Raw genomic sequence first — 282,047 nt, 5'->3', positions numbered from 1 at the left:
ACTCCAGTGTTCTTGCCTGGAGAATCCCAGAGACGGGGGAGCCTGGTGGGCTGCTGTCTATGGGGTCACACAGAGCCGGACACGACTGAAGCGACTTAGCAGTAGCAGCAGCAGAGCCTTCTAGTCAGGGAATAAGATGGTTGGATGGCATCACCAACTCAATGGACATTAGTTTGAGCAAGCTCTGGGAGTTGGTGATGTACAGGGAATCTTGGCAAGCTGCAGTCCATGGAGTCACAAAGACTTGGACATGACCGAGCAACTGAACTGAACTGAGAGCCTTCTTGTGTGTTCTGGGGGTGGGATGGGGGAGGAGTGTCTCTAAAACTAGAAACTAACCCCTTCCTGTGACTGGCTGGAGTATGAGAGCCTGTGTGAACCCCAGGGACTGAGACTGCTGCTGCTGCTGCTGCTGCTGCTGCTAAGTCGTGACACTCATGTCCGACTCTGTGCAACTCCATAGATGGCAGCCCAACAAGGCTCCTCTGTCCCTGGGATTCTCCAGGCAAGAATACTGGAATGGGTTGCCATTTCCTTCTCCAATGCATGAAAGTGAAAAGTGAAAGTGAAGTTGCTCAGTCGTGTCCGACTCTTAGAGACCCATGGACTATAGCCTACCAGGCTCCTCCGTCCATGGGATTCTCCACGCAAGAGTACTGGAGTGGGTTGCCATGGCCTTCTAGAACTAAGGCCACCTCTGGACGTGACTGAGCCCCACTGCGTGTATGTGGGTGCTCATTAACTTACTGCTGTCTGATTCTTTTCGACCCCTTGGACTGTAGCCCATCAGGCTCCTCTGTCCATGGGATTTTCCAGGCAAGAGTACTGGAATGGGATGCCATTGCCTTTTCCGTGGGAATGAGACTAGTAATTTTCTAACTTGATTGCATATTAGAATCACCTGGGAACTCAGACCCTGACCAATCAAATTAGGATCTCAGCAGCTGGGGCTGAGGTAGTGTTGTGGTAGTCCAGTTGGAGAGTTGGTTGAAAGAAAAATTTCCAGGGGCAGAGTATTACAGAAAGTGAATTTACTAAGAAAAAAGAGCAAAAATAATGTAGGGACTGGGAGCACAGTGGGCCAACCTCCTGACAGGTCAGAGAGAGTCGACTGTTAGAACAGCCGGTGAGCTCAAGGGAGAACCAGTGCTTTACGTGGGCTAGTAGCCAATTTTTATAGCCTCTAAACAAAGGAAATTCCTGCTGGAAGGATGGCATCGTCATTGGTGATTGGTCAGGGTGCTATAGGGTGAGTACTAGAGTGGGTATTTTTGCCTAATAGGGGTAAGGGAGCTGGCCAGTAAGAAGCAGGGGGGTTTTGTCAATGGTTACAATAGGACTTGTGGGATTTATCCCTGGGTTGGGAAGATACCCTGGAGTAGGAAATGGCAACCCATTCCAGTATTCTTGCCTATAAAATTCCATGGACAGAGGAGCCTGACGGGCTACAGTCCAAGGGGTCGCAAAGAGTCAGACAGCAGTAAGTTAATGAGCACCCACATACACGCAGTGGGGCTCAGTCACGTCCAGAGGTGGCCTTAGTTCTGGGCTCTGCATCTGTGGCCTTAGTACAAGACCTCACACCTGTAACCTTCATATGGGACTCCACAGGTAGTGTTAAACTTTTCAGTCTCCCCAAGTGATTTCAATGTGTAGTCAAGCTTGAAAACCACTGACCTAGAGACTTGGAAAAGGAAGATGACAGCATATTTTCTTGCTGTGTGTGACAAATGCTCTAGAAAAGCGTGAAAGATACACACTAAAACAGGAACACATCAACACTGGTCCAGTCTGGGGCAGGTGAGCCACCAAGTGGGGAAAGGGCAGAACGCCTGGCGACAGCAGATCTGTCCTCCATCTGGCTTCCTTGGCAACCACATGATGCTGGTGCAGCCCTGGGAACGAGAAGTCTGGATGCTGCCATGCTTTTGTAAGGCTTCTCAGGAAGCTGGCTCACAGCTGTCTCCTTTAACCATCCCTGGGCCTCCAAAGAACTGAATGTTTTCTTCCACCAGTTGTAAAAACAAGCAAAGAAGAAAGTCCCCTTTGGCCTGTGAGGAAGTGTTCTAACGTGACCTGTGTTTTGTGCTGTCGCCTGCTGAGATGGGGTGCTCTGTCTGGCAGTTTCTGCACCTGCTGGAGCCAAAAGATACTTGGGTAATAAATGATTCACATATTTCTCAATAGGCTTTATTTTTTAGAGCAATTTCAAGGTCACAGCAAAACTGAGGGGGAAGTACATGGAGTTCCCATATGCCTGTCTCCCTCTCCCCAAAAATGCAGCCTCTCCACCATCCACATGTATCCCAAGCCTTGTGCATCAATGTTGGCATATTGATGAACCAATATTGATACATCATTATTAACTGAAGTCCATAGTTTATTGGAGTTCAAACTTTGTGAGATGCATTCTAAAGGTTTTGACAAGTGTATCATTATATGTATCCACCATTACCAAATCATGCTAAACAGTTTTATTGCTCTATTTATTGCTCTAAAAATCCCCTCTGGTCCACCTATCCTTTCCTTCCTCCCCTCAAATCTGCAACAACCACTGACCTTTTAATTGTCTCCATAAAAAGATCATACCTTTTGTAAGATTTCATGTAGTTGGAATTACAGAGTATGAATCTTTTCAGATTGTCTTCTTTCACTTGGCAGTATGAAGTTAATGTTCCTGTTTCTTTTTGTGGCTTCATAGATCATTTCTTGTTATTGTGGAATAATAATTTTTAGTTTAAGTTCATTGACCTATAGAATGGTGTAATAGTGGCTTTCACATTTTGGCAACTATGAATAAAACTTTAAAAAATTCATGTGCAGGTAAAGCAGCATGATCAATGGATTGTATGGAAAGAGTTTGTTAAGTTTTGTAAGAAATTACTAAACTGTCTTCAAAAATAGCTAAATAGCAAAATAACATTTTTAAATTCTCATCAGCAATAAATGAGAGTTCCTTTTGTTCCATATCCTTGTCAGCAATTGGTATTGGATTCAGTTCAGTTCAGTTCAGTCGCTCAGTCGTGTCTGACTCTTTGTGATCCCAGCATGAATCGCAGCACGCCAGGCCTCCCTGTCCATCACCAACTCCCAGAGTTCACCCAGACTCACGTCCATCAAGTCAGTGATGCCATCCAGCCATCTCATCCTCTGTCATCCCCTTCTCCTCCTGCCCCCAATCCCTCCCAGCATCAGAGTCTTTTCCAATGAGTCAACTCTTCGCATCAGGTGGCCAAAGTACTTTAGCATCATTCCTTCCAAAGAAATCCCAGGGCTGATCTCCTTCAGAATGGACTGGTTGGATCTCCTTGCAGTCCAAGGGACTCTCAAGAGTCTTCTCCAACACCACAGTTCAAAAGCATCAATTCTTCGGCCCTCAGCCTTCTTCACAGTCCAACTCTCACATCCATACATGACCACAGGAAAAACCATAGCCTTGACTAGATGGACCTTTGTTCGCAAAGTGATGTCTATGCTTTTGAATATGCTATCTAGGTTGGACATAACTTTCCTTCCAAGGAGTAAACGTCTTTTAATTTCATGGCTGCAGTCACCATCTGCAGTGATTTTGGAGCCCAGAAATATAAAGTCTGACACTGTTTCCACTGTTTCCCCATCTATTTTCCATGAAGTGATGGGACTGGATGCCATGATCTTCATTTTCTGAATGTTGAGCTTTAAGCCAACTTTTTCACTCTCCTCTTTCACTTTCATCAAGAGGCTTTTGAGTTCCTCTTCACTTTCTGCCATAAGGGTGGTGTCATCTGCATATCTGAAGTTCTTGATATTTCTCCTGGCAATCTTGATTCCAGCTTGTGTTTCTTCCAGTCCAGCGTTTCTCATGATGTACTCTGCATAGAAGTTAAATAAGCAGGGTTACAATATATAGCCTTGACATAGTCCTTTTCCTATTTAGAACCAGTCTGTTGTTCCATGTCCAGTTCTAACTGTTGCTTCCTGACCTGCATACAGATTTCTCAAGAGGGAGGTCAGGTGGTCTGGTATTCCCATCTCTTTCAGAATTTTCCACAGTTTATTGTGATCCACACAGTCAAAGGCTTTGGCATAGTCAATAAAGCAGAAATAGATGTTTTTCTGGAACTCTCTTGCTTTTTCTATGATCCAGCGGATGTTAGCAATTTGATCTCTGGTTCCTCTGCCTTTTCTAAAACCAGCTTGAACATCAGGGAGTTCACAGTTCACATATTGCTGAAGCCTGGCTTGGAGAATTTTGAGCATTACTTTACTAGCATGTGAGATGAGTGCAATTGTGCGGTAGTTTGAGCATTCTTTGGCATTGCCTTTCTTTGGGATTGGAATGAAAACTGACCTTTTCCAGTCCTGTGGCCACTGCTGAGTTTTCCAAATTTGCTGGCATATCGAGTGCAGCACTTTCACAGCATCATCTTTCAGGATTTGAAATAGCTCACCTGGAATTCCATCACCTCCACTAGCTTTGTTCGTAGTGATGCTTCCTAAGGCCCACTTGACTTCACATTTCAGGATGTCTGGCTCTAGGTCAGTGATCACACCATCATGATTATCTGGGTAGTGAAGATCTTTTTTGTACAACCATTCTAACTGTCCTTTTCTTAAATTTTTTTTTTTTTTAATTGAAGGGTAATTGCTTTACAGAATTTTGCTGTTTTGTGTCAAACTTCAACATGAATCAGCCATAGGTATACATATATCCCCTCCCTTTTGAAACTCCCTCCCATCTCCCTCTCCATCCCACCCCTCTAGGATGATATAGAACCCCTGTTTGAGTTTCCTGAGCCATACAGTAAATTCCTGTTGGCTATTTATTTTACATATTGTAATATAAGTTTCCATGTTACTCTTTCTATACATCTCACCCTCTGCTCCACTCTCCCCATGTCTACAAGTCTATTCTCTATGTTTGTTTCTCCATTGTTGCCCTGTAAATAAATTCTTCAGTACCATTTTTCTAGATTCTGTATATATGTGTTAGAATACGGTATTTATCTTTCTCTTTCTGACTCACTTCACTCTGTATAATAGGTTCTAGGTTCATCCACCTCATTAGAAACTGACTCAACTGTGTTCCTTTTTATGGCTAATATTCCCCTGTGTATATATACCACAAAATCTTTATTCATTCATCTGTCAATGGATATCTAGGTCGCTTTTATATTCTAGCTATTGTAAATAGTGCTGCAATGAACAATGGGATACATGTGTCTCTTTCAATTTTGGTTTCCTCAGGGTATAGGCCTCGGAGTGGGATTTCTGGGTCATATGGTGGCTTTATTCCTAGTTTTTAAAGGAATCTCCATATTGTCTTTCATAGTAACTGTATCCATTTACATTCCCACCAACAATGCAAGAGTGTTCCCTTTTCTCCACACCCTTTCCAGCCTTTATTCTTTGTAGACTTTTTGATGAGGGCCATTCTGACTGGTGTGAGGTGATATCTCATTGTAGTTTTGACTTGCATTTCTCTAAAAATGAGTGATGTTGAGCATCTTTTCATGTGTTTGTTGGCCATCTGGAGATGGCTAACATGGTTTGTTAGCCTTGGAGAAATGTCTGGTTAGGTCTTTTCCCCACATTTTGATTGGGTTGTTTGTTTTTCTGGTATTGACTTGTATGAGCTGCTTGTATATTTTGGAAACTAATCCTTTGTCAGTTGTTTCATTTGCTATTATTTTTTCCCATTCTGAGGGTTGTCTTTTCACCTTGCTTATAGTGTCCTTTGCTGTGCAAAAGCTTTTAAGTTTAATCAGGTCCTACTTGTTTATTTTTGTTTTTATTTCCATTACCCTAGAAGGTAATGGCACCCCACTCCAGTACTCTTGCCTGGAAAATCCCATGGATGGAGGAGCCTGGTGGGCTGCAGTCCATGGGGTCACTAAGAGTCAGACACAACTGAGCAACTTCACTTTCACGCATTGGAGAAGCAAATGGCAACCCACTCCAGTGTTCTTGCCTGGAGAATCCCAGGGACAGGGGAGCCTGGTGGGCTGCCGTCTATGGGGTCGTACAGAGTCGGACACAACTGAAGCGACTTAGCAGCAGCAGCAGCAGCAGCAGGAGGAGGTGGGTCATAGAGGATCTTCCTTTGATTTGTCATCAAGTGTTCTGCCTCTGTTTTCCTCTAAGAGTTTTATAGTTTCTGGTCTTCCATTTAGGTACTTAATCCATTTTGAGTTTATCTTTGTGTATGGTGTTAGGAAGTTTTCTAATTTCATTCTTTTGCATGTAGCTGTCCAGTTTTCCAAGCACCATTTATTGAAGAGGCTGTCTTTGTCCCATTGTATATTCTTTCCTCCTTTGTAAAAAATAAGGTACCCATAGGTGCATGGGTTTATTTCTGGGGTTTCTATCTTGTTCCCTTGGTCTATATTTCTGTTTTGTCCCAGTACCATACTGTCTTGATGCCTGTTGCTTTGTAGTATAACCTGAAGTCAGGAAGCTTGATTCCTCCAGTTCCATTCTTCTTTCTCAAGACTGCTTTGGCTATTTGGGGTCTTTTATGTTTCCCTATAAATTGTGAAATTTTTGTTCTAGTTCTGTGAAAAATGCCATTAGTAATTTGACAGGGATCACATTAAATCTGTAGATTGCATTTGGTAGTATAGTCATTTTCACAATATTGAGTCTTCCTACCAAGGAACATGGGATATCTTTCCATCTGTTTATGCCATCTTTCATTTCTTTCATTAGTGTCTTATAATTTTCTGTGTACAGTTCTTTTATCTTCTTAGGAAAGTTAATTCCTAGATATTTAATTCTTTTTGTTGCAATGGTGAATGGAATTGATTCCTTAATTTCTCTTTCTGATTTTTAATTGTTAGTATATAGAAATGCAAGTGATTTCTGCATATTGATTTTGTATCCTGCAACTTTGCTAAATTCACTGATTAGCTCTAGTAATTTTCTGATACTATATTTAGGGTTTTCTAGGTACAGTATCATGTCATCTGCAAACAGTGAGAGCTTTACTTCTTTTCTGATCTGGATTCCTTTTGTTTCTTTTTCTTCTCTGATTGCTGTAGCTAGGACTTCCAGAACTATGTTGAATAATAGTGGTGAAAGTGGAGAGCCTTGTCTTATTCCTGATCTCAGGGGGAATGCTTCAGTTTTTCACCATTGAAAATAATGTTTGCCATAGGCTTATTATATATGGCCTTTACTATGTTGAGGTAGGTTCCTTCTATGCCCATTTTTTGAAGCATTTTAATCATAAATAGGTGATGAATTTTGTCAAAGGCTTTTTCTGCATCTATTGAGAAGATTATATGGTTTTTATCTTTCAATTTGTTAATATGGTGTATCACATTGATTGCTTTCTGTATATTGATGAATCCCTGGAATAAACCCAACTTGACCATGGTGTATGAGCTTTTTGATGTGTTGCTGATTTCTGTTTGCTAAAATTTGTTGAGGATTTTTGCATCTATGTTCATCAGTGATATTGGCCTATAGTTTTCTTTTCTTGTGTTGTCATTGTTTGGTTTTGATATCAGGATGATGGTGGCCTCATAGAATGAGTTTGAAAGTGTTCCTTCCTCTGCAATTTTTTGAAAGAGTTTTAGAAGGATAGGCATTAACTCTTCTCTAAATGTTTGATGCCATCTGGTCCTGGGCTTTTGTTTTTTGGGAGATTTTTTTGATCACCGTTTCAATTTCAGTGCTTGTAATTGGATTTCTTATAACTTCTATTTCTTCCTGGTTCAGTCTTGGAAGATTGAACCTTTCTAAGAATCTGTCCATTTCTTCCAGGTTATCTATTTTATTACCATATAGTTTTCCATAATAGTCTCTTATAATCCTTTGTATTTATGCATTGCCTGCTGTAACCTCTCCTTTTTCATTTCTAATTTTGTTGATTTGATTCTTCTTTTTTTCTTTATGAGTCTGGCTCGAACTAGCTTTTAGTTTTATTAACCTTTACTATTGTTTCTTTAATTTCTTTTTCATTTATTTCCGCTCGGATCTTTATGATTTCTTTCCTTTTACTAATTTTTTTCTTCCTTTTTTTTCAAGTTGCTTTAGGTGTAGTTAGGTTTGTCTATTTGATGTTTTCTTATTTCTTGAGGTAGGATTGTATAGCTATAAATTTCCCTCTTAGAACTGCTTTGCTGCATCCCGTAGATTTTGAGTTGTCATGTTTTCATTGTCATTTGTTCCTAGAAATTTTTTTGATTTTCTTTTTGATTTCTTCAGTAACCTGTTGGTTATTTAGAAATGTGTTGTTTAATCTCCATGTGTTTGTGTTTCTTACAGTTTTTTTCCTTATAATTGATATCTAGTCTCATAGCATTGCAGTCAGAGAAGATGCCTGATAAAATTTCAGTTTTCTTAAACTTACTGAGGTTTGATTTGTGACCCAAGATGTAGTCTATCCTGGAGAATGTTCCATGTGCATTTGAAAAGTTCTATTCTTCTGCATTTGGGTGGAATGTGCTGAAGATATCAATGAGATCCAGCTCATCTAATGTATCATTTAAAACTTGTGTTTCCTTATTAATTTTCTGTTTTGATGATCTGTCCATTGGTGTGAGTGGGTGTTAAAGTCTCCTACTATTATTGTGTTACTGTCAATTTCTCCTTTTATGTCTGTTAGTGTTTGTCTTATGTACTGAGGTGCTCCTATATTGAGTGGAGAGATATTTACAATTGCTGTGTCTTCCTCTTGGAATGATCCTTTGATCATTATTAGTGTCCTTCCTTATCTCTTGTAATCTTCTTTATTTTAAGGTCTATTTTGTCTGATATGAGGACTGCTACTCCAGCTTTCTTTTGCTTCCCATTTGCATCGAATATAATTTTCCATCCCCTCACTTTCAGTCTATATGTGTCTTGAGGTCTGAAGTGGGCTTCTTGTAGACAGAATATATATGGGTCTTGTTTTCTTATCCATTCAGCCAAACTGTGTCTTTTGGTTGAAGCATTTAATCCATTTACATTTAAATTAATTATTGATACATATGTTCCTATTGCCATTTTCTAATTGTTTGGGGTTCATTTTGTAGATCTTTTTTCTTTTGTTGTATTTCTTGACTATATAAGTCTGTCTAACATTTGTTGTAAAGCTGGTTTGGTGGCACTGGATTCTCTTAACTTTTGCTTTTCTGAAAAGCTTTTTATTTATCCATCAGTTTTGAATGAGATCCTTGCTGGGTACAGTAATCTTGATTGTAGATTTTTCTCTTTCAGTACTTTAATATATCCTGCCACTGCCTTCTGGAATGCAGAGTTTCTGGTGAAAGATCAGCTGTTAAGCGTATGGGGTTTCCCTTATGTTACTTGTTGCTTCTACTTTGCTGCTTTTAATATTCTTTCTTTGTGTTTAGTCTTTGTTAGTTTGATTAGTAGGTGTCTTGGTGTGTTTCTCCTTGGGTTTATCCTGTATGGGACTCTTGGTGCCTCTTGGACTTGATTGACTCTTTCGTTCTCCATGTTGGGAAAAATTTCAACAATAATCTCTTCAAAATTTTTCTCATACCCTTTCTTTTTCTCTTCTCCTTCTGGGATCCCTATAATTTGAATGTTGGTGTGTTTGATATGGTCCCAGAGGTCTCTGAGGCTGTCCTCAGCTCTTTTCATTCTTTTTAGTTTATTCTGCTCCTTAGAAGTTATTTCCACCATTTTATCTTCCAGCTCACTGATTCGTTCTTCTGCTTCAGATATTCTGCTATTGATTCCTTCTAGAGTAGTTTTAATTTCAGTAATTGTGTTGTTTGTCTCTGCATGCTTATTCTTTAATTCTTCTAGGTCTTTGTTAATTGATTCTTGCATTTTTTTCCATTTTGTTTTCAAGGTTTTTTGATCATTTTTACTATCATTATTCTGAATTCTTTTTCAGGTAATTTTCTTATTTCCTCTTCATTTATTTGGACTTTTGTGTCTCTAGTTTATTCCTTCATTTGTGCAGTATTTCTCTATCTTTTTTTTTTTTTTTAAGCTATTGTGTTTGAGGGCTCCTTTTCCCAGGCTTTAAGGACAGTTAAATTTTTTCCTTGAAGAAGATTGAATTCTTTATTCCTTTTGGTTTCTGACCTCCTAAGGTTTGTCCAATGGTTTGTGTGAGCTTCATATAGGGTGAGATTTGTGCTGAGTTTTTGTTTGCTTGTTTGTTTTTCTTCTGATAGGCAAGGCTGAGTGAGGTGGTACTCCTGTCTGCTGATGATTCAGTTTGTATTTTTGTTTTGTTTGTTGTTTAGATGAGGCATCCTGCACAGGATGATACTGGTGGTTGGGTTATGCCGGGTTTTGTATTCAAGTGGTTTCCTTTGTGTGAGTTCTCACTATTTTATACTCCCTAGGGAGAGTGAAAACGTTGGCTTAAAGCTCAACATTCAGAAAACGAAGATCATGGCATCTGGTCCCATAATTTCATGGGAAAGACATGGGGAAACAGTGGAAACAGTGTCAGACTTTATTTTTGGGGGCTCCAAAATCACTGCAGATAGTGACTGCAGCCATGAAATTAAAAGACGCTTACTCCTTGGAAGGAAAGTTATGACCAACCTAGATAGCATATTCAAAAGCAGAGACATTACTTTGTGAACAAAGGTTCATCTAGTCAAGGCTATGGTTTTTCCTGTGGTCATGTATGGATGTGAGAGTTGGACTGTGAAGAAGGCTGAACACCGAAGAATTGATGCTTTTGAATTGTGGTGTTGGAGAAGACTCTTGAGAGTCCCTTGGACTGCAAGGAGATCCAACCAGTCCATTCTGAAGGAGATCAGCCCTGGGTATTCTTTGGAAGGAATGATGCTAAAGATGAAACTCCAGTACTTTGGCCACCTCATGTGAAGAGTTGACTCATTGGAAAAGACTCTGATGCTGGGAGGGATTGGGGGCAGGAGGAGAAGGGGACGACAGAGGATGAGATGGCTGGATGGCATCACCAACTCCATGTATGTGAGTCTGGGTGAACTCCGGGAGTTGGTGATGGACAGGGAGGCCTGGCGTGCTGCGATTCATGGGGTTGCAAAGAGTCGGACATGACTGAGTGACTGAACTGAACTGAACTGATAGCTGGTTAACAAACAATGTTGTGATAGTTTCAGGTGAACAGCAAAGGGACTCAGCCATACATATACACATGCATCCATTTTCTCACAATCTCCCCTCCCATCCAAGCTGTCACATAATGTTGAGCAGAGTTCCATGTGCTATATATTTGGTCTTTATTGGTTATCCATTTTGAGTGTAACATTGCATAATCTTGATTACTGTACCTATGTATTTAAGCTTGATATTGAGTAGACTTATTCCTCCTACTTTATTCTACTTTTCTAAAATTATTTCATCTATTCTAGTTCCTTTGTCTTTTCATATAGATTTTAGGATAATCTTCATTTTTACAAAAATATTGCTGAGATTTTGATAAGAATTGCATTAAACCTATATATCAGTCTGGGGAAAGTGAAATGACATCTTTACTCTGTGGTCAAACTCATTAACACAATATGTTTCTCAATATATTTACATCTTCTTTGATGAGTTTCCTCAGCATTTTTGTAGTTTTTAGCATACAAGCCTCATATATATGTATATGTGTCTCTGTGTTCCTTGGTGGTATACAGAAATAAAATGGTGTATAGGAATAAAACCATTTTTATATATTTATCTTGCATTTTGTATCATTGCTGATCTCACTAATGAGTTCTAGTTTGTTTTTTTTTTTTTTAAGATTCTTTGGGATTTTCTATATAGACAGCAAATCATGTTATCTAAAATTGGGATGGTTTTAATTCTTCCTTTCTAATCTGTATATCATTTGTTTCCTTGTCTTGTCTTATTGACCTGGACAGATTGTTAGCTCTATGTAGCTTTAGAATGGACTTCCCTGGTGACTCAGACTAAGGAATCTGCCTGCAATGTGGGAGACTCGAGTTTGACCCCTGGGTTGGGAAGAACACCTGGAAAAGGAAATGGCTACCAACGTCAGTATTTTTGCCTGGAGAATTCCATGGACAGAAGAGTCTGGAAGGCCACAGTCCTTGGGGTCACAAAAACCCAGACAGGACTAGGTGATTAACACACAGTCTAAGTATAGGAAGAACAGGCATCCTTCCCTCTTCCCAGTCTTCATGGGGAAGATTCACACTTTCCCCTTGTATAATGCTATTTTGGGGAATTTTTTTTGTATATGCTTTTTATTATGTTGAGAAGGTTCTCCTCTCTTCCTATCTGAGAGCTTTATTCACCCATGGGTGTTTGAATTTTATCAGATGCGTTTTATGGATCAATTGAGGTGATTTTATGATTTTTCTTCATTAGTCTGTTAATATGGTGAATTACACTGATTTTTAGCGTTGAATAAGCCTTGCACACTTCAAATAAACTCCATTTGGTCATAATGTCATAGTGTATAGTTTGGTCATAATGTATAATTCTTTTTATATGTTTCTGAATTCTAGTTTCTAATATTTTATTAAGGATTGGTATATCTATATTTTTGAATGTAGTTTTCTTTTAAATTTTGACATCTCTGTGTTCCTTGATAGTATATAGAAATAAAATAATACATAGAAATAAACCAACTTTTGTATTTTTTGTCTTATGTTTTGCATTTTTGCCGAACTCACTTCTGAGTTCAAAGAGTTGTTTCTTTTTTTGTTGTTGTTTTTTTAAGATTCCTTGGGATTTTCTATATAGACAATCAATCATGTAATTTACAAATAGGGACAGTTTTAATTTTCCTTTCAGATCTGTATATTGTTTGTTTCCTTGTCTTGCTTTATTGCCTGGATAGAACTTTAGCTCTCTGTAGTATAGGAATGGGAAGAGCAGGCATCTTTCCCTCCTTCCCACTCTTTGTGGGGAACATTTACTCTTCCCCCATTATTATGATGTTATTTGTAGGGACTTTTTTTCTTTTGTGTATGTTTTTTACTAGGTTGAGTAAGTTCTCCTCTATTCCTACCTGTCTGAGAACTTTATTTATACATGGGTGTTGACTTTTATCAAATTTTTTTTCTGAATCAATTGATGTGATTTTATGATTTTTCTTCTCTATACTTTTAATATGATGGATTACACAAATTGAATTTTTAATGTTCAATCAGCCTTGCACCTTTGAAATAAACTCCATTTGGTCATAGTGCATAATTCCTTTTATATGTTGCTGAATTCTATTTTCTAATATTTTATGAAGAATTTGTGTATCTATAATCTTGAGTGTATTCTTTTTTGTACTCTTTATCTGGCTTTGGTATCAGGGTAATACCGACTGCATAAAATGGAGATATTCTACTTTCATTTTTTGGAAAAGATCATGTAGGATTAATGTTAGCTTTTCCAAGTGTTTGATAGAATTCTCTATTGAAGAGACAGAAAGTAAAGTTAAAAAAAAGAGAGAGAGAGAGAAAAGAATTTACCAGTGAAATCATATATGCCTATAGATCTTCTGGAGGCATTTTTAAATTATGATTTCAATTTCCATAATAGTTGTAGGCTTATTCATATTATCTATTCCAATTAGGGTGAGTTGTGATAGTGTTTTTGAGGAATTGGTCCATTTCATCTAATGACTAGTTTATCTGTGTAGTTATTCTTAGTATTTTCTTATTATCATTTGGGGGGTCACAGGGCCTGTAGTGATATTCTTGGTTTCATTTGTGTTGTTAGCAATTTGTGCCTTTTCCGTTATTTTTTAAAGTTAGTCTTGCTAGAAGTTTGTCAATTTATTGACCTTTTTAAAAAGCCAGCTCTTTGTTTCCTTGACTTCCTGCATTGGTTTTTCACTTTAAATTTCATTAATTTCAGCTCCTATCTTTATTATTGTCTTCTATCTTTTAGCTTGGGTTTGTTTTGTTTCTTCTGCTCATCTTTTTCTAGGTTTTTGAGATTATTTTAGATTACTAATTTGAGTTTATTTCCTCTTTTCTAAAGTATGCATAAAATTGTTATAAATTTCCCTCTCCACGTTGCTTTAGCTTTGTCCCACAAATTCTGACCTAATTTTTATTCAGCTCAATGTATTTTTTAAATTCCCTTGAGACTTTTTCTTTCATCCTTGGATTATTTGGAAGTGTGTTATTTAGTTTTTAAGTGCTTGAAGAACTTCCTGTAATCTTCTTATTATTGATTTCTGGTTTGATTCCATTGTAAACAGAGAATATTACTGTGTATGATTTTAATTCTTTTAAATGTGTTAAAGTTTGTTTTATGGCTTGTGATGTTCTCTGTCTTGATATATGTTTTGCGGTAACTCGATGAGAATGTATTCTGCTATTTATGGATTTTATAAATGTTGATTATATCCTGTTGTCTGATAGTGTCATAGAATTCTATATTCTTGATGATCTTATGGCTACTTATTCTTTTAGTCATTGAGAGGGAGTGCTGAAGTCTCCAACTATAATCATCAAATTTTCTACTTCTTTTTGTTCAGTCAGTTTTTCCTTCACATATTTTACAGCACTGTTGTTTGATGTGGATGGATTTAGGATTGCTATGTCTTGCTCGGCTAGCCCTCTTATCTTTATATAATGTCCTTTTTTGTGTCTGGTAATTTTCTTTTGTCTGAATTCTACTTTACATTATGGTAATATAGCCACTCATACTTACTTTGATTAGTTTAGATTAGTGTTTGCTTGATATCCATGTTCGTTTGCTAGGGTTGCCATAGCAAAATACCGTACCCTATCTTTGGAAAGCATCCTGAAATATAGAATGTTGTAAACAGGGTCTGGAGAAGGCAAAGGCAACCCACTCCAGTACTCTTGCCTGGAAAATCCCATGGAAGGAGCCTGGTAGGCTGCAGTACCTGGGGTTGCTAAGAGTCAGACTCGACTGAGCGACTTCACTTTCACTTTTCACTTTCATGCATTGGAGAAGGAAATGGCAACCCACTCCAGTGTTCTTGCCTGGAGAATCCCAGGGATGGGGGAGCCTGGTGGGCTACCATCTATGGGGTCGCACAGAGTCGGACACGACTGAAGTGACTTAGCAGCAGCAGCAGCAAACAGGGTGTGATGGTGTCTTAGTCGCTAAGTCATTTCCGACTCTTGGGACCCCATGGACTGTAGCCCGCCAGGCTTCTCTGTCCATGGGATTTTCCAGGGTATAAACTTTGACTTTCTGCAGGTTCTTCAGCTCCTTCAAACCACTTTCTTCAAAGATAGAATGCTTGGCTGGCTTCATGGTGTTCTTACATTAGAAACCTGGGAAAGGAGGCAAAAGATAAATTAGAAACAACATGTAATCATTATAGTTGAACAAGTAGGGTTGTTAGACACTCCTTTTCAATCCAGAGATTCAGGAAGCCATCAGCACAATAATGTCCACCCACTGACTGAGACACACTGGGCAGTCACCCTAGGCACAGTTCAGACTGTGTCATGTGGGCACCCTCCCCCGTGCCCATGGCAAGGGGCACCCGAGGCTGGGCCAGGACACAGCTGTGAAAGGAGGACCTGAATTCTGGCACCTCGCCTTTTGCCCTTTGGGCTCCTTCTCCTTGTGTGGCCACCCTACTCTTTCTACTTCTTATTTCCAAAGGACTTCCCCCTCTAGACACCTTACCATCTTCTCGCTGGTTCTTACTGTATATTTATTTGGAGTTTTTGTTTGAGGTGGGGTGGGGTTGTGACCAAGTGTCCAAGATCTAACCTAAAAGTAGACTCTGACTCTGCAACTTATTTTATGTGTCTTCGGGCAAGAAATTAACAATTCTCAGATTGTTTCTCCAAAGTCCTATTAGAAACAGAAAATGTGGACTTGAAGGTTTTCCAAATATTTAATACAACTGTTTTGCTGGGTTTCCAATGGTAGGATTTGGGGCTGAAACTGAGGAAATTTTTTCTTCTCTCCTTTCTCCTACTTTCCAAGTATTTAGCAGAGAACAGTATTAGAGTAATTTAGAGGGTATATGTTTTCCCTGAACTATTATGTAAAGTTTAACAACACAGCTAAAAGAAATCAAAGAAACAGAGAGCAACTTATTTTTGTCTTTACTTAAACCCACTCCCTCATTTATGCAAGGGAAATTATCATTAGCTGAATGCATTTCAAAGTTTTCATGGGAAGATGTTTTGATATCAAAAAACCTCTGTGCCCAAGGAAGGCAGCACTTCCAACTTTATAGAAAAGGGAACTGAGGCACAAAAAAATTTTGGTGATTTACTCAGACTTTTCTACTCTTTAACTTGTGACATGCTAAGCCTGGGCCATGTATTTCTAATATTCATTTGTCTTTGGTTAGTTTTCTGTGTTCTTCTTTTTAAATATTTTGCTTTATACAAGAATGTAATTTTTATACAAAAATTTTAAATGTGGATTTTTGAAGAAAAAAGGAACCCAAAGTCGCCTGTTGCCTCTGCTCAGAAGAGGTTATTGTTAACATCTCTCATATTACTTCAAGCTTGAGTTTATGTAGGTTTCTTCTTACAAAATGGGTTAAGATTGTGCATGATCATTTGTATCTGGATTGTCACACTCAACCACGAGTCATCTTCCTCACTTCTATTGTGGAGAACAGTAAGGATACACTTGTAAAAATCCTTTTAAATGGTTGATGAATCTTTATACAGATGATTCAGTCTGACCCTTCATATTTATGGCACATGCCACTCAGGTTATTTTAAGTTTTATGTTATTATTTGTAATAGTCTTATATTTACTTTTAATAATTTATCTGTGTCTCCACTTATTTCTAAGCCATATTTTTACATTTTGAGATGGTCACATGATTTAAGTTTTCCTGTTCTTCAGAAGTGTAACTTTGGTTTCTTTCCAAGTTATCTTGGAGATTTGGAAAGGGAACTGGACCTGATATAGAAAGGAGGAAAGGAGAAATGGAGCTCATCCAGGTGAAAAAAACATCTGTTCTTCAAGACACTTCAGTGATGGGCTTTTTACTTTGTCACACTACTTTTTTGTTTGAATATGGGAGGCGGCGGGAGTCTTACCTCACCAAAGAGGAACTTTGAGTAAGAATTTGATAGCAAAGTGTCTGAAAGAATGAGCACTTTCTTTAGCAATGCAACTCCAGAAGTTTCACTTCCTCTTCCTCTTCTCTTCCCAAGCTAGAAAACTCTTAAAATACATGGACCCTGTTGAAAAGATCTTCAGTAATAGAGTAGGGGTACAGCTAATGACAGAAAAGAAGCCAGTTCAGTAACCAGCCACAATGACAGCAATAAAAATTATCCAATTCCTCTCCAAAGAGTCCTTCTCAAATTGTCTCTGTGCAGTCATATGCACTAAACTTACTCCTCTTGAATTCACAGAAAGAATAACTCTTCTCAAAGTCTCTTTGCTAGAAAAACCAATAGAAATGGAAAGTCAATGGAGGACTCTTTGCAACCCCATGGACTGCAGCATGCCAGGCCTCCCTGTCCATCACCAACTCTCAGAGTTTACCCAAACTCATGTCCATTGAGTCGGTGATGCCATTCAGCCATCTCATCCTCTGTCATCCCCTTCTCCTCCTGCCTTCAATCTTTCCCAGCATCAGGGTCTTTTCTAATGAGTCAGCTCTTTGCATCAGGTGGCCAAAGCATTGGAGTTTCAGCTTCAGCATCAGTCCTTTCAATGAATAATCAGGGCTGGTTTACTTTAGGATGGACTGGTTGGATCTCCTTGGCCCAAGGGACTCTCAAGAGTCTTCTCCAACACCACAGTTCAAAAGCATCAACTCTTCAGTGCTTAGCTTTCCTTATAGTCCAACTCTCACATCCATAATGACTACTGGAAAAACCATAGCCTTGACTAGATGGACCTTTGTTGGCAAAGTAATGTCTCTGCTTTTTAATATGCTGTCTAGGTTGGTCATAACTTTGCTTCCAAGGAGTAAGTGTCTTTTAATTTCATGGCTGCAATCACCATCTGCGGTGATTTTGGAGCCCAAAAAAATAAAGTCTGACACTGTTTCCACTGTTTCCCCACCTATTTCCCATGAAGTGATAGGACCAGATGCCATGATCTTCATTTTCTGAATGTTGAGCTTTAAGCCAACTTTTTCACTCTCCTCTTTCACTTTCATCAAGAGGCTTTTTAGTTCCTCTTCACTTTCTGCCATAAGGGTGGTGTCATCTGCATATCTGAGGTTATTGATATTTCTCCTGGCAATCTTGATTCCAGCTTGTGCTTCTTCCAGCCCAGCATTTCTCATGGTGTACTCTGCATATAACTTAAATAAGCAGGGTGACAATATACAGCCTTGATGTACTCCTTTTCCTATTTGGAACCAGTCCATTGTTCCATGTCCAGTTCTAACTGTTGCTTCCTGACCTGCATACAGATTTCTTAGGAGGCAGGTTAGGTGGTCTGGTATTCTCATCTCTTTCAGAGGAGATTAATTTACAATTAAAAGTTTTTTTTTTTTCCCCCACTTCCACTCTTTCATTTTCTAAAAGGAATATTTTCAGAGACTTGAGGTAGAAGGAAGTTTAGATATCATTTAGTACAGCCTCCTCATTTTATAGATGAGAAAGTAGGTAGAGAATATATTGTTTAGATTTCATTCTGATCATTGTTTTCTCTTTTGCTCTAGAGTTTAAATTGTTCAGTTTTGTATTATATAACTCATCTTGTAAAAGGTTGTTGCCCTGGTAATTCTTTGATTCACAATGTCTGACATCAGTTTTTTCTAACAGAAAAGCATTTTCTTTCTTCAAGGGATGAGGTTGAAACTCATCAGGCTTATTTCTATTTTGAGAAATGAACTGTTAACTTCCCTCACGTAATCCTCTACATTTTCCTATATCTTTGACCTTCTTTGTGTCACTCTTTCTGTTGTAGAGGAATAAATAGCCTTATGCCTACAAAAGCAAACTTTTCATGTGTATTCTTTTCCCCCATTTTGTTTCATAGTCTTTTAGCAAAGTAATCCATGTTAATTGAATACAAAATAGTAGTGGGGATACCCTAGTGGTCCAGTGGTTAAGATTTGGTACTTCCATCCCTGTGGTTTGGGTTGAATTCCTGGTCAGGTATATAGGACCCCACAAGCCATACAGCACTGCCAGGAAAAAAAAAAAATAGCTAAGGTGTCAACTGCAATTTCTATCTCAGCAATAATTGTCTAGAAAGCATAAGGTATAAATTACATTAGCTTTAGGAAGTATAATGTAGTAATTAACCTAGTCAAGGATGCAGAAAAACTTTATAAAGAAAAATGTCATGGAACATAAGGAAAACTGATGTACTAAGTTCATGGACTGAATGACTTAACATTTATGAAGATGTCATTTTTTCCTTAATAAATCATCACTCAAGCTAATTCAATAAAAATCTAACAGGATCTTTTTTCCCTCCAATTTTATTGAGATATAATTAACACATAGTATTGTACTAGTTTTAAATGTACAACTTGATGATAGTTATTTGTATGTGTTATGAAATGATTACCACAATAAGTTAACAATCATCACCTTCAGTTCAGTTCAGTCTCTCAGTCGTGTCCGACTCTTTGCAACCCCATGAATCGCAGCATGCCAGGCTTACACAGTTACAATTTATATCTTGTGATGAGACCTTTTAAGATTTACTCTCTTAGCAACTTTCAGATATACAATATAGTATTGTGAACTTTTTTTTACCATGATGTACATTATATCCTCAGAACTGATTTATTTTATAACTGGAAGTTTGGACCTTCTGACCACTTTTACCTATTTTTTCCACCTCCCATCCTAACAGAATCTGTTTAAGTACTCAACAATTATATCTAGAATTTTCATGGAAATATAAAGTATAAAATAGTTTAAAAAATTTTTAAGAAGACCAAAGAAAGTGGGAGAGTTTGGAGTCATTTTTCTTAATATTAAAGCTTGATGCAAAGTTGTTATACTAAATACTGTAGAAGAAGAAGAACAACAACAACAAACCCCAGCACATCAGAAACAGAATAGAATACACTCATATTTACACAATTTATATACTTGTCTAATATTCAACATAGCATATGATAGAGATGGCATCACCAATCAGTGAAGAAAGAATGAAATTGTAGCAGAAAGTAGTGAGAAAATTAGCTTACTATACAGAAAAAATAAAGTTCAATCCTATCTCATACAATGTACATGGTGAACTCCAGAGGAATTAAAGAGCAATTTCAAAAGTAAAACTGTAAACTTAATATAAAAAATAAAGGGAAATATTATAGTAATTTTGGAATAGAAATGGGACTTTTAAATAAAATCTTCAAGTCAGAATCCATGAGAACAAAGCTTGGTGGATTTTTAATATATCATTATTAAGGATTTCAGTTCAATGACATTTTCAATGGACAAAGTTGGCAGAGACATTATGGAACAGAATCACTTGTAATGTTCAGGGATAACATTATACACACGCACAGATTGAGAGAAAAATAAAATAAATAGAAAAATGGGCAAAGATAAGAGAAGCCAATTCATTAATGGGGGACCATAATGTAATCAGTAAGTGAAGAGATGATTGACTTCACCAGTAGTCAGAGAAATTCAAAGGGAACACAGTAGCATATAACATTCGTCAGCATGGCAAAAATTCTAGAGAGATCATACAGAGGGATTCTAGAGCTGCTCTGGGAAAGCAGCTCTCAGGCACAACTAGTACCAGTAAAACTGTGCAGTTCTAGAGAGACCTTTGTCAGTACCTGTTGAAATTAAGTAAGTGACTAGCCTATAATTTAATGATCCCTTGTCTGGATACTTATCCCTAAGAAACTGTTTCTCAAGTCCATGTCAGGACATGTGTGAGGTTGTCAATTTAAATGATATTTCTACTAGTGGGGAAGGCTTCCCAGGTGACTAGGAAATAAAGTGGTAAAGAAGCCATTAGTGGTAAAGAATCTGCCTGCCAATGCAGGAGATGCAAGAGAAACAGGTTCGATCCCTGGGTCAGGAAGATGCCCTGGAGAAGTATATGGCACTCCAGTATTCTTGCCTGGAGAATCCCATGGACAGAAGAGCCTGGCAGGTTTACAGTCCATGGGGTTGCAAAGAAACATGACAGAGCAACTGAGAACATGCAGAGGGGTAAACTACATGCTCATCAAGAGAATGGTTGACCATAATAGGGAACATGCCTACAATGATATATTACGCAGCAGTTGGTAACTCTTAAGATAAATATGTTAACACAGAGCTCAAGAATATTGGGTTGAGTAAACATGAAGCAGAATGAGAGGTATGGCAAAATATTTTGTCAGTTTGAAATATAGTATACAAAACAATGAGCTTCCCTGGTGGCTACCTGATAAAGAATCCACGTGCCAATGCAGGAGACTCAGGTTTGATCCCAAGGTCAGGAAGATCCCCTGGAGAAAGAAATGGCAATCCACTCCAGTATTCTTGCCTGGGAAATCCCATGGACAGAGGAGACAGTGGGCTACAGTCCTGGGGTTGCAGATGAGTCAGACAGGACTTAGTGACTAAACAACAACAGCATACAAAGCAATGCTATGCATCTTTCAAGGATGCTTACATATCCAATGACATTTACACAACACATTGAAGAAAAACTGTTAGTTATAAGGGGAAATATGAGAAGGCTTAACATACCTGAGATTATATTGTGCCTTAAGCTATACTATGAACTCAACTCTGCACCTATGAAAAAATATACACATTCACCCACAGCAAGAACATTTATCCATTCAATAAATACTTATTGAGCACCTACTGGAAAACAGTATCATCCAAACCTTACTTCAGAAATAACCATGTGTGACATTTTGTATACCTGTGTTCTTTTCTTCACCTCATTTTTTTATTTCTGAATCCTTGACTAACAAAAATTATACTTTTATGCTGAAACACATTTTTTCCTTTAGAATGACCATTTCTGATGCTACAAAACTGGCTTTTTCCCCATCCTGAAAATGACCCATTCTCTTGATCATCATTATCTGCCTTTCTATTTCTCATGTCAAGACTGTGTCTTCAAATAACTTACTTTTGCTTCCCAATTTAGAACAGTTGTCATTTCTTCCAAGTTTCCATTAAAACCGCTGTTTTCTCAGAGGTCACCAATGGTTCCTTAAGTTTAATCAAGTGGCATTCTCTTTGTTTAAATAAATAAGCATGTATTGTTTATACATGTTAATATTTAGCATGATGCCAGGATTTATTGCTGGTGCTACAGGGAGATTTTGTTACAGTCCCTGTGTTCACACTCAGTTAGAAAGTAGATTTGGAACTCTATGTGATGTTCTGATTACAGAGATCAGCTGTGACCAGGTTGCTACTGGAGCTCAAGGGGGAACTTTGGATTCAGGAGAACATTTTGGAGAAGATTTCAGTCTGAGTGTTGAAGGGTGAACCAGTTAAATAACATTAAAGAATTCTAGACAAGTAGCTCTCAAACCTAGCTGCACATAAGGCTTTAAAAGTGCTAATGCCCAGGCCCCATGCAAGACCAATAAAATTACAGTCTGGATAGAAGCTGGGCATGTATTTGAGGTTCCTCTTATGATTTGAAGGTGCAGCCAGATCTGAGAACCACAGATCTAGGCTGAGAGATGAACACAAGAAAGGACAAAGGGTGCAGAATGGTAGGACTTGCAGGTTGTGAGTGTCAGAGCCTCTAATGCTGGACTGTCTTACTTCAAAGAATGTTTTAACCCCTTTACTGCTTCCATGTGACCGCAGTGGTATTAGGTTACATGACATTATGTTGCAGTGAGACAGTTTAGTGGTTTAGAACAATGCCGCTTTGTTTGTGTTTCTGTTTGCTTCCATGGAGGGTCATAGTGGAGGAGTTCATGCTTGATGTCATTCTCACCCTGGGACCGAGGCTTGTGGAGCTTCCACTGTTTGGAGCCAGTCCCTCTGTCAGGGGAGGGAGGATAGTGAATTGTACACCAGTTCTCACACTTCTACCTGCATGTGACTCATGACGCTTCTGCCCACATGCACAGGCCAGAGCAAGCCAATTTAGGCCATATGTGACATCATGGGGGTGGGGAATATCCCTTCACCATGTGCCTGAATTTAGCTAAAATATTTGTAAAAACAACCGTCACTAAGTTTTATGAAATCAAACTGAGCTCAGTTGGATGACATCACCAACTCAATTGACATGAGTTTGAGCAAGCTCTGGGAGATGGTGAAGAACAGGGAAGTCTGGTGTGCTGCAGTCCATGGGGTTTCAAAGAGTCAGACATGACTGAGTGACTGAACAACAACAGTTGCTCCAGGCAGCCAGCTATACTCATCTGTGGTTCTACAATGTAGTGTAACCTGAAAGTAGTGGTTTCATTATATTGGCCCAAGTAGGATATCCCCAGGGGAGCTGGATACTTTACTTTTTCTATCTTATGTCTTTCAATTTCTTAATCCAAGTTACTGACTTGCCAGAAGAATAAGAGTTGGGTTTCCAAGCTTTCAGCACTTCCTACATTATTCAGATGGAAACTATCTTTCATCTTCAGAAGATAAAACCAACATAACAATGACTCTTTCAGCCAATCAGAATATGTTTCTGCCCAGGCTCCATTTCTGCCTTTCTGTCAGTGGAGCACCCCCCTTCCCTGTAAGGATGATATTTCTAAGGCCTGTTGACTCATGCTGGTTTCCTCCTGTCTTTGTTGTCTTTGTTTCCATTGCTTATAAATTAAAAAATATTTCCTAATTCTTTATGATCTCAAAGAATATAAGTAGTCTTATTTGATCCCTAAATCAAGTTTATTATGAATGGATTGTTCAATCTTATTTTACAGATAAAGAAATTGAGTTTGACAGATGTGAGACTTGATCTCATGAGATTTCTGAAATATTTGTATCTCCTGGGTTTGGGTGGACTCTGGGAGTTGGTGATGGACAGGGAGGCCTGGCGTGCTGCAGTTCATGGGGTCGCAGAGTCAGACACGACTGAGCGACTGAACTGAACTGAACTGACAACCACCTTGGTCTTCTTTCTACTCTGTATTAGTTTTTCCCTTTAATGAGTCAAAGTATTCTTTCATTCACTCAGTTTCTCATCCTACTCAACAAGCAATTATTATATATTGGAAGCATTCAGCCAGCTGTAGGGGGAGTGTATTCAGAGTCTCTTCTTTTGGAGGAGTACTCTGTTAAAGAAAGTGCTGTTTTTTGCTCCACTAACAGCCTTTCCTTCTCTTAATTGAACTATAGTACTTTCTCAGAAAACCAGCATATTCCATCCCTTGATCTCTGAGACCACAAACCCCTATCCCAGGCTCAAGGAATGTCTCTGATTGGCCTAAATCAGTCATAGACATCTCATAGATTGGATTAGAGAATTGACTGGTAGTGAAAGTCATGGAACAATGATGTAAAAGCACTTTCACTCTCCTTTCCCCTTCCCACAGATGAACTTGATGTCCAGAAGTATGTCAGCCCTACTGTGACCACATGTTGTCACAAATCAGTAAGGTGGAACAGAAAGAAAAGAGCCTGGGTCCTTGATATTTTCTAATCTGTAGGTTGCCTACATCCAGATGTCTCTAATGAGAAGAAAAACAAATACTTTGTATGTTTAGGCTTCTATGAATTGGATTCTCTATTACAGTTGAATGGTTTCAACTGACCATTTTGGTGACATACATAAACAAATCTTATTTGTGGTAGAGTTCTCAGTCATAGCTGATTTACCCCAAGGGACTGTACCCCATTCATAGCACTCATTGCTCAAACTACAAATGGGATGATTGTATTCTACTCAGTTGGGTCTTTCTTCTCATGATGATGGCTGATCCTAGGGTGCCAACCACAGACCTGCTGGTGAACTGTAACCTCACGTCTGCCATGGAAAATGAGGACTGGAGGGACTAGAGTCCTCCTTCAGGGCCGTGAACTTATAAATGAGAGAATGAGTCATTGAACTCAGAAAGCTGAGTTACGGGTGGCAGAGAGGACTTGGGGCTGGGGTGTATGATGTGGACCAGGAGCAAGCTAAAGTCATGATGAGCCTGGTCGTGGGGAGAGGTTCAGAGACAAGAAGAGAGAGACATCTGAGAGAAACACAGAACAAGTTATGCCTTGGGAGTATATGATGGGGTAGTGATTCCTGACCATGAGAGACCTCTTTTCTGGGTGACTCGTTGTCCATATAAGTGACTCTCTGACCTTCTCCTCATAGAAGCTCTAGTGAATCTACTAGAAAACAAAAGCTATACTGTGAGTTAAAGTTTTAACAATTCCAACCCTTCTTTCTTGCTTATATAGTATAAAAGGTAATACTTCTTTACATGTTTGTAGTTGGAATTATGTGTGAAAAATACAGTACTTGGCACATAGTGGCAGCTGCATGAGTGTGAATTCCTTTCATTTCCCTAACAACTAGGATTCTGTGGAGCTAGAAAGGACTATTTGGAAAAAAGATGCAAGCAAAGGCTTGACCGTGTGTATCAAGCTTGGAAGGTTGGTAAATTAGTGATCTTTCCTTTGACTTTGTTTCCAAGAGTCATGATTCTCCACATCTATGAACTAGCTTCTCCAAGTAAATCAGTCTATTTTGTTTGCCTTGTACCAATCCCTACAAAGGAATAGGTTAAATGATTGACTCTGTTACTGCTGCTGCTAAGTTGCTTCAGTCGTGTCCGACTCTGTGCGACCCCAGAGACGGCAGCCCACCAGGCTCCCCCATCCCTGGGATTCTCCAGGCAAGAACACTGGAGTGGGTTGCCATTTCCTTCTCCAATGCATGAAAGTGAAAAGTGAAAGTGAAGTCACTCAGTCGTGTCTGACCCTCAGCAACCCCATGGACTGCAGCCTACCAGGCTCCTCCGTCCATGGGATTTTCCAGGCAAGAGTACTGGAGTGGGGTGCCATTGTCTTCTCCGATGATTGACTCTACCCACCCTCAGATGCTGGACTGGATCCACACAGATTGAGGAAGGGATGGTTCCACAAAGGAAGGGCTGTTGAGCAAGCATTGACAAGATACATACTGCAACAGGTCATACTGTCTTCTATGCTCCTCCAACACTACCTGAATCATAGCTACTTGGATAATAAGTAACATTTGTTGGGTGCTTACTATTTGCCTGGTACTCTGCTAAATGCTTTACATGGACCATCTTATTTAGCACTAACAGCAATTAGAGATATAGGTAATATCATGTAATAGATAATATTATATAAACAGGTAATTGTGCACAGAGAAGTTAAGTAAATTGCTCATAACCACACAGCTGGTATGTAGTCAAGATGGAATCCAGGCCGGCTGGATTTCCCACAGGAAATCAGAGAAATTACAGAAGCTGATGCGTGGGTCATAGATGAGAGGGAGCTTGCTGAGGCGTCCTCATGGTTGACAATAAGCAGGAGAGGCTACCCTTATCCTCTCACTAAGTGAGCCCAAAAGAATAGCCCTCTTCCCATTTCCTGATCTCAAGAGTCATGCTGTACAAGGTGGAGGAGATTTAATGATCTTGTAACTAGTTAGTTCTTGAAAATGCTTCCAATTGTGAAATTCTTTTTTTTTTAAACAAGTTTTACTTTGAGGTTCAAGGATCATACACAAATGACAGAAATAAACTACACTTCAATTTAAAAAAAAGGTGAGTACCTCTTCACTTTCATGACAATGCCTATACTCCTTTATTGTGGCTTTTCAGGCTCTTGGTAATCTGACTCAACCTGTATTCCAACTTCCTCACTTGGCACTTCCACTTCTTCCCTCCTGATTTCAAGTTCAGTTACAGTGAAATATAGGCACATATATATCAATCATAATCCTAGGATCACTACATGGTCTCATCATTAGTCTAAACGTGTGCTAAGCCACTTTAGTCATGACCAACTCTTTGTGACTCTACGGACTGTACCTCTCCAGGCTCCTCTGTCCATGGGATTTCCCAGGCAGAAACACTGGAGTGGTTACCATTTCCTTCTCCAAGGGATCTTCCCAACCCAGGGATCAAACCTGCATCTCCTCTGGCTCCTGCACTGCAGGCAGAATCTTTACTGTTGAGCCACTAAGGAATTTTTAAATTTTATTTGAGAGAGCATTTAAGTTCTACTTTTAAAATTACAATATACACCTTTAAATGGCTTAAGTAATGTAATAAATGTCTGAAAACCTGAAATTCTTCTGTTAGTCTGAAGTGCCTTGCAACTATCACCACTGATAAGCTGCTCCCTCTGCCTGAAATTCTTTCTACCCCACCCCAATCCTCTCCAATGTCCTTTAGATCTAGACTTAAGAGAGTGTCTTTGACTCTCTTCTACCTTTCACACTGGGTAGGTTTCTTTTCCTAACACTCCCATAGAGTTTTGTCCTTTTCCTGTCACATCTTTTCACACTGTGCTCTAGTGTTTGTTAACTTGATTATCTCCCTCTAGGAGGCACTAGCCTATGAGTTTATTGAGGACAATAATGACTCCTAACATTGAAGCTTGGCACAAAGCAAGAATTCAATATATGGTTCAGAGATTGACAGTTTTTACTGCTAAGATTGTAAACATTTTTGGATATGTGGACCATACAGTATTTGTTCCATTTACTCAACTCTGTGATTGCCATGTGAAAGCAGCCACAGACAGTAAGTAGACACACAGGCATGGTCGTATTGCAATAAAACTTTATTTACAAAAATGGAGGATGGGCTGGATGTGGTCCATGGGCTGATCGCCCCTCCACTGTAATTGACAAGGAAAAGAACAAATGAAAATGAATGAGTGGAATTACATTTAACCAGAGAGGAATTACTGGCTACCACAAAGAGCCCTTTATCAGAAAACTTGGATTCTATTTTCTTTCTATTACTTAAAAGACTTGTGTACTCTGTGGCCTCCAGGGCCTTGTCTTTAAAATAGCACCTCATAATACTGCTTCTGCTTAAAGATTTGAAACTATCAGGTCCTTATGGTTAAATCTATGTCTTATTTGTCTTCACTCCCTGAGCCCAGAATGTAGAATTCCTACATGCCTAGAGTATAAGAGATGACAAACACTAGTTGGAGTGAAACAGATGTTTGGTGAAGCAGGTAGTTGGACCATATAATGGTAAAAACCCTTAAAACTGGAAAAACTTGTCATCCAGCCAAATTGCCACTATGCAGACGGCCTTTTGGTTTAGATGGGGGTCTTTTGATTCCAAATAATGGAAGACTCAACAGAAATTGCCTAAAGCCCCAAAGGGAATTTACTGGCACATTGATGTGCCTTGTTTCAGGGGCTCAAACCACGTCAGAGATCCAGGGTTTCTCTTTATGTCCACTTGCCTTCTGCCTGACTGGTTCTCTTATCAGTCAGGCTTCACCCATTTGTAGCTTGGTGACTAACATTGGCTTCAGGCTCCTGTCCTCACAGTTCAAAGCAGCTGCAAAGACAGAATTGATTCCATTAGCTATTGCTGCCTAAGTGCGTGGGTGCTCAGTCATGTCCAACTCTTTGCGACCCCATGGACTGTAGCCTGCCAGGCTCCTCTCTTCATGGAATTTTTCAGCAAGAATACTGGAATGTGTTGCCATTTCCTCCTCTCGGGAATATTCCAGACCCAGAGATGGAACCTGCTTCTCTTTTGTCTCCTGCGTTGCAGCAGATTCTTTACCTTGCAATCCGTTGCAATCCGTTGCAGCGGATTCTTTACCACTAGCGCCACCTGGGAAGCCCCTTAGCTATTGCTAGTAATGAGTATTCGACTCACTTGCTGTAAGGAGAGATGCTATGAGCATCAGTGCTGTACAAAAACACATCCAGAGAAGTAAAGACATGGCAGGTCAAGTGGAGTTCTCTAATGCTCTTAGTTTTGGAGTCTCCCATGTTCATATTGGTTTAATAAATTCAGAAAGTATGCTGGTCATAAAGAGAGGTACATTTTCTGAAGTAATCAGCTTCTTCCAGGAGTTACCTATAAATTACATACAATACTGCCAAGCCAGCCTAGAGAGCAGAGAGGCTAGGGAAAAGAAATTGGCTTATATGGAGAAATGGTGTCTTTCTGGATGTGAACAAGCTTTCTCTAAACTCAGATTCACTTATTTTTCAAGCACTTTCTAAGAGAAAATATGAAAATAGTGGCATGTTCACCACGAACTTCTCAGCTTATTTCTGGGATATTATTTGAGAATATTAAAATTGAAGAATTATGTCACAGATTACGTTTTTAATGAACTTTGAAGGAATACTATACAATTGATAAAGTGATTGATATTTTCAGATATTTCTATTATTTCTTTTGCTCTGAATTTTCTCAAAACCATATCTTTGTCAAGTTACAAATTTGGATCGTGTTAAAACATTTGAACATGAACCAACATAGAGTATCTGAAAATAATCATAATTTGTTCTATATAACAAGGATTAATTTGTTTCAAATTATGCTCATCTGTAGTAATATTAAATGCTACATTATATTTTCTAACCTAAAGTAGGAAGCAATAGTTTACCTTACTTAAAGAAATGTTTTGAAGCATATTTGGTAACTTCGAAGTTAAAAGAAAAGCTCAAAAAGTCTGCAGAAATGTAGGAGCTGGATTATCTCTGGGGAGCTCAGTCTAAAACCTTAAACCTTGTTTTCTGGATACTGAATCTGGAAAATTCAGCTCTTCAAATTTAAATTCGTCAAAGAGGGAATTAATTGGGTGATATTAGATGAATGACGTTTTAACCCTTGCTAAGGTAAGAGTGTCGGTATGATAGCCAAACATAGGACCTGCATGGGATGAAGTGAGACTGTTCTTTAGAAGAGAGAGATTTTAAAAGACATAATTAAATACAGAGATATACCATACTTGTGCACTGGAAAATTTAATATTATTGCAATGCTAGTTCTGCATTTCTCCACAAGTTGATCTGTGGTTTTAATGCAATCACAATCAAAATGACAGACAACTTTTTGCTGTTTTTTGTTGTTGTTGTTGTTTATTTATGGAAATTGACACACATCTGAAATTTATATAAATCACAAGTAAGAAAAGCCAAAACAATCTAGAAAAAGAATGTTGAAGAGCTCATACTACCTAATTTAGTATAAGCTACAGAATCAAGACAGTATACTATTCATTTAGTATCCTATTAGCAAAAGAACCGACATGTTGAATGGTAGCACAAAGTAGTAAATCCAAAAAAGGACTCAAGCATATATAGCCAGCACACATATAGACTCAGTTGACTTTTGATGAGGGTGTCAAGGCAGTTTGAATGGAGAAAAGAAATCTTTTTTTTCTACAAACGGTGCTGGGAAAACCTTATTATTATTTTTTTTTAAAGAAATTGTCTCCACCTCATACCACACAGGAAATTAATTTAAAATAGATCAGAGGCTAAAAATTAAAACCTTATGATCCAGCAACCCCACTGCTGGGCATACACACTGGGGAAACCAGAAGGGAAAGAGACACGTGTACCCCAATGTTCATCGCAGCACTGTTTATAATAGCCAAGACATGGAAGCAACCTAGATGTCCATCGGCAGATGAATGGATAAGAAAGCTGTGGTACATATACACAATGGAGTATTACTCAGCCATTAAAAAGAATACTTTTGAATCAGTTCTAATGAGGTGGATGAAACTGGAGCCTATTATACAGAGTGAAGTAAGCCAGAAGGAAAAACATAAATACAGTATTCTAACGCATATATATGGAATTTAGAAAGATGGTAACAATAACCCGGTGTACGAGACAACAAAAGAGACACTGATGTATAGAACAGTCTTATGGACTCTGTGGGAGAGGGAGAGGGTGGGAAGATTTGGGAGAATGGCAATGAAACATGTAAAATATCATGTAGGAAACGAGTTGCCAGTCCAGGTTCGATGCATGATGCTGGATGCTTGGGGCTGGTGCACTGGGACGGCCCAGAGGGATGGTATGGGGAGGGAGGAGGGAGGAGGGTTCGGGATGGGGAACACATGTATACCTGTGGCGGATTAATTTTGATATTTGGCAAAACTAATACAATTATGTAAAGTTTAAAAATAAAATAAAATTGGAAGATTTAAAAAAAAAAAAATTAAAACCTTAAAGTACTAAACTTCTAAAAGAAAATAATTTGGGATAATTATAATCTTTTTAAACTCTAAAAGCTCTTTCCTTTTCTCTGATTTTTCCTATCAGTGTGGTTTCTCCCTTCCTTCTCTTTTTTCTTAGGAGATACTAGTTTTTTTGTTTGTTTGTTTGTTTGTATTCTGTTTTCTTCTGCGCTCTCTGTTGTCTTTATATCTTTTTCACACTGTATACTCTCCTGATCTCAGAGATCCTCAGTCCTCCATTCATATCTCAAAGTGATGGCCTAAACACTAATTAGGAGGGGTGCATAGATGACTGAGACTCTTAATCTGATGACTTTATTGAAAGGGGATTGGGTATATTGTTGTGGGGAGTCGCAAATCTCAGTATCTTTGAGTGTTTTATTTGGGCCATTCAGTTTTCTCAGAGATTACATTCCCCAGGTTTGGAGTGGGGAGTGGGGTGGGAAAAGGATTCCACAGTTTATTGAGCAATTCAGTGGAAAGATTTTCTCTGAATCCCTTTGTTTCCCTCCCTTCCCCACTGTTTCTGGCTTCTCTGAGTCCAGAGCCTCACCCAAGATTTGTATTTTCATGCATACTTCAGTGCGAGAAATTTGAAAATTTAAGGCTCAATTGGCTGGTTACTATCAAATGAAAAATTTTTTAAAAATCTTAAACATTTGTGCATCCTTAAATTCCCACTCTGGTATAGATAGGAGTTAGCCACTGGGGGTGCATTGCCCTAAAGGTCACAGATCAAAGGAGTGTGCAGTGATTAAGATCAAGGGCTTTGGCATCAGAAAATCTTGGTTCAGCTCTGTTTCTACATTTTTGCTGTGAATATCTTTACTTGGTTCCCTTAAGCTTCAGTTTCCTCAAGCTTCAGTTCCCTCAACTGTTAAATGGGAAAAATAATTATATTTATTTCTTAGGGTTGTGAGAATTAAATAATACATCTATATCACATAGCAGAGTGCCTGACATAAGGTTAAGCCTTCAATGATTAATGATGATGAGATAAATCTGTTTAAGAAAATACATCTGGTTGATGAACACTGATTTGATTCCTCTGAGTCTGTGGTCCTGGATATGTTGTTGAATCCATAGAGTCCAGAAGAGCCATAAATATCACCTAGTTCAAGCCCTGAAATCTGGTCCATGAAATGTGTGCTCTTCCCCATCAAGTGGTTTCACTAAAGTGGTGGAATTGGGCCCAGACCTTGGCTTGTTTACTACCTGAGCCTGTCTGGTAACTATCACCATATGCTTCCTCTATTGAACCTCTTCTTTCCTTGCCCAATAAACTCTAATGGTATTTTTGGTTTATGATATGGTTGATAGCAGCCCTGCTTTTATTTCTCCATTATCAGGGCAAGGAGGCCAAGGGGCTGGGTAAGGGAGAATCCAGTATGGGAGCAGAACCAAATTCCTGCCTGATTTCCCTTTGGCTCCATGAGGAGTCTGTGTTTAACTACTGCCAGCAGGGAGAGTTAATTGCATTCGAGTGTGAATTGCACAGTAGCCAGGAGGACCATGGCTGATGCACAGTTTATGAGCAAGCATACACACAGCATAGGTGCTCATGTATGTGTGGGAAACCCCCAACATGCGTGGACAGCAGTGTCCATGCATGCCCACACCATCACTCCACGTGTCTGCATACACACTAATGGCCAGGAGGAAAGTGCTCAGCACATTTGATCATACATCTCAGATTGAGGGAGGCCATTCAGGAGAAAGAAAGGGAAGATTATGAGGCAGAAAGAGAAATGAAACCTAGAGGTTCTGCCCTGTCAGCATTAACTGGAATGTAAGAAATAGAATTTGGACAGACAGACAAACTCCTGACATCTGCCAACAGCTAAAATGTTCAAAGGGCTTCTAATTCTCTAGCTGGTGATTGAACTTGGGTGGGTTTACCTGAGTAAGAGTTCTCAGTCTTTCCATCCAGGAGTCCCAGGAGGCTTGGCACCCTGTGATGAATTTTCATGGCTGATCTGTAAAGCCAAAGTCCATGCATTCCTGCATCCACTCAGCTTCTCTTCTTGGAGGGTCTCTCCCTTTATTTGTGATACACTGTTTATCCCGAGACTGGTTTGGATGTTTTAGGGTGGGGATATTTATGTTCATACCAGAAATGATAATCGAAGACACAGAGATATGGACTCGAATAACATGGGAAAAAGAAATTGCCTTTGCAGGTGTTGCTAGCACTGCCAGAACAAGGGGAATTTGTTCTGCTGAGAGCTCTTATTATAATTCTTATTTTTCTCTTTTTTTAGGAGTTTTTGCTTGCTTCTTGGTTCATTTTATTTTGCTGGGGGTCAGGCATCAAGGTGAAGTTTACCTTTTCCGCACATCATTTCCAGGCTTTGGAAGATGCAAATGTACACACTCAGTGTGGGCCAGAATAGACCGTCACATGCTGATGCTATAGGGTGAGATGCTCTGAACTGAGCTGCAGTCACATCTTGGTTATTATCTTTTGACACTGACATCTATGGCCCTTCCAGATAAGAAAAGAGGAACATGGATAGGGCCAGTTTTAATAATCCATGACTCTAGGATGAGACAGTATCTAATGCCCTTTGCAGTTTTAACAGTTCATAATTCCTGCACATGAATCTTTCAGATGTGCTGCATGAGAAAACACCTGTATTCCAAAAAACAAGCCCTTGTCCTGCTGCTCTCTGTTCCTTTCTGTCCTCTGTGACTCCATGCATCCTCAGGTCTCCATGTAAGCCAGGCTTTTCCGGTCCACCTACAGCTGCCAAACTGGTCTGCATGTGTCTACTGTCTTCCCTGGAGATCCCCCATCAGAGAACTTGTCACCCTGAGGTAATTATTCATTGAACTGCTTCTCTCCCCAGATACCCTGTGGTAGCTAATGGAATAAAAGCAGTTCCTGTCACTTTCTCATCTTTTTCCCTGGTCTATATATTCTCCTATGGGCTGGAGGTGTGGGGAAAGGTTTGGTGATGGCTGGACACTGAGCGGGCTTCTCCAACCCTCCTTGAAGAAGGCTGTGCCTGGTGGCTAATCTGTTTGCTTTGCTTTTGTGCCTTTTCTGAAGGTAGTGACTGCTCGGGCTTATCAAAGATCAGAGCTAAATGTGCTCTTAAAAGTTGCAAAATCAAACTCTTCACTATGTAGATGACGAAATTGAGACCCAGATTGGGGAAAGGCCTTGGTTAAGTTCACCAGCTAAAGAAGGAACCTAGCTGGCCCCAGAACCCAGGTTGTACCCACCATTCTGGGTAATTCCTGAAAAGAGAAATTGATTTAGCACCATTGATTTCTGCACTCCAGGATAATTTTGCAGCTGAAAAGAACAGTTTCTTTTCTATTTCTAAATTCTGATATGCTTGGTGATTTGTACTAATAGCTTATTTGTTTCATGTGGCCTTTAATGCTCTACCTCATGTGAACCTGAGAACTATTTCTGAGGTGAACATGATCTCTCCCCTTTCCTGCATAATGAGGTCAGGATTATTGTGGCTTTCTTCCAGAGAACACAAAAGCAGTGACTGACAGAATGAGGTTTTCATTGTAAGCATAATGGTTTTTTTTCTGCCACACTTGCTTCCTTTTTTAATGTTGATTTTTAATCAAATGAGTAATACAGAAACACCCTTGGTATAACAATTAAAATGTTATAAAGCTAAAGTCCTCTTTGACTACTACCCTCAAGCCCAGTCTCTTTCCTCTGATCAAGGAGATGCTGACACAGTGAGTTGAGTGTATGTCCTGTCAGGCACTTTTCTATACATTTACTTTTATATGTCTGTGCCTGCAAATCCTGAAAACTAGTTTATTTTTCTCTTAATGGTTTTGTATTTTAGGTGATGTTTTGAAGTCTCCCTCTCTATGTGATGTTTTGAAGTCTCCTGTTTTCAGTAAGGCTTGGAGTTTTCACACAAATGGATACAAATCTGTCTAATTCTCTTATCCTTGTACATGCGGTTCCTTGGAAGAACTGTGCCATAGGTAAGCCACTCCCCATATACACATATTCATTCCATCCCCACACATATGACACTGCTGGTAACATTTGCAAATATGTTTCCTTGTGCACGTGTGCTTTTCTAGAACAGATAACAAACCATAAAATTGCTCTGGCTTAGCTAGGTCATGTGCATGTCAATTAACCAAAACTGCCAAATTGCCCCAGAGTGTGGCTGTACTAATTCATACCCCATTTCACTCCAGGAGGCCAAGTCATTTCCTAGGCCTCTGCCAGGCCAATACTTGCTATATCAGTGTTCTAAATTTTTTCCAGTCTAGTAGGTTAAATTTACTGGCTGCTCATTTTTCCTTATCTATGAATGGGGGACTTAAATAGATACTCCTCCAAAGAAGATACACAAATGACCAATAAACAGATGAGAATAGGATCAACATCATTAGCCATTAGTGAAATACAAATCAAAACCAAGAGATATCACTTCACACCGACTAGAATGGCTATTTTTTTTTTTTTTTTAAGGAGAGTAACAAGTGTTGGTGGGGATGTAGAACAACTGGAACCCTTGTACATTGGTGGTGGGAATATAAAATGGTGCATCCACGGAGGAAAATTGCATGGTAGTTCCTCAAAAAACTAAACATAGGATACCCCATGACCCGACAATTTCATCTCTGGTATAAAACTCCAAAATTCTTAAGCAGGGACTTTAACAGATACTGTACACCAGTGTTCATTGAAGCATTATCCACAATACCCAAACAGTGGGAAAAAAAACCAAGTGTTATTCAACAGATGAATGGATAAATAAAACATGCTGTGTACATATAAAGGAATGTTATTCATCCAAAGAAAGGAATGGAGTTCTGATACATGCTACAACATGCATGAAACTTAAAACATTACAGTATGTGAAATAAGTCATATGTAAAAGGACAAATATTATATGATTTCACTTATATAAAATATCTAGAATAGGCAAATTCAGAGAGACAGAAGGTAGAATGGTGGTTGCCAGGGGCTGAGGGAAGAGGGAATGGGGAGTTATTGCCTAACAGTTACCAAGTTTCTGTTTGGGATGATGAAAAGAGTTTGGAAATAGATAATGTACATATTGTTGTACAATACTGTGAATGTAATTATACCATTGAATTATACAGTAACATGGATAAAATAGAAAATTTTATGTTATATATATATTATGGCATTTTTTTAAAAGTTAGAATCCAGGTAGAAACCAGAGCATTTTTCATAGAGGTTTCATCATTTGGTGGAGGTGGAAAGCCCCCACTATAAACTAAGATATACAAGATGGATTTAAAATTAAAATAGAAAATAGCCCAGTTAATATTAACATAAACATTCAATGCATTGTCTACATTGCACATTCCTGATGTTCTAAAATCATGATTCAGGTTCAAAATGGTGCCCTTACCATGGTCCAAGATTCTCCATCATACTGGAAATCCAAAGAGGTGACTGGTACCAAAGACATAAATGAAAGGCAGGAAAGGACAGAAGATGATAACCATCAGCAGATGCACAGAAGCCACAGAGTGCCAGCATCACCTCAGAGTAATTTATGATGAAAAACAGAATGAAGCCAAAAGCCAAATCTCAGAGGTGTTCCAAGAAAATTGCCTGTGAACCAGGAGTGATAGCTGAGAGTAAGAACCACAGACAAAGTGGGCAACGCCCTGGAGTTTACCATGGTAAACCACAGAAGAGCAAAATCAGGGCCAAGCACCGGGCCCAAAGATAAACAAGGGTAAAGCAGGGTCAGAGTTCAGAAGAGGCTGGTGATGCAGAGGGTTCAGGAGCTGGGATGGGTAATAGGAGAACTGTGGAACATGGGCATCGCAGCCACCCTAGAGTGTCTGTTGCCCCCTGCTTCCGAACTCCACCTGGGGAGGTTATAAGAAACACAGGTAACAGGACCCAATTCCATATTCATACACTCAGCATCTCCTGGAGGTTGGAACCAGGTATATGCATTTTTAATATGTTCTCAGATGGTTCTGAAGCTCCTTAGAGTATGAGAAATGTAGATAAGGGGACATTCCCACAGCCTCTTAGATAGACCACCACTCCCTAGGTTCAACATTAGCTCACAGGATCAATCTTCATCGGGGGCATGCAGGTCCTGCCAGCAAGCTTTGATAAACACAGACTCTGAGCTTGTAGGGCTGGAGAGGGAGCTATGACAGCAGTGCGTCCTAGCGCCTACTAGTCATGGAGCACCCACCCCATGCCATGCTTTCCTGGCATTGCTACATTTAATGCTTACTTATGAGGAGAGTCCCATGATCAGTCCCACTTTATAGATGATGAAGCTGAGACTAACAGAAGCAAAGCAGTGTATCCTGGGCCTCCTGGAGCAGCTTCAGGTTCTGGGCCGGTTTGACTCCAAGACTCTTTGCATACACCGAGGTGTTACAAAATGTTTCAGACATCGTTTTAAAAAGTTGGGGAAAGAAAAATGTGGAAGATCAAAGAGGAGGTTGCAGTATTAGTTGATGGTGAGTCTTTGGTTAATGTAAAAAAATGTTTTTCACAGCAAGCCTAAGGCATTAATGGGGAAGCAAGACTCTGCTGTCTTTTCTTGATCCTCCAGCCAGAGGTATTATCAAGTTACATAATCTCTCTTTTTTTTTTTTAATCTCAGTGAAGAAGCATCTGAGATTAAGTTTGGGAAGAGATTGAAAATCAAAGTTCAGAGGAATAGATTAAAATGATGCAAAGGCATCCTGAATCACGAGGGGAAAAAATGACAGGACTTTGTTGATGGAGCTGCTGAAGGAAGATAAGACACTGAAGGCATCTCAGAGGGAAAAGGGGCCTGGGTTGGGAAAGAGAACCAAGCAGAAGGAAGAGATAACCGGGTGGAGAGCAGAGATAAGAGGCAGGGTGAGGCAAGGCCAGGGAGGAAGACCAGACTGGATTTTCTAGTCTGGAGTCTGTCCAGGACTCTGCCTTTCTCTTTCTTGTTTGTCTCTCAGAATATATCTTAAAAGGGAGGAAGGAGGCCATCTTTGTAGTATATTTGTACTATATCTTAAATGTTCAATTCTGATACTCGGTCTCTGTGCCTGAAAACATAGTCACATTTGCTGGTAAATCTAAACTCTCATCTCTTCAAGACCGTGAGACCCAGGACCCAAGACCCTCTGGCATCATGTCCTTTACATGCCCCCCTACTCCCATTTCCAGCAAATTTGGAAAACTTAGCATTGGTCACAGAACTGGAAAAGATCAGTTTTCATACCACTCCTAAAGAAGGGCAATGCCAAAGGATGTTCAAACTACCACACATTTGCACTAATTTCACATGCTAACAAGGTAATATTCAAAATCCTCCAAGCTTGCCTTCAATAGTACATGAACGGAGGACTTCCAGATGTTCAAGCTGGATTTAGAAAAGGCAGAGAAAGCAGAGATCAAATTTCCAACATCCATTGGATCTCAGAAAAGCAAGAGAATTCCGGAAAAACATCTACTTCTTCATTGGTTACACCAAAGCTTTTGACTGTGTAGATCACAACAAACTGGAAAATTCTTAAAGTGATGGGAATACCAGACCACCTTACCTGTCTCCTGAGAAACCTGTATGCAGGTCAAGAAGCAACAGTTAGAACCAGACATGGGACAACAGACTGGTTCAAAACTGGGAAAGGAGTATGTCAAGGCTGTATATTGATACCCTGCTTATTTAACTTATATGCAGAGTACATCCTTTGAAATGCCAGGCTAGATGAAACATAAGGTAGAATCAAGATTGCTGGGAGAAATATCAACAACCTCAGATATGCAGATGACACCACCCTTATGGCAGAAAGTGAAGAAGAACTAAAGAGCCTCTTGATGAAGATGAAAGTGGAGAGTGAAAAAGCTAGTTTAAATCTCAACATTCAAAAAATGAAAATCATGGCATCCCATCCCATCACTTCATGGCAAGTAGATGGGGAAACAATGGAAACAGTGGCAGACTTTACTTTCTTGGGCTCCAAAATTACTGCAGATGGTGACTGCAGCCATGAAATTAAAAGACACTTGCTCCTTGGAAGAAAAGCTATGACCAACCTAGAGAGCATATTAAAAAGCAGAGACATTACTTGAAATTGTGAGTACCAGATTGTTGGATGACATCACTGACTGAATGGACATGAGTTTGAGCAAGCTCTGGGAGATGGTGATGGACAAGGAAGCCTGGTGTGCTGCAGTCCAATGGTGCCTCAAAGAGTTGGACACTACTGAACAACTGAACAGCAACAACTACAACAACAACCCATTTCCAGGTTGGTTTCAGACAGATGTAGGCAGAAAGAACACCTGATTTTACTGAGGTTATTAGGGGGAGACCTACGACTCCCAGCTGACTATCCTTCCCACCTCACACACTAGCATAATCCCTTGGAGGTCACCCCAGCACTTTGCGTGCCTGAAGGGGCCAGAGCACAGCACAGAACCTTCGGCTTTGGAGCTGCTCCACAGCTTGAGTCTCAGCTCGACTGCAGATGAGTTACCCTGTGTATCTGAGCTCCCATTTCCTCATCTCTCAAACAGGGATAAGACTGGAAGCTCCCTCACAGAGAGATTGATATGGTGAAACAAAATAATGCACGTACAGTGCTTAGGGCAGTGCCTGGCACACGGAAGTGCTCAAATCGTGTTCGTCTGACTGCTGGTCCTGTTAGTAGGTCCAAGCGCAAAGCTGGGTGCACATGGCAGGAACCCCATGAAGATGATATTGACCCCCTGGGTTGAGGATGCTTGATTCTAGTTATATTTCATTCAATGTAGAGGGAACCAGGGGTGTCACTGGACCCCTCTGTGCTTTCCTTTCTCTCCTTTATAAAATGGAGCTATGCCCTTCCTCTGACAGACTGCTGTGTGTTTAAAAATGCTTGGGACAGTGTGAGACAGCATAGAAATACAGAAGTGGTCATTTCCATTACTCTGTCACTGCACTTTTACCAAGCTGACCACTGACTACTGAGCTTATCAAACTTCCTGTAGTTAAGAATTATTCAGTTCAGTTCAGTTCAGTAGCTCAGTTGTGTCTGGCTCTTTGCGACCCCAGGAAGCATGCCAGGCCTTCCTGTCCATCACCAACTCCTGGAGTTCACTCAAACTCAAGTCCATCGAGTCGGTGATGCCATCCAGCCATCTCATCCTCTGTCGTCCCCTTCTCTTCCTGCCCCCAATCCTTCCCAGCATCAGAGTCTTTTCCAATGAGTCAACTCTTCGCATGAGGTGGCCAAAGTACTGGAGTTTCAGCTTTAGCATCATTTCTTCCAAAGAAATCCCAGGGCTGATCTCCTTTAGGATGGACTGGTTGGATCTCCTTGCAGTCCAAAGGGACTCTTAAGAGTCTTCTCCAACACCACAGTTCAAAAGCATCAATTCTTTGGTGCTCAACTTTCTTCACAGTCCAACTCTCACATCCATACATGACTACTGGAAAAACTAGTAAAAAGAGTTATTAGTTGCTATAATTTGCCTTCACCTTCTAAGGTGGAATGTTTGCTCCTTCCTGCATTGACCTGGATACTGGCATCAAAGGCAGAGCTGCAAGGATGTGTGCAGGCAGAATTCCAAACTTTCATTCTTTTTTCTCTCATCATTCTTTTTGCTTCTCAGGTACATTAGAAATGATTCAAGTCTCTATATTATGCATTTAGCCTAATAAAGACAGAAATGGCTTTATAGACTATAAGCTGTCTGGAAATGAGGACTAGTTCATTCTTAGACCCCAGTACACAGTAGGGCCCTTGGCACGTAGGAGACATCCAGCATACTTTTGTCAGATGAATGAATGTGGTTGAAATCAAGATTGTTTACCCAACAGCCATTCCCAGTTTCTTCCATACAGACTGATCCTAAGTTTTGGCTGAATGGCAATGTGCACAACCTGTAATGATTCTTGTAAAATAGTTCCAGGCAGCTCAGTCCCCCATGCTAAAGAATGGGTCTGTGACCCAATGAAATGAATGGGCAGTGAAATATATGGGGAAGTCTTCTGGTTGATTCTAGGAAATATTTCTCTTTTGGATAAAAGGTAAGTGTCATATTAGGGGAAAAGTCCCATTTCCCATCTTCTTTTTCCTTCCTGCTTGGGATGCTTTTGTGGATGCGTATACTAGAGCTGTGGCAGCCATCTTGGGACCAAGGAAAGTCAGAGAGACTCTAACACCTCATTGTCAACTAAAGAATGTCACTCCCCATCTGGCTCAATGAGGATTGACTAACTGCTCCTCCAGCTTCTGTCCTTCAGCATAGCCAAAGGAAGTTCAGGGTGGAGATCAGGAATGAGGTGCTCCGTGTCTGGGGAAAAGGGCAGAACAGGCCTTCAGAGGGATATGTTCAGGAGAAAATTTTTGAACCAGGATTCTTGCATTTTCACATACTTAGAAAAGCACTAAAACCATTAACTAAGGTGTCTGTTCCCTGTGACTAGCAGTGACCTTCTACAGAGATGTGTGCTTGGTTGACAAATTCTTTCACCAAATTCACACATACATGGGACTCCCATTATGTTTAGGTACCAGAGGGCACAGGGTTGCCCTTTGACCAAGCTCCTTGTTCTGCACAAAGGTTTCCACTGAACCCTTCCTCCACGTTTGTCTTATCTTAGTGCTATCTCCTCATTGTCCCTCTCATATCTCTGAACAGATTAATGGCACCACCTTGTCCCCGCAGACATTCCTTCTCTGTTGATCTTTGAAGTTTTCTCATTATCACTTTCCACAGACCAAATATTATATCTTGGTTTTTAATTACTTTAATGGGTCTCATCCACAGCAGTTGGGACATTGAAGTCATCACCTTGTCTCCTCAGATCTTCCTGAACAATCTTATTGATCATTTCTTGGAGCAAAATCACGTGGGGGTACTAGACCCATGTAAACTTGTAACTTAGCCAAGAGTTATCCTGATTAATTAGCAACATTGCTTTCTGGTGCAAAGCTGCCCTACCTGTAGACTGTGCTGTTCTGCGTTTAGTCGCTCAGTTGTGTCCAACTCTTTGCAATCCCATGTACTATAGTCTGCCAGGCTCATCTGTCCATGAGGATTCTCCAGGCAAGAATACTGGAGTGGGTTGCCATGCCCTTCTCCAGGGCCCTATAGACTAGTGCTTTGCAAACATGGCTATATTATAGCAGAATTACCTGAGGTGTTTTCAAAACTCCTGAAGCCCAGGTCTCCTCCATGTCAATTAAACCAAGAGAGCAGAGGGAAATCCAGCTTCAGGATTTCTTTAAGTTCCCCACAAGATTCCAGTATACAGTCACATTTGAATATCAGTGCTTTAGACAAGTACTTCTTGATCTTTAATGTGCATGTGAAACAAGTACTCAAATCTGCACTTGTTTAAATGCAGATTCTGAGGGTCTGGGATTCCACTGATATTCTGCATTCCTGGTGAGCTCCAAGGTGATGACAGTAGTTGTCTGAGGCCCACATTTTGCAGAGAAAGGGTCTTGAATCTAGATTTAGTAGTCTATACTAATGCTGGATCTGAAATTAAATTCCCCTTAGGTCCAATTGCAAAGTCACAGGAAAAAAGAAAATATATTGCCTGCAATAAAGCCAAGAGCAGGGGCACTGAATTGAAAAAGTCAGAAGAGTGTTGTTGATCTCCAATTTAGTTATGGACTTGGGTTGACAAATTAGCCCACTTTATGGGGGACTGAGGGAGGTTTTCAAATGCCAGGATTTTGAGTCTTAAAACTGGAACATGTTGGTCACCATAGTTAGAAGCAGCATTCCAAAGAGCAACAGCCAAGTTTTGCACTTCAGCGTCTGGTTCCTCTTTCTGGGAGGAGGAGGGAGTGCAATAGGGTCAAGTGTTGTTAGGAAAGACCGCTTAAGGAAAAGAAATGAGAGTTGCAGGCCCAACAAGAACTTAAAGAATGTGACTTCAAAAGAGTAAAGAATCACGCAGACCCAGATGGAATTAGAAAATTTCAAGGACAATATTATCACATGGCTGTAGAGATAAGTCTAGGGTACAAGGTTTAGGTTTCTGCTCTAGCATTCCTTTCCTGTGTTTTCTGGGGTAACTTATTCCCTGTCTCTGGGCCTCAACTTCAGGAGCTAAGAAATGGGTGTTGAGTCGAAGGATGTGAAGGGTCTTTCCTGCTCCCATACCCCCTAGCTCCTTATGCAACATGGATAATACTACCACTGCAGAAGTACATCTTTAGTGCAATTAGAAAATGAACCTTCTGATTTGGGAGCAACCATCTCCAGGGCTCCCCAGGCACCTCCACAACAGCATTAACATTTATCATATTCAGGAACACTTCCCTTTTCTGGCCTCTGATGTTCAGAGAGCCAAGAACTCATAGTGCTTTTTTTCCTTAAGACTGTAACATGTATACAAATCTAAATGAAACTCTATCTCAGATACAATTTTTTGGTTACAAGTGGCTTCCTCTTTCTGTTCTTGCTTCCACAACAGGGACCCACTTCTCAACACTTTTTCTTTAAATGGACAAAGAGTCTCCCCAGCTACCCATTGCAGGATTCCTGTTAACCTTTCATTAAGCTTGCTAACAGCTGGCTTCAGCTCTTTATAACTTAGTTCAGTACATTCCCATTTCAATGGGTCCCACCTGGCTTCATTAAGGTTGCTGCCGGCTTCTCCACTAGCAGCTTCCTCCACAAATGCAAATAGACTCTGAGTAAATAATATGGGAGCAGGGGAAGACTAAACTATAAAGGGATTGGCATTGGAGAACCAGGGCCTCCCCTGTGGCTCAGTGGTAAAGAATCTGCCTGCCAATGCAGGACCTGGGCTCTATCCCTGGGTCTGGAAGATCTCCTGGAGAAGAATAATGTCATCCCAGTCGAGTATTCTTGCCTGGGAAAACCCATGGACAATGGTGCCTGGCAGGCTACAGTCCATGGGGCCACAAGAGTCAGACAGGCTTTAGCAACTAAACCACCACCACAGGGAAGTGATTCTCTCTTCTGGTCCCCCAACACAGTGGATACTAGGGAGTTGTTTATGCTGCTGCTGCTAAGTCACTTCAGTCGTGTCCAACTCTGTGTGACCCCATAGACAGCAGCCCACTAGGCTCCTCTGTCCCGGGATTCTCCAGGCAAGAATACTGGAGTGGGTTGCCATTTTCTTCTCCAATGCATGAAAGTGAAAAGTGGAAGTGAAGTCTCTCAGTCGTGTCCGACTCTTAGCGACCCCATGGACTGCAGCCTACCAGGCTCCTCCCAGGGAGTTGTTTATAGATGCTACCAATTCATCCTGATGGCACAGAGAGGGAAAGAGGAACCAGTACCCCAACTGCCTGCTCTGATCAAGGAGTCTCAGGGTAAGAATTCTGGATGTATTCATTCTTTATCCTGTGACTCCCACCATCCACCCCCTAGACCTTTGAATCTCACACTGGCTGCCTTGTTTCAGTTTGTGGCCATCCAGTTCGAGGATGTTATTTACTAAGTGTGGTGTGAGTGCCTGTAAGACACACAACATTCCATGTCAGTTTAGGCCACTTCACTCCCATGTCTTCATTCCTCCATATCAGCTGCCTGGCCTCTGAGTTCCCCACTGCAGCCTGGGGCAGAGCCTAAGGGTGTTTCCTCTAAGTCCCCTTGTGTGGAAAATAGGAGACAGGAATCTCATATCTGCATTTGGAAGATTCCTCTGCCACAGCATGGAGGACAAATTGGAGAGGGAAAGGAGCTTAGTTGGTGAGTGTAGTTAGAAGCTACCCTAAGAATCCAGCAGAAAGTAATGTTAGCTTGACTGAGAGCTGATGACTCCACTGGAACCTTGGGCACCAGTTGCTGGAAACTCTGCCCCTACTCCCCACTCCACCTCTGTGGTCACGCCAATCATCCTGGGGCCCTGGTTACAGAAGAGTCTTTTCTTAACATTTCTACCCTCCTCTTAGGGATTATATGCAGCCAGAGTTCTCAAACTCTAAGACTCATCTTAATCACTTGTTAAAATACAGATCACTGGGCTCCAACCTGGGGTTTCTGAGTCAGTAGGTATGGATGGGCTTCTCAGGTGACTCAATGATAAAGAACCTGCCTGCCAATGCAGAAGACATAAGAGACATGGGTTCAATCCCTGGGTCGGGAAGATCCCCTAAAGGAGGGTATGGCAACCCACTCCAGTATTCTTGTCTGGAGAATCCCATGGACAGAGGAGCCTAGCTGGCTACAATCATAGGGTCACAAAGAGTTGGACATGACTGAAGTGACTTGGCAAGCAAGCAAGGTGTGAGGTGGGGACAAGAATGTGTGCCTAACAAGTTCCATGTGATGCTCAGGCTGCTGGTCTGAAGTGCCCTGTTTGAGAACCACAGAGTGACAGCAGTGGTTCTCAGCCCTGGTTGCATGTTAGAACCACCTGGAGCATTAAAAATAAACAAATAAAATAAAATCAGATGTCCCGGCTACACTCAGACCAATCACAAAAGAATCTCCTAAAGGGTGGGACTCAGGAATTGACATTTAAAAAAAATTCTCTGGGTAATTACAGTGTTCAGCTAAGGTTGAGAGCTACTAGGCTGGAGGCTACTAGGAGGTTATTACTAGTTGTAAAACACTATGATTATGCATTTAAGTGTTTATAAATCTGACCAAGGCATTTTAGAAACATACTTAGTAAAGACTGAAGATGGCCTCTTGCAAAGATACTCATTGAGCTGAGATGTTCAGTTTAGGGGGTATGATATTTGCTGTCATCTCTTCTAGTCAGACCCAAGTCGGTGGTGGTATTGGTGGCGGTTTGGGAAGGTGGGTAGGGAGCATGAGCTAAGTTAGGAATGGGGTTGTCTCATTAACCCACAAAATATTAAAACCTGACTGTCTGTACAAGGTCATCTAGTCCCACCCCATTTTCCAGATGGGGACACTGAAGCCCTGTACCTGATTCTAGATCCATAGCCCCCCAACCACCCATCCCCAGGTTCTAAATCTCAATTGAGCCTGCTGGTCATTTCCAGTATTTTGAGTTAACACAGAGCAGAAAGCCAAGCCTAATAAAGAAGCAACCCATGTGCTGCTAGTTATTTCCTTCACTTAGTCCAACCCTGCCTCTCCTCTTGGCACCAGGTGAGCGAGGCAAAAGGCTGGCTGCCCTGGGCAGGTGGTTCTCCAAGTGCTTGGGTGAGAGGGGGTGCTTTTATTAATTGCTCTATTTGTGTGAACTAACAATGGAAAAACTTAGAGGCTGTTGTGGATGGGTCATAAAACTGGTATTTTTTCCCCTGTCTTGAAGTAATGTCAAGAGAGTCAAAATATAAAGCATGGCTACCTGGAAAGACTGTGCACCTATTTCATGAGTGTGTCTACTGCCCAAACATACCAGGAAGTATTTCTGGCAAATTTCTTTCAGCCCTAGCTGACTTTCCACATTTCTTCCTAGCCAGAGGCCTCTCACTGAGGTGCACATTCTTTCCTTCAGTCAATGACTGCTTGTTTTAACCTCTCTCCATGGTTCCTCATGCTACCGGCTCTGAAAGTGTTCAGTTCCCATGGACTGTACTTAGTGAAACTGATCTGGACTGCCTCACAGTCATAACCACGGCCGGCTCTCTATGAACATCCACATCATTCACCTTAGTGTACTCTGATGAACTCTTAGCTATTTCCAAAATTAAATTTCTCAAGCAAGAATTAAGATGTGACAAAATATGAATGGAAAAATAATAGAAAATCGGGACCTTTTAGAGGTCAGTCAAAATGATGGTGTGATTCCTTTTTGTTTCATTCATTGCTGAGGACAGTCAATAACCCAGGGATGCTCACACCATACCCAGAGTGAGGCACTGAATTCTTAATGCTGGACATAAACAGAGATATAAAAGCAATATAAAGCAAAGTTAACAAGGGTAGGGAAGGGACCATAAATCATGTCCCATAAACAAGGCAGTTTGGAGAAACATGAGGTTTTCCTCTAGGTACCGGAAGCACTGCTACCAGGCAGTAGAGAGTTTAGACCTGTTCTTTGTAATCACAGAGTTCAAACAGGGCCAACAGGCAGATGCTATCTGGACACAGACCTTGTTTTAAATATTTCTAAGTCTCAAAAGCGCCCCGAGATTGAATAGACTTCCTTAGGTGTGGTAGTGGGTCCACTGTCACTAAAGGCATTCAAGTATACTGTGGAAGATAACTCAGCAGTGATGCTACATATATTAAACCATGAGACAGACAAAGTGTAGTCTCTAAAGTAACTTTCACTTGGGAAATTAAAGCATGACTGGATTCAGTTCAGTTCAGTTCAGTCGCTCAGTTGTGTCCGACTCTTTGTGACCCCGTGAATCGCAGCACGCCAGGCCTCCCTGTCCATCACCAACTCCCGGAGCTCACTCAGACTCACATCACACCAATGTGATAGGTGGGTGTTTGTTTTTTAAACAAAATCTTCCAAGATATATTTTGATGATTCACGTGTCATACCCTCATCATCAATCCTAAGAAAAAGAGGTACATTACCGTGTGAAAAGACCATCTTCATCTTCTGTTCCACTGAGGACATTTTTTACTTTCTCCAACATTGTCTAGCCTGTAAAGAGAGAAGAGAGCCTGCTGATGAGAACACCAAGACCAGTAACCAATGGATGCTGCTAAATTACAAAATGACTAACCAAGGGCTGTTTGAGTTAAAATGGCCCAGAGTCCATCCAGTCCAAGCCTCTTATTTCACAGATGGCAAAACTGAGGCCACAGGAGATAAAGGGCATTTGCCAATCTAGTATAATAAAGGGATTTAAAGTTTCTGTATTAGCAAAACATAAAACCATGATCTTAATGTGTTTCTTTACCAGGAGAATCTCCAAGTATGACTTTGAAAAGTTACCTTGCTAACCCTCAATTTCCTTACTTATTAATATTTACTTGCTAATAGATACTGTGATATTGGTTAATTATTAAGAAAGCAAGGTCTTTATCACAGTTTATACCAAATCCTTTCATTTCTTTTATAAAAGGCTATGTAGCAGAACAGGTATGCAAAATCCCTTTCCAGAGAGTTTTCAAATTATTTTTTAAAAAAAGACAAAACAAAAAATCTGCTCCCATTGCCTAATTTGGTAGAGGAATTAAAACCCAGGAATGATACTGTACATGTTTTTTCATGTTCGATACCGTTAATGCTCCTTCAATGAACTCCAGTTTAACAATGACCTTTTGAAGTGAGTCACCCAGAGTTGAGCAAATAATGGGTAGAATGACACATCACCTTCCTTCTTTTGTGTGTCATATTCTGTCAATAGAACCTGCCACTATATTTGCATTTTGGGCAAATACCACAGTGTTAACCAAGACAGGTTAATGTGAGCTGAATCCCCACATCTTTTTTTTTTTTACCTCTAAGACCACCTCTCCAACTCTGTATTTAATCAGAATGCAAGCCCAAGGCATTAAACCACTGAGTAGTGCTTAATCATTTGTACCAGCTTGTACAGTCATCACAGCAATCAGTCATGCAAGATGAATTACCTGGGTGTTTATGGAAACAATTGGTTTTCATGAATTTCCCTGAAAAGACAAGGCCATGTTGAAAGCAGAGTAGCTGTGCTTGTGTGAACGAAATGCTGGGGAAGCACAGAGCAACCTTATGAAGAGCAGAAGTGGTCCAAAGATGGGAACTTAAGAACTGGATTTGGCAGAGAAAGCCACTCCTTTCCGAGATCAGATGATTGCTTCTTTTGGCCCCTTAGTTCAGTTCAGTTCAGTTCAGTGGCTCAGTCATGTCCGACTCTTTGTGACCCCATGAATTACAGCACGCCAGGCCTCCCTGTCCCTCACCAACTCCCAGAGTTCACTGAGGCTCACGTCCATCGAGTCAGTGATGCCATCCAGCCATCTCATCCTCTGTCGTCCCCTTCTCCTCCTGCCCCCAACCCCTCCCAGCATCAGAGTCTTTTCCAATGAGTCAACTCTTCACATGAGGTGGCCAAAGTACTGGAGTTTCATCTTTAGCATCATTCCTTCCAAAGAAATCCCTGGGCTGATCTCCTTCAGAATGGACTGGTTGGATCACCTTGCAGTCCAAGGGACTCTAAAAGTCTTCTCCAACACCACAGTACTGCCCATCAATTACAAAGTTGTCTCAATATTATAGACACTGGTGTTAAGCTGCTTTGGGGTAGCATGCAGAATCTTAGTTCCCTGACAGGGATTGAATCCATGTCACCTGCAATGGGAGTGCAAGTCTTAATCACTGTACTATCAGGGAATATTCTTGATTTATTTGAATTCAAGTACTCACATGGGTTTTAGAACACTTCCTTTGCACATGTACCCAGAATTTCCCAAACTGTAACATGTGTTTGTATTGAGGGTTAATGGCAAATTTCCACTATGCTCCAAATTTCCCTCTACAATATTCACTAGGGACAAGTGTGGAGACAAGTTTCACTACTGTTGTTCAAACAGACTGAGATGGTTACTAGTAGTCAGAACTGCTCACTTACTACCAGCTTCTGTTAGTGACTACAGAACAATTTTTGCCCTCGTTTTTAAAGCACCATTTCACATGTTCAGAGATGTGGAGTGATTTGCTTAAGATCACACATCAGTGCAGAGAGAGCTGGGACTCACCCACAGGTTTCAGGAATATTATTAAACCGTGTCCATCCTGGGCTTCCCCAGTGGTGTCAGTTCAGTTCAGTCCCTCAGTCGTGTCCGACTCTCTGCGACCTCATGAATCGCAGCACACCAGGCCTCCCTGTCCATCACCAACTCCCGGAGTTCACCCAGATTCATGTCCGTTGAGTCGGTGATGCCATCCAGCCATCTCATCCTCTGTCGTCCCCTTCTCCTCCTGCCCCCAACCCCTCCCAGCATCACAGTCTTTTCCAATGAGTCAACTCTTCGCATCAGGTGGCCAAAGTACTGGAGTTTCAGTTTTAGCATCATTCCTTCCAAAGAAATCCCAGGGCTGATCTCCTTCAGAATGGACTGGTTGGATCTCCTTGCAGTCCAAGGGACTCTCAAGAGTCTTCTCCAACACCACAGTTCAAAAGCATCAATTCTTCGGCACTCAGCCTTCTTCACAGTCCAACTCTCACATCCATACATGACCACAGGAAAAACCATAGCCTTGACTAGACGAACCTTTGTTGGCAAAGTAATGTCTCTGCTTTTGAATATGCTGTCTAGATTGATCATAGCTTTCCTTCCAAGGAGTAAGCATCTTTTAATGTCATGGCTGCAGTCACCATCTGCAGTGATTTTGGAGCCCCCAAAAATAAAGTCTGACACTGTTTCCACTCTTTCCCCATCTATTTCCCATGAAGTGATGGGACCAGATGCCATGATCTTTGTTTTCTGAATGTTGAGCTTTAAGCCAACTTTTTCACTCTCCACTTTCACTTTCATCAAGAGGCTTTTTAGTTCCTGTTCACTTTCTGACATAAGGGTGGTGTCATCTGCATATCTGAGGTTATTGATATTTCTCCTGGCAATCTTGATTCCAGCTTGTGCTTCTTCCAGCCCAGCGTTTCTCATGATGTACTCTGCATAGAAGTTAAATAAGCAGGGTTACAATATATAGCCTTGACATAGTCCTTTTCCTATTTGGAACCAGTCTGTTGTTCCATGTCCAGTTCTAACTGCTTCCTGACCTGCATATAGATTTCTCAAAAGGCAGATCAGGTGGTCTGGTATCCCATCTCTTTCAAAATTTTCCACAGTTTATTGTGATCCACACATTCAAAGGCTTTGGTATAGTCAATAAAGCAGAAATAGATGTTTTTCTGGAACTCTCTTGCTTTTTCAATGATCCAGCAGATGTTGGCAATTTGATCTCTGGTTCCTCTGCCTTTTCTAAAACCAGCTTGAACATCAGGAAGTTCATGGTTCACATATTGCTGAAGCCTGGCTTGGAGAATTTTGAGCATTACTTTACTAGTGTGTGAGATGACTGCAATTGTGCCGTAGTTTGAGCATTCTTTGGCATTGCCTTTCTTTGGGATTGAAATGAAAACTGACCTTTTCCAGTCCTGTGGCCACTGCTGAGTTTTCCAAATTTGCTGGCATATTGAGTGCAGCACTTTCACAGCATCATCATTCAGGATTTGAAAGAGCTCAATTGGAATTCCATCACCTCCTCGAGCTTTGTTCGTAGTGATGCTTTCTCAGGCCCACTTGACTTCACATTCCAGGATGTCTGGCTCTAGGTCAGTGATCACACCATCGTGATTATCTGGGTCATGAAGATCTTTTTTGTACAGTTCTTCTGTGTATTCTTGCCATCTCTTCTTAATATCTTCTAGTGGTGTAGTAGTAACAAATCAGCCTGTTAATGCCAGAATCAAAAGACCCTGGGATTCAATTCCCAGGTCAAAAAGATTCACTGGACTAGGCAATGGCAACCCACTATAGTATTCTTGTTTGGAAAATCCCATGGACAGTGAAGCTTGGCTGGCTATTCTTCATGGGGCCAAGATGAAGTTTTCAGTGGATAAACTCAGGGGGGAATGCAAGAACCACCTGAAATTATACATGTGTGTGTATTACACACACACACACACACACATATATATATACACATACATATACATATACTATATATGTATATAGTGTGTATGTATCCACACATTTTTCTGTGGAAAAAGTCTAGAACTTCTGTTAGATTCTCTAAGATTTCTGCAAAGCCCCAAATAAGGAACCATAATTCAAACACAAACAACAGGAACAACCACAATTACAATTCTCATAGGTTTCCTACCCCCAGGTAAAGGCAGTCTGTTAGGGGAAAACGAACTCTTGTCCCTCTAAGTAGCTGGGAATTCAGATCATTCTGTCGAGCCTGTGGATTAATTTCATTTCTCACTAGGCTACAGGAATGTGTGGAATGGTCCCATATTGCTCCTTATAGTCCTAGCTTCTCTCTTGGGTCCAGACCCTGAAGACAGCACGAGGAAACCCATCTCACTAAGTCATTTCCTAAATAAAATCCAGTGACATGAGATTAACTCCCTTATGATTATGCCTTATCCTCATTTTTACTGCCTCAATAACATCCCAAATCCTTTTTGTCTAGTCCTTTGCCCGCCCACTCTTCTGGGTAGCAGTAGGTGGAGGTTAAAAGACCTCAGCTGGCAAGTGTAAGACTCATGGTTATGCACCAGCTCCACCATTGTATGCTTTTTTTTTTTTTAATTTTAGAATCTCAGGTTCTTGTTCTAGCCTTTTCTAAGTCTATTTCCTCAAAATCAACAATGGAGATGACAGTACATGTCTCACAGGGCTGTGACTTAGGAAATGCATGAGGACAGTGCTTGGTCTGTACTTCCTGGTGGTGAATCAGAGCCCTCAGGCGGGACTCCCATCCCCTCTCCTCACTGCATCTCTGTTGATCTTCCTACTCACATACCTTAATTCTCAGGCCATGCTGGCTGGGGAGCAAGAGGCCACATCTACCAGCTCCCAGCTGAGTTGGTTCCTTCCAGGTTCAGTTCAGCCGCTCAGTCGTGTCCGACTCTTTGCAACCCCATGGACTGCAGCACACCAGGCCTACCTATTCATCACCAACTCCCTGGGAGCTTACTCAAACTCATGCCCATTGAGTTGGTGATGCCATCCAACCATCTCATCGTCTGTCATTCCCTTCTCCTCCCGCTTTCAATCTTTCCCAGCATCAGGGTCTTTTCCAATGAGTCAGCTCTTCACATCATGTACCAAACTATTGGAGTTTCAGCTTCAGCCTCAGTCCTTCCAATGAATATTCAGCACTGATTTCCTTTAGGATGGACTTGTTGGATCTCCTTGATGTTCAAGGGACTCTCAAGAGTCTCTTCCAACACCATAGTTCAAAAGCATCAATTCTTCGGTGCTCAGCTTTCTTTATAGTCCAACTCTCATATCCATACATGACTACTGGAAAAACCATAGCTTTGACTAGAGCTTCCTTCCAAGTACAGAGACATTTTTTTGGTTTTATGGCTTTTTGTTTGTTTGTTTGTTTGTTTTTACTGCTGATCACATCAGGGGAAAAATCAGTGATGAGTGGCAAACTTACTTTCACTTAGGGAAGTGAAAAAACCTTTTTAAAAAACATCATGGTAGTCATTCTTGACTCACTATTAGAATAAACTTGAGGTTCTGAAAGGTTTTAACTGACTCCTTTTTGCATGGCTCTACAGAACTCTCAGTTACAGGTTTTGTTTCTCTGAGCGGACATCTTTAATCCTCTGATAGCCCTCAGATTTTTTTGTAATATTCACATCACTCAATGTAGAGGGCCTATACTCTATAATTTGGGCTTCCCAGGTAGTTCTAGTGGTAAGAACCTGCCTGCAGGAGACATTAAGAGACGCGGGTTCAATCCCTGGGTCAGGAATATTCCCTGGAGTAGGAAATGCCAACCCCACTCCAGTATTCTTGCATGGAGAATCCCATGGACAGAGAAGTCCATAGGGTCTCAGATTTGGACAGGACCGAAGCAAGTTAGCACACAGGCAGATACCATTCTATAATTTAGGCTCAGAAATCAAGTTTTGCTTGAAAAAGAGCTGTGGTCAAATGTGTCATGCAAGGGCTTCCTGATGTGTATTATTTAGTTTATAAGATATCTCCAAGTATAGATCTCCTGCTCCAGTGTCTTCCTCTGCTTTGAAGGTGTTTGGTCTGCAGACATCATCTGAAGAAACCCTACCTAGGCTGGCAAATCCTCACCTCCACTCTGTGGCTGCCTAAATGGAGCTCAGAGATGTGGAGTGACTTTCCCAAGATCACACAGCAAAGCAGAGGGAGAGCTGAGACTCATACTCATGTTTCAGAGGCTTTAAATTTGAGTCTATGGACTCCTGGGAGTGGTGTTGTCAGTGGGAAACTGATGCTAAATTGAGGCTCAGAAAAGGCCACCGAGTTCAGAGAGGGCTTACAGTTGGGGAGATTGCTGATCAGAGGCCAGTTCTCTTATTCCACATAGTTAACCTTTGTCCCAGGACTAGCAGCCTCTCTCTCTCTCAATAGAGCTCCCTGAGGGCAGATTTTCCTATTTGCTCCTCAAATATCAGCCTTCAGTTTTTCTCAGACCCAAGTTGGCTTATTATGCTCACCAACAGCAAGAAGTCCAGGCGGTAAATCATTTCAAATCCCACACATTCAAATACGCGTGAGGACTTGGCTGTCCACCGAGGAAAACTGGAAAAAAGTGAAACCTGCTCTGGTAATCATCAAATTTTCCTTTCTTGGTAATTGTTACAGTAGTTTTTTCTTGGTCCCAGGGTTGGATGGTGGGGGAGTGGAAATGGGGGACTTTTAGGAGCATTTGTTCTCTTACTATGTCTCTCTATTTTATAAAACCAGCCCAAGCTTCACTCACGGTCCAGAGCAAGCTGGTTTTTCCAGCAAATCGAAGGATTCTCAGAGGGAAAAGTGGTTGGAGATGAGATTTTTATATCTTTATCTTGGCATTTCATTTGGATACATAGAAATAGGTTGCATGATACTTGGTAAAGGCCTTTCAAATCTATGATTAAACATGGCTTAACTGGTTGCTTCTCTGTGCAGGGCCCAGACACACGAAAATGAGGAAGTCTTGACATCTCTCCTTAAAGGGGTTGAAGAGACAGGCTTGTCTACAGCAAACAACCATCCTGTGGGATTTACTTTGGGATAGAGTTATGAAAAAGTGCCCTGGGGACCCAAAAAAGGGAGAGAAGGATTCTAAGTGGGAAAGGAGGGCCAGGATGTTTCTCTCAGAGATCCTTGAACTGATTCTTCATGGATGAGAACATTTCATTGAGCAGAGAGAACAAATAGGGAGAACAGCCTGAACAGAAATAAAGGGACGGATAAGAGTGTAAAATCTTTGGTGATTGATTAAGAGCCTGGTTTTATCTAAGGGTGACTGGGGAGCTAGGAGTGGCCTCGGTTCTTAAAGGACTTCATTGATAGGCAGAAGAATTTAGATTTCATTCCAGGGTCTTAAGGAACCATTCATGTGTGTGGATTAGGAAATGGTATTTTCAGCTCTGTTTTAGGAAAAATTGCTCCTGTAAAGTCTATGGAAGGTATGTTGGAGGGGAGAGGATGGTAAACAATCTGCCTGCAATGCAGAAGACCCGGGTTGGAACCCTGGGTTGGGAAGATCTCCTGGAGAAGGGAATGGCTACCCACTCCAGTATTCTTGCTGGCAGAATTCTATGGACAGAGGAGCCTGCTGGGCTTCAGCCCATGGAGTCCCAAGGAGTTGGATAAGACTAAGTGACTAACACTTTCACTTTCCACAAGCCTCTATGCAGAGAGGCTCCCCAGGAGGTTCCTGCTATAATTCAGACAGGAGAGGAGTGTCTCGGCTAGAGTGACAGCAGCGGTAACAGCAGAGAAGGGACAGAGTCAGAGCCATTTAGGACTTGGAATTGTGAGGACCTGGTGGCTGGAGTAAGAAGGAAGAATGACTGAGTCTCTGTACTTGGGAGATTAGCTGATGTGATGGGTTCACTGGTAAAAGAACCCTGGGAGAAGAAGTGAAAATCATTTGGATGATCTTGAGTTTGAAGTGCTCCTGGATGATGTTTAGCAGGCAGTTGGAAATGTGGGGCTGAGTGGACTTTTGGATGCCTAAGTGGGGATTAGTGTCTGATGATTGGTACTTCCCTCTGATCAAATAATCATTACTATGATGATACAGTGTAAGTGTTGAATAGGGACTTGCCACTATACCAAAGCTTTCATAGTTATTACCTCATCGGGGAGAGTTCTGGGCTATCTATGTAATTGTGGGAGTCACTGATAATAAAAAAACAATCACCGAGTGCTTTTTATAGGAAAGGCCTGGGCTTGATGCTTTTGAGGGCATTATCTTGTTGTGAGGCCTCATCCAAATGTTTGAGGAAGATTCTATTATTACATTCATAATAAAGGAGAAGAAACTGAGGTTTGCAGAAATTAAGACATTTGCCAGAATTAGAAAGGAGGCATTTCAAAGTGAACTCTCTTGATTGTACTGAGACCTGAAATAAGTTTTCCATACTGCCATGCCGGTCCTGGACACACCATATAGGGTAAAATCTCTCTCTCCTTCACGTAGGAGGAGTTTGTGATGGAAGACTCAAAGAATAAAGAAGGTGGTCTTCTTCCCTCCTTTGATTATAAAAATGTCACCCATTAAGTACTTGGTGCAGCACAACACTCATCTGTCAGCTTATGAGTCTCACAAGCGTCCTATTCTTATAAATCACTTCTGATTTATCCCTTTCCCGCCTTTGGCTGAATTCTTTCTGTGCTATTTAGGGAACTGGAGCTCCTCAGAGCTCCCAGATCGCCACCTAGTGGTTTCAACTGGCAACCACATCTGACAGTAGATAAGGAGGTCGATGATGGGTCCTAGTAGGGCCAAGGGACTGCTGCTGCTGCTAAGTCACGTCAGTCGTATCCAACTCTGTGTGACCCCATAGACGGCAGCCCACCAGGCTCCCATCCCTGGGATTCTCCAAGCAAGAACACTGGAGTGGGTTGCCATTTCCTTCTCCGATGCATGAAAGTGAAAAGTGAAAGGGAAGTCGCTCAGTTGTGTCCGACTCTTCGCGACCCCATGGACTGTAGCCTACCAGGCTCCTCCGTCCATGGGATTTTCCAGGCAAGAGTACTGGAGTGGGGTGCCATTCCGGAGTCCAAAAGTTCTGGGAAGGACACTCTACCCTTGCTGCCAGTATTAAGCAGGGCGATCATCCCTGAATGATTTGGGACTCTGGGTACCTAGGTACAGACTATAGAAATGATTACTGGATGTGTAAAGACAGGGAACCAGGGGAACGGTGGCAATCAACGTGGGTTTCCACAGAAAGGTAGTATGGATATTTGGAGATGTAAAAGGGATCTTATGGTTGGCACATGTGACAAGGAGTGTGATATGTTAAAAGGAAGAAATTTTACCTTTTGGGCTGCTTCTGACAGGATTTGGCAATCTATACTCATCTTCCTAATTCTGAGAGTTTTCTTCTACATTTTGTGTGTATCCCTGTTAAAACTCAAGTCTGTAAACTTACATTTTTTAATTAATGCAGACATATTTTTAGCATCATCAACCTTAAGCATAATACTTTATCGTACCTGGGTTTTCTAAAAGTTAGTAAGTTAACTTTATATTTGTTGTAAAATTTGTCAGCAAGAAAATTAACCCCTTATTGTCAGACTTTTGCCAGTCTGATGTCCTTGAAGCATGACTATTGTCTGCTCCTAAATGGGAAAAACTAAGATAGATTTTTAAAAAGCTATAAATTAAACAGTCAGGAATATGGGAAATCCAAGACGACCACTTGGCTTTTCCTGGCTCCCTGGCAAACCCCATTCTTCATTTAATGGGTTAAAGCCTTTTTTTGTCTACAAGACTGGTATCCTCACAGTGAAAAGAGAATGATTAAAAATGTGTTTTTCACTTGAGGTATACTTTTGTATTTTTAGTAACCAAGGTACCTACCTTATTGGAAAAATTATACAGGCCTATGTGATTGGTCTGGCAGTCTTATTTTGTGAACAGATTAATCTTAATTTGGCTATATTTGATAAAAATGAGAGTAATTTTAGAGAAAAAGATTGTTTTAATAGGTATAAAATTTTAGTTTTGCTACTTGAGGTATGTATCTACTGTCTAAAACTTACTTTTCAAATAGTTCTTTGTTACTATGTTATATTATTATAAAGCTTAAATGAGTTACTAAGAAGGTACTCTAAGCTTGTTTCTGAAGCTGGTCACTGATTCTAAGCTTGTTTCTGAAGCTGGTCTTTGGATTGTGACTAGATGCCCATAATCTATTCCCGGGGGATTATACATACTAGAGGACTATGGCCAACCTAGATGAAAGGCCTCTTATCAGTTTTCTTAAGTATATGATATACAAGGAAACTGATGGGAATCATCTTCCAAGACTTACAGTCCTGCCTGCCTGCTAAGTCGCTTCAGTCATGTCCAAATCTGTGCGATCGTGGGGACCATAGCCCAACAGGCTCCTCTGTCCATGGGGATTCTCCAGGCAAGAATACTGGTGTGGATTGCCATGCCTTCCAGAGGATCTTCCCAACCCAGGGATCGAAACCAGGTCTCCCACATTGCAGGCAGATGCTTTACCAGCTGACCCACCAGGGAAGCTCAAGACTTAAGGTACTTCCTCCTAAGTACTTGAAGTGCCCAGCAGAGGATTTCCCAGTCTTCCCCTCCCTCCAACCCTTATAATTGCTGATCCTTTATTTTCAATTTTCAGCAAGACCAGTGTCTACTCACTGTCAACACCACTGGAACACCTTCTCTACTATTCCTTTGCAGCAATTTCTCAGGCAGTAACACCTGCTTGGGAGACCACTTTGGAAGGAACAACATCTAAAGTTGTAAGTACAAATCTTGATTAAATTACACAGGGGATTTTGACATGGGAAGGAAACTTGGATAGTTAACTACTGCTCGAGTGCACCCCGCTGCTGCAACAGGAGCTATCTTACAGGCGGAGCCCTTGCTCTAGCAGAGGCTATTATCCCAGGGGAAAACACACCCAAGGCTGAGGAACGACCTCCACTATCAGGAGGTCCTAGGTACCCCAAGTTACCCAAGGGACCCAATCCCAGCCTAGCTGGCTGAGAGCATACCAGAGTATGTTACCAACCAAGTGCTCCTATGGTTCTTCCTCTGAGAGGACTTTCTCATAAAAATCAAGAAACAAATGTGTTTTCTTTGATGTCTGATCTAAGTCTGGCAGAGGATAAATTGAGAGGTTTTTCTGAGGACTCTGAAATTTTCACAAAGAAGCTTACCTGGGGGGAATCTCACCTGGGGGTATTTACAGATTTTATCCCACCGCTACCCTCCTAAGAAAGAACAGCACTCAGTACTGGCAGCCAGAGCCCATGCTGACCGAGTAGCAGCCCAAGCCCAAGAAGGCCATGCAGTTCATCAGGTGGAAAACAATGCTTTCCCTGAGGCAGATCCGCATTGGAGTCTCCAGATGAATTGTAATGATAGAAATAAGTAGGACCATAGGAGTAATTATTTATTAGCGGGTATGAAAAATCTTATAGTGAAACCCATCAATTATGAAAAAAGTGAAAGAAGTCCAACAGGAACCAGAGGGAAATCCTGCAGTCTTTCAAGAGAGATTAGTGGAAGCTTTTAAATAGCACCCAAATGTGGATCCCTCCTCTCCTGAGGGACAGATCCTTTTGGCTATACATTTCATAACCCAGTCTGCCCCAGACTTCAGACGCAAAATTCAAAAAGCAACTGCTGGAAGGAGGAGGTCCTCAGACCTTTTGAGTGATTTGTTCCAGTTCTTATTTGGTTTTCAATAATAGGGATATGGCTGAAAAGGCTGAATGCATCCAGAGAAATACACAAAAGGCCCAAATGATGGCGGTGGCCCTGTCCACTCACAGACCATGAAAGGGAGGCCAGACTTCCTGGGTCATTTGACTGTGCAAGACCATTGGGTATCCAAAATCAGTGTGCCAGGTGTGAACAGAAGGGACACTCGAAGGAAGATTGTGATCAATGAGCTTTTAGAAAACATCCGGGACATTGAAAGAGAGAATGCCCCAGATGCCAGTGAGTGACAGGGGGCCCTTGGCTATTGACAGTTTCATAATCAGAAGACTGAGGTGGCCTGAAGCCAAAGGTGACTTTGCCTAGAGAGGCCATCTACATAACTAATGCCAAACTTCAGGTGGTCATTGATGTGGAAGGCCACTTAGTAGAATTTCTTAGAGATATTGGTGCCAACCTCTTTCTTAACCCAGAAGGTTAGAAATCTTAACAAACATAAGAAATATGTAATGGAAGTTTTCCTGAAACCCCTTTTGTACAACATCAATGGCCAGTTGTTTTTATATTCCTTTCTGTTTGCGCCTAATTGTCCTCTCTTTAATGGAAGGTGGTATGCTGGTTTAATTGCTAAGTTGTGTTTTACTCTTGCAACCCCATGACCCTTGCCAGATTCCTCTGTCCATGGGGTTTCCCAGGCAAGAATACTGGAGTGGGATGCCATTTCCTTCTCCAGGGGATCTTCCCAACCCAGGGATCAAACTCAGGTCTGCATTACAGGCGGATTCCTTAATGTCTGAGCCACCAGGCAAGTCCTATCTCTGTAGTGGAAGGGACTTAACTAAATTAGGGGCCACTCTGTTTCCTGAGGGACAAGGAAGCAACTCTATCACCAATTGATATTCATAGAAAATAAAGAACAGATTAACAGAGATAGAAGACTTAATAAACCCTGAAGTATAAAATATTAAGATAATGGGCCTAATCAAAAACAAACAGATTAAGGACTTAAATGACCCTTTTCCAGATTTAGAAATTTTTTTGGAAAAATGTTTTGGATCGCCAAATCATGGTTATAATCTCTTTTAATGCTAATTTCTTTTCATTTTTGTCTTTTGTAAATCCATCCTCCAAAGCTTAACATCTAAGAGAGCTAAAAGGATGATACTAATTGGTTTATAATTCTTACCGCAGAAAAGAGACAGCCAGCCAGACATTTCACTCCTTTCTCAGGCAGGCCTACATCCCATCTCAGACAGAAGCAGTTAAAGACTCACTGTTACTTCTTACCCACTTTTAAGCATAAAATGGTAAACACTTGGAGTAGGAAATGATAGGGACAAAGTAAAGGGACATGATAGTGATTTAATAGTTAATCCCATGAGGTAATTATATGTAAAGAAAAAAGTAAGAGAGATCCCTATAAGTTGATGATCATCCAAGAACAAAATGGAAAAATCCTGAAACAATGTGGGCTTGCTTGTCTCATAAAGCAGAGCAAGTCACTTAGCATCAAAGCCAGATCTGCTTGCCAAACAACAAATCCAAGCTAACTTGCTTAGCCATAAAACCATTTAACAGAAGCATGAGACATGCCCTCAAACTGTAAAACAATAGTGGAAAATAGGGTCTAAAACCTGCCCAGTGACATGAACAAGGTAATGACCCCTAGGACATGCTCTCTGCACACACACACACACACACACACAAATAATTTATGGAAGGGTACATTTCAAAGTGAATGACCCTCACTGTTCTGAGACCTGAAATAATTTCTCCATAGTTCCATGACAGTCCCAGATGCACCATATAGGGCCAAAAACTCCCCTACCCAACTTGTAGGAGGAGTTAGTGATGGAAGACTCAAAGAAAGACAAAGAAGGTGGTTTTCTCCCCTCCTCTATCCTCCTTTGATGATAAAAATGTAACTCACTGAGTACTTGGGGTAGCACAACACTCACCTGCTGGATCTGATGTCTCACAAGCATTCTATTCTAATAAATCTCTTCTTTATCACTTTGCCTCTGGCTAATCCTTTCTTGGCAGAGAAGGCAATGGCACCCCACGCCAGTACTCCTGCCTGGAAGATCCCATGGACCGAGGATCGTGGTAGGCTGCAGTCCATGGGGTTGCTGAGGGTCGGATACGACTGAGCGACTTCACTTTCACTTTTCACTTTCATGCATTGGAGAAGGAAATGGCAACCCACTCCAGTGTTCTTGCCTGGAGAATCCCAGGGATGGGGGAGCCTGGTGGGCTGCCGTCTATGTGGTCACACAGAGTCGGACACAGCTGAAGTGACTTAGCAGCAGCAGCAGCAATCCTTTCTTGGAGCCCCCAAAACATCACCTAACTCTTTTGATTCTGATACGATATGGTTGGAAGACACACTAACCACTTTGCTTTCTCTTTCCTTCAGGACAACAGCACCATGCATCCTTGGGTAGCCATCCTGGGCTTCCTACTCCTTCTGGCAGGTAAGTGAACAGGTGGGCTGTGCTTTGGAAGCCTGAGGATGGGGAGTGTAGGGGCTGTGTGAGTGATGAGGCAGAGTAGGTGTGCTAGGGCTTTGTCAGAAGGTAATGGGGTCAACAAATGAGCAAAGAACCAGGCTGAAGGCTAAAGCCAAAGAAAGTGCTTAAATGCTAAGAATTACAAAATCTGTGAGTGGGTTACAAGGCATGATGCTGTACAGTGTGGTTTATGCATTGCTTGTATTTAAACAACAACAACAAAATAAATGGAGGGGTGGGTAGGTAGATGGTTGTATATGCATGAACTGCTCATGTGTAGGTAGGAAACAGTAACAGCTGTTATCAGCGTGTAGAAGGGGATGAGAAGAAGAAATGGGTGTGAGTGGGGAAGGAAAGAGTCCTTTACTGTACCATTCTGTGCTTTTTGATTCCTTCAACTGTGGGCAACTATTTCTGTTAAAAAGAAAATATTTTAATTTCCCTGCTTTTCCAGTTGTTAAGACTTTGTGTTTCCAATTCAGGGTTCCATCCCTGAATGGGTAACTAAGGTCCCACAGACCATGCCGTGTGGCCAAAATTTTTTTTTAATAAATAAAATATTTTAATTAAAAATATTCTATGAGACGGGGAAATTTAGGAATATGCATATCCTAAATTTTAAAACAATCTCTAGAATTGGGAATCTGAAGAAAAGTATGTTTTAAAATTATACTTCTAGAACAAATTTTTATAGTGATACTGTATTACCTTTGTAATCCAAAAATGATACTAAGCAAAATTAAATATTACCAGAATTCCAATGAAAAAACTAGACTCTTATTTTATGTATTAATGAGTGTTTTATTCCCAGAGCATTTCCCAGACTTACAGCCCAGCCGCATGATTAGTCACTGAGTCTCAGATTCTTTTACAGACCACTCGGACTGCATTTGACAATGTAGGGATTTTTAAGTCGCTGACTCAGGAGAGAGGTGTTTTTGTTTGTTTGTTTTTTAAGAGGCAACATTTAGTATTTGACTGAATATTCTCCAATTTTTTGGTTTCACCTAGGTAAGTGAACTGTGCTCCATTGTTCATTGCTCAAGAAGGGATCCTAGCTTGAATTTATCTGGTTGATCCTTAAGCCCATGATAAGCCTCAGTTTCTCCTGAATGTATTATAAACTCATTTTCCTAAGAACTGATTTCTAAACAGCTTACAAGGCTTTGGCCTTCTAACCAATGATGCTTTAAGTAAAACTTTAACTCTGCTTTTTTTTAAAAATTTAATTAAGAGCAGGGTTATGAGGTGATTTAATTTGAAAGAGGTATTTAAAAACTTGAAGTAAAGACTTAAAATCAAAACTAAAAATGCAAAAGAGTTTTTAAAAGAGATTTCAACTGAAACAGTGACAATCAGGGGAGAAGAAAAGCTACATGTATGTATTACCTATTTAATAAGCAGATACATGTCAAGAATAGAAAGAAATACACACATATTCATGTATTACTGTAATACCATTTATTTCAAACCTTTTGGAGAGAAATTTGGTCTTATTACCAAGAGATTGAACATATTTCTGCCCTTTATAATGAAACTTCCTCTCAGAAATCTATCCTATTAGGAAGTAATTCTGAATACGGGAAAACATTTATATGATGTTTCATCTAGAAATATATCTAGTAAATGATAATGCTGCTAAAGAATATGTGAATGTAAAAAAATGCTCATACTAAGTTTTAAAAACTCAAGATGTTAGTCAGATGATTTCAAACCAAATAAGCTATATAAAGAAAAAAATGAAAGTAAAGTTAAAATATTGAGACCTCATGCTCTGGTTTCCCTTTATTTACAGATGGTGTAACATCTTACCGAGAAGTGATTGGAGTGGTGGGCCAGTCAGTCACGCTACCCTGCTTCTATGAAGGAAAAGTCACATCCACGTGCTGGGGCCAAGGAAAATGTTCTTGGATAGACTGCAGAAATACCATTATTAGTACTGATGGATACAAAATCACTAAACAGAAGAATGAACGTTATAAGCTCAAGGGAGATATTGGTAAAAGGGATGTTTCTTTGACCATAGAGAATGCAGTCCCTTCTGACAGTGGCTTGTATTGTTGCCATATTCAGAAATGGCTTTTCAATGATAAACAAAGCATCATAAAGTTGACTATAAAGCCAGGTGAGCTTGTCTTCCTACTTACTTTGATCACTTGCTGTGAGTTTCCCTAGATAAAGAGGTTTCTATTTGATATTAACCTCTTTTTCCTTGATTAGGGAAGAAGAGGCTCCTATAATCTTGTTTTCTAATAACTCTTCATAGGATAACTTGTATTTGTGTAGAATGAAGTGTTAACATTAACCTTGATTTAAGACCATAGGCTAGAGGAACTTCCCAGTCAGCAAAATATGACTTCTAAGGCATGCTTTAGGAGTGCTAATTGATTAATGAAAAAGCATTCACTGTTCCACACTGAGATATAGTGAACATTTTTATGGAGCTGAATTTATTCCAATTAAAAAACTTCCCTTTCCTCTGAGATTATTTCTTAGAAGAATTTTTAAATGTCCTTTCCTAACATTTTAGGAGTTATTGAGAATTTCACACGTATAAAATAGGTAATATAACGTCTGGTCAAGTATTTGTATGATTTGGCTTTCAGTTCAGTTCAGTTCAGTCGCTCAGTCGTGTCCGACTCTTTGCGACCCCAGGAATCGCAGCACGCCAGACCTCCCTGTCCATCACCAACTCCCGGACTTCACCCAAACTCATAAGCATCGAGTCGGTGATGCCATCCAGCCATCTCATCCTCAGTCGTCCCCTTCTCCTCCTGCCCCCAATCCCTCCCAGCATCAGGGTCTTTTCCAATGAGTCAACTCTTCTCATCAGGTGGCCAAAGTATTGGAGTTTCAGCCTCAGCATCAGTCCTTCCAATGAACACCCAGGACTGGTCTCCTTTAGGATGGACTGGCTGGATCTCCTTGCAGTCCAAGGGACTTGCAAGAGTCTTCTCCAGCACCACAGTTCAAAAGCATCAATTCTTCAGCGCTCAGCTTTCTTCACCGTCCAACTCTCACATCCATACATGACCACTGGAAAAACCATAGACTTGATTAGATGGACGTTTCTTGGCAAAGTAATATCTCTGCTTTTTATTTTGGCTTTAACAGGGGTCAATTCAATCTTGTTGCATATACATTATATGAACATTTATACTATATAGTTTTATCCCCGCCTTCTGACATGTCTTGGATTTTTTGAAGCACATTTCACACCATATCACTAAATTAGTCAGTTCAGTAGCTCAGTCGTGTCCAACTCTTTGCGACCCTGTGAACCGCAGCACACCAGGCCTCCCTGTCCATCACCAACTCCCGGAGTTCACCCAAACCCATGTCTATTGAGTTGGTGATGCCATCCAACCATCTCATCCTGTGTTGTCCCCTTCTCCTCCTGCCCTCAATCTTTCCGGGCATCAAGGTCTTTTCCAATGAGTCAGCTCTTCGCATCAGGTGGCCAAAGTATTGGAGTTTCAACTTCAACATCAGTCCTTCCAATGAACATGCAGGACTGATCTCCTTTAGGATGGACTGGTGGGATCTCCTTGCAGTCCAAGGGACTCTCAAGCGTCTTCTCCAACACCGTAGTTCAAAAACATCAATTCTTCAGTGCTCAGCTTTCTTTATAGTCCAACATACACATCCATATATGACTACTGGAAAAATTAAAATGGGCTTATGGCAGTATGAAAACATTTATATCTCCATAAATGTTCACTGGTAGCTTTTAAGAATTTTGTGAAATAAAAAAAATCAGGGAAGTTTACATTTTTCCGTCTTGATGTAGACATCCTACTTATTCTTACCTCTTAATGAAAGGACAAGATTCTTCAGGATTTCCTGGTTTCTGGTCTTCTTTCCTAATGAATGTTTTCCCATGACACAGAACCCAATACCCAGGCCTACATAAGTTATGTCTCTTTTATGCTTTAAATGAACTTGATATTGCTGTCTCCCAACTTTGTACTTTGTATCCTTGATGAAATCAAGTGAAATAAGGTCAATTCGGATGCAGAAAATGCTGGCTATAAGGAAACTGCCTCTAAGAGTCAATTAATGGAAGCCAAGAGAGATTGGCCATAGAGACATGTGGAAAAGAGACAACTTGTAAAGAGATCATTTTGGAGTTGTGATATTACATAATTGGTCTAGCTGAATATACTTTTAAATGACATTGAAGGAAATTAGGGAAATTTTGTAGTGCTCAGAAATCTTTAATACATGAATATTTACAAATTCACTGCCCTGTCCAGAGGGAAACCAGTCCATAACTGAGCCAAAGTGACTCTCTGCCTCCAGTCCAATTCTTTGCTTAAGTTATCTTACACTTTTGACAGGATGAACTTACTTTTCAACCTTCTGTTAAGGCTCATCCTCAGCATCTTCTTCTACCCTTAGCTTCCTAGCTTCCTAGAGTCGGACACGACTGAGCGACTGAACTGAACTGAACTGAAAGCCAAATCATACAAATACTTGACCAGACGTTATATTACCTATTTTATATGTGTGAAATTCTCAATAACTCCTAAAATGTTAGGAAAGTACATTTCAAAATGGTCTTGGCCAAGTGTACCTCCAGGACCATATCAGATTATAAAACAGGCTCAACAGTAGTTTTATAAAGTTTTATTGAAACACAGCCTCAGCTATTCTATATATGTATATATATATGTGTGTGTGTGTGTGTATATATATATGCACACACATATATGTGCCTCAGTTTATGTATTGTCTATGGCTGTTTTCACACTGAGAGTTTTGAGTAATTATCACTGAGATCCAGGACCCCCAAAGGCTAAAATATTTACTAATACCTTGTACATAAATACTTGTTGAAAAAAATTTTTTTTCTTCTTAAAGGCAAAATTGGCTAGTTTCCAAATTAAGCTGACTTGAATTCCACAAATGAGTGTTCACAGCAGTTGTCTCGTATTAAAGAGACTTGATGTTCTAATTTACATTTTGTAGAGTTGAAAACTGAGAATACTGCTTGTGGGCAAAATAGATGTCCCTTGAGGAAAAAACTCCCCATTCTTGAGTCTACCCTCTAACTTTGGCTCTTGTGCCAGGCACTGTGTTTGGGCTCACTTCTAATTTCAGTTCTTCCTCTGGGTATCTCTGAGGACTTCAATAAGTGGTTTGGAATCCCACAGGATTTCTGATTCTGGAAAGCGCCAAAGTTATTACCTGTGGTTATTATCTCTCATGTAGAAAGGAACCTTAAAACATCTAGTCCACCTTCTAACCAAGTGCATAATGCATTTGTGTTAACTACCGTATGCTCTCGGTGTGAATTAATCTGCATTTGGGATGCAGGTCTTTTGGAAGGGTACTCATAAGGCTGACTGACTGAATGGCATTTCTTTGGTAAATAGTCTGTTTCTTAGCTAGTTAGTTAGATCAGTCGCTCAGTCGTGTCCAACTCTTTGCGACCCTATGAATCGCAGCATGCCAGGCCTCCCTGTCCATCACCAACTCCAGGAGTTCACTCAGACTCATGCCCATCGAGTCGGTGATGCCATCCAACCATCTCATCCTCTGTCGTCCGCTTTCCCTCCTGTCTCCAATCCCTTCCAGCATCAGAGTCTTTTCCAATGAGTCAACTCTTCACATGAGGTGGCCAAAGTACTGGACTTTCAGTGTTAGCATCATTCCTTCCAAAGAACACCCAGGATTGATCTCCTTCAGAATGGACTGGTTGGATATCCTTGCAGTCCAAGGGATTCTCAAGAGTCTTCTCCAGCACCACAGTTCAAAAGCATCCATTTTTCAGCGCTCAGTCTGTTTCTTAGGAGCTACTATCTAGGTCCTAGTCATACACCACTGAAAAGACAAATGCAGCTTCAGGATCTAGACACCTTCCCCTTACTCACAGATGTATATTTAGATACATAAGTATAATATACATGACTAGTTTTTATAAATTGTATGTCCATACCTCCCCAAATTTTGTCCTTTCAATGCAGCTGTTTTCTTGTTGTGACCATGTCTTCACTCACTCCTCAGTCAGAGATTCTAGTTGACCAATGATGTGAAGTCCGGGTTCATGGGAGATAAGTGTTCATTTCTGCCTGAGGACAGTTTCCTTGGTTGTATTGATTCACAGGCTCTTCTTTCCTGCAGTATGATGAACCCTTGTTTTCATGTTGATTTCTAGCTCCACCTATGACAACAGTGAGCTCCAATATCACTTCTGAAAGCACAAGCACCAGTACTACCAATATTCCAAGGACAACCTACACCACTCCTCCACCAATGAACACCACCATTCCAGAAGGGAACAGCACCACCACAGCAGTCACGGATACTCATCTGACAACGGGGGCCTCTACCTCTGCTCTTCCAAAGCCAACACCCACAGACGACGTCAAGCCAGGTAAACAGTTGTGCTTCTGAGCCCAGAAGCCCTTAAAGGATTGGATATAGACCATCGTGGGCACAGTGTTAAGGCTGAGGTATAGTTTAGGGTAAGGATTCTTCACAGGCTTCCATATCTGACTTTAGACTTTGTGAACTCCTATCCCTGATAGCTCAGTTGGTAAAGAATCTGCCTGCAATGCAGGAGACCCTGGTTCGATTCCTTGGTTGGGAAGATCTGATGAAGAAGGGCTAGGCTTGCCACTCCAGTTTTCTTGGGCTTCCCTTATGGGTCAGCTGTGAAGAATCCGCCTGCATTGCAGGAGACCTGGGTTCGATCTCTGGTTTGGGAAGATGCCCTGGAGAAGGGAAAGGCTACCCACCCCACTATTCTGGCCTGGAGAATTCCATGAACTGTATAGTCCATAGGGTCACTAAGAGTCAGACACGACTCAGCGACTCTCACTTTCAGTATACCTTGTTACATTCACCTTTTGGAAGTACAAGCATATCAGAATGAAGGGGACTTGTGACTCTTTATCTCATTCTCAAAGGAATTCATTAATACAAAACAAGTCAGACCACTGATCTTGGACATCTAAGGAAAGGCAGACTTGGCTGAGTTGACATGTTGTTATGAAGGAAAAGTAGAAATGCCAAAACAAGGTCAGGTAAATGAGAATCTGTCCTTACGATGAGCTGTGAATAGAGATCACTTAATCCATTCTGAGGCCCAATTCAACACTTGGGGAGAAAGTTTCAGTGAAGATAATATTTATTCTGTTTCCTGAGTCAGGAACCAACCTAACCACTTCTGAAGTATTAATCCACTGAATTCTTATGATAACCCTATGCACCGTAGGTGTGACTCAGGCCTACTTTATATTTGTGAAGACTGAGACACAGTGTCTAAGTTCATCATTGGGAATCACATGAATAGAAAAAGGTTGAGTCTAGATTGTCCCATTAATTTGAATTTGAGGCCTCTCTGCATTCTATCCTGATCATAGAGCATGTATTTGGATGAGTTTGGCCTGATCTGACATCTTCACTGGAAGCCCCTTTATACAATTGCCCTGTCTTTCCAGGGTGTCAAGGACTTACACAGTTTTGCTTCTAGCACTCTTTAATATATTTATGTAGCAGGAACTGTACTCATACTGTAATAAAGTAAACATCAGATTTAAGGACTGAAGAGATTTAAAATGCACACGTTTGTTTTTTCAATTCAGGGTCCAGAGTTTATACTTGAGATTTCTGTTAGATGAAAGTTTAGGTTTAATACAAATGGAGAATAATTTGACTTACGGGTGGGGAAATAGCTTGCTATTCAGAGGACCCATTTATGACCAAATTTTCTATCTTTTGGATTAAAAAGATAGCTTTTACCTTTAGAGATTCCCAAAGCCTCCCCAACTCTTTGACACTTTGAAGTGACTCTGGAATCTGAGAGCTAACAGAAATATCACAACCTCTTAGCCAAAAACGTCTGATGGAACACATTGATTTCAATTCACTCACATTGAACCGTGTGTGTATTCGACTAGGAAGGATCTGAAGGACTGGACTTTGATCTGAGTTTGGAAGAGAGGACTTTAGGTTAAAACTGTGAATTTAGAGTCATGGAAGTTTATTAAAAAAAAAAAAAAGTTTTCTTCCAGGCAGCAAACGCATTAGAGCATCTGTTGACTTTCTCAATATTGATTTACTTCTTAATAGTTTGTGTCTGCTGAGGTGCATGGATTAGTGCTCCTGGTTTGGGGAACACGTGTAAGTTATGGCCCTTGTTTAAAGCAGAGGTTCAGAAAGAAAGTCTTGGTGTATTTGTCCATAGGACCTCTGTGTGAATAGAACTCACTGAGTATTACATGTATCCTGATAATATCCCTCAAAGTCTGAGATTACAGTTGAGCTTTACAGGGTAGAAAGGAGGAGAACACGGAAGAAGACCCACTGCAGGGGTATTTGTCCTTACATCCATTTCCTCTCTATGCTCTGTGACCCTGTCCATGCTGGTCACCTAAAATACTCCTGCACTGATTGGGTGTAAAATCACACGAGCCCACCTGCTCCTTCCCCCCACTGTGTCCACAAATCTCTTCTCTATGTCTGTGTTTCTATTGCTGGCCTACAAATAGGTTCATCAGAGCCATTTTTCTACATTATCTTCTGATTAAAAAGAAATGTATTTTTTTAAATAAATAAACAAAAATTAAGTCATAGGAGCAGTGGAGAAAAGAAAGATGCCCACAAAGACCCAAACTAGAGAAAGAAGTTAAGCAAAAAAGGTCTTTTGCAGATTTAAGTTGAATACTCTGATCACCTGACTTTCTTCTTGCCCTGTTTTAGTTCCTAAAGTGAGCCACATCCTGTTGTAGATTTGAGCATTGGGGGAAGCAAAACAAACAAAAGAGAAAACCAAAATGCTACTACCAGAAGCAGAGACTAAACAAAGCAATGAAAAATTCCACAAAAAACAAAGACTCCTAAGAACAAGAGTTAAAGGTGATTTTGAAATATGAAGTCCATGGTGAACTAGTGAATAGAAGACCAATTAGAAGCCATAAGGAAAGTCCAGGTGCTGGGAGCCGGCAAGAGGCAGTCCACTCATGGCAAAGGTCATGAGGAAGGAGGCTTGGCATACAAAAAGGCGGGATTGAGCCTCAGGAGTGCCCCTGGATATTCTCGAGCATCTACCCCCAAAAAACCAGAGTCTGCCTACTTAACTGCTTTGTGCTCTCACCTCTGACTTTACTGGGGGCTGTCCCCCACCACCATCTCACTCTCTCTGACAAAAAGTTAACTTACAGCTCCAATTAATAAAGTTCCTAGGCATTGGGAGTGTTTAAATACAAACCCCTCAGATAGCTCTCTAACTCGCCTGACAAGTTTACCCAGACTCCTACAGCTATGCATACGATTGTTTACAGTCTCCCAGCCTTGAGAGGCACCAGAAGCTTAAGATATTCAAATAGCTTAGAGCCTCTCAGAGAGTTAGAAACTGTCAGAATAAAACTAGTAAAAGATTTCGTTGATGAGCCAATGCTTGCTGCCAAGTTTCCACATCCCCTGTATTGTATCCTTGAATGTGTAGTAATTAATATACTTGGTATGTAGAAAAAATAAGTAGTGGCCTTGGTGTTAGCAACTTTAGACCCTTAAGGTAATAAATTCTTTCCTTTGTTGTAAACCCACTGCACCTCTGCCCTATAGGAATGCAACTTTTCTAACACCTTCAGAGGATGGCGCCAAACCTTAAAATAATTACTCTTAGAGAAAATAAGTCTTACGGTTGACAAATCTTTGTCAAGAGTCATAAAATGTTAATAGGCCTTCTGGCTAGAAGATGATGTAAATCACCTAAACCATTTGTATACGATAAATTTGCAGGAAAGAAACCCTGGTTTTTGATAAGGATCAAAGACTGCTGACTTTGCATGATTTCACATCCCCTATTAACCTCTATGTGTAACTTAGGGTATAAAAGCCCCTGTTGAAAATAAAGCTATGGGCCTTGCTCATCAAAGCTTGGTCTCCCCATGTCATTCTTTCTTTTCACATTCCGGCTGAGTCTCCATCTGGAGCGTGGAGGTCCTCTGCGACTATTTATTTGCCTGGGCTTCTAAGACCCACTCGAGAAGGTGTCTAAGGTGGGGCACCTTCCGCTATTTGAGAGGGCACCTGCGACCTCCGTGGTCAGAGCTAACCTGGTGTCACAGGTTATATTGATTTTCCGCGTAAACCAAGCTACTCAGCCTCTTTTCTCCACTGAATTTTCCTACTGAGCTATCCTCATGCTATTACTCTTTATATCTCTAATTAATATTTAAATAAATCGCCAACGCCGTCTCTCCTTTGAATACCCTGGATCAGCCAGGGCTGGACCTCGGCATCCAGGTTTGGGAACTCTTGTTCAGGCAGCACCACTAACTTTCCTGGAAATTCTACGGTGCTCTCAGAGGAAGGGATATAAGAATCTTATTAAGAGACAAATGGTCAACTCTGCAGATCAGATGAGATGTCTGATAGAAAATAAAGGAGAGATTTCAAGGAAGGAAAAAGGAAACATAGCCCTGAGAAATCCCAGTGAAGTTTTTTGGTGAGAAATGAAAGATGAGTTAAATAACACAGGATATCAGTGCTATGAACGGAGTGACTGGAGCACAACTGCAGAAGGAACCAGGGTGCCAGGAACATTGGTTTGTGACTCTTTACCAAGACTCAGACTTTGGACAGTACTTTGCCTTAATGTAACCTCAAGAACTTGGATATTCTCAGTTTATTTTCTGTGCTGGTTAATATGTGCATCTCTCTGGAAAGATGTGTAGATGGATAATTAGGAACTTGAATAAGGTCAGGAAATCCAGATTGGGGTTCTTGTGAAGGGAGTGTATTAGTGCCAGCTCCAAGGCCCTGCTCCACAAACATGAAATAGCACTGGTATGAACCCAAGTTTAACTGGGTGTCCTTCTTAACATGCATGGTTGTAGGCTTTAGGGGACTTCTCACAGTATAAAAAGGGAAATAATTCTGTCTATTGTTAAGCTCTCCACATCATCATTTAGAGCAGATTTATTAATAATAATAAAAGATCTATATGGCAGGGTAATGCATCATGGCCATCCTTGAATTTTTCTCTAAGAAAGTGTCAAAGAGTAATTCCTGATTTTTGTTTTGTTATTTTTGTTGGCAGTGGAAATTTTCCTATGCAAATTACACATGAATCTTCCTTTCTTGTCCCTCATTATGCCCCAAACTTTTCTTGTTCCAAACATTATGAGCTAAAAGGAAATATTTGTGAAATTAATGTTTCTTTGAGCACAGAGAGTGCAGTTCCTCTTGACAGTGGCTTGCATTGCTGCCGTTTTGAGAAGAAAGGGTAGTTCAATGACATAAAAAACATCCTAGAGTTGTGTATTAAGACACGTGAGCTTGTATTTCTACTTACTTTGATCACTTGCTGGGAGCTTCCATGGTTTTTTGTTTGATATAACTTCTTCATTCATTAATAAGGAAAGAAGAGGTTTCTATAATCTTGTTTTCTAATCACTCGGGATAAAATAACTTTATCTACACAAATAACTGTATTTGTGTAGAATGAGGTGTTAACACTAAACTTGATTCAAGACCTTAAGCTAGAGGAACTTCCCAGCCAGAAAAGACTGCTATCTCCTAAAGCAGTCCTTCAGTAGTGCTAGCTGGTTCATGAAAAAGCATTCACTGTTCCACACTGAGATATAGTAAACATTTTTATGGAGCTGAATTTATTCCACTTGAAGAACTGTCCTTTTCTCTGAGATTATTTCTTAATAGAAATTTTAAATATCCTTTCCTAACATTTTAGGACTTACAGAGAATTTCACATGTATAAAATAGGCAATATAATGTCTGGTCAAGTATTTGTATACTTTGGCTTTAACAGGGGCCAGTTCAGTCTTGTTGCAAATACACTGTATGGGCCTTTATACTATATAGTTTCACCTCTTCCTTCTGCCTTGTCTTGGATTTTTTGAAGCACATTTCACACCATATCACTAAATTACTTCTTTAAAAATTAAAACGGGCTTATTGCAATATGAAAACACTTGCATATCAATAAATGTTCACTGGTACTTTTTAAGAATACTGTGAAATAAAAAAATCAGGGAAGTTTACATTTTTCTATCTTGATGTAGACATCCTACTTTTTCTTACCTCTTGATGAAAGGACAAGGTTCTTCAGGATTTCCTGGTTTCTGGTACTCTTTCCTAATGAATGTTCTCCCACAAAAGTCTTCTATTGAAAATAGAACACTGTACCCAGGACGTCATAAGTTATGTCTCTTTTTTGCTTTCAATGAATTTGATATTGCAGTCTTCCAACTTTGTACTCTGTGTCCTTGATGAAGGCAAGTAAAATAAGGTCAATTTGGATGCAGAAGACACTGACTCTAGGGAAACTGCCTCTAGGAGTCAATTAATGGAAGCCAAAGAGGCTGACCATAGAGACGTGGAAAAGAGACAGCTTGTGAAGAGATCATTTTGGAGTTGTGATATTATATGATTGGTCTAGCTGAATATATTTTTAAATGACATAGAAGGAAATTAGGGAAATTTTGTAGTGCTCAGAAATCTTTAATACATGAATATTTACAAATTCACTGCCCTGTCCAGAGGGAAACCAGTCCATAACTGAGCCAAAGTGACTTTCTGCCTCCAATCCAATTCTTTGCTTAAGTTTTCTTGCACTTTTGACAGGATGAACTTACTTTTCAACCTTCTGTTAAGGCTCTTCCTCAGCATCTTCTTCTACCCTTAGCTTCCTAGCTTCTTCCTCAGGAAATATTTACCACCAAGGAAGACAGTTAGTTAAAAAAGCCAAGTAGACTTCTTCCTTGTTATAGTCCTTTGGTCAGATTTTTTTTTGCTTGCTTCCTCTTTTTGTCTAGATTTGATTTCAAAAAGAATGGAGGGGATTTGGGTGTGCTTTTCATCAAAACCTCTGACTACACTTTTAGACTTGGGTAGGCACGACAGAGGATGAGATGGCTGGATGGCATCACTGACTCGATGGATGTGAGTCTGGGTGAACTCCGGGAATTGGTGATGGACAGGGAGGCCTGGCATGCTGTGATTCATGGGGTCACAAAGTGTCAGACACGACTGAGCGACTGAACTGAACTGAGGCAAATTGTAGCTCTAGGACCAGATCAGATTGTAAAACAGGCTCACCAAAAGTTTGATAAAGTTTTATTGAAACACAGACTCAGCTATTCACGTATATACTATTAATGGATATTTTCACACTGACAGATCAGAGCAGTTATCACTGAGATCACAGGACTCCCAAAGACTAAAATATTTACTAATACCCTGTACATAAATACTTGTTGAAAAAAATTTTTGTTCTTGAGGGCAAAATTGGCTAGTTTCCAAATTAAGCTGCTTGAATTCCTCAAATGAGTGTTCACGGCAGTTGTCTCGTATTAAAGAGACTTGATGTTCTAATTTACATTTTGTAGAGTTGAAAACTGAGAATACCACTTGTGGGCAAAATAGATGTCCCTTGAGGAAAAAAGTCCCCATTCTTGAGTCTACCCTATAACTTTGGCTCTTGTGCCAGGCACTGTGTTTGGGCTCACTTCTAATTTCAGTTCTTCCTCTGGGTATCTCTGAGGACTTCAATAAGTAGTTTGGAATCCCACAGGATTTCTGATTCTGGAAAGCGCCAAAGTTATTACCTGTGGTTATTATCTCTCATGTAGAAAGGAACCTTAAAACATCTAGTCCACCTTCTAACCAAGTGCATAATGCATGTGTTATCTAGCATATGCTCTTGGTGTGATTTAATCTGCATTTAGGATTCAGGTCTTTTGGAAGGGTACTCATAACGCTGACTGACTGAATGGCATTTCTTTGGTAAATAGTCTGTTTCTTAGGAGCTACTATTTAGGTCCTACCACTGAAAAGACAAATGCAGCTTCAGGATCTAGACATCTTCCCCTTACTCACAGATGTTTATTTAGATACATAAGCATAATATACATGACTAGTTTTTACAAATTGTTCAGCACAAATCCCAGGTATCATTGTTTTTATGTCCATACCTCCCCAAATTTTGTCCTTTCAATGCAGCTGTTTTCTTGTTGTGACCATGTCTTCACTCACTCCTCAGTCAGAGATTCTAGTTGACCAATGATGTGAAGTCCGGGTTCATGGGAGATAAGTGTTCATTTCTGCCTGAAGACAATTTCCTTGGTTGTATTGATTCACAGGCTCTTCTTTCCTGCAGTATGATGAACCCTTGCTTTCATGTTGATTTCTAGCTCCACCTATGACAACAGTGAGCCCCAATATCACTTCTGAAAGCACAAGCACCAGTACTACCAATATTCCAAGGACAACCTACACCACTCCTCCACCAATGAACACCACCATTCCAGAAGGGAACAGCACCACCACAGCAGTCACGGATACTCATCTGACAACGGGGGCCTCTACCTCTGCTCTTCCAAAGCCAACACCCACAGACGACGTCAAGCCAGGTAAACAGTTGTGCTTCTGAGCCCAGAAGCCCTTAAAGGATTGGATATAGACCATCCTGGGCACAGTGTTAAGGCTGAGGTATAGTCTAGAGTAAGGATTCTTAACAGGCTTCCATATCTGACTTTAGACTTTGTGAACTCCTATCCCTGATAGCTCAGTTGGTAAAGAATCTGCCTGCAATGCAGGAGACCCTGGTTCAATTCCTTGGTTGGGAAGATCTGATGGAGAAGGGCTAGGCTTGCCACTCCAGTTTTCTTGGGTTTGCCTTATGGGTCAGCTGTGAAGAATCCGCCTGCATTGCAGGAGACCTGGGTTCGATCTCTGGTTTGGGAAGATGCCCTGGAGAATGGACAGGCTACCCACCCCACTATTCTGGCCTGGAGAATTCCATGAACTGTATAGCCCATAGGGTCACAAGGAGTCAGTATGATTTAGCTACTCTCACTTTCAGTATACCTTGTTACATTCACCTTTTGGAAGTACAAGCATATCAGAATGAAGGGGACTTGTGACTCTTTATCTCATTCTCAAAGGAATTCATTAATACAAAACAAGTCAGAACACTGATCTTGGACATCTAAGGAAAGGCAGACTTGGCTGAGTTGACACGTTGTTATGAGGGAAAAGTACAAACAGCAAAACAAGGTCAGGTAAATGAGAATCTCTCCTTACAATGAGCTGTGAATAAAGATTACTTAATCCATTCTGAGGCCTAATCCAACACTTGAGGAGAAAATTTCAGTGAAGATAATATTTATTATGTTTCCTGAGTCAGGAACCAGCCTAACCACTTCTGAAGTATTAATCCACTGAATTCTTATGATAACCCTATGCACCGTAGGTGTGACTCGGGCCTACTTTATATTTGTGAAGACTGAGACACAGTGTCTAAGTTCATCATTGGGAATCACATGAATAGAAAAAGGTTGAGTCTAGATTGTCCCATTAATTTGAATTTGAGGCCTCTCTGCATTCTATCCTGATCATAGAGCATGTATTTGGATGAGTTTGGCCTGATCTGACATCTTCACTGGAAACCCCTTTATACAATTGCCCTGTCTTTCCAGGGTGTCAAGGACTTACACAGTTTTGCTTCTAGCACTCTTTAATATATTTATGTAGCAGCAAATGTACTCATACTGTAATAAAGTAAACATCAGATTTAAAGACTGAAGATATTTAAAATGCACACGTTTGTTTTTTCAATTCAGGGTCCAGAGTTTATACTTGAGATTTCTGTTAGACGAAAGTTTAGGTTTAATACAAATGGAGAATAATTTGACTTACGGGTGGGGAAATAGCTTGCTATTCAGAGGACCCGTTTATGATCAAATTTTCTATCTTTTGGATTAAAAAGATAGCTTTTACCTTTAGAGATTCCCAAAGCCTCCCCAACTCTTTGACACTTTGAAGTGACTCTGGAATCTGAGAACTAACAGAAATATCACAACCTCTTAGCCAAAAACGTCTGATGGAACACATTGATTTCAATTCACTCACATTGAACCATGTGTGTATTCGACTAGGAAGGATCTGAAGGACTGGACTTTGATCTGAGTTTGGAAGAGAGGACTTTAGGTTAAAACTGTGGATTTAGAGTCATGAAAGTTTATTAAAAAAAAAAAAAAAGTTTTCTTCCAGGCAGCAAACACATTAGAGCATCTGTTGACTTTCTCAATATTGATTTACTTCTTAATAGTTTGTGTCTGCTGAGGTGCATGGATTAGTGCTCCTGGTTTGGGGAACACGTGTAAGTTATGGCCCTTGTTTAAAGCAGAGGTTCAGAAAGAAAGTCTTGGTGTATTTGTCCATAGGACCTCTGTGTGAATAGAACTCACTGAGTATTACATGTATCCTGATAATTTCCCTCAAAGTCTGAGATTACAGTTGAGCTTTACAGGGTAGAAAGGAGGAGAACACGGAAGAAGACCCACTGCAGGGGTATTTGTCCTTACATCCATTCCCTCTCTGTGCTCTGCGACCCTGTCCATGCTGGTCACCTAAAATACTCCTGCACTGGTTGGATGTAAAATCATACGAGCCCACCTGCTCCTTCCCCCTGCTGTCTCCACAAATCTCTTCTCTATGTCTGTGTTTCTATTCAGTTCAGTTCAATTCAGTCGCTCAGTCGTGTCTGACTCTGCGACCCCATGAATCGCAGCACACCACACCTCCCTGTCCATCACCAACTCCCGGAGTTCACTGAGACTCACGTCCATCGAGTCAGTGATGCCATCCAGCCATCTCATCCTCTGTTGTCCCCTTCTCCTCCTGCCCCCAATCCCTCCCAGCATCACAGTCTTTTCCAATGAGTCAGCTCTTCGCATGAGGTGGCCAAAGTACTGGAGTTTCAGCTTTAGCACCATTCCTTCCAAAGAAATCCCAGGGCTGATCTCCTTCAGAATGGACTGGTTGGATGTCCTTGCAGTCCAAAGGACTCTCATGAGTCTTCTCCAACACCACAGTTCAAAAGCATCAATGCTTCGGCGCTCAGCCTTCTTCACAGTCCAACTCCCACATCCGTACATGCCCACTGGAAGAACCATTGCTGGCCTACAAATAGGTTCATCAGAGCCATTTTTCTACATTATCTTCTGATTAAAAAGAGATGTAGTTTTTAAATAAATGAACAAAAATTAAATCATAGGAGCAGTGGAGAAAAGAAAGATGCCCACAAAGGCCCAAACTAGAGAAAGAAGTTAAGCAAAAAAAGGTCTTTCGCAGATTTAAGTTGAATAAAGACTCTGATCACCTGACTTTCTCTTGCCCTGTTTTAGTTCCTAAAGTGAGCCACATCCTGTTGTAGAGTTGAGCATTGGGGGAAGCAAAACAAACAAAAGAGAAAACCAAAATGCTACTACCAGAAGCAATGAATAAACAAAGAAATAAAAAATTGCACAAAAAACAAAGACTGCTAAGAACAAGAGTAAAGGTGTTGAAATGTGAAGTTCATGGTGAGCAAGTGAAAAGAAGACCAATGAGAGGCAATAAGGAAAGTCCAGGTTTGGGAACTCTTGTTCAAGTAGCACCACTAACTTGCCTGGCAATTCTGCATTGCTCTCACAGGAAGGGATATAACAATCTTAATAAGAGACAAATGGTCAACTTTGCAGATCAGATGAGATGTCTGATAGAAAATAAAGGAGAGATTTCAAGGAAGGAAAAAGGAAACATAGCCCTGAGAAATCCCAGTGAAGTTTTTTGGTGAGAAATGAAAGATGAGTTAATAACACCGGATACCAGTCCTATGAAAGGAATGACTGGAGCACAACTGCAGAAGGAACCAGGGTGCCAGGAACATTGGTTTGTGACTCTTTACCAAGACTCAGACTTTGGACAGTACTTTGCCTTAATGTAACCTCAAGAACTTGGATATTCTTAGTTTATTTTCTGTGCTGGTTAATATGTGCATCTCCCTGGAAGGATGTGTAGATGGATAATTAGGAACTTGAATAAGGTCAGGAAATCCAGATTGAGGTTCTTGTGAAGGTACTGGCTTAATGCCCGCTCCAAGGCCCTGCTCCACAAACTTTTAATAGCACTGGATGAACCCAAGATAACTGGGTGTCCTTCTTAACATGCACGATTGTAGGCTTTAGGGGAATTTTAAGTGTATAGAAAATGAAGTAATTCTGTCTCTTGTTAAGTTCCCTAGATCATCATCTAGAACAGATTTCTCCATGATAATGAAATATCTATATGTCAGGGCAATCACTCATGGCCATCCTTGAATTTTTCTCTAAGAAAGTGTAAAAGGGTAATTCCTGATTTTAGTTCTGTTATTTTTCTTGGTGGTGGAAATTTTCCTCCATAAAATTGAATCTCATTTTCCTGTTCTTGTCATTCCTGTAGCTTCTTCATCTTCTCCCACGCAGACTACAGGAACCCAGTCTACCTGCTCACATAAAACAAATGTAACGCACTCACCATGGTGCTCTTCCACAACAGGTAACTTCAGTTTCTTTTCAGAACAGCTGGGAGCTTTTAAATTTTGATAGATATTAGCACATATTCTGAATTAAGACAAGTCTGAATTGAGTGCCAGTACTGATTACTCCAATTAGCTATGCAACTAGAACAAATATCTTACCATCTTTGAATCTGTGTTTACCGTTTTGGAAAATGGATTGAATGTTACTTACTCTTACAAGGATTAACTGAAATAAAAATCTTAGGGCACAGTTAAAATGTAAGTGATAGAGTGGCAATTATGATTATTACTTAGAATGTCTAGAAGTATGTTTAACTGAGTACATAGGAAACTTGTCTGACCTGAAAATATTCACAGGCATATCCATATTTTTCTAAATTAAATGAACCAGCTTTGTTTTCAACTTATTACTTGGCTCACTTCCCTGGACAGAGCCTTAAAAGTATTAAATCCAAAGTAAGCTGGTCCAGACCAAACTAGTCACCTATTTATGTTTCCTCCAGAAACTACACAGAGCCATGAGGCTCCTCTGCTGCCTTGTCGAGCTTTCATTCCATGTGGGCCCTTTGAGATGGGTTGAGGACATGGACACCAGCATCACAGAGGCATGCCCCACTGAGATTCTGCTATTCCACCCCTTAAGTATTCCCTATTCTCCCTAATTTGGGCAGGTCTATATTCTTTGGGATGTAAGATTTGTCTGTCTTTCCTGTGATGGAGAAAGGTAATGCTGAGTCCTGTCATCTTTCCCAGCTAACTCTGTTACCCATAGTGGTAAATTTGGGGAGTGCCACATGTGAACCCCTTTGTAATGCAGCATTGGCTTATGTGTCCTTGCACCTGTGAAGCATCCAAGCAAGGTTAGGCTTTGCAAGACTCCTCATGCATATGACTCATCAAGAGTTGCTAATTTGTAGCAGACACCAAGTATGGCCTTCCTTTTGCCAATCATTCAAGGAAACTCTTAATTGAAAATGAACATGCAGTGGGATTCAGAATGCTGCTGCTGCCGCCAAGTCACTTCAGTCATGTCCAACTCTATGTGACCCCATAGACAGCAACCCACCAGGCTCCACCGTCCCTGGGATTCTACAGGCAAGAACACTGGAGTAGGTTGCCATTTCCTTCTCCAGTGCATGAAAGTGAAAAGAGAAAGTGAAGTTGCTCAGTCGTGTCCAACTCCTAGTGACCCCATGGAGTGCAGCCTTCTAGGCTCCTCCGTCCATGGGATTTTCCAGGCAAGAGTACTGGAGTGGGTTGCCATTGCCTTCTCCAGGGACTCAGAATGGGACCAATTTAAATTGGGATTAGCTAATAGTTACATTTGGTTTTGAAAGTGGAATCCTTGGTGTGAACTCAAAATCAAAAAGAAAGCAGATTAAAATACAGGTAAGAGCAGTTGGAGCAATTGCACCCAACACTTTTAGGCTAAGAGGAAGAACAAAGTAAGAAATGAGAAATTATTCTCTAAAATATGGCACTAAAACCTGGTCAAGTAGACTTGGCAGCATGGAACAGACATTGCAGCAGCTGTGTCCCCACGACTTCTGTGACTGCTGCCGTCTTGACAGCATCTCTGAGGCCCTTCAGGCAAATCCTCATAGTGCCCGAGTCACACTTCAGTGAATTAAAGCCTCACAAAGCAAGCAGTGTTAGTCTGGAAGGAATTTTGGTCACCATATGGCCTGACACCTACCTTTTCAGACAAATGTGCCAATAAACTGTTGTACGTTATCTCACTTAATTCTTTCAGGGCAGGTTTACTTCTTGCCATTGCCAGACTGGGAAGGACCTTTAGTTCTGCTTTGGAGCCAAGCAGCTTCCAGTTCAACTGCCCGCCCATGGCAGATTCAAGTTGCACACCCATGGGCAAGTTGTTTCATTCCTCACTGCAAGTTTGTAAGGAATGAAGGACAGGATATTTGAAAGTCCATTGCATGGTGTCCCCCCACTCCATTGCTCCTATTTTTCTAATATGCTATTAAGCACCTTACATGCATCATCTAATGTGACTACTTTCTGAAACAGGTACTATCAACAGCTTGCAGTTCAAGGTTACCCAAGTTAGAAAATTATACATTTACATGCATACATATGTAATGTACATGTAAAGGACCTTAATCAAGGTCATACTGGTAAGGGACATTGTCAACGCTGAAGTCAAATTTTATCTGACTCAAATCCTTGGTGTTTTAAAACCACCCATTCTGTAGAGTGCTTAATATAGAACAGATACTCAGTAAAGAGAGAATTCTGTATTTGACCTATAGTTGCTTAGGAGGGTCAACAGTATATGTTCTGTGTGACAAAAGAGATATTTCAAAACACTATTAAAATCTGAATATTCAAAACTTTAAGACATAATATGTATATGGATACTACTTAAAACTTTAATATAAAAACACATTATATTACAGGATATTGTTATATTTATGATATATGTTATCTCAGCCCCAAGGCCAACGTAGGATAACTATATACATATACATATAGTATATATATAAATATATACACACTATATACACTATATTTGTCTTGGGGGCTGACGTAATATGTTTTTTATAGCACTTTTGGATCAATATCTGGGCACACTGGCGCATAATGGAGGAGCTGGATGCCACCTGTTTGGGATATCTTAGTGCATTTCACTCATATTTTAAATGTAAAACCAATGTAACATCCATTTTGCACAGGGTAGTTCTGCTCTTTGGTACGCAATGGCTTCTGAGCACTCATTGGCAGTTTCTTAGCTGTTGTGAAAAATCTGACCACCTACCTTAAATGGTAATTTTTAACCTAGCTCTGAGAATGGGCCACTATGACTCCTTGAAATTGTAGGTAAACTTTCTGTGAACCTGCACCTTTTTCCATAGAGACAAAAAAAGGTTTCATTATCTCCGCATGATAAAATGCGGAGAAGGCAATGGCACCCCACTCCAATACTCTTGCTTGGAAAATCCCATGGACGGAGGAGCCTGGAAGGCTGCAGTCCATGGGGTCGCTAAGAGTCGGACACGACTGAGTGACTTCACTTTCCCTTTTCACTTTCATGCATTGGAGAAGGAAATGGCAACCCACTCCAGTGTTCTTGCCTGGAGAATCCCAGGGACGGAGGAGCCTGATGGGCTGCCATCTATGGGGTCACACAGAGTCGGACACAACTGAAGCGACTTAGCATCAGCAGAAGCAGCATGATAAAATGGTTAAGACACACAGGTTGCAGGTTAAATTAATAAAAGTCATTGACTTGGTATAATTCCTGCAATGCCTACAGTATCTGGCCATATGATTATTCAACTTTTCTCATTCATTACCAGATGACAATGTGAATACATTGGTGTTTGCAGTGAAAACTTAATATTTCTTTATAATTCTAATTAATTTTCCTTCTTGTTTAGCAGGTGGGAATCACACTGTGATAAAGTTTCCAAGTGCTGTTTGTTGTAGCATTCAAACTGTAAGCATATTCCTTTCTATTTTTTTATCTGTGTTCACTTGTATGTCTCCCTGGAAGCAAGTTACATTTAGAGATTATTATTTGTAAAGCTAGACTAGTCCACAGATTGATTCTTTGTAATCCATAAAACAAAGGAAGAAATGAATCTGACTCTTAAATAGGGATACTTTGTGTTCAGTCACTGGGTCATGTCTGACTCTTTGCAACCCTATGGACTATAACTTTCCAGGCTCCTCTGTCAATAGGATTATTCAGGCAAGAATACCGGAGTGGGTTGCCATTTCCTCCTCGAGGGGATTTTTCTGACCCAGAGATTAAACCCGCATCTTTTGAGTCTCCCGCACTGGCAGGCAGGTTCTTTAGCACTGATCCACCTGGGAAGCCCAGAGATGCTTTAATTAATTTAAAAAGTTTTATATAGATGCACTAGTTTGTTAGAAACACCTGAAAAATGGTGTGCTCTACACACACACACACACGACACAAACACGTATACACACCCACTACAGACTTTCTCCTGGCCAGAAAATTGGGGAAAAAAGAATGAATTAATTCAAGGATAGTGAGTAACATTACTACCAAGGAAGACTGTGATCCTTGTTAGAGAAATAACATGCCCTGAAGTGATGTGGTGGAATGGGAGCAATCCCAACCCAAAATTTTATGCCAGTGAAAGTGTGCTTGCTTAAATATATGCCCCTAAAATCTTTTTCCAAGTTAATTGTCCTTCTAGAGAGAAATTTTGAGGCCACTGCTAAGTCTTTCTATGTATAATCCTCCCCGTATGATGACTTATTCAGGTCCTAAGGTCTTGAACAACTTTGTGATTCTGTAGGATGTTCTCATACATTTTCACAGTTAGCTTGAGAGAAAAATCTAAGGAGTTCTAGTCTCATGAAGTTCATCAAAGCCTCATCTTTGAAGAATTCTTTGAAGAATTTATTAATAGGTTGTTTTCTTTTGGCTCCCTTGGGTGAAACAACTTTCCTTTTATTGTGTGCAAATAACTCTTAGAAGCAATAAACAAAAAGAGTTTAGGTATGAAGTAATCCTGATCATAAGTGGTGAGTAATTGCAGCATGGCCATTGTAAAAGTCCAGCTCAAGAAAATGGGGTTATTTAGTATGAGGTCAAATGGCCTATGCTGCATACCTTAGTGACAATGCGAACACCACCACAAGATTTTAATCACTTTCACGGTATGGGCACTGACTGATCTGATGGATATGGACAGAATTTGTTTATGCCTGTTAAATAGCAGAACTGCCACCATGTAAGTGACTGTTGTATTGTTACATAGTCAGATTATGCTGGATTTAAAAAAGAAACAAATATACTAAATTATGAGATTGTTTCTACCTGCCAGACAGGTATGTGTAGCAGAAAGTAAAAGCTATATCTGGGCTTCCCTGGTGGCTCAGTGGTAAAGAATCCATCTGCCAATGTGGGAGACATGGGTTTGATGTGGGAAGATGTGCTGGAGAAGGAAAAGGCAACCCACTCCAGTATTCTTGCCTGGGAAATCCCTTGGACAGAAGAGCCTGGCAGGTATACTCCATGAGGTTGCAAAAGAGTTGGACTCGACTTAGTAACTAAACCACAACAACAACCAACAAGCAATATAGAAGCAAGTTCACAATAGGCTGTAGCAAAATCATGGGCTTTTTGGTGTCTTGACTTGAAGGTGTTGCAGTGTCTCCCAGGTGTCCTGAAAACCACACAGCATATATTCTGTCCCAGTACTAAATCAGTTTCCTGAACTCTACCTTAAGGAGAGAACTGAGCAAATATGTGAAGATGTATGAGAAAAGATGTTCATTGCTGCTATTTATAATCATGGAATGTTATAAACAACCTAAATATTCAATAATGAGATTAATTACTTAGTCAATTAAGCATGCCCTCTTAGGCCCATTAACAATGTTGTCACCGCAGTGTATTTACTGACATGAGAAAATAGTATCAATTGTTAAGTGAAAAAACTAACTTTTAAAATAGTGTAGGGTTCTTTGACGGTCCAGTGGTTAAGACTGCACACTTTTTATATAGACGTCACAGGATTGATCCCTGGTTGGGGTACTTAAATCCCACATGCTGTGTGATATGGCCAAATATATATATATACACAAAAATAAATGAAATTCTGTATATGCTGTAGTATATATTGAATATGGTCACTGTTTCTGTTAGTAGAAATATTGGAGAAATAAAATTCTAGAGGAGTATATTTAATGAAAAATGGTGATAGTGCCTTTTCTGGATGTTGGAATTATGATTGATTTTTGTTTTTCTCTCTGAGCCGCATATTCTAAAATGAGCCTGAAAAGTTTATGTAACATATTTTTTTAAAATGAAGCAAAGCCTGCTTCCTGTCATCCCATATTCCATCCAACCACTTTACCGCCAACAAGTAAGGTGATAACACAGCTTTTTCCTCCCAAGACACTGGCTATTCCCCCCTTTAAGCAAGGATAGCTCAGAGGCTAAGTCACCCTCCTCTGTATTCCTCATTTTGTTCATCAGGAACTACATAATGTACCTTTCCCAAGAACCTTATTTAATCTGCTAATGACAGAGAAACAGAGGTTCAAAGGGGTTAAATAGCTTTAGCAACTAAGTAAAAGTTAAGCTTAAACTCTAACGCAGGGAGAGACTTCGGACTTAATCTTTTTCTCTGGTCTTCCACTCTTCTTCTGTTAAGATACCTTCCCTGCAGGACATCTTTAGGATTAGGATTAAGTTATATAAAGGGTCGAACATGATGCCTGGTGTATTTTGGGGTTTACCACAAGAGGTGATTCCTTATAAGCCACACCAGGAGGCTGAAATAAAACTGTATTTTTTCCAGTTGTGCAGAATTTTAATTGCTAAGCAGCACCATGTATATGAGCAGCTACTTCAAGTCTACTTATAAAGAAATATATAGAATCTTGAATTCTAGGTTAAAAAAAAAAGAATTCTCTAACAAAAGGCCAAATTCAATAACTGAGCACATAAATGTAATACCACCATATTAACTTATATATGAACAAAAATTGTTTTCTTTTCTAATATCATAAGAGGATTATATATGAAAATACCTTATTAATTTTTAAAAATATGTGTAATTTACATATAGTAAAGCAGACTCATTTGAAGATTATAGTTTGAATTTTGTCAAATGTATACACATCTGTAAATACTACACCAAGAAAGATATACAACATTTCTACCATTTCCAAATACATTTTGAATTTTAAATTGTCTTAGAATTTCCCCATATGGTTATAAATTCAGATCATTTGGTCTCACCCCTCATGATCCAGAACTAACCAAATATTAATAAAGATAAATGTGTCTGGGTACATCACTTTCAGAAATGTTTTCTATCCATAATTCTAACAAGATTTTTTTTTTTTTTTATCTGCTGATGTTTCATTAACCTGTGATGCTGGCACATGATCCATGGATGATCGCCAACAAGGGAATCTACATTGGAATCTCTGTTATTGTCGTGGTATTATTGCTCATGCTTTTGGTATTCATGATTAGCAAAAGTAAGTCACTCAGGACTGTGCCTACAGGGGTATTTTTGAGATAAGCTGCTTGTAGTCCTACATCTCACATGATTTCAATTTCACACAACTTACTTGATTATTTCCTTGTTCCTTTTTAATCTTAAAACTATTTTCCCATAAAGAGAAACATTATATTTGAATTCTCCATAGAAGAAATTAAATATGGAGAGTTAGCACTGGTTGGGTAGAGTTGGGATTTGGAAGTCAATAAACCAGTATAATATATAAGATCTTTTCACTCCTCTTTTTCTCATTCTCTCTAGAACCAACTTCTGTCCTTATAGGAGGTAAAATTGTTGAGGGTTTTACAGCACCCACTTAACAGAAGAAGCTCATGAGACTTTGGGAGAGTACATGATTTCAGAGCCAGGAGGAGAGCAAAGGATTTCACAAGAGTCCTCCGGTGCCTCCTGGTCTCCTTCCACCAGTTGTGTGTGTGTGTGTATAAAACCTGTCATCTATGAGAGAAAACAATGACCCATTTTTATTACACTGAAATATGATCATATTAAAGTAAGCTAGGGCATATGGATGAATATACTAATCATAATAAACACAAGATACTTTACACCAAGGGGCTTATTTGACTCCTAGAGATTCAAGAAAAGTTAACCTGGAGTTATAAGAGAATGGTCCAGATTGATTTGTTTCTCCTTCTGTTTTAAAACATTCTTTCTGTTAAGTTAACTTTTTTAGGCTCTGATGTCCATATAGATTTTGTTCATATTAAAGTAATAACAGAAATAATATGCTTGTTTGATTAAAAAAAGAAATCTCATGAACTCTTTGGTTTACAAGCTTAATTTTCTCTTCATTTTCCCACAATTTAGGATCTCTTTGCCTGGGTAACAAGATGAGGCTACTATGGTAAGATTGAAAGATTTTTTGTCAATGCTTTTTGATATTCTTACTCTGATAAAAATGTGGAAAATTTCTTTGTTCCTATCCTCTTTTTCTTTTGAGCTCTCCATTTTATACTCTAGGATTCTGAAAAATCTAGTTTATTGAGCACCTCCACAGCTGTCCGACCTTCCAGTAATGATTTTAGCATCTCTGTTTCCCTGAAATTGTGCCAGAATTGCTACAGAAAAGCACTTCTCACCGTACCTGTTAAAACAAGAGACTACATTGCATTTTGTTTGATGCACCATTTGAATGAGTTGTTTGGTTTGTTATTTGACTTCATTCAGTGCTTTGTTTATTGAATTCTTATTATATTCTCTGAAGAGATGAGAAGAATAGACAGAAACATATAAATGAATAAGCAGGGAACTTACAGAACTTCCAGAGAAATACCATGGGGAATACAGAGACAGACAAGAGACTATGTGAGTGAGCCCCAAGGGAGCAGAAGGCAGCTCTGCAAAGATCTGGAGGAGGACAGCTCCAGGCTGAAGATGCACAAAGGCAGCGGCCTCCAATCCTCCATAGTTCGCAGCCTTGCCCTTTGTTCCACACCCAGCCTGCTCTGCTCTGCTAATTACATTAGCTGTGTGGCCTCATAGGCATTTGAATTTACAGTTGTGCAAATCTATCCCTCTGGCCAATGAAAAGTTAAATCCTCTTTGTATACATCCCTGTAGTCATTTTCCCAAACACCTGTAAAGGTGGGAACCCACTACCTACTTCCAAATCCAAATAGCCTGCTACGTCTGGTCCAGTTTAGGCTTTAAGCAAGGTCTTTCTTTGATAAAATCCATCCCTCTTAGGCTGCCATCCATTACTCCTAGTTTTCCTTCTTTGGATGTTTGTACACAGCCTTCCTTATGTATGAGTTAATCACATGATCCAGTCCACAGAACATGCCTTGAACAGTCCCCAGCATATTGCAAGTGTTCCATAAATGCTGACTTTTTATTGCAGGCATGCCCTTCACAGCAATAAACCTGTGAGACAGGCACTTGTATTAATGTCAGGTTTCAAATTGGAAAACAAGTTTAGAGATGTTAAGTGGCATCCAAGGTCACATCACACAGCAGGTAGAAGGTTCCATCTTAGGTCTTTTAGAGTCCAAAACCCAGACTTTTAGGAGTTTTTGACTATCTGCTTCCAAGAATGGAAGAAAAGAATACTCCCTATGGACCTAAAAGTATGAAAAATAGCATCCTCTTAGTTCATTTTTGTCCTTTCACTGTTAAGGTTTTTTTTAAGGTTCACTTTTTATCTCATAATTAGAAAAGAAAATATTTATTGCAGAAAATAATATATAATATAGACAAGCAACACAAAACAAAAAGGAAAATTTCCTAATAATTTTATTTTTGGAGGAGCTATATCACCTTGACTTATTTTGAGCTACCAACACTTCAACTGCTTCCACAAATGTATAAGTAATTCATTTAAAGATCAGAGTTTAATGAAAATTCAGTGCCTTACATATTATTTCTGGGAAGGCTTAGGTAATTAAAATTGTGACTATATATACATCCTAAAAATGCAGCAATATCAAAACTCCACAAATGACCTTTTCATATACTTGATATGTGAGTGTACATGTTACAAAATCAAGTAACCCATGACTTTCTAATTTTCCACGTAAGACATGGTAAGATTTTTGACTCCATGATCCAGTGCAGATTTATGTGGAACAGTACTGTTTTATTATATCCAGTAGCTCTAATATTTTGTATACTTAGATATATATATTCACCTTAAGTACAAGATATAGACGACTAAATAGATTTAATTTAACCCTCACTAGTCTCAGTCCGCAGTTGGAAAAACACCAGCCAAACCAGTTCCTGACCATCTTTGAGAATGTGCATCCTAGTTTAATACTTTAATTTGAGGCCTGATACTAGTCTTCTTAGATTTTTCATTTTTTTATTCTGTTATATGAGTCTCTTGACAGATACCAATTTCAGGGTGTTTTTTTTTTTTTTTTTAATTTTAATGACTGCTGAGGTTTTCCACCTCATTATTAAGACTTTCCTGCAACTTCATATTCACAACTCTGAAAGCTTTCATTCCATAGGCTGTGGAATTGGCATCTGGGAAATGCAAATACCTAGTCTTGCCTGAACATAAACAACTGTGCAGCTCATGCTTGAGAAGTGGTGCTTTTCTCTTACTTGTGTTATTCTTTCTGCAGTATGATTCCATTGAAAGATTCTCACATTGGAGCTTTGAAAAATGCAGCCATGAAGCCTGTCCGAGCAGAAGACAACATCTACGTTATGGATGAAGCTCTCTAAGTCACGGGTTGAGATCTGGTGGCCTTCTAAGGTCTTATGTCCTTCACTGTAGAAGACAGTGACCAGATATCACCATGTCAGAGTCCTTTCAAGCAGCAGGGCAGTTTTTTGGTCAGTTTCCCATGGCATTCCAAGGAGTCAGGGATATTGGGTAGAGTGAGTCTAGCTCATCTGTGCACAGTCAACCTCTGTCACACAGTCCTAATTTTTTATACTAAAAGTGGCTCAATCTTTCTGGTCATTGGAGATCCCTCTCCAAAACATGAAATGTACTCTTTAGAACTGTACATTCTCTTTAGACCCTATGAATCCTGTTATCCCATCAAGAATTCTCATTGAGAAGACAGATAACACACTTTTACCTTGGTTAATAAACTGTCAAGAAATGAATACAGCTTAAAATCAGCAAACCCAGCTTGGGACTAAAGGACTTAACATGAAAGCATCTCATGATTCTTTTTTCTATTTAAGTGACTCCAAATGTTAGATTCCTGAGGACCTCAAGGGTTTCAAATCATGGGATTGTACTGATTTTTATTTACCCATTGGGAAAATAGAAGTGAGTGTGATTTTGCCATTATAGGTAGATCTTGTTTCTCAGGGATCTGGAAATAGAAGGCATTAAGTGCTTTCCCTGGGACCAGAATGGTATTTTAGCAGTTAGAAGAAGATAAGGAAGTGAGTGGTCCACGGAGACACCAGGGGAAGAAACTCCATTGCCATGTGATTTACGCTGTTTCTGCTACATTGGTACTACAGTTCTAGGTGTTTATGTAGACAACTGGCAGGCTCTGATGGAATCTTAAGAATGTGGCAGGGCAGAAATAAATATAAGGGAAAAGGAGAGGGGCAGAGTAGCAAAAAAGGCTTTCTGCCTTAGAAAAGTGAGTTTGCAAATATAGTAGTGTTGTTTGAGAGTGTTAACCAGTTTCCACCAAAAGGCTAAATTGTCCTCAGACCACTTTTATTCTTAAAATTCTTTTGGAAGGATAAGGGGTCTTTTCTGTATTGAATCAATTCCCATGTTGTATCTTTTTCACATCTCAATTAAATTTTTGTTTTTTCCAGAAAAGTTAGCTGAAGACTAAAAGTAAGGATATTTTAGTCACTATGAAGCATTTCTACATGAACAGTTAAGAAGGCTGGAAAAGAACTTCGCTTTGAATAAACCCTGACATAACTCATGCTTGAGTTATTTAGGGGGTGTTCAGAGTTACTGACACCAAAGTGGTCCATGAGGGCTGGATGGTTGTTTTTGAAGGCAATGGCTTTCACACTTCTGTGGAATTCTCAGAAATTAATATGACTCTGAATAAACATTGTTTGGGCAAAGAAGATTGATAAACATTGTATACTAGCTTTCACAAATGGGACAGGACTGATAGAGTTTAAAAAATTATGTTCCAACTATGATGTTTGTTTCTTTAATTCAAGAGAATATGCATAACCATAGAGATCTGAAACTGATGCCCCAAATTGTAACTTGTCAGGAAAGCCCTAGCAACAGTGGGTGACATCCCTATGCGGCCAGGGCCCTGTTAGATGCTCAGCATCCCTCAGCCGTTGCCCTACCTACAGCCTCATGTTTGCACCCGCTTTGTGTCTTGTGGACCTTTGAATTTACGATTCATGCTCTATTCTCCCTTTCCTTTCTGGAGTTTTATGATGGCACTTTACGGGTTTGGAAATCTTCTTAGTGTTGTTTAATCCAGCATTTCCAAAATTTGTTTGAAACCCCTGAGCACAGTGACTCCGGGCATACCCAGTAGCGTTCTGTGGAACAAGACCTGGGGCGTGGGAGAAAGCAGGTGGTACTCAGAATTAGAGACAGAACTTGAGTTCTAATCCTAACTCACACCAGTAATATTTGGGTGACATTATGGTAAATCCTTCCTTATGCCTAAATTTTTAATATATTTTTAAACGAAGTGTAGTTGATTTACAATGTTGTGCTGATTTTTTTTTTACACATATTAGAATTATTTCCACACACACATTGGTGTTCAGTGGTAATTCCAATGACATTTCTTTTTGGGAGAAAGATAAAAGTGAAAAACACTACAGAAATGCAAAGTTTTGTGTGTGTTTGTGTGAAGTCTGTAGTGATAGGAAGGAGATCTACGATCAGTGTTCAGAAAATAATTTCAATGGTGTTGCAAATCTCTTGGTATATGGTCCCTTTTTATTATTTTTTGAATTACATTTCTCTTTTGGAAAAGTCTATACTGGGTAATTTGGCTATTATCTTATACTGTAGAAAAATTTTTTTATAACTAAGGGGAAGAATGATTTATAAGGAGGGAAAGGGGGTATTTAGTTAATACTAAATTATTTTCTGTATATATACCAATCATATAGAAAATATTGACTTGCTTTTGATCTTTTGAGATGATGAGCTTACATTTTATACAGTTGATCTTGGGGCACTAGGAAACTGGTATATTAATAATTAAAATCATATATTTGAACTTAGAAAATTTTGTGCATCTTTAAAAAGTAGATAAATCAAGCTTTCACTAATGGCTATGAAGATAATTTTATGAGTACATGAAAGTGTGAGAGACTCCTCATTATGACTTTCATTCATATGTACACTCGTTAATTAAACACACTTTTGTTTTCATTTTGGAAACTGACTTGTTTTCTTATTTTCATCATTTACTTGAGGCCAGGCATCTTCAACTCCCTGTGAAGCTCTGGGCTTCACAGGACAAGGGCAAGTGGGACCAGAGTTGAGAGTCAAGGTGCCTGAACTCCTTTAGGTGCTGGGGATGGAGCAGGGAACAACCCTGACCTCCAGTTCCCAAGAAACTCCATTCAGTAGGAGGGAAACTGCAGCATGCTCAGTTCTGGTGCCAACGATGCTAAGGGAAGAACAGGTACACTGACCGAGCGGAACTCTTCAAACATGGCATTTGGGGCCAGCTAACCATTTGTGGGGGATTGCCAATTGCCTGGAGAATCCCAGGGATGGCGGAGCCTGGTGGGCTGCCATCTATGGGATTGCACAGAGTCGGACATGACTGAAGTGACTTAGCAGCAGCAGCAGCAGCAGCAGCAGCCAAGTGGTGCTAGTGGTGAAAAATCTGCCTGCCAATGCAAGAGATTCAAGAGACATGGATTCAGTCCCTGGGTTGGGAAGATCCCCTGGAGTAGGTAATGGCAACCCATTACAGTATTCTTGCCTGGAAAATTCTACGGACGGAGGTGCCTGGCGAGCTACAGTCCATGGGGCCACAGAGAGTCAGACACAACTGAGCGACTAAGCACGCACACACACACACAACCCATAGTGGGAGGGCTGTACTGTGCACATTGGACTATTGTTAGCACTCCTGACCTCCACCCACTAGGGGGCACTCGTGTCCCCCAGGTAGTGACAACTGCAAACGTCTGCAGACCTTCCCAACGTCTCCTGTGAGGCAGTGTCACCCTTGGTTAAAAAATGCTGGACAGAGGATGCCTGGAGGGTGTGGGGGTGTGGGAAACTGGTGTAGCTTTAGCTGGGTTGGTCAGGAGCTGCCTCTCAGAAAGTAGGGACTTTGAGTGAAACCCAAGGAATGTGTAGCTGGCTGCTGAGGGAAGAAATCCAGCAAGTGCAAAGGTGCTGAGGTAGGAAGAGCTTGTTTATTCAGAGGGAGAAAGTGAGGTGCGTTCTAGTGTGGCTGAGGCAGAGTAAATGAGGAAGATTGAAAAGAAATGAAGCTGGAGAATCGTGTGCCATTTCAGGCGCTGATGCAAAGGGCTGTATGAATGTATCTGTTTGAGGAGAACCCCATTCATGGAAATCAAAGCCTTTTGCTGTCAAGAGTTAAACCTGCAGATTACATTTTAACATTTATTAACCTGCTTGGTGATACTGTTCTAAGTTCAGATATAAAAATCCAGTTTGGTTGGGGTGACAGGAGAGGGTACCTAGGGTAAGGAAGGGGGTGGATCCTGGCATCAAGGGGCTTTTCAAAGCACTGTGTGAGGGTGCCCAGGCCCAGGAAGGAGGCTCCTGAAAGAAGAGGGCCAAAGTTTGAATCACATGGGCCTGAAAGCAGCTGAACTCATTCTTTCTAGACTTACAGCTTGGAATCCGTGGAATGGAGCCGTTGCTGCCTTCAGCTAGTCCACGATTTTTAAAATAGTTATGTGTTCTAAAAAATAAATAAATAAATAAAATAGTTATGTGTTCTAATGTACATTTTTAGAAAATAATGCATCAAAACTATAATTTAGTGGACATTTTTTAGGATGACTAAAATTTTAAAGTTAACCTAAAACTACTTGAGTGAACAATGGCGAAAGGACAGTGTGAGTATGGCAAAGGTTATGCAAATGTCTGAAGCCAGAGAGGCAATGAGTTAGATGAGGTGTCCCTACCTCCTGGGCTGTGAACCAGTTTGGTCCAAGGCCTCTTAGGAACAGGGCCACAGAGCAGGAGATGAGAGAGAAAAACTTCATCTGCTACTCCCCATTACTCCCCATAGATCGCATTACAGCATGAACAATCCTTCCCACCCCATCCCTGGAAAATTTGTCTTCTAGGAAACAGGACCCTGGTGCCAAAACGGTTGGGGATTGCTAAGTTAGATCAACCGGGAACTCATTAGAATACAGATTCCCAGGCTCTGCTCCTAGAGATTCTGATTCAGTAAGAAAGGAATTTATTTCATGTTTGTTTAAATTACAGAAGGTGACTTTAGAAGTAAAAGTTTGACAGCAAAGGGTCTGAAAGAAAAGCTTTCTTTAGCAATGCATCTCCTTTCCCCCTTTTTCTCTTCTTTTCCCAAACTAGAAAATTCTTAACATGCATGGGCCCTGTTGAAAAGAACTTCAGTAGTAGAGTGGGTGTAGAGCTGATGACAGGGAAGGAGCCAGTTCAGTAACCAACCACAATGACAGCGATAAAAATAATCACATTCCTCTCCCAAAGAGTCTTCTCAAATTGAGTCTTCTCAATCCCCAACCTTTTTGGCACCAGGGTCCTGTTTCCTGGAAGACAAATTTTTCAGGGTTGGGGTGGGAAGGATTGTTCATGCACAAACTGTCTTTGTACAGTTGTATGTACTAAACTTATTCCTCTTGAGTTCCCACAAAGAGTAACTCTTCTCAAAGCCTCTTTGCTAGAAAAGCCAATAGAACTGGAAAGTCAGTAGAGGAGATTAATTTACACTTAAAATTATTTTTTCATTTCCACTCTTTCATTTTCTAAAAGGAATGTTTTCAGAGCCCTTAGGTAGAAGGAAATTTAGTTATCATTTAGTACAGTCTCGTCACTTTATGGATGAGAAAGTAGGTGGAGAATATACTGTGTAGGTTTCATTCTAATCTTTGTTTTCTTTTTTGCTCTTGAGTTTAGATTGTTCCTTCTTGTATTATATAACTGTTCTTAAAAGGGTTGTTGCCTTAATAACTCTGACTCACAATGACTTTCCTGGGGTTTTTCTAACAGAAACGTATCTTCTTTCTTAAAGACATGAGGTTCAAACCCATCAGGATTATTTCTATTTGAGAAATGAACTGTTCAACTCCCCTCACTTCATCCACTGCATATTCCTGTAATTTTCCTCTTTTTTGTATCACTCTTCCTGTTATAGAGGAAGAAATAGCCCTACTTCTACAGAGGCAAATTTTTCACTTGTGTTCCTTTCCGCATTTTGCTTCATAAATTTTAAAACATTAATCTATGTTAACTGAGTACAAAAGAGAAAGTACCAAGGATTCCCTGGCAATCAAGTGGTTAGAATTCAGTGCCTTTGGCATGCTGGCCGGGATTCAATCCATGTTGGGAAAAGATGACCCTGTAAGACAATCAGCAAGGCCAAAAAAAAAAAAAATTAGCTAAGATGTGAACAGCAATTGCTAGCAATAATTGTCTAGAAAATATATGATATAAATTACATTAGCTATAGGAAGGTGGTGCTAGAGGTAAAGAATCCACCTGACAATGCAGGAGACTCCAGAAACATGGATTCAATCCGTGAGCCAGAAAATGGCAACACACTCCAGTATCACTGCCTGGAAAATTCTATGCAGAGAGGAGCCTGGTAGGCTACAGTCTGTGGGGCCACAAGAGTCAGACACAAATAAGCATCTGAGCACAGAGGAAGTATAAGGTAGTAATTAACCTAATTAAGGTTAAAATTACTCTCTTAGCAACTTTCAGATATATGATACAATACTGTGAACCTTTGTCACCATGTTGTACATTATATCCTCAGAACTGATTTATCTTACACCTGAAGTTTGGATCATCTGACCGCCTTTACCCATTTTGCACCCCCATCTTAACAGGATCTTTTTAAGTACTCAACAATTGAATCTAGAATTTTCATGAAAGCTTAAAATATAAAATAGTTTTAAACTTTTTAAAAAAAGACCAAAGTAAGTTGGAGAGTTTAGAGTTACGCTTTTTTTTATTAAGTCCTGACCCAAAGCTGTTATAATAAAGAATATATTAAAAAAAACAAAGACGAAGTCCCAGTGATTCAGAGTAAAGAACATAGAACACACACACATCCACACACATTTACTTACCTGTCTAGTAGTCTATATATTATATGATAAATTTTCATCACCAATCATTGAAGAAAGAATAGACTTATATCCGAAATTAGTGATAAAAATTGCTTCAGTTCAGTTCAGTTCAGTCACTCAGTCATGTCCGACTCTTTGCAACCCCATGAATTGCAGCACACCAGGCCTCCCTGTCCATCACCAACTCCCAGAGTTCACCCAGACTCACGTCCATCGAGTCAGTGATGCCATCCAGCCATCTCATCCTCTGTCGTCCCCTTCTCCTCCTGCCCCCAATCCCTCCCAGCATCAGAGTCTTTTCCAATGAGTCAACTCTTCGCATGAGGTGGCCAAAGTACTGGAGTTTCAACTTTAGCATCATTCTTTCCAAAGAAATCCCAGGGCTGATCTCCTTCAGAATGGACTGGTTGGATCTCCTTGCAGTCCAAGGGACTCTCAAGAGTCTTCTCCAACACCACAGTTCAAAAGCATCAATTCTTCGGCACTCAGCCTTCTTCACAGTCCAACTCTCACATCCATACATGACCACAGGAAAAACCATAGCCTTGACTAGACGAAACTTTGTTGGCAAAGTAATGTCTCTGCTTTTGAATATGCTATCTAGGTTGGTCATAACTTTCCTTCCAAGGAGTAAGTGTCTTTTAATTTCATGGCTGCAGTCACCGTCTGCAGTGATTTTGGAGCCCCAAAAAATAAAGTCTGACACTGTTTCCACTGTTTCCCCATCTATTTCCCATGAAGTGATGGGACCGGATGCCATGATCTTAGTTTTCTGAATGTTGAGTTTTAAGCCAACTTTTTCACTCTCCACTTTCACTTTCATCAAGAGGCTTTTTAGTTCCTCTTCACTTTCTGCCATAAGGGTGGTGTCATCTGCATATCTAAGGTTATTGATATTTCTCCCGGCAATCTTGATTCCAGCTTGTGTTTTTTCCAGTCCAGCGTTTCTCATGATGAACTCTGCATATAAGTTAAATAAGCAGGGTGACAATATACAGCCTTGACGTACTCCTTTTCCTATTTGGAACCAGTCTGTTGTTCCATGTCCAGTTCTAACTGTTGCTTCCTGACCTGCATACAGATTTCTCAAGAGGCAGATCAGGTGGTCTGGTATTCCCATCTCTTTCAGAATTTTCCACAGTTTATTGTGAAAATTGCTTACTATATAGAAAAAAGAATGTTGAATCTCTACATCATACCATATGTATGGTAAACTGGACTGGAATTAAAGAACAATTTCAAAAGCAAAACTATAAACTTAATAGAAAAAGTATAGGGAAATACTACAAAGTTTGGAGTAGGAAAAAATACTCTTAAATAAGACCTTCAAGGCAGAAGGCATGAGGATAAAGGTGGATTTTAACACATCATTATTAAGGATTTCAGTTCACTGGGAAAAGCTGGCAGTGTTCAGAGTTGACATTGCTAGTGTTGCTTAGTCGCTTCAGTCATGTCCAATTCTGTGTGACCCTATTGACTGCAGCTTGCTGGGTTTCTCTGTCCATGTGATTCTCTAGGCAAGTGTACTAGACTGGGTCGTCATGCCCTCCTCCTCCAGGGAATCTTCCCACGGGATTGAACCCGGGTCTCCTGCATTGCAGGCAGATTCTTTACCTCTGAGCCACCAGAGAAGCCCAGATTTGACATTATACATACATATATTAGAAAAATGGGCATAGAGGAGAGAAGTCAATTCACTGAAGGGGAAATGCAAGCAGTTACCAGTAAGTGAGGAGATTATTAAAGTCACCAGTAGTCAAAGAATTCCAAAGGGAACACTGTAGCACATTTCATCTATTTGCATGGCAAAAATTCTAGAGGGATCATGTTGTTAGCAAGGCTGTGGGGAAACAGAACTCTCATGCTCAACTGGTAGGAGTAAAACTGTGCTGTTATTCTGCAGAGAAATGTGTCAATATGTGTTGAAATTAAGTGCTTGACTAGGCTATAATTTAACAATCCCTTTTCTGGATATAAATCCCTATGAAACTACTTCTCAAGTTCATGTCAGGACATGTGTGAGGTTTTCCATTCAAACATTTTTTTGTATTAGCAGAGAGTTGGAGGCAAACTAAATATTAATCCTTAAGAGAACAGATGACTATGTAGAGGGTATGCCTACAATTGCATATCATGCAGCAGTTAGAAACTCTAAGATAACTGTATATATGGTAATCTAGCTATAGCTCTGGAGAAGGCAATGGCACCCCACTCCAGTACTCTTGCCTGGAAAATCCCATGGATGGATGAGTGTGGTAGGCCGCAGTCCAAAGGGTCGTGAAGAGTTGGACACAATTGAAGTAACTTAGCAGTAGCAGCAGCTATAGCTCAAGAACATCTGGTTGAGTAACAAGGAAGCAGAGTGAGATCTATACATATCAAAATATTTTATGAATTTGAAAAATTGTATACAAAGCAATACTATGCATTTTTCAAGGAAAGTTACATATTCAATGACATTTCAGTTCAGTTCAGTTTAGTCACTCAGTCATTTCCGACTCTTTGCGACCCCATGAATCGCAGCACGCCAGGCCTCCCTGTCCATCACCAACTCCCGGAGTTCACTCAAACTTACGTCCATCAAGTTGGTGATGCCATCCAGCCATCTTATTCTCTGTCGTCCCCTTCTCCTCCTGCCCCAAACCCCTCCCAGCATCAGAGTCTTTTCCAATGAGTCAACTCTTTGCATGAGGTGGCCAAAGTACTGGAGTTTCAGCATTAGCATCATTCTTTCCAAAGAAATCCCAGGGCTGATCTCCTTCAGAATGGACTGGTTGGATCTCCTTGCAGTCCAAGGGACTCTCAAGAGTCTTCTCCAACACCACAGTTCAAAAGCATCAATTATTCGGTGCTCAGCCTTCTTCACAGTCCAACTCTCACATTCATACATGGCTACTGGAAAAACCATAGCCTTGACTAGACGGACCTTTGTTGGAGAAAGTAATGTCTCTGTTTTTCAATATGCTACCTAGGTTGGTCATAACTTTCCTTCCAAGGAGTAAGCGTCTTTTAATTTCATGGCTGCAGTCACCATCTGCAGTGATTCTAGAGCCCAAAAAATAAAGTCTGACACTGTTTCCACTGTTTCCCCATCTATTTCCCATGAAGTGATGGGACCAGATGCCATGATCTCAGTTTTCTGAATGTTGAGCTTTAAGCCAACTTTTTCACTCTCCTCTTTCTCTTTCATCAAGAGGCTTTTTAGTTCCTGTTCACTTTCTGCCATAAGGGTGGTGTCATCTGCATATCTGAGGTGATTGATATTTCTCCCGGCAATCTTGATTCCAGCTTGTGCTTCTTCCAGCCCAGCGTTTCTCTTGATGTACTCTGCATATAAATTAAATAAGCAGGGTGACAATATACAGCCTTGACGTACTCCTTTTCCTATTTGGAACCCGTCTGTTGTTCCATGTCCAGTTCTAACTGTTGCTTTCTGACCTGCATACAGGTTTCTCAAGAGGCAGGTCAGGTGGTCTGGTATTCCCATCTCTTTCAGAATTTTCCACAGTTTGTTGTGATCCACACAGTCAAAGGCTTTGGCATAGTCAATAAAGCAGAAAAAGATGTTTTTCTGAAACTCTCTTGCTTTTTCCATGATCCAGTGGATGTTGGCAATTTGATATCTGGTTCCTCTGCCTTTTCTAAAAGCATCTTGAACATCTGGAAGTTCATGGTTCACATACTGCTGAAGCCTGGCTTGGAGAATTTTGAGCATTACTTTACTAGCATGTGAGATGAGTGCAATTGTGCAGTAGTTTGAGCTTTCTTTGACATTGCCTTTCTTTGGGATCAGAATGAACATTGACCTTTTCTAGTCCTGTGGCCACTGCTGAGTTTTCCAAATTTGCTGGCATATTGAGTGCAGCACTTTCACAGCATCATCTTTCAGGATTTGAACGAGCTGTACTGGAATTCCATCACCTCTACTAGCTTTGTTCATAGTGATGCTTTCTAAGGCCCACTTGACTTCACATTTCAGGATGTCTGGCTCTAGGTGGGTGATCACACCTTCATGATTATCTGGATCATTAACATGATACATTAAAGAAACATTGGGGTAAGTGTGGAGATATAAAGGAAAATCTGAGAAGGCTTAAGATAATATTGTGCCTTAAACTGCGAAATGAACTCGACTCTGCACCTGTGAAAATACACACATTCACACACAGAAAGAACATGTATTCATTCAACAAATACTCATTGAGCACTTGCATGAAGACAAAAAAAAAAAAATCACCACATAGAAAGAACCATTTTTGACATTTTGTATACCTATGCTGTTTTCTCTACCTCCTTCTCATATTTCTGAATCTTTAACTAACAAAATTTTACTTTTCTGCCAAAACACATTTTCCCTTTTGAATAATACCATTCCTAGTGCTATAAAACTGGCTTTTTCCCATCCTAAAAATGACCCATTCTCTTCATCATCATTTGCCTTGTATTTCTTATGTCAAGTCATCATCTTCAAATAATTTACTTTCACATTCACCTCTAAACTTAGAATGGTCATAATTTCTTCCAAGCTTCCATTTATTTTCTCAGAGGTCACCATCGGTTACTTAATTTTAATCAACAGTTGTTTTCTCTGTTTAAAAAATCAGCATTTATTGTGTGTATACCTTGATATGTAGCATGATGCCAAGATCTAGGTGCTGAGAATACAAGAAGATTTTAGTACAGTCCTTGTGTTCTGGGAGATCACACTCTGGTTGGAAAGTAGATGTGGAAATGGAAAATCTTACGTGATGTTCTAATTACAGAGATCAGATGTGACCAGATTGCTACTGGAGCTCATGTGGGAACTTTGGGTGCAGGGAACATTTTGGAGAAGATTCAGTCTGAGTGTTGAGGGGTGAAGCAGCTAAATAACATTAAGGAATTCTAGACAAGTAGCTCTCAAACATAGCTGCACATTTGGCTTGAAAAGTGCTAATGCGTAGGCTCCACCCCAGATCAATGAAATCACAATGTCTGGGGTAGAAGCTGGGCATGTATTTGAGGTTCCTCTTGTGATGTGAAGGTGTAGCCAGATCTGAGAACCACAGATCTAGGCTGATAGAGGAACACGAGCAAGGCTAAAGGACACAGAGTGGCAGGACATGTGGACAGTAAGTGTCAGAGCCTCTAATCCTGGACTGTCTTACTTCAGAAAATGTTTTAACCCCTCCTATTGCTGCTTCCACATGACCGCAGTGATGTTAGGACATGTGACATTATGCTGCAGTGAAACAGTTTAGTGGTTTAGGATAATACAGTTGTGTTTGTATTGCTGTTTGCTTCCATGGAGGATCATAGTGGAGGGGTTCCTGCTTGACCTCATTCTTGTCCTGGGGCCCAAGCTTGTGAAGCTTTCACAGTTTCTAACCAGTTTCTCTGTCAGGGGAGGGAGAATAGTGAGTTGTACACCAGTTTTTACAGACTTCTATTATCTATTGTGAATACTGGGGTAGCTTCAAGGGGTGCACACGCATGGTCTCTTGTCTTTGAGGAGTGCTCTACTAAACAAGGTGTTATTTGTTACTCAACTAACATCTTTTTTTTTCTCCTATTAGAACTCTAATACTTATTCAGAAAGCTAGCATATTCCATCCCTTGATCAGAGACCCTAAGTTCCTACCCCAGTTTCAGGGGATGTCCCTGCTTGGTCTAAACCTGTCATAGACATTTCATAGGTTGGATTAGAGAATGGACTGGTAAACTTGTTCTAGATAAGAAGTGACAGAGGAAATCTGCTTAGAAGGTCTTCCTTTCCCCAATGGAAGTCACAAAACAATGATGTGAAACTGCTCTGACTCTCCTTTCCCCTTCCAAACGATGAACTTGATATCCAGAAGTACCTCAGCCCTGTTGTAACAATATGGTAGCAAATCAATAGAGTGGAACATAAGGAAAAGAGCCTGGGTCCTTGGTATTTTTTAACCTATAGGTTGCCTGTATCCAGATCTCTTGTTGTGAGAGGAAAACCCCCTGTGTGTTTAGGCTTCTGTGAATTGGATTCTCTGTTGCTCACATTTGAATGGATCCTTAAGTGACTTGACTGACTATTTTGGTGACAGACATAAATAAATTCATATTTGTGGTAGAGTTCTTAGTCATTGCTGGTTCACCTCAACCACTTCTGAAGAACTATACCCCATTCATAGCCCTCATTGCTCAAACTACAAATGGAATGATTGTATTCTACCCAGTGGGGTCTTTCTTCTCATGGTCATGAATGACCCTGAGGTTCTAACCACAGACCTGCCAATGAACTATAACCTGAGGTCTGCCATGGGAAATAAGTACTGGAGAGACTGGGGTCCTTGTTCAGGGCTATGACATTTGTAATTGAGAGAATGGGTCACTGAGCTCAGATTGCTGAGGTGAGGGTCTCAGAGAGGACTTGGGGGCTGGGATGTGTGATGTGGACCAGGAGCAAGCTGAGATTATGAGAAAACTGATGATGAGGAGTGGTTCAGAGAGGAGAAGGAAGAAAAGAGCAGAGCAAATGATGCCTTGAAGATTCCTGATGGGGTAGTGATTCCTGACAATGAGGGCCCTCGTCAGGAGTCACCTTTTTCCTGGGACAGTATGAGTGACCCACTGTCCTTGTCCTCAAGTAAGCTGTAACTAATACACTAGAGAGCAAAAGCTATTTGTGAGTTAAACTTTTAACTTATCCAATCCCTCTTTCTTTGCATACATAGTATAAAAAGTAATAATACTTCTTACAGGTTTGTAGTTGGGATTATTTGTGAACAACACAGTACTTGGCACATAGTGGCAGCTGGGTGAATATTACTTCCTTTCCATTTCCCTAATAATTATGGCTGTATGGAGCTAGAAAGGACCACTTGGAAGAAAGACACAAGCAGAGGCTTGACCACATGTATCAGGTTTTGGATGGATGGTAAATTAGTGATCTTTCCCTTGACTTTCATTTCCAAGATTCATGATTCTCCATGCCTCTGAACTAGCCTCTCCTAGTCAACCAGTGTATTTTCTTTACCGTATACTAGTCTCTACAAAAGAATGTTTGTAAAGTTAAAAAATAAAATAAAATTTAAAAAAAAGAAAAAAAAGAATGGATTAAATTATTGATTGTACTCAGATGCTGGACTGGATAATTCCATAAAGGAAAGGCTGTTGAGCCCGCAGTGACAAGATACACACTGCAACAGGTCACTCTGTTTTCTGTGCTCTTCCAACATTATTGGAATAGCAGCTACTTGAATAATAATTACCACTTGTGAGGTGTTCACTATTTGCCTGGTAATCTGTCAAATGCTTTTCAAGGACCTTGTCATTTAGTACGCATAGCAATCCAAGATGTAGCTACTGTTATCTGCATTTTGTGGGGGGTTATTGTGCACAGAGAGGTTAAGTAATTTGCTCATATCCACACAGCTCATGTGTGGTCAAGATGGAATCCAGGCAGACTGATTTTTCACCCCATAGGAAATCACAGAAAGTACAGAAGCGATGCAAGGGTCACAGATAAAAGGAAGCTTGCCGAGGGGATCCTCATAGTTGATGATAAGCAGGAGAGAATACTCTTCTCCTCTTATTAAAAGAACCCATAAAAACAGGCTCCTTCTCAGGTTAAAGTCATTTCCTGATCTCAAGAGTCATAGACTGTATAAGTTGGAAGATATTTAGAGATCTTACAACTAGTCAGTTATTAAAAATTCTCCATAATGTGAGATTCTCTTTTTTTTTTAAATAAGATATACTCTCAGGTTCAATTATAATATTCAAAATATAGAAATCAATAATACTTCAATTAAAGGAAAAAATGATGAGTTCCTCTATGCTCCCCCGACACTGTCCATACCACTTCATAGGGCTTTTCAGGCCTTGGTGTCCTGACCCTAGCCTGTGTTCCAGTCTCCTCACTTGGCACTTCCACTTCTTCTGATTTCAAGTCCAACCATAGTGACAAACGCACACCCATCACTTGTAATACTTGGACCGCTACATGATCTCATTATTGGCCTACCTGTATCTCTGTTTTATATTTTTAGCTCTTTTTTTTTGAAGAAAACATTTAAGTTCTACTTTTATTTTTAAATAGTATAGTACAGGTATTGAATGGTTTAAATAATATTACAAACACCTGAAAATCTGAAATTCTTTAGTTAGTCTGAGGTGCCTTGCAGCTATTACCACTGATAAGCTCCTCCTTCTACCTGAATTTTTTTCTACCCCACCCAAGTCCTCTCCAATGTCCTTTTGGTCTAGACTTAGGAAGTGTTCTTGACTCTCTCCTTCACCTTTAAGACTAGGTTAGGATTCTTTCCTACCACCCCCAGTGTTCTGTCCTTTCCCCGTCTCATCTTATCACAATGTGCTCTGTTGTTAACTTGCTTGTCTCCCACTAGGAAGCACTAGTCTGTGAGCTTATTGAAGACAGGAATGGCTAGGGTAACTCTGCAGCCTGGCACAAAGCAGGAACTCAATATATGGTTCAGAGGTTGAGAATTCTTTACTGTTGAGACAAGATAGTAAATATTTTCGGCTGTGCAGGCCATGTTTTATCTGTTGAATTTACTCAACTGTGTGCACAGGCTTAGATGCATCACGACATGTGGGATCTTCCCGGCCTAGGGATCAAACCTGTCTCCTGCATTGGCAGGTGGATTGTTTACCACTCAGTCACCAAGGGAAACCCTGGACCTTCTTCATCTTTGATGACCTTGAATGTTTTCAGAAACATTTATCAGATGCTTTGTAGAACACCCCTCAATATGGTGGTGTCTGATGGTGTGTTCTAGGGAGAGACTGCAGAAATAAAGCTCCATTTACCTCACATCTCTCAAATGTCAACATGACTTACCTCTGTTGACATTGATCTTGACCATCTGCCTCTGGCAGTGTTTGCCAGGTTTCTCCACTTAAAAGTTAGTGTGTTTTTCTCCCTCTTCTTGAAGCACTTTTTGGGAAGAAAATCACTGTACCCAGCCCACATTTGAGGAGGAGGGGAGTTTTGCTTCACGTCTTTGAGGAGGGAGTCTTTACATCAATTATTTGGTACTCTTCTGTGTAGAAGATTTGTCTCTTCTCCCCCACATATGCATTGATTCAATTATTTATCAATATGGACTCATAGTACACATTGCCTACTTTGGGTTATAATGCAGTACTACTTTATTTTGTTGTTCAGATTAGTCCAGTTCTGGTCACTGGGAACTCTTCCTGTTGTCTCCTTTGTCCCTTTAATAATCCTATTGTTAAATTATGGATTTTTTTTTTTTTAACATTTCCTACTTCCTAGTGCTGCAAGATGCTCTGGAAACTTTTAATATTTTTTTTCCTTATCTCTGAAATTCTTACATTTCATGATAACATACTATTCTTGTGCAGTTCTTTTTATTCATCCAGGCTTCCCTCATAGCTCAGTTGGTAAAAATCCACCTGCAATGCAGGAGACCCTGGTTTAATTTCTGGGTTGGGAAGACCCACTGGAGAAGGGATAGGCTACCCACTCCAGTATTCTGGCCTGGAGAATTCCATGGACTATACAGTCCATGGGGTCGCAAAGAGTCAGACTTGACTGAGTGACTTTCACTTTCACCTTTTATTCATGAAATTTAGCATTTGGTTGGCCATCCCAGTCTATAGGCTCATGTCTTTTGGGTATTAGAATTAGGAAAAATATTTCTTTAACAATTTCCTCTTCTGTATTTTCTATTTTAATATTTGGAACACCCCTAGCCATTTGGCTTTATAGATGGGTTATATTTTCTAGAAAATTTCCTTTATTTTTCAAACGTTCCATAAAATTTGGGGATAGGTATAAACTTTTTAATTTCTAAGAGTTCTTTCTTTTTCTAAGTTAATTTTTTCTTTTTAAAATTTACTTTTAATTGGATGACAACTGCTTTATAATGTTGTGTTGGCCTCTGCCATATACCAGTGTTAATCAGTCACATACACACATGCTCCTCCCTCTTGAGCCTCTTCCCCACTTGCCATCCCACCCTTTTAGGTTGTCACTGAAGACAGGTTTGACTTCCCTGTGTTATACATCGTTTTCCCACTAGCAATCTATTTTACATATGGTGTTGAACATGTCTACTCTCTCAATTTATCCCACTCTCTCTTTCTCTTGAAGTGTTCACAAGACTGTTCTTTATATCTGGATCTCTATTCCTGCCCCTCAGATAGGTTCCTCAGTACCATTTTTCTAGGTTCTGTGCATTTGCATTAATATACGCTATTTGTTTTTCTTTTTCTGACTTAATTTCACTCTGTATAACTGGCTCTAGTTTACAGTCTCTCTGCTCCTTCTCTTTTTCTCTTGGATGAAACTAGTTTTGGGTTGTTTCTTTGTCTGCTTGGTTTCTTCTACTCCCTCTGTTATTTTTTTATCTTTTCCATACTGAGTATTTTCCTGAAAAGTCTGGAGACCCTTGGTTGTCTGTTCGTATCTTAAAGTGACAAACACTAATTAGGATGGATGCATGCATGGCTGAGATTCGTGCTCTGATGACTTTATTGAAGTGAAATTGGATGATATTGTTGGGGGACACAGAAATCTCAGTATCTTTGAGTGTTTTATTCAAACCATTCAGTTTATTCAGAGAATACATTCCACAGGTTCCTGGAAATGGGGTGGGAAAGGATACCACAGTTTAGTGAGCATTCAGCGGAAAGGTTTTCTCGGAATCACTCTATTATCATCCTTTCCTCCCTGTTCTGGCTTCTCTGAGTCTAAACTTCACCCAAGATTTATATTTTCACTAATCTTTCGGTGTGAGAAATTTCAAGAGTTAAGGTTCATTTGTTTGGTTACAATCAAAAGAGATTTTTTTTTAAAAACCCTGGAACTTTTGTGCATTTTTATCCAATAACAAAGAAAAGCAATGTGAAAGAATGCTCAAACTACCATACAATTGTAGTCATTTCGTGTGCTAGCAAAGTAATACTGAAAATCCTTCAAGTTATGCTTCAACAGTACATGACCGAGAACTTCCAGATGTCCAAGCTGGATTTCAAAAAAGCAGAGGAACTAGAAATGAAATTGACAACATCCGTTGGATCATAGAAAAAACAAGGGAAATTGAGAAAACCATATACTTCTGCTTCATTGACTGCACTAAAGCCTATGACTGTCTGGATCACAAACTGGAAAAATTTCTTAAAGAGATGGGAATACCAGATCACCTTACCTGCTTTCTGAGAAACCTGTATGCAGGTCAAGAAGCAACAATTAGAACCATACATGGAACAACAGACTGGATCAAAATTGGGAAAGGAATACATCAAGGCTGTATATTGTCACCCTGCTTATTTAACTTACATGCAGAGTACATCATGTGAAATGTTGGGCTGGATTAAGCACAAGCTGCAATCAACATTGCCAGGAGAAATATCAACAACCACATATATGCAGATGTTACCACTCTAATGGCAGAAAGTGAAGAGGAACAAAAGAGCCTCCGTTCAAATCAGTTCAGTTCAGTCACTCAGTCGTGTCTGACTCTTTGCAACCCCATGAAAGGCAGCACGCCAGGCCTCCCTGTCCATCACCAACACCCGGAGTTCACCCAAACTCATGTGCATTGAGTCGGTGATGCCATCCAGCCATCTCATCCTCTGTCGTTCCCTTCTCCTCCTGCCCTCAATCCCTCCCCGCATCAGGGTCTTTTCAAATGAGTCAGCTCTTTGCATCAGGTGGCCAAAGTATTGGAGTTTCAGCTTCAACATCAGTCCTTCCAATGAACACCCAGGACTGATCTCCTTTAGAATGGACTGATTGGATCTTCTTCCAGTCCAAGGGACTCTCAAGAGTCTTCTCCAACACCATAGTTCCAAAGCATCAATTCTTCGGCACTCAGCTTTCTTTATAGTCCAACTCTCACATCCATATACGACTACTGGAAAAACCATAGACTTAACTAGATGGACCTTTGTTGGCAAAGTAATGTCTCTGCTTTTTAATATGCTGTCTAGCTTGGTCAAAACTTTCCTTCCGAGGAAAGAGCCTCTTGATGAGCGTGAAAGAGGAGAGTGAAAAACTTGGCTTAAAACTCAACATTCAAAATATGAAGATCATGGCATCCCGTCCCATCACTTCATGGCAAATAAATGGGGGAAAAGTGGTAGATTTTCTTTTGGGGGGCTCCAAAAACCACTGCAGATGGTGACTGCAGCCATGAATATAAAGACACTAGCTCCTTGGAAGAAGCTATGACAAAAGTAGCCAGTGTATTAAAAAGCAGAGACATAATTTTGCCAACAAAGATTCATATAGTCAAAGCTATGGTTTTTCTAGTAGTTATGTACAGATGTAAGAGTTGGACCATAAAGAAGCCTGAGCACCGAAGAATGGATGCTTTCAAATTCTGGTGCTGGAGAAGACTGGTTTGCTGTTGCTAGACAGAAAAGATATCAAACCTGTCAATCCTAGAGGAAATCAACCTTGAAAATTTATTAGAAGGACTAACACTGAAGCTGAATCTCCAATACTTTGGCTACCTGATGTAAGAGCTGACTCATTAGAAAAGACCCTGATGCCAGGAAAGACTGAGGGCAGGAGGAGAAGGGAATGACAAAGGATGAGCTAGTTGATTGGTATTACTAATTCAATGGACATGAGTTTGAGCAAACTCTGGGTGATAGTGAAGGACAGGAAAGCCTGGCATGCTGCAGTCCATGGGATCACAAAGAGTCTGACATGACTTAGCAGCTGAACAAATTCCTTCTCTATAGCTAGACAGGAGCTGCCACTGATACACTTGGTCTCATGGTGCATTGCCCTAAGGGTCACAGATCAAAGGAATGTATAGTGATTAAAATAAGGAGTTTTGGGATCAGAAAGTCTTGGCTTGAGCTCTGTTTCTGAAATTTTTGCTGTGAATGCCAATTACTTGGATCTCTTAAGCATTAGCTTCTGCATCTATTAAATGAGAAAACAGTATTATATCTTTCTTAGGGTTGTGAGAATTAAATAATACTTCTATATCGTGTACTAGAGTGCTAGGCATGTAATTAAGCATTCAATAACTAATGATGATGAGATAAATATGCTTTAGAAAACACATCTGTTTGGTGAGCATTGATTTGATTCTTCATCTAACTGATGCTGTGGTCCTGGATATATTGTTGAATCCATAGAATCCAGAGGGTTAGAAATATCATGAGATTTAAGCCCTGAAATCTGGTTCATGAATTATATTGTGTGCTCTTCCCCATCAAGCTGTTTCACTAAGAAATGGTGGAAATGGGCCTAGACCTTGGGCTTATTTGTTACCTGAGGCTTCCTGGTAGCTATCACCACATGCTTCGTCTATTGAACCTCTTCTTTCCTTGCTCAAAAAACTCTTATGGTGTTTTTGGCTTATGGGATGGTTGATGGCAGCTGTGCTTTTATTTCTCTATTAGCAGGTCAAAGGGCCCAAGGGCCTGGGTAAGGGAGAACTCAGGATGATAGCAGACCCAAATTCCCATCTAGCTTCCTTTTGGTTGTCATGAGGAGTCTGTGTGTGAACTCCTGCCAGTGGGGAGAGTTAATTGCATTCGAGTGTGAATTGCATAGTAGCCAGGAAGACCATGGCTGATGCAGTTTACAAGTGTGCACATACACAGCTCAGATTCTCATGTACATGTGGAAACCCACTACATGAGCAGACAAGTGCATGTCCACACCACCACTCCACGTGTCTGTTACACATAATAATAATCAGAAGAAAATTGCTTAGCACATTTCATCATATATCCCAGATTGAGGAAGGCCATTCAGGATGGGGAAAGGGAAGATAATGAGGCAAAAAGAGAAATGAAACTTCAAGGACCTGCCCTGTCAGCATTAACAGGGGTGTAAGAAATGGAATTTGGACAGACAGACAGACTCCTGGGGCCTGCCAACAGCCAAAATGTTCAAAAGGCCTCGAATTCTCTGGCTAGTAATTGAACTCAGGCAGCTTTGTCTGAGTAAGAGTTCTCAGTCCTCCCATCAGGAGTCCCTGGAGGTTTGGCTCCCTGTGATGAATTTCCATGGATGATCTGTACAGCAGAAGCTCAGTGCACTCCTGCATCCACTCACTTTCTGTACTTTGGAGCCACTCCCTCTCTTTGTGACACAGGGTTTTTCCTGAGAAATTTTCTGGAAATTTTCAGTTCAGTTCAGTTAAGTCACTCAGTCATGTCTGACTCTTTGCCAACCCCATGGACTACAGCATTCCAGGCCTCCCTGTCCACCACCAACTACAGGAGTTTAATCAGACTCATGTCCATTAAGTCAGTGATGCCATCCACCATCTCATCCTTTGTTGTCCCCTTCTCCTCACACCTTCAATCTTCCCCAGCATCAAGATCTTTTCCAACGAGTCAGCTCTTCACACCAGGCGGCCAAAGTATTGGAGTGTGAGCTTCAGCATCAGTCCTTCCAATGAATATTCAAGACTGACTTCCTTTAGGATGGACTGGCTGGATCTCCTTGCGGTCCAAGGGACTCTCAAGAGTCTTCTCCAACACCACAGTTCAAAAGCATCAATTCTTCATTGCTCAGCTTTCTTTATAGTCCAACTCTCACATCCATACATGACCACAGGAAAAACCATAGCTTTGACTAGATGGACCTTTGTTGGCAAAGTGATGTCTCTGCTTTTTAATATGCTTTCTTGGTTGGTCATAAATTTTCTTCCAAGGAGCAAGCATCTTTAAATTTCATGGTTGCAGTCACCATCTGCAGTGATTTTGGAGCCCCCCAAAATAAAGTCTGTCACTGCTTCCACTTTTTCTCCATCTATTTACCATGAAGTGATGGGATCAGATGCCATGATCTTAGTTTTCTGACTGTTGAGTTTTAAGCCAACTTTTTCACTCTCCTCTTTCACTTTCATCAAGAGGCTTTTAGTTCTTCTTCACTTTGTGCCATAAAGTTGGTGTTATCTGCATATCTGAGGTTATTAATATTTCCCCCCGGCAATCTTGATTCCAGCTTGTGCTTCATCCAGCCCAGCGTTTCTCATAATGTACTATGCATATAAGTTAAATAAGCAGGGTGACAACATACAGCCTTGACGTACTCCTTTTCCTTTTGGAACCAGTCTGTTGTTCCATGTCCAGTTCTAACTGTTGCTTCCTGACCTGCATACAGAATTCTCAGGAGGCAGGTCAGGTGGTCTGGAATTCCCATCTCATTAAGAATTTTCTACAGTTTGTTGTGATCCACGGAGTCAAAGGATTTAGCATAGTCAATAAAGCAGAAGTAGATGTTTTTCTGAAACTCTCTTGCTTTTTTGATGATCCAGCGGATGTTGGCAATTTGGTCTCTGGTTCCTCTGTCTTTTCTAAATCCAGCTTGAACATCTGGAAGTTCATGCTTCGTGTACTGTTGAAACCTGGCTTGGAGAATTTTGAGAATTACTTTGCTAGCATGTGAGATCAGTGCAACTGTGTGGCAGTTTGAGCATTCTTTGGCATTGCCTTTCTTGGGATTGGAATGAAAACTGACCTTACAGTTCTGTGGCCACTGTTGAGTTTTCCAAATTTGCTGGCATATTGAGTGCAGCACTTTCACAGCTTCATCTTTTAGGATTTGAATGAGCTCTACTGGAATTCCATCACCTCCACTAGCTTTGTTTGTAATGATGCTTCCTAAGGCCCACTTGACTTCACATTCCAGGATGTCTGGCTCTAGGTGAGTGATCACACCATCACAATTATCTGGGTTATGCCCAGATAAATTTATCTGGGAATTTTAGGGTGGTGATATTTATGTTCATATCAGAAATGGTCATTTAAGACACAGGGATAAGGGGTCAGATAACATGGAGAAAAGACATGTCTTTTGCAGGTATTACTAGCAGAGTGTTCTAGCAGAGGAATTTGTTCTGCTAAGAGCTCTTACTATAATCTTTATTTTCTCTTTATTTATAGGAATTTTTGTTTGCTTCTTGGTTTGTTTTATTTTCCCAGAGGTCAGGATTCAAGTTGAGCTTTATGTTTTCTTTCGGACAACACAAATGTACACACTCAGTGTGGACCAGTACAGACCCTCACATCCTGATGCTATAGGGCAGGATACTCTGAGCTGAGCTGAAGTCACATCTTGGTTATTATCCTTTGATGACTATGGCCCTTCCAGGTAAGAAAGGAGGGACCTGGATAGGACCAGTTTTAACAATCCATGATCCTAGGACTAGACAGTATCTAATGTCTCTTGCAGTTTAAGCAGTTCATAGTTTCTGCATATGAATCTTTCAGATGTGCTGTGTGAGAAAACACCTGTATTCCAAGAAAAATTAGCCTTTGTCCTACTGTTCTCTCTGCCTTTCTTTCCTCTATAACTCTATGCATCCTGAGGTTTCCACCTAAGTCAGGCTTTTCCTGACCACCCATAGTCTCCAGACTGGTTTAAATGTTTCTGCTGTAAGTTTCTGTCCTCCCTGGAGTACCCCACTTTAGAGAACTTGTTGCCCCATAGTAATTACTCCTTTAACTACCTCTCTTCCAAGACACCCTATGGGAGTTAATAGAATGAAAGCAGTTCTTGTCACTTTCTTTACCATTGTTTTTCCTGGTCTATATACTGTTCTTGAGCTGGAGGCGTGAAGGATTTGGTGATGCAGATAGTTGCTATGGCCGCCTTTCCCGCTATTGGCCGGATACTGATTAAATGGGCATCTCCAACCCTACCTGAAGAAGGCAGCACCTAGTTGATGACTGTTTTTATTTGGTGCCTTTTCTAAAAGATGGGTTTTGACAGTGACTACTCGGACTCATCAAGCATCAGAGGTGAGAGTGCTCTTTAATGATGTCAAGTTAGCCAGCACCAGGGACTGAGGATCCTTGGTCTCTCTCCCTAATGGGACTGGCATCTCAGGAGGCAAGGTCTTGCTAGCCATATGTGTAATAAGCTTCTCAGGTGAGTCTCATACACTCTAAAATTTAAGAAGAACTGATGTGAATGCTTTCAGTAAGAGAACTTTCATAAGCATTAGTGTACTTTTCCCTCAAAGCAACTTTGTGAGATAGAAGGTATTATTTGGATTCGATGAAGATAAATGATGCCAATCCAAGTCTTTGCTTTTCATGCCTGATATAACCAGCTACTAATATTATTTTATAAAATATTGGTTGACTTCAATACTCTATGACATCTTCAATACTCTGTGAGTTCTAAGCTCAGTTGAAACTAATGATAAGTTTCTGGTCCATTAGAGTTAATGGAGATTTGGCATATTTAAGAAAGAGTGGTATATGTAGTGATGCTAATTCAGATGTTTAGGGGGTGAGTGGTTTTGACATGAATCAATCTTTAATATCTGAAACATACTACATTTTCACCGTATATTATATAGTCTTTGAGCTTGCTTTTTTTAGATTTTGATTTTTATTGTTGAAAGAACACCAAGAATAAGTTCAACTGTCTTCACACGTTATCAACTATAAAATAAACTATGGTAACTATGGGTACAATATGTGCAGCAAATTACTAGAGCTTATTCATCTTGTTTAACTTAAATATTATGTTTAGACTCACTTTGGAGAAGGCAATGGCACCCCACTCCAGTACTCTTGCCTGGAGAACCCCATGGATGGAGTAGCCTGGTAGGCTGCAGTCCATGGGGTTGTTAAGAGTCAGACAGGACTGAGCGACTTCACTTTCACTTTTCACTTTCATGCATTGGAGAAGGAAATGGCAACCTACTCCAGTGTTCTTGCCTGGAGAATCCCAGGGCTGGCAGAGCATGGTGGGCTGCTGTCTATAGGGTCGTACAGAGTCAGACACTACTGAAGTGACTTAGCAGCAGCAGCAGACTCACTTTTAATGGGCTTGCTCATTTACTCATTAATGTTGTGTTTAATACTTACTATCTACAGGACACTGTGGTAGGTATTAAATTAGTAGCAGAGAACAACATAAATTCCAGCTTTTTGCTCATGGAGCTTACAGTGTAGTTCGAGAAACAGACATTACATAATAACTTGTCACTTTCAAAGATTACTCTGGCCACTCTGTGAAGAATCAGTTGGATAGGCCAAGACTAGAATTAAGAAACCCAATTTGCATGAACATTTAAAGGTCCAAGTTGTGGACCAGATGAGGCAGCTAAAACACAGAGAAATGGATGGTTGCCAGCTATATCTGTGGTGTTTCCCTCTTCCTCCATTTCCACTTGGTACTGGACATATTACAGCCCCTACAATCACTCACACAACAACCACCCACTGCCCAACCGCCACTACCACCACTGCTGAGATGATGCCCACAGCTGTGTTTCCAACAACAGACATGACTACACCTGACCTCACAACCACAAAACCACTTCAGATGAGAGCTGCACTGGCAGCCATGGCCTCCACATGCTTTCTGACAAGCTCCCTTCCTGAGGAAGACATGACACTGCTGACCCTTGAGCCTTCCACCGAAGGGCCCATTCTCCCCGGAGGTACCCGGCTCACCTGGCCATTTGTTTCCTTCTGCTGTTCAGAGGTACCTTGAATCCCTTGGAAGAAGTTTCTCCTACTGAATGGGGCAGCTCAGCAACTTGCTCTAGGCTCTATGCGTGTACGTATATGTGTACGGGTTTGCCAGGGCTGTCATAACAAACACCACAGGCTGGGCAGCTTAAACAACAAAAGTTTACTTCCCACAATTCTGGAAGCAGGAAGTCTGAAACCAAGGGGTCAGCAGGGTTGGTTTCTTCAGAGGCCTTTCTCCTTGATGTCTGCCTTCTCCCTGTGTCTTCACGTAATCTTTCTCCTTTGTGTGTCTTTGTTCTAATTTCCTTTTTGTGAGAACATCAGTCATATTCAAGTAGAGCCCACCCATATAACATCATTTTTACCTTAATTATCCCTTTTAATGTGCAGTCTCCAAATATAGTCACATCCAAGGTCCTAGGTGTCAGGGCTTGAACAAATGAATTTGTGGGTGGCGGCCACACAATTCATCCTGCAACTCTGTGTGTCTGTATGTGCGTAATTTAAATTAAATTGTTGTCATTAAATTGTTCTTTTACATTACTCTATGGTTTCCTTTTGTTTGTTGCTATTTATTTTTAACCTTTGTACTTTTGAAAAGTCAGCATTTTGGGTTCTCCAATTGACCTCCCTCCAGGACACTTGGAGACACTTAGTAAAGAACCAGGAAATGTTACCCTGGGTCAGAAGAGTTCCATCCTGCCAGGGCTCAACTGTTTACTTAGGCATTAGAGGAAAGACCTCTAGATGCCTTAAAATATCCCTTGATGAACTGATTCTACTTGTCTTTTTTCTTCCTTCTTTTCTTTCTCTCCCTCCCCTTCTCTCCCTCTGTCTCTCTCTATTCTTCCTCTGTCCCTCCCTTCCTCCTGAAACCTTCTTAATACTGTATCTTGGAACTCTCACTGAGTCACTAGCTCCATTAATCATAGGGACTTATCAGAGTTCCCACCATCTTTCAACCTCTGATTCTGAGGTAAGATTTTCCAAAAAGAATCATGAGACAGCTTGAAGCCTTAGGCATTTTGGCTGCCTCAATAAGGCCTGGATTAATTTAAACAACTTTATAGTATTGAATTGGCTAATTCCATTATACTATGAGTAGTGACCTAAGGTCCATGAACCCTAAGCCAATTTTTATATGTAAATTTTATTCCTTTGGTCTTTAAAAGCATCATCTTAGAATACAACATTTATAGTTTTTCACCTAGATTCTAAAAATTACTTAAAATCATTGGAAAAAAAAAAGTAAACATAGAAGAGTAAAAAGACAACAATAAAAATAGTTCCAAATCCTACCACTCAGCACAAATACTTCTTTTTAACTGCCTAGCCATGAAATTAAAAGATGCTTACTCCTTGGAAGGAAAGTTATGACCAACCTCGACAGCATATTCAAAAGCAGAGACATTACTTTGCCAACAAAGGTTCGTCTAGTCAAGGCTATGGTTTTTCCTATGGTCATGTATGGATGTGAGAGTTGGACTGTGAAGAAGGCTGAGCACCGAATAATTGATGCTTTTGAACTGTGGTGTTGGAGAAGACTCTTGAGAGTCCCTTGGACTGTAAGGAGATCCAACCAGTCCATTCTGAAGGAGATCAGCCCTGGGATTTCTTTGGAAGGAATGATGCTGAAGCTGAAACTCCAGTACTTTGGCCACCTCATGCGAAGAGTTCACTCATTGGAAAAGACTGTGATGCTGGGAGGGATTGGAGGCAGGAGGAGAAGGGGACGACAGAGGATGAGATGGCTGGATGTCATCACTGACTCGATGGACATGAGTCTGGGTGAACTCCAGGAGTTGGTGATGGACAGGGAGGCCTGGCGTGCTGCGATTCATGGGGTCGCAAAGAGTAGGACGTGACTGAGCGACTGATCTGATCAAACTTTTCTCTCATCCAGAATCAGAAAGTGTCCTCCCCAGGACCTCTCAGAGAAGCACAGAGGCGATTTCAGGAGACACTGCTCACATCCAAGGTACGGGTATGTGGTTCTCTTTCTTTCCTCTCCCCTTAGATTGAGGGGGAAACACTGAACAGAGTGTCATCGAATCAGATGACTAGAGATGACTGTTGGGTCCTGTGAGGTGAAGCCCACCTGGGACACACCGGTGTCAAGACTGTGTTTGCGGTTTATTCCTCCCTGTGGATTTTAGAGGGTAAGAGAGACCATTGACCTTGATTTCTTTGTGCAGTTCTCCATGGTAGATCATCTTTAGAATACTTGCCTGTCCACTCTAGGCTGGATGGAGCTCGGCTATCTCATCCCATTTCCAGATACGCTGGTCTTCTTCCTTGAAGCCCCAGAGGGTGACCTCACTAGGCCCCTTGACTCCGTACAGTGGAGGGAGTGTTCTTTCATTCATTTGTCCTCTCCTCTCTCTACCAGACTTCTTTAGGTGTATACTAGGGCCCAGGGGCAGAGAATATCCAAATACTTTACATCCCTGGAGGTGCTAGAGGGCTGCCTGGGTTTGATTATCAGCTGCTACTGCTTTTCCCTCGGGGTCTCTGGCCTCTGTTGCATAACCTCAAGCACGTAAAATTTAGTTGAGTGCCTGGCTAGCTAGTAGACACACAAAAGGTAATTGCTACCTTAGTGAAGTTTATAATTAAGAAGAGGAAAACAGACTTCTATGAGGTAAATAAATCAATGCTTGTGAGAGTAGAATGTAGGGGACAGTAAAATAGAATGGTTCATGCGTGTGTTCCAGTGTCCACTTCATGATGCCTCGTCTCTGCTGTGTGATTTTGGCAAAGTTCCTTAATCTCTCTGGGCCTTGGGTTCCTCACTGGTCAAACGGGAATAATGAAACCCCAATCCTTATCTCTTTCTGGGGATTAAATGAGACAGTGCATGTAGATGACATAGAACAGTGTCCGCCATGTACTAAATAAAAGGTTTACTCAGTAAACCTTTGCTCTTCTTCTTCTTCTTCTTTTTTTTAATGACAGAAATCAGTTTAGGGCAATTGTGGGGCCCCCCCAGATAGGAATACAGGCATTTACCTAAGTTTGTTTTTTCCTTTTCTTTTTTTCCCCCCAGTGTCTAAAGTTTGGGTTCTTCAGTTGAAATCCCAGACTTTGATGCAGTGATTTTTGAGTCAGGAGATAGGGGGACTGTGCTGCTGTGAGGGATTTGCCTTTGGCCATGGGAACAGTCTGTCATCTGCCTGCTTGTCTAGAATTCTGCTCTTTGGGGAGCACTGTGGTCACGGCCTACATCCTCCTGCAAGCTGGGATGAGATTGAAACAGGCTAAAAGCATCAGTGCTGGCTCCTTCCCGTCTCTGCTCATTTCTGAAACCAGTCTTGGGATCTAAAGCTAGGACTGCTAGTAGGAAAAACCCACATTCATCTTTCAAAATGTTAGTAATTTATTTTAAATTATACAGACAGTTCAAAAATGTATTTTTGTTAGAGATAAAGTTTTTTTAATGTAGAAATAGTGTGCTATTTGATTCCCTTCTTTAATCTCAGTTCCTCCCCAGATTAATGATTGATATTAGTTGAAGGTGATCACTGTTCAGATCTTTTCCTAGTCCCTTATGTATGGAGTTATAGAAATATACAGCATTATGTATAAAGTTTTGAAATATACTGTCAGCCTTCTGCATGTTTGTTCACCTAACATTATACACTGGATCACTTTCTTTACTGGCCCATGTAGATCTTCATCACTATGTTAAATTGTTGTGTAGTCTTTTGTGCTTCCCTGGTGGCTCAGCAATAAGGAATCCACCTGCAATGCAGGAAACACAGGAGACACAGTTTCGATCCCTGGGTCAGGAAGATCCCCTGGAGGAGAAAATGGGTTGCCATTTCCAGTATTCTTGCTGGGAAAAATCCCATGGATAGAGGAGCCTGGCGGGCTACAGTCCAAGGGGTCGCAAAGAGTCAGACAGGACTGAGCAACTGGGCAGGCATGCTGCCTCACCCAAGCCATATTTTTTTTTTTTTTTACTATGAATACTTATAGTATCCATTGCCCACTGAGGGGCGCTCAGTTGTTCCAAAGCTTCATTCTTAAACAATCTGCACTGAGCATCCTTGTAGGTATCTCTTTAAGTGATTAAGCAAGTGTCTCTCTAGCTAGGGCAATGACAAAGAAGGAGAAATGCTAGGTTCAAAGAAATGTGTGCTTTTAAATTTAGTATCTTTTATAAAATTTTTCTCCTGATAATTTCATTTCACTTGATAAACCCTGGGAGAGAAAACACTTGTGACCATACCCATAGGTGGCACTGTTGAAGAGGAGGTGTCTTGGTCCCTTTGTGACATCTACTCAACCAGGGTTTACTGAGCACAGATCATGTGCTGGTGTGGGGTCAACTGTTCTTAGGGGCCATGCCATTCAATCCCTCTTAGCAATGCTTCTATCTCTCTTTGACATCTTTCTCAAGGTTGCATAGCTCTTGGTTGCCAGACCCAGGAAGTCTTGCTCTGATTCCATACTTTTAGATATTATTTTATTTTCCCTTATCTTCCAGTCTGAAATAAAACATCATGTTTTTGTCATTGACCTTCCTTTTCCCCTATGGTATTTGTAATGAAACATTTATAATCCATACTGAGGATTTAGGTAGATGTTAGAATGGCACCCTGCTCCAGTACCCTTGCCTGGAAAATCCCATGGATGGAGGAGCCTGGAAGGCTGCAGTCCATGGGGTCACTGAGAGTCGGACACGACTGAGCAACTTCACTTTCACTTTTCACTTTCATGCATTGGAGAAGGAAATGGCAACCCACTCCAGTATTCTTGCCTGGAGAATCCCAGGGACGGGGGAGCCTGGTGGGCTGCCGTCTATGGGGTCACACAGAGTCGGACACGACTGAAGTGACTTAGCAGCAGTAGCAGTAGCTGTTGTATAAGGGTTTTAACATGTATTCTCTTATTTACATCTCACAAAGACCTTCTCATTTCAGTTCAGTTCAGTCACTCAGTCGTGTCTGACAGGCCTCCCTGTCCATCACCAGCTCCCGGAGTTCACTCAAACTCACGTCCATCGTCATGCCATCCAGCCATCTCATTCTCTGTCGTCCCCTTTTCCTCCTGCCCCCAATCCCTCCCAGCATCAGTCTTTTCCAGTGAGTCAACTCTTCGCATGAAGTAGCCAAAGTACTGGAGTTTCAGCTTTAGCATCATTCCTTCCAAACAACACCCAGGGCTGATCTCCTTTAGAATGGACTGGTTGGATCTTCTTGCAGTCCAAGGGACTCTCAAGACCTTCTAGCCAGGTACAAATATTATTCCCACTTTACAAGTAAAGATATGGAGGATCAAAGAGTTTATTAGAGAAGCTAATACACACTGAAGTCTGTCTTTGTTTCAACATTATACATTTTATGTGTATTAGCTCATTTGGTTTTTCACAAAATATTATGAGATATATATCATTATCACTTACATTTTAGAATCTATGAGGGTTATACAACTTGTCTGGTAGATAACAGACCTTGATTTAACTCTGTCTGCTCAATTCTGGTGCCATTCTGACATCATGTCACAGGGCCCCTGCCCCATCTACCTGCTGGAACCACTTATTGAATAAAACTTCTTCATTTGCATAAAAATGCTTTCAACCTATTCAGAGAACCTGCATGCCTCTGTGGGATTTTTCTTACCTTGGCTAAATATTCCCAATTCCTTCCTAGTTTCTTCCTTTAGTTTTTGGGTGGCAAGTGGATGGTTGAAGGCCACTTTAAACATAAACACACACACACACACACACACATATAATTGTGTAAGTATAAAAGTCTAGAACTCTTATTAGATTCTCCAAGAATTCTGCAAAGCCCCAAATGATTAGGAACTGAGTTCAAACACAAACAGCAGTAACAACAACACAATTAACATTCTCATAGGTTTCCTAGACCCAGGTAAATGCAGTCTGTTAGGGGAATATGAACTGTTACACCTCAGTTAGATGGGAACTCAGATCATTCCATTGAGCCTGAGGATTAATTTCATTTCTCATTTGGCCGCAGGAATGTGTGAAATGGTCCCAAATTGTTTCCTACAGACCCAACATCTCTACTGAGTCAGGAGCCTGAAGCCAGCATGAGGAGACGCACACGACTAAGTCATTTCCTAAACAAAATCCAGTGGCCTGAGATTAAATTCCCTGTGTTTATGCCTCAGGCTCACTTTTACTACCTCAATAACATCCCAAATCCTTTTTTTCTAGTCCTTTTCCCTCCCAGTCTTCTGGTAACACTGCTGCTGCTGCTGCTAAGTCACTTCAGTCGTGTCCGACTCTGTGTGACCCCAGACGGCAGCCCACCAGGCTCCCCCGTCCCTGGGATTCTCCAGGCAAGAACACTGGAGTGGGTTGCCATTTCCTTCCCCAATGCATGAAAGTGAAAAGTGAAAGTGAAGTCGCTCAATCGTGTCCGACTCCTAGCGACCCCATGGACTGCAGCCTACCAGGCTCCTCAGTCCGTGGGATTTTCCAGGCAGGAGTACTGGAGTGGGGTGCCATTGCTTTCTCTGTCTGGTAGCACTAGGCAGAGGTTAAAATACCTTTGCTGGGAAATATAAGTCTCAGCTCCACCATTGTATGCCTTATTTTTTCTTTTAAAATCTCAAGTTCTTGTTCTAAGCTTTTCTAAATCTCTTTCCTCAAAATGTACCATGGAGATGACAGTACATGTTTCACAGGGCTGTTGACTTAAGAAACGCATGAGGACGGTCCTGGTCCATAATTCCTGGTGGTGAATCAGAGCCCTCAGGCGGGACTCCCATCCCCTCTCCTCACTGCATCTCTGCTGCTCTTCCTACGCACACACCTTCATTCTCAGGCCAGGCTGGCTGGGGAGCAAGAGGCCACATCTACCAGCTCCCAGCTGACTTGGTTCCTTCCAAGTACAGAGACATTTTTTGGTTTTATGATTTTTTTTTCACTGTTCATCACACCAGGGGAACAGCTGATGAGTGGCAAAATTACAAACTTGGAAAAGTGACAAAAATTAAAAACAAAAAAATCTCATGGTAGTCTTACTTGACTCACTATTAGAATAAGTCTGAGATTATGAAAGCTCCACTGACTCCTTTTTACATGGCTCTACAGAACTCTCAGTTTCGTTTCTTTCTAGGTTTTGTTCCTCCGGATGGACATCTTTAATATTCTGATGCCTGTCAGTTGTTTTTTTCCTGCTCATATCACTCAGTAGAGAGGCTCCATTCTATGATTTAGGCTCAAAAGTTGTGTGTGTGTGTGTGTGTGTGTTTTAAAGAGCTGTGGTCACGTATGCCGTGCAAGGGCTTCCTGACTTGTATTATTTATTTTATAAGACATCTCCAAGTATGGATCTCCTGCTGCAGGGCCCTCCTCTACTCTGAATGTGTTTGGTCTGCAGACACCATCTGAAGAAACTCTACCTAGGTAGGCAAATCCTTACCTCCACTCTGTGGCTGCCTAGAAAGGGAGCTCAGAGACATGGTGTGACTTCCCCAAGATCACACAGCAAAGCAGAGGGAGAGCTGAGACTCGTTCCTCGGTTTCAGATGCTTTAAATTTGGGCCCATAGACCCCTGAGGGTGATGTTTTCAGTAAAAAACTGATATTAAATTGAGGCCCAGAAAAGGCCAGTGGGGTGAGAGAGGGCTTGCAGCGAGTCAGGGAGATTGCTGAGCCCAGAGGCCAGTGCTTCTGATCCCATGTGCAGTTACTGTTGTCCCATGACTGGCAGCAACTATCTCTCAGGAGAGCTCCCGGAGGGCAGGTTTTCCTATTTGATCCTCAAGTATCAGGATTCACTTCTTCTCAGCCCTGAATTGGATCATAATGCTCACCAACAATATGAAGTCCAAGCAGTTTTTAATGTACCCCAAATGTGCATGAGGACTTGGCTGTCAACCCAGGAACACTGAAAATAAAGTGAACACGGAAATGAAGTGAACATTGTTCTGAAAATAATCACATTTTTCTTTCCTTGAGGTTCTTCAGTTCAGTTTAGTTAAGTCGCTCAGTCATGTCCGATTCTTTGCCACCCCATGAACTGCAGCACACCAGGCCTTCCTGTCCATCACCAACTCCCCGAGTTCACCCAAACTCATGTCCATTGAATCATTGATGCCATCCAACCATCTCATCCTCTGTTGTCCCCTTCTCCTCCTCTCCTCAATCTTTCCCAGCATCAGAGTCTTTTCAAATGAGTCAGCTCTTCGCATCAGGTGGCCAAAGTAATGGGGTTTCAGCTTCAACATCAGTCCTACCAATGAACACCTAGGACTGATCTGCTTTAGAATGGACTGGTTGGATCTCCTAGAATTCCAAGGGACTCTCAAGAGTCTTGTCCAACACCACAGTTCAAAAGCAACAATTCTCCAGCACTCAGCTTTCTTTATAGTCCAACTCTCACATCCATACATGACCACTGGAATAACCATAGCCTTGACTAGGTGGACCTTTCTTGACAAAGTAACGTCTCTGCTTTTTAATATGCAATCTAGGTTGGTCATAACTTTCCTTTCAAGGAGTAAGCGTCTTTTAATTTCATGGCTGCAGTCACCATCTGCAGTGATTTTGGAGCCCAGAAAAATATAGTCAGCCACTGTTTTCACTGTTTCCCCATCTATTTGCCATAAAGTGATGGGACCGGATGCCATGATCTTAGTTTTCTGAATGTTGAGCTTTAAGCCAACTTTTTCACTCTCCTCTTTCACTTTCATCAAGACATTCTTTAATTCTTCTTCACTTTCTGCCATAAGGTTGGTGTCATCTGTATATCTGAGGTTATTGATATTTCTCCCGGAAATCTTGATTCCAACTTATGGTTCCTCCAGCCCAGCATTTCTCATGATGTACTCTGCATAAAAGTTAAATAAGCAGGGTGACAATATACAGCCTTGATGTACTCCTTTTCCTATTTGGAATCAGTCTGTTGTTCCATGTCCAGTTCTAATTGTTGCTTCCTGACCTGCATACAGGTTTCTCAAGAGGCAGGTCAGGTGGTCTGGTATTCCCATCTCATTAAGAATTTTCCACAGTTTGTTGTGATCCACATAGTCAAAGGCTGTGGCATAGTCAATAAAGCAGAAATAGATGTTTTTCTGGAACTTCTTGCTTTTTCGATGATCCAGCGGATGTTGGCAATTTGATCTCTTGTTCCTCTGCCTTTTCTAAAACCAGCTTGAACATCTGAAAGTCCACAATTCATGTGTTGCTAAAGCCTGGCTTGGAGAACTTTGAGCATTACTTTCTAGTGTGTGAGATGAGTGCAATTGTGCAGTAATTTGAGCATTCTTTGGCATTGTCTTTCTTTGGGATTGGAGTGAAAACTGACCTTTTCCAATCCTGTGGCCACTGTTGAGTTTTCCAAATTTGCTGGCATACTGAGTGCAATACTTTCAAAGCATCATCTTCCAGGATTTGAAATAGCTCACCTGGAATTCCATCACCTCCACTAGCTTTGTTCGTAGTGATGCTTTCTAAGGCCCACTTGACTTCACATTCCAGGATGTCTGGCTCTAGGTCAGTGATCACACCATCGTGATTATCTGGGTCATGAAGATCTTTTTGTACAGTTCTTCTGTGTATTCTTGCCACCTCTTCTTAATATCTTCTGCTTCTGTAAGGTCCATACCATTTCTGTCCTTTATCGAGCCCATCTTTGCATGAAATGTTCCCTTGGTATCTCTGATTATCTTGAAGTGATCTCTAGTCTTTTCCATTCTATTGTTTGCTTCTGTTTCTTTGCATTGATCGCTGAGGAAGGCTTTCTTATCTCTCCTTGCTATTCACTGGAACTCTGCATTCAAATGGGTATATCTTTCCTTTTCTCCTTTCCTTTTCGCTTCCCTTCTTTTCACAGCTATTTGTAAGGCCTCCTCAGGTACCCATTTTGCTTTTTTGCATTTCTTTTTCTTGGGGATGGTCTTGATTCCTGTCTCCTGTACAATGTCACAAACCTCCATCCATAGTTCATCAGGCACTCTGTTACAATAGGTTTTTCTTGGTCTCAGGGTTGGATGGTGGAAAAGTGGGCATGGGGAACTTTTAGGAACATTTGTTCTCTTACCATATCTCTCTGTTTTACAAAACCAGATGAAGCTCCATGGTCTGAGCAAGCTGGCCTTTCCCTCAAATCAAGGGATTCTTAGAGGGAAAAGTGGTTGGAGATGAGATTTTCTATCTTTTTCTTGGGACTTCATTTGGATACATAGAAATATGTAACATGATACTTGGTAAATGCCTTCTGAATCTATGATTCATTAAGCATGGCTTACCTGGTTGCTTCTCTATGCAGGGACCACAACATATCAAAATGAGGAAATCTTGACCTCTGTCCATAAAGGTGTGGGATACACAGGCTTGGGTTGAGCAAATAACCACTCAGTGGGCTTTGTTTTGGGGTAGAAGTGTGAAGAAGTGCCCTGGGGACCCAAAGGAAGGAGAGAAGGATTCTAACTGGGAAAGGAGGGCCAGGATGATTTATCTCAAAGATCCTTGAATTGGCTCTTCATGGATGAGAGCATTTCATTGAGCAGAGTGAACAGGCAGGGATAAGAGTCTGAGCAGGGATAGGGTGACTTATAGGAGCATGGAATCTCTGTGATTGTTTAAGAGTCTAGTTTAATCTAATGGAGATAGGAAGCTAGAAGTAGCCTAGGTTCTTAAAGGCTTTGATTGATGGAATGAGGAATTTCGATTTGACCCCAGGGTCCTAAGAAACTGTTCATGTGTTTGGAGAAGGGAATGGCACTTTCATCTCTGTTTTTTGGAAATATTGTGCTGGCAAGACTGTGGAAGCTGTATTGGAGGGGAGTACACCTGGAGGCAGAGAGGCTCCCCAGGAGGCTCCTGCTGTTGTTATTCAGACAGGAGAGGAGTGTGTCAGCTAGAATGATGGCAGCAGTAACAGTGAGAAGGGACAGAGTCAGAGCCATTTAGGACTTGGAATTGAGAGGAGCTGGTGACTGGAGTAAGAAGGAAGGATGACTGATTCTCTGTACTTGGGATTGTAGGTGATGTGATGGGTTCACTGGTAAAGGAACCCCAGAAGGAAGAATGAAAATTATCTGGGTGATCTTGAGTTTGAAGTAAGTGCCCCTGGATGATGTCTAACAGGAAGTTGGAAATGTGGGGCTGGGTGGACCTACAGATGCTTCAGTGGGGATTGGTGTCTGATCACTGGCACCTCCCTCTGATTAAAATAATCATTACTGTGATGATACAGTGTAAGTGCTGAATAAGGACTTGCCACTATACCAAAGCTTTCATATGTATCATCTCATAGGGGAGCATTTTGGGCTATTGATATTATTCTTGGAGTCATTGATAATAAACAATAGTTACTGACTGTTTATTATAGGAAAGGGCTTGGTTTGATGCTTTCAGAGCATTATCTTATTGTGAACCCTTGTCCAAATGTTTGGGGTGATTCTATTATTACGTTCATTATAAAGGAGAAGAAACTGATATTTGTGAGATTAAAACATTTGCCGGAGTTGGATATGTGACATTTCAGACTGAATAACCCTCATTGTCCTGAGACCTGGACTAATTTTCCGGAGTGCCATGACAGTGCCGGATGCACCACACAGGATCAAATATCCTCCCATCCAAGAAGACTAACAGTGAAAAAGAAGGTGGTCTTCTCCCCTCTCCTTCTTCTTTTGATTATACAAATGTAACCCACTAAGTACTTGAGGCAGCACAATGCTCACCTGTCTCCTTTTTTTTTTTTTATTTTATTTAATTTTTAAACTTTACATAATTGTATTAGTTTTGTCAAATATCTAAATGAATCCACCATAGGTATACATGTGTTCCCCATCCTGAATCACCTGTCTCCTTGTAAGTCTTATAAGCATCCTATTTTAATGGCTCACTTCTCATCTATCACTCCTCAGGCTCTGGCTCAATTTTTTCTGCGCTGAGGCATAAGGAACCTGAGCTATTTGGAACCCCTGGAAAGCCATCTAGTGGTGTCCAACCTGATACCATCTGCCTGGGAGCATACAAACCAGTCAACCTTCACTTTCCTTCAGGCCAGTAGCATCATGCACTCTTGGGTAGCCATCCTGGGCCTCCTACTCCTTCTGACAGGTAGGTGCACAGGTGGGCTGTGCTTTGGAAGCCCTGAGGATGGGGGAATATAGGGGGTATGTAGGTATGGTTGAGCAGGGTAGATTTCTAGGGCATTGTTTAAAAATAATGGGGTCAAGTAGTGAGCAAAGAACAAGGCTGAAACCTTAAGCCAAAGAAATTGCTTAAACACTAAGAATTATAAAATCAATGGCTAGAGGAACAAGGCATGACACAGCACACATGCATCTGCTGCCATTTGTGTTGTTCATGTGTACGCGTGAACTTCTCACGTGTATGTAGTAAACAGCAACCATTGTTATCATGGCATGGAAGGGAACGGGAAGAAGGAATGGGGACGGATGGGAAGGAGAATGACCTTCCCTCTTTCCAGTGGCTTTAGACTCCATGCTTCCAATGTAGTGGGTGTGGGTTCTATCCCTCATTGGGAAACTAAGATTCCCCATCTGTGCTGTATGGGAAATTTTTTTCTTAATAGATAAAATATTTTAATTCAAAACATTCTATGAGAGAGGGGAGAAAATTAGTGATAGATATATCCTAAAATTTAAAAACAATCTTTACAGGTGGAACATGAGTAAAAGTACAATTTAAAATTATACTTCTACAACAAATTTTTAAAATTAATATGTATTAGCTTTGTGATCCCAAAATGATATTAAGCAAAATTAAATATTATCAGAATTCCAGTGAAGAAAATACTCTTATACTATGTAACAATGAGTGTCTTATTCCCAAAGTACTTCCCAGACTCATAGCCCAGTTCTAACTATGAAAAGTGAAAGTGAAAGTGAAGTTGCTCAGTGGTGTCAGACTCTTTGCGACTCCATGGACTGTAGCCTACCAGGATCCTCCATCCGTCCATGGGATTTTCCAGGCAAGAGTACTGGAGTGGGTTGCCACTTCCTTCTCCAGGAGATCTTCCTGACTCAGGGATCGAACCCATGTCCCCCACATTGTAGGCAGACTCTTTTTACCATCTGAGCCACCAGGGAAGTCCTGACTATGATTAGCTGTTAAGTCTCATATTTCTTTTAGGAACTTTTTGCCAATGCACGGTTTTTAAGCCAGTGCCACAGGTGAGAGTTTTCCTGCCTGTTTGTTCCTAAGAGGCAAAATTTAGTATTTTACTGAATATTCTCTAATTTTTTGGTTTTGTCTGGGTAAGTGGACTGTGATTAATTGCACATAGCTCTAGAAAGGATCCTTGCTTGAATTTTTTGGAATGACCCTAAAGCCCATAAGACTCGAATTCTCCTAAAAGTATTATAAACTCATTTTCCTAAAAACTGACTTCTAAAGAGTTTACAAGACTTCCCCCTTCTAGTCAATGATGTTTAATAAAATATTAGACCTGTTTTTTAAATTTTAAATAAGAAAGGGTATTATGAAATGACTATGTTCAATGACCACTGGAAAATTCAAATAAAAATTGAAAATCAAAACTTTGAATGCAATAGAGTTTTTAAACCAGATTTCAGTTAAGGCAGTGATTGAATCTAGGAGAAAGGAAAAGACACCAGTGTGTTTTATATATTTAATAAAAGGATACCTGTCAAATACAGGATGAATATCCACATACTCATGCATTACTAGATGTCATTTGTTTCAATCAAATCTTTTGGAGAAAAGTTTGATCATATTCACCAAAAAAGCTGAACATAGATCTGACCTTTGTCCTGATATTTTCTCTAGAAAATCTGTCCTATTGGGAAGCATAGGACATTTTCATCAATCGAGAAAAATGTTTATATGATCTTTCATCTTCAATCATATCTAATAAATAGTGATGCTGCTGAAGAACATGTTAACATGGAAATTTGCTTATACTAAATTCTAAAAACTCAAGATACAGTCACATAGTTTCAAACCAAATAAGCTATATGAAAAAAATTAAAATTATTAAAATGAGAATATTGAGACCTCATATTCTCACGCTCTGGTTTCTCTTTATTTACAGATGGTGTAACCTCTTACCATCAAGTGACTGGAGTAGCGGGTCAGTCTGTCAGGCTACCCTGCTCATATACTGGAGAAATCACAACTGCATGCTGGGGCCGAGGGGCATGTTCTTTGCTGAGCTGCGGAAGTAACATTATCTGGACTGATGGATACAAAGTCATAGTTCAGACAGACAGACATTATCAGCTAAAAGGAAATATTGGTGAAAGGGATTTGTCTTTGACCATAGAGAATACTGTCCCATCTGACAGTGGCTTGTATTGCTGCCGTATTGAGAAAAGAGGGTGGTTCAATGATATAAAAATCATTCAGGAGTTGAATATAAGGCCAGGTGAGTTTGTCTTCCTACATTTTTTGATCACTTACTCTAGGTTCCCAGAGATAAGAGTTTCTGTTTGGTATTAACTTCCTCTTCCTTTAATAGGGAAACAGGAGGTTCTTATAGTTTTGTTTTCTAATAACTCTTCAGTAGAATAACTTGTATTTGTGTAGAGTAGAATATTAAAACTAATTTTGATTCAGGGTCATAGGCTAGAGGATCTTTCCAGTCAGCATCTCCTAAAGCAGTGCTTCAGGAGTTCTAGTTGCTTAATGAAAATGCACTCTGAGGTATAGTGAACATTGCTATGGAGCTAAATTTATTCCACTTGAAGAATTGCTCTTTTCTCTAGATCATATCTTAAAAGAATTTTTAAATGGTCTTTCTTAACCTTTTAAGACTTATAAAGAATTTCACATATATAAAATAGATACTTTGACAACAGTCAACACAGTCCTGTTGCGTATACATTGTTCAGTTCAATTCAGTAGCTCAGTCATGTCCAACTCTTTGCCACCCCATGGACTGCAACACACCAGGCCTCCCTGTCTATCACCAACTCCAGGAGTTTATGCAAACTCATTTTCATTGAGTCGGTGATGCCATCCAACCATCTCATCCTCTGTTGTCCCCTTTTCCTCCCACCTTCAATACTTCCCAGCATCAGGGTCTTTTCAAATGAGTTAACTTTTCACATCAGGTGGCCAAAGTATTGGAGTTTCAGCTTCAGCATCAGTCCTTCCGATGAATATTCAGGATTGATTTCCTTTAGGATGGACTGGTTGGATCCCCTTGAAGTCCAAGAGATTCTCAAGAGTCTTTTCCAACACCACAGTTCAAAAGCATCAGTTCTTCAGTGCTCAGCTTTCTTTACAGTCCAACTCACATCCATACATGACTACTGGAAAAACCATAGCTTTGACTAGATGGACCTTTGCTGGCAAAGTAATGTCTCTGCTCTTTAATATGCTGTCTCAATTGGTCATACATTTTCTTCCAAAGAGCAAGTGTCTTATAATTTCATGCATGACTGCAGTCACCATCTGCAGTGATTTTGGAGCCCAAAAAAATAAAGTCTGTCACTGTTTCCACTATTTCCGCATCTATTTGCCATAAAGTGATGGGACCAGATGCCTTGATCTTAGTTTTCTGAATGTTGAGTTTTAAGACAACTTTTTCACTCTCCTCTTTTACTTTCATCAAGAGGCTCTTTAGTTCTTCTTGGCTTTCTGCCGTAAGGGTGGTGTCATCTGCATTTCTGAGGTTATTGATATTTCTCCTGGCAATCTTGATTCTAGCTTGTGCTTCCTCCAGTCCAGCATTTCTGATGATGTATTCTGCATATAAGTTAAATAAGCAGGGTAACAATATATAGCCTTGATGTACTCCTTTTCCTATTTGGAACCAGTCTGTTGTTCCATGTCCAGTTCTAACTGTTGCTTCCTGATCTGCATACAGATTTCTCAGGAGGCAGGTCAGGTGGTCTGGTATTCCCAACTCTTGAAGAATTTTCCACAGTTTGTTGTGATCCACACAGTCGAAGGCTTTGGCATAGTAGATGTTCTGTTAAAGCAGTAGATGTTTTTCTGGAACTTTTTTGCTTTTTTTGATGATGTAAAGGATGTTGGCAATTTGATTTCTGGTTCCTCTGCCTTTTCTAAATCCAGCTTCATCATCTGGAAGTTCACAGTTCATGTACTGTTGAAGCCTGGCTTGGAGAATTTTGAACATTACTTTACTAGCGTGTGAAATGAGTGCAATTGTGCATTGAGTTTAAGCATTCTTTGGCATTGCCTTTCTTTAGGATTGAAATGAAAACTGACCTTTTCCAGTCCTGTGGCCACTGCTGAGTTTTCCAAATTTGCTGGCATATGGAGTGCAGCACTTTCACAGCATCATCTTTTAGGATTCAAAATAGCTCAACTGGAATTCCATCACCTCCACTAGCTTTGTTTGCAGTGATGCTTCCTAGGGCTCACTTGACTTCACATTCCAGGATGTCTAGCTCTAGGTGAGTGATCATACCATCCTGATTATCTGAGTCGTGAATATCTTTTTCATATAGTTCTGTGTTTTCTTGCCACCTCTTCTTAATATCTTCTGCTTCTGTTAGGTCCATACCATTTCTGTCCTTTATTATGCTCATCTTTGCATGAAATGTTCCCTTGGTATCTCTACTTTTCTTGAAGGGATCTCTAGTCTTTCACATTCTATTGTTTGCCTCTATTTCTTTGCATTGATCGCTGAGGAAGGCTTTCTTATCTCTCTTTGCTATTCTTTGGAATTCTGCATCCAAGTGGGTATATCTTTCCATTACTCCTTTGCTTTTTGCTTCTCTTCTTTTCTCAGCTATTTGTAAGGTCTCCTCAGACAACCATTTTGCCTTTTTGATTTTTTTTTTCCCTTGGGGATGTCTTGATCCCTGCCTCCTGTATAATGTTACAAACTTCCATCCATAGTTCTTCAGGCACTCTGTCTATCAGATCTAATCCCTTGAATCTATTTCTCACTGCCACTGTATAATCATAAGGGATTTGATTTAGGTCATACCTGAATGGTCTAGTGGTTTTCCTTACTTTCTTCAATTTAAGTCTGAATTTGGCACTAAGGAGTTCATGATCTGAGCTACAGTCAGCTCCCAGTCTTGTTTTTGCTGACTGTATAGAGCTTCTCCATTTTTGGCTGCAAAGAATATAATCAATCTGATTTCAGTATTGACCGTCTGGTGATGTCCATGTGTAGAGTGTTGTTGGAAGAGGGTGTTTGCTATGATCAGTGTGTTCTCTTCGCAAAACTCAATTAGCCTTTGCCCTGCTTTATTCTGTACTCCAAGGCCAAATTTGCCTGTTACTCCAGGTATTTCTTGACTTCCTACTTTTGCATTCCAATCCCCTATAATGAAAAGGACATCTTTTGGGGGTGTTAGTTCTAGAAGGTCTTGTCAGTATTCATAGAACCGTTCAGCTTCAGCTTCTTCAGCATTACTGGTCAGGGCATAGACTTGGATTACCGTGGTATTGAATGGTTTGCCTTGGAAATTAACAGAGATCATTCTGTTGTTTTTGAGATTGCATCCAAGTACTGCATTTTGGACTCTGTTGTTGACTATGATGGGTACTCCATTTCTTCTAAGGGATTCCTGCCCGCAGTAGTAGATATAATGGTCATCTGAGTTAAATTCACCCATTCCAGTCCATTTCAGTTTGCTGATTCCTAAAGTGTTGATGTTCACTTGTGCCATCTCCTGTTTGACCACTTCCAATTTGCCCTCATTCATGGACCTATCATTCCAGGTTCCTACGCAATATTGCTCTTTACAGAATCATACTTTACTTCCATCACCAGTCACATCCACATCTGGATGTTGTTTTTGCTTTGGCTCCATCTCTTCATTCTTTCTGGAGTTATTTCTCCACTTTCTCCAGTAGCATACTGGGCACCTATTGACCTCGGGAGTTCTTCTTTCAGTGTCCTATCTTTTTGCCTTTTCATTTTGTTCATGGGGTTCTCATGGTAAGAATATTGAAGTGGTTTGCCATCCCCTTCTCCACTGGACCACGTTTTGTCAGAACTCTCCACCATGACCTGTCTGTCTTGGGTGGCCCTACATGGCATGGCTCATAGTTTCATTGAATTAGACAAGGTTGTGGTTCATGTGATCAGATTGGTTAGTTTTCTGTGATTGTGGTTTCCAGTTTGTCTGCCCTCTGATGGAGAAGGATAAGAGGCTTATGGAAGCTTCCTGATGGGAAAGACTGACTGAGGCAAAACTGGGTCTTGTTCTGATGGGTGGGGCCATGTTCAGTAAATCCTTAATCCAATTTTCTGTTGATGTTGTTGGCTGTGTTCCATCTCTGTTAATTACCTGGGGCAAACTACGGTGGAGGTAATGAAGATAAGGGTGACCTCCTTCAAAAGGTCCCTTGCATACACTGCTATACTCAGTGCCCCCAGCCCTGCAGCAGGCCACCACCAACCCACGCCTCTCCTGGAGACTCCTGGATACTCACTGGCAAGTCTGGGTCAGTCTCTTGTGGGTCACTGCTCCTTTCTCCTGGGTCCTGGTGTGCACAAGGTTCTGTTTGAGCCCTCAAAACAAGAGTCTATTTCCCAGTCCTGTGTAAGTCTGGCAGCTCTATGGTGGGGTTAATGGCGACCTCCTCCAAGACGGCTTATGCCAAACCCAGGTCTGCTGCCCCCAGAGTCCCTGCCCCTGCGGCAGCCCACTGCTGACCCATACCTCTACAGGAGATACTCAAACACAGTTTTGTCTCTGTCTCTGTGGGGTCTCTGGGTCCTGGTGCACACAAGGTTTGTTTGAGCCCTCTGAGTGTCCCTGGTGGGTATGGGGTTTGATTCTAAAAGAGATTTCACCCCTCCTACCATCTTGCTCAGGCTTATCCTTTGCCCTTGAACATGGGGTATCTCCTCAAAGTCACTCCAGTGCCGCGCAGCCGCTGCTCCAGCACCTACCATCTTGATGGACTTCTCTGCCCTTGGAAGTGGGGTATCTCCTCAAAGTTGCTCCAGCACCACACAGCCTCCACTCTACTTGAGTGGGTAGACTTTCCCTTCTCCAGGGGATCTTCCCAACCAAGGGATCAAACCCAGGTTTCCCATATTGCAGGTGGATTCTTTACCAGCTGAGCCACAATATATGAGCCTATATAGTTTCACCCCTTCCCTCTGCTCTGTCTTGGATTTTTTGAAACATGTTTCACCCCTGATCATTAAATTGCTAGTTTTAAATTTAAAATAGCCTTATCGCTCTATGAAAACATTTGCATCGCAATAGCTGTTGACCTGTGGCTTTTAAAAATTTCATGAAATTCAAAAAACTGGGAAGTTTACATTTTTCCATCTTGAGGTAGATATTCTAATTTTCCTTACTGTTTGATGAAAGGATCAAGTTCTTCAGGATTTCCTAGTTTCTGGTGCTCTTTCCTAATAAATGTTCTCCCACTAGGGTCTTCCATTGACAACAGAACCCAATGCCCCTGGCCTTCTTGAGCTATGTCTCTTGTTTAATTTAAAGGAGCTTGATATTACATTACAACCTTCCATCTTTTGTACTTGGCTTGTGTCCTTGAAGGAAAGTAAAATAAGGTCAACTTTGATACAGCAAATAGCTGACTCTGAGGAAAGTACATCTAGGAAGTAATTTAAGGAAAATAGGCTGATGCTAGAGACATAGGTTTTGAACTGTGGTGCTGGAGAAGACTCTTGAGAGTCCCTTGGACTGCAAGGAGATCCAACCAGTCCATTCTGAAGGAGATCAGCCCTGGGATTTCTTTGGAAGGAATGATGCTAAAGCTGAAACTCCAGTACTTTGGCCACCTCATGCGAAGAGTTGACTCATTGGAAAAGACTGATGCTGGGAGGGATTGGGGACAGGAGGAGAAGGGGACAACAGAGGATGAGATGGCTGGATGGCATCACTGACTCGATGGACGTGAGTCTGAGTGAACTCCGGGAGTTGGTGATGGACAGGGAGGTCTGGCGTGCTGCAATTCATGGGGTGGCAAAGAGTCGGACATGACTGAGTGACTGAACTGAACTGAACTGAGAGACATAGGTAAGGAGGTTGCATGTGGAGAAGAGATTTTTTTTTAGAGTTGTAAAATCGTATGATTGGTCTGGCTGAATATTTTTTCAACGATACAGAAAAAAATTAGTAGGGGACTTTTATCGTGTTTAATAGATGAATATTTAAAGTCACTGCCCTGTACAGCAGGAAACTGGTCCATAACTGAGCCAAAGTGATTCCACCTCCAATTCAATTCTTTGCTTAAATTTTCTGTACTTTTCACAGAATGAGCTTACTTTCCAACCTTCTGTTAGGGCTCTTCCTCAGCATCTTCTTCTACCCTTAGCTTCCTAGCTTCTTCCTCAGGAAATATTTACAACCAAGGAAGACAGACAGTTAAACAAGCCAATTCAGTTTCCTCCTTGTTACAGTCCTTTATCGGATTTTTTGCTTACTTCCTTTTTTTTGTCTAGATTTGATTTCAGACTGAACAGAGGGGATTGACATTGCTCTCTTTGTCAAAACCTCTGACTACACTGTTAGACCAGAGTCAGCAAACTGTAGCTCCAGGGCCAGGTCAGATTATAAAACAGGCTTACCAACAGCTTTATAAATAAAGTTTTATTGGAACATAGCCACATCCATTTGTTTACATTGTGTCTACAGTTGTTTTCACACTGACAGATTAGAGCAATTACCACCAAGATCTCAGGACCCCCCAAAGCCTAAAATTTACTGATGCCTTATACATAATAGAACTCACAAATACCTGTTGAAAAACAGTTTTTCTTTTTTAAGGCAAAAATTAACTAGTATCCAAATTAAGTTGACTCGAATCCCTCAGAACAGTTTTCACACCAATTTCCCCCTATTTAAGTGACTTGAGGTTCCAATTCATAGTTAGTAGAGTTGAAATTTAAGAATACTTTTGTGCAAAAAAATGCTTGGTGAGAAAAAAAAGTACTTATTTTTTATTCAACCCTACAATTTCTGCTTTTGTGTCAGGCACTGTGTTTTGTTTTAATTTTAGTTCCAATTCTTTCTCTGGGTAACTCTGAGGACTTCAGTAAGAGATTTGGAATCCTATACCATTTCAGACTCTGGAAAGAGTCAAAGTTATTACCTGTTGTTATTATCTCTTAGGTAGAAAGGAACTTTAAAGCATCCAGTCTCTCTTCTAACCAGATTCAAAATGCATTTGTGTTATTGAGTATATGTTAATGGTTTAAACTAATCTGTGTTTAAGATGTAGTTCTGTGACTTCCCTGGTGGTTCAGATAGTAAAGCATCTGTCTACAATGTGGGAGACCCAGGTTCGATCCCTGGGTCGGGAAGTTCCCTGGAGAAGGAAATGGCAACCCACTCCAGCATGGACCGAGGAGCCTGGTGTCCATGGGGTCACAAAGAGTAGGACACGACTGAGCGACTTCATTTTCACTTTCTGTTGGGAAAGTACCCCTAGGACTGATCAAACTGAATGCTGTTTATCTGGTAAATATTTTGGTTCTTGGGAACTACTGTTTAGGTCCTAGGTGTACACCACTGAGAGGGTAAAGATGGTTTCAGGTTCTAGACATTTTCTCTTTCTCACAGATGTTTTTGAAGATACATAGATTTGGTATGCATGACTAGTCTTTACAAAGTGCTTCAATACAAATCCCATATGTCAGTTTTCCTTTCAACACCTCCTGAAATTTCATCCTTTCAATGCAGCTGTTTCCTTGCTGTGACCATGTCTTCACTCCCTGCTTGTCACAGATTCTAGCTGACCAATGATGAGAATTTGGAGTTCATGGGCAATAAACACAGAGTTCTACCTGGGGACAGTCTCCTTGGTCATGTTGTTGAACAGACCCAGCACATGGCTCTTGTTACCTGCAGCTTATTGAATCCTTGCTTTCATGTTAATTTCTAGCTCCAACTACAACAACAACAACCACTACTCCAACAACTGCCACCACTACCACTACTCAAAGAACAGGAGCCACCACTACTACTACTCAAAGAAAAGTGACCATGACTGCTACACCTCGAAGAGAAACAACCGAGGCTAGCACTCCAACAACGACAGAAACTAATCAGACAAAAACTACTACTTCAACAACCACCGTCACCAGTACTCCAACGGCAACCACCACTATTCCAAAAACGACCACCAGTACTACTCCAGTAACAACTGCCACCACTGCTTCAACAATCACGATGATCACCACTGTTCCAATGACAACGAAGGCTTCTACCTCTGCTCTTCCGATGGCAACACCCACAGAGGACTTCCAGCCAGGTAAACAGATGTGCTTCTGATCCTTTAGGCTTTAAAGGAGAGGGTATTGACTATGCAAAGCACTGTGTTAAGTCAGATGTACAATCTACAGTAAGGATTCTTAACAGGCCTCCAAACCTAGCTCTACAGAGTCTGTGAATCCCCTGTCCCCTGTTATATTCATCTTTTATATCTATAAGCATTTACAGAGTGAAGGAGACCTAAGGCTTTTTATCAGACTCTCAAGAAATTCATTAATACCAAAAAAAAAAAAAAAACAAAACAAAACAAAAACCAGATCACTGATCTTGGACATCTAAGGAGAATGGCTCATTTGAACACAGAATTGTGAGGGAAAAATAAGGATGCCAGAACAGAGCCTGGTGAATGAAATTCTGCACTTTCAAGGAGCTCTGAATAGAGATCATTTATTCATTCTGAAGCCTAACCCAACACATGAGGATAAGATTTCAGTGAAGTTAATGCTTACTCTGTTTCCTGTGTCAGGAAACGTGCTAACTGCTTTACAACTATTAAGCCACTTAATTTTTATGACAACCCTACCCATTGTCAGTGTGAGTCAATCCTACTTTATATTCCTGAGGACTGAGGCACGGAGTCTGAGTTCATTGTTGTTTCTGTTCATTCATAGGAATAGTAAATGGTTGGGTCTAGATTGTGCCCATTAATTTGAATGCTGGCCTTTGCTGCATTCTATACTGAACATAGAGTTTCTGTTCAGATGAGTTTGTTCTGATCTGACATCCTCACTGGAAAAGCTTTCATACAATTACCCTGCTTTTTCAGGGTGTCAGTGACTTACACATTTTGCTTCTAACCTCCTTTGTTCATGTATCAGAGGAATGCCATTTATACTGATGACAAAGTAAATATCAGATTTAAGTATTATGCAATTTAGAATGCAGACATTTGTTTTTTTCCAATTCGGGCTACAGTGTTCATACTTCAAATTTCTGTTAGATAGTAGTTTAGGTTTAATATAAATGGAGAATATTTTTGAATTATGGGTGGGGAAATAACTTCTCATTTTGTGGACATGTTTGGGTTCAAACTTTCTCTCTTTAGGATTAAAAAGATAACTTTTATGTGGAGATTCTCAAAGCCTCCACAACCCTTCGGCACTTTGAAGTGGCTCTGGAACTGAAGAGAAACAGAAATATCACAAACTCTTAGCCAAAATGTCTGAGGGAAAACATTGATTTCCCTTCACGCCTGTTGATCCATGTGTGTATTCAGTGAGGAGGGATCTGAAGGATTTTCTTCAAGTTGAATTTGGAAGGAGGTCTTTAGGTTGAAAGTGGGATTTTTACAGCCATAAAAGTTTGCAAGAAAAATGCACTAGAGCAACTGTTGACTTTTTCAATATTGATTTAGCTTAATAGTTTATGCCTGCTGAGGTGGATGGATTAGAGCTCCTGTTTTGAGGGACATGTGTAAGTTATGGCCTTGGTTTAAAGCAGAAGTTCAGAAGGAAAGTGTTGGTGCATATGATCATGTGACCTCCTGGGGGAGTATTAGTTGAGTCTTATACATGTCCTGTTGTTTCCTAGTGAGTTTGAGTTTAGAGTTGAACTTTACAATACAGAAAGGATGTTAGCACTGGAACAGATCTATAGCAGGGGCATTTGTATTTACACTCATTCCCTCTCTGTGCTCTGTGCCCCTGTCCATGCTAGTCACCTAGAGTACTCCTGAACTGCTTGGAAGTAAAGTCCTAGGAGAACAGGAGAACAGAAAAATGCCCACAAAGACCATAACTACAGATAGAAGTTAAGATCAACAGGTCTTCTGCACAGATTTAAGTTGAATGAAGACTGTGATCTTTTGATTTTCTTTTATTGTCCTGTTCTTAATTCCTAAAGAGAGCCATATCCTGCTACAAATTTGAGCATTAGACAAAAGCAAAACCAAAAAAAAAGAAAAAAGAAAATAAATACACCACCAACAACAATGACCAAAAAACTCCCATAAAAACAAAAATTTTCACAGAAAACAAAAGATAGCTCAGAACAAGAGAAGAGGTAATGTTGAAATGTGAAGTCCATGGTGAGAAAGTGGAAAGAAGACCTATGAGAGGCAATAGGGAAAGCCTGGGTTTGGAACTCTTGTTCAGTCAGCACCACTGCCTTGCTCTAAAATTCTGTGATGCTCTCAGAGGAGGGGATATAAAAATCTTATTAAGAGGCAACTGGTCAACTCTGCAGGTCAGATGAGATGTTTGATAGAAAATAAAGGAGAGACTTCAAGAAAGGAAAAAGGAAACATAGCCCCGAGAATTCTCAGTAAAGCTTTCTGGTGAGAAATAGAAGATGAGTCAGATAACATCTGAAATCAGTCTTATGAAAGGAGTGATCAAAACACAACTGCATAAGGAGCCAGAGTACCAGGAACATTGCTTTGAGGCTTATTACCAAGACTCAGACAGTGGACAGTACTGACTCCATAAAGTGACTTCAAGAAATTGAATAATCTCAGTATGTTTTCTGTGCTGGTTAATGTGTACATCTCCCTGGAAAGATGTAGATGGGTAATTAGGAACTTGAATAAGGTCAGGAAATCAAGATTGGGGTTCTTGTGAACAAGGTGGGTTAGTGCCAGCCCCAAAGCCATGCTCCACAGAATTGAAATGTCATTGGTATGAATAAAAGTTTGGTATGAATAAAGACTTAATTGAGTGTCCTATATAAGATGCTCTGTTGATAGGTTTTAAGAAGATACTAAGAGTATAAAAGAAGAAATGATTCTGTCTATTGATAAGCGCTTCAGATCATTATCTAGGTAATATTTATTCATGATAATGAAATACATATATGGCAGGGTAATGTCTCAAGGCCATCCTTGAATACTTCTCTAAGAAAGAGTCAAAGGGTAATTCCTAATTTTAGTTTTGTTTGCTATTTTTTTCTGGAGTTGGAAAATTTCCTCCACGAATTGAACAACATTCTTTCATTCTTATCATTTCAGTACCTTCTCCAACGCAGGCTGCAGAAACCAAGCCTACCACACCATATGAAACAAATAAAACTTGCTCACCATCATACTCTTGCTCAACAGGTAACTTTGTTTTCTTTCCTGAAAGCCTGGGAGCTTTCAAATTTTGATAAATGTTAGCACACTGTTAAGAGCACATATTAATAACACAGGTCTGACTTGAGTACCTACAAAGGCTACTCCAATTAGCTATACAACGTAAACAAATGTCTTACCCTCTTTGAATCTGTGTTTATCTTTTGTAAAATGGATGGAATTTTACTGATGTAGAATTCTTTCAAGGATTAAATTAGCTAAAGATTGGAACATAGTTAAATGGTAGTGATACATAGAGTGGCACCTATGACTGTCACTTAGCATGTCCAGAAATATGCACACCTGAGCCACATAGCTAGCTTGTAAGATTTGGGAACATCCACATGTGTATCTGCATTTCCCTAAATTAAATGAACCAGCCTTTTCTTTAAACTTATTAGTAGGTTTAATCCCCTGGACAGAGCCTTAAAAAGCCTAAATCCAAATCAACCCGGCCCAGACCAGACTAGTCACTTGTTTATGTTTCTCCTAAACTCCAGAAACTACATAGAAAGAGCCACAAGGCCCTCCCGCTGCCTTGTTAAGCTTTCATTTCACATGGACACTTTGAGATGGGTTGAGAACATGGACAGGAGAACCAAAGAGTCATGCCCTACTAGGATTGGGCTATGCCACCAGAAAAGTCTCCCTGCTCTCCCCAATTTTGGAAAATCCATATTCTTTTCAGAGGTAAGATTTGTCTTGTCTTTCCTGTGATGGCGAAAGGTGATGCTGAATCCTGTCATCTTTCCCAGCTAACTTGCTACCTGTGGTGGTAAATTTGGGGATGTGGCACATGCTGAACTCCTTTGCAATGCAGAACTGGCTTATGTGTCCTTGTGCCTGTGATGCGTTCAAACAAGGTCAGGCTTTTCAAGACTCCTCGTGCATATGACTCATCATGCTCAGGAGCTGCCAATCTGTAGCAGACCCCCAGTATGGCCTACCTTTTGCCAATCATCCCTGGAAGCTGGTTAATAGAAAATGGACCTGCAGTAGGATGCACAGAGGGACCAGTTCCACTGGGAATCAATCTCTAAAATATGTCATTAAAACCTGGTCAAGGTAGAGATTTTCAGAATGGATCAGACATTGGAACAGCTGTGTCCCCACAACTTCTGTGACTGCTGCCATCTTGGCAGTGTCTCTGAGGTTCTCCAGCCAAATCCTCACAATGCCCAAGTCAAACTTCAGTGGGTTAAAGCCTCACAAAACAAAGAATTTTAGTATGGAAGGAATTTTGGTCATCATATGGCCTGCCACCCACCTTTTGACAGACAGACGTACCAGCAAACTGTCACTTGTTGTGGTTCTTCATTAGCTACGTCATGTCTGATTCTTTGTGGCCCCATAGTCTGCAACATGCCAGGCTTCCCTGCCCTTCACTGTCTCTTGGAGTTTGCTCAAATTCATGTTCATTGAGTTAGTGATGCCATCCAACCATCTCATCCTTTATCACCTGCTTTTCCTTTTGCCTTCAGTATCAGCATCAGGGGCTTTTCCAGTGAGCTGGCTCTTCACATCAGGTGGCCAAAGTATTTGAGCTTTAGTCCTTCCAATGAATAGTCAAGATTGATTTCCTTTAGGATTGTCTGGCTTGACCTCCTTGTAATCCAAGGGACTCTCAAGAGTCTTCTCCAGCACCACAGTTCAAAAGCATCAATTCTTCAGTGCTAGTTTTATGGTCCAATTGTCACATGCATACATGACTACCGAAAAAAAACCATAGCTTTGACTCTACTCACCTTTGTCATCAAAGAGATGTTCTGCTTTTTAATCTGCTGTCTAGGTTGGTCATAGCTTTTCTTCCAAGGAGCAAATATCTTTTAATTTCATGGCTGCAGTGACCATCCACAGTGATTTTGCAGCCCAAGAAAATAAAATCTGTCATTACTTCCCTTTTTTCCCCTTCTATTTGCCATGAGGTAATGGAACTGTATGCTATGAGCTTAGTTTTTCAAGTGTTGAATATCAAGCCACCTTTTCAATCTCCTCCTTCACCATTATCCAGAGGTTCTTTAGTTCCTTTTCACTTTCTGCCATTAGAGTGGTATCATCTACATATCCAAGGTTGTTGCATTTCCCCTGGCAATCTTGATTCCAGCTTGTGATTCATCCAGTCTGGCAGTTTACATGATTTACTCTGCACACAAGTTAAATAAGCAGGATGACAATATGTAGCCTTGTCATACTCCTTGTCCAGTTCTAACTGTTGCTTCTTGACCAGCATACACATTTCTCAGGAGACAGATAAGGTAGTCTAGTACTCCTGTCTCTTTAAGAATTTTCCACAATTTGTTGTGATCTATACAATCAAATAAGTCAAGAAGATCAAACCAATCAATCCTAAAGGAAATCAAACCTGAATATTCATTGGAAGGACTGATGCTAAAGCTGAAGCTCCAATACTTTCACCACCTGATGTGAAAAGCTGATTCACTGGAAAAGACCCTGATGCTGTGAAAGATTGAGGGCAAGATGAGAAGGAGACAGCAGAGGGCGAGATGGTTGGAGAACATCACTGACTCAATGGACATGCGTTTGAGCAAACTTTGGGAGATAGTGAAGGACAGGGAAGCCTGACATGCTGCAGTCCGTGGGGTCACAAAGAGTCAGATATGACTTAGTGACTGAACAATAACAACATAATCAAAAGCTTAGCATAGTCAATGAAGCAGAAATAGATGTTTTTCTGGAATTACTTTGTTTTATCCATGATCTACCTAATGTTGGCAATTTGATCTCTGGTTCCTCTGTCTTTTCTAAACCTAGCTTGAACGTCTGGAAGTTCTCAGTTCATGTACTGCTGAAGCCTAGCTTAAGGATTTTGAACATAACCTTGTTAGCGTATGGAAGGGTTATCCAAGTCATTAAGACCTTTTTGTATCATTCTTCTTTTGTATCATTCATCATTCTTGCCAACTCTTTTTAATCTCTTATGCTTCTGTCAGGTCCTTACCATTTCTGTCCTTTATCATGCGCATTCTTGAATGAAATGGAGAAAGGGAAGACATACCCAACTGAAAGGAAAAGATATATCCAACTGATTATAGAGTTCCAGGAGAGATAAGAAGGCCTTCTTAAACGAACAATGCAAAGAAAACTGTCATATATTATCTCATTTAATTCTTTTGGGGCACATTTATTTCTTGCCTTTGCCAGACTAAGGAGCCTGTTTAGTACTGTTTTGGAGACAGACAGTCTTCAGTTCAACTGCTAGTTACTAGCTGTGCACCCATGGGCAAGATGTTGCATTCCTCACTGCAAGTTTGTGAGGAATGAAAAATAAGATGTTTGGAAAGTCCATTGCATGGTGTCTCTCCCCACATTGTTCCTATTTTTATATAATAACAATAGTAATAGCTGATATTTGTCTAACATGGTGTTAAGCACCTTATAAGCATCATCTAATACGACTGCTTTATGAGATGGGTGCTATCAACAGCTTGTAGTTCTAATGCTTACCTTAGCTAGAAACATAAATATATACATTTATGTGTATGCAAAGGACCTTGATCAAGGTCACATTGTTGAGGGACATTGTCAACATTGAAGTCAAGTTTTATCTTGCTCAAGTCCATGCTGCTTTTACAAAATTACCCATTCTATACCTGAAACACTTACCTAAGGTTATAATACAAGTCATGCACAAAGCCTAGACTATAGCTATTGTCTTTGGCTCTCCAAGAAGTACTGTCAGAATAATTAAAATGTAAACACAATATGTAAAGTGTAAAACTTTAGAGGGGATATGATGGATTCATTTTCACTGCCATTGCAAAATGACATGACAAAAGTTTTGTCAGTAGTTAAGGACTTTCTAAGACCTTCAGTGTTTTCATTGGATGAGAAAGTAACTTGTGTAGAGGTTATGAACTGAAGCTCTTGTCCTGTTCTGTAGTTGGAAACTTAGAACCATTTCAGGACTATTTCCTCAGCTGTAAAATAGGATTAAGAAAATTGGTATAAGAATATAAAGGTCTTGGTATATAATAGATACTCAGTAAAGAAAGAATCCTGTGTCTGACCTATATGTCAGATAGATTGCTTAGAAAGGTCAACAGTATATGTTCTGTGTAACAAAAGGCATATTTCAAAACACTATTAAAATTTGAACATTCAAAACTTTAAAGCATAATATTCTTTTATATCAAGATTTCAGGTACATAGCATCCTTGTGTATGTGTGTATGTCTGTATGTGTTAGTTGCTCAGTTGTGTCCAGCTGTTTGTGACCCCATGGACTGTCCCACCAGGTTCCTGTGTCTGTGGAATTCTCCAGGCAAGAATACTGGAGTGGGTTGCCATTCCCTTCTCCCAGGGATTATCCTGACCTGGGAGTTGAATCCAGGTCTCCTGCATTGCAGGCAGATTCTTTACTATCTGAGCCATCAGGGAAGCCCATATAGTATCCTTAGAAATTCTGCATGTATCCTCATATTACATTAGCTTTTGGGCTGATGTAACATATTTTCTAAAGCTGTTTTGGATCAATATCTGGGCATACTGGCACATAATGTAGGAGTTGGATGCCACCTGTTTGGGATATCTTAATGCATTTCACTCACATTTTAAATGTAAAGCCAATGTAACATCTGTTTTGAAAAGGGTAGTTCTGCTGTTTGGTGTGCAGTGGCCTCTGAGCACTCACTGGCAGTTTCATAGCTGTTATAAAAAAAACTGATTACCTACCTTAAGTGGTCATCTTTAACCTAGTTCTGAGAATGGGCCACTATAACTTCTTGAAAATTGTAGGTAAACATTCTGTGAACATATACTTGTTTCCACAGATAGAAAAAAAAGGGGGTCCATTTTGGAAGGGTGGGTGATGAAAATGGTTAAGAAGCGTAGGTTACAGGTTAAATTAAATAATGTTAGTTATTTGATTTAACTCCTGCAGTGCCTACAGCATTTGGGCATATGATTATTCAAGTTTTTATTCATTACCAGAAAGCAATGTGAATGTATTTGGTGTTTGCAATGAAAATTCAGTATTTTTATAATTCTAATAAATTTTCCTTCTTGTGGAACAGAGGGAATGACACTGTGACAGAGTCTCCAGATCCCCTTTGGCGTAGCTATCAAGTTGTAAGCATACTCCTTCCTACTTCATTAGCCTGATTCACTTATATGTTTCCTTGGAAACAAGTTACATTAGAGAGTATTATTATAAGTCTTGTTCACAGTTGATTATTTCTAATTCATAAAATAAAGGAAGAAAAGAATTTGACTCTTAAATAGGGATGTTTTCATTAATTTTAAAAAATTATGTAGATGCACTATTTTGTTAGAAATATCCAAAAAGTGATATTATACTCCACACAAACACTCTACAAAATGTCTCCTGGCCATAAAATTAGAAAAAAAAAGAGTGAATTAATTCAAAGATAGTGAATTAACATTACATATCAAGAAAGACTTTGATCATCATTAGAGAAATAGCATGCCTTGGATTGACATGGTGGAATGGGGGCCATCCCAACCAAAACTATTACGGAAATCAAAGTGTGCTTGCTTAAACTTAGGCCCCCTAATATCTTTTTCCAACCCAACTGTCCTCCTATTGAGAAATTTTGAGGCCACTGCTGAGTCTTTGTATATGTAATCCTCCCCATTTGTTGCTGGTGTTTAGTCACTAAGTTTTGTCCGATTCTTTGCAACCCCATGGATGGTAACCTGCAGGCTCCTCTGTCCATGAAATTTTCCAAGCCAGAATATTGGGGTGGGTTGCCATTTCCTTCTCTGGAGAATCTTCCACACCCAGAGATCAAACCCATGTCTTCTGCTTGGCAGGCGAATTCTTTACTAATGAGCCACTTATGAAGCCCTGATCCTCCCCATATGATGACTTTTTAAGGTCCTAAGGTCTTGAACAACTTTGTGATTCTGTAGGATATTCTCATTCATAGTTTGAGAAAAAATATAAGGAGCTGTAGTCTCATGATGTTCATTAAAATCTGATCTCTGTAAGTTAGAAGAATTTATCAATAGAATCTTTTCTTTTGTCTCACTTTGTTAAAAAACTTTTCTTTTTACTATGTGCAAGTAACTCTTAGAAGCAACAAACAAAAAGAGTTTAGGTATGAGAGTAATCCTGATTGCAAGTGGTGAGAGAGTGCAACATGGCCATTGTAAGAGAAAGTCAAGCTCAGAAAAAGTGGAGTTATTTAGTGTGAGATCAAATGGCTTTATGTTGCATACCTGAGTGACAATGATAACACTACCATACAGGAATGACATGAAAGATTTTAGCCGCTCTCACCAATCAGCTATGGGCACTGATTGATCTGATGAATATGGGTAGAATTTGTTTATATCTATTAAATAGCAGAACTGCCACTGTGTAGATGAATGTAATATTGTTATACAGTTAGATTTATGCTGGATTAAAAAAAAATATTCTGAATGGTGGGATTTTTTTTTACCTTTAGGACAGGTATGTTTAGCAACAAGTAGAATCATTACAGAAGCAAGTCCACAATAGGCAGTAGCAAAATCGTGGGCTTTTTGTGTCTTGACTCTGAAGATGTCACAGTGTCTCCCAGGTATCCTGAAAACCAAGGAGCATATATTTTGTCCTAGTAGTAAATCATTCTCCTGAACTCCACTTTAAAGAGAGAATTGAACAAATACATGAAGATGTATAAGAAAAGATGTTCTTTGCTGCTATGCATAATCATAAAAATGTTTCAAATAATCTTAATACTCAATAATAGGGATTAATTAGTCAATTAAACATGCCCATTTATTGCCATTAACAATGTTGGCACCGCAGTGTACTTACTGACATGAAAAGAAAATGTCAATTGATAAGTGAAAAACTAACTTTTAAAATAATGTAAGGACTTCCCTGGAAGCCCAGTGGGTAAGACTCCACACTTCCAATGCGGGGGTTCACAGGTTCCATCCCTGGCTGAGGAACTAAGATCCCACAGATTGTGCAGTACAGCCAAACAAATGTGTGTGTGTGTGTGTGTGTATATATATATATATAAATATCAGAACTAAAAAATGTGTCAAACTTACATGAGAAAAAACATTTTTTGTTTTAATATCATAAGAATAGTATATACAGAAATACCTTATTCATTTTTAAAAGTATTTGTAATTTACATATTATAAAACAGGCTCATTTGAAATGTACAGTTTGAGTTTTGACAAATGTATACACCTTTATAAATACCATCACAAGCAAGATATACATTTCCACCACCCCAAATGTATTTGAATTTTAAATTGTCTTAGAATTTCACCATATGATTATAACTTCAGATCATTTGGTCTCACCCCTCATGATAACAAACTAGCCAAATGTTAATAAATATATCTGGGTAATTTATTTTAGGAAGTGTGTTCTATGCATAATTCTAATAATATGGTTTTATTTTGTTGTTTTTTATTTTGTTTTTGATCTGCTGATGCTTCTTTAGGGGCTGGTACAAGGTCCATGGATGAGCACTGACAAGGGAGTCTCCATTGGAATCTCTGTTGCTGTCTTGGTAGTATTGCTCATATTTGTGGTATTCTGGATTAACAAAAGTAAGTCACCTCAGGACTGTGCCCACAGGAGTATTCTTGAGCCAAACAACCTGTAGCCCTATATTCCATATGATTTTGGTTTCACGTAATTTCCTTGGTTCTTACCTTGTTCTTTTTAATTTTTATTTATCTTAAAATTATCTTCCCAGTGAAGAGAAACATGATACTTAAGTTCTCCATGGGAGAAATTAAATATGGAGAATTAAACATTGGTTAGGTAGAGTTGGGATTTGGATATCAACAAACCAGTGTAATATACAAGATTTGTTCACTCCTCCTTTTCCCCTTCCTTCAATAACCAATTTTTGTTCCTATAGGGAGTGAAATTGCTGAGAGTTTTACAATACGCACTTAACAGAGGAACCAAATGAGCCATTGGGAGGATACATGATTTCAGGGCTAAGAAGAGAACAAAGGGTTTCACAAGGCAGCCACCCAGGGCCTCCTGGTGTCCTTCCACCAGTGTGTGTGTGTGTGTAAAACCTGTCATCTACAGGAGAAACACAACCTCCCATTTTTTTACAGTGAAACGTGATTATATTAAAGTAAGCTAGGGCATGTGGGTGAATGCATTAACCCTAATAATCATAAGATACTTTCCACTAAGGGGTTTATTTGGCTTCTAGAGATTCAAGAAAAGTTATCTGGAGTTATTAGGGAAGAGCCCAGGTTGATTTGTTTCCCCTTCATTTTAAAAATATTCTTTCCTCTTAATTAATTTTTTCAGTGTCTGATATCTGTACCTATTTTTCTCATATTAAGGCAGTAACAGTAATAATATACTTATTGGGGAGAAAAATCTCATGAACTCTTTAGCTTATATGTTTAATTTTATCTTCATTTCTTATCCAGTTTAGAATATCTTTGCCTGGGTAACAAGATGGAGCTACTATGGTAAGTTTGAAAGACTTTGCGTCAATGCCTTTTGATATTCTTATTAAAAATAAGGAAAATGTCTCTGTCCCTCTCCTCTTTTCCTTCTGAGTTCTCCATTTTATACTCTGGATTCTGAAAAATCTAGTATATAGAGAATCTCCATTGCTGTCTAACCTTCCAGTAATGATTTCAGTAATGTGATGAGAATACATCTCTGTGTTTTCTGCAAATGTGCCAGAACAGTACAGAAACAGCACCTGAAACGAGACCTTTTAGAGCAAGAGAACTAAACTGCAGATTTTGTTTCATGGTCCATTTGAGTGGGTTGTTTGGTTTGTTATTTGATTTAATTCATTGCTTTGTTTATTGCATGTCTATTGAGTCCCTATTATATTCCAAAGAGATGAGCAGAACAGACTGAAAACATGTAAATGAATAAGAAGGGCACTTTCAGGACTTCCAGAGAAATACCATGGGGAATACAGAGCAGGGCAGTAGGCTATGTGAATGAGCCCCAAGGGAGCAGAAGGCAGCTCTGCAAAGATCTGGAGGAGGACACCTCCAGGCTGAAGACCCACAAAGCTGGGACGTGCCTCCAGCTCTCCAAGGTCTCACCATCCCCTATTGTTCCATACCCAGCCTGCTGTGCTCAACTACATTAGTTGTGTGGCCTCAAAACCATTTGACTTTACAGTTGTGTAAATCTACCCCATGGCCCAATAAAAAGTTAAATCCTCTTTGTATACATCCCTGTAGTCATTTGCCCAAACATCTGTAAAGGTGGGAAACCACTGCTGCTGCTGCTAAGACGCTTCAGTCGTGTCTGACTCTGTGCGACCCCATAGACGGCAGCCCACCAGGCTCCCCTGTCCCTGGGATTCTCCAGGCAAGAACACTGGAGTGGGTTGCCATTTCCTTCTCCAATGCATGAAAGTGAGAAGTGAAAGTGAAGTCGCTCAGTCGTGTCGGACTCTTCGCGACCCCATGGACTGCAGCCTACCAGGCTCCTCTGTCCATGGGATTTTCCAGGCAAGAGTACTGGAGTGGGGTGCCACTGCCTTCTCCGCCTACTTCCAAATCCAAACAGCCTGCTTCATCTGGTCCAGCTTGGGCTTTAGGCAAAGTCTTTCTTTGAGAAAATCCATTCCTCTTAAGCCACCAGCCATTATTCCTAGTTTCTCTTTCATTATTCCTAGTTCTCTTTCATGTTTGTGCACAGTCTTTCCTATACCTAAGTTAATCACATGAGCCAGTCCACAGAACATGCCTTGAACAATGACCAACACATTGCAACTGTTCCATAAATGTTGATTTTTATTATTGCAGACATGCCCTTCACATCAATAAACCTGTGAGACAGGCACTAGTATTAGTCTTAGTTTACAGTTTGGAAAACAGGTTTAGAGATGTTGAGTAATATCAAAAGTCACATCACACAGCAGTTAAAAGGCTCCAGTATAGGTCTCCTAGAGTCCAAAACCCAGACTTATAGAAGTTTTTGACTGTCTGCTTTCAAAAATGGAAGAAAAATAAATACTCCCTATAGGCAGAAAAGAATGGAAAATAGCATCCTTTTAGTCCTTTCACTGTTTAGATTTTTAAAATTTTCAATTTTTATCCCCTAATTAGAAAAGAAAATATTTATTGTAGAAAATACCTTACAAACAAAACAAAACAAAACAAAGCTGAGGGTTTCCTCATCATGTTATTTTGGGGGCAGCTATTAATTTATCACATTGACTTATTTTGAGCCACAGACACCTACACTGTTTCTACATATATGTGACTAATCTGTTTAAAGATCAGAGCTGAGTGAAGATTCAGTGCATTTCATATCATTTATGGGCAGGCTTAGGTAATGAAAATAATGACTGCGTACAAGTTCTAAGAAAGTAGCTGTATCAAAGCCCCATAGATTACCTTTTTGTACCCTTGATGTGTGAGCATATAAGCTATAAAAGTCGTCTAACTCATAGCTTTCCAATTTTGACCATTAAGACACAGTAAGAATTTTGGCTGCATGATCTAGTACACACTTAGATGAAGCAATGGTATTTTATTGTATCCAGTATGCTTGGATATTTTGTATGCTGATATATATTTATCTTAAATATAGGATATAGACCACTAAATAGATTTAATTTAGCATTCTCTAAAGGGTCACAGTCTCCATTCAGAAAAACACCAACCAAACCATTCCCTGGCCATCTTTGTGAATGAGCATCCTGGCTTAGTACTTCATCTTGATGTCTGGTATTTGTCTTCTTACATTTTCAATTTTTGTTTTCTGTTACATAAGTCTCTTAAAGGAGACAAGTCTGAGATTTTGAAATGACTGCTGAGAACTTCTATCACTTTATTAAACAGACTTTCCTAAAACTTCATATTCATGAAATCTGGAAGCTTCTATTGACTTCATAGGCTGTCTGAATGATGCCCTAGGAAATGCAAATACCCAGTATTGCCTGAACATAAAGGACTGTGCTCCTCATCCTCGAGAAGTGTTTCTCTCTTAATCTTGTTATTCTTTCTACAGTGTGATTCCCTTGAAAGAGTCTGATATTGGAGCTTTGAAACATGCAGCTCTGAAGCCTATCCAAGCAGAAGATAATGCCTACATTATTGATGACTCTCATTAAGTCGTGGGCCCAGATTCTAAGGCATTATGTAGAAGACAGTGCCAAGATATCACTATGTCAGAATCCTTCAAGAAGCAGGACAAATTTTTGGTCAGTTTCTGATGACATTCCACGGAGTCAAGAACATTGGGTAGAGTGGGTCTAGATCATCTGTGCACAATCAACCTCTATCACACAGTCCTAATTTTTTGTATTAAAACTGAGTCAGTCATTCTGGTCATTGCAGAAATCTCTGCAAAACATGAAAGGTACACTTTAGAATTGTACATTCTCTTTAGACCCTATGAATCCTGTTATCCATCAAGAATTCTCATTGGGGAGGCAGAAAACACACTTGGACCTTGGTTAAGAAAGCTGTGGAGAGGAGCTGACCACAACTTAAAATCAGCAAATTTAATTTGGTACTTAAAGGACTTAACATGGAAGCATTTCATGATTTTTTTTAAATTGACTCCAAATGTTATATTCCTTAGGACATCAAGGGTTTCAAATCATGGGAGTGTACAGGTTTCTATTTACCCCTTGGGAATATAGAAGTGAATGTGATTTTGCCATTATAGGTAGATCCGGTTTCTCAGGGCTCTGGAAATAGAAGGCGTTAAGTGCTTTCCCTGGGACCAGAATGGTATTTTTGCAGTTAGAAGAAGGTAGGGTAGTGAGTGATCCATGGAGACACCAGGGTAAGAAAATCAATTGCCGTGTGATTTATGCTGTTTCTGCTGCATTGGTGCTACAGTTCTAGGTGTTTATGTAGACAATTGGTAAGCTCTGATAGAATTTTTAGAATGAGGCAAGGCAGAAATAAATACAAGGAAAGAAAAGAAAAGAGGGAGGGAGTAACAAAAGAGGCTTTCTGTTTTGGAAAAGCCAGTTTGCAAATATAATAGTCTTCTTTGATCATGTTACCAGTTTCCACCAAAAGGCTAAATCATCCTCAAACCACTTCAGTTCTTAAAATTATATTGGAAAGATAAAGGGTCTTTTCCATATATAATCAATTCCTGTGTTATATCTTTTTCACAACTCAATTAAATTTTTGTTTTTTTCCAGAAAAGTTAGTCAAAGACAAAAAGTAAAGCTGGTTTTAGTCACTTTGAAGTATTTTTGCATGAACAGCTAAGAAGGCTGGAAATTAATTTCACTTCACTTCACCTGAAATAACTCATTCTTGAGTTTTTTGTTTTTGTTTTTGGTGGGGGGAAGGGTAGTGGTATTCAGAGCTGCTCACACCAAAGTGGTCCATGAGGGCTGGATGGTTGTTTTTGAAGGCAACATTTTTTAAACTTCTGCAAAGTTGTAGAAAATTAATAGGACCTCTGAATAAAGGTTATGTGGGCAATGAAGAGGTGGTGCTAGTGGTAAAGAACTTATCTGCCAATGCAGAAGACATAAGAGATGTGGGTTCAATCCCTGGGTTGGGAACATACTCTGGAGGAAGGCATGGCAATCAATTCCAGTATTCTTGCCTGGAGAATCCCATGGACAGAGGAGCCTGGTGGGCTAGAGTCCATAGGGTTGCAAAGAGTTAGACATGACTGAAGTAACTTAACAACATGTATGCATGGCAATGAAGATGGCTAAACATTGCATACAATTTTCATAAATGGAACCACACTGATCTGTTTTTAAAAATTATGTTCCAACAATGATGTTTGTTTTTTTTAATTCAAGACAATGTGCACAAAGATGGAGATGTCGAATTAAAGCCCAGATTTGTAACTTGTCAGGAAAGCTCTAACAACGTTGGGCAACATCTCTACGCAGCCAGGGCCCTGTTAGATGGCACCACATCCCTCAGCCCTTGCCTTGCCTGCAGCCTCATGTTTGTTACCTACTTTGTTACTTGTGGGGCTTTGAATTTATGATTTGTGCTATCTTCTCCAAATCCTTCCTAAAGTTTGTGATGGCACATTACAAGTTCTGGAAATCTACTTAACTTTGTTTAATCCAGCATTTCCAAAATTTGTTGGAATCCCCTGAGCAGAGTGACTACTGGCATACCCAGTAGCATTCTGTGAAACAAGACATGGAGCATGGGAGAAAGCAAGGAGTACTCAGAATTAGAGACAGGCCCTGAGCTCTAATCCCAAATTGCACCAAGAACATTGGATGACTTTAGAGTAGATCATTCTTTATGCTTTATTTATAATATATTTTTAAATGAAGTGTAGTTGATTGAAAATGTTGTGTTGATTTTTTCTTTTTGCACCTATGAAAGTTATTCCCACACTTACATTGGTGTATAGTGGTAATTTCAATGACATGATATTTGTGAAAAAATGAAACTGAAAATCATTTCAGAAATACAACGGGTTTCTGTTTATAGAGTTTCTCATAGATAGGAGATCTAGCTTCAGTGCTCAATAAAGAATTTCAGTAGTATTGCGTTCACAGGTTTCTCATTATATGGTCCCTTTTATTATTTTTCTGAATAACAGTTCTGTTCTAGAAGAATTTATAGGGGTAATTTGGCTATCATTTTATGCTATAGAAAAATTTGTCAATAACTGAGGGGGAGAATGGATTAGAGGGAAGGAAGAGGAGGTATTTAACATTAAGTTAACATTAAATTCTTTCCTTTAAAAGTGCCGATCAAATAGAATGTATTGAATTTTTTTTTTTTTTTTGAGACCATTGAGATTCCATTTTCTCCTGTTGGTCTAGGGACATTAAGATACTGGTATAATTAAAACCATATAGTTGAACTTAGGAAATTTTGCTCTTCTTTAAAAGCAGAAGAATCAGTCTTTCACTGATGGCTGCGAAGATAATTTTGTCAGTCCTTGAAATCATGAGGGACTCCTCATCACAAATTTCATTTGTACGCACACTCATTAATTGAACACATTTTTGTTTTCATTTTCTAAAGTGACATATTTTCTTATCCTCACCATTTACTGAGTCCAGGCATCTTCAACTTGCTGTGGGCTCTCAGGACAAGGGCAAATGAGGCCAGATTTGAGAGTCAAGGTGCCTGACACTCCTCTAGGTGCTGAGGTGGAGCAAGGAACAACCCTGAACTCCAGTTCCCAAGGAGCTCCATTCAATAGGAAGGAAACCCCTACACCATCTGCTCTGGTGCTGATGATGATAAGGAAAAAGCATAACACACTGACAGAGCTGAATTTCTCAAACACGGCATTTGGGTCCAAATAATGCACTGTGGGAGGGCACTGTGCAAGCATTATAGGAGTGCTTATCAACATACCTGGCCTCTATTTGCTAGAGGGTATTTGTGTGCCCCCCCACCAACCCCCCCACATAGTGACAACTGCAAATGTCTGTAGACATTACCAATGTCTCCTTAGAGGAAATAACACCCTTGGTTAAAAACTGATGACAGAGGATCCCTGGAGGGCATGGGAATGTGGGGAATTGGTGTAACTTTACTGGGTTGGTCAGGAGCTGCCTCTCAGAAAGTAGGGATTTTGAGTTGAAACCCAAGTAATGTGTAGGTGGCAGACATGTGGAAGAAATCCAGCAAGTGCAAAGGCCCTGAGGTAGGAAGAGCTTGTATATTAAGAGGAAGAAAGTAAGGTATGCTCCAGTGTGGCTGAGGCAGAGTGAGTGAGGAAGATTGAAAAGAAATGAAGCTGCAGAAGTGTGCGCTATTTCAGGGGCTGATGCAAAGAGCTGTGTGAATGTTTATGAGGAGAATTCCATTCTTGAAAATCAAAGCATTTTTGCTGTCATGGGTTAAACCTACAAATTATATTTCAACATTTATTAACATGCTTTAGTGATACTGTCCTAAGTTCAGATATAAAAATCCAGTTTGGTTGGGGTGACGGGAGAGAGTACGTGTGGAAAGACAGGGTAGGGTCCTGGCAGTGAGGCGCTTTCCATAGAGCCGTGTGAGGGCACCCAGGCCTAGGAAGGTAGGTCCTGAAACAAGAAGGCCAAAGTTTGGATCACAGGAACCCAGAAGCAGCTAAACCCACTCTTCCCAAACTTACAGCTTTGAATGAGTGGAGTGGACCATGTACTACCTTCAGTTAGTCCAAAATGGATTTTTAAAATAGTTGTGTGTTTTAACAAGCATTTTTGGAAAACAATGCTTCAAAACTATGATTTGGTGGACATGACTTAGGATGACTACAATTTTAAAGTTAACCTAAAACAACTTGAGTGAACAAAGGCAAATGGACAATGTGAGTATGGCAAAAGTTAGGTAGATGTCTGAAGTCAGAGAGGCAGTGAGTTAGATCAACTGGGAGCTCATTAATATACAGATTCCTGGTCTCTGCTCCTAGAGATTCTGATTCAATAAGAGAGATAAGACCTAGGAATTTGTTTTTTGTTTGTTTAAATCACAGAATATAAGTGTCTACAAATTATTTTACATTTTTACAAAAACATTCAGATTTCATGAAAGAATATACAGAAGTAGAGCATGCCATAATCCTTTATTTCTACTTTATTTGAACCGTAAATTTCAGGAAATGGATATGAACCCTTTATATTTAGACTGAGTGGGTATTCTGATGGATTTTAGAAGGTAAAAGAAATTGCTCCGAGTCCCTAAAATTTAGGAACACCCTAACAATGTGGGGGAAGCATATTTTCTATCTGGCTTTCATAGCCTAGCTTTGCAGAATTATTTCTTCTAGGTTCCTAGTACTCTCTAGAAGGAATAACAGTTTATCCTTTGTTCTCTGTTTGATCAAAGTCTTTTTGCAGTTGGTTGTGGACAGCTTTGAGGGAGGAAGTCTTAGGATACAAAGCTTCTCTAGACTGTTTCTTCTTTGATTCTTGATTACATCAGATGATCTGAAGAAGTAAGACAAAGTCATTGCGGCACCTACTGCAAAGGTAGTGACAGCTGAGAAAAATTCAGAGAGTGCTTTTAGTAGCATTGGTGTAGAATGTGAGCAGGGTGGACATGGGGCTGCAAGAGGAATAATCTAACACTAGAATTCCCAAGGATCTAACTGTAAACTTCCCTTGGCACTTCTCAAAGAACCTAAGAAGCTTTGCAACTGTTGGTGTTTTGGGTGATCCCAATAGTCCCTAAATTTTTTTCCACCCAGGCACCAGTGTAATTGAAGGAACCAGGATCTGATTGTGCTATGGAAGTTGAAAATCCTCCCACTGCTCCCCAGTGGGTACAAGTCCCTACTCCATCATAAGCCCCTCACAGGTTCTCCCTTGTCCACTTCATGCAGCCCCTCCATGTGGTGCTCTGGCAGATAGACATGCCTCACATACCCACTCTCCACTCTGTAGGTCAGCATGTCTTGGGGAGATACTTGTCACCTGTCTCTCCAACAGACATGCCATCCCTCAAGGTTCATCTCAGCCTTAGCCTCTTCACACTTTCTCACCTCATCCTTGTAGACAGAATGCATCCCCTCCTCCGAACACTTTTGTGCAGCCCATTTTAGTCTCTCTGTGAATAATATGGAGCACCTCCCATGTGCCAGGCATGGTGCCAGTGCCTAGCTCAGGTCCCTCTGCAGGAGGCCAGCACCCCATCTAGCTTGTGTGGCACATAGGGGTGTATTACGGAGAGGCCTCCTCCTCCTTCTGCCCAATAGAGCGCTGGAGCCAAGGCAGAGAGACCTGTCAAATAGAGTCTCTACAAACTGTGACCGTAAGTAGTGACCCTGTAACCTAGTTCTGTGCATGAGAGGTGTTCAGATTGATGATGCTTTTTATATTGAGCTTTTTGAGAGAAATGTATGTAGTTTCCCAGCATCCAGTTTACACAATACTTATTCATGACAATTAGTGAATAGAATAGAATAGACTGAAATAATGTTCCCTAGAACCTTCTTGTGTGTGCTGGGGCTGGGATGAGAGTGGAAGTGTGTCTCAAAATTAGAAACTACCCCTCTTTATGACTGACTGGAGTGTAGGAGTTTGTGTGAATTCCACTGGACTCAGACTAGTAATTTTCAACCTTGATTGCACATCAGAATCACCTGGGAAGCCATGCCCTGACCAAACAAATTAGGATCTCAGCAGGTGGGGCCCAGGTTGTATTAGTCTTTTCAGTCTCCCCAGATGATTTCAATGTGTAGTTGAGGTTGACTGGAAAAGGGAGATGACAGCATATTTTCTTATTGTGTGTGTCAAGCACCCTAGAAAAGCCTGAAAGATACAAACTAAACAGGAGTGCATCAACACTGGTCCGGTCCAGGACAGGCGAGCCATCAAGCAGGGAAAGGGCAGGACACTTTGCCACAGCAGATGTGTCCTCCATGCGGCTTCCTTGGCAATGGCTTGATGCTGGTGCAGCCGTGGAATCAAAAGTCTGGATGCTGCCATGCTTTTGTAAGGCTTCTCAGGAAGCTGGCCCACAGCTGTCTCCTTTGACCATCCCTGGGCCTCCGAAGAACTAAATGTTTTCTCCCACTAGTTGTAAAAAACAAGCAAAGAAGAAAGTCCCCTTTGGCCTGTGAGGAAGTGCTCTAAGGTAACCTTCTGTGTTTTGTGCTGTCGACTGCTGAGATGGGGAGTGCTCTGTCTGGCAGTTTCTGCACCTGCTGGAACCTAAAAACACTTGGGTGATGAATGATTCACATATTTCTCAATAGACTTTATTTTTTACAGCAGTTTCAAGGTCACAGCAAAACTGAGCGGGAAGTCTGGGGAGTTCCCATATGTCTGCCTTCCTCTCCCCAAAATACATAGTCTCCCCACCATCTGCATCTCTCCCAAGCCTTGTACATTTGGTACAATTGATGAACCAATATTGACACATCACTATCAACTGAAGTCCATAGTTTGCATTGGGGTTCACTTTGTGAGATGCAGGGTTTGGACAAGTGTATCATTACATGTATCCACCATTACAATATCATGCAGAATAGTTTTACTGCCCTAAAAATCCTCTAGGCTCCACCCATTCATTTGTTCCTCACCACAAACCTGTGATAATTACTGACCTTTTAATTGTCTCTGTTGTTTTACCTTTCCAAGATTCTGTGTAGTTGGAATTATAGAGTATAAAGCCTTTTCAGATTGACTTATTTCACTTAGCAATATGCATTTCTGTTTCCTTTGTTTCTTTTTGTGGCTTCATAGCACATTTCTTTTTATTGTGAATAATATTTTATAGTTTAAATATACTGCAGTTTGTTCTTTGACCTATTGAAGGATATTTTGTTGGCTTCCAATTTTGGTCACTATGAATAAAGCTGCTATAAACATTCATGTTCAGGTTAATGAGCATGTTTGATGGACTGTATGGTAAGTGTTTAGTTTTGTGAGAAATTACAAAAGTGTCTTCCAAAATCGCTAAATAGCAAAATAGCATTTTTTCTTCCTGTGAACAATGAATGAGAGCTCCTATTACTTCACATTCTTGACAGCAATTGGTGGTGGATTATAATGATTCTAATAGGTTTGGCCTCTGATATGAAGAGCCTACTCATAGGAAAAGACCCTGACGCTGGGATAGATTGAAGGCAGGAAGAGAAGGGAGCAACAGAGGATGAGATGGTTGGACAGCCTCACGGACTCACTGGACATGAGTTTGAGCAAACTCTGTGAGATAGTGAAGGACAGGGAAATGTGGCATGCTGCAGTCCATGTGATCACAAAAAGTCGGACATGACTTGGTGACTGAATAATAGCAATAGGTATGTAGTGGTGTCTCGTTTTTGTTGTTTTGTTTGTTTGTGTTTATTTATTAGCTGTGCTGGGTCTTCGTTGCTGTGTGCAGGCTTTCCCTAGTTGCAGCGAGTGGGGGCTATGCTCTAGCTGCAGTTCATGAACTTATCGTGGTGACTTCTTGTTGCAGAGCATGCCTCTACAGCACGCAGACTTCAGTAGTTGTGGACATGAGTTTAGTTGCCCCATGGCTTGTGGAATCTTTCTGGACCAGGGATCAAACCTGTGTCTCTACACTGGCAGGTGGGTTCTAACCACTGCACCCCCAGGGTTGTCCTCTCGTTGTTTTAATCAGCATTCCCAATAACACATGATATTAAACATGTTTTTCTATGTTTATTTGCCTTCTTTTTATCTTCTTTGGTGACATGTCTATTTTGATCTTTTGACCATTTTTTAATGAGGTTGCTCATTTTCTTATTGTTAAGTTTTAAGCATTCTTGTATATTTTACATTACAGAGATAGAGATGTGTGTGCTCAGTCATGTCTAATTCTTTGCAGCCCCATGGACTATAGAGCTTGCTAGGCTTCTCTGTGGAATTTTCCAGGCAATAATAATTGAGTGGGGTGCCATGGCATACTCCAAGGGATCTTCTTGACCCAGAGATCAAAACCAAAGTCTCTTGTATCTTGGAAATTGGCAGGTGGATTCTTTACCACTGGCACTGCCTGGGAAGCCCAATATTTTACATTATAGTCCTTTATCAGATATGTTTTTTGCAAGTGTTTTATCCTAATCTCTGGCTTGTCTTCTCATTCTCTTGACAGTGTCTTTCACAGAGTAGAAGTCTTTAATTTTAATGATGTCCAGCTTACCATTTTTTCTTTCATTGGTCATGTCTTTGGTGTTGTACCTAAAAAGCCATTGTCATATACAAGATCATCTAGATTTTCTCCTGTGTTATAATCTAGGTTTTACATTTGGGAGTATGATCCATGTCAGGTGTAGGGTCTGCATCTAGATTCTTTTTTTTTCAATGTAGAGATCCAGTTATTCCAGCACCATTATTGAAAAAACAGTCATTTGTCCATTGAATTCCCTTTGCTCCTTTGTCAAAGATAATTTGACTTTATTTGTGTTTTTCTCTTTCTTGGCTCTCTATTCTATCCCAATGATGTATTTTTCTATTCTCTGGCCAGCAGCATACTGTCTTGATTCCTGTAGCTTTATAATACATCTTAAAGTTGGGTAAGTCCAATCTTCTGACTTTGTTCTTCAATATTGTGTTATCATAATAAAGGACATAAATGGTATAGACCTAACAGAGGCAGAGATATTAAGAAGAGATGGCAACAGTACACAGAACTATATGAAAAAGATCTTCATGACCCAGATAACCACGATGGTGTGATCACTCACCTAGAGACAGACATCCTGGAATGTGAAGTCAAGTGGGCCTTAGAAAGCATCACTACGAACAAAGCTAGTGGAGGTGATGGAATTCCAGTTGAGCTATTTCATATCCTAAAAGATGATACTGTGAAAGTGCTACACTCAATATGCCAGCAAATTTGGAAAACTCAACAGTGGCCACAGGACTGGAAAAGGTCAGTTTTCATTTCAATCCCAAAGAAAGGCAATGCCAAAGATTGCTCAAACTACCACACAATTGCACTCATCTCACACGCTAACACAGAAATGCTCAAAATTCTCCAAGCTAGGCTTCAACAGTAGATGAACCATGACTTCCAGATGTTCAAGCTGGATTTAAAAAAGCCCGAGGAACCAGAGATCAAATTGCCAACATCCACTGGATCATCGAAAAAGTAAGAGAGTTTCAGAAAAGCATCTATTTCTGTTTTATTGACTCTGTCAAAGCCTTTGACTGTGTAGATCACAACAAACTGTGGAAAACTCTTCAAGAGATGGGCATACCAGACCACCTTACCTGCATCCTGGGAAATCTGTATGCAGGTCAAGAAGCAACAGTTAGAACCGGGCATGGAACAACAGACTGGTTCCAAATTGGGAAAGGAGTACATAAAGGCTGTATATTATCACCCTCTTATTTAACTTATACACAGAATACATCATGAGAAATGCTGGACTGGATGAAGTACAAGGTGGAATCAAGATTGCTGGGAGAAATATCAGAAACCTCAGATATGCAGATGACACCACTCTTAGGGCAGAAAGCGAAGAACTAAAGAGCCTCTTGATGAAAGTGAAAGAGGAGAGTGAAAAAGTTGGCTTGAAACTCAACATTCAAAAAAACTAAGATCATGGCATCCAGTCCCATCACTTCATGGCAAATAGATGGGGAAACAGTGGAAACTGTGGCAGACTTTATTTTGGAGGGCTCCAAAATCACTGCAGATGGTGACGGCAACCGTGAAGTTAAAAGACATTTACTCCTTGGAAGGAAAGTTATGACCAAACTAGCATACTAAAAAGCAGAGACATTACTTTGCCAACAAAGGTCTGTCTAATCAAGGCTATGATTTTTCCAGTGGTCATGTATGGATGTGAGAGTTAGACTGTGAAGAAAGCTGAGCACTGAAGAATTGATGCTTTTGAACTGTGGTGTTGGAGAAGACTCTTGAGAGTCCCTTGGACTGCAAGGAGATCCAACCAGTCCATCCTAAAGGAAATCAGTCCTGGGTGTTCATTGTAAGGACTGATGCTGAAGCTGAAACTCCAATACTTTGGCCACCTGATGTGAAGAGCTGACTCATTGGAAAAGACCCTGATGCTGGGAGGGATTGGGGGCAGGAGGAGAAGAGGACGACAGAGAATGAGATAATTGGATGGCATCACTGACTCAATGGACATGAGTTTGAGTGAGCTCCAGGAGTTGGTGATGGACAGGGAAGCCAGGTGTGCTGCAGTCCATGGGATCACAGTCAGAGATGACTGAGCAACTGAACTGAACTGATTCTGAGTCTTTTACATTTCCATATACACTTTGGATTCAGTTTGTTATTATCAATAAAATAACTTTCTGGGATTTGTGTTGAAATTGCATTGAGTCTAAAGCAAGTTGAGAGGAACTGACATCTTAACAGTATTGGGCTTCCTGATCCATGAACATGGAACAGATCTCTGTTTATATAATTCTTTGATTTCTTTTCAGAGTATCGTAGCCTTCCTCATGTTGATCTTATACATATTTTGTTAGGTTTATGCCTAAGTGTTTCTGTGTTTGTTAATATAAGTGGTGTTGTATTTTTTATTTCAATTCTTAATTTTTCATTGCAGTTATGTAGGAAAGCAACAGACTTCGGACGTTAACGTTGTATCCTATAACCTTGATTTAATTGCTTATTAGTTTCAGGAATTATTTGATCACTTCTTTGGAATTTTCTATATGGGCTATCATATTATATGTGAACAGAGAGAGATTTGCTTTTCTTTTGAATCTGTATACCCTTTATTTTATCTTTTTGTCTTTCTGCATTAGTGTGAATATCCAGTATGATGTTGAAAAGAAGAGCGGATAACTTTACCTTGTTTCTTAACTTAATGGAAAAGCACCTTGTTCAGGTTTTGAACAAAAGCCATGACTATGAGAACTTTATAAGATATCTTCATATGTGCACAATCCAGTCTCATGTGTATCTCTAGCCTTCTGCTTTTTATTGGAATCATCCCCTCTGCCTGTGAGCATGACAAAGGCTCTTAACAATTTTCCCTTGACCATTCGATGCTTTAACCATATCTAGCTACCCTCCTTCCTCTTTCCTTTATATCTGAGCCAACTTTTCTGTTCCAAATGTCCACTTTCCTGCCTCCCATTTACTTTTAAGCTAATGCACCTGGCTTCTGGCTCTACTCCTCCACTGAAGCCATCAAGCACAAGTTCAGTGTAAGTGCAGTGGTTATGTCTCAATTCTTCCCATTTCTGACCTCTTTGTAGCATTTGACTCCACTGACCAAGCCATGCTTCTCACAAGTTTCTTTTCCCTTTTGCTTTCAGGAAGTGGTGCCATTTATCCTGATTTTCTTCCTACCCTTATGCATTTGGTGTTACTACCTGTGGCTGGATCCTCTTTCTCTAATTCGCAAAATGTTAGTATCCCCAGAACTCAATCCATTGCTTACTTCTTTCTTGTTATCATCTCCCTCTTTACTGGAGATCTCTGAATCTCTATTACAGTCATATCTCTCTCCTGAGCTTTAGGCCTGCTTGTGAACTACTGACTGGTCTTTTCCAGCTCTATTGGGCTTATCTGTGTGTGTCTATTTCTAGGTCTTCTATTTTTTAATTGAGATAATGTTAACATATCATTATATTAACTCCAGGTGTACAAGACAATGACTTAATATTTCTATATATTGCAAAATGGCATACACAGAAAAGATTTTTTTCTTGTGATGAGGACTTTTAGGATCTACTCTCTTAACAGTTTTCAAATATGCTGTACAATATTATTAACTGTAACCACCATGCTTTACTTTATATCCCCATAGCTTAATTATTTTGTAACTGGAAGTTTATATTGTATCTTTTTCACTTTTACCCATTTCTTCTGTCCCCTATCCCCCATATCTGGTAACCACCAATCTTCTCTGTATCTATGAGCTTTCCTGTTGTTTAATTTGACGTTGTTTAATTTGTTGTTTAATTTGAGATCATACTTTGTCTTTCTCTGACTTATTTCACTTATCATAATACCTCTAAGTTCTATCCATATTGTTCTAAATGTCAAGATTTATTTATTTTTTATGGTTGAATACTATTCCAGTGTGTTTCTGTGTGTATGTGTGTGTAGTATAAATCACATAGATAGATAGATAGATCACTTACTTTTTAGGTGACTTTATTTATCTAATATTTATTTATTTGGTTGCACCTGGTCTTAGTTGTGGCATATGGAATCTTTGATCTTCATTGCAGCATGAAGGTTCTTTTAGTTGTGGCATGAGAATTCAAAGTTGCTGCATGTGGAATCTAGTTCCTGTACCAGGGATCTAGTTCTTGGACCAGGGATCTCCCCCTACCTTGGGAGCATGGATTCCTAGCCACTGGATCATATCTTTTTATATATTCTTCCACAGATAGACTCTTAGGTTGTTCCATACTTTAGCTATTGAAAATGATGCTGCAGTGAATACTGGGCTGCATATATCTTTTCAAATTGGTGTTTTAATTTTCTTCAAATAATTTCCCAGAGTGGAATTGCTGGATCATATGGTAGTTTTATTATTTTTAATTTTTTTGAGGAACCTCCACAGTGTTTTCCATAGTGGCTACACCAATTTACATTCCCACCAATGATACTCAAGATTTTCCTTTTCTCCACATCCTCTCCAAGACTTGTTATTTCTTATCTTTTCCGTAATAAGGTGTGATGAGATATCTCACTGTGGTTTTGACTTGCATTACTCTGATAATCAGTAATGTTAATCCTCTTTGCTCTGCTTGTTGGCCATTTGGGTGTTTTTGAAAAAAATGTCAAGATCCTCTGCCGTTTTAAAATGTTTTTTTGCTATTGAGTTTTATGTGTCCTTTATCTGTTTTGGATATTAACCCCTTATCAGATATCTGAGGCCTCTGTTTGTCCCAGTAGTCTGTGTTTCAATAGAAACACATTGATCAACATTGCACAATCTTGATCACTGTAGCTTTGTAATTAATCCTGAGATTGGATAGACTGATTCCACCCACTTTGTTCTACTTTTCCAAAATTGTTTCAACTGTTCTAGTTGAGCATTACTTTCCTAGGATGTGAGATGAGTGCAATTGTGCAGTAGTTTGAGCATTCTTTGGCATTGCCTTTCTTTGGGATTGGAATGAAAACTGACCTTTTCCAGTCCTGTGGCCACTGCTGAGTTTTCCAAATTTGCTGGCATATTGAGTGCAGCACTTCCGCAGCATCATCTTTCAGGATTTGAAATAGCTCGACTGGAATTCCATCACCTCCACTAGCTTTGTTCATAGTGATGCTTTCTAAGGCCCGCTTAACTTCACATTCCAGGATGTCTGGCTCTAGATGAATGAGTTATGCTTAGTATTTTTGCATTATCATTTTGGTGGTTGTAGGGTCTATAGTGACATCCCTGGTTTCGTTTGTGTTATTGGTAATTTGTCTTTTCTGTTATTTATTTATTTATTTTGTTTAGTCTTACTAGAAGTTTATCAACTTTGTTGATCTTTCAAAAAAACAACTCTTTCTTTCCCTGATTTCCTATATTGTTTTTCTGTTTTAAATTTCATTGATTTCAACTCCTATCTTTATTATTTTCTTCCTTCTTTTGGCATGGTTTCTGTCTGCTTCCTTTGGGTTTCTTTTCTCAACTTTTTCAAAGGTTCTTGAGGTTAGAGTTTAGATTACTAATATGAGTATTTTTCCTCTTTTCTAATGTATGCATAAAATTCCTATAAATTTCCATCTCCATGTAGCTTTAGCTGTGTTCCACAAATTCTGATATAATTTTTATTCAGCTCAATATATTTTTAATATCTTTGATCCATGAATTATTTAGAAATGTATTGTTCAGTTTCTGTGTTTGAAGATTTTCCTGTTATTTTTGTCTTGGGCATTGTCTGTCTTGATATGTGTTTTGTGGTAACTTGATGAGAATGTGTATTCTGTATGTGTTTTATAAATGTTGATTACATCCTCTTGGATGATAGTGTTGTTGAATTCTCCTATATCCTTAATGACTTTATGTCTAGATATCCTTTCAGTTATTGAGAGGAGGTGTTGAAGTTTTCAACTAGAATTGTGAGATTTTCTTTTTCTTTTTTTTCAGTCAGTTTTTGCTTCACGTATTTTGCAGCTGTTATTTGATGCTTATGCATTTATGATTTTTATGTCTTGCTGGGCTGGTCTTCTCATCTTTATATAGGGCCCTTTTTGTGTGTCTGGTAATATTCTTTGAAAGTCTGCTTATATAATGGTAATATAGGCATTTGTGTTTTCTCTCTTGATTAACATTTAGATTGGTGTTTGCTTGATACATATCATTATTTATTTGCTACAGCTATCATAACAAAATGCCATAGGCTGGGTGGCTTAAAAAATATAAATTTATTTATTTTTTCACAATTCTGGAGTCTAGAAGTCTAGGACAAGACATCACCAGCTTTGTTTTTTCTGAGGTCTCTACTGATTATAGATGACTGCCAAATCGCACTGCGTCTTCACTCCATCTCCCCTCTGTGAATTTTTGTGTCCTAATTTCTCCTTTTGGGATATCAGCCATATTGAGTGAGGGTCAATCCTGCTGCTGCTGCTGCTGCTAAGTCACTTCAATCATGTTGGACTCCTAGCGACCCCATGGACTGCAGCCAACCAGGCTCCTCCATCCATGGGATTTTCCAGGCAAGAGTACTGGAGTGGGATGCCATTGCCTTCAATCCTAAAGATCCTCTTAACTTAGTTTTCTTCTTTAATGGCCTTATCTCCAAATACTGTTACATTCTGAGATTCTGGGGATTAAAACATCAACATTAACTTGGGTGGTAATACAATGCAGCAAATAACAGTGTATTTTTCTTATCCTTTTATTTTCAACCTGCTTATATTTGTATATTTGAAGTATAGACAGCATATAAAAAGAAAATCTTTCTTTTTGGCGGGGGTCAGGGCTATGTTGGGTTGTATCATGTGGGATCTCTTCATTTTGGTGCATGGACTCTAATCGTGGCACATGGGCTCAGTAGTTGTGGCGCTCAGGCTTAGTTGTTCCTCAGCATGCGGTGTCCTAGCTCCCTGAGCAGGGATCTAACCCATGTCCCTTGCATTGCAAGGCAGATTCTTAACCCCTAGACCACCACGGAAGTCTCCAAACTGGTCTTGCTTTTTAAATCTACTCTCTTCTCATCTTTCTTTTTTAAAATACATATTTAGGCCATTTTTACTTAGTGTTATTATTGATATGTTAAAGCCTAAATCTCCCATTTTGTATTTGTTTTCCTTCTCTTCTGTTTTTTTCTTTCTATTTTCTTTTTTTTGCCTTCCTGTGGATTACTTGAACGTGGTCTAGAATTGATTTATCTATAGTGTTTTTGAGTGCATCTCTTTGTATAAAGTTTTACTGGTTTCTCTATGTATTGCATTATGCATGCATAACTTATGGCAGTCTACTCTTGTCATTATTTTATCAATTTGAGTGAAGTATAGAAACCTGAACTTCCTTAACCTTCTATTTCTAATATGGTTGTCTGAAATATTTCCTTTACATTAACTAAGAGCCTCAGCAGATAGTGTTATAAATTTGATTCAATAAATTGTAAAACAACAGAATATTCATCAATATTTTTGGTTAACATCTTTCTTCTCTCTCGTTTTCCTTCATTTGTTATTTCCTTTTTGCTTAGATAACTTCCTAAGTCATTCTGTTAAAGTAGATCTGCTAGCAACAGATTTTCTTTCATTTTAGAGTGTATTTCTTTTCCCCTTTGTTCATTTAAGTATTTTTGCCAGATACAGAATTCATGTTTGACAGTTGCTTTTTTATCACTTCAAAATGTCTCACTTTTTTTGGTCTGCATGATATCAGATGAGAAATTCACTGACACTAAAATTTGTGTTTCCCCATAAATAAACATCATATCTCTTTAGCTGCTTTCAAGATCTTTTCTTCATAATTTTAGAAATTTGAGTTGATTTTTCTTGGTGTTGAATTATTTATTTCCCTCCTTTGAGGCTTTCTCAGTTACTGGAATCTGCAAGGTTATGTTTTCACCCAGTTGGACCATTACTTTTTTTTGGCTGCTATGGTTGTTTGTTACAGCACACAGACTTCTCTAGCTGTGGCCCTCAGTCTCTAGAGTGCACAGGCTTAGTAACTGCAGCACACAGGCTTCTCTAGTTGCAGCAAGTGGGCCTAGTTCCCTAGGCATATAGGATTCTAGCTCCTGGACCAGGGATAGAACCCTTGCACTGGAAGACAGATTCTTAACTGCTGGACCACCAGGGAAGTCACTGGGTCCTTACTTCAGTCCATTATTTCAGTCCCACTCTTTCTGTCCTATCCTTTTGAAATTCCACAGAAGTGATTGTTGTGATCAATCAAGTCATTGCTGCTGCTGCTGCTAGGTTGCTTCAGTCTTGTCCAACTCTGTGCAACCCCATAGACGGCAGCCCACCAGGCTCCCCCATCCCTGGGATTCTCCAGGCAAGAACACTGGAGTGGGTTGCCATTTCCTTCTCCAATGCATGAAAGTGAAAAGGGAAAGTGAAGTCGCTCAGTCGTGTCTGACTCTTAGCGACCCCATGGACTGCAGCCTACCAGGCTCCTCCACCCATGGGATTTTCTAGGCAAGAGTACTGGAGTGGGGTGCCATTGCCTTCTCCACAAGTCACTGAGTCTCAGTTATTTTTTTATTTATTTTCTCTGTGTTACTTGGTAACACTTGGGTAAATTAATCTCTTCTCAAGTTCTCTGCTTCTCTCCTCTATTATCTCCATTCTAATATTGGGTTCATTCACATGGCTTTTATGTCAGCTATTTTGTCATATTTTTCAATCCCATGGTTGTCATTTGGTTCAATTATGTAATTTCCATTTATTTGTTCTTAATTCTAGACATTTTTAGGGACAAGGATACTTCTTTAAATGATGGCATTTACTTATTATTGGTATTTCAGTACACATCTCTAAAATATTAAATAAAATTTGTGTGCAGTTACCACTACTGCACCTAAAATATTAGTGGTAACACTTTAATATCAGCCCGTATTTCTTTAATTATTTCTCCCAAGTATCTGTTTATGATTGAGTGATTCAAATCAGTATTCAAATAAGACCCTCAGATTGCATGTTGTTTAATCTTTTAAGTGTCTTGTCATCGAGAGCAGTGACTCTCCCTTTTTTATGCCTCTGATCTGTTGAAAAACTAGATGAGTTCTGTAAAATGTCCTACCTTGTGGGCTCTTCAGATTGTTTCATTCCCTTTAAATTGTAAGTTAGAGCTAAATGCTTGATTAGATCCAATTTCAATATTTTTGTTAAAAGTATTTCAAAAGTGGTGTTATTAAAATGTTATATCTAATAACTAAAAATTTGAAGGCATTGACTAACTATCCAGTAAATAAGACTTATTTGTTATTTAAATAAGTTATAACATATCCTTACAGTGTGCAACTAATCCTGAAGATATTAAAAACATGAAGTAAAAGATGATTTAAAATTAAAATTTGAGACTATGAAACATGTAATTTAAAAAGCTGGTCACTAGAGCATAGGTGGTGGTTATGACTGGCAGGAGCTGCATCACAACACTATCAGTTAGTGGTGGGATCATTAGCTATTTGTCCTGTATTACTTTGTAGGAAATAAAAAGAGAGACATAATGATCATACATTACTTTATAATAATCCTAATATTAAACCAATGCAAATTATGTTTAAACAGCATCCCCAGAAACAGAATGGTATAAAAAGAGTATAAACCTTGGCTTCCTGCAGGTTCCTCAGCTCCTGCAGAATAACTTCTTCAAATGCAGAATGTCTGGCTAGCTTTAGGCTGTTCTAACATTAGGAGCCCAGAAACCTGGGAAAGGAGACAAAAGATGAATGAGAAATGACATGTAAAACAACACGTAACTTATCCTTTTAACCCAGAGATTTAGGGAGCCTTCAGCACACAAATGCCCACCTCTCCCCACCATGATTGAGACACCCTGGGCGGTCACCACACCCTAGGCACAGTTCAGACTGTGTCACATGGGCACCCCCCTCATGCCTAGGTTAAGGGACACGAACGGCCAGCCAAGACACAGCTGTGAAAGGAGGACCTGACTGCTGGAGCCTTGCCATTTGCCCTCTGGGCTACTTTTCCCTGTGTGGCAATCCCACCTTTCCAACTTCTTATTTCCAAAGAACTTCCTCCTCACCGTCCCCTCTTTGGTTCTTTGTCATTGTTGTTGTTCAGTCACTAAGCTGTGTCTGACTCTTTGCGACCCTATGAACTGCTGCCTGCCGGCTTCCTCTGTCCTCCACTATTTCCCAGAGTTTGCTCACATTCATGTCCATTGAGTTGGTGATGACATCCAACCCTCTCATCTTCTGTCACCCTCTTCTCCTCCTACTCTCAATCTTTCCCCACATCAGGGTCTTTTCCAACAAGTCAGCTCTTTGCATCAGGTGGTCAAACTATTGGAGCTTCAGTTTCAGCATGAGTTCTTCCAATGAATACTGGAGGTTTTCATTACAAAGGTTGATTTCCTTTGTGATTGACTAATTTGATTTCCTTGCAGTCCAAGAGATTCCCAAGAGTCTTCTCCAGCACCACAATTTGAAAAGTATCAATTCTTTGATGCTCAGCCTTCTTTATGGTCCAACTTTCACATCTATACATGACTACAGCAAAAACCATGGCTTTGATGGCAGAGTGATAGCTCTGCTTTTTAATTTGGTCTCTAGGTTTGTCATAGTTTTCCTTCCAAGCAGCAAGTGTTTTTTAATTTCATGGCTGCAGTCACTGTTCACAGTGATTTTGGAGCCCAGGAAAATAAAATCTGCCACTGTTTCTACTTTATCCCCATCTAGTTGCCATAAAGTAGTAGGACCAGATGACATGATCTTAGTTTTTGAATGTTGGTTTTTAAACCAGCTTTTTCACTCTCCTCTTTCGCCCTCAACAAGGCTCTCTTTAATTACTCTTCACTTTCTGCTTACATTAGAGTGGTATCATTTGCATTTCTGAGGTTGTTGATATTTCTCCTGGCAATCTTGATTCCAGCTATTTCATCCAGCCCAACATTTCACATAATGTACTCTGCATTGAAGCTAAATAAGCAGGGTGACAATATACAACCTTGAGGTACTCCTTTCCCAATTTTGAACTAGTCATTTGTTCCATGTCTGGTTCTGTTGCTTCTTGATCTGCTGTTTTTCAAGAGACAGGTAAGGTGGTGTGGTACTCTCATCTCTTTAAGGATTTTCCGCAATTTGTTGTGAACCACATAGTCAGAGGCTTTAGTGGAGCCAATGAAGCAGAAGTAGATGTTTCTCCGGAATTCCCTTGATTTCTCCATGATCCAAGGAAAGTTGGCAGTTTGATCTCTGGTTCCTCTGCCTCTTCTGCCTCTTTGAAACCCAGCTTGTACATCTGGAAGTTCTCAGTTCATGTACTGCTAAAGCCTAGCTTGAAGGATTTTGAACATGACCTTAATAGCATGTGAAATGACTGCAACTGTATGGTAGTTTGAGCATTCTTTGGCATTGCCTTTCTTTGAGATTGGAATGAAAACTGACATTTTCTGCTCCCGTGGCCATTACTGAGCTTTCCAAATTTGCTGGCATATTGAGTGCAGCACTTTAACAGCATCATCTTTTAGGATTTAGCTAAATCCTCAAATAGCTCAGATGGAGTTTCATCATCTCCACTAGCTTTGCTCATAGTGATGCTTCCTAAGGCTCACTTGACTTCACTTTCCGGGATGTCTGGCTCTAGGTAAGTGATCACATCATTGTGGTTATCTGGGTCATTAAGATCTTTCTTGTATAGTTTTTCTTTATATCCTTGCCACCTCTTTTTGATATCTTCTGCTTCTATTAGGTCTGTACCACTTCTTTCCTTTATTGTGCCCATCTGTGGCTCAGCTGGTAAAGAATCCACCTGCAATGCAGGAGACCTGGGTTCGATCCCTGGGTTGGGAAGATCCCCTAGAGAAAGGGAAGGCTACCCACTCCAGTATTCTGGCCTGGAAAATTCCATGGACTGTATAGTCCATGGGGTTGCAAAGAGTTGGACATGACTGAGTGACTTGCACTTCACTTCACTTAGCTTGAAATATTCCCTTGATATCTCCAATTTACTTGGAGAGATCACCAGTCTTTCTAAAAATATTGTTGTTTCCCTCTAGTTCTTTGCATTGTTCATTTAAAAAGACTGTCATGTGGCTACCCTCCCCCATGGTCATGGTAAAGGGCACCCAAGGCTAGTCATGACACAGCTGTGAAAGGAGGACCTGACTTCTGGCACCTTGCCTTTTGCCATTCGAGTCCTTCTCCTTGTGTGGCTATCCCACCTTTCCCATTTCTTACTTCCGAAGGACGTCCTCCTCAAGGTCCCCTCGTTGGTTCTAACTGTATATTTACTTGGCGCATTGTTTGAGGGGGAATGCGGTAGTGACCAAGTGCCCAGGCTAAAGCCAGACAGTAAAGTCTAGCTCCATCACTTGTTGGCATGTGTCTTAAGGCAAATAATTAATTCTCAGACCCAGTTTCTCCAAAGTATCATTAGAAATGGAAAATGTGGACTTAAAAGCTTTCTAAATATTTAATATGCTAGTTTCCAATGGTAGGATTTGGGGCTGAAACTGATGAATTTTGTTCTCCTCTCCTTTCTCCTCTCTACTCTCCAAGAATTTAACAGAGAACTGTATTAGAGTAATTTAGAAGGTATATGTTTTCCTTAAACTGCTAGGTAAAGTTTAACACAGCTAAAAGAAATCAAAGAATAAATAGCAATTCTTTTTGTCTTTGCTTACACCCAATCCCCAATTTATCCAAGGGATAAATTGCTGAATAAATAAATAAATTGTCATTAGCTGAATACATTCCAAAGCTGTTTCTTTGTACTTTGTTTCATTTTAAAAGAAATATTTCTTACATTCTATAGAGCTTTACATTTTAAAATATATTTTCACATACTTTATTAGACAGTGATTTGTTTAAGTTTGCTGTTTGCTTTATTGGGGTAAAATTTACACACAATAAGATTCACCAATTTGAAGCATTGGTCATATTGGCAAAATGCATACAATTATGTAAATACCATAAAATGCAGACATGCCCAGCGCTCCAGCAAGTTCCCTTGTCCCTCTATGCAGACAATCCCCACCCCCTCTCCTTACTTCCCTCCTCAACCAAGCCACTACTGATCTAATAATCTTCTGTCTCTGCTGTCACACGATTTTGCAATCTGGTTTTTCACCCAGCATAATATTTTTGAGATTCAAGTTGCACATACTGGTAATATGTTCTCTTTTATTTTTTTGCTTATTAGAATTTTAGAATATGTGAACAGTCCAGTTTTTGGCTACTGAGAATAATGGTACAGACATTGATGTATTCATGGACATGCTTGTGGACATGTCTGTGGACATGTTTTCATTTCTGTTGGGTAAATACCTAAGAGTGAAATTGCTGAACCTCACAGCAAGGGTATGTTTAACTTATTACTAACTGTTCATGGGAGAATGTTTTGATATTATGAAAACTCTGTGCCAGAGGAAAGCAGCTCTTCCAATTTTACAGAAAAGGAAACTGAGGCATGAAAAAAAAAAAATTGGGATTTACTCAAACTTTTCCACTCAGAATTGTGACATCCTAAGACTGGGCCATTTGAAAGACATACCCATTTGAATGCAGAGTTCCAAAGAATAGCAAGAAGAGATAAGAAAGCCTTCCTCAGGGATCAATCTAAAGAAATAGAGGAAAGAAATAGAATGGATAAGACCAGAGATCTCTTCAAGAAAATTAGAGATACCAAGGGAACATTTCATGCAAAGATGGGCACAATAAAGGACAGAAATGGTAGGGACCTAACAGAAGCAGAAGATATTAAGAAGTGGTGGCAAGAATACACAGAACTATATGAAAAAGATCTTCATGACCCAGATAACAACGATGGTGTGATTACTCACCTAGAGACAGACATCTTGGAATGTGAAGTCAAGTGGGCCTTAGGAAGCATCACTATGAACAAAGTTAGTGGAGGTGATGGAATTCCAGGTGAGCTATGTCGGATCCTAAAAAACAATGCTGTTAAAGTGCTGCACTCAATATGCCAGCAAATTTGGAAAACTCAGCAGTGGCCACAGGACTGGAAAAGGTCAGTTTTCATTCCAATCCCAAAGAAAAGCAATGCCAAAGAATGTTTAAACTACCGTACAATTGCACTCATCTCACATGCTAGCAAAGTAATGCTCAACATTCTCCAAACCAGGCTTCAAGAGTATGTGAACCATGAACTTCCAGATGTTCAAGTTGGATTTAGAAAAGCCAGAGGAACCAGAGATCAAATTGCCAACATCCACTGGATCATTGAAAAGGCAAGAGAGTTCCAGAAAAACATTTACTTCTGCTTTATTGACTACACCAAAGCCTTTGACTGTGTGGATCACAACAAACTGTGGGAAATTCTTCCAAAGATGGGAATACCAGACCACCTTACCTGCCTTTTCTGAGAAATCTGTATGTAGGTCAAGAAGCAACAGTTAGAACTGAACATGGAACAACAGACTGGTTCCAAATCAGGAAAGGAGTACATCAAGGCTGTATATTGTCACCCTGCTTATTTAACTTATATGCAGAGTACATCACGAGAAATGCCAGGCTGGATGAAGTACAAGGTGGAATCAACATTGCCGGGAGGAAATATCAGTAACTTCAGATATGCAGATGACACCACTCTTATGGCAGAAAGTAAAGAAGAACTAAGGAGTCTCTTGATGAAAGTGAAAGAAGAGAGTGAAAAAGTTGTCTTAAAACTCAATACTCATAGAAAACTAAGATCATAGCATCTGGTTCCATCACTTCATTGCAAATAGATGGGGAAACAGTGACAAACTTTATTTTCTTTGGCTCCAAAATCACTGTAAATGGTGACTGCAGCCATGAAATTAAAAGACGCGTGCACCTTGAAAGAAAAGCTATGATCAACCTAGACAGCATATTAAAAAGCAGAGACATTACTTTGCCAACAAAGGTCCATCTAGTCAAAGCTAAGGTTTTTCCAGTAGTCACGTATGGATGTGAGAGTTGGACTATAAAGAAAGCTGAGCGCCGAAGAATTGATGCTTTTGAACTGTGGTATTGGAGAAGACTCTTGAGAGTGCCTTGGACTGCAAAGAGATCCAAGCAGTCCATCCTAAAGGAAATCATTTCAGAATATTCATTGGAAGGACCCATGCTGAAGTTGAAGTTCCAATACTTTGACTATCTGATGCAAAGAACTGACTCATTGGAAGAGACCCTGATGCTGGGAAAGATTGAAGGTGGGAGAAAAAGGGGGCGACAGAGGATAAGATGGTTGGATGGCATCACCAACTCCATGGACATGAGTTTGAGTAAGTGCCGGGAGTTGGTGATGGACAGGGAAGCCTAGCCTGCTGCAGTCCATGAGGTCACAAAGAATTGTACATGACTGAGCAACTGAACTGAACAGAAGACTGGGCCATGTATTTCTAGTATTCATTTGTCTTCAGTTTATTTTCTGTTTTCTTTAAAAACTTTTGCTAATGTAAGAATATAAGCTAAATGTTATAGAAAATTTTAAAATATAGATTATAAAGAAATAGGGAACCACAAATCACCTGTTTTCTCTGTTCACAGAAGGGCATTGTTAACATCTTTTATATGACATTGCCTGGGAAATCTCATGGACAGAGGAGCCTGGCAGAATACAGTCTATGGGGTTGCAAAGAGTTGGACATGACTGAGCAACTAACACTTTATATGACTTCAGGCTTGTATCTGGGTGTGTGTTTTTCTTCTTACAAAATGATTGTGCACAATCATTTGTATCTTTAATGTCATACTCAATCACAAATCATTTTTCTCACTTCTTTCAAGGAAATCTTTTTACCTCAATAAGGGTACACCTGTAACATCCTTTTAAATTGTTGCTGAATCTCTATGTAGATGATTCAGTCTAACTCTTCATATCTATGGCACATGACACTCACCTTATTTTCAGTTTTGTGATATTATTAACCATAGTCTTGTATTTGTTTTTAATAATTTATTTGTATCACCACCTTTTTCTAAACCATACTTTTGTGTTTTGAAATGGTCATTTGATTGAAGAGTTGGTGTTCTTCAAAAGTGTAACTTTGGTTTCTTTCCAAGTTACCCTGGAGATGTTGGTAAGGTGTTTAGATTTGATATTAGATGGAGGAATGGAAAGATGGAGCTTATTTAATTGAAAATATATTTATCTGTTATTCAAGACACTCCACTGATGGGTTTTGTACTTGTCACAAATATTTTTTTTGTTTGGATATGAACAAAAAGTTTTGCCTCACAAAAGAGGAACTTTGAGTAAAAACTTGGCAGCCAAGTTCTGAAAGAACAAGCTTTCTTTAGCAATGCAACTCCAGAAGTTTCACTTCTTCCTCTTCCTCTTCTCTTCCCAAACTAGAAAACTCTTAAAATATAAGGACCCTGTTGAAAAGACCTTCAATGTTAGAGTGAGGGTAGAGCTGATGACAGGGAAGGAGCCAGTTCAGTAGTCACAATGACAGTGATAAAAATAATCCAGTTCCTCTCCCAAAGCATCCATTCTCAATTGTCTCTGTGAGGTCATATGCACTAAACTTACTCTTCTTGAGTTCCCACAAAGAATAACTCCTCTCAAAGCCTCTTTGCTAAAAACTCAATAGAACTGGAAAGTCAATGGAAGAGATTAATTTACACTTAGAATTTTTTTTCACTCCGACTTTTTCATTTTCTAAAAGGAATATCTTCAGAGACTTGAGGTAGAAGGAAGTTTAGGTAACATTTAGTACAGTCTCCTCATTTTATAGATGAGGAAGTAGGTGGAGAATATATTAATTAGTTTCCATTATGATCTTTGTTTTCTTTTTCACTCTTAAGTTTTAGTTTTTCAGTTCTTATATTATATATCTCTTCTTGAAAGGAGTTGTTGCCCTAGTAACTCTGACTCACAATGACTGACTTGGGTTTTTCTAATAGAAAAGCATTTTCATTCTCAAGAGATGATGTTCAAACCCATCATAAATTTTCATAAAATTTTTAAATAAATGTAATCCATTTTAATTGAATACAAAATATAAGGTAGTTAAGATGCCAACAGCAATCACTCTCTCAGCAATAATTGTCGAGAAAATATGAGATAGAAATCATGTTAGCTATAGGAAACATAAAATATGTAGTAAGTAACCTAAGCAAGGAGACACAAAAGCTTTATGAAGAAAAAATTTAAAGTATGTTATAGAGCAGAGGAAAACCTGATGTACTAAGTTCATAGACTGAATGACAACATTTGTAAAGATATCATTTCTTTCTTAATCCATCAGACTTAGCATTTGTAAATATATCAGCTTCCTTAATGAATCAGATCACAAAAGCTAATTTAATAGAAACATAATAGGATCTTTTTTCCTCCAGTATTATTGAGAGATAATTAACTTATAATATTATATCTAGATATTTATATACATTGTAAAATGATCACCACAATAAGTCTAGCTAACCTTCATCATCTTACAGTTACAGTTTATCCTTGTGATGAGAACTTTTAAAGATTTACTCCCTTATAGAAACTGTCACATATACGATATGAGATTATTAACTTTTGTCACCATGTTGTATATTATATCCTCAGAACTGATTTATCTTATAACTGAAAGTTTTGACCTTCTGACCACCTTTACAGATTTTGCCTACCATCTGTCCTAACAGGATCTTTTAAAGCACTCAAGAATTGAATCTAGAATTTTCATAAATTTATAAAATCTAAATAGCTTTAAATTTTTTAAAAAGAGAACCAAAGGAAGTGGAAGAGTTTAGAGTCACCCTTCTTAATATTAAGTCCTGATGCAAAGCTGTTATAATAAATAATGTACAAGAACAACAAGAGTCCCCAGCGTACCAGAGTAAACAACATAGAACACACATACATTCACAAACTTTATCTGTCTAATATTTTACATAGCATATGTTAGAGATGGCATCACCAATGAATGAAGAAAGAACAGACTTTTAGCAAAAAGTAGTAAGAAAACTAGCTTCAGTTCACTTAAGTTCAGTTGCTCAGTCATGTCCAACTCTTTGCAACCCCATGGACTGCAGCATACCAGGCTTCCTTGCCCGTCACCAACTCCTGAAACTTGCTCAAATTCATGTCCATTGAGTCGGTGATGCCATCCAATTGTCTCATCCTCTGTCATCCCCTTCTTCTCCTGCCTTCAATCTTTCCCAACATCAGGATCTTCTCCAATAAGTCAGTTCTTTTCATCAGGTGGCCAAAGTATTGGAGCTTCAGCTTCAGCATCAGTCCTTCCAATGAATATACAGGGCTGATTTCTTTTAGGATTGACTAAATCTAGCTTACTATATATAAAAAATAAACTTTAATCCCTACCTCATACCATATATATGATGAAATCCAGAGGAATTAAAGACAAATTTCAAAAGTAAAACTATAAACTTAATAGAAAAAAAAAACAGGCAAATATAGTAGTAACTTTGGAAAAGGAACTCTCAAATAAGACCTTCAAAGCAGAAGTCTTGAAGATAAAGTTTGGTGGATTTTAATACATCGTTATTAAGTATTTCAGTTCATTGAAGTAGTCAATGGACAATGCCGGCAGAGGAATGACGTGGCAGAAGAAATTACTTGTAAATTTCAGATATGACATTACAAACACACACACTCAGATTGAGAGACAGAAAGGAAACAATTTGAAAAATGGGCAAAGATAAGAGAAGTCAGTTCACTGAAAGGGAAACACAAGCAGATGCTGGTAGGTGAGGAGACTATTAAAGTCAAAAGTAGGCAGAGAAATCCAAATGGAACAAATACATTTGTCAGCTTGGCAAAAATTATAGAAGGATCATATTGCTAACAAGATAATAGAGAAACCACTTTCATACACAGCTGGTATAAGTGAAACTATGAGTCATTACAGAGAGAGCTTCATCAATACATGTTGAAATTAAGTGTGGTACTGCTGCTGCTGCTGCTAAGTCGCTTCAGTCGTGTCCGACTCTGTGCGACCCCATAGAAGGCAGCCCACTAGTCTATAATTTAACAATTCTTTGTCTGGTTACCTACCTCTAAGAAGCTATTTCTCAAGTCCATGTCAGGCCATATATGAGTTTGTTTATTGAAATTTTTTTTGTGTTGCAGGGAGTTGGAGGTAAACTATGTGTTCCATCATTAAGAAAATTGATGGCTCTAATATGGAATATACTATAATGATATACAGCAGTTAGAAACAATGAGGAAAATGTACATATGGTAACATAGTTATAGCTCAAGAACATCAGACTGAGTAAGCAAAGAAGCTGAATGAGATCTATGGCAAAATATTTTGTGGGTTTAAAACATAATATACAAAGAAATACTATATATCTTTCAAGGATACTTATATGTCCAATGACATTTACACAATGCATTAAATAAAAACTGGGATCCATGTGGAGATAAAAGGGAGGAGCTGACTCATTGGCTAAGACCCTGATGCTGGGAAAGATTGAAGGCAGGAGGAGGAGTGGGCGACAAACAATGAATGATTGGATGGCATCACTGCCTCAATGGAGATGAGTTTGAGCAAACTCTGGGAGAAGCCTGGTGTGCTGCAATCTATAGGATCACAAAGAGTCATACACGACTTAGCAACTGAACAATAACAACAGCAGACCTAAGATGATATTATGCCTTAAACTGTACTATGAAATCAACTCTGTGGCAGTGGGAACCATACACACATTTACTCACACAGAGAACACTTATTCATTCAACAGCACTTACTGAGCACCTATTTGAAGACAAAATCACCAAATCTCACCACATAAAATTAACCATGTTTAACATTTTGTATACCTGTGCTTTTTTCTCCACCTCCTTCTCCTATTTCTGAATTCTTGACTAACAAAGATTATACTATTCTGCTGAAACACATTTTTTCCTATTGAGTGATATCATTCCCAATGCTACAAAACTAGCTTTATTCCCATCCTGAAAAATTACCCATTCTCTTGACCACTATCATCTGCCTTTCTACTTCTGGTATCAAGACAACATTTTCAAATAACTTACTTTCACATTCACTTCTCAAGTTAGGACAGTTGCTACTTCTTCCAAACTTCCATGAAAGCTGTTTTTTTCAGAAGTTGCCAATTTTTTTTTAATTTTAATAAAGCGGTATTTTCTCTGTTTAAATAGACACAGTTTATATATACCCTGGTATGTAGCATGATAGCAGGATCTAGGTACTAGGGCTACCGGAAGATTTTAGTACAGTCCTTGTGTTCTGGGAGATCACACTCTGGTTGAAAAGTAGACATGGAAATGGATACTTCTATGTGATGTTCTTATTAGAGAAATCAAATGTGACCAGGTGCTCCTGGAACTCATCTGGTAACTTTGGATTCAGGAGGACATTTTGGAGCCTCTCTCAGTCTGAGCATTGAAGGTGAACCCCTTAAATAACATTAAAAAATTCTAAACAAGTAGCTTTCAAACTTAGTTGCACATCTGGCTTAACAAATACTAATACCTAGGCCCTACCCAAGACCAGTGAAATCACAATGTCTGGGATAGAACCTGGGCATGTATTGGAAGTTCCCCTTGAGATTCGAAGGTGCAGCCAGATCTGAGAAGCACGGATCTAGGCTGATAGACAAACATGAGTGAGGTTAAAGGGTGCAGAGTGGTAAGCCATGTGGATAGTAAGTGTCTGAGCCTCCAATCCTGGACTTTCTCATTTCAAAGAATGTTTTCAACCCCTCCTGTTGCTGCTTCCACACGACTGCAGTGTTTTTAGGACACGTGACATCATGTTGCAGTGAAGCAGTTCAGTGGTTTAGAACAATACAGTGCTGTTTGTGTTTCTGTTTGCTTCCATGGAGGGTCATAGTGGAGGAGTTCCCACTTGATGTCATTCTCACCCTGGGACCCAGGCTTGTGGAGCTTCCACTGTTTGGAGCCAGTTCCTCTGTCAGGGGAGGGAGGATAGTGAATTGTACACCAGTTCTCACACTTCTACCTGCATGTGACTCATGACGCTTCTGCCCACATGCACAGGCCAGAGCAAGCCTGGTGGCCATCTGACATCATGGGGGTGGGGAATGCTCCTTCACCATGAGCCTAAAGTTAGCTGAAACATTTGTAAAGGCAACTATCACCAAGTTCTCTGATATCAAGTTGCGCTTAATTGCCACAGGCAACCAGTTACATTCATCTGCCATTCCACAATTTAATATATCCTGGAAGTAGTGATCTCACTACATTTGGGCCAATTAGGATATCCCCAGGGGAACTGAATGCTGTACTTTTTCTTTCTTACGTCTAATACTTGCACTTTCAAGTTTTTAATCCAAGTTATGAACTTGCCAGAGTTGTGTTTCCAAGATTTCAGCACTTCCTGTATTATTCAGATGGAAACCATCTTAAATCTACAGAGGGTAAGTTTAGACTAACAATGACTCTTTGAAATAACCAGAACATGTATCCACACAGGCTCCATTTCTCCTTTTCTATTTGTGGATTGCTCCCACCCCTCAACCCACCCTAGCCAAGGACAATTTCCAAGGCCTATTGACTCATGCCTATTTCCTCCCATTTTTATTTCCTTTGCTTGTAAATTGAAACAGTGTTTCCTAATTCTTTATGGTTTCAAATAATTTACCCATTAGTAGTTTCATTTAATCCTCCCCAAGTCAAATTTATAGTGAATGGTTTATTCTTTTTTTTTTTTTACAGATGAAAAAAATGAGGTTTAGAGAGGTGAGATAAGATCTCAGGAGATTAGTTTCTCTTTTTCATGAACCAAAACATTCTTTCATTTATTCACTCAGCAAAAAATTATTATCTATTGGAAGTATTTGGCCAGCTGCAGAGAGAGCATATTCAGGGTCTCTTGTCTTAGAGGAGTGCTCTACTAAAGAAAGTGTTGTGTATATTCTGCATAGTGGGGTCTTTCTTCTCATGGTCATGACTGATCCTAAGGTTCTAACCACAGACCTGCTGCTGCTGCTGCTGCTAAGTCGCTTCAGTCGTGTCCAACTCTGTGTGACTCCATAGACGGTAGCCCACCAGGCTCCCCCGTCCCTGGGATTCTCCAGGAAAGAACACTGGAGTGGGTTGCCATTTCTTTCTCCAATGCGTGAAAGTGAAAAAATAAAGTGAAGTCGCTCAGTCGTGTCTGAATCCTAGCGACCCCATGGACTGCAGCCCACCAGGCCGTTCCATCCATGGGATTTTCCAGGCAAGAGTACTGGAGTGGGGTGCCATTGCCTTCTCCGACAGACCTGCTAGTAAACTACAAACTAAGGTCTGACATGGGAAATAAGAACTGGGGGGGACTGGAGTCCTCTTTCAGGGCTATGGAATTTATAATTGAGAGAATGGGTCACTGAGCTTGGAGAGCTGAGGTGAGGTTCACAGAGAGGGGCTGGAATGTGTGATGTGGACCAGTAGCAAGCTGAGGTTATGAGGAAGATGATGAGGAGTGGTTCAGAGAGGTACAGGAAGAGAAGAGCAGAGCAAGTGATGCCTTGGAGGTGCCTGATGGGGCAGTGATTCCTGACCATAAGGGCCCTCGTCAAAAGTCACCTTTTTCCTGGGACAGTATGAGTGACCCACTGTCCTTGTCCTCAAGTAAGCTGTAACTTACTCTCTAGTACACTAGAGAGAAAAAGTTATATTGTGAGTTATATTTTTACCATACCCCCCCTTTCTTTGCATACATAATGTAAAAGATAATACTTCTGTACAGGTTTGTAGTTGGGATTATATGTGAACAACACAGTACTTGGCACATAGTGGCAGCTGAGTATTACTTCCTTCCCATTTCTCTAACAAGCAGGGCTCTATGGAGCTAGAGAAGACTACTTGGAAGAAAGATGTAACAGAGGCTTGACCATGATGGATGGTAAATTAGTGATCTTTCTCTTGACTTTCATTTCCAAGATTCATGATTCCCCGTGTCTCTGAACTAGCCTCTCCCAGTTAACCAATTTTCTTTACCTTGTACCAGTCTCTACAAAAGAATGGTTTAAATGACTGGCTGTACCCATCAACTCAGATGCTGGACTGGATCCACACAGGAAGGGATGGTTCCACAAAGGAAAGGCTGTTGAGTAGGCAGGGACAAGACATACGGTGCAACAGGTATCTGTGTCTTCTGCTCTCCTCAACACTACCTGAATAGCAACTACTTGAATAATAATTAACATTTGTTAGGTGTTCACTGTTTACCTGGTACTATGCTAAATGGTTTCCATGGATCATGTTGTTTAATATTCACAGCAGTCCAAGATGTAGGTACTATTATCTCCATTTTAGAGAGATGTAGTCGTGCTAAGGACTTCCCTGTAGCCCAAATGGTTAAGAATCTGCCTGTAGGGAAGGAGATCAGGGTTCAATCCCTGGGTTGGGAAGATCCTCTGGAGAAGGAAATGGCAGCCCACTCCAGTATTCTTGCCTGGAGAATCCCAGGGACAGAGCAGCCTGGCGGGCTACAGTCCACGGGGTCACAAAGAATTGGACACGACTGAGCAACTGCGCATCCACATTCATCATTCACAGTTGTGCACAGAGAGGTTAAGTAAACTGCTCATAGCCACACAGCTGGTTGTGGTTGAGAAGGAATCCAGGCAGTCTGAATTCCCATCCCACAGAAAATCACAGAAAGTATGGAGGCTAATGCAAGGGTGATAAATGAGAGGAAGCTTGCTGAGGGGGGATCCTCATTGTTGACAATAAGCAGAAGCTACCCTTTTCCTCCCAGTAAGAGAGTCCATAAAAATAGCTCCCTTTTCAGGCTAAAATCATTTCCTGATTTCAAGAGTCATAGACTGTATAAGTTAGAGGAAATTTAGAGACCTTACAACTAGTTAGCTCTTAAAAATATTTCCCAGTTATGAGTTTTTTTTATAAGTTTTACTTTCAGGTTCCATGATCATACACAAAAGATAGAAATCAACTATATTTCAGTTAAAAAAAGAAAGACAGTGAGTTCCTCTTCGCCCTCATGACTCCTTCATGTGGCTTTTCAGGTCCTTGGTGATCTGACTCCAGCCTGTGTTTCAGCATGCTAACTGGTGCTTCCACTTCTTTCCTCTGATTCAAGTTCAGACATAGTGAAATACACCATCCCCCGCCTCATCCCCCTCCCAACATAAATCAATAATACTTGGATCACTCCATGATCTCATTGTTAGTCTACAAAGCCCTGTGTGGTGGTGGTGGTTGTTTTTTTTTTTTTTTTTTCCCATCTTTTTTTTTTTTGGAGAGAATGTTTAAGTTCTACCTTTTCTTTAAAATATTGTAATATGCATGTTTAAGTGTTAGTAGCTCAGTCATTGGAGAAGGCAATGGCACCCCACTCCAGTACTCTTGCCTGGAAAATCCCATGGACAGAGGAGCCTGGTGGGCTGCAGTCCATGGGGTTGCTAAGAGTTGGACACGACTGCGCGACTTCACTTTCACTTCTCACTTTCATGCATTGGAGAAGGAAATGGCAACCTACTCCAGTGTTCTTGCCTGGAGAATCCCAGGGATGGTGGAGCCTGGTGGGCTGCCGTCTATGGGGTCGCACAGAGTCAGACATGACTGAAGCGACTTAGCAGCAGCAGCAGTAGCAGCAGCAGCTCAGTCACGTCAACTATTTGAGACCACATGGACTTTAGCCCGCCAGGCCCCACTGTACATAGGATTCTCTAGGCAAGAATACTGGAGTGGATTGCCATTGCTTTCTCCAAATATACATCTTTAGATAGCTTAAATAATATAATAAACACTTTAATACCTGAATTCTTTAGTTAGGCTGAAATGCCTTGCAGCTATCACCGCTGGTAGGCTCCTTCCTCTGCCTGAAATCCTTCTACTCTACCCCAGTCCTCTCCAGTGTCCTTTAGGTCTAGGCTTAGAAAGTGTCCTTGACTGTCTTCTTCCACCTAAAACTTGGGCTAGGAATCTTTTCCTAACACTCCTTTCCCTGTCACATCTTATCACAGTGTTCTCTGTTGTCTGTTAATTTGCTCGTCTCCCATTAGGAAGCACCAGCCTCTGAACTTGTTAAGGACAAGACTGGCTGGGCTAACATTGCAACCTGACACACAGCGAGAACTCAGTATATAATTTAGAGGTTGACAGTTCTTTACTGTGAAGACCAGATAGTAAACATTTCTGGGTGTGTGGACCACACCGTATCTGTCCCATTCACTCAGTTCTGCCACTGCAGCATGAAAGCAGCCAGATAAAATAAGTAAATGCATGAACATGGTTGTGTTGCAGTAAGACTTTTTTTTGCATGGGCTGGATGTGGTCCGTGGGCCATAGTCTGCTGAGTCCCACTATAACTGATGAAGAAATGAACACATTAAAATGAATGAGTGGGATTACATTTAACCAGAGAGGAATTACCACAAGGAGCCCTTTATCAGAAAACGTGGACTCTATTTTCTTTCTGTTACTTGAAAGATTTGTATCCTCTGTGGCTTCCAAGGCCTTGTCTTAAAATGGCGACTGAAGATACCACCTCTCCTTTAAGATTTGAAACTATCAGGTCTTTAAGAGTAATCTATGTCTTATTTGTCCTTACTCCCAGAGCCCAGAGTGTAGCAGAATTCCCACATGCCTAGAGTAAAATAGGTGACAATCACTAGTTGGGGCAAAGCAGATGATTGGTAAAGCAGATAGTTGGGCTAGATAATAGTATAAACTCCTAAAACTAAGTGTTAGTTAGTCCTCCAGACAAATAACTGCTATGCAGAGGTCCTTTTAGGTTTAGACTTGGGGTCTTTTGGTTCCAAATGATGGAAGACTCAACACAAACTGGTTGAAGCCCAAAGGGAATTTACTGGCACATTGATGTGCCTTGTTTCAGAGGGTCAAACCTTGTCAGAAATCCACTCTAGGGCTCCACTTGCCTTCTGCTTGATTGGTTCTCTTATCAGACAGGCTTCAGCCATTGGTGGCATGATGACTAATATTGGCTTCATTCTTTTGTCCACACAGTTCAAAGCCAGGTGGAAAACAGGAAAGTCCCTATTCTCAAGAGCTCCAGTAAATGTGACAAGACTGTGTGTCCTTGGCTTTGTTTGGGTTGCCTCTCCATCCTTGAGCCAATCACCACAAATGAAATCAATGCCAGCTGAACTTTGTTGACTGAGAAAGAGGGAGAGCTTATTCTCCAGAGGCAAATTGCATGCACATGAAGTGAATACACTGCGTACGTAGAGAAGGTGGCAAACACATGAAGCGTCCAGAACTGCTATGGCACCCCTCCCTAAAACAGTATGCTTTCATACGATGATACAAGCTGCTGCTGCTGCTGCTGCTAAGTCGCTTCAGTCATGTCCAACTCTATGTGACCCCATAGACAGCAGCCCACCAGGCTCTGCCATCCCTGGGATTCTCCAGGCAAGAACACTGGAGTGGGTTGCCATTTCCTTCTCCAATGCATGAACGTGAAAAGTGAAAGTCAAGTCGTTCAGTCACGTCTGACTCTTAGTGACCCCACAGACTGCAGCCTACCAGGCTTCTCTGTCCATGGGACTTTCCAGGCAAGAGTACTGGAGTGCAGTGTCATCGCCTTCTCCAATGATACAAGTTAACTATCCAGAATTAGGATGTTTATGAATCCCTGAAGTCTGTCCACTGAAGCTATCTTAGGAAGAGAAAACATTCAAGCTTATTCACATTTTCTAATGTGGGCACTTCTAAATACCTAATTACTATTAACATTTTCACTTATAAAATAAAGGTACATGTACTTCTTTAAAAATACACTTAATATATTTTAGAACAGCTTTAGAGTTATAGAAAAAATCTGAAGAGTGTGCAGGGAGTTCCCATATAGCCAATATTTAGTTTCCCCTATTGTTAACATCTTCCATAAGTGTGGTATATTCATGACAGCTACTGAGTGAACATTGATAATTATTATTACCCAAAGTCCAAAGATTTCCTTAGTTTTTATGTAATGGCCTTTCTCTCTTCCAGGATTCCATTCAGGATACCACATTACTTTCAGTCGCTGTGTCCCATTGGCTCCTCTTAGCTCTAAGTTTTTTTAGAGTCTCCTTATTTTTGGTGACCTTCACAGTTTTCAGAAACACTTGTCAGCCCCTTATTTAATTGTGTCTGATGGTTTTCTTGTGTCTAGACTTAGGTTGCGGAGAAGGCAATGGCATCCCACTCCAGTACTCTTGCCTGGAAAATCCCATGGACGGAGGAGCCTGGTAGGCTGCCGTCCATGGGGTTGCACAGAGTCGGACACGACTGAGCGACTTCACTTTCACTTTTCACTTTCATGCGTTGGAGAAGGAAATGGTAACCCACTCCAGTGTTCTTGCCTGGAGAATCCCAGGGACGATGGAGCCTGATGGGCTGCTGTCTATGGGGTTGCACAGAGTCAGACTCGACTGAAGTGACTTAGCAGCAGAAGCAAACTTAGGTTGTGAGTTCTTAGGAGGAGACCACAGAGGTAAATTGTGTCCCATTTACCTCGCATCTCTTAAACTGTCAACATAATTGATCTCTCTTGACATTTATCTTGACCTCCTGCCTCTGGCAGTGTTTGCCAGGTTTCTCCACTGGAAAGTTGGTCTTTTTCTCTCCCTCTCCATTCTGTATTTTCAGGGAGGAAAATCACCGTGTCCTGCCCACACTCGAGGAGGGGAGTTTTGCTTCACCTCCTTGAGGGGTGAGTATCTACATCAATTATTTGGAATTCTTCTGTGAAGATTTGTCTCTTCTCCGCCACAAACATATTGATTATTTACTGTATCAGTATGGACTCACAGGTTTTTATCGTTTACTACTTTGGGTTATAAAACAGTACTACTTCTGTTCAGATTGTTCCAGCTCTGGTCATTGTGAACTCTCTCAGTTGTCTCCTCTGTCCTTTTTTAATAATCCTATTTTAAATTAATGGATTTTTTCTCCTGAGCATTCTCTACTTCCTAGCACTGCAAGAAGCTCCAAACCGATCTTAAATATTTCCTGCCTCACTCCCAGAATCAGCCATTTTCCCAAGATGCTCTAGTTCCTTTTGTTGGAGAGCAATGTTGAAAACTAAGTTCTGGGTGCTAATTGTGCTCAATATGTACATTTAAGAAAATATATTCTAAATGCCATAGAGTATGTTAAATTATTTAGAAGAATCTAGTTATTTTAAAAGACTTATTACTAAAAATATAGTCAATTCCATAATTTCCTTTGCATAAAATTTTAACTTCTTGAGATCTTTCTTTTCTTCTTGAAATATTGTTTTTACATCTGTGTTACTATTACTATGCTTATGCTGATAGTGTTTGGTTAATTTAGACATTAAATATTGACCTCATATAAGTGCAAATAGTGTTTGCCTCTCTTCTACCACCACCCTACTTTCTGTCTGCCCATCTTCCCATGATGCCATATGACAATTTTCTGTCAAATCAGTAGCAAGATTTTCTGTTATTGTGACCATCATTTCCCCCTCTGACTTTTGAAAGTATTCCTGCATTATTTTCTAGATTATCTATTTAGAAGACCAATGCCTTTCTGATACTAAACACTTTCAATACAATATGTATTTCTTTGTTTTCACTCTGGAGCCTTTTAATATCTTCTTCTTATGTCTAATATTCTCATATTTCATGATAACATACTATTTTTGTGGGGATCTTTTTTCATGAAATTTAAGATTTGGTTGGCCCTCCCAATGAAGACTCATTTTTGTTCGTTACAAAAATTAAGAAAGCTATTTCTTTAATAATTTCCTCATCTCTGTTTTCTGTTTTAATATTCTGAAACATCCCTAACCATTAGACTTTATAAGTAAGGTTATGTTTTCTAGAAGACTTAAGTTTATTTTTCAAACCTTCCATAACATTTTGGTGTGAGTATAGTCTTTTTAATTTCTAAGATATCTTTCTCTTCTCTGATGTTTTCTTTTTTATAGTTTCTCTGTCCCTTCTCCTTTTTCCTTGAAAGATACTTGTGACTTTTTTTGTTTGTTTGCTTGCTTGTTTTATTCTGCTTTCTTTGATGTCTATGTATCCTTTTCATATGGAAGACTTTCCTGAAATGTCTGGAGATGGAAATGGCAACCCACTCCAGTACTCATGCCTGGAAAATCCCACGGACAGAGGAGCCTGGTAGGCTGCAGTCTATGGGGTCACTAAGAGTCGGACACAACTGAGCGACTTCACTTTCACTTTTCACTTTCATGCATTGGAGAAGGAAATGGCAACCCACTCCAGTATTCTTGCCTGGAGAATCCCAGGGACAGAGGAGCTTGGTGGGCTGCCGTCTATGGGGTCGCGCAGAGTCAGCCATGACTGAAGCGACTTAGCAGCAGCTGGAGATCCTCAGATGTCTATTTATACCTAAAAGTGAAGGCCTAAACACTAATTAGGAGAGGTGCATACAGGACTTAAACTCATGCTCTGATGGATGGCTTTATTGAAGGGAGGTTGGGTGATATTGTTGGGACAATGAAACTCTCAGTATCTTTGAGTGTTTTATTTGGACCATTCAGTTTATTCAGATTTTATATCCCCCAGGTACCTGGGAATGAGGTGAGAAAGAATTCCACAGTTTAGTGAGCATTGGTCGAAACGACTTTCTCTGAATCCCTCTATGTTCATCCCTTCCTCCCTGTTCTGCCTTCTCTGAGTCCAGTGTTTCCCCAATATTTGTATATTCATTAATCCTTCAGTGTGAGAAATGTGAAGGTTTAAGGCTCATTTGGTTGGTTACAGTTAAATGAGATATATATATATTTTTAATTCCAGAACATTTGTGCACCCTTAAATTCCCTCTCTGGGGCTAGATAGGAGCTAGACACTGATATACTTGGTCTTATGGTGTATTGCCCTAAGGGTCACAGATCAAAGGAGTGTGCAGTGATTAAGATCAGGGGCTTTGGAGTCAGAAAGTCTTGGCTTGAGTTCTGTTTCTACTATATTTTTGCTGTGAATGTCATTTCTTTAGCTCCCTTTAGCCTCAGTTTCCTCATCTGTTAAATAGGAAAAATATCTATTTCTCAGGGTTGTGAGGATTAAATATAATACATCTACATCATTAGCATTAGCAGAGTGCCTATCATTTAAGCATCCAGTAACTAATGAAATAAATCTATTTTAGAAAACACATCTGATAGGTGAGCATTGATTTTATTCCTCATCTAACTGATTCTGCAGTCCTGGATATATTGCTGAATCCATAGAGTCCAGAAGCGCCATAAGTATCACGAGATTCAAGCCCTGAAATCTGGTTCGTGAATTGTCTTGTGTGCTCTTCCCCATCAAGTGGTTTCACTACAAGTGGTGGAATTGGGCCCAGACGTGGACTTTTTTGTTATCTGAGCCTGTCTGGTATTTATCACCATATGCTTCCTCTATTGAATCTCTTCTTTCCTTGCCCAGTAAACTTTAATGGTATTTTTGGCTCATGTGATGGTTGATGGCAGCCCTGCTTTTATTTCTTTATTTTTTTAATTTAATATTTTTTCTTTAAACTTTTAAATTTATTTTTGGCTGCACTGGGTCTTCACTGCTGCACATGGGCTTTCTTTAGTTGAGGTGAGTAGGGGCTACTCTCTATTGTAGTGTGAAGGTGTCTCACTGTGGTGATTTCTTGCATTGCAGAGATCAGGCTCTAGGGTGAGTGGGCTTCGGTAGTTGTGGCACGTGGGCTTAGGGGCTCTGTGGCATATGGAATCTTCCTGGACCAGGGATCAAGCCTGTGTCCCCAGTACTGGCAGGCAGAAGCTCAACTACTGGGCCACTAGGGGAGTTCGACCCTGGTTTTACTTCTCCATTATTAGGGCAAGGGGGCTAAGGTTCTGGGAGAGGGAGAAACCAGAATGGCAGCAGAGCCAAATTCCCAAGTTCCCACAGTTTATGAGTGTGCATGTACATAAAATAGGTGCTCATGTACATGTAGGAAACCCCCTGTATAAGTGGACAACGGAGTCCATGCATGTCCACACCATCACTCCATGTGTCTGCACACACACTAATGGCCAGGAGAAATGTACTCAGCACATTTCATCATACATCCCAGATTGAGAGAGGCCATTCAGGAGAAAGAAAGGGAAGATTATGAGGCAAAAAGAGAAATGAAACCTAAAGGTCCCACCCTGTCAGCATTAACTGGAGTATAAGAAATGGAATTCGGACAGACAGACAGACTCCTGACATCTGCAAACAGCCAAAATGTCCAAAGGGCCTCTGATTCTCTGGCTGGTGATTGAACTTGGGCGGCTTTGTCTGAGTAAGTGTTCTCAGTCCTTCCATCCAGGAGTCCCTGTGATGGATTCCCATGGCTGATCTATAAAACAGAAATCCATTGCATTCCTGCATCCACTCAGCTTCTCTTCTTGGAAGGTCTCTCTCCCTTTCTGTGACACAGGGTTTATCCTGAGATTGCTTTGGATGTTTTAGGGTGGGGGTATTTATGTTAATACCAGAAATAGCAATTTAAGAAGAAATATAGATAAGGGATGGGATAACATGGGGAAAAGAAATGTCCTTTACAGGCGTTACTAGCACAGTAAATGCCAGGGGGATTTGTTCTGCTAAGAGCTATTATTATAAATCATATTTTATCTTTATTTTTAGGATTTTTTATTTGCTTCTTGGTTTATTTTGCGGGGTGTCAAGTGTCCAGATAAGATTTACATTGTCCACACATCATCTCCGGCTTTTGGACGATGCAAATGTACACACTTGGTGTGGATTGGTGCAGACACTCACATCCTGAGTTATAGGACGGGATACTGTGGGCTGAGTTGAAGTCACATCTTGGTTATTATCCTTTGACACTGAAGACTATGGCCCTTTCATGTAAGAAAGGAGGGACCTGGATAAGACCAGTTTCCACAGTCTATGACTCTAGGACTAGACAACATCTAGTGACAGGGAGGCCTGGCGTGCTGCAATTCATGGGGTCGCAAAGAGTCGGACACGACTGAGCGACTGATCTGATCTGATCTGATCTGAATGTCCCTTGCAGTTTAAACAGTTCCTAGTTTCTGCACTTGAGTCTTTCAGATGTGCTGCATGAGAAAACACCTGTATTTCAAGAAAACAAGCCTTTGTCTTATTGCTCTTTGCTTATTATTTTCCTCTATAACTCCATGCATTCTCAGGTCTCCACCTAAATCAGGCTTTTTTCTGACCACTGGTAGCCTCCAAACTGGTTTCAGTGAGTCTGCTATGAGTTCCTGTCCTCCCTGAAATCTCCCCATTAAAGAACTCATTACCCTGACCCTATAGTAGTTGTTCATTTAACCACCTCTCTCTCCAGATACGTGTGGGAGTTAATGGAATGAAAGCAGTTCCTGTCGCTTTCTTTATCACTGTTTTTGCCTGGCCTTATCTTGTCCTGTGGGCTGGCAGTGTGGAGGATTTGGTGATGGTTGCTATGGTCACCTTTCCAGCTACTGGCTGGACACTGAGTGAGTGAGCTTCTCCAACCCTACTTGAAGAAGACAGTGCCTAGTGGATGATTTCTTTTGTTTTTTCAATTTGTGCCTTTTCTAAAATGACCCTTTAGAAGACACTGACTACTCAGACTCATTAAGGATCAGAGCTGAATCGCTCTTTAGAGATGCCAAATCAAACCCTTCACTCTGTCAATGATACAATTGAGCCCCAGATTGAGGAAACACCTTGGATAAGGCCACCAGCTAGAGAAGGAACCCAGCTGGTGCCAGAACCTAGATTGTACCCACCATTCTGGGTAATTGCTGAAAAGAGAAATTGATTTAATTTCTTTGTTTCAGGGTAATTTTGGAGCTGGAAAGAACAGTCTCTTTTCTATTTCTACATTCTGATATGCTTGGTGATTTGTTTTAATAGCTTATTTGTTTCATGTGGCCTTTAATGCTCCACCTCATGTGGACCTGAGAACTATTTCTGAGGTGAGCACGATCTCTCCCCTTTGCCGCATGAAGATAATGAGGTCAGGATTATTGTGGCTTTCCTCCAGAGAACACAAAAGCAGTAACTGGCAGAATGAGGTTTTCATTGTAAGCATAATGGGTGTTTTTCTGCCACGCCTGCTTCCTTTTTTTAACATTAATTTTTGACAAATAAGTAATACAGAAATACCCTTGGTGAAACAACTAAATTGTTATAAAGCTAATATCCCCTTTGACACTACTACCCTCAACCCCAGTCTCCGATCAAGGCAATGCTGACTCAGTGAGTTGGATGTGTGTCCTGTCAGCCACTTTTCTATGCATTTACTTTCATATGTCTGTGCCCGCAAATCCTGCAAACATTTTTTTTCAATGGTTTTATATTTTAAATGTCATTTTGAAATGTCCACTTTTTGTGCATTAATAAGCCTTGGAGTTTTCACACCATTAGTTATCAATCTGTCTCATCCTATTAATCTTGTACGTGTGGCTCAATGGAAGGATGGCGCCATAGGTTAGCCGCTACCCACGTACACATGTTCGTTCCGTCGCACACATATGACCTGGCAGTAAACATTTTCAAATTGCCTTCCTTGTGCATGTGTGCTTTTCTGCAGCAGAAAACACACCATGAAATTTTTCAGGCTTAGTTCCATTTGAGTGTTAACCAAAACTGCAAAATTGCCCCAGAGTGTGGCTGTACCAATTCACATCCCATTTCACTCCAGGTTACTCCAGTCATTTGCTTGATCCCTGACTGGGCAACACTTGATATCATCAGTGTTCTAAATTTTTGCCAGTCTGATAGGGGAAATTTACTGGCCACTCATATTTCCTCATCTGTCTATGAATTGCCTGTTTTGTCCTTTGCCAGTTTGTTTCTATCTGGAAAAGGCTTTCCTTAGTGAATATGGGGTGCCTCCTTCTGTACTGTGATAGTTGGGAAAACAAGCTGTTGAATCTCCAGTGGAAATAATTCTGTCACATATTTTAAAAATTAATTTACCAACTAGTTCTGAGAACAAGCTCATATTTTAGAAATTATTGGTCTTTGGTGCACATGTTCTGCACTGCTATGACAGTTGAGGATGATGACAATTATTCCCCGCCCCGCCCCCCACCCCCCACCCCCTGGCTTCATGGGGTGGGGCAAAATGGGCTTCTACAGCATTTACAATGTGTGGAATATCTACTGTGGCGAGGTAAAGAGACGACAGGTTCAGAGAAGGTCCCAGGCAGGTCTGAATTTACAATGACCTTTCATCCTGAGAGCAAACTTTGGAAAACCCAGCATGCACATTCTTTGGCTTTCTACCTGGGCCACTGTTAGGACTCATGCTCATCTTCTCTCAGATAAGGATAGCTGGAAGTTGCTGACTGCTGTGCCAGGGAGGAACACAGTGCTGCTGGCCACGTCTTACACAATTCAGCCGTTGGGGTTAACAGAGTTAGTGAATGGAGAGTCTTACAGGAGGGCACCTTGAAGAAAATAATGAGCAGAGATCAAGGTACCCAAGAAGGAGCAGGATGTCATCCTGACGATCTGGAGCTATGGCCTGCCTGGCTGTCCCTTCAATAGCTTGGTTTGATTGAGAACAATCACTGATGATCAATTAAACCAAAGGGCTTAATATTTGCAGCAGTGGAAAAGTTTCGTAGATTCTCATAGATGGAAGTTATCTTAGAAAAGGCACAGAGTGAGTGTTCAGTGACCTTGGTTGTCATTTGACCTTGACCTTGGTTGTACATTACCACGGGCCTCAGTCTTGAGATTCTGACTCAGGTTGGGCAAGATAACAAGTATTTTTAACAAGCTCCGCAGGCCATGCTGATGATCAGTTGAAATTGGGAAACACAGATATTGCATTTCTAAAATGGTAATATATTCCATTGCATATAGCTAACATGATCAACATAATCTTCTAGCACCTTTAAGTCACATTTGCCATTCTAAAGAATTCCTATGATTCCTCTCCAGTTCTAACTTAAAAAAAAAATCCACAAACTTCCACCTTATTTCATATTCTCTAACAACAAACACATGGTCTAGAGCAATTAATTTCTGAGCAAACTCTAGGAGATAGTGAAAGACAAGGAAGCCTGGCATGCTGCAGTCCATGGGGTCACAAAGAGTTAAACACAACTTAGTGACCAAACAACAACAGCCTGTCTCCCTGCCATAGTACACTCTGGGGTCAAAGACAGCGGGAGACCCATTTGAGGCATTCATGTCAGTAGTACATGATCACTGCCTATTGACATACACTGGGTAGAATGCTACTTACACCTGTTTATATGAGAGTACTGTTAGATTGACTTTACTTTCACTTTTCACTTTCATGCATCGGAGAAGGAAATGGCAACCCACTCCAGTGTTGTCTGGAGAATCCCAGGGACAGAGGAGCCTGGTGGGCTGCCATCTATGGGGTCGAACAGAGTTGGACACGACTGAAGCGACTTAGCAGCAGCAGCAGTTAGATTGAAGGGTCAGAATTTTCCACTGGAGAATTTATTTTATTGAATGGTACTCAAGGTCAGCAAATCTGCAAATTAGCAAATTAATCAGCAAATCTGCAGCAGAAATGGGTTCAGACTCATGTAGTCAGCTGCTCCCACTTTATGGATAGCAGAATGTGAAGTTAGGAGCTTAGTGGCAGCAAAGGACAGGCCAGAATTTGGGCTAAAGAAACATACAATACAACCTTCTTCATCTTCCTGGAAGCATGTGCATGCATGATCCCTGTGGAGCATATTTGAGAGATTTCAATACCTCACAACTTAATTTTCTCATCTTTCCTCACAGCTCCGGCAGCATCACAGACTGTCGTGAGAGCATTTTTGGGTCAGCCAGTGACTTTGCCGTGTACATACTCATCCTGGTCTCCGCATAGTAATAGCATGTGCTGGGGCAGAGGCCAGTGTCCCAAGTCCAAATGCGATGACGAGCTTCTCTACACCGATGGGACAAAGGTGGTCTCAAGCAAGTCGCCAAAATACCAACTTCGGGGGATTATCCAGAGAGGGGATGTCTCCTTGACCATCATGGACACCAATGAAGGTGACCAGAATGTGTACTGCTGTCGCATAGAGGTGCCTGGCTGGTTCAATGATGTGAAGAGGAACATCCGCCTGGATCTGAGGAGAGGTGAGCACACAGAGGTTGTGTCTGTGGGTGGAGAAGTTCGTGTTGGGTCATGGAGTCAGAGGGTGGTGGCAGAGAGACTAAGCTGCTTAAGCGGTGAGTAGACAGATTAAACCTGAGATGTGTTTGTGTCTACAGGAGCCACAGTCTGGAGCAATTGCCTGTGGGAGCTGAGGAACCCACAGAAATGAATGAAAGGGTAGAGGGTGAGGAGTAGGGCGTGGGGAAAAGAACCAGTGAAATTCAAGGTCAATATGAAGAGGGCAGCTGCTTCTTGCCTAGGGAACTGAAGAAATTTGGGCCCAGGGCTTTCAGAGCTGCCAGTTTTTATGTGAACTGTATTGATTTTTGCATGTTGGCAAAGATCACAAAACTTTTACAAACACTGAGTGAACAAAATACAGTGTTTTGTTCATGCATTGCTGTTGCTGCTAAGTTGCTTCAGTCGTGTCCGACTCTGTGCAACCCCATAGACGGCAGCCCACCAGGCTCCCCCGTCCCTGGGATTCTCCAGGCAAGAACACTGGAGTGGGTTGCCATTTCCTTCTCCAATGCATGAGAGTGAAAAGTGAAAGTGAAGTTGCTCATTTGTGTCCAACTCCCAGTGACCCCATGGACTGCAGCCTACCAGGCTCCTCCATCCATGGAATTTTCCAGGCAAGAATACTGTGTTTATGCATTAGCTTCATCCATAAACCAACGGTGGGCTACTTCCAGTGAGGGGAAAGGGCAGGAGATTTGGAGACAATCATAAATAGCAGTTTTCAGCTGGTTTTTCCTTCTGCTACTATCAGCTGCTTTTGATGAAATTTGAAATATGGCAAAACTCCTAAAGATTTGAGCTGCATGCATGCATGCAGGGTCTATGGTTCAATTACATAAACAATAATCACCATTCCTGCTAGTCTGGAATGGAGCCTCTCAAAGGCAGCTCTGTGCTCAGCCTGCACCAAAGACCAAGGATTCTTGGGCTCTGTTCTTAATTGGACTGGCATCTCAGAAGGCAAGGTCTCACTAGCCATATGCATAAGAAGCTTCTCAGGTGACTCTCATGGGCTCTAAAATTTGAGAAGAACTGATGTGGATGCTTCTAGTTAGAGAAATTTGATAAGCATTAGTGTATTTTTCTCCCAAAGCAACTTTGTGAGATAGAAGGTATTATTTGTATTTGTTGAAGATAAATGATGCCAATCCAAGTCTTTGCTTTTCAAACCTGATATAACCAGCTATTAATATTATTTTATAAAATACTGGTTGACCTCAATACTCTATGACATCATTTCTCAGCTCACTTGAAACTAATGATGTCTTTCTGGTCCATTAGAGTTAATGGAAATTTGGCATATTTAAGAAAGGGTGGTATGTGTAGAATATCTGTTGCTAATGAACCCAAATTCAGATGTTTAGCAGGTGAGCAGTTTTGGCATGAATCAATCTTTACACTCTGAAATCATTTGTTTTAGATCTTGAGTTTTATTGTGGAAAGAACACCTAGAATAAGGTCTGCTCCCTTCACAGATTTTCAAGTGTACCATAAACAATTGTTAACGTGGGTACAATGTGTGCAGCAAATTTCTAGAGCTTATTCACCTTGCTTGACTGAAATGTTATGCTTGGGTTTCCTTTTGATGCAATCATTTATGCCACATTTTTGCAACATCTACTAGGTAGATCTACTGTAGATCTACTAGGAATATCTACTAATACCGTGATAGGTATTAGATTTGTAGAAGAGAACAACATAAATTCCAACTTTTCTCTTGTGGAGATTACAATGTACTAGGAGAAGCAGACATTATATAACAATCAACAAATAAATGTGTCTTTAGGAAATGCTACAAAGTCTGTGGTCAAGTCAGTCAGTTCAGTTCAGTTGCTCAGTCGTGTCTGACTCTTTGCAACCCCGTGAATCTTAGCATGCCAGGCCTCCCTGTCCATCACCAACTCCCAGAGTTCACTCAGACTCACGTCCATTGAGTTGGTGATGCCATCCAGCCATCTCATCCTCTGTCGTCCCCTTCTCCTCCTGCCCCCAATCCCTCCCAGCATCAGAGTCTTTTCCAATGAGTCAACTCTTCGCATGAGGTGGCCAAAGTACTGGAGTTTCAGCTTCAGCATCATTCCCTCCAAAGAAATCCCAGGGCTGATCTCCTTCAGAATGGACTGGTTGCATCTCCTTGCAGTCCAAGGGACTCTCAAGAGTCTTCTCCAACACCACAGTTCAAAAGCATCAATTCTTCAGCATTCATCTTTCTTCACAGTCCAACTCTCACATCCATACACGACCACTGGAAAAACCATAGCCTTGACTAGACTAACCTTTGTTGGCAAAGTAATGTCTCTGCTTTTCAATATGATATCTAGGTTGGTCATAACTTTTCTTCCAAGGAGTAAGCGTCTTTTAATTTCATGGCTGCAGTCACCATCTGCAGTGATTTTGGAGCCCCCAAAAATAAAGTCTGATACTGTTTCCCTATCTATTTCCCATGAAGTGATGGGACCAGATGTGGTCAAGTACGAGTGTGCAAAAAACATTGTTATTGTAGACTGCGGATGACCTCTTTGCAGAAGTGACCTTTTAGCTGAGACATGAGCTTTAAAGAAGAGTCAGTCTAAGGAAGAGAGGGACTAGGAAGCAGTCAGTACAAAGTTCCTCCAGAGGGAAGGTCAGTAATATAGTTTAAGAACCGAAGAAAGGCCTGTGGGCAAGGGAATGTGAGAATAGAGTGGAGGCATGGGGTTGGAAAGAAAGATCCAGACCAAGTGGGGCCCTGTGGGTGGGGTTAGGGATTGGATCTTCACCAGAAGGGCAAGGAGAACCCAGTTAAAACAAAGTTTTAAGTTGGAGACTGACATAATTTGGTTTGTCATTGTCAAAGATTACTCTAGCTAGGGTGTAAAAAATAGGTTGGAAAGGCCAAGCGTAGAGTTTAGAATCCCAGTTTTCCTAGGCATTTTGATGGTCCAGGCTCATGGACCAGGTGAGGCTATAGAAACACAGACAAAGGGATGGATGCCAGCAACACCTGTGGCGTTTCCCTCTTCCTCCGTCTCCACTTGGTACCAGACATATCGTGTATTGGTTACAGCCCCCACAACTACGCCCTCGACAACCACCCGCCGCCCAACCACAACCACCACCACCACTGTCGCCACCACCACTGCCATGACAACAGCCACAGCCGTGCTTCCAACAACAGTCGTGACCACCTCTGACCTCACATCCACACCACCACTTCAGATGAGAACTACAGCTGCACTCACAACCACGGCCTCCGTGTGCCCTCTGACAACACTGAGCTCCCTTCTGGAGGAAGACACGATACTGCTGACCCTTGAGCCTTCCACTGAGGGGCCCACCCTCACGGCAGGTACTTGGCTCACCTGGCCATTCTTTCCCTTCTGCTGCTCAGGTGTACCTTGGGTCCCTTGGCAAAGGGTTCTCCTACTGAATGGGGCAGCTCAGCAACTTGCTCTAGAGTCTGTGAGTATGTGTGTGTGTGTGTGCGTGCGCGCGCGTGTGTGTGTGCATGTGCGTGTGCATGTGTGTGCGCGCGTGTGTGTGCATGTGTGTGTGTGCGCGCGTGTGCGTGTGTGTGTACATATGTGTGTGCACGTGCATGTGTGTGTGCGTGTGTGTGTGTACATATGTGTGCGTGTGCATGTGTGTGTGTGTGTGTGTGAGTTTGTCAGGGCTGGGCACCACAGACTGGGCATTTTAAACAACAAAAGTTTATTTCTCACAATTCTGGAGGCTAGAAGTCTGAGACTAAGGGGTCAGCAGGGTTGGTTTCTCCCGAGGTCTTTCTCCCTGATGGCTGTCTTCTTGCTTGGTACTCACATCCTCTTTCTCCTTTGTGTATCTGTGTCCTGATCTCCTCTTTATGTGAGAACATCAGTCATATTTGAGTAGGGCTGTCCACATAGTATCACTTCTACTTGTTTAAAGGCTCTATCTCCAAATATAGTCATGTTCTGAGTTACTGGAAATTAGGGCTTTAAATATGAATTTACAAGCAGGGGTGGGAGTGAGGCAGAGGTCAGAATTCATCCCATAACTCTGTGTGTGCATGTGTGTGTGTGTGGGGGGGTGTAGTTTCATTAAATTGTTCCTTTTCATTGTTTTATGGTTTCCTTTTTTGTTCCTATTTTTTTCCTTTGTGTTTTTGAAAAATCATCATTTTTAGTTCTCAACTTGACCTTCTAGGAGTACAGATACTTAGTAAAGAACCAGGAAATGTCACCCTGGGTCAAAGACCAGTTCCATCCTGCCAGGGCTCAACTGTCTACTTAGGCATTAGAGGAAAGACCTCCAGATGCCTTAAAATATTCCTTGATGGTGAACTTCCTTCCTTCCTTCCTTCCTTTCTCTCTTCTGTCCTCTCCTCCCCTCTTTCTCCCTTTCTCTTCCTCCCTCCCACCCTCCCTCCTGAATCCTTATTGATCCAACACCTTGGAATTCTTACTGAGTTACTAGCTCCATTAATTATGGGCCCTTGTCAAAGCTTTCACCATGTTTCAAACTCTAATTCTGAGGTAAAGATATTAGAAAACAATCATGAGATATCTCGAAGGCTTAGGCATTTCAAATGCCTCAATAAGGCCTGGATTAATTTAAACAACTTTACAGTAATGAATTGGCTAATTCCATTACACTGTGAGTACCGACCTAAGGTTCATGAACCCTAAGCAAATTTGTATGTTTTATTCCTTTAGTCCTTAAAATAATCATCTTCAAATACATTTACAGTTCCCTTAGATTCTAAAAATTACTTACAATCCTTGAAAAAAAAAACTTGAAATATATATGTGTTAGTCGCTCCGTCATGTTTGACTCTTTGCAGCCCCATAGACTGTAGTCCACCAGGCTTCTCTGTCTATGGAATTGTCCAGGTAAGAATACTGGAGTGGGTAGCCAATATGTCCCTTCTCTAGGGGATATTTCTGACCCAGGTCTCTGGCATTGTAGGCAGATTCTTTGCCATCTGAGCCAGCAGGAAAGCCTCAAAATATACACAGGGATCAGGATCATTTTTATAGTTGTGTTTGTACTTGCCTAAAATAAACGTAGAAAACTACAAAGACAACTGTAAAAATTGCTTGGCACAAGCACCAACTTTTAGCTGTCTTTTATCAAACTTTTTTTTCTCTTCCAGAATTAGAGCCTGCCCTGCTCCCTAGGACCTCTCAGAGAAGTGTTGAGGAGACTTCTCACCGCAGCACTGCCTTACTCACATCCAAGAGTACGTGTGTTTGGTTCTCTCTTCTTCTTCCCTTGCCCCTTAGGTTGAGGGGAAACACTGAACAGAGTGTCATGGAGTCCGATGACTAGAGACGACTTTTGGGTCCTGTGAGCCATGAAGCCCTCCTAGGACACACTGGTGTCAAGACTGCATTTGTGGCTTGTTCCTTCCTGTGGATTTTAGAGAATAAGGGATACCATTGACCTTGATTCATTGGTTCAGTACTTCATGGTAGATCATCTCTAGAATACTTGCTTGTCCACTCTAGGCTGGGTGGAGCTCTGCTATCTCATCCTATTTCCAAACACACTCATCTTCTTCCTTGAAGCCGCAGAGGGTTTACTCACTTGACCCCGTGGCTCTGTATAGTGGAAGGAGTATTCTTTTGTTCATTTGTCCTTTCTTCCTCCTGCCTGACTCCTTTAGGTATTTATTAATATTAGGGCCCAGGGACAGAAAAAGGGCTCCTTGGGTGTCTCAGTGGTAAAGAATCCACCTGCCAAGCAGGAGATGTGGGTTCGATTCCTGGGTCAAGAAGATTCCCCTGGAGAAGGAAATGGCAACCCACTTCAATATTCTTGTCTGGAAATCCCACAGACAGAGAAGCCTGGTGGGCTATAGTCCATGAGGTCGCAAAGAGTCAGACACAGTTTAGAGACTAATAGCCACAGCAACAGCAGCAAGGGCAGAGAATATCCGGAAATTAATCCACAGCCTTGGAGGTGCTAGAAGGGACTGCTTGGGCTTGATTATCAGCTGCACTACTTTTTCCTGGGGGTCTCTGGCCTTCGTTGTATAACTTCATGCATATAAAAATTTAGATGAGTGTCTGGCTAGCTAGTAAGCATGCAAAAGGTGGCTGTTATCTTAGTAGGTAACAGGAGGATTCTTTACCACTGATTCACTTTTTCTTAGCCCTAAGGTGAATCATTATGCTCATGAACAGCATAAAGTCTAAGCAGTAAAATCATTTCAAATTTCAAGCACCCAAATATGCATGAGGACTTCTCTGTGAACCCAGGAAAACTGGGGAAAAAATTACACCCTCCTCTGGTAATCATCACATTTTCCTTTCTTTGAGATTTTTATAGTAGCTATTTCTTGGTCCCAGGGTTGGATGGTGGGGGTGTGAGGATGAGGGACTTTTACGAGCATTTGTTCTCTTACTGTATCTCTTTGTTTAATAAACCAACTCAAGCTTCACAGTCCAGAACAAGCTGGCTTTTCCAGCAAATCAAAGGATTCTCAGAGGGAAAAGTGGTTGGAGATGAGATTTTATATCTTTATCTTGGCACTTCATTTGGATATATAGAAATATATAGCATGATACTTTGGAGAAGGCAATGGCACCCCACTCCAGTACTCTTGCCTGGAAAATCCCATGGACAGAGGAGCCTGGTAGGCTGCAGTCCATGGGGTTGCTAAGAGTCAGACACGACTGAGCGACTTCACTTTCACTTTTCACTTTGATGCATTGGAGAAGGAAATGGCAACCCACTCCAGTGTTCTTGCCTGGAGAATCCCAGGGACGGGGGAGCCTAGTGGGCTGCCGTCTCTGGGGTCACACAGAGTTGGACACGACTGAAGTGACTTAGCAGCAGCAGCAGCATGATACTTGGTAAAGGCCTTTCAAATCTGTCATTCATTAAACATGGCTTACCAGGTTACTTCTCTGCCTGCTGCTGCTGCTGCTAAGTCGCTTCAGTTGTGTCCGACTCTGTGACCAGATGGACGGCAGCCCAACAGGCTCCCCTGTCCCTGGGATTCTCCAGGCAAGAACACTGGAGTGGGTTGCCATTTCCTTCTCCAATGCATCAAAGTGAAAAGTGAAAGTGAAGTCCCTGAGTCATGTCCAACTCTTCACGATCCCATGGACTGCAGCCTACCAGGCTCCTCCACCCATGGGATTTTCCAGGCAAGAGTACTGGAGTAGGGTGCCATTGCCTGCTCCGACTTCTCTGCCTAGAACTTCTCTGCCTAGAACATATCAAAATGATGAAGTCTTGACCTCTGTCCTTAAAGGAGTGGGAGAGACAAGCTTATGTGGAGCAAACCACTATCCAGTGGGCTTTGTTTTGGGGTAGAAGTATGAGGAGGTGCCCTGGGGACCCAAAGAGGGGAGAGAAGGATTCTAACTGGGAAAGGAGGGCCAGCATGATTTCTCTCAAAAATCCTTGAATTGGTTCTTCATGGATGAGAACATTTCATTGAGCAAAGTGAACAGGCAGGGAGAACAGCCTGAGCAGAGATAGGAGGACTTATAGGAGCATGGAATCTCTGATTATTTAAGAGTCTAGTTTAGTCTAGTGGAAACTGGAAGCTAGGAGTGGCCTAGTTTCTTAAAGGACTGATTAATGGGCTGAAGAATTCAGATTTTATTCCAGGGTTCCAAGGAACCAATTCATGTGTTTGGAGTAGAGAATGGCATTTTCAGCTCTGTTTTGGGAAAACTCGGTCTGTAAAAAGTTTTAGATGTACAGGAGAGGAGTAAACCTGGAGGCAGAGAGGCTCCCCAGGAGGCTCCTGCTGTTATTCAGACAGGAAGGAGTGTCTCGACTAGAATGATGGCAGCAGTAACAGCAGAGAAGGGACAGTCAGAGCCATTTAGGGTTGGAATTGAGAGGACTTGGTGGGTAGAGTAAGAAGGAAGGATGATTGACTCTCTGTACTTGGGAGATTAGCTGATGTGATGGGCTCACTGGTAAAGGAACCCCAGGAGGAAGAGTGAAAATTGTTTCGGTGATCTTGAGTTTGAAGTGTCCCTGAGAGATGTCTAACAGGAAGTTGGAAATGTGGGGCTGGGCAACCTACAGATGCCTCGGTGGGGATTGGTGTCTGATGACTGGCACCTCCCTCTGGTCAAATATCATTACTGTGATGATACAGTGTAAGTGCTGAATAGGAACTTGCCACTATACCAAAACTTTCATACATTCCATCTCACAGGGGAGAGTTCAGGATTGTCGATATAATTTTGGAAGTCATTGATAACAAATGACAGTTACTGAGTGCTTTTAGGAGAAGGCTGGGCTTGATGCCATCAGTGCATTATCTCATAGTCAGGCATTGTTCAGATATGTGAGGAAGATTGTACTGTTACATTCGTTATAAAGGAGAAGAAATTGAGGTATGGAGAGCTTGAGACATTTGCCAGAGTTTGAACTCCAGGTCTCCTGGCTGTTGAAACTAAGCTCTTAAACCCTTCATCTGTTGTCTCATTGGCAGAGGGGATACCTGGAGATCCTTTGGCATTGTCTAAATGCACTACAGGAATGGAAGGATGAAGGCAGACACCCCACCTCCTTACAGGAACAAGTACCATGAGAGAGGATGTAGTGAAGGCAGAAAAGCCAGCTGAGGATGCAGAGAGAGCCAGCAAAGGTAGAAAGGAGTCCAGGAGACAAAGGTTATGGAGTGTGTAGGTAAATATGAGGGGATTCTAAATGCTGGTTAGTAGGATGAGGTGTTTAGACAGTGACCATGAAGGAAACAGGGTAAGCTTGTGGGTGGACACCCTAAAGTCCAATGCTGAGCAATTGTCAGAGAAGAAATATTAGATGTTCTTTCAAGGAGTTGGAGGGTGAATATTTAGAGAGGAGGCAGGGTGAGAGAGAAGGCTTGTCCTGGTATAGGAGATAGAGGGACAATCAAAAATGGGAGAGGCAAGGTTTGTGTCTTGATGTGGAGATGGGAGACAAGGGAGTCAGGTTGGTATAAATGAAAGGGGAAGCACAATCAGATCTCACATTGACCTCCCAGGGAGGTAGAAAAGACTGGGAAATCTTGAACTTTGGGCTCATCCAGCCCATCTATACCAGGCCAGGCCATGGGCTGGAACCACAGGGAACCTATTCAAAATATAGATGGCCCTACTCTGTCTAAGACTTGCAGAGCAAAGTAAGTCAGAAAGAGAAAAACAAATATTGTATACTAACACATACATGTGGAATCTAGAAAAATAGTACTGATGAACCTATTTGCAGGGCAGGAATAGAGACACAGACATAGAGACTGGACTTGCAGACACAGTGGGGTCCGAGAGGGTGGGATGAATTGAGGAAGTAGCACTGACATATATATATACACACTACCATGTGTAAAATACATAACTAGTGGGAAGCTGCTATATAACAGGGAGCCCAGCCCGGTGCTCTGTGATGGCCTAGAGGTGGGGGATGGAAAGGGGGAGAGAGGCTCAGAAGGGAGGAGATACATATATATATAATGTGACTGGCTCACATTGCTGTAAGGCAGAAACCAACACAACACTGTAAAGCACTTATGCTCCCATTAAAGACAAAGCAAGCCAGAACAACAAAAGATGCGCAGAATGAGGACCTCTAAGGGCCTAGGGGCAGGTCCAAGGACCTGAAGCCCAGCCCTGGCCCCAGAGGGCATACAGGAACTGCCAGTGTGGTAGACTCTTTATCCTGCATGGAAGGAAACAGGCACAGAGGCACAAAAAGATCAAATAGAAGACGAAGTAGGTCACACATAGGACTCTCTTCTGGCTCCTGAATCAGAGCTGTCCCGCCTTCGCTGCACTATTTCCTTGAAGCCAAAATTGAGCCCTGTCAGAACTTGACACTGTATGGGCCCTCAGTTTATCAAGGGCATAAAGGACTTGTGGGAGGAATTGGCAGCAAGTTCAGCAGAAGGAAGAAACGAAGACAGGGGATGAAGCAAAGCTCATTTTCACTCACAAATGCCGGTGTCAAGAGGGAAGAAATTGGATGCAGCTGATTTCAAAGGCAACATCTTTTGCGAAGCATTAGCTGATTTGTTTTATCTCTCAGGCCCAGTGCTGTTCGTGTGCTGGAATCAGTTAGGAGGCCGGCAGTCTGGGGATAAAGGAAAAAGGACAAAAAGTGGATTCTCAGGATGCTTTTCTCAATAGTGTTACATTCTACCAACCACACAAATGTTTTTTTCTTTCGTTAATAAACTTGGAATTGAATCGCGCAATTCTAGCACGTAACAGTTCGCCTTCAGAAAGGCCAACCAAATAAGACGTGTCTTATTTGGAGAGGTATGTCTGTGGTAAAGCAATCAGAGAGTGAAAATGAAATTACATACCAGCCACTGGAACTAGAACTTGGACCTGGCTCTAAGAGGGTCCTCACCCATGGTTAGCCAGGTGAGCTGGGTGATCACTGCAGACCACAGTGTCCCTCGGATACCAAGTCAGGCACTGGAGACATCCCTGGTTTCACAGGAGGGTGGGATCAGTGGATAAACCACAGCGAGCTCTGTGAAGAGGTGAGGAATCCGTTCTCCCACTGTGAACAAGTCAATGAACAAAGGTACCAATGGTCCTTGGGGAGAACCTCCCCACACTTGTGGAATCTTAACTCCTGTGATACCCAGAAGCAGAAGAGGAGAATGAAGTGGAATTTGTAATCAGACACCATTGTGCTACCTTTAGTAGCATTGGGCACTAGCTTTGCACCTTTGGGCAAAATACGAGACCTCTCTGGGCTTCAGTTTCCTTCTCTTTCAATAATTCTGCCCAAGTTTACTTACCTCATAGATTCATTTTGAAGTCCAAGTATGAAAATAAATGTGAAAGTGCTTTGTGCATTTTCAACTACTTCCCTTATTGTATCAGCAGCAGCAGCAATATCAATAATAATTTTTAGAATCTCTTTCCAGAAACTGCACCCATCTAGACAGCAGAGGGCTAGGGTTCAATTCCAACTGGACCACTTCCCACTGTGCCATGAAACAGCATGGTCAGTCACCCTCCAGCACTGATCTTTTCAGAGCAAGTGTGTATGAGCTCTTGCTATATATTCCGAAGGCAACAGAACCCAGAGCACAAGAGCTTGGGCTCTGCAGGTGGAAAATCCTGGCTCTGAAGTTGCTTTCTGCCTTCCTAGCTGTCAGTTGAGCCAGTCGTCTGACATCTCGAGGCCACAGGACTCCCGCTGTGAGATGAGGACACTCCTGGTGCCTAGCACAGAACACTCAGAGATCAATCGTGGAAAACACACTGAGCTGGGCGTGAAGTGAGCACTTGGTGCCTGGCACCCACTTATTACTGCTGTTGCTAATAATTGAGAGGGCTCTCTGTGAAATGTGCACCTTGCCCGCAGTGAAGATTTATTGATCAGCTGGTGGGGGCAGAGCAGGGATAGGCATTGCCCTACAGAGAGGAGTCCAGGGATGACGTCTTGTCTGTTTCACTGAGACGTGCAGATACCAGCACGTGAAAGCAGGAGCCTGAGGTGGTGACTCTGGGCTCTCCCAAGGATGAGGGTGTTTGTGTTGCTGGGACATCCTTGGAGGCAATGGAAGTTTGAGGCACAGTTTGGAACTGGGTGACTCTTAAATAATGATGTTCTAGAATCTCTGGTGTCCTTTTGTTACCTCACCTGTGTGGAATGCGAAGTCATCGTTTCTCCCCTTTATGAACCACTTTGGGCACTGATACTAAATTTTCTCTCTGTTTCCTTTCAAAATCAAGTAGATCCTACCCAATTTTGCCCTTGGAGGTAAGGAATGCCAGATTCACGTAGGTGATGCTCTGTTGATTGATTGAAGTTCATAGTACTCTTGTTGATCATTCAGAGGTCTCCCAAATTTAAAGAGAGCATATGAATTCAGTAAATGACTCTTTCTATTTTCAAAATGTGTTTTGAAATTCCAGATCTGTCTTAGTGCTGCCAAGTGAGGCCAGAAAATATGGGTTGTGGTCACTCACTTTCATTGTTACTCATCACTGTGAAATCCTGAACGAGTGAAACTGTCTCTCTAGATTTAAATTTTTCTCTTGATTAAAACAAGGGAACCAGAGGAGATAATTTTGAATTTCTTTCAAATCTGAAATATTCAGACTTTGGATCCTTTTGCTGTCCTTTGGAATTTTAAGGCCATACCACAACTAATCCACAAGGGGGCAGCATAAGCCAGCTGCTACCTATGAAAGGTAAGAAACTTTTCCGAAGCCTTGAAGTTGTCTCTTTTAAAATTCTGCTGCTGCGGCTGCTGCTGCTGCTAAGTCGCTTCAGTTGTGTCTGACTCTGTGCGACCCCAAAGAGGGCAGCCCACCAGGCTCCCCTTCCCTGGGATTCTCCAGGCAAGAACACTGGAGTGGGTTGCCATTTCCTTCTCCAATGCATGAAAGTGAAAAGTGAGTGAAGTCACTCAGTGGTGTCCGACTCTTATCAACCCCATGGACTGCAGCCTACCAGGCGCCTCCATCCATGGGATTTTCCAGGCAAGAGTACTGGAGTGGGTTGCCATTGCCTTCTCCTTTAAAGTTCTAGAGGTGTGTTAAGATTGTATCATGGAACTGACTTATTTCAGAGTTAAATTTGTTTTAAAAGTAGAGACAGATGAGTCCCAGTGTCTATGAATTCAGTAATGAGTCTGCATATGTAATATATGCACTAAGAAGATAGTGCCAGGTAATTTCTGGTATGAAATTCAATGGTTAGAGCATTCATGTTTTCGAATAAGATTTTAATATGCCCTTATTCTTTTCTATTAGAGTGGTTACCATCAGGATTTTTTGAGTCATTCAGCGTTGGGTTCAAATTTCCTTTTATTGTCTGTGTTACCTGAGGTAGAGTGATTTAAATGTTCAGCCTCAGTTTATACATCTGTGAAATGGGTTTTATAAGCACCAAAATGAAATAAGTTACATGAAGTGCTCATCCCTACGCTAGGCCTGCTAAGGTGCTCAGTAACTGATTCTGAGAGAAAGGTTCTAGGAATTTTGAATCACATTTCTGCTAAAAGACTAGAAATAGGGGCAATTTTCAGAATGGATTCTCAAAAATTTTTCTAGCCTAAAAATTCAGTGCCATTCCAGAACTGCACAAAGCACATGATTTTATTTGAGTGAGAAAGTGGGGTCTAGTCTACCCCCTCAGACATAAAACCACCTTGAAAGGAACTCTCTCGTCATCTTAGGGTCTGAAGGCTTTCAAAATTGTACTCAAAACTCATGGCATTCCCTGCTTCCACAGACACTGTTTCTGGACTGGTAGATTCGCTTACCAGTAGTCAGCAAACTTTTCTCTGAATGGCCAGCTAGGACATCTTCAGGCCTCACAAGCCTCCGTGCTGTCCTCTGCCTCAGCTACTTACCCCTGCCCTAGCACTGCAGGAGCACTTGGAGACAGCACATACGCAAATGATGCCTCTAGGCTTCCACAGCACCGTATCAATGGACAATGAAATATAAATTGCCTGCAGTTTTCCTGTGTTATGAGTTCTTCTTCTTTTGATTTTTCCCCCCCAACCATTAAAAAATATAAAAAGGATTCTTGACTCTGAGGCTGTGCAAAAACAGGTGGCAGGGGGATCTGGCCCTTAGGCCACCCTTGCAGGGCTCAATCTAGACTGTCCAGATAGTAGATGCGTTTCTCAGAAAGGGTAGCTGTGAGTTTATTTCCATAGGTTCATTTTCCAGAGCGTGCACTGAACATCACCCGCTACCCTAATAGATGAGAAGTCCTCTGAAGGGAAAGGCTGTTTCCATGCCATACTGTTAAAGTTTAAACTTTATTTTTCATGTTACAAAAATAAATACATGCTCTTGTAAAAGAAAAAGTTAAAACTATAAAATGGAAGTTTCTTGTTTTTCAAATATTTCCCCCAATCCTCGCCCTAGTGATTGAGATCAAGGGATAATTACTGTAACAGTTTGTGCTATGTCCTCTCAGATCATTTTTTTTTTTCCTTAACAACATAGTATAACAGCAATTAAAAAAAAATTCAAATTGTTTTCAGAATCATTCTCTCTATATTCTTTTAAATCATGCTTTAAAGTTCATTCAACATTTTTTTTCAGTAAGTCTTTACTGCCAGGCTACTACATATCATGCATAGATCACATAGACCTATATAAAATGGCTGGTATTTAAGCCATTAAAAAAAAAAAAAAAAAAAACTTTTTATTTTGAAATAATTTTGGACTCCCACCGACTTGCAGAAAACAGTACAGAGAGATCTATACGTTCCTCCAGCTTCCCCTAGTGGTAAGATCTTACATTACAGTGAATTATCAAAAAGAAGAAATTTACATTGTTGCAATACGATTAACTTGACTACAAATTGTACTTGGATTTCACCAGTTTTTATATGAACCCACTATTATAAAAAGCATATTTGACCTGTAAAAGCAACTAATATGTACATTCTATTTCATCTTTCTATTCCTCGGTACTCAGATCTTGAGAGGTACCTTTTTTCTAATAGCACCACAAACTCTTTCTTTGGCTGCGGGTGAATGAGTTTCTAACAGCTATCTTCAAAGTTTCACTTAGAATGTCACTGTGGTCTGGCTTCAAATAAATGACACACACCCCAACAGTTTTCCCTTAACTCAGGCATTTTGCAAGGTTTCTAGTAATTAACACAAGATACATAGACTATTTTGAGCTTCCCTGGTAGCTCAGTAGTAAAAAATCCATCTGCCAATGCAGGACACAAGAGTTCAATCCCTGGGTTGGGAAGATCCCCTGGAGAAGGAAATGGCAACCCATTCCAGTGCTCTTGCCTGGGAAATCCCATGGACAGAGGAGTCTGGCGGGCTACAGTCCATGGGGTCGCAAAGAGTCAGACAGGACTTAGCGACTGAACAACACAGAACATTTTATAAAGTTTTCACATTTGAGAAAGTTTAGAAATCATTTAAAGTATTAATTTTAAAAATTGAATTGCCTACAATATCTCCACTCACAGTCAGCTGTAGTTAGCCTTTTGGATTTCTTTTTAGGTTTCTTTGGGGAACAAGAGGTATGTATGTGTTTGTATGTATATTTTGAAGTATTTATGTACTCATTCCCTATACTAAGTATAGCTTTATATCCTTGAGAAAATTAGTATGTAATGATAATTTTCTCAGGTCATTCAAATACTTTGTAAAAAATTATCCAGAGATATAAAGGTTAAATGGGACATAACAAAATCAGTTGGCGAAATAGCAGCATTTTCAGATGAATAAACTGTGGCTTAGAGAGAGAAAATATCTTGCCCAAGGTCACAGAGCCAGGAAGCCTGGGGGAAATATTTAGTGGTGGTAAAGCGTAAGGGAGGCTGATTGGCAGTCTCACTGTGCTCTGAGGTCTAGGGTTGATTTTTTAACAGAAATTCCATTTTATCAGAGTACCCATGCATACCCAGAACTTAAGAGCCTAAAATTAAACCAGCTGCTACAGCTGCTGCTGCTAAGTCGCTTCAGTCGTGTCCAACTCTGTGCGACCCCATAGACTGCAGCCCACCAGGCTCCCCCGTCCCTGGGATTCTCCAGGCAAGAACACTGGAGTGGGTTGCCATTTCCTTCTCCAATGCATGAAAGTGAAAAGTGAAAGTGAAGTCGCTCAGTCGTGTCCAACTCCCAGCGACCCCATGGACTGCAGCCTACCAGGCTCCTGGGTCCATGGGATTTTCCAGGCAAGAGTACTGGAGTGGGGTGCCATTGCCTTCTCCAAATTAAACCAGCAAACCATACTAACTTACAGTGAGAATCAAGCTGCCAAGGGGTCCCAATTATGGTATTTTTTTGTGTAAATACGTTCTCACCTTGTAGGAAAATCAGGTATTAATCAGAAGCATCGGTGAGTACATTGACCTGGGAAAAGCATGGTTAATTTTTAAGATTCTTTTGTTGTTGTTTTTACAATTTTACTAATTTAAGATAGATACTACACATATGTGGCCAAAGCACAAAGAACTTGTAAATAAAAAGTAACTTTCCTTTCATCCCTTGTGCAGACCCACTGTTGTCTAGGAAGATCTTAGAGGCCAGTGTCTCTGTCTTAGTTTTCTGTTGCTGTTATAAGAATTTACCAGAATGGTAGTCCCACGGACAGAGGAGCCTGGTAGGCTGCAGTCCATAGGATGGCAAAGAGCTGGACACGACTGAGTGACTGAGCATGAGTGGCTTAAAACAGCACAGATTTTGTTTACAGCTCTGGGAGGTCAGAACCTAAAATCTCGATTGGGCTACTTGGCTTCTGAATTCTCTAGGGGAGAATCGAATTCCTTGTCTTTTCCAGCTTTTAGATGACACTTGCTTTCTTTGGCTTTGGACCCATTCCTCCATCTGTAAGTCAACAACATAACACCTCCAAATCTTTCTCTCTGACCTTTTCCCATCATCACTTAACCCAATTTTGGCATTTTGACTTTCCCCTTATAAGGATACCTGTGATTGCACTGGGGCCACTGGCTAACCCAGGATAATCTTCCCATCTCAAGATCCTTCACTTACTTGTATTGCGAAGTCTCTTTTGCCATGTGCATATCACAAATTTCAAAGATTAGAACATGATAACTTTGGGTGTCGTTACTCTGCCTACCATAGTCTCCAAGCAACTCATTCTTTCCCTCTTGACCAGAATAACAATGTATTACAAGCGGTAAAACATTTATTGACAATTTGTTCAACATACCTCCACCTAGCATGTACATGCTGAAATATATCCCTCCCGGATAAATGTTGCAACGATTCAATTTAATTAAATACAAACAGGAGCTCTCAATTTCCCCACTCCCAGTGGATGGCCTTGCACAGCCCAGGTGAGCACCGAGCTCTCTCTGGAGACCACTGTTCTGGCCCGTCCCTTTTCTAGATTGAATGCAAATCATTATACTGAGCATTCCTTCTTGCCTCAGTGCAACATGCAGTTTACATGGTCCAGTTGTGCTTGAACTCCACTGTAATAAGGTTGTTAAGAGCATGGATGTTGGTGTCCATCTGACAGGTTCAAATTCCAGCCCCACCACCTTCGACCTGTCTGACCTTGGTCACATTGCTCAACCCTTGGAACCTCAGTTTTTTCACTGGCAATATGTGACAACGTCTTGCCTGCAGGGTTATTCCTGATGATTAAATTTTCAGTGGAATGCTAGTAATAACATGATATTAGATTAATGCTCGTTTGAGCTTAAATGCCAGGCCTTTCAATTCCATTTAGTCTTCTCACATGTGCTCAGCACCCATTTCCTGATTCCTTCTTAGGCTCTCTCATCGTTTGTATGTCGGTTCCCTTTCATTCCTGCATCAGGTTCCCAGGACTATGGTAATAGTATCACAAACCACGTGGCTTAAAACGACAGAAACCTATTCACTCACAGTCCTAGAGGCCAGCTGTCTGAAATCCAGGTGTCAGCAGAGCCCTGTCCTCTCTGAATTCAGGCTCTAGAGGAGAATATTTCCTTGCCTCTTCCAGCTTCTGGTGCTGTAGGGATTCCTTGATTGATAGAAGCATCACTCCCATCTCTGCTTCCGTAGTCACGTGACCTTCTCTGCCTGTGTCTCCCTGTGTCCTCTTCTCTTCCTAGAAAGATACCAGCCATTGGTATCTTTGAGGGCCACTCCTCAATCTTGGATGACTTCATCTGAAAATCCTTAACTAATTACATCTGTAAAGACCCTCTTTCTAGATAAGGTTGCAAGATGAGGTTCAGCTTGCACATGATTGTTGAGGCAGTCAGGTCTGCCCACTGTTTCCAGTGCCCTGTTATCTCTGCTCTTGGTTCTTAATGAATTCACTCTCTTCTGAAATGCCCCAGATCTGAAAATGTGGGCACTGCCAGCACAGTGGGCCAACCTGACCGTTTTAATGGGTTAATAGCCGATTGTTATAGTCTCAAGACAAAGAAAATTCCTGCTGGAAGGTTGGAGTTAGGTGATTGGTTGGGGCACTAAAGGATGTTTACTGGAGTGTGCATCTTTGCCTACCTGAAAGTCAGGAAGCTTGTTAGTGATGATCAGGGGTGCTTTCGGCAATGGTTACAAAGGGGCTCAGTCAGTTTCAGAGATCACCTTGGTTCTGGGCTCTGCTTCTGTGGCCTTGGTGCAACTCCTTGCACCTGTGGCCTGGGGCAGGCCTCAACAAGATTTTGGGAGGTGTGGGGACAATATTCCACCTACTACAGTTGCCCCCTGACAGAATTGCTTTTCTGGCAAGTTCTGGGAGGCCCCTGCCTTCGCCAGAATGTGCTCGTGGCAGGATTCAGGGCCTTGAGAATGTAAAGCCAGCATAACACAGAAGACAAGAAACCGTAGTCTGCACCTGACTCCCACCCCTGCCGTTAGCATTGCTGCTGTTCACGAGGAAGAAAAGCCAACCATCGATGTGTTTCTTGTTGCTTTTTGGTGTGTAACACTGCAGTCCTATAAGGGCTTCCATTGGGGTTTCTGGCATTTTCAGAAGAAAGAGGGGGAAGAAAAGGAGAAAGAGAGAAAGAGAAAGTACTGTTTGGTATCACTCAGCAATGTGTGTCTCCCTTTTTTAAAATACAGATTAACTCTGACAAAACTGACCCAGGCTGGCTTTTCTCTTTGATGGTTTCAGTTTCGGGCTTACGCATCACAAATGATTGTAATACAACAGGATTTTGTCAGACCAGGGTAGGAATTTTGAATATTTACCTGAAATTTCCAGCTCTAGGGAATAATAGCTAGGAGAAAAAAAACATTAACTAAGTTGTAGGACATGAAAACATGTTGAATTTCCCGCCTCTAAGTTTTCTGCTCTTAGGCATCCTACAAGTCACTTTCCCTTGAAACATGCTCTCTTATATCAAATTATAAACCTTATAAAATCTGTCACATTTCTCCTTTTGTCTTGAGTGTGAAGAAGCTTGGGGGAAACAGTGATCAATTTCAAGAACGATTAACCTGGATATTTGTTACATTCGGGCCTCCTCTATGTGTGGCTCTGTGTTCGGCTTCTATGGGAAGTTTTTCTTGCACAGATGACTTTGCATCCCTGCCGGACAGTCTCCTCTGCCCTGGGACCCTGCTCTCACTGCCTGCTCTCTGCCTGCTTCCTATTCCTTCTCCTCCACCTCCTCTGACTTCCTCTTTCTGAACACACAGCCCTTGGGTTTCTTGTACTCTCTGCTCCCTGGTTTTTATCTGCTCCCTGGATCCTGATGACTCCCAAAGCAGTACCTCCAGCTCCAGCCTCTTCCCCAGTTTGATTCAGATTCAAATCCGTCAGCTGCTTATTATGCAAATAGTGTTTGCATTGTTCCTGGGGTACCTTCCATCAGTGACTCTAAATCTGAGCTCCTCTCCTTTCTCCCCCTGCCTTGCACATCTGCTCTTCCCAATCTGCTGACACTGGGTCAGGCAATGGCCCAGTGTCACGAGGACGAATAAGCTTTCAAGTTATCTGAGACTCATTTCAGTTCTGAGACTAACTCAGCTTTGAGTTATCTGAGACTTATCTCTTCCAGGAGATAGTGAAGGACAGGGAAGCCTGGGGTGCTGCAGTCCATGGGGTCACAAAGAGTTGGAGACAACTTAGCTACTGAACAACAACACTTCTCTAATGTGCTGTAAATTTCATGAGGGTGGGGTCATGCCATATTCATCTCTACATTCTTATAATACCCAGAACCATGCTTAGCATTTGGTAGATTCTGTTTTCTTGGCTGAACTTAACTATGTTATAAATAAATGATTCCATGTCTCAGCTTAAATTTCACATTCTCAAGAATGTGACCCTCGAGAGGTCACATTCTTATGATATATCAGCCATCTTATGATATATCCCTCTGACATCTTATACTATTTCTGCCCAGAGTTTTGCACAATTACTTTTCCAGCTATTCACAGTATTTGTTTAAATTTGGTTCTCTGTCCTAAGTTATGAGGGACTTACTAAAGAGCCTTTACTGGTGGCTCAAAGATAAAGAATCCACCTGCCAATGCAGGACACAAGGGTTTGATCCCTGGGTCAGGAAGATCCCTTGGGGAAGGAAATGGCAACCCACTCCAGTATTCTCGACTGGAATTCCCATGAACAGAGGAGCCTGGCGGGCTGCAGTCCATAGGATCACAAAAGAGTCAGACAAGACTTAACAACTAAATAACAACTAAGTTGTAAATTCCATTGAGAAGGTCGATAGTATGGCTAGAATAGTGCATGGCCTATTATAAATGCTTAATAAAAATTTGTTAACCGACAGACTGAAAAATTTTCTTTCAGGATAAAAGTCCTGAATTTACTACTGGTGGTTAAAGAAAATTTAGATTCAATTGCCTGATGACTAATTGCCTAGTGACTCACTCTACCCATCTATAAAATGGAGATGCTCCTGGGGGATAATATTAGACAGCAGATGAGCTTTAGATAGAAACACATCAAAATAAAAATGGCTGTGATGGGTAAAATAAAATTAAAAAAAAAAAGGAAAAAAAAAACTATACCATAAGTATTTGTTAATGTCATTAAAGATAATTTGAAAATAAAAAAATAATAAAAATAAAAATGGATAAATAAATTAAGCAAAAAAGGAAAACCAGGATTAAAAGATTAAGCACATCAACTAAATTGTTTCAGGATGTAGCATTTTATTCTCCCATACAAAATATAAGCATTATTTTCTCTTTCTCCTCAGCACCTGAGACATCATTTCTTGTGCAAAATGAAGTCGAACCAGAACAGGTAAAACTTTGTGTGAAGTATTTTGAAGCATATGACTTAGAGTTTTAAAATCCACAATAAACGTTTGCAGAAATGGATTAGGGGGAGCATATCTATCCACGGGCAAAATGCATTACAACTGTTATGAAATAGTGGAGGATTTGTAGACACTCATGGCAGAAATTACATTGATATCATCACTTCTATATGTATAGATGCTTTGAAAAGAAAAAAAGAAATATATATATATGTATGTATTTATATATATACATATATATATAAACATTGAAACTATTATGTAGTCCCTCTGGTGGCCCAGGATTAAGGACATCCTACAGCATCAACACCTGTTACCAGCATTCCTCTTATTTTCTGAGCTTATTCGTCATTCATTTTTATTATTACAAAAGTGATTCACCACAGCTTCATGGGAATCCTTCAGGCAGTATAAACAGCCTATAAAGGAAAAGTGAAGGTCTCATCCCTTCTTCCTTCTTCCCTTTCTCTCTCCTCAAAGAGAGGTGATTGTGCCACGTTTACTGCCTTGTAAGAGAAGGGACTGGAAGTAGAAGGGATGCAGCCTGGCCTGGCCAATGGGACACGGTGTAGCCCCCAGGGAACTGGATGCTGCCCATAGAGTGGTGCTTCTCAGACTATTTGGTGTCAGGACCCCTTTATATTCCTAGAAATTAGAACTGAGAAATTAAAAACAATATGAATTCATTAAAAGGGATAACAAATATGTTAATGCAAATAATATTTTATGAAAAATAAGGACATTTTCCCAGGACTTCCCTGGTGGTAGAGGCATTACAACACTGTGCTTCCAATGCAGAGGGCGTTAAGTTTGATCCTTGGTTGGGGAACTAAGATCCCACATGCTTTGTGGTGTGGCCAAGAAAACAAAAACAAATAACCTAGTTTTTCCTGAATGAAAAAAAATATTAGTGAGGAAAGTGGCATTGTTTTACAAATTTACAAGTCTTATTAATGTCTGGCTCAGTAAGGGATAGAGGATCTCATGTCTGCTTTCATATTACATCATCAGAGCCTCAACACCTTCACATCACAGATCATTCGATTGAAACCTCTGGGAAACTGCAATGCAGGTCTCATGAAAGAATGACAGTAAAAATAGCAAATAATGTGTCCTGAAAATCATTTTGATCTCATGGACAGATCCCCTGGCTATACTTTGAGAATCACTGCTACAGAAAATTTGAAATCGAGTTCCACTTTCTCTTTTACCTGGTTACCTCTAGAAGTCTAAGTCAGCCAGGAGAACTGAACAGGGTAGGTTGAACTGAAAGGATTTAGGCGATGGCAGGCCAAGTGATTCAACAGTGGAGAGCACAGCTCACAGCAATCTGCCTGATGCTTAAGAGTTAGGAAAATTTGGGGGCTCTGGGTAAAACGTTTCAGATTCTCCAAGATTTTTTTTTTAAGTTTAACTTGTAAGGCTGGCTTTGTTCTTGAAATGCACTGGGCAAAATGTGGTGGTCTGCAGTGAGAGGGTGACTGGCAGGCATGCTGGTGATGGCAAACAGGGAGGATGATGTTGGGAAATGAGTGGCCAAGGGGCTTCCCTGTGTCTCACCAGATAAGAATGACCAGCAACTACGATCTGCTCATGATCATTGCTCCGTCCCTGGGATTCGTGCTGTTGGCATTGCTTCTGGCGTTTTTTCTTCGAGGTAAGGAGGGCAGGACCAGGTCGGGTAAAGCCTTTCAGAGTTTTGGAAACTCCAGGAGAATCTAAGAGCGATGGATTTTGCTTCCTGCCCCTGTCTGCTCTCCCCCGCCCCATTCCTTAGAGCCCCACTTCTATCATTGCCCTCACCTATCAAGGAGGATAACAGGTAAACTCATTCTCCCTGAGATGCCAAAGGCTTTGAACATCATCTGATAATGTTTATGTTTTGAGAAAGAAAAACAACATAAAATAAGAGCACCTTTGTTTACTAGACACTTACTCTGTTTGTTTTCTGATGCTGTATTTTTGACATCTCCTAATTCATTTCATCCTCCTGACTCCCTTAAGTGGCAAGTACTGTCTTATCACTGTCTTGGGGTGGAGGACTCTTCTGTTTGGGAATGCCTCCAGGTAGAGAGCCGTGAGTCATCCTAGTCTTATTTGTTTGCTTAAAGTAAAACTTCCTCACCTAAGATCCAGAGAGAGAACTCCAGGGAATCAGTAAAATCCTTGAAATGTTCACATCTTTATTTTTCAGGGGGTAGGGGCCATGATTGTCATTAGATTCTCCAGCTGGTCCACAACCTTGTATCTGCCCTCCCCCATCTTCAAAAAAAAAGTTTTAAAGCAACGCATGAGGAAGCCATGAACCAGGGTTTATCGTTTCATGCAAAGTACAGGCACATAAAATGGTCCTGTAAAAATGGGGGAAAAAATTTCTCTATAGTCATTAATAGAAGCTGGTAATGAGGATCTCTGACTAGCAATAATCATCTCAGCCTGTTTGAACAACAATAGTGAAACTTATGTGTCTCTACACCTATCCCTAGTGAACACTGCAAAAGGAAATTTGGAGCTTAGTGGCCATTTGCCATTAACCGTCATACAAAGTCATGTTACAGTTTGGGAAATTCTGGGTGTATGTCCTAAGGAAGTGTTTTAACACCCAAGTGAGTAATTGAATTTAAGTAACTTAAGAATAAATCAGCTTAGGGAATTCCCTGATGATCCAGTGGTTAAGACTCTGCACTTCCAATGCAGAGTGCACAGGTTCAAACCCTGGTCAGGGAACTAAGATCCCATAAGCCATGCTGCATGGCCAAAAATAAGGAACTTAAAACCGTTGTCTATAATGTTGGAACAATCTTGTAATTGGTGGGAAGTAATGAGAGGCCAAAAGAAGCAATCATCTGATCTGGGAAGGGAGTGGCTTTCTCTGCCAAGTCCAATTCCTAAGTTTCCACCTCTGGACCACCTCTGCTCTTCATAAGGTTGCTTTGTGCTTCCCCAGCATTTCGTTCACATAAGTACAGCTGCTCTGCTTCTAACATGGCCTTGTCTTTTCAGGGAAATTCGTGAAAGCCAATTGTTTCCAGAAACACACCAGGTAATTCATCTTGCATGACTGATTGCTGTAATGATTGTACAAGCTGTTGCAAATGATCAGATACTATTCAGTGGTTTAATGCCTTGGGCTTGCATTCTGATTAAATATAGAGCTGGAGAGACGTGGCCTTAGAGGTAAAAAAGTTATGGGGATTCAGCTTGCATTAACCTCCGTCTTGGATAACACTGTGGTATTTGTCCAATATGCAAATATACTAGCAGCTTGCATTAGCAGAAGTATGTCGCACAGAAGAAGGAAAGTGATACGCCATTCTACCCATTACTTGCTCAACTCTGGGTGACTCATTTCAAAAGGTCATTGTTAAACTGGAGCTCATTGAAGGAGTGTTGGCAGCGTGGAAAATGACAAAAACATAAACAGTTTCATTCCTGGGATTTAATTCCTCTACCAAATTAGGCCACAGGACCAGTTTTTTGTTTTGTCTTTTTTTTTTTTTTCCTGTTTTTTTTTTTTTTTTTTAATTTTATTTTATTTTTAAACTTTACAATATTGTTTTGTCTTTTTAAAAAAACAGTTTGAAGAGTCTCTGGAAAGTGATTTTGCGTATCTGTCCTGTTACATAGATTTTTTGGAAAAGAAATGAAAGGATTTTGTGTAAACTGTGATTAAGAACTGGTTTTCACTTAATAATTGTATCATTACTACAATATCTATAAATAAGTAAATATTAGTAAGTAGGAAAATTGAGGGTTTAGCAAGGTAATTCTAAGTCATACTTGGAGATCCTCCTGGTAAACAAACACATTTAGATAATGTTTTTATGTTTTGCTAACACAAGAATTTTAAATCTCCTTATTATAATAGATAGGCAAAGAGCCTTTTATCTCCTGTGGCCTCAGTTTTCCCATCTGTGAAATAAGAGGCTTGGACTGGATGGACTCTGGGCCATTTTAACTACTTGGCTAGTCATTTTGTAATTTAGCAGCATCCGTTGGTTGCTGATCTTGGTGTTCTCATCAGCAGGCTCTCTTCTCTCTTTATAGGCTAGACAATGTTGGAGAAGGTAAAGATGTCCTCAATGGAACAGAAGATGAAGATGGTCTTTTCACACTGTGATGTGCCCCTTTTTCTTAGGACTGACGATGTGGGTATGACACGTGAATCATCAAAATAAGTCTTAGAGTTTTTTTCGAATCCGTCTATTGCACTGGTGTCACTGACGCGTCTTGCTTTAGTTTCACAAGTGACAGTTATCTTAGAGACCACACTGTCTCTGTCTCATGGTTTAACCTCTGTAGTGTCACTGCTGTCGTAGTGACACTGTGGACTTGCTGTGTCACAAGTCCACAACATACTTGAATGCCTTCAGTGACAGTGAACTCACTATTGCACCTAAGGAAGTCCATTCAATCTCAGGGCACTTCTGAGACTTAAAAACATTTAAAATAAAGTCTGTGGAATCACACCATCATTTTGATGTACCTCTAAAAGGCCCAGATTTTCTATTATTTTCCATTCACAATTATGTATCTTTAAAGATGATGGCTCAGAGGTTAAAGCGTCTGCCTGCGTCTGCCTGCAATGCGAGAGACCTGGGTTCGATTCCTGGGTCGGGAAGATCCCCTGGAGAAGGAAATGGCAGCCCACTCCAGTATTCTTGCCTGGAGAATCCCATGGACAGAGGAGCCTGGTGGGCTGCAGTCCACGGGGTCGTGAAGAGTCGGACACGACTGAGCGACTTCACTCACTCAAAGATGACCATAGTGTCACATCTTAATTCTTGCTTGGGGAATTTGATTTTGGAAACAGGCAAGAGTTCATCACAGTAAGGTAAGGTGAATAACGTGGATGTTCAAACAGGGCCAGTCCCTGGATGATGTGACTGAGGCAGTCCAGATCAGTTTCTCTAAGTATATAGTCCATGGGAACTGGCTCCTCAGTAAGAGCAGGTTTATTTAAACACTTTCAGAGCCAGTAGCATGAGGAACCATGGAGAGAGGTTAAAACAAGCAGTCATTGACTGAAAGAAAGAATGTGCACCTCAGTGAGAGGCCTCTGGCTGGGAAGAAATGTGGAAAGTCAGCTGGGGCTGAAAGAAATTTGCCAGAAATACTTCCTGGTATGTTTGGGGCAGTAGACACACTCATGAAACAGGTGCACAGTCTTTTCAGGTAGCCATGCTTTATATTTTGACTCTCTTGACATTACTTTAAGAGAGGGAAAAAGTACCAGTCTTAACACTTGACCACTACAGCCTCTAGATCCCTCCATTGTTGGTTCACACAAATAGAGCAGTTAGTAAAAGCACCCCCTCTCACCCAAGCACTTGGAGAACCACCTGCCCAGGGCAGCCAGCCCTCTGCCTGGCTCACCTGGTGCCAAGAGGAGAGGCAGGGTTGGACTAGTAAGGAAGGAAGGAAGGAAATAACTAGCAGCACACGGGTTGCTTCTTTATTAGCCTTGGCTTTCCGCCCTGTGTTAACTCAAAATACTGGAAATGACCAGCAGGCTCAATTGAGATTTAGAACCTGGGGATGGGTAGGTGGGGGGCGATGGATCTAGAATCAGGTACAGGGCTTCAGTGTCCCCATCTGGAAAATGGGGTGGGACTGGATGACCTTGTACAGATGGTCAGGTTTTAATATTTTCTGGGTTAATGAGACACCCCATCCTAACTTAGCTCATGCTCCCTACCCACCTTCCCAAACCACCACCAATACCACCACCGACTTGGGTATGACTAGAAAAGATGACAGCAAATACCATGCTCCCTAAACCTAATATCTCAGCTCAGTGAGTATATTTGTGTCTTGCCAGGAGCCATCTACTATCTTTTCCCAAGTATGTTTCTGACCCTTGATCAGATTCAGAAACACTTAAATGAGTAATCACAGTATTTTACAAATGACAATGTCCTCCAGGAGCCTCTAGATAGTAGCATTCAACCCTATCTGAACACTGCAATTATCTGGGGAATTTTTATGTTGATTCCTGGGTTCCACCCTTTAGGAGGTTTCTTGGTAATTGATCTGGGGTGTGTGACCTGGGCATCTGATTTTATTTTTTATTTATTTATTTTTAATGCTCCGAGTGGTTGGTGAGAACCACTGCTCTCGCTCTGTGGTTCTGAAACTGGGCACTTCAGACCAGCAACCTAAGCATCTCCTGGAACCTGTTAATCCCACGCATTCTCCTCCCCACCTCACACCTACTGATTCAGAAACCTCAGAGAGGAGCCCAGAGATCTGTGTTTTAATTTGTTGTAAGTTAAGATGTGCCCTAGAATTTGAGAACTATAGTAGTAGTAAAAGTCGATCAGTCGTGTCCGACTCTTTGCAACCCCGTGGACTGTAGCCTACCAGGCTTCTCCGTCCATGGGATTCTCCAGGCAAGAATACTGGAATGGGTTACCATTTCCTTCTCCAGGGGATCTTCCCGACCCAGGGATCGAACCCGGTCTCCTGCATTGGAGGCCGACACTTTAACCTCTAAGCCACCAGAGAACTATGGCAGCATATAATTTCTAACAGGAAGGTGGAGATTTTAAGAAAAGACTCTTCTGTAACCAGGGCCCAGTGATGATTGGCATGGCCACAGAGGTGGGGTGGGGGTGGGGTGTTAGTTTCCAGCAGCCAATGGCCAAGGTCCCAGTGGAGTCATCAGCCCTCAGTCAAGCTAGCATTACTTTCTGCTGGATTCTTAGGGTAGCTTCTAACTACACTCACCAACTAAGCTCCTTTCCCTCTCCAATTTGTCCTCCATGCTGTGGCTGAGGAATCTTCCAAATGCAGAGGTGAGATTCCTGTCTCCTATTTTCCACTCAAGGGCACTTAGAGGAAACACCCTTAGGCTCTGCCCCAGGCTGCAGTGGGGAGCTCAGAGGCCAGGCAGCTGATAGGAGGAATGAAGAGGAGTGAAGTAGCCTAAACTGATATGGAATGTTGTGTGTCCACTTGCAGGCACTCACACCACACTTAGTAAATAACATCCTCGAACTGGATGGCCACGAACTGAAACAAGGCAGCCAGTGTGAGATTCAAAGGTCTAGGGGGTGGAGGATGGGAGTCACAGGATAAAGAATGAATACATCCAGAATTCTTACCCTGAGACTCATTGATCAGAGCAGGCGGTTGGGGTACTGGTTCCTCTTTCCCTCTCTGTGCCATCAGGATGAATTGGTAGCATCTACAAACAACCCCCTAGTATCTACTGTGTGGTTGGCCCAGAGGAGAGAATCACTTCCCTCAAGAAGCCTAAAAATTTTAATGTGACAAAACCCACATAGGAACCATGTGTCATGTTTGCGTTTCCACAAGGAAAGACTTTAGTGGAGACAGAGCTCTGACAGCTGTTTTTACACGGTAGGACCACAATCAGACGTTGAGGATTTAGAGCAGCCTAATTCTGCAACCTGGACCTTGGCCTTTCTAGGCTAAGTGAAAGAGATCACATCTCATCCTTAGAAGCATTTGCTGTGTTCCAGGGTCTCTACCACATTGAAACATATACATTACCGTGTGTAAAATAGATAACTAGGAGGAAGTTGCTGTATAACACAGGGAGATAAACCCTTAGTCTGTGTCAACCTTGACAATCAAGAGGGGACATATGTGTGCTTATAGCTGATTCTCTTGTTCTATGGCAGAAACCAACACAACATTGTAAAGCAATTATCCTCCAATTAAAAAAATGAAGGCAAGATCACTGGATCCTCACAGCCACCCAGTGAAACAGGTATATTATTCTCGAGAAAACAGAAAAACAAAAAGAGCTGAAAGACTTTGCTCATAGTCCTACCCCTGTGACAGAGCTGGTCTGGAACCGGGCCTGAAGGACTCCATGCTCTAACCGCTACCCCGTCCTTCACCATGACAGCCCTTGTAAGATTTCACACATTTAAAACTGCAGCATTGACCGGAGTTGGTCTGAATTAGATTTTAGTTGACTCAGATCCAGGGCAACCTGAGAGTTATGATGGTTCTCCAGTGCCAACCCCTTTATAGCTCAGTCTTCCCCAGTCCCCATATTATTTACTCAGAGTCTATTTGCATTTGTGGAGGAAGCTGCTAGTGGAGAAGCCGGCAGGAACCTTAATGAAGCCAGGTGGGACCCATTGAAATGGGAATGTGTCGAACTAAGTTATGAAGAAATGAAGCCAGCTGTCAGCAGGCTTAATGAAAGGTTAACAGAAATCCTGCAATGGGTGGCTGGGGAGACTCTGTCTCTCTAAAGAAAACAAAAGTTGAGAAGTGGGTTCCCTGCCTGGAGGCAAGAGCAGAAGGAGGAAGCCGCTTGTAACCCGAAAGGCTGGGTCTGAGATAGAGTTTCATTTAGATTTGTAAACATGTTACAGTCTCAAGAAAAAAAAAGAAATAAAGAACTGTGAGTTCTCAGCTCTCTGAGCATCAAAGGCCAGCAAAGGGAAGTGTTCCTGAATATGAGGAAGCTAACGCTGCTGAGCAGTATCCTGGGAAGCCTTGGAGATGGCTGCTCCCAAAGCAGAAGGTGGGTTCACTGTCTGTGCTGTTAATGTGTACTTCTGCAGAGGTAGCTTTATTCATGTTGCATAAGTCATCGGGGGATGGGGAAGCAGGAAAAGCCCTTCACATCCTTCTATTGAACTCCCATTTCTTAGTTGCTGAACCTGAGGCCCAGAGAGGAGGAACTGGTTACCAACGGGGCTATATAGAAAGCCAGTGCTAGAACAGAGAGCTAAACCACAAACCCCAGATTCATCTGTACATACTGCGTGCTGTGCTCACTTATGTCTGACTCTTGCAACCCCATGAACTGTAGCCCATCAGGCTCCTCTGTACATGGGATTCTCCAGACAAGAATACTGGAGTGGGTTGCCATTTCCTTCTCCAAGGGATCCTCCTGACCCAGAGATCAAACTGTGTCTCCTGAGTCTCCTGCATTAGCAGGCAGATGGTTTACCACTGGGGAGCCCCAGGTGATAGGATAAGAGTATCTATGGCCATATGATAATCTTCTCAGAATTTTCTAATTCCACTTGGATCTGCTTGCTTCTTTACTCTTTTGAAGTCGCATTCTTTAAGCTCTTATTGGGCCTACAACTCACATTTCTTTCCCTTATGCTTGTCTTTCCCAGCACACACTTGACCCTGTTGGACTCCCTCCTGTTCCTAGAAAGGAGGAATCGGATGCTGAAGTGCAAAGCTTGACTGTTGCTTTCTTAGAGCTGCTGCCATTAACTAGAGTGACCAATTTGTCCCAGTTTTAAGACTGAAAATTCTGGCACACAAGAACCTTACCACCTCGGTGTCTGACAAACTGGGATGGTTGGTCAGCCCAAGTACAAGCAACACTCCTTTGAGTTCCTTAATATAGTGTCCCTGCACTTGGCTTTACTTCAGGCATTATTATTTTTTTTTTTCTGTGACTTTGCAATTGGACCCAAGGGGAGTTTAATTTCGGAATGGTGGCCCAGACTGTAAAGAATATGCCTGCAAGGCAGGAGATCCTTTGTCAGGAAGATCCCCTGGAGGAGGGAATTGCTCCCCACTCCAGTGTTCTTGCCTGGAGAACTCCATGGACAGAGGAGCCTGACAAGCTATAGTCCATGGGGTCTCAAAGAGTTGGACATGACTGAGTGACTAACACTTTCACTTCCAGCGTTATAGACTACTAAATCTATATTCTAAGACCCTTGTTCTGCAAAATGTGGGCCTCAGACAGCTCTTTTCATCACCTGTGAGCTTGTTAGGAATGCAGAATATCCGTGGCACCCCAGACCTTCAGAATCTGCATTTAAACAAGACCTCTGTGTGATTCATATGCACATTAAAGATCAAGAAGTACTTGTCCAAAGCACTGATCTTCAAACGTGTCTGTACACTAGAACATTATGGGGAACTTAAAAAAATCCTGAAGCTGGATTCCCCTCTGCTCTCCTGGTTTAATTTCCATGGGGGAGACCTGGGTTTCAGGAGTTTTGAAAGCATCTCAGGTAATTCTACTATACAGCCATGTTTGCAAAGCACTGGTCTACAGGGAGGGCAGCTTTGCACCAGAAAGCAATGTTGCTAATTAATCAGGATAACTCTTGGCCTAAGTCACAAGTTAATGTGGGTCTAGTACCCCCATGTGAGTTTGCTCCAAGAAATGATCAATAAAATTTCTCAAGAAGATCTGCAATGACAAGATAATGACCTCAGTGTCCCATTTACTGTGGACAAGGCCCATTAAAGTAATTAAAAACCAAGATATAATATTTGGTCTGTGGAAAGTGATAATGAGAAAACAGCAAAGATAAACAGAGAAGGAATGTCTGGAGGGGCAAGGTGATGCTATTAATCTGTTAAGAGATATCAGAGGGATAATGAGATGGCAGTAAGATGACAAGGGACATGTGGAGAAAGGGTTCAGTGGAAGCCTTTGTGTCGAAGAAGCAACTTGGTCAAAGGCAAGCCTGTGCCCTTTGGCACCTAATTGCAACAGGAGTCCCCGTGTATGTGTGAATTTGGTGACAGGAGTACAACCACCAAGCACACACCTTTGTAGAAGGCCACTGCTAGTTACAGGGAATGGATATCTTAGCAGTGACACCAGGTTACTGTTGATCGCAAGGAACAGTTAATGGTTTTAGTGCTCTTCTAAGTATGTGAAGATGCAAGAATCCAAGTTCATAAAAATTTCCCCCTGAAAATATCTAATTATCAGAAGGCCTGTTCTGCCCTTTTCCCCAGAGAACAGAGTACCTCATTCCTGATCTCTACCCTGAACTTCCTTTGGATATGTTAAAGATCAGCAGCCGGAGGGCCAGTTACTCAATCCTTGTTGAGCCAGATGGGGAGTGACATTCTTTAGTTGACAATGAGATGTTAGAGTCTTTGTGACTTTCCTTGACTCTACCCTCTTGATCCCAAGATGGCTGCCACAGCTCTAAAATACCCTTCCACAAAAGCATCACAAGCAGGAAGGAAGAGGTAGATGGGAAATGGGAAATGGGACTTTCCCCCTGATATGATACTTACCTTTTTTCAAAAAGGGAACTATTTCCTAGAATCAACCAGAGAACTTCCCCATATATTTCACTGCCCATACATTTCACTGGGTCACAGACCCATCCTTTAGCAAGGGGAACTGAAAGCTGTCTGGGACCAATTTACACCAATTATTACAGGCTATGCACACTGCCATTCAGGCAAAACTTAGGATCAGTCTACATGGAGAAACTGGGCATAGTTGTTGGGTAATGCTGAAGAAGCGGAACGGTTCTATGAAGACCTACAAGACCTTTTAGAAATAACACCCCAAAACGGTGTCCTTTTCATTATAGGGGACTGGAATGCAAAAGTAGGAAGTCAAGAAACACCTGGTGTAACAGGCAAATTTAGCCTTGGAGTACAGAATGAAGCAGGGCAAAGGCTAATACAGTTTTGCTGAGAGAACATACTGGTCATAGCAAACACCCTCTTCCAACAACACAAGAGAAGACTCTACACATGGACATCATCAGATGGTCAGCACCAAAATCAGATTGATTATATTCTTTGCAGCCAAAGATAGAGAAGCTGTATACAGTCACCAAAAACAAGACCGGGAGCTGGCTGTGGCTCAGATCATGAACTCCTTATTGCCAAATTCAGATATAAACTGTACAAAGTAGGGAAAACCACTAGACCTTTCAGGTATTGACCTAAATCAAATCCCTTATGATTATACAGTGGAAGTGAGAAATAGATTTAAGGGACTAGATCTGATAGACAGACTGCCTGATGAACTGGTCAGAGGTTTGTGATATTGTACAGGAGACAGGGATCATCCCCATGGAGAAGAAATGCAAAAAAGCAAAATGGCTGTCTGAGGAGGCCTTACAAAGAGCTGTGAAAAGAAGAGAAGCGAAAAGCAAAGGAGAAAAGGAAAGATATTCCCATTTGAATGCAGAGTTCCAAAGAATAGCAAGGAGAGATAAGAAAGTCTTCCTCAGTGATCAATGCAAAGAAATAGAAGAAAACAAGAGAATGGGAAAGACTAGAGATCTCTTCAAGAAAATTAGAGATTCCAAGGGCACATTTCATGCAAAGATGGGCACAATAAAGGACAGAAATGGTATGGACCTAACAGAAGCAGAAGATATTAAGAGGAGGTGGCAAGAATACACAGAAGAACTGTACAAAAAAGATCTTCACAACCCAGATAATCATGATGGTGTGATCACTGACCTAGAGCCAGACATCCTGGAATATGAAGTCAAGTGGGCCTTAGAAAGCATCACTACAAATAAAGCTAGTGGAGGTGATGGAATTCCAGTTGAGCTATGTCAAATCCTGAAAGATGATGCTGTGAAAGTGCTGCACTCAATATGCCTGCAAATTTGGGAAATTCAGCAGTGGCCTCAGGACTGGAAAAGGTCAGTTTTCATTCAAATCCCAAAGAAAGGCAATGCCAAAGAATGCTCAAAATACTGAACAATTGAAATCATCTCAAAGTAATGCTCAAAATTCTCCAAGCCAGGCTTCAACAATACCTGAACCATGAACTTCCAGATGTTCGAGCTGGTTTTAGGAAAGGCAGAGGAACCAGAGATCAAATTGCCAACATCTGCTGGATCATGGAAAAAGCAAGAGAGTTCCAGAAAAACATCTATTTCTGCTTTATTAACTATGCCAAAGCCTTTGACTGTGTGGATCACAATAAACTGTGGAAAGTTCTGAAAAAGATGGGAATACCAGACCACCTGACCTGCCTCTTAAGAAACCTATATGCAGGTCAGGAAGCAATAGTCAGAACTGGACATGGAACAACAGACTGCTTCCAAATAGGAAAAGGAGTATGTCAAGGCTGTATATTGTCACCCTGGTTATTTAACTTATATGCAGAGTGCATCATGAGAAATGCTGGACTGGAAGAAACACAAGCTGGAATCAAGATTGCCGGGAGAAATATCAATAACCTCAGATATGCAGACAACACCACCCTTATGGCAGAAAGTGAAGAGGAACTAAAAATCCTCTTGATGAAAGTGAAAGTGGAGAGTGAAAAAGTTGGCTTAAATTTCAACATTCAGAAAACTAAGATCATGGCATCTGGTCCCATCACTGCATGGGAAATAGATGGAGAAACAGTGGAAACAGTGTCAGACTTTATTTTTTGGGCTCCAAAATCACTGCAGATGGTGACTGCAGCCATGACATTAAAAGATGCTTACTCCTTGGAAGGAAAGTTATGACCAACCTAGATAGCATGTTAAAAAGCAGAGACATTACTTTGCCAACAAAGGTCCATCTAGTCAAGGCTATGGTTTTTCCAGTGGTCATGTATGGATGTGAGAGTTGGACTGTGAAGAAAGCTGAGCACTGAAGAACTGATGCTTTTGAACTGTGGTGATGGAGAAGACTCTTGAGATTCCCTTGGACTGCAAGAGATCCAACCAGTCCATCCTAAAGGAGATCAGTCCTGGGTATTCATTGGAAGGACTGATGCTGAAGCTGAAACTCCAATAATTTGGCCACCTCATGCGAAGAGTTGACTCATTGGAAAAGACCCTGGTGAGGGATTGGGGGCAGGAGGAGAAGGGGACAACAAAGGATGAGATGGCTGGATGGCATCACTGACTCAATGGATGTGAGTTTGAGTGAACTCCGGGAGTTGGTGACGACACGGAGGCCTGGCGTGCTGCGATTCATGGGATCGCAGAGTCGGACACGACTGAGCAACTGAACTGAACTGAACTGAACTGAAACAGTCTTGATTTCAAGCACATTCATTCATCTAACAAAAGCGTGATGGATGTCTCCTATATTCCAAGGGTCCTATTGGGTGCTGGGGTCTAAGAATGAACTAGAGAGACCTGTTCCTCATTCCAAGACACTTATAGTCTCTAAAGCCATTTCTGTCTTTATTAGGCTAAGCGCAAAATATAGAGACTTGAATCATTTCTAATATACCTGAGAGGCAAAAAGAAGGAAGAGAGGTTAAAAGAATGAAAGTTTGGAATTCTGCCTGCACACTTCCTTGCAGCTGTGACTTTGATGCCAGTGTCTGGAGTCAATGGAGGAAGGAGGAAACAGTGCCAGGCACTGCCCTAAGCACTATACATACATTGTTTTATTTCATCATAACAATCACTCTGTGAGGGAGCTGCTAGTCTTATCCCTGTTTGAGAGATGAGGAAATGGAAGCTCAGATACAGAGTAACTCCTCTGCAGTCGAGCTGGGACTCAAGCTGTGGAACAGCTCCAAAGCCAAAGGCTCCACCCTGTACTCTGGCCCCTCCAGGCACACAAATTGCCCTGTGACCTCCCAGGGGTTATGCTACTGTGTGAGGTGGGAAGGACTAGTCAGCTGGGAGTTGTAGGTCTCCCCCTAATAACCTCAGTAAAATCAGGTGTTCTCCCTGCATATGTTTGTCTGAATACGACCAACCTAGAAATGGGGGAGTGGAGAAGGCAATGGCACCCCACTCCAGTACTCTTGCCTGGAAAATCCCATGGATGGAGGAGCCTGGTAGGCTGCAGTCCATGGGGTCACTAAGAGTCGGACATGACTGAGCTACTTCACTTTCACTTTTCACTTTCATGCATTGGAGAAGGAAATGGCAACCCACTTCAGTGTTCTTGCCTGGAGAATCCCAGGGACGGGGGAGCCTGGTGGGCTCCTGTCTATTGGGTCGCACAGGGTTGGACAAGACTGGAGCGACTTAGCAGCAGCAGCAGCAGAAATGGGGGAGGGGGGTGATGCCATGATGTAAAGGACGTGATGCCAGAGGGTCTTGAGCCTGGGTCTCACAGTCTTGAAGAGACTGGTTTAGATTTACCAGCAAATGTGCTATGTTTTCAGGCAGAGACTGAGTGATCAGAATTGAACCTTTAAGATACTACAAATATACTACAAATATGGCCTCCTTTCTCCCTTTTAAGATATATTCTGAGAGACAAACAAGAAAAAGAAAGACAGAGTCCTGGAGAGCCTGCAGAGAATCCAGTCTTCCTCCCTGGCCTTGCCTCACCCTGCCTCTTATCTCTGCTCTCCACCCGGTTATCTCTTCCTTCTGCTCGGTTCTCTTTCCCAACCCAGCCCCCCTTTCCCTCTGAGATGCCTTCAGTGTCTTATCTTCCTTCAGCAGCTCCATCAACAAAGTTCTATCATTTTTTCTCCTCGTGATTCAGGATTCCTCAGCATCATTTTAATCTATTCCTCTGAACTTTGGTTTTCGATCTCTTCCCAAACTTAATCTCAGACCCTTCTTCACTGAAATGGAAAAAAAAAAAAAAAAAGGCCAAACGAGATTACATAACCTGACAATCCCTTCTGGCTGGGGAATCAAAATGATTAGAGAAAACAGTCCTGTCTTGCTTATCCGTAATGCCCTGGGCTTGCCATGATGAAAAAGGTTTTTCCCATTGACCAAAGACTCAGCATCAACTAATGCTAAAACCTCCTCTTCTATACCCTACATTTTTAAAATAATTGTTGAAACAGTTTGTAAACTGTGGTACATGGAAAGAGCATAGGTCTTGGAGTCAAACTGGGCCAGAACCTGAAGCTGCTCCAGCCTGGCCAGGAGGCCCAGGATATGCTGCTTTGCTTCTGTTAGTCTCAGCTTCATCATCTGTAAGCTGGGACTGATAATGGGACTCTCCTCATAAGTAAACATTAAATGTAGCAATGCCAGGAAAGCATGGCACGGGGTGGGTGCTCCATAACTAGTAGGTGCTACTGTCATAGCTCCCTCTCCAGCTGCACAAGCTCAGAGTCTGTTTATTAAAACTTGCTGGGAGGACCTGCAAACTCCCAGTGTGGATCAATCCCGTGGGCTAGTGTTGAACCTGGAGAAGGCAATGGCACCCCACTCCAGAGCTCTTGCCTGGAAAATCCCATGGACAGAGGAGCCTGGTAGGCTGCAGTCCATGGAGTCGCTAAGCATCGGACATGACTGAGTGACTTCACTTTCACTTTTCACTTTCATGCATTGGAGAAGGAAATGGCAACCCACTCCAGTGTTCTTGCCTGGAGAATCCCAGGGACGGGGGAGCCTGGCTGGCTGCCGTCTATGGGGTCACACAGAGTCGGACACGACTGAAGTGACTTAGCAGCAGCAGTGTTGAACCTGGGGACTGGTGGTCTATCTCAGAAGCTGGGTGAATGATCTGTAGTTATCACAATTTAGAGAGTCTAATCACAAATTAGGAGCCTAATTTTACTTTACACATCTGAAGTAAAATGAAGTAAAAGTCGTTCAGTCATGTCCGACTCTTTGCCACCCCGTGGACTATACAGTCCATGGAATTCTCCAGGCCAGAATACTGGAGTGGGTAGCCTTTCCCTTCTCTAGGAGTTCTTCCCAACTCAGGGATCAGACCTATGTCTCCCACATTGCAGGCGGATTCTTTACCAGCTGAGCCACAAGGGAAGCCCAAGAATACTGGAGGGGGTAGCCTATCCCTTCTCCAGTGGATCTTTCTGACCCTGGAATCAAACTGAGGTCTCCTGCATGGCAGGCAGATTTTTTTTTTTACCAACTAAGCTATCAGGGAAGCCTATAAGAAGCATCTAGGAACAATGCTAAAATGCATATTGTTTGTGGTTCAGTCACTAAGTGGGATCGAACTGGTTGTGTCTGATCCCAGAGACTGCAGCACACCAGGCTTCCTGAATTTTCTCAAACTCATGTTCATTGAGTTGATGACATTATCCAACGATCTCATCCTGTGTCGCCCCCTTCTCCTCCTGCCCTCAATCCTTCCCAGCATCAGGGTCTTTTCCAATGAGCCGGCTCTTCACATCAAATGGCCAAAGTGTTGGAATTTTAGCATCAGTCCTTCCAATGAATATTCAAGGTTGATTTCCTTGAGGATTGACTGGTTTGATTTCCTTGCAGTCTAAGGGACTCCCAAGAGTCTTCTCCAGCCCCACAATTTGAAAGCATCAGTTATTCAGCACTAAACTTTCTTTATGGTCCAGCTCTCACATTCATACATGACTACTGGAAAAATCATAGCTTTGACTAGATGAACCTTTGTCAGCAGTTATCTCTCTGCTTTTTAATATGCTGTCTGGAGATGCTGATTTAGTGAGTCTGGAATTGTGTCTTATTACTTGTGTTTTTATAATTTCCCTCAGTAGAGCTCTGAATCAGGGTGCACGAGACCCTCCAGGGAGGCTCAGAGGCCACATTCACGTAGTGCTCCTATTACCCTGCCCAACTCCTGACCTCTCTGCCTGGACAGCCTCTTCTGAACGCTGACCTTGCTTTATCTTTATCTTTGTGCCTGGTGCTGGCCTCTGATTTTGCTCTTCTGTGGTCTATCATGGTCAACCCCAGGGCGTTGTCCTCTTGTCTGTGGTTCTTTCTCTCAGCTATCACTCCTGGTTCACAGCTAATTTCTTGAGCACCTCTGAGGTTTGGCTTTTGACTTAATTCTGTTTTCCATCCTAAATTCCCCCAAGGTAATGCTGGCCCTCTTGTGACTTCAGTACACCTGTTGATGGTTGTCATTTGCTGTCCTTTCCTGCCTCGCATTTGTGCCTTTGGTACCTACCAGCCACCCCTTTGGATTCCCAGTATGATGGAGAATTTTGGACTATGGTAAGAGCACCTTTTTGAACTATTTTAAAAGACCAAGAATGTGGACTGTAGACAGTGCATTGAATGTTTATGTTACTGTATGCTGAGTTATTTTTATTTGAATTTTAAATCCATCTTATATATCTTGGTCTATTATGGGGGTTTTCCACCCCTACCAAGTGGTGAAGACTATAAGAAAATTGCTCTGGTTTCTATCTGGATTCTTTCTTTAAAAAAAAAAATTGTCATTATATATATATATACATACATATATATATATATACACACACACACACGTATATAACATAAAATTTGCTATTTTATCCATTTTAATGTGTAATTCAGCAGTATAATTCCATTCACAGTGTTGTACAATAATACGTAAATTATATATTTCCAAAACTTTTTAATCATCCCAAGCAGAAACATGGTAACTGTTAGGCAACAACTCCCCTTTCCCCCTTCCCTCAGCCCCTGGCAACTGCCTTCTACCTTCTGTCTCTCTGAATTTGCCTATTCTAGATATTTCATGTAAGTGAAATCATATGATATTTGTCCTTTCATGTATGGCTTATTTCATATAGTGTAATGTTTGTAAGTTTCATCTATGTTGTAGCATGTATCAGAACATCATTCCTTTTTATGGATAACTCATATTCCATTGTATGTATACACCATGTTTTGTTATCCATTCATTGCTGATGGACACTTGGCTTGTTTTTACTGTTTGGATATCATGAATAATGCTGCAATGAACACTGGTGTACAAGTATCTGTTAAAGTCCCCGCTTAATATTTTTGGGGGTGTATGTCTAAGATGAATTGCTGGGAAATATGGTAATTCTACATTTAGCTTTTTGAGGAATGACCATGCCATTTTCCTCAGTGGGTGCACCATTTTATATTCCCACCATCAATGTACAAGCGTTCTAGTTGTCCTACTTTCTCACCAACACTCTTTATTTCCTTAAAAACAAACAAGCTTAGCCATTCTAGTAGGTATAAAGTGGTATCCCCTGGTTCTGATTTGCATTTCACTAATGGCTAATGACGTTGAGCCTATTTTCATATGTTTATTGGTCATCTGTGTATTTTCTTTGGGGAAGCATATGTTTAAGCTCTTTTCCTATTTTAAAATTGGATTTGTCTTTTTGTTATTGAGTTGTAGGCATTCTTTATATATTCTGGATATTCATTTCTTATCAGATACGTGATTTGAAAGTATTATCTCCCATTCCATAAGTTGTCTTTTCACTTTCTTGATAATGTCCTTTGCACAGAAGTTTTTAATGTTGATGAAGTTCACTTTGTCTATTTGTTTATTTTGTTGGTGGTTATCTTAGTGTCATCTTTAAGAATCCATATCCAAACCCAAGGTATGAAAACACAGCCCTGAGTCTTTTGGCTTAGTCTTTTGTTGTTGAGATAGAGTTGATTTACAATATTGTGTCAGTTTCAGGTGTACAGTAAAGTGATTTAGTTACATGGATATATATTCCACTACTTGACGTCTTTTCAGCTCTTTTTTTGTTGTCCTTTGTCTCTGTGGGTTCTTACTCTAGTTGTCTTAATTTCTCGTATGCCTGGCTATCCTGATTGTGTGAGCCCCAGTATAATGTGATCTTCTCCAGAAAGAACTGAATTTGCTTTTTCTAGGCTTTTTGTCAGCAGTCTAGGGTTACCATAACTCATCCTCAAAGCTTGAAGTGTCATGAATGACTTAGATGACTTGGTGACAGTTGCAAGCCTGTTTGACCACAGGTTCATGCTTATCCTGAGGGTATAGCCCATTTTGTCCTAGTTTATGCTGGATAGTGCTTTATCAAAATCCCTAACTTTGGTGAATTCTAGACCTTGACACTTTCTCTCTGACTTAATCAGGCAGCCCAAACAAAATTGCAGATATCACTTCCAGATCAGAAGATGCTTTTATGGCAAAAGAAGCTTCAAGTTGTACTATTATGTCTCTGGTTTGGCATATTCTTTAGTTTTAGATCTAGTGGTTTTTCATTCATTATTTTGAAATAATAATGCTCTTTGATATTTTAAAGATATTTTTAAATGTTTTGTTCAGGTTTTTTTGTGTCCTCAACTGGCTGGTTGGTGTAAGTTACCTAATTGATATTACTTAATCAACTGTCCTTGAAAATGTTTATTTTCCCCAGTAGTCCTGCCAGTGTTAGTAATAAAACCAGTTTCTTTGAAACAAAGGTAAACAGCACAAAATGTTATGTTTAGTTTCACAATAAGATTATAAAATCTGCTTAATAACATACCTTGATTTATTCTCAATCTAAAAAGTCTATTTCCTGGTATGTTATACATTTAATGTAGAGGACAGCAGATCAAAGGAGATTCAATGTCTATCTACAAAAGAGTTGAAGAACTGCCAGTGGGAAGAGAAAATTGTCTTGTTCTATGTGATTCCAGAAGGCAAAGGACTGGGAATGGAAATTCCAAAACTCAATTTACATCTAATTAAAGGATTGCTTTCCTAGGACAAGTTAGAGTAATGGTCAGTGGTGAATATTGTGTAGAATAGGATTTTGGTCACTAAGCATTCATTTGTTCTGCTTTTCTATGTGGACCGATTCCTTCAGTACCTCTCTTCTTCCCTGTCATTATCATTCCCTTGCAGCTGACTCATCCCCCTGCCAACTGTGGCATGTAAACTGAGCCTGGAGTATCAGAGCACTGCACAGACCTGCCCCACTTCTCACAATAATGAATGAATCAGGGACGGGCACAGCCCAAGTTAGGCCAGTTAGAACTAAAAACAATTCTGGGTTTCTTTGAATTATCGAGGTGTGGATCTTTACCTACTGGCTCTGAAGGACAAAACAGAGGGCTGCAGCTGCCATTGGGGCACCACAAGGGGAGTCCCCTTGAGAAGAAGAGGAGAGCTCAGAGCAAATATGGGAATAAAGATTAAACCCTGGTGACATTGATGGAGTCTGGATTATGCCAAGACTGAAAGTATGAAGTTAGATTATTCATATTCTGAGCTATGATGCAATAAACCCCCATTTTGCTTAAGCTAGCTTGAGTTGAGTTTTCTGCCACTTGAAATAGAAAGAGCTTTATCAAAAATGGGTAGTAAAGCCCCCACTCACAGCATTTACGCTGAAGAGGATGACCAGCCTTCGGAGTAAGTTGGAAGGGGCGCCCAGATTGTGTGAAAGGTTGGCTTTGAGGACTTTTGGCTTTCAGTCCTTGGCTTCTCCAAAACTCTCCATTATTTGCATTTGTTCTACTCAGTAGGCTGGTAGTTTCATAGAGACTCCTAGAGGACTGTATTAGCTATCTCTCAGGGCTGACTAATATAGAAGTTAATACATACCTAGGCCTGGGATGCATATTTAATGGAGAAATCCATAATGTTTAATCCTGAAATGAATGATTTATAGAGAGTTGGGTTATTCACTTTGTTCTTAATTTACTTGTCTTGTTTAGCCAAAGTAAGGCTTCCTAACAGGATTTTCATCATAGCCTTGGCTGAGTAATGAGTTTCTTTGCCAAGATGAATTATTGATTAAACCTTTGTATCATCTGCCTGGCAAATTAAGGAAACTGTTTCATTTTAAAGATGTCCATATTCAGGCATATATGCACAAAAGAAGTTTTGAGTATTGTCATTTACTTCTCCATCATTTAATCATCAAAGGAGTATTTATAGAAACTGGATCTGAGTTATATCATGGTGTTGTGTTATTTTTAGATCCCAAACAAGTAATAGTCCCCATCTGTGGATATAAATGTTTTCTCTCCTTTTGTTGTTATAATTATATACATTTTAGGTCCAGATGTTTAAAAATAGGAAAATTTCTTTTCAAATCAATAGAATACCAAGTACTTAATAATGATGACAACACTTTTATGATGTATTTATTTTTTTAAATGTTTTATCTCAATTTCCTCAATGTTTAATAGTTAATTAACACTTAGCATGTACCAAGCATGTTGCTGGGAACATTAGATGGGTTATGTTATTTAATTTTCATGCCTTCCTACAAACTACCTACTATTATTATCCCCATCTTAAAGTTAAAGAAATGGAAGGACTGAGAGCTGGGAGGGTAGCTAGCTTACCCCAAACCACACAGGCTCACATAGAGCTAGGGTGTAAACCCAGATGTTCTGACCCTGGAACCCAGTCTTTTAACCAATAGCCTAAACAAATTCCACAAATCCCATGGTTATTAAAAATATATGGCCATCTGCATGGGAATCTCACATACTGTCAGTAATCTTTGTGAAGTTATGTCCTTATTATCTCTATTTGTCAGAGGAGGAGAGTAAGACACACAAAGACAAAATGACAAGTAATCACACTGCTTTCCATTTGACTATAATTCCTTTCATTATCAAGCGAAATCAAAGTGTTAGCTTTAGATTAGATACGACTTTCACTGAGGCAAGAAATCATTATTTTGAGTCCCTTCACAATACTTCATACAGTTATAATAGAAACAAAATTTAAACAATAAGTGCAGATATAAAACAAAATCAAAGCATTTCATTTTCTCTAAATCAAACTAAACCTATAACCTAGGAGGCTGTAGGGAGAGTACATGTCAGTCATTTCTGGAGGCTCCATTCCCTTTCCCTCAGTCACATCCAAGTTTTGGAGACATGAGTTATTGCTGGAATGTGAGATATTTCTTTATTTTCAATCCATCCAAGACTGCACTGAAATCCCCATTACCAAGTCTGAGTGGGGAAAGTGGAATCTCTTGAAGACAAATGTCTCAGTTCCCTTTGTGCCAAGCTTATTCCAAGAATATTTGTTTACCCAGGTGAGATCTTCAGGACTGGAGTCCAACTCCCCTGGTCCCCTCAGGCAGGCACTCCACTCTCCAAAAACAAACCATGTCTATTGAATCTAACACAGCAAAGGCCTCCACAACGTTGTGGATTATCTCCATCTCCTGCCCATACTTGGGGCATCTCGTCTTTTCTTTCCTCTTGCTTTAGCGTTTCTATTGATTGGCACTGCCCTATCTCTGCTTTTTTTGCATGCGTGCATGTTAAGTTGCTTCAGTAGTGTCCAACTCTTTGTGACCCCATGGACTGTAGCCTGCCAGGCTCCTCTCTCCATGAGATTCTCCAGGCAAGAATACTGAAGCAGGTTGCCATGCCCTCTTCCAGGGGATCTTCCTGGCCCAAGGATCCAACCCTCATCTCTTATGTCTCCTGCATTGACAGGCAGGTTCGTTACTACTAGTGTCACCTGAGAAGCTCTCTGCTCTGCTTGCCACCCTACAAGTTTGCCAAGTACTAGATCCTGGAAAAGAGAAGTTAAGAACGTTCAACTTCTCTTAACTTTGCAATGCAAACTTCCCCAGAAGCATGGGAGAACGAAAGTCCCATTACCTGGTCTGGGTGTCGTGGTGAGACAAACAGAAAGAACAAAACATGAACTATATCTCAGTAAACATCCTGCCATATGATGTGATCCTTTCACTTCCTTTCAAAGAAGGGAACCAGCAAAACAGCCCTAATTAAGTCCTGCCCTATCCCACTTCCAGAATATTGATTTCAAGTCCAGGTGCTATGCTTTGAAAGGGTTGGGAGCCTACTAAAGAAATGCTAAACAACATCTTAAGAGGAACTGGGAATGCTTAATTAGGGAGCAGAAGCTGAAAGGCTATGCTAGAGAAAAGGGGTGCTGAGGGGCTTTATAAGGAAGAGACAGTCCTGGTAGGTAGAAGACCAGAAAGTTGCTCTGTGGTCCCTAACCTTAGGGAAACTTCTAGAGAGCAAGTGGAATGGTGTGGCTGTTATTGGTTTTCCTAATAATGGTGATATTCAGAGCCTGAAGGACAATATGTCAGAATATTATAAAAGCGATATTTAAATATAATATTTTTGACTTCTCTGGTGGCTCAGTGGTAAAGAATTCATCTGTCAATGCCCAAGACTCGGGTTCAATCCCTGGGTCAGGAAGATCCCCAGAAGGAAATGGCAACGCACTCCAATATGTCTTGCCTGGAAAATCCCATGAACAGAGAAGCCTGGTGGGCTACAGTCCCTGGAGTTGCATAAGAGTTGAACATGACTTAGCAACTAAACAACAACAAAAATATAATTTAGGGTACTTGATCTTTAAGGATCAAGTTTAAGGAAACATTTTACCCCAGGATTCTGTGTTAACAATAATCATCTGTATTGATAGCCACTGTTGCTTGTGTTTATCCCTAAGTGGCAAATACAAAAACAGCTAAACTATTTCATCTTCACAGATTCTATATGTGTACATGTGTGTGTGTTATACTTCTTTCTGGGAAGGGACCAGGTATATTGAGGAAAGCTCAGACTTTAAAAAATCTGTGTCTTTAAAGTTACTAAGAAAACTCGCGGAAACCGAGTCCGAGAAATGCAGACCAGCAGGCCCCAAGTAAACTTAGAGTCTTGTGGCAGAGTGATGGGTGGGTGGCTTAAGACAACCAGGGAAGTCAGAAAGAGCTAAAGAGGCTTTTCCCACAGGGGCTCTGTGCAATCCAGGGATTAGTAATGGGGGGAGATGGGAGGGCATTTTTATCTGTGATCTAGAGACCTCTTAGTGGAGATTCTTTTTCTCAGTGAGAGAACTATAGACCATCACTGCCTAGGCAAAGGCTGAGAAGACTGTCTAGTTCTGAAGTCTTCATGTTACTGATGAGGAATGTGTGATCAGAAAGGACAGAGGATTTGCTGACAGCAGGCCAAGTTCGAGATTCAGCTTTCATTGCAGGTTTCCCCACCTTTCTTCCCTGGATGCACAGTGAGCTGGGGATGCTATGCTTCTCTGCAGGAGTATCTTCCCAAAGTCAAGATATGAGAAAATAGTAAGTTTTGAACATTTTGTAAGGTGAGGCTGAAAAGGGGAGGGCCTCCACCTCTTTCCTGCTTTGAATTCAATGCAGCCAGCGTTTCCCATTCGTGCTGCTCACCCTCAGCGCTCCTCACACTGTGTGTGCCTGTGCATTGCTTGAGCCCAGACTCAGCCCTCTGTTCTCCAGCCTCCTAAGGACCTGCATCTGGTGGACTCACCTGAGGGGAGGCGTCGAGGGGGCATGGATCTCACGTGAACTCATTAGGGGAGGGTGAGGTGGGGCAGCCATTTTCAGTCAGTCCGCTTCTCTTTCTGCAGAGAGAGCTGCCCAGGTCAGAGTTTGGTAACAAATCTCCTGTTGGATGTTCAGAAGAGGCTCCAGGTAAGTTAATTTGGCAGCAGCTACTGTCGCCATTTGTTCCTACTTCATTTAATTCTCCAGTCTCTCAGATACTATGACTTAACAATGTTTGTTGCGTGGAATTAAGGCAAATTCACAGATCGAGGCTTTGGGGGCATCCTTCCTATGCTGTACAATCAAATTGAGTGTGTCAGACCTTCAGACTATTAATGCTTGCCTTTCCCCTCTCTGCCCACCCTTCACCCCACCAAGAAAACCTATTTGAAGCCCACAGAAGTTTGTTCTGAGAATTTCATTATCACTGTGCATTCATAATTCACTGCTTAACCTCTGTGGATGGCAGCAAGTGCGGTTTTGAACAGTCCCACTGGAATAAAATCATCGGGTTAATACTCTCTGCTCTTTGTGAGTAATTGGAAAAATGGTATCCTGGAAACAAGCCATTAGCAGAAAACTGTTTTTTAACAAATTTCCATAGAATAGAAGAAGTCATACAGTGACTAGAATAATTTCATTGTAAATGTTTCCCCTGACGTGTGCAAATCTACGGGCACTGCATTTCTGAGACTGACCACTTAAAATTTAAAAACAGCATTCAGCCAGAGCTGTTTGATAGAAGTACAGCCACCTACAGCCCCTTTCCTAGCTGAAAGAGTGCAGTACACAGCACTCTGTGTTTTTCTTCTTTGTGGCACTGAGTGTAGTGGTGGTTCCAGCCCAGCAGGCATAGATGAGCTCCATTGATCTTTCTTTTAAGTGTTGAATGGTGCTGAACGGCATGGAGAGTCCGTAATTGAAGAACCACCACAAATTGGGTGGGCTTTTTGGATGTTCCCCAGTATTTTGAGGAATCCTTAGGAATATATGTGCTCAGTTGTGTCCGATTCTTTGTGGCCCCATGGACTATAGCCTGCCAGGCTCCTCTGTCCATGGAATTTTCCAGGCAAGAATACTGGAGCGTGTTGCCATTTCCCTCTCCTGGGGATCTCCCTGAACCCTACGTGGCACATCTCTTGTGTCTCCCGCATTAGCAGGCAGGTTCTTTTACCAGTGGGCCACCTGAATGGTGCTGAACTGTATGGAGTCCATAACTGAATAACCATCACAAGTTGGTGGACTTTTTGGATGTTTCCCAGTATCTTGAACTTGCAGTTTCAGAGAACAGAGTGGGAGACACGGAGGACACTCATGGTTCCCTGAAGCTACATGAAATAACAGTCTGGGTGAAAGCTGGTCAGACACAAAGTTTTTGGAATTATCTAGACGTTCTCACTGAGAGAAGAGGTTTTCCCAAAGTGGGAGCCGTGAAGACAGAGGGGAACTAAGAAGGCTGTTGTGGAGGCAGAGGGATGAACCACCAGGGTTGAGGTTCTGGGAGATGGGCTGAGAGGCTGCGGCAGAGTACAGTGCTCTCTCGGGGCTGGGGGAGAGCTGCTGTGGCATCAGGGGCAGCATTCACGAGCTAGCAGTGTCTTCACCTAGGGAGAGGGGCCCTAGGGTATCAGGTTAACCTGGCAACTGGCTGGCACTGTTGCTGAGCAACCCAGGTAGAAGGGGAAAGCGTTTGCTAAGGGAGGGAGGCTGGGGATATGTAGAACCATTTCCAATCCTGGCTTACTGAGCAGGGCTGCTCCTAAGAGCCAGCTGTGGGTTTTGCTCTGTTTTTGCAGCAGGTTGCATACAGTTTAGTTGTGTGGATGAATCTGCTATTTCAATACCTCATGTATAGTTAAAGCGGTCTGAAGTCCTGCGGGAGCCTAGTGAATTTTAGCTGTTACCTGGGTTCTGAATTTCCAATAGCGTGTTACCTGTGTTAGCCCTCGTGTTCTACTGTTGCAAGAAGCTGTGTCCAAATGTCATTCCTGAATGCATGTTCCAAGCAGAGCATCTTATGCCTGACCTCTCCTTCTGGGGCTTCCTCATATCCATCATCTCTCACCCCTGCTGGCTCATCCGCTTCAGGCCCTCATTACACACTGTCTATCACAGTAGCCTCCTGACTGGCTTCTGTGCCTATGGTGCTTTCCCCCTCCATTGGTTCATCAAAGGCCAAGGCTTACAGAGAACTGTTTAAACTACCACTTCAGTCAAGGTCCTTACTTTCTTCAAAACCTTTGATGGCTCACTTTGCCCAGAGATACCATCACCATGCCTGAGCTGGACATTTAATGGGTTCTGTGGGCTATCTGTCCACCCCCTCTCCCTTTCTAAGCAGATATCTTTAAAAAAAAAAAAAAAAAAAAACTTTTGTATTGGGCTATAGCTGATTAACACAGTTGTGATAGTTTCAGGTGAACTACCTCTTATCATTTCCCCCAGTGCCTGTTACTTTACTTGACCCTAATGGTGAGACTAAAGTCTAAAATCCAGGTCCCCGTCCCTGCCTTTCTGGTTTATCTCATTGCTCTTCATCCTATAGGACAGACAATTTCAAAAACAAACTACACATCTTTAATAAATCAGAATATATGAGTATTGGCATTTTCCGAGTTAATTACCTTTCCTATGTCATTAAAATTTTCTTCTTCCCTCAACCCACACTCAAATCACAAATACCTCATCTGGATTTTGTTCATAAAAAGCCTTCCAAATATACCCTTCTGCTGTCTTATCACTTGCCAAGATGACCAAGAGAAAATGTTACTAGAACAACATTCTGAACCTCACTGAATAAGACTCCAGGTGGAGGAAACTTGAAACGATTAAGCTTAAAGGGACCTGACCACCTTCAGAATTCCTTTTCACATCAGATATGTAAGCTGAAGAATTGATGCTTTTGAACTGTGGTGTTGGAGAAGACTCTTGAGAGTCCCTTGGACTGCAAGTAGATCCAACCAGTCCATCCTAAAGGAGACCAGTCCTGAGTGTTCATTGGAAGGACTGATACAGAAGCTGAAACTCCAATACTTTGGCCACCTGATGCAAAGAGCTGACTCATTTGAAAAGACCCTGATGCTAGGAAAGATTGAAGGTGGGAGGAGAAAGGAATGACAGAGGATGAGATGGTTGGATGGCATCACTGACTCAATGGAGATGAGTTTGGGTAAATTTTGGGATTTGGTGATGGACAGGGAGGCCTGGCATGCTGCAGTCCATGGGGTCACAAATTACTCGGACACAATGGAGTGACTGAACTGAACTAAACTGATGTAAGATGTTTATATTTTATTGCAACGTAGCTCCCTTTTGGGGCTTCCCTGGTGGCTCAGGAAATGGTAAAGAATCTACCTGCCAATGCAGAAGATGCAGGTTCAATCCCTGGGTTGGGAAGATCACTTGAAGGAGGGCATGGCAACTCACTCCAGTATTCTTGCCTGGGAAATCTCATAGACAGAGGTGCCTGGGGGGCTATATACAGTCCATGGGGTCTCAAAAAGTTGGACATGTTTTGGTGACTAAACAATAAGCTCCTTTTCTAAATAAAGAAAAGTCATATTTAGGGCACAGTGTGTGGGAGCCATAGGAAATCCTGAATCCCTGTAGCTATCACATACTTCTATGGAAAAGAGAAGAGAAAGAATTTTTGAGCTAACAGGTTAAGACAAGAACATAAAACAGGCTTGCGTTCATGACTCTTTTCCACATTAAAACTAAATTAATGAAAAACCCACAAAAAACAAGCAGGTGCTCACATACATGACATCCATCCAAGAAACACCCTTTTTTTTTTCACGGACTTTTAAAAAATTTGTCGCACTTCTGTCAAAGCAAACCAGAGCAGACAGCAGTTAAAATGCTAAAAACATATTTACTGAGGAACTATTGCAGCAGGTAAACAGAGACATCAGTGTAGTTGTGTTCAATTCTAAATTTGGTTAGGGTTTAGAATTAAGGGGCTGAAAGGGAGTCAGTGGGTGGGAGGTTACTAAAAGTCAACATCAGGGGCCAAGAGGGATTTCTGGCTAGTCCCATTTAATAGGATTTTTGCTGAATGCAGGCCTGAGTGATGCCTTATCACCTGGTAGATGGAAGGGGATGAGTTTGATCAGAAAACACTTATCCTCAGAGGATGGGAGGTGGTTCTAAGAGAGTTAGGTAGAGTCTCGCTCTTGACAACAAGATGCTTGGATGAGGCTGAGCTAAGAAGGGCTTAGAGGAGCTTGAGTGCACTTTGGTTAAGAAGAGAGTCTCTGTCAGTTTCTTGCCTTTTTGTCTGCAATGTTTGTGATGACTCTTTTTCCAAAATGGCTTCCTACTTTTCCCTGGATATGAATGTGAACAACGGCCCCCCTTGAGTATGTATATATGTATGTGCGTGCTAAGTCCCTTCAGTCGTGTCCGACTCCATGTGATGCTATGGATGGTAGCCCGGCAGGCTCCTCTGTTCATGGGATTCTCCAGGCAAGAATACTAGAGTGGGTTGCCATGCCATCCTCCAGGGGATCTTCCTGACCCAGGGATCGAACCTGTATCTCCTTTGACTCCAGCATTGCAGATGGATTCTTGAACTCCTGAGCCACTAGGGAAACCCCATATATGTGTACACACACACATTTTGGTGTCCTAAGGCCTTGCCCAAGCCTCGTAATACACTAATGTTGGTCTCAAAAGAATACAAAAAGAATTTTTTTTCTTTTTGAGGATTTTGGTTATTTTCAATTGGAGGAATTTGAGATCTTCCTTTATTAGTCAAAGAATATTGAAGCCAAACTGAATTTGATTCACTTAAGAGTTTTGCCAAGAAAATGCACTGGTCATAGCAAACACCCTCTTCCAACAACACAAGAGAAGACTCTACACGTGGACATTACCAGATGGTCAACACCTAAATCAGATTGATTATGTTCTTTGCAGCCAAAGATGGAGAAGCTCTATACAGTCAACCAAAACAAGACCAGGAGCTGACTGTGGCTCAGATCATGAACTCCTTATTGCCAAATTCAGACTTAAATTGAAGACAGTAGGGAAAACCACTAGACCATTCAGGTATGACCTAAATCAAATCCCTTATGATTATACAGTGGAAGTGAGAAATAGATTTAAGGGCCTAGATCTGATAGATAGAGTGCCTGATGAACTATGGACTGAGGTTCGTGACACTGTACAGTAGACAGGGATGAAGACCATCCCCATGGAAAAGAAATGCAAAAAAGCAAAATGGCTGTCTGGGGAGGCCTTACAAATAGCTATGAAAAGAAGAGAAGCGAAAAGCGAAGGAGAAAAGGAAAGATATAAGCATCTGAATGCAGAGTTCCAAAGAATAGCAAGGAGAGATAAGAAAGGCTTCCTCAGCAATCAATGCAAAGAAATAGAGGAAAACAACAGAATGGGAAAGACTAGAGATCTCTTCAAGAAAATTAAAGATACCAAGGGCACATTTCATGCAAATATGGGCACAATAAAGGACAGAAATGGTATGGACCTAACAGAAGCAGAAGATATTAAGAAGAGGTGGCAAGAATACACAGAAGAACTATACAAAAAAGATCTTCATGACCCAGATAATCACAATGGTGTGATCATTCATCTAGAACCAGACATCCTGGAATGTGAAGTCAAGTGGGCCTTAGAAAGCATCACTACGAACAAAGCTAGTGGAGGGGATGGAATTCCAGTTGAGCTATTTCAAATCTTGAAACATGACGCTGTGAAAGTGCTGCACTCAATATTCCTGCAAATTTGGAAAACTCAGCAGTGGCCACAGGACTGGAAAGGTCTGTTTTCATTCCAATCCCAAAGAAAGGCAATGCCAAAGAATGCTCAAACTACTGCACAATTGCACTCATCTCACATGCTAGTAAAGTAATGCTCAAAATTCTCCAAGCCAGGCTTCAGCAATATGTGAACCGTGAACTTCCTGATGTTCAAGCTAGTTTTAGAAAAGGCAGAGGAACCAGAGATCAAATTGCCAACATCCGATGAATCATGGAAAAAGCAAGAGAGTTCCAGAAAAACATCTATTTCTGCTTTATTGACTATACCAAAGCCTTTGACTGTGTGGATAACAATAAACTGTGGAAAATTCTGAAAAAAATGGGAATACCAGACCACTTGACCTGCCTCTTAAGAAATCTGTATTCAGGTCAGGAAGCAACAGTTAGAACTGGACATGGAACAAAGGACTGGTTCCAAATAGGAAAAGGAGTCTGTCAAGGCTGTGTATTGTCACCCTGCTTATTTAACTTATATGCAGAGTACATCATGAGAAGTGCTGGACTGGAAGAAGCACAAGCTGGAATGAAGATTGCCGGGAGAATATCAATAACCTCAGATATGCAGATGACACCACCCTTATGGCAGAAAGTAAAGAGGAACTAAAAAGCCTCTTGATGAAGTTGAAAGTGGAGAGTAAAAAAGTTGGCCTAAAGCTGAACATTCAGAAAACGAAGATCATGGCATCTGGTCCCATCACTTCATGGGAAATAGATGGGGAAACAGTAGAAACAGTGTCAGACTTTATTTTGGGGGGGCTCCAAAATCACTGCAGATGGTGACTGCAGCCATGACATTAAAAGACGCTTACTCCTTGGAAGGAAAGTTATGAGCAACCTAGACAGCATATTCAAAAGCAGAGACATTACTTTGCCAACAAAGGTCGATCTAGTCAAGGCTATGATTTTTCTTGTGGTCATGTATGGATGTGAGAGTTGGACTGTGAAAAAAGCTGAGCACGGAAGAATTGATGCTTTTGAACTATGGTGTTGGAGAAGACTCTTGAGAGTCCCTTAGACTGCATGGAGATCCAACCAGTCCATTCTGAAGGAGATCAGCCCTGGGATTTCCTTGGAAGGAATGATGCTAAAGCTGAAACTCCAGTACCTAGGCTACCTCATGCGAAGAGTTGACTCATTGGCAAAGACTCTGATGCTGGGAGGAATTGGGGGCAGGAGGAGAAGGGGATGACAGAGGAGGAGATGGCTGGATGACATCACTGACTCGATGGACGTGAGTCTGAGTGAACTCCGGGAGTTGGTGATGGATAGGGAGGCCTGGTGTGCTGCGATTCATAGGGTCACTAACAGTCGGACACGACTGAGTGAATGAACTGAACTGAAGCCTTGAAAACTCTTCTGTCCACCTTCTGGCAAACTTTTCAAAATAAGATCATTTACTCCTTTACCAACTGCAGTTTGCAGCAAGACAACACCCCTCTCCCTGTTTTCTGATGACTACCTCTTGAGGATGGAGGCCAGGCCTTGGGGAGGAGAAGAGTGAAATAGCGCTGTGGATTGAGAGGTGACTATGTTTAAGCAAACCAAATAGATGCCAATAGCATATTTACAAATATCTCATCATGAGCACACTTCATCCCCAGAGGGGAAATAATTGAGTTGAAGATCCACCTTATTGATTTTTGTCTGATGCAGTTATTTTGATTTGTGTCCAAGTTGTTATTGTTTTTTTCACCACCAGAAAGTTTTACTTTGCCAATATGCTTCACAGAAAAGTACTGAAATCGAGTTGGAGGTGTGGAAAAAGGATAATGCATTTTTTTATGGTATAACTTTACTGTAGATGTATAACTCACTCACTTCCAGGCATTTCTCTTTGTGGGGGGGTGGTTACGTTTACCCATGGGGATAACTGGTATTTATATGCGAAGTAATTTAAAATAGTTATGAATAGCTTTAAGGCATGCCAGATAACTGCATTTTTTTCTAGGGTCTCTCTTTTTTCCTCTCTGTCCTGAATTTTTTTTTTTTTTAACTCTCTCTAACGGTAAATTTTTCTATGCCTTTTCCTTGTTTGCCTCAAATATTTGTTGAAGAATAGATTTGGATAAACACATGGTCAGCTCTCAGCTTTACAAAGGGAGAGGAGATGGAAAGGATATCCTTGTGCTTGGCAGCCTTTTTCTAAGACTGAAGCTAGTTTCTCTGGTTCTTCTGGAAGATGACTGTCAAAAATAGAAAAGGAGGGACTTCCCTGGTGGTCTCATGATTAGAATGCTGTGCTTCCACTGCACAGGGCATGGGTTCAGTCCTAGGTCGGGGAACTAAGATCGCACAAGCTGAGTGGCATGGCCCAAAAAAGGAAAAAAATAGAAAAGGGATTTTTCATAGCTCAAATTTGACCCTCCTTTGGTTTTGGAGCGGGAGAAGGACAAAATCTTAGTTTTAAGTGTCATATGGTATTAAGAAACATTGTAAAAAATTATACGCCTGGGCAGCAAAACCATAATTGATATTTTAGAGAAATTAAATGATTGTTTCCTAATGAATCCCTAATAATACTACTAACAAAATGAAAAAGAGGGACTCCTTGGCAGTCCAGTGGTTTGGACTCAGCACTTTTCATTGCCGAGGGCACGGGTTTAATCCCTGGTCAGGGAACTAAGATCCCACAAGCTATGCGGTCCACAGAAGAAAAAGAAAACTCTGCCATTACAAGCTTATTTGAGGGGTGTGTGTAATATATATATCTATTTTTTTCATTTTCCCTTGATGGTTATTAGCTATAAATTGGCATTCCCCTTGCAGTCGTACATACTGCTGTTAAGTGCTTTCAGCTAAAAGTATCCATACTCGGGACCTTAGCTTTGTTCTTTTCACATTGTGTTAAACTTTTGAGTCAAGCTGGTTTGTGTGTGTGTGTTTAAAATTCTTGTGGAAGAATAAAATACTCTGGATGGTAAGAGAGTATTGCTATTAAAATGCAACTCCAGACCTGTTGTTCTACCAAAACTCTGAAAAAGTGACTGGGCATCACTCCATCATTGATCATGTGGGCTTGCTCACAGCACATCTCAGAGAGACCAAAGGAATTAAAAGAGGCTTGTGAATTGCTCTGAAAGTACCACAAGAACACAGAGTCTTGAAGGCTCTGTCCTTTTTCACCTTTGTACAATATTGATGGATCAGGTGTGCGTGAGGGTGAGGGGGAGTCCAAGACACATGACATGAGGCAGGTTTTTCCTTCCTGTTGCCAGTGACTCTGTTGTAGTAGAAAAGTGAGATGCAAATACCCACTCTTTAATGAAGCATACTTCTTTTCCTTTCTGTTTCCTCTTCTCGAATCTAGTAATGGGGTGGGATTTGGGGAGCCATAAACAGGCAAGGGATGAGAAGATTTCACTGTCATATATTATTATTGCTAGGGCGTCCCAGATGGCTCAGTGGTAAAGAATCTGCCTGCAGTGCAGGAGACCTGCGTTTGATCCCTGGATCCTGAAGATGCCCTGGAGAAGGGAATGGTAACTCACTCCTGTACTCTTGCCTGGAGAATTCTCTTGAGAGCACAGAGCAAGAATTAGAATCCTGCTTTCAGATTTGGATAGGTTACTCCTTGTCCAGTAACCAGTACAAGTGTGATGAGCTTATGGTAATGAAAGCCTGATGAAGATGAAAAAACTTGCTGAACTACATTGTAAGAATGTATCAAGTGCAATCAAAGTATAATTGGGGGTTAATGATTGTTATTGGCATTAATAGTAATAACTTGGTTCTCAGTTGTCTAACAGCTTCAGCAAATTGAAACCCACTGCAGTCCATTGGGTCAGTAACAGTCGGGCCGACTGAGCGATTTCACTTTCACTTTTATGCATTGGAGAAGGAACTGGCAACCCAATCCAGTGTTCTTGCCTGGAGAATCCCAAGGATGGGGGAGCCTGGTGTGCTGCCATCTATGGGGTCCCACAGAGTCGGACACTACTGAAGCGACTTAGCAGCAGCAGCAGCAGCTATTAGAGATGGGTTAAGTTGTATAAAGATAACTAGGATTGGATAGTCAAAACATGTGGCTTCAAAATCAGTCCTTAGTCTTGTGTGACCTTGGAAATCCTGTCACTTTCCCATGTCTGGGCCTCAGTGAACCCATTTGTTAAATGGACTTGAAAAGTGCTTATTCTAGTCTCCCTCAGGTTGTTGGAAATGCACAGAGGTATTTTTGACTGTCACAATGGTAGGGCACTACATGGCTGGCGTGTAGCTAAGAAGGCAGGCAACCATCTTGAGATGTAGGGGACTTGAGTGCACAGAAAAAGTCTCTTGTAAAATGCTAACGGCACCCCAGCTGAGAGACACTGCAATGGTCTAATCTGAGTTGTATTCAGAATAGTCCATGAATAACAGCTCAGGAGAAATGGGGCTAAGGGTTGGAAACAAGAAACCATTGCCAGAGAACTTCTTGATCTGATTTGATTTTTTAAATAAGGCACTTTTATAGGAAATAAGAAAACAACACTTTCAGCCAGCTTTAAAATTCCTCATGGGTTATACTGGCCTCTAAGACATTTGTAAATCCCCTTTTTGTACTTCCTTGTTCTGTTTCTCAAGAAGCACTTGGACTATTTCATGAGACACACATAACCATGATAAAAACACAGTGCTCTCATTTCCCCTAGCCTGTCCCCGGGTGTGTGGAGATCGCCCCAGCCATAAAGTGCTCTCATTTCCCCTAGCCTGTCCCCGGGTGTGTGGAGACTGCCCCAGCCGTAAAGTGCTCTCATTTCCCCTAGCCTGTCCCCGGGTGTGTGGAGATCGCCCCAGCCGGAGCAGAGTGAGGAGTCCAATGTAAATAGCAGACCCCTGCCTCTGCATGTGGCTAGGAGATTACATTTTTCAGAACAAAATCAAATAATGTTCTATGAAAGCAGTCACCTTGGTTCCAAAATGATGGGCTAAAAATGCTCATTTTCCCAGGAATTGGACAAACCTAAGGTCAGGAATCAGAGAATGGGCAGCATTGTTCCAAAAGCCCATTTCCTCATTTAAGGTAGGGGATTTTATGGTATGAAGGACTTACTTGAAATCACAAGGCAAGTTACTGTACCAAGCCAGCCCAGAATGAGCAGAAGATAGAGCATCTTGGTTTTGTACTATACCTTCTCTAGGTTTCTTCTTAGCAAAGTCTGATCAAGGTGAAGCCCTAACAGCCAAGATCAAGGTGTAAGGGGCCTAGGTGCCCACCAACCAGCCAGCATCTGGTGTCCCAGCAATCTGAAGTTCCCTGGTGCAAGACTGAGGCTTGCAAGACACCAAACAGCCCTGCCTGGTTATCTTTTGGCAGGAGTCCTTGCCTATTTCATGAAGATTGCTGTGGTAAATGGCAGAAACACAATCAACTTAAATAATTGGGATTTGTTGGCTTGTGTAGTTAGTAAGGATGAGACGCATTGTGAGATGCAGGGCTCAGGGAAGCCCATCGAGACCCACACCTCTCTCAGTTTGCTTCTCTACTGTCTCTTGCCTCACTGAAGCTGGGCTGTGTGTGTCTGCAATGAGCACATTGGTCAGGAATATTGGCTGTCCTGGACTTAGAGCTTTCTAGTACTGTGGCAGCCAAGTCAAGAGACAACAATTCTTATGAATTTCAGCAGATAGGCTTGAGGGAGACATTCTGTTAGGGCTGTATTCTGACCCTGAACCAACTGCCATAGCCTTGGATCTAGAGCTGTCTCACTGGGCTAGAGGCTTAATTGGCACCTCAGAGCTTAGGGGACAGGCGGGGCTGTTTCATGGTTTCATCATATGAAGAAAAAAGTGTTGGTTATCCAAATCTGTGAATATTCACAGATTAATCAAAGCTAAAGGATTGAACATAGGATATACTAAGGACTAGAGTTTAAAAAAATAGAGAATAAGGTATGAATAAATGAAGGAAAGCTACGTGGAGGGGGTAGGACTTGAGCTGAAGTTGAAGGTTTGGGAGGGAATAGTAGAGGCTTTGCAAGAGCAGATTTTGTCAGAATCAATGAGGGGATGGATCTGATGCTACCGAGTATTATCAAAGAAGACACTTGATCTTATATAGCCTGAATATTTCTAGGTGCCTGTGTTTCTCCTAAGCACATAGTAGATGCTCATCCATTCTTGTGGTTGAATGCTGATTAGCTATATATTATTGTGGATACTGCCACAGACTTCTATTTAGGCACTGCTTGATTTTTCCTATAAATGGCCACATAGCAAACATTTTCAAATGAGTATCTGAGTATTTCTCAAGTGAGTAAAGGAGCATTTCTGTGAACCCCTGGACTCTGCCATTATAGTGTGACACCAGCCATAGACAGCAGTAAACAAATGATCACATCGCGTTGTGATAAAACTTCATTTACAAAATCGGATGGCGCACTGGACTTTGTCTGCCATTGGTTGATTCTGCTTCTTACTCATCTCTCTGCTTCCCCTCTAACCAACTCCAAGCCACTCAGCTGCCAGCGAGCTCTTTTATAAGGTGTATTGAGAACATGTTGCTGCTGCTACTGCTGCTAAGTCACTTCAGTCCTGTCCGACTCTGTGCGATCCCATAGACGGCAGCCCACCAGGCTCCCCCATCCCTGGGATTCTCCAGGCAAGAACACTGGAGTGGGTTGCCATTTCCTTCTCCAATGCATGAAAGCGGAAAGTGAAGTCATTCAGTCGTGTCCGACTCTTAGCGACCCCATGGGCTGCAGCCTACCAGGTCCTCCATCCATGGGATTTTCCAGGCAAGAGGACTGGTGTGGGGTGCCATTGCCTTCTCCATTGAGAACATGTTACTCCCTTGCAACTAAGGTGTGTAGTGGCTGCCATGTTTGTTTTAGATAAAAGGCCAACTCTTTCCCATGTGTCTAGAGCCTGGCGTGGCCCTGACTGTTGGACCTCATCTCAGGTCCTTTTCCTCCTCAATGATGTGTATCAGCCAATCTTGCCTTGCTCTGCACTTTAGGACTCACACAGCCCTGTCCTGCGTTAGGTCGTCTATGTGTCCAGTGACCTCACCTGGATTGTTCCTTTTGCTTCAGTTCAGCTAGATAGGACTTCCCTACAGGGGCCATTTGTGATCACCCTGTCTAAACTGGGTGAAGCCCCCTTGCCGTTATCTTCTATCTGAATGCTATTAGCTTTTTTCAGAACACTTATCCCATGTGTAATTATTTACTCCTTAGTTTGTTTACTTCTTGTCTCTTCCTTCCATTAGATTGTGAGCTGAAGGAAGGTAGAGACTGTATCTCTTCCATTCACTTTTATGTCCTTAAGGCCTGGAAGTGTACTAGGTATACAGTAAAGTGAAGTGAAGTTGCTCAGTCGTGTCCGATTCTTTGTGACCCCGTGGACTGTAGCCCACCAGGCTCCATCCATGGGATTCTCCAGGCAAGAATACTGGAGTGGGTTGCCATTTCCTTCTCCAGGGGATCTTCCCGACCCAGAGATCGAACCCTGGTCTTCAGCATTGCAGGCAGATGCTTTAACCTCTGAGCCACCAAGTCTTTGATTGATTGATGAGAAGACAGGAGTTTTGTTCCTTATCTCAGTCTCACTCAACTTCTTTTTTATTTATTTATTTATTTATTTATTTCTAATTTTATTTTATTTTTAAACTTTACATAATTGTATTAGTTTTGCCAAATATCAAAATGAATCCGCCACAGGTATACATGTGTTCCCCATCCCGAACCCAACTTCTGATTAAAAATAGAGCAGTTTATATCACAAAAATCAGGCTGCCTAGAGCTTCTAGTTCTCATGCCAGCTGTTCTTCTGTCTCAGCAATTTGGGTTTATTTTCAAAATTATGATATTGCAAATGGAAAGAAAAAGCTAGAGCTGTGTGCCTACCACCCAGCTGCTACTATATCCATGTTTGTTTTAGATTTTTCTGTCTTATGAACATTTTAAGTTAATTTTTCAAACTTAGACACTTATAACTCAAGTATAAAATTTTTACAGCAATTATTTTTTTTTCCTTGGACTTTGTGTCCTGGAGTAGAAATTGTTTTTGAGCATATCCTAGTAAAGACCAGGTCTCTTTTTAGCACACAATTCTAGGCCAGTACATATTCTCTTCATTCTAAGCATAGCAGTTTACTATCTTTTGCCTGCTTTTCCATGAGAATATGAAGCCTGATCATAACAAGGCACAGTTACTTCATTTGGGGGAGTTTTCAGTTTTATTGTAAGGAAGAAGCTGGTTGCCAAAAACCTAAGGTAAGGAAACAGACTGAAATTGGACATAAAATTTAACTGAATCTTCTTACAGGCAAGGAAGAAAAAAAAAAAAAAAAACAGGACTCTTTCATGGTCTCATAAAAAAAAACAGCAGCTCTCCAGAAGTCAAACTGTTTTCCTTCTTTAGCAAAAAGAACAACCTTCATTTGTCCAGCTCTTGTGTTTATTCAGCACTTTTGCCATATCCATGGACAGCCCCCAGGCTCCTTATTTCTCCCCTTCCCCCGTTTTCTTGTTTTGAGGCTGCCCTTCATGATGGTTGTCTGGATAAAGCCCTCAGAATGGCCCCTGCTCCTTTATTAGTCCTGGGGTGAGCAATAGAAAGAAGGTGATGTCTGCAGGAGGGTTACTGTAAAGTGCCCCCGGTACCCACAGGAGGTGATTTTCAGACATTAAATCCTGAAAACTAACAAAGCCTGGCTGAGCCACAAGAGGTAAATATTTAATATTTTCGTCATTTTAGCAGATGGCAGGGTGAACCGCAGAGCAGCTATGACTCTGACACTCAGGAGCTGCCATCAGAGATTTTGATAAGCCTCAACCTCTCAGTCTTAAGGTTGCTGCCTGTGGAGGCACCTTAGATAAACCCTCTCTTGTGTGCATGGAGAAAACTCTTTCACCACAGGAAAATCTGACAGAGAGCCCCAGTATAACCCAGTGGTGAAGACTTGGGCTTAACTCCCGCTGTAGCAAAGTACTAGCTGTGTGACCCTGAGCAAGTTACTTAACCTCTGTATGCTTCATTCCATTTCCTCACCTGTATGTTAATACTATAATAGGAATGTTAATAGCATCACCTCTTTTGAGTTGCTATGAGAACTGCTTGTGAAATGCTTAGCACAGTGGCTAGCATACTGTGGTCGTGGTGGAGGTTTAGTCGCTAAGTCGTATCCGACTCTTGCGACCCCATGGACTGTAGTCTGCCAGGCTCCTCTGTCCGTGGGGATTCTCCAGGCAAGAATACTGGAGTGGGTTGCCATTCCCTTCTCCATAGCATATCGTAGTCTTGATAGCCATAACTTGACGCCTGTGGCTGCTGTTTGGTGCCCCACCTGCTGTTCTCCCCTGCTACTCACTAGTTCTTTGCCTGGGATATTGGCACAGGAAGCCTAGGACTTTTCAGAGCACCTTGTGAACACACTGGTTTTCCCCTGGGGTTTTTGGATTTCTTGGTTGAGGACCCACAGTCTTGTCCTTCCACCATGAAGTTACCGTTCACACACTACTGTCCTGCACAGCCTGGAGTGCATCCTTTCCTTCCAGAGTGGGACGGGGGCAGACTAGCCGACTTTTCTGGCTTGTCCACTGTTGTTTAGTTCCGAAAAAGGAAGCTGCAGAAGCTTCTTGTCTTCCAGAGGACACACCCTTTGCATCTCCGAGGTTTGCTAGAAGGTGGGATCCTGACCTGACTCCCCTCAGCTTGCAGACCTACTACCAGCAGAAAACGTCACTTCTTGAAATGTGATGCCAACACATCACTTATAGCATCAGATGCCAGAGATTTTCTCACAGATGTCCTTGGAGGCTGTTAAAAAAAATCTTGTTCATCACCTCACCTTTTTTTTTTTTCTCTTCAACTCTTTATGCAGGTCCCATACTCTTTGCTGCATATCCCCTGGCAAGTTGACAGCACCATCTAACTTCTTGCTTCTCTCTCCTGGCTTACTGTCTGTTTCTGACAATCTGGCTTCAATCTCAGGTCACCCTGCAGGGGCCCATCCATCACGCCTGCACCACAGGCTGGTGATTCTCCCCAGAACTGGGCTGTTCAGTTTCCATCTGACCAGCCAGGTTCATCTTTTTCTCCTCAAAGATTTCTCCTGTCACATGGCTGCTCTTCTCTTAATCATCTAACCCTAAGTCACCGGGGTTGTTGACATCCCTGATGTGCCCATCATTTAAGGAAGCCAAGGTGTCCCAATATTTATGAAAGTTGTTTTGCATAGATGGGCACAATGGAGATGCCAGACTGAGATAATAAAAATACATATATATTGACCTTTGACCTGGTTCGAGTGCCTATATTCCTTGGGATTTCTTGTGTACAGTTGGGGAGGGGCAGCTTGTTTTAATGAAGTGAGTCTTGGTGGGCTCCTGGGTGGAGCTGGTCATCAGAAAGACCAAGCCGCTTTTAGCCCCACCCCTGATTCTCCATAGAGGGAAGAGGGGTTGGAAATGGAGTAAATACTTGACCATGCTTGCGTGAGGAAGCCTCCACAAGAATCCCAGTAGATGGGATGTGGGGAGCCTCTGTGTTGGTGAACCCATCTACATGCCAGGAGGCCTGGTGGTGTACCCCAGCTTCACGGGGACAGAAGCTCCTGTTCTTGGGACCCTTCTGGACCTTGCCCAGTGTATCTCTTCTTCTGGCTGTTCATCTGTATCTTGATCCTATCTTTTATTATGTAATAACCTGATGAACTTCAGTATTTCCATGAGTTCTGTAGCTGTTCTAGCAAATAATGAAAATCCAGGCAGGGAATCACGGGAACCGCTGATTTGTAGCCAAGTTGGACAGAAGTTGTGAGTAACCTAGGGACCTACTGCTTGAGATTGAGGTCTAAGGTGGGGGGCAGTCTCCTGGGATTGAGCCCTGGCCTTGTGGACTCTGTGTTAACTCCAGTTAGCTTCAGAATGGAATCCAGTTGTAGGACACCCAACTGGAGTCACAGAGAATTGCTTGATGTGTGGAAAACGCACACATCTGGTGTCAGAAGTGTGGTGGTAGTGTGAGCATAAATGAGAAACTCAGAAATATCTTCTTTACACAGAGGCTTTCTATATTCCTTGGGAAATTTGACAGATTGAGTTGACTATTTATGTAAAAAATTATTTTATTTTGTATTATTTAATCCTATATATCAGGTTTATGCCCTATTGTTTGTATTTAACTTTTTATTTTTTGAACTTTACTTTGTTATTGAAGTATAGTTGATTAACAGTGTTGTGCCTGTCTCTGCTGTATAATGACTTGATTACACACAAATACATTTCTTTTTTATTTTTATACATTCCATTTTTATCTTCTTTTCCATATCTTCACAGGATATTGAATATAGTTTCCTGTGCTGTACATTAGGACCCTGTTGTTTATCCATTCTAAATGTAATAGTTTGCATCTGCCAACCCCAAACTCCTACTCCATCCTCTTCCAACACGCCCACGCCCCTACCTTGGCAACCTCAAGCCTGTTACCTATGTCTCAGTCTGTTTCTATTTTGTAGATAAGTTTATTTGTGCCTTATTTCATATTCCACATATAAGTGATATCAAATGGTATTTGTCATTCTCTGATGTATTTCACTTAGTATAGTAATCTCTAGTTGCATCCAAGTTGCTGTAAATGGCATTATTTCGTTGTTTTTTATGGCTGAGTAGTATTCTAGTGTATATATGTACTACATCTTTGTCCATTTATTTCTTGATGGACATTTAGGTAATTTCTATGTCTTGGTTATTGTGAATAGCGCTGTTATGAATATAGGGATGCATGTGGACAGATGTTTTCCATCTTTTGAAGCAGTCTACCACCCTGCTTCAACATATTGTCTGGTGATTGAATTTTAAGAATTCTGAAATCTATCATCATTTTTTTACACAGTTTTTGAAGAAAATACCTTCCTGTAGGGAGATATTTGCCAATTGCCCTTAGCCTGTGAATCCATATCTCCAGTGATAATTGTTTCTTTCCATCCCTGTGAACAACAAGGGCAGGTCTCATTGAAGAAAAAGGTATTAGTTCAAAGATCTGGGTATGGCCCCAGTTCTACCACTTACTCAACAGGTGCTTCCATTTAAGTCACTTTCCTTCTCTAGACTTAGTTTTTATCATTAATAGAATGAGAATTGCTGAGACTTAAAGGTGGCTAATGAGGTTTAAATGTGATGATATACCCAGCATAATATCTGACATTTAGTAGAAACTCAACAAATGTGAGTTTTTAAACTGGTCCCATGTCTATTCAAAGAGAGGACTGAATATGACGACCTTTAAGACATCTGCATTTCATTGGGCGACGGATTGATTTATCTTTCAATTTTGAGATAAAAAGGAAAAACTATTTAAAGAATAAAGTCAAAGTTTTTTCTCACCAATCAGAATTAACATTATTGCCTAGATGGTTGACATCCCAATATCATTTGTACCTAGAATGATTTGTCTAAAACAATCATGCCGACCTCAATTCCCTTGCCAATATTTTATTTAGGAATAAGTATATTTGGCTTGGGAATTGAGTGAGTAATGCAATATTAGCCTTGAAGACCGGAGAAGGCAATGGCACCCCACTCCAGTACTCTTGCCTAGAAAATCCCATGGACGGAGGAGCCTGGTAGGCTGCAGTCCATGGGGTCGCTAGGAGTCGGACACAACGGAGCGACTTCACTTTCACTTTTCACTTTCATGCATTGGAGGAGGAAATGGCAACCCACTCCAGAATTCTTGCCTGGAGAATCCCAGGGACGGGGGAGCCTGCTGGGCTGCCATCTATGGGGTCGCACAGAGTCGGACATGACTGAAGCGACTTAGCAGCAGCAGCAGCAGCAGAAAGGCTTTGTAGTTTATGGGAAAGAAACATAAGAAATGTACCCTTTCTGTCTGTGTCACTACTGTTTTTGATGTGACCCCTGGGATGCGGCAGCCATACTGTGCCTATGAAGAGTGTCAGCCTGAGGGGAAAAGCTGCCACACTTAGGGTGGCAGAACAGAGGGATAGAACAAACTTGGTTTCTTGATCTTGCTGTCAAACCACAAAGTTAATCAAACCTGAAAACAACCCTACTTTTGAATTTCTACTGAAATTCAAATAAACCAAAGACTTTATTCAGATTCATCAATTTTTCCACTGGTGTCTTTTTTCCTATTCCCATGTCCAATCCATGATACTACATTGCATGTAGGCCCTTCTCCTTTCTCTCCTCTCCCTTCTCTCCACATTTTTAAGAGAATGTCTCTCAGTTTGCATTTGCCTAATGGTTCCCTGTAACTGCATTTGAGTTAAACACTCTTGGCCAGGACACCCAATGAGTGATTCATGAGTGAGAGTATCCCATCTGGTAACACCTGATGTCCATCTGTGTTTCCTTTGTAGTGGTAACTTTGATCACTCAGTTAAGGTGCTATCTGATTTCTCCACTGTACTATTCGATGTTTCCCCCTTATAGCTGATGATAAAGCCTGTGCAAATATCCTGCTCCTCATGGAAATTTCCTAAAGATTTAATATTCATGGATCTAATCTTGATTAACATGGTTGCAAACTCAATTTTCTAGCTGCAGCATGCCCTGCATTTTCACTGTTCAGCCCTTAGCATTGTAATATAATTATTCTACTTTATTTCCCTATCGATATTTTATAGAAATGAACTAATAAATTCTCATATTTTCCCTCAGTGGTTTATAATTTATTTCTGTCCTTAATTATTTTGGTGCCCAAAGCTGCCGTCTGTGCCCCTGTTACATGCTTTCATCACTTTTTCCATATTTCCTTACTTTCTGGCTTGTTCCAGAATATTCCAGGTTTATCTTGTCTCAAACTAGCATAAACCTTGGAATCAGAATCAACCATGGTTTCTTTCAGTGGAGAAGGATGTTACAGACCAAGCTCTAAGTGTTAGATATGCCTGTTACTAGTGGATAGTCTTTGCTTCTTTCAGTTATCAGAATGAACTTTAAGTTTTTTGTTTTGCTCTTCCAACTAGAATTTCTGATTTACTATAGAAAAAAATTGGCCTTGGAGTACAAAATGAAGCAGGGCAAAGGCTAACAGAGTTTTGCCAAAAGAGCGCACTGGTTATAGCAAACACCTTCTTCCAACAACATGAGGAGGCTCTACACATGGACATCACCAGATGGTCAATACTGAAATCAGATTGATTATATTCTTTGCAGCCAAAGATGGAGAAGATCTATACAGTCAGCAAAAACGAGACCAGGAGCTGACTGTGGCTCAGATCATGAACTCCTTATTGCCAAATTCAGACTTAACTTGAAGAAAGTAGGGAAAACCACTAGACCATTCATATATAACCTAAATCAAATCCCTTACAATTATACAGTATAAGTGACAAATAGATTCAAGAGATTAGATCTGATAGAATGCCTAAAGAACTATGGGCAGAGGTTTGTGACACTGTACATTACATGAGGTGGTGATCAAGACCATCCCCAAGAAAAAGAAATGCGAAAAAGCAAAATGGTTGTCTGAGGAGGAGAGAAGCAAAAGGCAAAGGAGAAAAGGAAAGATTTATCCATCTGAATGCAGAGTTCCAAAGAATAGCAAGGAGAGATAAGAAAGCTTCCTCAGTGATCAATGCAAAGAAATAGAGTCAAACAATAGAATGGGAAAGACTAGAGATCTCTTCAAGAAAATTAGAGATACCAAGAGAACATTTCATGCAAAGATGAGCACAATAAACGACAGAAATGGTATGGACTTAACATAAGCAGAAAATATTAAGAAGAGGTGGCAAGAATACACAGAATTATACAAAAAAGGTCTTCATGACCCAGACAACCATGATGGTGTTATCACTCACCTAAAGCCAGAGATTCTGGAATGTGAAGTCAAGTGGGCCTTAGAAAGCATCACTACAAACAAAGCTAGTGGAGGTGATGGAATTCCAGTTGAGCTACTTCGAATCCTAAAAGATGATGCTGTGAAAGTGCTGCACTCAATATGCCAGCAACTTTGGAAAACTCAGCAGTGGCTACAGGACTGGAAAAGGTCAGTTTTCATTCCAATCCCAAAGAAAGGCAATGCCAAAGAGTGCTCAAACTACCACACAATTGTACTCATCTCACAAGCTAGTAAAGTAATGTTCAAAATTCTCCGAGCCAGGCTTCAACAGTACATGAGCTGTGAACTTCCAGATGTTCAAGATGGTTTTAGAAAAGGCAGAGGAACCAGAGATCAAATTGCCAACATCCGCTGGATCATCAAAAAAGCAAGAGTTCCAGAAAAACATCTATTTCTGCATTATTGACTATGTCAAAGTTTTGACTGTATGGATCACAATAAACTGAAAAATTCTTTAAGAGATGGGAGTACTAGACCACTTGACCTGCCTCTTAAGAAATCTGTATGCAGGTCAGGAAGCAACAGTTAGAATGGACATGGAACAACACACTGGTTCCAAACAGGAAAAGGAGTACATCAACGCTATATATTGTCACCCTGCTTATTTAAATTATATGCAGAGTACATCATGAGAAACGCTGGCCTGGATGAAGCACAAACTGGAATCAAGATTGCTGGGAGAAATATTAATAACCGCAGATATGCAGATGACACCACCCTTATGGCAGAAAGTGAAGAGGAACTAAAGAGCCTCTTGATGAAAGTGAAAGAGGAGGGTGTAAAAGTTGGCTTAAAGCTCAACATTCAGAAAACTAAGATCATGGCATCCAGTCCCATCATTTCATGAAAAATAGATGAGGAAACAGTGGAAACAGTGGCAGACTTTATTTTCTTGGGCTCAAAAATCTCTGCAGATGATTACTCCAGCCATGAAATTAAAAGACACCTACTCCTTGGAAGTAAAGTTATGAGTAACCTAGACAATATATCAAAAAGCAGAGACATTACTTTGCCAACAAAGGTCCATCTAGTCAAGGCTATGGTTTTTCCAGTAGTCATGTATGGATGTGAGAGTTGGACTATAAAGAAAGCTGAGCACAGAAGAATTGGTGCTTTTGAACTGTGATTTTGGAGAAGACTCTTGAGAGTCCCTTGGACTGCAAGGAGATCCAACCAGTCCATTCTAAAGGAGATCAGTCCTGGGTGTTCATTGGAAGAACTGACTGATGTTGAAGCTGAAACTCCAGTACTTTTGGCACCTGATGCGAAGAGCTGACTCATTTTAAAAGACCCTGATGCTGGGAAAGATTTGAGGGCAGGAGAAGGGGACGGCAGAGGATGAGATGGTTGGATGGCATCACTGACTCAATGGATATGAGTTTGGGTAAATTCTGGGAGTTTGTGATGGACAGGGAGGCCTGGCCTGCTGTGGTCCATGGCGTCACAGAGTCAGACATGACTGAGCAACTGAACTGAACTGATACTAAATATAAAATAAAAACTTAAAATATCAATGAAATGGAAAATATAATAGAAAAAAGGGAAATTTGCTTTTTGGAAAAGATTAATGAAATTGATAAATATCTGGCAAGACTGATTACAAAAAAAAAATTTCCAGAATAAAGAATGTTTATCATCAGAGGTTTTAGAGGTTTTAAAAATAAAAACATTTTGCTTTCAGATAAAATGTAGAAGGTCTTACGGGACCACTGTACCCATATAACCTAAAAAGATAACTGAATCTCCCCCAGCATATTTAAGATATGGAAGACTTGCAGACAAAAGTAATCTAAGGAAATTAAATTAAAGACAAGTCTAAGGGATTTCTAGGTGAGCAGATACCAGTGGCCAAGTTCTATGCTACAAAGTCTCCAAGGGGCCAGTGAAAAGCTGAACATCAAGTTTTGCTGAGATACTTGCAAACCTTGTGAGCTGGCATGAATAGACTGAAATCAGAAGCTCCAAATGCAGGGAATTTGTTCTTGCCTGCCAACCTTCCCCAAAAGAGCTTTGCTGAGTGTGTGTCAGGGGCATGGAAGCGGAACTAGAAAGCAGAGGGAGCATTCTGCATCCAACAGTGCTTAGATGGAAAGTCCTACTAGATGGAGTAACTTATAATAGACATGGGACAGAACAAGTTAGTTCTAAAGACATTTGAAAATGTGGAGAGAACCTAACCAAAGCTGTAACTCAGCCACAATTCAGCTCCAATCTCGATCAGATTGTTAAGGCGGACTCTTCTGTAACTTATTGACAAGGGAAAGGACATGCGTTCACTTGTACAAAATAATATTTACTCCAGGGACTACAATTTTTTTCATTACACAATTGTGGGAATGCAATAAAAAGCTGTGAGACCAGTGTAGAAGCTATATGATTCCTAATTGAGAGGAAATAAAACTGTTAGTGGGAGCAGACTGAGGAATGGCTCAGATATTGGAATTAGCAAAGACCTTAAAATAACTAAGGGCTTCCTTGGTGGCTCAGATGGTGAAGAATCTGCCTGCAATGCAGGAAACCCCAGGTTCGATCCCTGGGTCAGAAAAATTCCCTGGAGCAGGGAATAGTTACCCACTCTGGTATTCTTGTTTGGAGAACTCTATAGACAGTGAAGCCTGGCAGGCTGCAGTCCATGGGGTTGTAAAGAGTCAGACAGGACTGAGTGACTATCACTTTTCTTCACTTAAAATAGCTAATAAAATATATTAAAGAGATTAGAAGAAAACACAGACAAAATGGACACAAAAAATAGAATTTTAAGAGAAAAGTAAAATTTCTACAATAGAACCAAGTGGAAACTTAAAACTGAAAAATTACCATATATTAAATTAAATGTATTTAATGTATTCAAAGCAGAATGGACATAGCTGAGGAAAAAAAATTCAGTTATTTCATCCAGGTCATAACTGTCAAACTGGTTTAAACCAAAAATAAAGGGAAAAAAATTAAGCACAGACATAAATTCTGACATGCAGACAGAAAAAAGTAGGTAGGAAAACAAACATAAAATGATAAGTAATTTTCATCAGAAAACAAATATAAGACAAAAGACAACAGAGTTGACTTCTTTAAGTGCTGAAAGAAAAAAAAAATTGGAATTAAAAAAAGATCAAAGTCTGTATAAAGACAGTTTTAGATAAATGAAAGCTGAGACAATATGTCCCCAGCTTTTTAGGCTAAAAAGGAACAATCCATGACATCAGCACAGATCAGCGACACAAATCTTCAGACTAGACTAGAAAGATCAACTATATGCAAAAATGTGAAATAATAGTTTTTAAAGTTAAAAGTAAATTACTGGATATTTTTTAAAAACCACTATAAGAACAATACATTGAGGAGTTCATAATACATGTAGAAATAACATGTATGACATCAATAACATAATTGGAGAGAAAAATAAATATAATTGTACCCCTACAAAGTTTTATATTGCTCATGGAGTAGCAAAACAAGAATTCAATTATCTTGAAAAGTGAGGTAAAAATTGAGGATGTTTATGGTAATCCCTAGAGCAGTAGTTCTCTACCAGTGGTAATTTTTCTTCCAAAGGGACATGAGCTACTTTTGGCTATTTCATTTTTGGTTGGGCGAGATGGGGATGTTTCTACTGCCATCTAGTGGGAAGAAGCCAGGGTTGCAGCTAAAAATGCTTCAGTGCATAAAAGGACTCTCTCAATAAGGAAATGTCTGGTCTCAAACATCTAAGAGCCTTGAGGTTGAGAAAGCCAAAATATACCGTGGTTACTGAAATAACCATTAAAAAAGGTATGGGTGCAATGAGGGGGTTGGCTTCATCTGGAATAATAAAAAAAACACATGATTAATCTAAAAGAAGTCAGAGTAGACAAAGATGGACAAATAAAAAGATAACAGGCCACTAGACATAAAAATAAATATGTCAATGATTACATTAGAATTTCTTTTAAGGACAAGTACTCCATCTATTGGCATAAAGTGGTTCATAATAAGACAGACTAGCAGATAGTCTGGAAGACAATCTTTGCAGACAGACTAGAAAAAAATAAAACTATCTTTTGTTTACAAGATACACTTTAAATATAAATGCACAGATAGGCTAAAAGCAAAAGAATTGGAAAAATACACACTCTAACCATAAAAGCTTGTGTGACTATGTAAATATCTGACAAAGTAGACTTTAAGACAAAGAGTATTAATAAAGTAACATTGCATAATAACAAAATGGTTAATCAATAAGATATCATTCTAAGTACATACATAAATAATATCATTTCAACATGCATGAAACAAAAACTAAAGCCAGATTTGATAGAACTGAGAAGATAAAGACAAACCGACACAGTCAGATGTGTTAACTTATCTCTCTCAGAAACTGAAAGAGCAGTAGTCAATAGAAAAAAAGTGTTTAATCAGAATTTAGAGAAGATTTCAAACAACACTATTAACCAATTTGACCAAATAGACGTGCATTTAATATGACAAACAACAGTTTTGGAAAATAGTCTTCTCAAATGCTCAAGGAACATTCTTTAAAATAGATCATATGTTGCTCTATAAAGCCGGTCTCAAAAGTTTAAAAACAATGAACCTGAAAGTGAAAGTTGCTCAGTTGTGTCCAACTCTTTGTGACCCCATGGACTAGTACATGAAATTCTCCAGGCCAGATACTGGAGTTGTTAGCCTTTCCCTTCTCCAGGGGATCTTCCAAACCCAGGTATCGAACCCAGGTGTCCCTCATTGCAGGTGGATTTGTTAGCAACTGAGCCATAAGGGAAGCCCTAAAACAACAAAAGAAGTTTCTTAAAGTTCCCTGCCCAGAAGTCAATGAGAAAGATAACTAGAAAATCTTCAAACATTGTTTGAAAATCAAACAAAGTATTTCTAAAAAACCCTTGAGTTAAAGACGAAATAATGTTTAAAATCTGAAAATAATTTAAAGGGAAAAACAATACCAATTCAACATGTCAAAATTTATGGGATGAAACTAAAGCAGTTTGGATGAAATTTTATTGCTTTAAATACATATATTAGAAATGTGTTTAAAATAAATTATTTAAGCTTCCTTCTCATAAAACAATAAAATTGGGGCAGGCGGGCAGTGTGGAAAGAAAGAGCAGAAATCAATGAAACAGAAAAGAGACGATCGAAAAAGCAGAAAAAAAAAAAATGAGTTCTTTGAAGAGATCATTAAAACTGAACTTCCTTGTAAGACTCATTAAGAAAAAAATAAAATACAAACTATGACTGTCAGGAGTAAAAAAAATAACACCACTACATATATTGAAAGATAACAAGAGAATGTTATAAACAACATTATGCCAACAAATTTGTCCAGCTATATGAAATGAACAAAGTGCTTGAAAACACCTTACCAAAACTGACATCAGAAAATAAAGAAAAACTAAGTATTTCTGTATTAGTTACCATTCCACAAAGTAAATTCCTGACTTGATGGCTTTAGTAGTATTTCTACAAACACTCCCATATACATGAATAATACTAGTCTTGTGCCTCTGTGCTAAGTCGCTTTAGTTGTGTCCAACTTTTTTGTGATTCCATGGACCACAGCCCACCAGGCTGCTCTGTCCATAGGGGCTGACACAAAGTTATTCAGAGATGAGAGATCAAAAAACAATTTCCAACTCATTGTATGAGGCCAGCATTATCCAGATACCAATATCCAACAAAATTTTTTATAAGAAAAGAAATGAAAAGATATAAAATCCCTAAAAGAATACATCAGCAAATAGAATAGAGTAATACATGAAAATGGATTATATATACTGACCAAGGGAGTTTTAGCTCAGAAACACAAGGTTCGTTTAACCTTTAAGAATCTATTAAATAGAGATAGATTCCATATTCATAAATTGGGAGATAAATTATTAAGATATCAATTACCTTACCCCCAAAATTAATATATAAAGTCAATGCAATCAGTAACCAAAATCCCAAAAAGCTTTTTTTTTTTTTTGCAGATATTGACAAATAGATACTAAATTTGTTTAAAATATAAAGATCTAGCCTAGCTATGGGTTTCCCTGGTGGCTCAGACAGTAAAGAATCCATCTGTAATTTAGGAAAGCTGGGTTCAATCCCCAGGTTGGGAAGATCCCCTGGAGGAGGGCATAACAACCCACTCCAGTATTCTTGCCTGAAAAATCCCCATGGACAGAGGAGCCTGGCAGGCTACAGTCCATGGGGTCACAAAGAGCTGGACATGACCGAGCAACTAAACACAGCCTAGCTATGAAAATCTTGAGAAAAATTAAAAGTTACACTACTAAATTTCAAGACATTCTATAATATTTTAGCTATTCTGGGGATATTTGGAACAAGAATAGACAAATAGATTAATGAAACAGTCTAGAGTAGAAGGTAGATCTGCACACATATGGTTGCTTTATTTTGCCAAAATTATAGAGAAAGGAAGGCCTATTCAATAAATGATGTTGGAACAACTGAGAAAAAAAAAAAAAGAACTATACTAATCTACACATAAAAGTTAATTTAAAGTAGATTGTGAATTTAAAGTTGAAAACTATAAAATTCTAAAATAAAACTTTTGTGCATGTCTTCATTTTACTGAGGCAGACAGAAGTTCTTAAACAAGACACAGAGAACACAAATTATTTTTAAAAAAGATATAATTGACAATCAAAACTAAAATCTTCAGCTCATTAAAAGACACCTTTAACAAAGTGGAAAGAAAAGCCACAGATCAGGGGAAAATATTATATACAGATATATATATACACACACACACACACACACAGATATGACAAGAGACTCATGTATAATGTGAAAACTCCTATAAATCAGTAAGAAAATGCTCAATGTTTAAAAAATGACACAAACTATATATAAAATAGATAAGCAACAAGGATATACTGTGCAGCAAAGGCAAATATAGCCATTATTTTGTAATAACTGTAAACAAACTATAATCTATAAAATACTGAATTACATTGTACATCTAAACTAATATCTTATAAATCAGCCAGACAAATATTCTAGAAAAAAATGAGCTCTCCTCCCCTCACATTTACTATTTCAAATGACTTAAAAAGGTACTGTCCCAAGAAGATAGTCAAAAGGCCAATAAACACATGAAAAAATTCTGAACAGTATTCTCAACAGGGAAATTCAGATTAAGGGATACTATTGCATCCATTATTAATGCTAAAATTTAACACATTGACAAAACCAAACACTGGAGGGTGTGTGGAGAAATTGTGAACATTATATATTAATGGTGGAATATACAGTGGCTCAACCATTCTTAACAACTGCCTATTAGTTTCTCATAATGTTAAATTTATACCTACCCTATGGCCCTCAATTCCATGCCTACATATATTGTAAAAAGAAATGTCATATATCTACAAAAATATTTGTACAAGAAGATTGATAGAAACTTTGTAATAACTTAAAATAAGAAGCTATCTGTCCACTAATAGAAAAATGGATTTAAAATTTGTACTATATTTATATAATAGAATATCATATGGCAGTGAAAATAAGAATACACTACTGATGAATATAACACCAGATGAATCTCAAAAACAATATAGTCAGAAAAAGAAGTCAAACACAAATATATATACTGTTTATATGTTAATATGTATTATTCTGTTTATATAAAATCCAAGAACAGATAAACTATGATTTTGCTTTGTATATCAGAATAGGGGTTACCTTGGGGGCAGGTGTGAGTATCAACTGGAAAGTTTTATGAGGGAACTTTCTGAAGTGTTAGATCTTTATCTTTATCTGGTGATTTTTATACATGTATAATCATAGATTAAAAACTTAGTGAGCTATATACTTAAGACTTGCACATTTTACCTTATTTAAACTATACTCAATTTCAAAAGAGATAATAGGAAATCATGAACAACTTTATGCGAATGTATTTGAAAGTTTAGTTGAAATGGGAAATTTTTTCAAAAGTTACATTTTAAAAGTATAAATATTCATCTATCTAATAAAGCTATTTAATATGTAACATAATGTATATGACAAAACTCCAAACCTAGGTGGCCTTTGCCTATGGCTTTCTTCCAAGCATTTAAGGAAGAAATAACCATAATATTACACAAATTTCACCAAAATATGGAAAATGACTACTTTTAAATTGGTTTTATCAAATTAGCATATCTTGATGCCAAAACTTGACAAGGACATTACTAGAAAGCCAAACATTAGGGCAGTGTCCCTCATGTTTAAGATCTTAGGCACAGAAATTTAAAATTGAGCAAAATAAATACACCAATAAATATATAGAAGATATTACATCATGATTAAGTCAGATTTATTCTAGAAATAAAACTCAGCTTAACATTTGAAAGAGTCACAAAGAGTCGGACACGACTGAGTGACTTCACTTTCCTTTACTTTCCTTTCACTTTAACATTTGAAAATCAATCATCGTGATTGCCACATTACCAGAAAAAATATCAACTCAATAGATAAGCAAGCACTTTTGATAAAATTCAATACCCATTCATAAATTTATTTTTGACTTCCCAACCTGGGGATTGGCAAAAGCACTGGGAATCCCCAGGGAATCTGATTTTGAAGGACAATGGGATTTGATAACAGGATTCCCACATGAATGTGGGAAACAGAGTCTTGGAGTGCACCAACAAAACCTTGTATGCACCAGGATACAGGGAAAAGGAGCAGTGAGCCCGCAGAAAACTGAACCAGGCCCGCCTGTGAGTGTCTGAGGGTCTCATGCAAACGCATGGGTTAGCAGTGGCCTGAAACAGGAACATGGGCACTGGCAGCAGCAGTCCTGGGAGACACATGTTGGAATGGGTCCTTTTAGAGGCTGCCTTTAGCCATACCATAGAGGCTATAGGCCTTCTCAGGCCAAACAAACAACAGAGAGGGAGCACAGCCTCACCCAACAACAGAAAACTGGACTAAAGATTTACTGAGCATGGCCGTTCCCACCAGAGCAAGACCTAGTTTTTCCCCACAGCCAGTCGCTGCTATCAGGAAACTTGCACAAGCCTCTTATCCTCATCCATCAGAGGGCAGACAGAAGAAGCAAGAACCAAAATCCCACAGCCTCCAGAACCAAAGCCACAATCATAAAAAAACTAACCAAAATGATGGCATGGATCACAGCCTTGTGTAACTCAATAAAGCTATGAGCCATGCCATACAGGGTAACCCAAGACATGTGGGTCATGGTGGAAAACTCTGACAAAATGTGGTCCACTGCAGACGGGAATGGCAAACCACTTCAGTATTGTTGCCTCAAGAAAACCATGAAAAGGCAAAAAGATATGATACCAGAAGATGAGCCCCTCAGGTCAGTACGTGTCCAATATGCTACTGGGGAAGAGCAGAGAAATAGCTCCAGAAAGACTAAAGAGGCTAGGCCAAAGCAGAAATGACACCCAGCTGTGGATGTGTCTGGTGGTGAATAAGGTCCAATGCTATAAAGAACAATATTGCAGAACTAGGAATGTCAGGTCCATGAATCAAGGTAAATTGCATGTGATTAAGCAGGAGATGGCAAGAGTGAACACTGACATTTTAGGAATCAGTGAATTAACATGGATGGAAATGGGCAAATTTAATTCAGATGACCATTATATCTACTACTGTGGACAAGAATTCTTTAGAAGAAATGGGATGGAGCCCTCATAGTCAACAAAAGAGTCCTAAATGCAGCATTTGGGCGCTATCTCAAAAACAACAGAATGATCTTGGTTCATTTCCAAGGCAAACCATTTAATATCACAGTAACCCAAGTCTATGCCCCAGCCACTAACGCCAAAGAAACTGAAGTTGAATGGTTCTACAAAGACCTACAAGATCTTTGGGAACTAACACCGATAAAAAGATGTTCTTTTCATCATAGGGAACTGGAATGCAAAAGTAGAAAATCAAGAGATATCTGGAGCAACAGACAAACTTGGCCTTGAAGTACATAATAAAGGAGGTTTTTTACTCCAAGAGAACAAAGAGTACAGAAGTACAAAAAAAACTTAAAAGACTTTTGCAAGAAAACACACTGGTCATAGCAAACCCCTCTTTCAATAACATAAGAGACATCTCTACACATGGGCATCACCAGATGGTCAATAACAAAATTAGATTGATTATATTCTTTGTAGCTGAAGATGGAGAAACTCTATACAGTGAGCATAAAGAAGACCTGGGGCTGACTGTGCCTCAGATCATCAGCTTCTTATTGCAAAATTCAGGCTTAAGTCAAAGTAGGGAAAACCACTAGACCATTCAAGTATGACCTAAATCAAATCCATTATGATTATACAGTGGAAGTGACAAATAGATTCAAGGTATTAGATCTGGTAGATAGAGTGCCTGAAGAACTATGGACAGAGGTTTATAACACTGTATAGGAGGTGGTGACCAAAACCATCCCCAAGAAAAAGAAATGCAAGAAGGCAAAATGGTTGTCTGAGGAGGCCTTACAAATAGCTAAGAAAAGAAGAGAAGCAAAAGGCAAAGATGAAAGGGAAAGATATACCCAACTGAATGCAGAGTTTCAGTGACTAGAAAGGAGAGACAAGAAAGCTTTCTTAAGTGAACAATGCATAGAAATAGAGGAAAACAACAGAATGGGAAAGACTAGAGATCTCTCCAAGAAAATTGGAGATACCAAGGGAACATTTCATGCAAAGATGGGCACAATAAAGGACAGAAAAGGCAAGGATCTAACCAAAGCAAAAGAGATTAAGAAGAATTGGCAAAATATATAGGAGAACTATACAAAAAAGGTCTTAATGACCTGGATAACCACGATGGTGTGATCACTCACCTAGAGCCAGACATCCTGGAGTGTAAAGTCAAGTGGGACTTAGGAAGCATTACTATGAACAAAGTGCGTGGAGGTGATGGAATTCTGTGTGCATGCACGCTAACTTGCTTCCGGGTGTCTGACACTTTGCAACACTATGGACCATGGCCCATGAGGCTGCTCTGTCCATGGCATTACCCAGGCAAGAATATTGGAGTGGGTTGCCATTCCCTCCTCCAGGGTTTCTTTCTGACCTTGGGATTGAATCCATGTCTCATGTCTCCTGAATTGGCAGATGGGTTTTCTCTTTTTTTTTTTTAACCACTGGTGCCACCTGAGAAGCCTGATGGAATTCTTGCTGAGCTACTTAAAATTCTAAATGATGAATATGCCAGCAACTATGCCATACTCAATATACCAGCAAATTTGGAAAACTCAGCAGTAGCCACAGGACAGGAAAATTTCAGTTTTCCTTCCAATCCCAAAGAAAGGTAATGACAAAGAATGTTCAAACTGCAGTACAACTGCACTCATTTAACATGCTAGCAAAATAATGCTCAAAATCCTTCAAGCTAGGCTTCAACAATAGGTGAACTGAAAACTTCCAGATATACAAGCTGGATTTAGAAAACGCAAAGGAACCAGAGATTAAATTGCCAACATCCAGTGGAGCAGAGAAAAAGCAAGGGAATTCCCGAAAAACATCTACTTCTGCTTCATTGACTTTTTCTCATTTTATATTCTTGCTTCCTTTATCATAAATTGACCATTAAGTGTGGACTTATTTATGGGCTCCCTAGCTTGTTCCATTGATCTATGTGTGTCTGTTTTTGTGCCATTACCATACTGTTTTGATTACTATAGCTTTGTAGGATAGTTTGAATTTAAAGAGCATCATACCTGCAACTTTGTTCTTTCTCAAGAGTGCTTTGGCTACTTGGGGCCTTTTGTATTTCAATACAAATTTTAGAATTATTTTGTCTAATTCTGTGAAAAAAGTCTCATTCTTAATTTTTTAACACTTTTGCAAACTACAAACAGTAGGAAGCTTCCTTGATTTGGTATTATGTCTAATATCTTAATGATAAAATTCTGAAAAAGTCCTCTTGCTGTGTAGAAATGTACAAATATGTCAGCTATCACTGCTCCTATTTGACTTTGTAAAGGAGTCCTGACTAATCAAATAAGGCATATAAAAGAAGCAAACAACATGGAATGTAGAAGTGCGGAACTAAAACTATGTAAAAATCCAAAAGAATCTATAAAGTAATAGAATTATTAAGTGAACTTAGAAAAACTGCTGAATACAAGGTCAATATACAAGTTTCTGTTGCATTTCTCATGCAAGCAAGACCCAAGAATGATAAAAAGGAAATATATTGTAATTATATTATAATTTATAACAACATAAAAAATAATCATATGTATGGGATAACTAGCAACAGATAAAGTCTTACAGAGAACTATAGATATTGCAAAGAGAAATTTTAAAAGATACAAATAAATAAAAGGAAATAATCCATGTTTGTGCATTAGAAGCTTCAATGTAGTAAAGACATCTCCTTCTCTCAAACTTATCTACAGATTCAATGGACTCCCTATCAAAATACCAGCAAGTTTCTTTTTTTTAAAGAAACTGACAACTTATTCTAATACACGTGAAAATGCAAAATGCCAAGATAAACTCAAATAAAAAGAACAAAGTTGGAGAATATATTACTAGGTAACAATATTTATTTGAAGTACTAGTAGTTGAAGTGTGGAACTGGCACAAGAATATACACACAAAGCACAGAAAGTAAAGAGAATTCCTAAGTAGATCCGCACATTGTTTTGGTTACTAGACTTATAACAAAGGAGAAAAGTATCTTTGAAATGCAGTAAAGAAAAGATAGTCCTTTAATAAACTATGCTAGATTAAATGGATATCCATGTTAATAAAATCTCATGGTTGCCATTCTTTTCCCCATTTTAAAGAGGAAGATGATGCACTGAAGAGGAGAACGCTGTTAACTAAGACCAAACAGCTGATAAACCAGAGACCCAAAAGGTAGTCCGGCCTGGTTACAGGCCAAGAGTTGTATATACATTGTTTCATTTGACTCCTCCAAATAGCCTTGTTTTGTCAAAAGCTTGTACATAAGAAGTTAAGTACAAGTAAGTTAACTTCTAAAACTAGAAGTTAAGTAACTTTCTTCCAACAACCTGTGATAGGCAGAGGGAATGAACCAGTCTCTGAAAAGATGCCCATGTCCTAATCCCACAGAACACATGAATATGTTACTTTACATGGATAAAGAGACTTTGCAGACGTGTATGGATCTTGAGATGGGGAGGCCATGCTGGATTATCTGGATGGGCCAAATGTGGTCACAAGGGAGACAGAAGGGTCAGAATCAGAGAAGAGATGTAACCTTAAAAGAGTAAATCAGAAAGAGTGAGTTGAAGATAGTACATTGTTGGCTTTGAAGATGGTGGAAGGGGCCTCAAGCCCAAGAATGTACGTGACCTCTAGATCCTGGAAAAGGCAAAGAAATGGATTTTTCCTAAGAATTCCCTGAGGTAACAAAGCCCTGCTGATACCTTGATTTCAGCCTGCTGAAGACCAGAAGACTTCTGACTTCCAGAATTGTAAGGTAATAAAACTTTGTGTGACTATGTTTGTGTAATTTGCTTCAGCAGCAGGAAACTAATGCACATAACCAGTTAAGATTTGCTTCCAGGTTTCTCTGCACAGCCTGTGCCTTTAATCACAAGGGAACATACCTTAGTGGGATTACTGCAACAGGAAAGCAAAGCATTTATCAGAATGTTTTGCCCTACAGAGATCTTTGGTGCTATCTAATTGATCATTGATCATGGTGTCTTTGAAATAAGCAGCAAATTACTAAAGCCTTTTTGGTTTGTGTAAGAATTACAGGCATACTTAGCAACTGTCAGAATCTTCATCAAGTGAGAGCTCCGTGAATCACTCACCTTCCTTTAAAATATATGTAAGTATACAGACATGTGAAAAGTATACATATATACATGCCTGTGTGTGCACATGTGTATGTACATCCACACCATACACGTTTGTCAAGATCTATATAGCTATGCATACAGATACATATATGTACATACAAATGGATGGATATGTTTGCATGTATGTGAATGAAATGCCCTTGAACAGATACAGAAGAAACTTTATAAAAAGTGTTTCCAAGGAGGAGAAATGAGTTCCTAGGGGGTATGGGTTGGAAGCTTTTAATTTTACAATTATATATCCTTGTGTCCCTTTTAAATATTGACTCATTTAACTGTTTTGCCTATTAAAAGCATACACACGAAATTGTATTTTAAAGGAGCTATTCTATCATATCTCTATCAGCAAGAGTTAAGAGAAACTCCATGTGGTTCCCCTCTCTCCCCCGCCCAGGATCCTTAGTCTCACCCAGCATTCACTTTTTCCACTTGCTGCCTTGAGACTGTGAGACCTACTCTTACTGTGTCCTTTGTCCCTGATCACCTGTATGCCACCCAGACCCTCCTCCTAACTAGCCCCCAGCCCCTAACCTCTCATTTCCCATGGCTCCCCACATAAGTCACGAACTTCACCCTGCCCTTCCTTCCTGGCTTTATTTTTCCCTGTAGCATTTATCAGTATCTGGTACACTGATCTGTAAACACCAGCTACTTCCAAATCTTGATGACTACCTGACCCCTCCACCAGAGAGCATGCTCCACTAGGACAGGGATTCTTGCCTGCCTTGTTCACAACTGCAGCCCAGCACACATTAAAGTACCTGACATGGTAGGCTCTCGGTAAATAAATACTAGGGAAGGAAATGAGAGAGGGAGTGAGTGAAGGAGTGACAGAAGGTTGAGTGCTTTGCTGGGAATCCCAGTTCTGCTGGCACCGAGGTGAGGAAGAGATGAGCAGAGAGATGTCTATTCTTTATGGCCACCCATCTATCTGTCTGGCATGGATGGGTAGAAAGAAGCAACTGCTATTGAGACATGTGTCCTCTGCTTTAGGTCAGGTCCCCTCCACTCACTGCTGCCCTGTGGCACCTGCCGCAGCTGGAGCACAACAAGAAAGATGCGGGAGGTGACCAACCAGCCAAGAGGTAGGGGTGCAGGGTAAGGGGCTCATGGCCTGGTAACCACCTAACTCAGAAAGGGACCACATGACAGGCCAGATAGCACCATGAACAGCTGGAAAAGAACTTTCACTTCTCTAAAAGGAGAAACAATCCTGCGGAAAGAGTAACTGAGAACGATGCTTGGAACTTGCTGCATGATTTGTGTTAACCAGGGAAAATGTTTCAGGGGATGAGGCCCAAACTGTTCGCATATACAGATATGCCCCTGGAAGTAGGCTTGTTTCTAAGAATATCACCTGTGAAAAATTACTGCATCTCTTAGTAAATACTAACTAAGCACTCTTCTACATGGGGCACAGATTTAGTGCCTGAAGACACAACACTTATCAGGACAGAGAAGTCTGTATGGAGCTTTTGTTCCAACAGGATAGGCCAGCAATGAAGAAGTCACCCAAATGACAGACACTGTCTTTGAAGGCTGCACTTGGTGCCACAAAGGAGATGCATTGAAAGAAGGTGGGGAGCCCTCTTTGAGGACAGGTGTGCAGGAAGGTGTGGCAGAGAGAAATGGGGTGCCTCCCACCCCTGGCTTCCCCTTGCATGGTGCTCAGGATGCTTGCTCCCCACCAGTGGTCCTCAGAATAACTCTGTGGCATTGTGGTATGTGTGTGAGCTGAGAACTGAAGGATGAAAAGGAACGGCCTGTGAAGATCTGGGAGAGGCCCTCTCTCAGCTGAGGCAACAGTTAGTGAAAGGGCCCTGAGGCTGGGAAAAATGGGCGATGTTCAAGGATCAGAATCGGGGCCAGCATGGTGGCAGCGCAGGAGCAAACTATGCAGACAATGGTGGGGGAGTGGAAGGTGGGACGAGAGTTGGCATCTGCTGCACTAATGCAGGTGACAGATGCAGGATCCATCCACTGGATGGGCCCTGTGGAAGCCGTGCTAGGAGATCAGAGAGGCAGGTGGAAGAGTTTCAACTTTATCTCCTGGCTTGAATACATTCACAAATGGTGAATATACCATGACTTATGACTAAGGCCATAAAATTAAGCCTGTTCTCTAATAGTACTTGTCCCTAATATGACTCTGAGCTTCCCAGGTGTTCAAGTGGTAAAGAATACATATGTCAGTTCAGGAGATGCAGGAAGATGATGCGACTCAATCCTGGGTCAGGAAGATTTCCTGGAAGAGGAAATGGTTACCGACTCCAGTATTCTTGCCTGGGAAATCCCATGGATAGAGAAGCCTGGCAGTCTACAGTCCACAGGGTCATAAAGAGTCGGACAGAACTGACCATGTACACACACATATAATATGACTATACTATGGGCTTTCCTTGTGGCTTAGCTGGTAAAGTATCCGCCTGCAATGCGGGAGACCTGGGTTCTATCCCTACATTGGGTAGATCCCCTGGAGAAGGGAAAGGCTACCCACCCACTCCAGTATGTTGGCCTGGAGAATTCCATGGGCAGTCAATGGGGTCGCAAAGAGTCAGACATGACTGAGCAACTTTCACACTCAAACACTAAGGACATAGAAATGGATACACCAGAAACGTTTGGTCCTTACATGAAAACATCTACAAGCAGAAGCAGACAGCTACTTCTGCTTTATTGATTATGCCAAAGCCTTTGACAGTGTAGATCACGACAATCTGTGGAAAATTCTTCAAGAGATGGGAATACCAGACCACCTGACCTGTCTCTTGAGAAATCTGTATGCAGGTCAGGAAGCAACAGTTAGAACTGGACATGGAACTACAGACTGGTTCCAAATTGGGAAAGGAATACATCAAGGCTGTATATTGTTATCCTGCTTATTTAACTCATATGCAGAGTACATCATGCAAAATTCTGGGCTGGATGAAACACAAGCTGCAATCAAGATTGCTGGGAGAAATATCAATAACTTCAGATATGCAGATGATACCACTCTAATGACAAAAATTGAAGAGGAACTAAGCGGCTGCGACCCACGCACTAAGCAAGGGCGGCTGTGCCCAGCGCACTAAGCGCAGCCGAGAGGAGCTACCCCATGTCCGAGGTCAGGGGCAGCAGCCGAGAGTGCCAGGCTGTGACGGCACAGGAATGGAGGAGAGGAGCTACCCAAGTCTGAGGTCAGGGGCGGCGGCCAGGAGGAGCAAGGCCACGTCCAAGGAACGGTGGCTGCGCGGGCACAGGAGGGCCTAGAGGAACTATCCCACGTTGAAGGTCAGGAAGGGCGGCGGTGAGGAGATACCTTCGTCCAAGGTAAGGAGCAGCGGCTGCGCTTTGCTGGAGCAGCCATGAAGAGATACCCCATGCCCAAGGTAAGAGAAACCCAAATAAGACGGTAGGTGTTGCAAGAGGGCATCAGAGGGCAGACACCATACTCACAGAAACCATGGTTTCTGAAACCATACTCACAGAAAACTAGTCAATCTAGTTACACTAGGACCACAGCCTTGTCTAACTCAATGAAACTAAGCCATGCCCGTTGGGCAACCCAAGACAGGCGGGTCATGGTGGAGAGATCTGACAGAATGTGGTCCACTGGAGAAGGGAATGGCAAACAACTTCAGTATTCTTGCCTTGAGAACCCCATGAACAGTATGAAAAGGCAAAATGATAGGATACTGAAAGAGGAACTCCCCGGGTCAGTAGGTGCCCAATATGCTACTGGAGATCAGTGGAGAGATAAGGAGCCAAAGCAGAAACAATACCCAGCTATGTATGTGACTGGTGATAGAAGCAAGGTCTGATGCTGTAAAGAGCAATATTGCAAAGGAACCTGGAATGTCAGGTCCATGAATCAAGGCAAATTGGAAGTGGTCAAACAAGAGATGGCAAGAGTGAATGTCAACATTCTAGGAATGAGTGAACTAAAATGGACTGGAATGGGTGAATTTAATTGAGATGACCATTATATCTACTACTGCGGGCTGGAATCCCTCAGATGAAACGGAGTAGCCGTCATGGTCAATAAAAGAGTCCGAAATGCAGTACTTGGATGCAATCTCAAAAACGACAGAAATATCTCTGTTCGTTTCCAAGGCAAGCCATTCAATATCACAGTAATCCAAGTCTATGCCCCAACCAGTAACTTCAGCTTCTTCAGCTGAAGAAGCTGAAGTTGAACAGTTCTATGAAGACCTAAAAGACCTTTTAGAACTAATACCCAAAAAAGATGTCATTTTCATTCTAGGGGACTGGAATGCAAAAGTAGGAAGTCAAGAAACATCTGGAGTAACAGGCAAATTTGGCCTTGGAATATGGAATGAAGCAGGGCAAAGACTAATGGAGTTTTGCCAAGAGAACACACTGGTCATAGCAAACACCCTCTTCCACCAACACAAGAGAAGACTCTACACATGGACATCACCAGATGGTCAACACAGAAATCAGATTGATTATATTCTTTGCAGCCAAAGATGGAGAAGCTCTATACAGTCAACAAAACAAGACCAGGAACTGACTGTGGCTCAGATCATGAACTCCTTATTACCAAATTCAGACTTAAATTGAAGAAAGCAGGGAAAACCACTAGACCATTCAGGTATGACCTAAATCAAATCCCTTATGATTATACAGTGGAAGTGAGAAATAGATTTAAGGGACTAGATGTGATAGACAGACTGCCTGATGAACTATGGACTGAGGTTCGTGACATTGTACAGGAGACAGGGATCAAGACCATCCCCAGGGAAAAGAAATGCAAAAAAGCAAAATGGTTGTCTGGGGAGGCCTTACAAATAGCTGTGAAAAGAAGAGAAGCGAAAAGCAAAGGAGAAAAGGAAAGATACAAGCATCTGAATGCAGAGTCCCAAAGAATAGCAAGAAGAGATAAGAAAGCCTTCCTCAGTGATCAATGCAAAGTAATAGAGGAAAATAACAGAATGGGAAAGACTAGAGAGCTCTTCAAGAAAATTGGAGATACCAAGGGAATATTTCATGCAAAGATGGGCTTGATAAAGGACAGAAATGGTATGGACCTAACAGAAGCAGAAGATATTAAGAAGAGGTGGCAAGAATACACAGAAGAACTGTACAAAAAAGAGCTTCATGACCCAGATAATCACGATGGTGTGATCACTGACCTAGAGCCAGACATCCTGGAATGTAAAGTCAAGTGGGCCTTAGAAAGCATCACTACCAACAAAGCTAGAGGAGGTGATGGAATTCCAGTTGAGCTATTTCAAATCCTGAAAGATGATGCTGTGAAAGTGCTGCACTCAATATGCCAGCAAATTTGGAAAACTCAGCAGTGGCCACAGGACTGGAAAAGGGCAGTTTTCATTCCAACTTCAAAGAAAGGCAATGCCAAAGAATGCTCAAACTACCGCACAATTGCACTCATCTCACATGCTAGTAAAATAATGCTCAAAATTCTCCAAGCCAGGCTTCAGCAATACATGAACTGTGAGCTTCCTGATGTTCAAGCTGGTTGTAGAAAAGGCAGAGGAACCAGAAATCAAATTGCCAGTATCTGCTGGATCATAGAAAAAGCAAGAGACTTCCAGAAAAACATTTATTTCTGCTTTATTGACTACGCCAAAGCCTTTGACTATGTGGATCACAATAAACTGTGGAAAATTCTAAAAGAGATGGGAATACCAGACCACCTGACCTGCCTCTTGAGAAATCTGTATGCAGGTCAGGAAGCAACAGTTAGAACTGGACATGGAACAACAGACTGGTTCCACATAGGAAAATGAGTCTGTCAAGGCTGTATATTGTCACCCTGTTTATTTAACTTATATGCAGAGTACATCATGAGAAACGCTGGGCTGGAAGAAGCACAAGCTGGAATCAAGATTGCCGGGAGAAATATCAATAATCTTAGATATGCAGATGGCACCACCCTTATGGCAGAAAGTGAAGAGGAAATAAAAAGCCTCTTGATGAAAATGAAAGTGGAGAGTGAAAAAGTTGGCTTAAAGCTCAACATTCAGAAAACTAAGATCATGGCATCTGGTCCCATTACTTCATGGGAATAGATGGGGAAACAGTGTCAGACTTTATTTTGGGGGGCTCCAAAATCACTGCAGATGGTGACTGCAGCCATGAAATTAAAAGACACTTACTCCTTGGAAGGAAACTTATGACCAACCTAGATAGCATATTCAAAAGCAGACACATTACTTTGCCAACAAAGGTTTGTCTAGTCAAGGCTATGGTTTTTCCTGTGGTCATGTATGGATGTAAGAGTTGGCCTATGAAGAAGGCTTAGCACAGAAGAATTGATGCTTTTGAACTGTGGTGTTGGAGAAGACTCGTGAGATTCCCTTGGACTGCAAGGAGATCCAACCAGTCCATTCTGAAGGAGATCAGCCCTGGGATTTCTTTGGAAGGAATGATGCTGAAGCTGAAACTCCAGTACTTTGGCCACCTCATGCGAAGAGTTGACTCATTGGAAAAGACTGTGATGCTGGGAGGGACTGGGGGCAGGAGGAGAAGGGAACGCCAGAGGATGAGATGGCTGGATGGCATCACTGACTCGATGGACTTGAGTCTGAGTGAACTCCGGGAGTTGGTGATGGACAGGGAGGCCTGGCGTGCTGTGATTCATGGGGTCGCAAAGAGTCAGACATGACTGAGAAACTGAACTGAACTGAATGGAAAGAGCCTCTTGATGAAAGTGAAAGAGGAGATTGAAAAAGCCGACTTATAACTCAACAATCAGAAAAGTAAGATCAGGGCATCTGGTCCCATCACTTCAAGGCAAATAGATGGGGAAAAAGTGGAAACAGTGGCAGGTTTTATTTTCTTGGGCTCCAGAATCATGGCAGATGGTGACTGCAACCTTGAAATTAAAAAATGCTTGCTCCTTGG

At 40.8% G+C, this 282,047-nt stretch overlaps 3 protein-coding genes and 2 long non-coding RNA genes across 12 annotated transcripts; all 5 read left to right on the top strand.

The window, feature by feature from the left end:
- Nucleotides 1-924: 924 nt before the first annotated feature.
- LOC147369762 (uncharacterized) lies at nt 925-12,517 on the top strand. Its single transcript, XR_015167877.1, has 3 exons — nt 925-1,249; nt 2,016-2,157; nt 11,790-12,517. It is a non-coding gene; the product is annotated as an uncharacterized LOC147369762 (long non-coding RNA).
- Nucleotides 12,518-61,412: 48,895 nt separating this feature from the next.
- Nucleotides 61,413-91,115, top strand: LOC147369761 (uncharacterized). Its single transcript, XM_086412632.1, has 9 exons — nt 61,413-61,515; nt 63,347-63,676; nt 67,712-67,930; nt 75,717-75,935; nt 79,789-79,884; nt 83,266-83,324; nt 86,788-86,860; nt 87,712-87,748; nt 89,973-91,115. The coding sequence occupies exons 1-9, from the start codon at nt 61,413-61,415 to the stop codon at nt 90,073-90,075; spliced, it is 1,239 nt and encodes a 412-aa protein (XP_086268758.1). The 3' UTR covers nt 90,076-91,115.
- Nucleotides 91,116-111,897: 20,782 nt separating this feature from the next.
- Nucleotides 111,898-153,662, top strand: LOC147369760 (hepatitis A virus cellular receptor 1-like). Of its 3 annotated transcripts, XM_086412631.1 has the most exons (10): nt 112,687-116,995; nt 126,874-127,069; nt 129,030-129,362; nt 136,793-137,161; nt 140,126-140,215; nt 142,732-142,734; nt 145,262-145,314; nt 147,657-147,765; nt 148,623-148,659; nt 151,178-153,662. In XM_086412631.1, the coding sequence occupies exons 2-10, from the start codon at nt 127,024-127,026 to the stop codon at nt 151,278-151,280; spliced, it is 1,143 nt and encodes a 380-aa protein (XP_086268757.1). In that variant the 5' UTR covers nt 112,687-116,995; nt 126,874-127,023; the 3' UTR covers nt 151,281-153,662. The 3 variants fall into 3 exon arrangements, 1 of the variants encoding a protein (XP_086268757.1); XR_015167875.1 differs by lacking the exons at nt 142,732-142,734; nt 145,262-145,314; nt 148,623-148,659; nt 151,178-153,662 and adding exons at nt 111,898-112,228; nt 112,507-112,675; nt 140,728-140,917 and having other exon boundaries at nt 116,921-116,995; nt 147,657-147,852; XR_015167876.1 differs by lacking the exons at nt 142,732-142,734; nt 145,262-145,314; nt 148,623-148,659; nt 151,178-153,662 and adding exons at nt 111,898-112,228; nt 140,728-140,917 and having other exon boundaries at nt 116,921-116,995; nt 147,657-147,852.
- A 3,714-nt stretch (nt 153,663-157,376) lies between these two features.
- On the top strand, nt 157,377-220,723 carry LOC147369759 (T-cell immunoglobulin and mucin domain-containing protein 4-like). 3 transcript variants are annotated; one of them, XM_086412629.1, is made up of 8 exons: nt 157,377-157,698; nt 195,216-195,557; nt 198,644-198,925; nt 200,711-200,797; nt 216,167-216,213; nt 217,793-217,886; nt 219,233-219,272; nt 220,277-220,723. In XM_086412629.1, exons 2-8 carry the CDS (start codon nt 195,311-195,313, stop codon nt 220,347-220,349), a joined length of 870 nt encoding a protein of 289 aa, XP_086268755.1. In that variant the 5' UTR covers nt 157,377-157,698; nt 195,216-195,310; the 3' UTR covers nt 220,350-220,723. The 3 variants fall into 3 exon arrangements, with proteins under 3 accessions (XP_086268755.1, XP_086268754.1, XP_086268756.1); XM_086412628.1 differs by lacking the exon at nt 157,377-157,698 and adding an exon at nt 190,676-190,761; XM_086412630.1 differs by lacking the exons at nt 157,377-157,698; nt 198,644-198,925; nt 200,711-200,797 and adding an exon at nt 190,676-190,761.
- A 17,729-nt stretch (nt 220,724-238,452) lies between these two features.
- LOC147369758 (uncharacterized) lies at nt 238,453-279,725 on the top strand. 4 transcript variants are annotated; one of them, XR_015167873.1, is made up of 4 exons: nt 238,453-239,466; nt 240,500-240,593; nt 240,899-240,962; nt 278,073-279,725. It is a non-coding gene; the product is annotated as an uncharacterized LOC147369758 (long non-coding RNA). The 4 variants fall into 4 exon arrangements; XR_015167871.1 differs by lacking the exon at nt 278,073-279,725 and adding an exon at nt 260,508-273,927; XR_015167872.1 differs by lacking the exons at nt 238,453-239,466; nt 240,500-240,593; nt 278,073-279,725 and adding an exon at nt 260,527-273,927 and having other exon boundaries at nt 240,600-240,962.
- The last annotated feature ends 2,322 nt before the right edge of the window (nt 279,726-282,047 follow it).

Source organism: Bos grunniens, chromosome 7 (genome assembly GCF_055505025.1).
Source record: "Bos grunniens cultivar Pamir isolate PY7600 chromosome 7, Bosgru_T2T1.0, whole genome shotgun sequence".
NCBI lineage: Eukaryota > Metazoa > Chordata > Mammalia > Artiodactyla > Bovidae > Bos > Bos grunniens.
The sequence above is the reverse complement of the archived record's forward strand: the minus strand, read 5'-3'. Positions and strand labels throughout refer to the sequence as shown.

Excerpts from the sequence above, each read along its gene's own strand:
- LOC147369761 (XM_086412632.1), top strand. The coding sequence starts at position 61,413 with ATGGTTGGAAGACACACTAACCACTTTGCTTTCTCTTTCCTTCAGGAC. Across the intron at positions 61,516-63,346 it reads CTTCCTACTCCTTCTGGCAG|ATGGTGTAACATCTTACCGA; the intron begins GTAAGTGAACAG and ends CTTTATTTACAG. Across the intron at positions 79,885-83,265 it reads ATGGTGCTCTTCCACAACAG|CAGGTGGGAATCACACTGTG; the intron begins GTAACTTCAGTT and ends CTTCTTGTTTAG.
- LOC147369760 (XM_086412631.1), top strand. The coding sequence starts at position 127,024 with ATGCACTCTTGGGTAGCCATCCTGGGCCTCCTACTCCTTCTGACAG. Across the intron at positions 127,070-129,029 it reads CCTCCTACTCCTTCTGACAG|ATGGTGTAACCTCTTACCAT; the intron begins GTAGGTGCACAG and ends CTTTATTTACAG. Across the intron at positions 137,162-140,125 it reads CACAGAGGACTTCCAGCCAG|TACCTTCTCCAACGCAGGCT; the intron begins GTAAACAGATGT and ends TTATCATTTCAG.
- LOC147369759 (XM_086412628.1), top strand. The coding sequence starts at position 190,704 with ATGTCCAAAGGGCCTCTGATTCTCTGGCTGGTGATTGAACTTGGGCGG. Across the intron at positions 190,762-195,215 it reads ACTTGGGCGGCTTTGTCTGA|CTCCGGCAGCATCACAGACT; the intron begins GTAAGTGTTCTC and ends CTTTCCTCACAG. Across the intron at positions 195,558-198,643 it reads CCGCCTGGATCTGAGGAGAG|CCCCCACAACTACGCCCTCG; the intron begins GTGAGCACACAG and ends TATTGGTTACAG.